The sequence below is a fragment of the Camelus ferus genome, chromosome 8 (genome assembly GCF_009834535.1).
Source record: "Camelus ferus isolate YT-003-E chromosome 8, BCGSAC_Cfer_1.0, whole genome shotgun sequence".
Lineage (NCBI taxonomy): Eukaryota > Metazoa > Chordata > Mammalia > Artiodactyla > Camelidae > Camelus > Camelus ferus.
Window position 1 is genome coordinate 54,790,893 of NC_045703.1, and position 243,793 is coordinate 55,034,685.

The window sequence follows — 243,793 nt, forward strand, 5'->3', positions numbered from 1 at the left end:
TCTTTATTGTGTAGCTGTGGCCTATTTGCTGTAATTTTCTCTGAGGGAACTTCTGCTTCCATCACAAGTGGTCTGTGTCCCAGAAGAGCACCCAAGTTAATTTCTAATATTCTTTTTATTCCCTACAAGTCAATGTCCTGCTACATTAAAGATATGTTTTCATGTCCTTAGAGCATCTCTCTGCCCAAACTAGCAGTTGCCTCAGGTGGTTTTACCTGATAGCAACTGCTTATCATCTTCCTTGGCTTTTAGTGACGGTGCATGGAACAATGGAAGACTATTTAGAGATGTTTAAAAAATGGCTCGATAGATCACATTACTGGTTTGACACACACGGGCTTCTGATTTTTTTTGACTGGGGGACCCAACGCTGCTCTGGCAGTTGCATTGCAGTTGCGGGTTGTTGACTCTCTGGCGCCACACACTGGCATCCTGAACCCAGGCAAATCCTTCTAGACCCTCCATCCATCACCGCTGCATATAATCCCAGAGAAATCAGTGGAGAAAGCAAGGTAAAAATCTCTGTGAAACCTGTCTGACTCCAGAGATTTAGGACTAGCCTAAGTAATTTTATTTTAAAATTTCTTTCCTTTAGACATTTAAAACCAGAGCTATGTGCAAATTTAGTTCTGAGTTTCCTTTTGTACCATATATTTCTTACTTTTTATGTCTGTTTTATATTTTCTAATTACAAATAATATAAGCATCATTGAAAAAATCATTTAAAAGGAAGAAAATAGTGAAAATCTCTATCCCATTCCTCAGAGAAAACCATATGGTATACATCCTTCCAGCTTTTAACTGTGTTTATGCAAAAGTATGTAAACATACTATCAAAAATATATCATATTGTATGCATGTGTGTATTCAACTTGCACTTGCTTTTTAATTTAATAAACATTGGGCATCTTTCTACATCAATACACACAGAATCATCCCATTTTTAATAGCTGCATAGTATTCCACTCTTTCATATGTGGGTATCATAGTTCATTTAACCAGTCCCTTGATCATCAACAGTTGGGTTACGTTTATGTTTTTGCTGAAGGTAGCAGCATTATACACACATCTGTGATTACTTGGGCAATATTTCTGCATGGTAAATTCTTAGAAGAGAGTTACTAGAACGATCTATCATTCCAATTTATACCTCTACCAAGAAAGTATGAAAAACCCTGTTTTCCTACAGTCATACCTAATGTTGTAAGTTTTTAATCCTTTCATTTTTTGCTAGGCTACATGAAATTCACTCTCAGAAGTGAGTTTGAGTGTCTTTTTAAAAATGTTTAATGATCGCCTAAATTCTTTTATGAATTTTATGTTCATAATTTGTGTATTTCCCATGGGGATGTTTTCCTTTATCTCACAGATTTGTGACTGTTGAATTTCCCTCCTTTGTCATTTGTCTTTTGTCTTTGTTTATATAGTCATTTCTATTCATCTTTTTCTCTATGGTTTTTATCATGTTGTTATTTAGCAGGTGCTCCCCACATAAAAATTATTTTCTCCTGGGACATTTGTTATTTTTGTGATATGTTCTAATAAATTACAGGTCTAGACTTCATTAATCTCTTTTATATTTTCCTTGCCTGTTCTAACTTATTTATTCATTTTCAAATGAAATTGAACATTAATTTTTCAAGGTTCTGAAAATGCTACATTTAGTTTTCAATAGTATCTGCAATAACCTTATTATAATTTATCACTTTATACTGATCCCCAAAATGGTTATGTTTCTTCTTTATTTCAGTCTTCTTTTTGTACTTCATTAAAGGCCTGTGTCTTTCTTGTTGGCTCTATTTCTAAATATGTTTATCAATGTTGTTAATGAGTCTTCGCTCCCATTTCATTTTCTAACTTGTCATTGATTTTTGATATATTACTCTTGAATTGCCTTTTTCCCTAAACTTACTTTGTTGCTGTTAATATATCATATAACTTTTTCGGTTTTGCTCTAGGAGGTTATATAATTTTTGTTAAGTGATAGTACATTTTCTTCCAATATGTATACTTGATTTCTTTTTCTTATATTCTTTCATTGGTTAGAAGTTTCAGAATATTATTGACTGACAGTGGTATAAGCCAAAAGATTTCTTTATGACTTCAATATAATTACCTTTGATATTTAATTACTAAGTATTATATTTGTTCTGGATTTCTGAAAAATATTCCTTATCACATTAAGAAAGTTTGCTACTCTCACAGCTAAGTATTTTAATCAGAAGGAATGTTGAGATTTAGAAAATGCCCTTTTAGCATCTACTAAAAATTAAATGTTCGTATTTTCAACGTTGAATAATTTTTGTGTTCCTGAATAGATTTAATCAGATAAAATATATTACTCTTTTAATATACTGCTGGATTTGGTATTTCATAATAGATCATTTTTATTTGTGTTTATCAGAGATATTAGGCCATGATTATGTGATTATATTTATAAGGTTTTCTATATCAAAGTTATGCTTTTTAGAGCTTTACAATAGTTAAATAATATAGAACTTAACTGTTTATTAAATATTTGATTAAACATTTCTGAGAAAACCAACAGGGCCCAGAGCAATTTTGTCAGAGTTTTGATAAAATTTCCAGATTTTCTATGGATATGAATCTTTTTTAGGATTCCTAGACTTCATTTAGTAAAATTAAACTTTTCTTTCCCTAGAAAAAGATCTATTTTCAATTTTTATTTGCAAGAATGTACATAAACTTTATTTTAAAATTATAATTTCTTCTTTTTTATACTTCTTTTCTCTTTTCTAATATTATATTTGTGTTTTCTTTTGGCTAAATTTACCAGAGTTTGGTTGTTCATTTTGTTTTGTTTTGTTTTTATAGTTTTTCAAATAATAGTTCACTGTTTTTACCAAAAAACTAATGTTTGGCTTTCTCTTTGTTAAATAATTGCTTTTAGATATTTTTCTGTTTCTCCTGATTTATTTAGCTCTTTTTGAATTTCCTAAGTGATAGATTTCAATTATTTCTAATACATTTGATTTTAAGTTATAATTTGTCTACATCTCACACAATTATGCTGTTAGGTTTTTTCCCTCTTTGTTACAGGGATTATCTAGAAGTCTGTATTTTTATTTCCAGTTGATATTAAAAATTGACTCTTTTTGATGTTAATGTCTACATTTATTGCACTGAAGGAAACATATTTCTTCTTTACATTAATTTTCAAATACATAAACTTTTAAATTACACAAGTAGCATATGAATACTTTTTTCGGTGGAAGATTCGTATAATGTAGGTAAGGCAGTTTCCTCGTCTATCTTTAGTGCAACCTTAGTTATTGATTTATTGTATATCTTTTCAACCTCTGTTCTATTCATTTTTCATGCTGTTGCTAGTGATTAGTACTACGTTACACTTATTGTATGTGAGCTTGTCTTCTATAGGAATTACATTTTCTAGGGATCCACAACATCCCCTGGGGTCTTCTCAATGAGAACCAAAATATTTGCTTCAGGAACTGAGAATTTTAAGCTTGTGATGGATCAGAATCAAGACTCCTGGCATTAGACTCCTTGCACTAAGCAGAGAGCAGGAAATCACTGACACGTCCATGAATAGGGACTTGAAATTCACCCTTCAGCTGGAGTTTGAGAGCTAAATCAAGCTACCTGTCTTTGACCAGGGACAAAATACATTCACATAGGTTCAGACACCCAGCGTCATAAAACCAAGTAAAAATTCCTTTTGAACTATTGAATCCCATAGAGTCAGGGCAAAATCAACACAAAATTGCTCAATAATAAGGCCCCAGAGCATGTGATGAACTCTTTAAAGATATAAAATACCTAATTATCATGAAAGACAGCCTACAGACTCAATAAATGGAAAAGTTAATTTCTGAGGAAGTAAAAATATTAGACTCATTGGAAAGGGACTTGACTATTAATATGTTTAAACCATTCAAAGAAATAAAGTATTTAGTCCACAAAAGGGAAGCAATGACTGTGAATCAAGAACAAATGAATATAAGAAAGAACCTAATTGAAATCGTAAAAGTGAAAAAATATAAGGTTGTTGAAATAAAAGCCTTCAATATAGGAGTTAATAGTAGATTAGATGCGACATAAGAGTAAACCAGTGAGTTAGAAGACAGATTTGAGGAGATAATCCTGAATTCATCACAGAGTGATAAAGAGATAGGAAACATGAAGGAGAATTTAGGGGACATGGAAAACTGATGGAAGAGTTTTCCTACAGGGGCTTCTAAAGAAGAGAATAAAGAGAATGAGGAGAGGGAATATTCAATAGTTTATATAAAGAGTACCTGAAAATTTTCCAGAACTGAATAAATATTGAAAATGCACAAGCATGTTAAATATATAATCTACATCTAGATACATAATATTATGCATAACATCAATTACTTTAAAAAATTCAGCAAGCTACCAAGGAGAAAGTACAGATCATCCATAAGCAGTGTAGATGCACAACATTTTTCCTGGTAACTACAGATCTAATCTCTTTTTCTGAGTTTGTTTGTTTGCTTTTGAAGTATAATTGACCCACTACACTATGTTAGTCCCTGTTACACAACATAGTGATTCAATATTTCTATATATTTCAAACTGATCACCATGATAAGTCTAGTTATGAAATCTCACCATACAAAATATTATAGTTACTGACTATATTCTTCACACTGTACATTTCATATCCATGACTCATTTATTTCGCAACTGAAAGTTTGTCCCTCTTAATCTCCCTCGACTATTTCTTTCCTTCCCCCACCTCTTTCCTCTCTGGTAACCACCTGTTTCTTCGCTGTATCTATAACTCTGTTTTTGTTTTGTTATCCTTGTTCATTTGTTTTTATATACTACCTATAAGTGAAATCATACAGTATTTATTTTTCTTTGAGTTATTTCACTTAGCATAATATCCTGTAGGCTCCATCCATGTTGTCACAAATGGCAAGATTTCATTCTTTGTTATGGCTGAGTAGTATTCCATTGTGTGTATATATACATATACATACATATATATATATATATATATTTAACATCTTCTTTATCCATTCATCTGTTGATGGATACTTCGGTTGCTTCCACATCTTGGCCATTGTAAATAATGAGCAATGAGCAGAGGGGTGCATACATCTTTTGTAATTAGTGTCCCTGTTTTCTTTGTATAAATACCTGGGAGTGGAATTGCTGGATCATATGATAGTTCTATTTTTAATTTTTTGAGCAATCTCCATACTGTTTTCCACAGTATATTTTCCATAGTATAAGTTTTCCAATATATATTAAAGTAGAAGAAAAGAGTATGTTGAAAGAAAATAATTCATCAGTTTAAGCAAGATGTAAAGGAATATCATTATGTAATTTTGAAAAATCAATGAAACAATATAATTATTGTTTCATAATCTGGAGATGAAATGTAGTTTATGTGAAAGGGATGATGAAGAAATGGAACATAAGTAAGTACTGATAAAGCATTCATTAAAAGAAGATAGCTCAAATTTTTGAAAGTTAACTTCAGATGCCTCAGTTACTATGAAACTAAATGACATCATCAAATGATAACAAAAAGACTGTCAATAATGGAAGTTTTATGACAATTATTATAAAATGATTTGTGGCTCAGGGAATTCATATGTAAAATTTTCTCATCTTTATGCATCAGATAATGATGTCCACAAAGATGCTGAGATACAGATGTTGTTTCTGTTTCATATGATATGTTTCAGATATTAGTGTGGGTGGAGGAGGCAGCTGCCTGTGAGGGGAGGTGGGAACTGTAACAGATGAGAAAACACAACCAAAATTACATGGCTGATCAGTAGCAGAAGGAGAATCAAACCTGGGGTGTGATTCGCACTGACTGGCAGCATCGGGGAGCATGGTGTTATGATTAAGAACCCAAAACACATGGTTTCATATCCCAGTTCTGCCATTTGCTGGCTGTGTGACTTTGGGCAGTTTACCTAATTTTCTCTGTGTCTCCATTTCCTTTTATGTAAAATACAGATAACAATAGTAACCATCCTCAGTGAGGCTAAGAAAAGTTAATATTTGCAAAGTGCTTAGATCAGAGCCTCGTCCACAATAAGTGTTACATGAGTGTTTATTAAATAAAAAATACATACATTTGAACCCTGATCTCCTTAATACTATCCTCTATTCTATGACTCAGCACTTTTTGAAGCATGTCAGGAATCAACCCAAGTAGCTCCTTGTATCATCATTTAGCAGCACGTGACAGAAGTCCCTACTACATTGCTTTAAACAAACGGGGGATATTTTTCTCACATCACAAGAAGTCTTGAAGGAGGCCACTGCCGGCATTGGTTCAGCAGGTTACGGACATCAGAGTAGATGGCTCTGAGATTCTCTGATTCTCTTCTTCATGCTACAAGACGGCTCCTGCAGCTCCAGTCATCATATACCTAGTGAAACAGGAAGAACAGGGACGAGGGGGCTTGTACTAGTGAAATATTTCTCAGAGGTCCTTTCAGCAGATTCCGACTTTACACAGAATCATGGCTTAGCCCAGCCATATCACTGTGTTCCCAGGTGACCTTCCAAACATCCTCTGTTACCTTCTTCCGTGTTCAGAGTCCAGGTGCCAGCGATATGAGCAATTCATCTGCTTTTTCTGACACATGAATTTTTGAGAGGAATGCCAAAGTGGATGCTCGGCTTCTGGGGTCGGGGATGAGGTGTCAGAACCAACCTGGGCTCCAACTTGTCCACTTGGCTACCAGAGTCTTCCCTCAGAATGAGGGAATCCAGGGTTCTCTCCTCTCTCAGTTGGTCAACTTCACATTCATTTAAACTGGCTTCTGGCATTTGGCAAAGCTGCTTAATGCTGCCATCTCTTGTGGTAAATCATGTTTCCTGAAAACAAAATGATGGTGTTTGGTTTACTTTTGTTGAACTCCTCTTTAGTGCTAGAAGTTTATTATACTAGTTTCTAAAATGGACTTTTAACTAGCTCTGAAGATAACTAACACAGAGGGCCAATAAATGGCCTGCAGACATTTTAGCTGCCCTTGATTCTGGAGAAAAGTTCCTTAATATGGTAAGAAGTAGCAACCCATCCCACCATCCCTGCATTCCACATTTTCTGTGATACCAGTTCCCCCAAAGGCTTACCTTTTCTGGATAAAGAGCCTGGGACCCAAGGGGATTGTTTAATTAGCTGCTTCACATAATTTCAAACTATTGGGGAATACACTTTCCAACTTACAAAAGAGAGAGAATGCTTGCTGACTATTCCCTATGAAATGGCTACTTCCATGGGAAGGGCATCCCAGGGCACCCTCCTGCTAGGAGCTAGGAGGGTGACGGTGGTTATGCAGGGATACTCACAGGCTGCCCCACCAGGAAAAGATGCTATGATTGCCACTTAGTATAATGTGACAGTGCTACCTAGCTGGCAAAGTGTTTGCAAATATAGGCATTATTAAAGAATTTTTTTTGCCAGAGCTAGGCTTTGAGAGATGAGTAGAATTTTGACAGATGGAGAAGGTGCTTTATGAATCATTAGTGACTGAGGGGCATGGAAGAGTGAAAGTAAATGTTGACTTTGGAAGGGTATTCCTATGATAATGGAATGCACAATTATTTTAAAAGATGCAGTAATGGAAGTCAAAACACTGGGTTTAGGTCAGATAAATGGAAGATGTTGAACAGCAAGCCAAGGGAGTGAGATTTTCTGTAGGCCATGGGGAGTCACTGACTATTTTTGAGGAGAGGAATGTTACAAGCTGACCTATACTTTCAGGAAGATGATTCTGGTGGCAGTGATCAGGGGGACAGGGAGATGCAAGATGGCGGCAGGGAGATCCGTGACAGCGCTCATGCAGTAGGGCGACAGCAGTAGAAATAAAAAATGAAGGCTCGGCATTGAGAAATGTTGCAGAGAATGAGCTACTGGGATTTGACTACTGATGCTAGTGGTCTCCCAATATGTCTGTTTTCTCCCTGTGTGTTTCCTGGAGATGCCATTAACGAAGTTCCACAAACTGATGGCTTAAAGCAACAGAAATGTACCGTCTTATAGTTCTGGAGGCTCGATATCAAGGCGTCAGCAGGACTGGTTCCTTCTAAGACCTGTGAGGGAGACTCTGTTCCAGGCCTCTCCCAGCTTCTGGTGGCAGTCTGCAGTCCTTAGAATTCCCTGGCTTGTCATGACTCTAGTCTCCAGTCCATCTTCACATGGCATTCTCGCTGTGTGGCTCCGTCCTCTTCTAAGGACGCCATATTGGGTTACAGTTCTACCCTATGCCAGGATGATGTCATCTTATCTAATCACATCTGCAATGACTCTACTTCCAGATAAGGCCACTTTCTGAGGCACAGGGGATTAGAACTCTAACGTACTTCCTTGGAGGACACAATTCAACCCATAATATTCCCCTTCCATAGCAATGGAGCCCTCATTTGGGGCCAGGCAGGCCCAGAATGGAGCCTGCTTTTTTTTTTTTTTTCACTTTGGTCACATGCAAGAGTGCTGGCCAGCGAGGTGAAGGTGGGAGGGTGACATGGTAGCTGCTTCTGCAAATCTTCCTTAAAGGACAGGGTCCAGGTGCCCTTTCGACCTGTCTTCATGTTTTCTTTCATCCTGCTTCCAGGAATACAGCTGTCAATTATAGCGGAAGTAATCTCAGCTCCTATGGATTGAGGAGGAGGAGGAGATTTGATTCTGAAGCAGGCCTGACAGGGTGTTTTGGACACCCTGGAGAAGATGTTAACATGGAACTCTTTCAAAAGGATAATCCCAAAGTCCCAACCGACAGCCTGCTAGCATATAGGACTGATGTTGTTTTGGCTGACACAATTTTTTAAAAATATGAATTAAAATGAATTAAAATACATCTATGTAGGGCATTTTCTATAGTTTGTCATAGAGCTAATCTAACCCTATGACCTTACATCCAGTTTTACTTAATTACATGCCTGGTCTCTGAAGGATTAGCGTTTAAGACCTCTGAAATATCTTTAAAATATTGCTCAACATTTGTTTAGACCAGAGGCTGAAGGCTGTGGGGGAAAAGACCCCAGACAGTGGCAATCTGCCTATTTTCTACTCCTCAGAGCAAGGGAGATCCAGTCCCAAACTCCTGTATGTAGTCTCCCCAGCAAAACAAAAGCCCTGCAATTACTCGCCAGGGAGAAGAAATTTAGCAATGATTTAGTTACTGTAGAATGCTTTAGGAGGGCTCTCTCACCAGTCACCCATCCACTGAAGCAGTTCTTTTCAAAAAACACACAGTTTCCTCCCCGAGAACAATTCTAGTAAGTGGATTACCTTCGACTTGCCGCACTTCCAGGGATATTTTAACATCATTAAGACACTGGCACCCCCAGGCCATCTGGCTCTTCTAACATAGCACACTGGTGATGTTTGCAGAGATTGGGGACACTGCAGAGGGGGCAGTTTTTGAGAAGGAAATAATGAGTAAATGCAGAATCTGAGCTGCCTGGAAGCCATGCATGGGGATTGTTCAGAGCAGGAAGACTACAGCCTGTATCTTGGAGGGGGACGGGCAAAGTGGGCTTACTCTGAGCCCTGCCTGATGCGCTGGGTGTGGATATGTGCACACCGAGGGAGCACTCCTAGCAGGATGAGTAGCTTTGGCAAATTTACCGACAGACCTCAAGTAGTGAGGGGGATATTTCAGATCCACATGAGATCTAGCCGGTGACTCACACCAGAACTCGGCACTACTTTTCCTAAAGCTTTTCAGTGACTCTTTGTAGACTCTTTAGTATTTAGAACTCTCATAACTTAGTAGGGTTCTCTACTGCAAATACGGTCCAATTTGAAATTTGAAAAAACTGTTGTAGTCAGCAAAATCAGTACAACTGCTGGTAGCTGCTGCTTATCCGGCCTGCAAATAACAACTCTTCCAGATTAATAGCAAAAAAAAAAAAAAAAAAAAAAATCTGACTAATGAAACACATTCGCACTATGTTTCACCTCTAAGGCAATTTTGAAAATCTGTAATGAGCGTCAATTTTTTGGAAGAAGAGTGATTTTTACCTACTTCTTTCACTTAAATCTTAATCTTCCCAACTGCCCTCTAGGGCAAAAAAGCTTTCCTTGGACCCTCCCTCTATATAAACCTGTGTGAACAGATACACATATTAGGTTATGAGGGTGATTTCTTAACTGATTTTGAGCTACAAGTAATCCCTAAAAAGTGACTTTTTCAACTTAATATGCAGATGTTACTATGTATCTACAGTGATTAAAAAACTGGAAACAAATTAAATATCCAAAAATAGAGAAAAGTTTCAGCAAAATATGATATGTTCATGTTATGTCATGCTATGCAACCATTAGGTATGATTTTTACAGAGTTTTAAATAATAAGGTAAGAGTCTTACTAAATTTAAAGCAAAAAAAAATCTGCTTGATGCAAATTGTTACACAGTATGTCACAGCTAAGCATATATTGCAGAAAAGACTGGCAGGTATAGGCTAAAATGTTTACAGTGCTTTCTGTGGGGGGTGAGAGTGCGGGAAATGTTTTTTTAATTTCCTATTTTAATATCATAAATATGCTGCTTTTATAACAAAGAGAAGCGAGCAACACAAAGGCATCTTTTCTGGGATACTTCCTATGCCTAAACCTTTCAAAGGGACAACCCATCTTTTATCCTTGTGGTGCAGACACATGTGAAGGAAGAAAAATGAATTGTTTAAATATGTAAATACTGTTAGAAAATGCTTACTTAAGGTAAACAGAACCAAAGGAAGTGGGAACAGTATATATAGCTCAGTGGTAGAGCACATGCTTAGCATGCACAAATCCCTAGGGTCAATCCCCAGTACTTCCATCAAAAAAAAAAAAAACCCAAAAAACAAATAAACCCAATTACCTTCTCCCACAAAAAAAAAAGAACAAAAAAAGTGAAATAATTACAATAAAACAATGTATTGTTTAAAAAAGAACCAAAGGAAATGCATAAACATTGACTATTTTAAGGGTATGCATAAAGATAATTCTTCTTCCTGAATTTCTGAGCAAATACCCATGGCTACATGAAACTGGCTTCTTGGAATACAATGTAAGGGAGATAGAGGGTCCTTGTCATTTCCAAATTTAGCAGGGATTATCATCACCAATATGTCAGACACTTACCCTCTCAAAAAAAAAACCAAAAAACGAAGAATCTGTACCAGTTTTTAGAAGTACTTAAGGAAAAGTATCTTCATATATAGACTAAGAGTAAGAGCTTTTAACAGTGATCAAAGAAATATTAATGTAACTAGAAGCTAAAATAGGGTCTTGAAATCTTCCATTAGGAAACGTGTTTTCATGAAACTCAATTGGATAAAGCTATTCTCCTTCATCTCTACTCATTGTGAAGTAGAATGAAAAAGCTAAAATAGTGACCTGCAGATATTTCTTCTCTACAGTGTACAATAAAAAACAGTATTCTCTAACTCAAATATAGAATCATCATGTAAATGCTTATTAGTGAATAATGTATTACAGTTCATAAAAGAGGATAATCTTTTACAGAGTGAATTTTTAAGAGCAATATGGCATTGCATTATTTACACTGTAAAAATGCAGTCTGTGTGTAGGTTAGTATTTTTTCACAAAAACATGTGAAACGTGCCTAAGAGTACTAGATATGGTCTAAAAGGCAAAATGAGCAATGTGGACATGTTAATAAATAATTATCCAAGGTGTTCCCAAAATTGTGGACTGACATTCTTAAAATATTTGAATCAAAGTTTATGCAAATGTTTCATTAAAAAAATGCCCATGAAACTCATTATCTTATTATGGTTAGTAAACCACAAAATAATAAAAGCAAACCCATTAGAAAGTTCCTCATAAAGAAGAGAAAGCGCCTAATAAAGTTTTCTTTGCACCTTTTTTTGCCCATTGTCAACAATTTATTTCCAGCCTTCTCCCCCAAACCACTTTTTTTGAGTTCTATGGTTATTTAAAAAGAAACTGGCTACAGAAGAAAATTTTAGAATAATACGTTACATTATATTATTTAATGATGGGATATATTACATATTATAAATAAAAATAGTCCATCATTTAATGATGGGATAAGGAGTTTTAATGATTTTCTAAATTATAAGGTAGAAAGTATATCAAACTTTGAGGATATTACATGAACTCATAAAATTGTATTAACAACCTAATAAGATAGACAGATCTCCCATAGATCTACTTTTTAATTTTGCAATCTCATGAACATGCAGCATGGACACACAATTAAAAAAAACACCCAACTTCTACATAAAGATAGAACTAAAAATTGTCAATAATGAATAGTTTTATGCTAGTAGAATCTTCTTGGAATTATCTTGACTTTGGGGACATTAATTTTTATTAGCATAATTACAAAGCCAATTAGAAAAAAATCTACTGGGTTCCTTTATTTTGGATGAGAGCTTGGTTGAAAAACTTCAGGGAAGCATTCATGATATGCTACTTTCTCTCTAACTCTTTGCTTTCCCTGCCCCCCTCACGCCAGGGTCTCTGACTCAGAGACTATTTGCAGAGGACACCTGTTTTAAATGCATCCACAGGAAATACCTATGTTGTCTTTCATAATCTGACCCTGCATCTGGTTAGCTGAAATGTGATCATGATTAAAAAAAAAAAAAAAAGCTGCCCACAGACTGAAGCAACTTCAATGTGACAACATTTACTGGAAGTGGAGGGAATCCAGCTTATGCTTATTTTCCTACCATTAAGCCTTGGTTGTAGTGTAGGAAAAAATCAATACGTAAAAGGGCAAAACCATTTTAATCTCAAAAGATTAGTATTAATTTACACACACGGGTTTTACATCCAGACTCAGTATGATTGGCTCTTAAACTGCATGCAGTTTTGTAGCAGAAACTGTTACCTGACACTCCTTTCTTTACAGCCTCTTGTCCAAGGTTCATAGTCTATCTTATTATACACTGATAGGATATTCATATACCTCCTGTGGAAAGGGCAGGGCAGTCTATCCACTGGAATAGAATTTGTACGGGAATTTCATAGTGATTAACAGTAATCTAACACTGAAATTCCAAATGGGTTCCAAATAAAGCAGGTCACTCGGGGGTTACCCGTGCGCGGGTTTACACCCAGCATGCACACCTCCACCAGTGTCACTCGGCCAACGGGACCCACCCCTGGGACCTCGGCCGCAAGTCCCGGGCCTGGAAGGTTCGCAGACACTGGGGTTCCCTCCTTCCGCGCACGTTCCCGGCCCTCCGCGCCCGCTCAGCCCCGGGCCGCGCTCCCTCTCCGCCCGGCACATGCCACGGGCGGCGGCCCCCGGAGCACGGCGCGCGCTCCCCGAGCCGGGGTCGCCCTCGGAGGCCGCCCGCCCACTCCCAGGACGCTGAGTGGGGCGCCCTCAGCCGGGTCTCCCGGGGCCCCGCGAACGCAGCAGCAGAATGACGGAGATGACGAAAGAGCTGACGCCACGCCGCCCACCCGGCCGCCGCCGGTGTCCGCACACGCCGCCCCGCCCGCCCGCGAGGTCGCCCGGGCGCTCGCGGTCGCGCCAGTCCCGCGGGCCGCGCCCCGCCGCACCCCGCCCCGTCCACCCTGCCCTCCGCCGCCGCGCCGGGGTTCCCAGGGCGCCCGCCCACGCCCGGCGCCTCCCGCCCGCCCTCCTGGCCGCCGAGCCCGCCCAGGCCTTTCGCGAACATGGCGCTTGTCCCCTGCCAGGTGCTGCGGGTGGCCATCCTGCTGTCCTACTGCTCTATCTTGTGCAACTACAAAGCTATCGAAATGCCCTCGCATCAGACCTACGGAGGGAGCTGGAAATTCCTGACTTTCATTGATCTGGTAAGACCATCCTCCCCACCCCCGTCCCCCACCCCGCACCCCGACCCTGTGTGTGTTCGTGGGTGCACGAGCACCTGCGCGCGCGCGCGCCCCTGCAGCATCTTCCCCAGTGACTGCGTCTCAAGGCCTGGCTGCCCCCGCAGCGGCACCTTCGGAAGCACCCAGTGTTACCTAGCAGCCAGGGCACGAGCGGAGGTGGGGCGCAGCCAGGTGGTGGGCTGTTTGGAGGGGAACACACACCTGCTTCTAAGAGGTGACTCGGGAAAATTCTCAACTTAGCAAATGGATCACACGACCTTGATCAAGAGTGGCTTCAAACCCATTCGCCCCGTGCTTTCTAGAGCACTCGTCGTGGGATCGAGTTGCAGCAACTGAAGGAAACTGGGTATTGTCGAATTACTTGGAGCTTCCTCTGGAAGGACCAAAGTCCTCCTGATAAAGAAGAGAAAGCTCCTCATAAAGAAGAGAAAGCGCCTAATAAAGTTTTCTTTGCACCTTTTTTTTTTGCCCATTGTCAATAATTTACTTCCAGCCTTCTCCCCCAGAAACATCAGAAGAGAGAAATTTTCAAAATGCCTTTGCAGTGTGGCTTTACAATTTCCATATCTTCCCATGGAGACATTTCACAATAGTTTGCAGAAGCAGCTCCTCTGTTGGCCCAACACGATGGCCTTGGCAGTTGCAGTTGTTTTTCTGTTTTTTTTTTTTTTTTTTTTTTTATTAAAGTTTATCTACTTCTGGCACTAAAAGGGCCAGAGAATCAGAACGTGAGCATAAGACCAATTAAGGACATGGGGTGGAGACTAGGAACTTCAGGGTGAAAGTTAACCAAGACTGGCTCAAATACACACTAAAAGATGATCAAATATGGTCAGAGAATTAAGACACAAGCGAGGAGTTCCAAGGACTAAAGAAAATGTAGAATCAACTCCTGGATCGCCAGAACTGTCCGTCCAAGATGATAAGACGAGGTTGGCTAAACAAAGCAAGATTATAATCCCTAAATGTTGACCCTCCATTTTGATGAAGAGAACTTGATACCCAATTTAAGATATTTCCAGTCTTAGGATCCCTCAAGGAAATGCAGTCATAAAGTTTTTGCATAGAAATACCATTTTAAATTTGTATCATGTTAGATACTTTCAGAGAGGAATTTACATGGTTTTCCTGAGCGCTCTCCAAACTGGGCAGAGCATAGAGTGTTTCAGGGGTTTCAGTTTTCAGTTCCTCAACTTCCAGCTCTTTCTTGAAACTGATCTGCCTCTGAACATGGGTGATGCTGTCAGTTCTCCTTTCTTCTGCCCTATTCATCCAAGGGACAAGCATGTGACAAGGCTCTTTGCTATATTTATCTGTTCCTTTTAGCATTCAGCAGATCAACGGTTGTCACTAGAACTATCTTCATCTTTGATTGAAAAAAGAAGTCAGATTTGTCTTGACAGAAAGTCTTATTGTGTTGATTGGCTTGTCACTAAAGATTGGCTCTACCAGTTACGTCAGGTAGCAGGCCTTTTCCATAGACTAAGTGAAACCTACAGCTGAGTTTCTGATAAATATGTATCAGAGCGTTAGAAATCATGTCCTCTTCTCAACTGTTCAAACTTATATTAAAGATATTTAGATGTTATTTAAAAATATGTGCCTAGATTTTCAGAATTCTTTTACTGGGTATGTGAACAAAATTCCTTTTGTATGACTACCTTATCCTGTTCCTTCTGCTCTCACTTAGAGACGGCCCATTTGAGTGTTGCCAGGGACCGGTGTGGAACTGAAATACTGATGGAGACCCCACCGGAGCCATAGGGACTACGAACAGTTCTCAGAAGCACGTTTACATTAGATATTGTTTTGGGGAAGCAGGGGAGGGAATCAGCAGGTGAGAATAGTGGAAATGGAGGGTACATGAGAGAGATGATGACTTCTCACATTGGCCTTGCTTACTGTGTGTTACAAAAAACAAGGCTCAAAAGAAACAATAGACCTCTCATAACCTTTGTGTGACAAGAAACTATAGGAGAGCCAACCTGACTGCTTAAACTGCCATTCAGTTTATATTTTAGCATCTGATGGTCAGACTTGCCTATTGTAAGTAATAATCACTACAAATATACTTTTGTGTATCAGAATCCAACCCATAAATTCGAATTTGAAACTTTTACTCTATTTCATATTTAGGTTCAATTTGCATAGGGCCTTCAGCTCATCATTCAAACTTTTTTCTCCCTGTGGCTTCTGATTGAAATACAATAAATCTTTAGTTGAGGGTTCCTGTGAGAAAGTAGGTCTAGAATATATTTTAAAAAACAATCATGCAAAGTGTTACTCTTTTTATTAGAGATTTAGAGCTTAAGCATTGTACAGCTGTTAAAACAACCAGCCTGTCAATCTTTAGTAATGGCATGAAAAGATTAGGCTACTATAATACACCCATTTAATTTTTCATTTTTTTATGTTTTAAAAAAACTGAATATGCTTTGTTATGTAGTGCCTTGGACAATTTTAATGATTCTAAGCTCATCAGAGCAATTTTGGAAGAGGGTTTAGCTTCTCAAAACGTCAGTGATAAGGCCCCTTTTCTAGCCAACTTGGGGTACAGAGAGTCAGGGCATTTATCCTGGCAGCCACAGTCTGATTTCATGATACAATAGTGTACCAGAATGTAAGTGGAGAATCTCAGGCGACCTGTATGCAGGAGCAGATGGCTATGTGGCAATGACCATTCCAGCTATATCCGTATCTTTCTTTGAGTCTGAGAGCTATCCCACTATGACCAGAGCTCATGGTTAAAAACTGAAATGCAAGTGCTTGCTGTCAGTAATCTCATCCTGTTACAGTTATTTCCCGAAGAGCTCCTTTTCCTAGAATTGAAGGACTATAGGACTAAAAGTGCTTTGGGAAAATTCAAGGTAGTAAGCAGAAATGGAACATTGTCTTTGTATGATGGGCAAATAGATCCCCCCAAAATGTCTTCATCTTAATCCCTGGAACTTGTGAATATGTTAGGTTACATGGCAAAGGGGAATTAAAGTTGCTAATCAGCTGACCTTCAAATAGGGAGATTTGCCCCAATTATCTATGTGGGCCCAGTGTTACCACAAAGTTTCTTAAAAGTGGAGGGAGGCAGAAGAGAAGAGTCAGTTGGAGGAAGATGTGACAGTGGAAGAAAGTCAGAGAGATGCAACATTGTTGGCTTTGAAGATGAAGGAATGGGCCAAGAGCCAAGGCATGTGGGAGGCGCCTACAAACTGGAAAGGGCAAGGAAATAAATTCTCGCCTTAGAGCCTCCAGAAGGAACACAGCTCTGCTGATACCTTGATTTTCGCCTAGTGAGACCCATTTTGGACTTCTGACCTCCAGGACCATAAAATAATAACTTCGTGGTTAAACCACTGAATTTATGGTTATTTGTTACAGCAGCAATAGAAAACTAGTACACTTGGCTTTAAATCCTCTGACCTAGAAAAAAATCTTGAATGTTGTTCTATTTACGTGGTGACCCAACTAGTTCTTTATGTATATTAGATAACTGGTTAATTTTAACTTTAACCAAAATACAGGTTTTTTTGCCTACTGTATCTACGAAACGTTGCTGTGCATTTGACAATGGGCGATAAGAGAATCTGTAAAAACTGAGTAACACTGGAAAAACGAGGCCTTTTCTTCACCGTGAAGTATTCTAGAAACTCTTGTTATGCAACATACCATGGCCGGAGGGGTGCTTTCACTTGGAAATAAGCTGGAAAGAAAGAAAATTTAAACTAACTGATGTCCATATATTTCCTTAACCAGTATCACAGCGATGAGTTTTCTTCAAACGATGCAGATTCTTTCCCTTATTCACTAATTAAATAATTCCTCCAAGTTACATAATAATTACCCCCCAAAAGAATAGAAATGAAAAATCAGAATCAAAGCAGCATAAATAAATGAAAAGGAAAAGGGAACTGGATGTTGAGGCGTCAAAATAGTGCTGGAGTACAGGTTTAGTACACATGTGAAAAACATGAAAACTTTTCAAGTTTTCAATGAGGATTCTTTTCTTTTCCCATTTCCTCATAAAACATTCAAAATAATAGGGGTTTCTGAAACCTATCAACCAGAATTGCATTTAGATTTGTATAGTAGAATGTCTCACACATGAATCAGATTCAACCACTTTGAAAAACATGAATGGGATGGTGGTTATAAAAAGTTAAATTAATATTGGTACTGGATTTAAGATATTTCGACTTTTCAAGGTTGAAACAAGTGTGATGATCCAATTTGCTCTAGTCTGTGGTCCTCACCATTTTGAAGGTTTTCATGCCTTCGGGTTCCATTATAGTTACTGCTTCCCCTGTGCTGACTTCTCATTCATGCGTGGGCAGAACATTGGTTAGACCCTGTCTCAAAGTGTGGTCTGAGGACTAGCAAGGACTAGCAAATACTAGCAGTGACCTTGTCTGGGAGCCTGGTAGAAATAGGGAACCTCCAGCTCCATTCCAGACCCTCTGAATCAGAATCTGCATGTTAAGAAAATCATTAGGTGATTCTTCTGCACATTCTACTTTGATCAGTGCTACTCTAGGCCAGGCTGTTTTTGTTTTGAAATCTAGCATGGAATGGCTTGTAAGACACAGCCTTAATATATTAACCCTGCCTCCTATATTTAAAATATATTTAAACATATTTCAAAATGAATTGTAAAATAACATGTTGTAAAAAAATTGTAAATTTAAAATAAAAGAAAGAGAAAATATGGATTTGGCACCAAGGATAGGTTATTTATTGCAATTGAGAAACAAGTTTAGCTCATCTTCAGGGAAACTAGGTGAAGTATACACATTGATTGCATTATTCCTACCGCTGGGGTAAAGGAAGCATAACAATTTATCAGGAAAAATACAATTTTTTCCAGGGACTGACTTTTCAGGGTTATTTATCACTCAGCCAGTCATATAAAGGACATCCGGGAGCACAGCAGATAATGCCTTTGATTGTTTTCTAGCAGAACATCTATTGAAATACTCCTATAGTTTTTCTTGTATTACGATTTTATGAAAACCAAAGGCATGGTCTTCTACTTGGGGTGAAGGCATTTTTGCAGAGGTTTAAGGTAATATAATCTAGGTACTTATTTTTGTTATCTAAATCCGTTTTGCAAAAGAATTTAAGAAAATCACAGAGGGAGCAGGATAAATAAGGGCTCAGATGTTGAAAAGTTTGGGGTGTTCAAAGAGCAGGAAATGGTCAAGTATACCTGGAGGATATATTTTTTTGCTTTTAGACATACTAAGAATTTTTGACTTTTAAAAAAATGTTAGAAAGGGAGAATAAACTGCATAATCACACTTAAAAAATGCATTTGAGTTTCTTATATTTACTTATGTAGTTATAATAAAATATTCTTGACTCCAGTTCATGGCTTAATTTTAAATAGGACATAAAATATCTTGAGAAGAGATTCCATATACATTATGTAACTGTGATACTTAGCTTTGCCAGTCAAAACCACAGAGTACCATGTGAAGGCCAGTAGTTCACTGAGTACTCTGAACAAAATTGGGTGGGTTTTTTTGGGTTTTTTTGGCTATTATACAAAGAGGGTGAAACTACAACTTTTTTTTTTTCCAGTACAATCAGACTTGACCATAAAATGCACATAAACTTTAAGAATTAAATAATGCTTTTTCCTAACCTAGGAGAAGAACAATGAGTATAATACTTCATGTAGAGTCCTCTTCCCTCTCTTTGAAAGTGTTTCTTTTGGATCAAACATAGAATAAGGGCCTGGTTTTGTCAGAGTTGGGGAAATAGTTGATGAGATAATCACTCATTCCCTTTCTTAGTTGCAAATGTTATTGAAATTACAGAGAGTCATCTGACCACTAGTTGAGGTCACTTCTTTTCCCATCTCTGCCATCCCCCATGTCTGGTATAACATTTAGCAAAATTAGTAGCTGCTCTTGAGGGCTCTCATTTGTTTCTCTGTGTTCCCCTGAAATGTCACATGTTTCTGTGGAAGTGTGAACAATAGCACAATTTTCCATATTGAATCAGATGTTCCTGTGATCCAAGCATTCTTGGAAAAATCTTACTGTTTAGGATTCCATAACAACTTAGCTTTCTTTTATGTCCAGCAGCCTGTGGCTAGACAGTTAAAGGGCCCCTTTCTCACCTGTAGGGTAGTCCTGCCAGAGGACAGTGAGCACAGAGCTCTCCCTGCACAGGAGAGACCCCTGGATCAGATCCATCGTGGAGTGCAGCAGAGTATGGGGTGTTGATTTGATAGGCTGGATTAAGACAGGCTATTCAAGTATAACAAGAGGAATTGCTTGAATTTGCAAAGTGGCAAGAATACGTTCATTTTGAATCTGGAGAAAATGGCATGTGTTTATGACAGTGCTTTAGAAGCATGGAATTCTAAAACGTCAGACAATGGTCTAGCCCCTTCATATTGACTTATTAGACCTGTCAAGATGTGTTATAGCTTAGCAATTTAATTTCAAAAGCAATACATAGAATTCTAGAAAATCTGTACCATACAGGAAACCACAGGGAAGCAAATATATTCCATCTTAATTATCCCTAATTTCCTGCGCATCTCAGCATTTTAGTGCTTCAAGATGGTATTTATTTCAGAACTCTATGAACACACAGAGTGTGTTCTGAAATGTGTGTGCACATTTATATATTCAGACTTCAGAAAAATCATATTCTTTATAAAAATTATTTTAAAATTAGATTTATCACTCGGAGATACCAATATTAGTATTTTGGCATTTGCCTTTTGAGCAATATATTTTTCTTCTTTAAAACAAAAGTTAAATATATACATAAGGCTTATATGAATTTATTTTTTGCATTAATATACACTAAAATTCACTCTTTGTTGTACAGTTCTGAGTTTTGGCATATGCAGTAGAATTGTGTGGCCACCAGCACAATCACCCAAGATATTAAACTATTCCTTCGTGCTGTTCCCTTATAGTCAAACCCTCCTCTGAATCTTAACAACTACAGGTTTGTTTTCTATCCTTATAGTTTTGCCTTTTCTAGAAAAATACACAAAACATACAGTATATAACCTTAGAGTCTGGCTCTTTTCTGTTAGCATAATGCACTTCAGATTGTTCCACGTTGCTGTGTATCCATCGTTTGCTCCATTTTAATGCTGAGTAGTATTTCATGGTACTGATGTACTGCTTTGTTGATTAACTCATAAATTGAAGCGCATTTAAGTTTTTTCTAGTTTGGGATGATTATGAAAAAAGCTGCCATAAACTTTTGTGTAAAAGTTTTTGTATAAACATGAGGTTTCATTTTTACTGAGAGTGGGATTGTTTGGTTATACAGCAAGTATACGTTTAGCTTGTTAAGAAGATACTGCCCACCTGTCTTCCAAAGTGGTCATGCCATGTTGCCCCGCCGTCAGCAGTGTTTGAGGGTTCCAGTTGCTCTGCGTCCTTGTCAACGTGTGGCATTGTCAATTTTTCTTCTATTGTAGCTTTTCTAATAGGTATGTGGTGGCATCTAATCGTGGTTTTAAGTTCCATGTCCCTCATGACTAATGATGTTAAGCATCTCTTCCTGTGTATTTTTATCATACATATATTTTTCCAAAGGGTCTGTTCAGATCCTTTGCCTGTTTAAAAAAAAAAAAAAAAAAAAGGTTGTTTTTTGATTGTTAAGCTTTGAAAGTTTTTGTGTATGCTGAATTAAAAAAATTAAATATTTATTTATTTTAGCCATTTTGATTAGTGTGTAGTGCTATCTCCTTGGGGTTATAATTTGCATTTCTCAAATGGCTAATAATCATGAACATCTTTTCATGTGCTTACTTGCCATGTATATATCCTCTTCAGTGAAATAAATAGTATTATTTTGTTATATTTTACCTTCTGGCTGTTTTTTTGTTAGTATATAGAGATGCATTTGATTATTGCCTATTGACCTTATGTTTGGTGATATTGCTAAACTTGTATATTCATTCTGGGAGCTTTGTTATAGATTTCATGGAGTTTTCTTTTTTATTAGACAATTATATCAACTGCTAATAGAGACAGTTTTATTCCTTTCTAAGCTTCAGGCCTTTTATTTCTTTTTCTTGTTTTATTGCATTGTTAAGACTTCTAATATGATATTGACTGTGGTAAGAGTGGGTCTTATTTCTTTCTTAGGAAGAAACAGTCTTTTGCAATGAAGTATAATGTTAGCTATTACTTTTGCATATATCCTTTACCAGTTTGAGTACATTTCCTTCTATTTCTTGTTTACTGAGAAACTGTTAAAAGAAGCATCATAAATGGATGTTGAATTTTGTCACATGATTTAATTTCATCTGTTGATGTGTTCACATGGCTTTTTTTCTTCTTAATATGGTATATTATGTTGACTGATTTTTGAATATTGAGTCAGTCTTCCATTCCTGAGGTGAATGCACTTGATTGTGGTATATTGTCCTTTTTATATGTTACTGGTTTTGTTTTGCTAATATTTTGTTGATTTTACTTTCTGTTAATGAAGAATATTTGTCTGTAGTTATTTTTTTTTCTTCTTTGTCTGACTTTGATAGTAATGTAATGCTAGCCTTATTCCTCCCTAGTGCTCTGGAAGAGATTGAGGAGAATTGGTATTACTTCTTCCTGAAATTTGTGATAGAATCCAAGTGAAAACCACTGGGCCTGGAGTTTTATTTGTTGAAAATTCATTTTTTTTTTCACGATATAGGACTATTCAGGTTCTTTCTTTCTTTTTCATTGAGATTTGGCAGTTTATGCCTTTCATGGAATTAATCCATTTCATCTAAGTTCAGGAGCCTCTTCTTAGCTGTCTTTAAGTGCCTTTAGGGTCTGTAGTGATAACCACATTTCATTCCTGATATTGGGAATTTGTATCTTACCTCTTTTTTCTTCATCAGTCAGATTTCTCAATTTTATTTTTTTCAAAGATCAGCCTTTAGTTTCATTGTCTTCTTTCTATTGTTTTTCTGTTTTCAATTTTGTTGGTTTCTGCTTTTAACCTTTATTACTTTCTCCCTTCTATTTGTTTTGGGTTTAACTGGTTCTTCTTTAATTAGTTTCTTCATGTGGAGACAGATTATTCTTTTATTAAATTAAGCCCTTCTTCTCTTTTAAAGCATTTAATACTAAGTACTGCTTTAGTTGCATCTCACAAGTTTTAATACATTTTATTTTCATTGCCATTCATGTCAAAGTATTTTTTAATTTCTTTTAAGTCTTTCTATTTAAAAACTTATTAAGACTTTATTTTTTAAAGCAGACTTAGGTTCATAGCAAAACTGAGGGAAATGTAGAGAGATTCCCTGTGTACCCCTTACCCCTACAAGAGTCTTTCTATTTTACAATGGATTACTTAAGCATGTGGTGTTTAATTAACACATTTTTGGCTATATCTCAGATATCTTTCTATCATTTATTTCTGGTTTAATTCCATTATAATCAGATATCATTTTTTGCATAATTCAATTCTTTTAAATTTGTTAAGTTTATTTTTGTGGCCTAGAATTGGACTATCATGTTCAGTGTTTCATGTACAGTTGAAAAAAACATATTTTTCTTTTGTTGGGTGGAGCATCCCTTAAATGTCAGTACCATTAATTTAGTTAGTCAGGTCTTACATATCTTACTGAATTTCTGTCTGCTTGCTCTCTCACTAACTGAGAGAGGATCACTGAAGTCTCTAAGTATAGGTGTACATTGGTCTATTTCTCATTTTAGTTTTATTATTTTTACTTCACATATTTTGAGACATATACTTTGTTAATAAGTACAGACACATTTAGGAATTCTATATATTTTGATGAATTGTTTGTTTTATGATAATAAATATTCTTCTTTTTTTCTTTGATAATTTTTCTTGTTCCAAAATCTGTTTTACTTGATATTAATATAACTCCTTTAACTTTTTTTGTTTTGGTTTTTTTTTTTAACTTTATATGTATATTTTTATTGAAGTATAGTTAGTTTACAATGTTGTGTCAAGATCTGGTGTAGAGCATAATGCTTCAGTCATTCCTGAACATACATATATTCATTTTCACATTCTTTTCACCATAAGTTACTATAGGATATTGAATATAGTTCTCTGTGCTGTGTAGTACGAACTTGTTGTCTAGCTTTCTTTTGATTAGTGTTTGCATTGTATATTTTTTCACCCTTCTACTTTTGTCTTATCTATATTGATAAATTTAAAGGAGGTTTTTTTGTTGACAGCATATTGTCTTATTTTTAAATTTAATTTGACAATCTCTATACTTCAGTAGATACCATTTACATTTAATTTAATTATTGAAATGGTTAGACTTGGGTCTGCCATTTATTATTTGTTTTCTTTTTGTTATCTCTTTTCTTGTCCCCTCATTTCCCATTTTCTGCCTTCTTCTGGATTATCTGAGTATTTTTATTATTTCATTTTAATTTAACTATTGGCTAATTGGACATATCTCTATATCTTTGTATAATTGTTTTAGTTGTTCTAGGGATTACCATATACACAACTCACTTTACACAATCTTGATTGTATAGTTTACCACTTCAATTAAAGCATACAAGCCTTATCACTTTACCTTCCCCACTTTCTGTAATAGTTGTCATATTAAGTACATCTGTATAACTTGAAGACTCAATGGACAATATTATAATTTTGCTATCAAAAGTCAAATATTTTAAATAACCTAGTTGAGTAAAATAGTATATTTTATTTACCCAGCTACTTACCATTTCTGTTGTTCTTTCTTCAGTCCTTGTGTTCATGTTTCCCTCTGTATCATTTCCTGTCAGCCTGAGAACTTACGTTAGCATTTCTTTAAGAACGGGTCTACAGGCAACAAATTCTCTAGTTTCCCTTAATCAAAGAGTTCCTCTGTTTTGCCTTCAGTCATGAAGGATATTTTCTCTAGATATATGATTCTGGCTAATAGTTCTTTTCTTTTATTACTTGAAAGATGTTGTGCCACTGTCATCTGGCCGCTGTGATTTATGATGAGAAATCTGTAATCATCCAAACCATTGCTCCCGTGAATGTAATGTATCGTTTTCCTCAGGCTTGGTTTAAGTTTTTTTCCTTTATATTTATACTTCAGTGGTCTGATTATGACGTATCTGGCCGTGGCTTTGTGAGTTTACCGTATTAGGGATTTGCTGAGACTCTTGAATCTGCAAGCTAATGTCTTTCATTCAGTTTGAGAAGTTTTCAGCCATTATTTCTTCAGATGTTCTTTCTGCATTCATCTGTCTCTTTTATTTCTTCTGTTGGGACTCTATTGATAAGAATATCAGACCTTTTGATTAGTGTCCCATAGGTTGCTGAGGACTTTTGTTTTTCCAGCCTTATTTTCCCTCTGTTCTTCAGGTTGTATAATTTCTATTGATCCATTTCTGAATTCACTGACTCTTTCCTTTGTTATCTACAGTCTGCTATTGAGTATACCCAGTGAGTTTTTAAATTTCAGATTTTGTCTGTTTCAATTCTAAAATTTCCATTTTCTTTATAGCTTCTACTTCTCAACTAAGAATTTCTAACTTTTATTCTTTTAAGCAATGCACATCTTTACCTTATGGAGGGTTCCTGGATTACTGTCCTTGCCAGTTAATAATTCCAACATCTGGGCCATCTTGGAATTGGCATTTGTTGATTGTCTTGTTTCTTAAATATTAATCAGATTTTCCCAGCTCTTTGTATGCCAAGTTATTTTGGAATGTATCCTAAACATTTTGAATATTATGTTGTGAGACTCTGGGTCCTGTTAAAATCCTTTGGAGAATGTTGACTTGTTTATCTGTTTGATTGTTTAGGAGGCAGTCAACCAGGTTGTACTCAAACCTCATGTTCTTTCTCATGGTGGTAGTGTTAACAGATGAATTTTCAAAGATTTTGCCTTGCTTTTTGGATCTTACTGGAGCTTATAACACTTAGGGGTTAGTCTAGAACTTGGGTAATGGTTTCTATGGTAATTCAGGTCTTGACATCTCTGTTGTGTGTCTTAGGTTTGTTCTGGGCAGGTCCAGGACTTATGTCGATTCATAACACAGACCTAGGAGCTGCTCCTGTCAAGCTCTCTTCTCTCCATGATTTCTTCTATACTCTCCAGCTCTCAGATGCTCTTTTTCATGGTTCCTCTGGCCAAAAGGATGGAGTCCTCTCAGAATTTTAGCCTCCCATGCTGTCACGCAGTCCTGCATAAGTGGAGCTTCCTCCCCAGAGAGGCAGCAAGAGAAAAAAGCCTCTACAAGATGGCTTCATTTTCCCAGTTCCTCTAGCTAGAGAAATGGGTTTTTCTTGGAGTTTTAGATCCCTGTGCTGTGATCAGTGCAGCTCTGTAGCTGGGCCTGGCTTCAGAGCAAGGCTGGGAGAGAAATGAAAGAGAGGAAAAAGAATCTCCCTCACAATCTCCAGCACACAGGAGTCTTTTTCTCAGACCTCTGGCTGGGGAGAAGGTCGTTATCCTGGAGATTTTGCTGTCAGTGCTTGCTGCACAATTCCAGGATTCACCCTGCCCTCACATCAATTCTAGGGAAAAAAGGAAAATAAAAATCCATGAACCTCTCCCCTTATGGATCCTTACTCAGGTTCTCACTTTAATTCCCAATACACCTGGTATGTGTACTTTTCAAAGACCTCAGGTGGTTGCTATCTGTATTCTGTTGGTAGTTTTTAGTTGTAATCAGTGGGAATGAAAATATGTAGTCAGCTGTCTCCATTTTGACTGGCACCAGAAGTAGCTTACATATCATTTTAATACCTTTTTTTCCCACCTAGAATATTTTGTAAATATTTTTCCATGCCATCATACATTGCTCCATAACGTCATTTTTAATGACTGCCTGTTTCTTTGTATGGATGTTTATACTGATTGTCTTAGTGAACATATGGATAGATAAATCTTTACACACATCTGTGATATCTTTAGGATAAATTCTTAGAGGCAGAATTGCTATACTAAAGTCTTTAAAAGAGTTTCTTAACTTTAAGTCAATAAATTCTCTCTAATATTTAGAGTACTTACTTCTCTATATTCCTGTTAACACATTTTTTTTATGAATAGAAAAATAATGCCAGTGATCACTCGATGTGCTTCAGCTCTGCAATTTCCTGTCCAGGAGATGCTCTGCAAATATTTCATCACATATCTTGTAAATGTAAGTGTCTAGCTGTTTTTGACTGTTTATAAAACCCAGTGGTATTAGGCACATTTAGTTTGGGCTCATAAATACCTGAGGCAAACATAAATCTTCAAGTGCCTAAAGCATTCTAATTAGGCTGGAATTGACATGGCCGAAGTGAGAAAAGTAGTTTTCTATGCTCAGTAATCATGGGTTTCCTTGTGCATACCATTCATCTTGCATTAAAATTGTATTTTAGCTGAGTCATGAGTGATTTATTAGATCCAATTTGAAAAGTCAACATTAGGAGTCCAAGGAAAGTGTGTTTGCTGTAACATTACACATCCTTTTCTTTGTAATTACACTTACACATCTTTGCTGTTTATAAAAAGACATGTAAACATTAAGAATGCACATAGAATGGGAAAATACCCTTTTCTAAAACATTAAAGGATTTGTTTTGTGCCAGAACAGATCACTTCAGTATCAGTTCAGGTCCTGGCAGAGAAGAGTGATGGTGTGCTTAAATTGGGTAATTTGAGTGAGTTTAGTGAAGGGATGATTTACAAGGGTGGACAGGGTGTAGAAAAGTCACAGGATACAGCACAAAACTTGTGAGCTGGTAACTGGAGTAGGTTACCACTGCTAGGCATGAGCAGTGACCTTCATTGCCCATCTGGTTTGCAAGGACCCTTCAGGGACTCAGGGAACTACATAAATACCCCAAGGTTCCTGTTTTTCCTGTCTGATTTCCTGCCAGTACTCCCTGTTGGTTAAAACCTACAGGAAGTCTGAGGGTAAGAAAGCCTCTTCATGCAGTGCATAGAGATCTACCAAAGTGAACACAGGAAAATTTATTGAATTTAAATCCCCTACCACAAGCACTTTCAGAAGTCTGTGGCTAATTTGCAACCATTTGTATGTGATGAGGGAATATTTTTGTTTCGGAAGGTATTAATTTATAGTTGAGTATATAAAATGATAATTCTTAACATATGACCTTTTAGCAAAATATTGTATCAATTTGTTGGAGAATTATATACAACATATCATATGCCTATTAAATAGAGGCATTACAGCATAAGAGCTGAGTGTGTGGGTTTAGAAGTCAGGTTGAATTTGAATCCCAGCTTTTCCACCTACCAGTTATCTGACTCTGGGTAAATGTATTACCATCTCTAAGGTCTAATGTTGTTATTGCTGTTGTTTTAAATTTGTTAAATGGGAATAATAGTAGTATCTATCACATGAAGTTGTGAGAATTAAATGTGATAATGTGTATTAATTGCATAACCCAATGCCTGGAACATATCAAGTACTTAATACATGTTATTATCTACTGTTATGCTAATTGTTACATATATACCTGTCAACAGGGACAAGAGCCATGATTGGAGAGGACTGTGATCATTTTAGGATGAAACTAATTGCTTAACTAAGTATAGTGTTCAGAAAGGATAGAGAATTCAATGATTAAGTGCATAGGCTCTGTAGTAAAATCTCCTGGGTTGGCAGCTTAGCCCTGTCTCTGACTTTTTCCTTGGGCAAGACACTTATCTGTTCTGTGACCTAGTTTCTTCATCTGAAAATTAAGATTTATAGAAATAAATAAATAAATACACACACACACACACACACACACACACACACACATATGGAAAGGATGAAAATTCACAGTATGTGAAATTATGTAAATACTATACTAATGTAAAGTATCACATTACACAATAACGTAAAGTATTTAGAATTTAGTGTCAACCTGGTTTCAGAATATGAGAGAACAGTCCTGTGAAAGCCAGAGCTAGTGAAATTGTCTCCAGATATGTAATTGACAGGCCTCCATAGCTGCTGGTCTGAAGTCTGGGCTGATGGCACTGAAACTCTTTTCCTGTTTCTGATTCAGGGACAAAGTGCCTGGAAAGACATCGTTTTCATTCCGGGGGCGTAGATCTGGGAGGCAGCCAAAAGTGTTGCCTAACTGGTGTCTGTAAAACCCAGAAAACAACCGGGCAGGAGGGAAGTAGGAAGAGGAGCAACAGAACTGCATGGCATCTTGGGAGATGTAATATACACAAAGTCTTGTAGGTTTCTGCTAAAATGTAATAGTATACTCTGGGATTTCTTTTTCATGTACTCCATTACTTCAGGGTGATAGAGACCCAGCCTATGAGTTAGGGAAATGCCTTCTCCACAGGGCAAATGTTCATTACCTGGAAAGCTAACAAATACTACTAAATTGAGCTAAAATTGTATATGTACATTATTACTCAACCATAGCTCTGGGACTGAAACAGTGTTGACATAAGACTGACCCTCAAATCAATCTACATATCCTATCTGTTGAAAAAATATTAGTCTTAGATAAATCTGTTTTTGTTCTGAACTAAGAAATAGAAAAAAAAACTATCTGCAACTCTTGAATATTACTGCATAACAAAGGTAATAGAATATCATCCTGAAAACTTATACGAAATTTACAAGAAGAGCATGCTAATGAAGATTATTTACAACAAGAAACCAAAAAAATTTAGAGAACTGTTCAAAATCCTCAGATTCCTTAAAATAAATAGTATCTAAGAAGCAGGGTATAAAATGCCGTAAGTTGAGAAAAGAGAAATGGAAAAGCAACAGGATGAGATGCAAAGGAAGGGGGGTGAGAGAACATTAATGGCAAGACTCTAAAAATACAGGAGCAAAATTAAAATCCACAATGGGGCCAGCACATCTAAAACTGATACTATGGAAAATCAGATCCGTATAGTGAAGAACAAGCTAAAGAAATTCTCTAAGAATTTTTTTTTAAAGAGAAAAGGAATTAAAATAATGAAAATGAAGCCATAAGGTAAACAGAGTAGAAATTCGGTAACAATGATCATTTCTGAAAAATAGACCACAGCAATTAGAACAGAAATAATAATCAAAACAAAATTTTAAAAAATTCCCAGTGCTGGGGGGAAAAACGATCTGATTAAAAGGATTCATTAACTCTTAGGCAAAATAAAGAAGAAGTGACATACACCTGGACTTATCCTGGCAAAGTTTGTGACTTAAAATAATTATTACTTATCATGTGCGTCTTCATGTGTGAAAAACAAAACATGAACAAAGAGCACTTTAACAAATTACCTGCTAAGGAGCAAATATTGCAATACTCTGAGTCATCTAAATCTACTCTATCATTTAGATACCAAATTAAAGAAAGTAACAGAGCAATACCTACAGAATTTTGAGGAGAAAATGATGCAGTCTAAAATTTTATATTCAACCAAGTTACGTTCCAAGTTCAGATAATTGACACAGATTATCCGTTATGTCAGGTTGTAGAAAATCTCACCCCTGTTTACCTCTTCTTGGTTTTTTATTCTATTTATTACTGCCTTTTTACTGAGCAAGCCAAGAGAAATTAAAATGTCAGATTCAAGAATGAAGTAGACATAGATAAAATGCGTGTTGGCCATGGAACCGATGGACTATAAAGCCTACAGACTCAGGTTTTTTCAGATTGCAAGGAATAGTGGGACAGTTAAAAAGGCGGATGTCACTAAGGCAGACTATGGTCAGAAGTCTAGCTGAGGTTAGTGAGGTTTTAATTATATATGTTTTAATATAATGTTTTCATTATAATGCTTTGATTTAAATTACACAGAACTAATCCGGACAAATACTTCATATCAGATAAAACTTTAATGAGTACATAAGAATTCTTTGTAATTAGCACCTGAAAGTACTAGTCTGAGCAGTGTTGGGTTTTGCTGCTTCCATTGCTGTTTATGTGAATGAATGAATATGAATTGATACACCTAAACTGGCTGAATCACTTTTTCTAAGCGATTAGAATGCTTTCATCTTTGGTTAGTTTCAAAGGCAAATTACAGTCTTACTTAGGCCTATCTAGAATGAGAGACCTCACCTATCCAGACTGCTCCTTTCTTTGCTCTTAAATTATGATTTCAAACAGCATAGAATTTAAAAAAAAGAAGAAGAAGCCTGGGTTATTGTCACTGTCAGTAAGACTTAATCTTAATACCTCAAAGTATGGATTCCCTTGGACTAAGATTTCACTTATGTGTATCCTATCATAATGCTGTACTGATATGGATGGTCAGTAAATACTATATGATAATTGATTAGCAGTTTTCTTAATGAATTCTGTCTACAAAAGAACAATTTCAAAAAAAGAATATCTATCTAGACATAAGTGTCTATCAAATATAAGTTAGAAGTTAATGGGAGTATATCACAAGTCCTGTAATATAATTGCAATTGCTTTATTCTACTTTACATTTTTACTGAAGGGCAACCTAGCATTATCATTTTAAATGAATTTTTCCTCTAATATTTTAAATGGCTCCATGTGTTAACACAAAATAAACTCAGAACTTGACTGTAATAAACATATCTGAGCCAATTTCTGTTTGCCACAGAAAACCATTATGATGTGACCTAATTTGGTATTTTAAAATTTGCCATTAGTGACCTTAGGCACAAATAGAAAGGGGACAGCACTGTACAGATGATCTAAATTATAAAGGAAGGGTGAGATTCTTTTTCCAGGAGAATGCCTGTCAGATGTCACCTCCCTTGCTTTTTGCTGAGATGGGTGTGCTCTGTTATTTTGTAGTAGGAGAATTTCTTAGAGAGATTCTGCTGTAGCACCTTTACCAGTATTTATATCTCCCTCATGTCCTCACTTTTTTAAGCATAGATTCTGTGGCCCAACATTATAAGCACACCCTTGCAAACTATCAGCTACCATATCGTTTTTTTGTCTTCAGTCTTATTCTGTATCTGAGAATATCTGTAATTCTTATTATACCCAACTACTACCTACTCATGCTTGGACCTGAGCAGCTTAGCATGATTAAAGAAAATCTTGGAAGCACGCTGCTTGATCTTGTTTGATGTTTATGATCACAGAGATCAAGCAGGCTCTTAGTACGTCTTGTCAACAATGTACTACATCTCCTTAATCATTTGAATCTCCAAGTTTCACAGCACCTCTTTTACCTGTTTTCCTCTATCCTCAAATCTTGGGCATCCCTTCCCTGATCCTCTCATTCAGAGAATGATCTTTGTACTGGCCAAAGGGCATGATAAACTTGTTTGTTTCAATTAGGAAACAAAAGCAATCAGAGGAAATTTCTGTGTTCTCCCACAATCAGATCTGCTAATTCACCTTCATCTGAACTTGTACTCTATGTTCCCTCTTGTTAGGATGGACGAACTGTCTTGTATATCTGAAGACAACACTTCCATGTGTGCACTGGACTCCAAAACGTACTGCCTATTTGAGCATTCCATTCTGAGATGGTTTCCTCTCCTTTTACAGTTTTCCATTTCAACTACTGCATTTCCATCAGTCTACAAACATACTAGGCTCTCTCTTACCGTAAATAAAACAGAATAAAATGTATCTTGGTCTTGAATTTTTCAGTGCCATTCTATGTCTTTTGTTCTGTTTTCAACAAAGCTCTTTGAAAGAGCTGTCTACACTTCCAGTTTCCACTTTTCTCTTCTCCCATTCTCTCTTAAATCGACTCCATTCAACTGAAAGATCTGATTAAGGTCACCAGTGACCACCACCTTGACCAATATAATGGCCAATTCTGAGTCTTCATTTAACTTAAACTCTCAGGAACATTTCATCCAGTCCGTCACTTTATCTTCCCTGAAACACTCTCTTAAAACTTGGCTCCTGGGAAAATATACTTGCCTGACTCTCCACCTACATTTCTGGCTGCTGCTTCTTAGTCTTGCTTACTTATTTCTCTTCCTCTTCTTAACCTTTCATTGTTGAATGCCCCAGAAATCAGTCCTAGAGCCTCCTCTCTGTATGGTCTGCGTTCGCTCCCTTGGGGATCTCACCCACCATCATGACTTTAAATACATTCTCTGTGAGATGATCCTCCAGGTTTACATCTCCAGTCCCAGTCTCTCCTGAGCTCCACCTTCCTGTATCCAACTACCTGCTTGTGTCTCTGCTTAGAGGATTAATATGCATTTCAATCTTACATTCAAAAATAATTACTGGTTTTACCTCACAAACATGTTTTTCATTGTTCTCTATTTCAGTAAGTATCACCATCATTTAGGACTGCAGTGTTGTACAAATCCAGGGTGCATTGTTCCTATGGGTTAACTGAATTATTTACATCTTCTGTATATTTTCCCCAATGGGCATCTAATTTATACAAAATAGACTTAAAAATGTAAACAATTAAGCAACGTTTTCAACCTAGCTGGGCAGCTACTATATTAATAACATGATGAAAATGACCAACATATCTCCTTGAGAAATTACTGAAAATCAGAGAATAACCTTCATATTGGCCAAAACACATAAAAAATGCAAAAAAAAATCTTTTAACCAGTTTTAGTTCTTGAAGATTTTTTAGCAAAGGGCTTTTGATTTAAAAAATCAGTTTTCACCTGGTGTTTAGGGGAGTAGCCATAAGTTATTATTATTATTTTTTGAGCTTGAGATAGCCTTTTTATGGTTATTTTTATTGAAGTATGATTAATTTACAGTGCTGTGTTACTTTCAAGGGTACAGCAAAGTGATTCAGTTATACATGTATCTGTAAATTTTCAGATTCTTTTCCATTACAAGTTATTACATGATACTGAATATAGTTCCCTGTGCTACACAATAGGTCGTTGTTGTTTAGCTATTTATATAGTAGTGTGTATAGGTTAATCCCAAGCTCCTAATTTATCCCTGCCCCTCTTCCCCTTTGGTAACCATAGGATTGTCTTCTTCATCTGTGAGTCTGTTTCTGTTTTGTAAGTAAGTTCATTTGTATCATTTCTTAGATTCACATATAAGTGGTATCATATGATATTTGTCTTTCTCTGTCTGACTTACTTCACTTAATATGATAATCTCTAGGTCCATCCATGTTGCTCCAAATGGCATTTTTCATTCTTTTTTATGGCTGAGTAACATTCCATTGTATATACATATACCACATCTTCTTCATCCAGTCATCTGTTGATAGACATCTAGGTTGCTTCTTTGTCTTGGCTATTGTAAATAGTGCTGCTATGAACATTAGGGTGCATGTATCTTTTCAAATTAGAGTTTTCTCCAGATATATGCCCAGAAGTGGGACTGCTGGATCATATGGTAACTCTGATTTTGGTTTTTTAAGGAACCTCCATACTGTTCTCCATAGTGGCTGCACCAGTTTACATTCCCACCAACAGTGTAGGAGGGTTCCTTTTTCTCCACACCCTTTCCAGCATTTATTATTTGTAGACTTTTAAATGATGACCATTCTGACTGTTGTGAAATGATACCTCATTGTAGTTTTGATCTGTATTTCTCTAATAATTAGCAGTATTGAGCATCTTTTCATGTGCCTGTTGGCCTTCTGTATGTCTTCTTTGGAGAAATGTCTATTTAGGTCTTCTGCCCATTTTTTTGATTAGGTTTTTTTTTTACATAGTAAGCTGTATGAGCTGTTTGTAAATTATTTTTTGATTCAACTGAAGATGTCCACAATGAGTTTTGACTAAAAAGTAGTAAATATTATGCAGAAAATCCAAAAGAAATGACAAAAAAATCCCTTCCTGGAGCTAATAAGCTATTACAGCAAGGTTGCAGGATATACTCACTTGGCTGTACACCAGCAATGAATAAATAGAATTTGAAATTTAAAAAATACCATTGACTTTAGGACCCCCCAAAGTGAAATACTTAGGCATAAGTCTAATATAATATGTACAGGATCTATATGAGGAAAACTACAAAATTCTGGTGAACAAAACCAAAGAACTAAGTGGAGAGAGGTTCTGTGTTCCTGGATAGGAAAATTCAATATTGTCAAGATGTCAGTTCCTCCCAACTTGATTCAGTGTAATCCCAATCAAAATCCCAGAAAGTTAGTTCGTGAATATTGAATCACTGATTATAGCAAAAGATCCAGAAAAGCCAACACAAGATTGAAGAAGAAGAACAAAGTTGGAGGACTGATTCTACCTCACTTCAAGACTTACTATAAAGCTGTAGTAATTAAGGCAGTGTGGAATTGTTGAAAGAATGGGTGACTAGATGAATGGAATAAGATAGAGAGTCCAGAAATAGACTCAAATAAACACATACAACTGATTTTTGATGAAGGAGCAGAGGCAACACAATGGAGCAAAGATAGTCTTTGCTGGAAGGACTGGATGTCAACATGCAAAAAAAAAAGTGAATGCAGAGACCTTACACTCTTCACAAAAATTAACTCAAAATGGATTGCAAGCCTGAGTGTAAAATACCAAACTATAAAACTCCTAGAAGATAATATAAGGGAAAACCTAGATAACCTTGGGTATGGTGGACTTTTTAGATACAACACCAAAGTCATGACCCATGAATGAAATAATTAATAAGATAGACTTCATTAAAATTAAAAAATCTGCTCTACAAAAGAAGAGAAAGAGAAGACAAGCCACAGACTGGGAGAAATTACTTGCAAAAGATGTATCTGATGAAGACCCGCTATCTAAAATATACAAAGAACTCTTAAACCTCAATAATAAAAAAACAAAAAACAATTAAAAAGTGGGCCAAAAACCTTAACAGATACCTCACCAAAGAAGATATACAGGTGGCAAATAATAAAAAAACAAAAAACAATTAAAAAGTGGGCCAAAAACCTTAACAGATACCTCACCAAAGAAGATATACAGATGGCAAATAAGCATGTGAAAAGATTCTCCACATCGTACGCCATCAGTGAAATAAAATAATGAAATACCATTACACACCTATTAGAATAGCCAAAATCCAGAACACTGACAACACCAAATGTTGACAAGGATGTGGAGCAACAGGAACTTTCATTCATTGCTGGAAAAGGTACACTATTTTGGAAGAGAGTTTGGCTATTTCTTGTAAAACTAAATATACTCTTACCATATGATCTAGGAGTTGTATTCCTTGATATTTACTCAAAATAGTTGAAAACTTATGTCCGCATATGAACTTGCGCATGGATGTTTACAGTGGCTTCATTTGTAATTGCCAAAACTTAGAAGCAACCAAGTTTTTTGGTAGGTGAATGAATAAATAACATATGATAATCCAGACAATGAAATATTATTCAGCACTAAGAAGAAATTAGCTATCAAGCCATGACAAGACACAGAGGGGTCTTAAATGCATATTACTGAGTGAAATAAATCAATCTGTAAAGGCTTTAGTTGTACAATTGCAACTATAGGACACTGGGAAAAAGGCAAAACTATGGATACAATAAAAAGATCAGTGGTTGCCAGGAGCTGAGGGATGAGAGGATGAATGGGCAGAGCATGGACGATTTCTAGGACAGTGGAAATACACTATATGTATTCACCATAATGGTGGTTACATGCCACTTATACGTTTGTCCAAACCCATAGAATTTATACACCAAGAGTGAACCCTAAAGTAAACTGTGGACTTTGGGTGATTGTGATCTGTCCATGTATGTTCATTAGTTGTAACAAATGTACTGCTCTGAGGGATGTTGATAATGTGGGAGGCGGTGGAGGAGGGGCAGAGAGTCTACAAGAAATTTCTGTGCCTTTCCCTTAATTTTGCTTTGAACCTAAGACTGTACCCCCCCAAAATAATAAAGTCCTAATTTTAAAAGAAGTAGTAAATATCAAAGTACTGAAAGTGCATCATTCACTGTTTTTATATGCTGCTGCTGCTGCAGAAAACTTCATTTGCTTTTCAGCCAGAAATACTGCAAAGATCAAAGAGCTTTCAAAGGGATTTCTAACTAACAATAAATACAGGTACTCTGCATAATCTAGGCTTGCTACGATCTCTTACATAGAGAACTCTGTATTCTAAGCAAGACAGAGACTTTTTCAAAAGTCAATCATAGAAAAAATGGTAAACATAAAATAGTATAATAGATATGTGCATAAGTTATTAAGCGTAATTATAAAATTGATTTTACTACGGTTGCTTTCCATGTCGTGTTCCTCTCCCATCCTTATTTCTGCCCCCTGCCTGGAGGTAGCTGCTGTCCTGAATTTTGTATTTATCTTTCTCCTTTGTAAAGATAGCATGTATGCCTAAACAATATATTGTGTTGGTTAGTTTAGCTTGATTAGGCCCTTCAAAAAAATGGTATCATTATGAGGCTTTCTTTATCCAAATAGAAATGGCATGTTTAAGAAGGGTAAACGCGACTGTACAATGAGCCATTGTGATGTTGTTTACATGCCTGTGTTTCCTATTGCCTCAGTACTGTGTAATTTGGTCTTGCAACCAATTAGCCAATTAGGAATTGGAAGGGTGATATGTAAATGTTACTGTCTCACTGACAGGATGATTTATTAGATACTTATATTTGAGGAATTTCACCTGTTTTGTTGTTTGGGAGGCCCAGTGCCAAACCGAAACATGCGTGTCAGGGGCAGACTCATGGCCAGCTTTTTAAGAAAATTCAGCCCAAGTTGAATTCCCTTCAAGTACAAGTGTGTTTGTTTGCCGGTGGTGTCATACTGATTTTAAAATGGGTTTACCTTTCCTTTAGCTTTGATCGGCATTGTTGAAACTTTCAGCATGCTGGGAAAAAACCCTGATGGGCCCTGATGTCACCCTCTCACTGACTATAGCTTAGTTTTTGCCACTGCTCATGCAAGGACTTTCTGTTCTTCCAGTGTCAACTGCCAAGTGGAGCCTCTAAACTTAAGATTTATATATAGAGGTGCTTAGAAAACTGCGTGTACTACTCATTAACCCACGCTGTTTACTTTGATTTCAGAGATGATTGGAGTTTTGTTTTCATTAAAAATATTCTTTTGACTTCAGTATTTTGTCCCAATGTGATTTGGGTAGAAAATGCTATCAATTGTTTTTCATAAAGAAAGCAGCAGAAGAAGAAACTGACAGTTGGTTGTAACTTAATCCACAAAGTAAAAAAGTAATCATTTACTTTAGAAAATAACAGGAGTCAATATTATGAAAATGTGTTACTTACGGCTTCCTAATTTTAAAAGGGCTCCCTTAATATTCTGATGTTTTTAACCTTTGTTTTAAAAGGCAAGTGATATATACATACCTTTATAAAGATTTTGTAGGATGCTAATGGAGAATAGAATAAAATGGTCATACTTGAAGTTTATTGCCTTAAGTAATTTATTTAAGCTCACTATTATAAAAGTTTTGAATTTTATTTTGTGTCCTTTTTGTATGTGTATCTTAGAAACTTTTGTTTTTCTTACAAATCTTCTTACTTATACTGATGTCAAACTGCTTTAAGCAGCAGCTATAGGTTAAGTTTATAAAAATGAGATGCCAGGTTGATGGCTTTGATTCTTCAAGTTTCTGTTTTAGTGGAATAAGGTGAGAAAATATGATAGTGCGATGGCACGCAGAGAGGCAACTGGGAGACCACCGAGCCCAAGGCTCAAAAAAGTCCTGGGGAGCATGTGTATCAATTAAAGTGCACACAGCCCTCAAGGGTGGGACATAGATAGCACTTACTCCCAACATTGTGTGAGTTACTCTAACTAGGGAACCACCTTGTCAGCATTCTACCATCTTAGTCTAAGTTCTAGGAGATTACTGGTTAGAGGAAAGAGGAGCAAGTTGGAAGGGTTGGGGAGAGGAAGACCATGCTGAAGGGCATGAATGGAGCTTGGAACAGGGAGAAGCCTGCAGGGGCTGGAGTCTGATGGAGGACAGCGCTGAGAGGGGGCCCTGAAAATAAGGAGAAAGAGTCCAGAACGGCTAGTCAGACAAGACCGCCATAGGAGTCATCTGCTGTGACTCTTGAATTACTGCCTGAGCAAACATTTTCAGTTAGAAGAATGGCTTAAAAGATCCAGAAGATGTTAAATCTAAATTATTTCAGGTCTCTTTGGATATTTTTTAAAGATCACACACAGAACATACCCAATGGGAGATTGCTTGTCATTGCAGTATTTTTAACATTCAGAACCTTGCATGTAAAAGTGTCCTAGATAAAAAAAATAGTAGTTGGTATTATTTTTCATCACCATCATACATCTTTACTTTTTGTTCTAGTTAACAGGTACCTGACTTAATAAAATACAGAAGTTAGTTATGAGCAGAGACAGATGTAGATGTGCCAAAGTCGTCATTTATGTTTTTATCAAAGCGAAAACAAAACTAAAACAAGCAAACCAAATAACTCCATACATCAGATTGCACTTTATTTTTTTATAATGTCCCAGAGTCCTGAAGATCTGTGTACGCTTTAGGCACAAAATATCTATCGTACAAATATGACTTAGACCATTACCACTGAATCTGTACTTTTGGAAAGTGTTGCTGGAGTATGTATTTAAAATTAACACAAAGGCAATGAGAAATAGCCATCCTTATTAGCTGACCAACTTACTCAGCAAGCACTTCCTGTATACTCGCTATGTGCCGCTCTGCTAGGCTATGATAATACAGTGATAAGTAATACACAGCCCTGCCTTCAAAAATATTGCAGCCTCGTAGGAGTGTCAGACCTGAACACTTATAAAACAATGTGGAAGTACAGTGAAAGAGAGATGGACGGGGTCTTATGAATGATTGAGAACCCCACTCCTAACAGTCACCGCTGGACTCTAAGGTGACACTTATTAGCTACGTTAAGTCCACCCACATCAGGAACCACACTGCTTGGGAGAAAGTGTATGCCCTTCTGCCTTTGCCTGGTGACGTGTTCGGCCGTATGCAGAAGCACACTGTTTCAGCTCGTTGAGGTCTCATTTACAGCACTGAGAGGGTAGATGTGATGAATACAGAAGTTTTATGAAATGAACTACCAAACGTCCTTCTGTCTGATAAGTTCTAACCAAGAATTCTTTGCTGGAGGAGAATTACCAGGGCCTTGGGAAGAGGTTTGGTCTCCAGCCAGGATTCTTAGGAGTAACGGAGTGAAGAGCACTTGCCCTATCAGAACATTTGCCTTCCCTTTCTGCCCTACATGGAAGGAGCTGACATGTTTCTGACTGTTGCTGCTGCTGCCACTGGTGATGGCAGCCGTGGGGAAGACGGGAAGAGATTTCTGTTTTTATTTTAATCAACCCAGGGGTGTTCCCAGAAGCCATAAGATAAGCAAATGTGGGGGTGAGAGTTAGTCTATGCTGGTTTCTGAAAATCCTCTTGCCTTTCTAGTGCCTCCTTAGGGCTTTTTTTTTTTCCTTTCTTAATGTAAGAGTTTTTTTTTTACAACGAATCATTCCATGGAAACAGACAAGATTCCAAAATAAAAAATACAAACATTGAAAAGGTACAGTGCTTACGGCCCTGCTATATAAAGGTTTTTGCCTTAGGTTCCTCTAATCCCTTCACAGTAATAAATGACGGACTCTGGCCTCTCTTAATACTGAGGGTGGCGCTTCCTTCTGACCTCACTGTGGTGGAGGGATCTTTTCTCCATGAAGGCCTCTCTTCCCAGCCTGCAGATGCCATCTGTGCAGAAGGACAGTGGCCCTTTGTCTCAGCCCGGCACTTTGTAGTTCTGAAGACCTCGGAGCGTGTGACATTTGGTTCACCAAAGACCTCATAGCTTTTCCCCAGGTGTAAGCGCTTCTGTTTTTGTTTTTCTGGGCTGCATCAGAGAAGAAACCATAGAAGCTGTAGAAGAGCCTGGGTGTGTCCCACGGCTCTCGCTAGTGGGCCTGGAAGTAAACTCAAGAATTGGGGATGTTTATCCTGGGCAGAAAATGGCATATTCGCAATTTAGCTCAGCTAATGCAGGATTCTCACTGTGCCTCAGCCCATCACCACATTTCCACATTTTTACAAAATTTTGTTTGAAAAAAAGAACACGTGGCACAGACCAACAAGACAGTAGTAGAACGCTGAAGGTGTGGTCAAGCTAGGGTAACATAGGTGGTTAGTGCAGCATCCCAGGCCAAGAAAGCCAGATAAACCAAAGGAATTTGACTGACCGCAGAGAGAAGTCAGGACAACACGAAGAGTGAGAGGTACTGAGCTGCATTTGAGGGGAACAGGCAGAGCCCTGGGGGCATTCAGAAGGGGCCCGGGAGTGAGTCATCGCTAAGGTGAAGTGGCTGCTGAAGCCGGAGGGGTGAGCGAAGAGACCTTAGACCTTCAGAGTTAAAAACCAGGAAGCCAGAGATCTGTTGTGTGTTGAAATTTTGATATCGCTTACATCCCTAAGCCTGAAGTACTTGTCTAGGAGTTGATAGCAGGACTGCTTCCTCGAGTTGACTGTAATCACTATGAAGTGTCAGTTTTACTGAGAAAAAAGTGTCAAACGATGCCAGTATTCTTCCCACAGCTCCAGAAAAAAACGTGTCCACAAGCACAATTCTATCCTTGAACTGGCAACACAGGTGAAATGGGTCGTTTTCTGGAGGGGAACATATTACTGAGTTCTCTGATTTGTTTTCTGAAGCTTCCGTAGCCTGGGTTCAGACATGGGGCTTTGCCTTGGAAGCTAAGTAGAACACAAGGACCTTCACACCGCTGTCCAGCCCTGGTGCACCTCAGCCGCCGTACCTCCCATTCCTGAGACTTCAGCTCTGCAGGCAGCCAGTCCCTGACAGGGCAGGTGGTAGGAAAGGGGACTGACTCTTGGAAACTGGTGGTAGGAATGGAGGCCACTAAGGAAATGGTAGCTTTTCAACAAGGATTCCCAAAGTCTGATGATTGACTACGGTGAAGTTGAATGCCTTTGTTTTAGTACTGTTATGGATTGAATTGTGTCCCCCCAAATTCTTATGTCAAAATCCTAACCCCTAGTACCTGAGAATATAACTTTATTTAGAAACACGTCCTGGCAGATGTAATTAGTTGAGATCATAATGGCATAGGGCGGGCCCCTAATCCAGTGTAACTGGCATCCTTATAAAAAGGGAGAATTTGGCACAGGCACCCACAGGGAGAGTGCCATGTGAAGATGAAGGCAGAGCTTGGGGTGATGAATCTACAGCCAGCAAACGCCAGAGATTGCCAGGAAGCCCCCGTAGGCTGGGGGAGGAGCACGGTAGTTTCCCCTCACAGCTCTCAGGGAACCAGTCTGCTGACACCTTGATCCTGGACTTCCAGCCTTCATTTTTTTTTCCTACTGTCCCTACAGGAATTTTTATTGAAATAATAGGAATTTTACATACAAATTATTTTCATAAACTCTTTATGTTTTGGAACTTGTATTTTTAAAACTTTTTATACATTTACTTTGCTTTATACCTATATTTATTGTAATTATTTGCACAGTAGATTATTATATTTCTTGTTATTCTCTTTGTGGTTTCCTCTCCCTTGAATCCTTCACTTTGATTCATTTGTTGGTGATAGAGGTACCTCTTCAAGCAAGTGTTTTTGGCTGGATGGGTGGATGACTTGTATGCATAAGATGGGTACTTCAAACCCTGTAATATCTAAAATGTCTTTCTGTTGCTCTCACAGCTGAATAGCATTATTTAGTGTAGAATTTTTTGTTTATAATCTTCCCCTTCAAAATCCTAAAGATTTTTGTTTGTTTTAATTGAGGTAATTTAGTTGATTTATATTATTGTTTAAGTTTCAAGTGTATAGAAAAGCAATTCAGTTATACATAGATATATGTATATATCTATATTCTTTTTCAGTTCTCTTCTATTATAGTTTATTACAAGATATTGAATATCATTCCCTGTGCTATACAGTAGGACCTTGTTGTTTATCTATTTTTTTATATAGCAGTGTGCATCTGTTAATCCCATACCCCTAATTTATCCCTCCCAGGCCCCTTCTGCTTTGATAACCATAAGTTTGTTTTCTATGTCTTTGAGTCTGTTTCTGTTTTGTGAATAAGTTCATTTGTACTATTTTTTTTAGATTCCACATTTAGGTGGTATTACATAGTATTTGTCTTTTTCTGTCAGACTTGCTTTACTTAGTGTGATCATTTCTTTTGTCAGAATTCTAGCTTTTAGAACTGTGAGACAATATATTTCTGTTGTTTAAACCGTTCAGTTTGGGGGACTAGAAAACAAATTCATGTATTTTCGTTTGTTATCTGTCTCTTCCAATTCACCCTGCATTCTCAGAGGTCAAGGACTCCATCCTGGTCATTTCCAAATCCTCATCCCATAGGACAGTGTCAGGACACTTAGGGGAGCCCCCAAATATTTATTGAATAAGTAAGTAAATATGCTGGTTTCTACCAATAAACATTTGGATATCTCTCAATTAGGAAAGTATATATTCTGTTCTCCCAATTCTCAAACGTATTCCAGTTGAGTGATTTTTGACCCTCAGGGTGGCTTCCTTCAACTGCTGCTGCTTCTCCCCTGATCCTACCACTCCACTTCATTTAGGTCTTTCTGTATTGAAAAAGTTAAACATAACAATTTTCATAGATCCTACAGACAAGTGCAAATTTTATACCACTGTCCTAGGAAAGCCTTCATTTGCAATAAAATTTGTATAGGTTGTATCAAACTTTTGGTTAAGATTTTTTTTTGAGGGGAAAGAAGCAACTTTTTAATTGATGGACAAATAAAGTCAAGGATTCATTTTAATACAAAGATGCCTACACATTGTAGAGATGAGTAAATAACATATGTGGGCAATTTATTTAGACGGAGCAAAGTGATAACTTATCCAAAACATTACCCTAGGTGCAGTCATCTATCATCTGGATTGTGGAAACTAGCTCTACAAAATTCTAGTGATATGCGAGTGATCCAAGATATTTTTGAACTAGAAGTGAAAACATAGGTCCCTAAAAGTAAAAAGGAAAACTTCCCCCCTAAATGCAGGCAATGAGAATATGCCAGCTGGCCTTATGTGGAAAACTCGTCATCTGTTTACTTGCCTTTTAGCCTTTGTACCAAGTGGTTGGGAAGCGGTGGGGGGAGGAGGGGAGCCTTATTGGAGACTCCGAAGGAGATGTGAGGACTTAGAAGGACACGGGAAAGGAGGGAGGAATTCTGAGTCAGAGCTGGAAGGGATATCTTCTATAATACTGATGCTTGGGACTTCCAAGTTACAACTTTCTTCTGAAAACTTGAAACTCACTGAAATATCCTTATACCATGATAACCTGGAAACACTTTTAACATAGTATCTTTTTTCAGTTCCTGTAGTTCTTTGTGTTTGATTGGTTGTGTTTCTTCTAAAAGAGGGAAATGAAGAATAAACACTTTCACTAAGTGCCTGGTCCAGTTAAACAGATGATGGACAGCACGGTTTTACATCAGACTTCACTCTGAAAATTCATTTGCTTGAATTATTATTGTTTTAACTGGAGTTATAGGTTTTGCCTAACTGTTTAGACTTGTCAAAATGACTGCACAAAAGCTTTTATGCTGAATTATGTCTCTCAATTTATAGTTAAGTAAAAAGTATTTTCGGAGTACAGGGAAGGTCATATCCTATGTGGTCGAAGGTGACACTGGTGGCTTTTCGCTCCTGCGTTTACTGCGTAAGATTACTTACTGTAACGTGAATTAGAGGCACTAGACTGAAATCTGTTTTAAAAACATTCCACACTTACTCTACTAAAAATGGTAAGGTAAAAATTTTCTTTAGGACGTCCTACTTGCTACATGGCATTTAAGGAACATTTGCTCAACTTAAGACAGTATCTTGAGAAACCTAAAACCAAGCGAAAAGACTTGGAAGGAAATGCATCTTCTGACCGTGATGGTCAGATGTTTGTCGTGTCCAAAAGTGCAACGAGCGAAATAGAACTCCTTGCTTTTCCTTTTCCCTGATCTAACCTCTGTTTCTAGGAATGAAAAACAGAAGGGCAGTTTGCAGCTCAGAGAATTCTCTCACTTAACAACTTCAGCTGGATGGGGCCCAGAATCTGGCTGTGGTGTATAAAATTACACTTTTAACTGTATGTGAGGATATTAACACTTGCCTTTGCCAGTTTCAGACAGACACATATATGTGTGGTGTACATGTAGGTATTTAGCTTGCTAAAATAGTTACTGTTAGAAATGCCTTTTAAACCCCTGGACTATAGGTGTATTGGTGTGGAGTACCATAAATGAGCCCACCTCCTTACTCTGTCCCATTTATTTATAAATTTATTTATTCACTCACGTATGTATGTATGTATGTATGTATGTATGTATGTATGTATGTATGTATCTATCTATCTATCTTCTAAGCACAACAGATACACTGAGAAGTACATAGATCTTACATGAGTAGCTCAAAAAACTTTTACAAAGGGAGCATATCTGTGTAACCACCACCCAGATCAAGATATCAGACGCCAGCACCCGAGAAGCCACCCTGTGTCCCCTCCATGTCATCCCCCGCTCAGAGGTAGTCACTAGTTTGGCCTCTATCACTACAGACTAGGCTGCCTCTTCTTGGTTTCTGTAGAGGTGGAATCCCCCACTTGCAGTGAGTTTTTTCATTTTTTGGTCCAGCTTCTTTAGCTCAGTCTTGTGTCTGTGTGGTTCATCTGTGTGTTTGCACATAGCAGTAATTTCTTCTTTTTCATTGCTGTGTAGGATTCCATTTTGTATATTTTAAAATTCACTTTCTATTCAAAATTTACTGATGCACTTTTGGGTTATTTTCAGTTTTTAGATATTAAGAATAATGCACCTCTGAACATGCAGGTATATATGTTTGGGGCACGTGTAATGTCTGTCTAGGAATAGAATTACTTGTCAATTTTTGCACACACAAAAAATAGGTTATTAATTGAAATAGCGTTGCATCTGTAATGGATTTAGGGAGAATTCACATTTTGCAATATTGTACCTTCCAGGAATGCAGTATATTCCTCCATTTCTTTAGGGATCCTTTAATGTTATCTCAGTAAAGTTTTCTGTTTTTTCTATGTGGTGATCTTACACATCTTTCATTAGCTTTATTCCTCCTGGTGTGCCCTCTTTTTAGTAGAGAGCTGCTTCTAGTTTGTATAGAGGCAAATCTTCCATTAGACTCACATCCTTAAACAAGATATTACAGAGAAACTATTTTGAAACCGAGGAGAGGAAGTGCCCTTGTGCTGTGAGGAGGAGGTGTGGGGTTTTTTCCTGTTGTTGGTTTGAGGTAGGTGAGATGCAGTATGTCTTGTCCAGATGGAATCTCTGGAATATCCTTAAAAGCAGCAGATGGGTGTGGGAAGAATGACAGAGAATATTGAGAAGCAGACTGACTTACTGCCTTGGGTAACTGCATAGTTGAATGAAGAAACCAATGCATATTTTTAAGTATCTGAACCACATTCATTGATGTGAAACAGATGCCCATTCTAAACAAATAGATCATATCTTGGACCTGTCTTCCTAAACCTTTAACTTACCTTCACCCATCACCAGAGATTAAATGGTCTACAATTAATGACCAAAATATTATCAGGGTGACTGAGTCAGAGATAAATTTGTTGGATTTACCATCAAATGGATTTCTCATTAAATATGAAAAAAATCTTCACAATTTAATAAGCCATGCATGAGTCAGTGAGAGCATACTGTTTCAGAGCTGAAGTCACTTGGAATTCCCTCTAGTTACTGCTCTATTTTTCTTCCCTTCCCTTTATGAAAATTTCTTATTCACTGGCTCCAACTCACTTCTCCCACTGGCTCCTGACTCCTTAAGTCCATTGAAATTGCTCTTACCTTCAAGACGCAACACCTCCTCCTTGTCAGAGTCAGTGAAAACATTTGTACTTCTCCAGCTTCTTTTCAACATCTGAGGTTATTGAAATGCTCCTTCTTCGTGGAACTGTTCTTTCCTGGCTTCTATGACGTGCACTGTCCTCTGCTGGTCTGTGTCCTCCCTCCCAGACACTCTTCCTCGGGCCATTTCCCAGGCCCTCTTCATCCCGTCAGTGTTGGAACTGCTCACGGCCAGCTTCTGCCTCGTTTGCTCACTGTGAGCTCCTGTTTCAGTGGAACGCGTTCACCCCCGTGGCCTCATGGATGAATCAGTATTCTGATGTTTTCGAAGGCTGTCTTGAAATAGCCTATGCTACAAGCACCTCTGTCGAACAACTCATTGGACTTCTCCATCTCAGGGCCCCAGTGACACCTTAAAATTAACGTGTCAGAAAAGGAAACTTTGTCACATGCTCTGCGTCTTGGTGAGGCCCCCTTCCCAGGAGGCCTGCAGCTGGGAAGTGGTTATTGACTCTCCTTTCTCCTTTGCTCTCCACGTGCAGTGACGACATCCTGGCGAGGCTTCCTCCTTAGCATCCTTGGTGTCCTCCAGCTGGTCTCCTCGCTGGCTTCTCTGCCTTCACCATCCTCACACTCCAATCTCGTATCTGCTCTCAGCGCGAGCTTTCCTAATGGTGCTACTCCTCTCCTTAGAATTGTAAGGTGGTTCTGTTTTCCCTGTGACAGAAAGGCCGAACCCCTCACCGTTGTTTTCTAAACCTAACCATACTGGCCCCCCTCCCTGCTTCTCTTGCCTCATCTCCTGACGTGACCCCTTCACCCCCTGACGTGCCTGTTCTCCAGAACTGCTTGCTGCTCCTGCCATCTCTCTTCAGGAGCTTTCCCTTCAGAAGTGCTGCTGCTTCTGCTCAGAACAGGCCCACCACTCACCCTCCTCCTGAGGACTGCCTCCGACTCATCCTCCAGAACTCAACTCAGACACAACCTCAGATGAGAGGCCCAGTCTCATCCCTGCTCACCAGGCCAGCTTCTGTTGTATTGCATTGTGTTTATTTATTTTGATCCCCCAACTCTGAACCTCTTGAAGGCAAGGAACACGTCTTTCACGTTGGCGTTCTCCCTCCATGGTTGCTTTTACACCTGGACACTGCATTAGGTCTGGGGATGCAAAGATGAATAAGACATCATCTCTGCCCGTGGGACTCTCACAGTATAAAGGTGAAACAGAAGCGTCAACAGATAATTATTGTACAATTTGATGAGTGCCCCAATACAGGTATTTTTAAAACATGGAAGAAGCAGCACCTGATCCTGGGTCTGAGAGAGCTCTATTAAAGTGTGCACAAGGGAGCTCTAGAGAAATGATGTGTGGAGAAGTAATCCTCCGAGTAAAGATCATCTTAGGAAAATTCCTGGCAACCCTGTAGCCAGTGTTACCAGTTGTTCCCCAGTGATTGTTCCCTCAGATCTCCAGATGCAGAGAGCTGTACAGGATCTAAAATATTTACAGATGATACCTGAACACATAAATATTGTGAGGTTCGGATGGAGAGATATATGCATTAAGCTTAGTGGAGATTTGAAAGAATCAGCATCTTATTTTGTGTGCCCAGGAGCTCTCTAACCAAAATCCTAACCCTAACTGAGACAAAAGTCCACCCCAACGTAAATATTTCCCTTTACAGTTAATGAGAAGAGCCTGAAGCCCTGAAAGGCTCAATCCAGTTCTTTCTTTGGATGTGATGTTAAATCCCAGAAACAGTCCAGCAAAGCGGGTCTTTACGTTTTGATTTCTGTCTGTCCACATCCCAGGAAAGGACACCTCACAGTTGAGAGCCATTTCACAGGTTTTTCTACCAGGCCCGGGGGGTGCAATTTAGGACGAACAGACACTGTAGCACTCAGAGAAGGAAGCCCATTTCACCTGGACCAAGATAATCTAGTCTGTCTATAGGACTGTCTACAGGAAGGACCCGTTCTGGTGCCTGTAGACCGAGGGACCATGACTGAACTTCAAGGGGATTGGAGAGTCCCTGAAACTCCATGCAAAATTGAGGATGTGTGCACAGAGGGAGAAAGGCCAGGGTTTTCATATTACCCTTGAAGGTCTTGTAACTCAAAGAACCGCCAGTCTGCACCACTTGGTTTTTGTTCATTATGTTTATTCATGTTGTTAGTCATTTATTGAGAATCCAGGTCATAGGCGTTTTGCTCAGTGCTGACTTACTGTTTTGATGTGTGTTGCAGTGATGCATGGAATGGTTCAAAGGCAAGTCGAGAGCCTAGTTTTAGGTGCTTCCAGGTACAAGAACTCGTTTAGTCTTCACAGTAAATCTGTGTGGTAAATGTTCTCATGACCATTTTACCAAAGAGGAAACTGAAGTTCAGAGTGTAAAAGGAATTTTCCTAAAAACAGCTGAGTACTCAAGCAGGTGAACTGGACCTAAGAATCTAGAGATGAATAGAACATTCTGCTCCTTAGGAAGCTCACAATCTTCTAGGGCAGCCAGACAGAAATGGACACCTAATTATAGGGACATAAATGCAAGGATGGATGAATATATAATATGAAACCTTGGCGCCAAGGTGCATGTCATCACTCCAGCTGTATGTTGTGAAGGAGAGAGGGGAGCTGGATCTTGAAGGGTGAGTAACAGTGGACTAGGTGTAATTAAAAAGCATACCCAGTTGATGTAAAAGCATTTGCAAAACACAGACATGTGAGCTAGTCTTTGCTTGTGATAAAATGATAGTGCTTTGGAACGTTGAGCACATAAATAAATAAATACCAGAGCTTAGAAAAAGATGTGTCAGAGAACCAGCTTCTGCCCTGTATGTTTCCACATATATTAACAATCTACAGTTCTCTTCCAGAAAGTAGCCCAGGCTATATACATAGCCACCGTTTAAAAATATTTTTTTAGATTTTTTTCCCCCAAAGCTAGTTCAGTTCGTGTGTCCCTCGCACTGTGAGAAGTACTAGCACAATTTGTTGATTCTGTGAGTTCTCTTAGGACAGAGAAACTCTGTCAGCATTCTCTAACCCAGTATGAATATAAACCAAATTCCAGCCCAACAACTAACCCAACAGACGTGAAACTGCTTCAACTACTTCATGGCCCTGAATAGCAGGTAGGTTAATAGAAAGTATATCTTCAAGCTGAGCTATCAAAATACATCTCTGTTTTCAAAAATCTTATGGGGTAGTTAAGTTTAATGCTTTTTTTTTTCCTCCTGAAAAAAAGAGCATAGGTAGTTAAAACAATGCTAGACATTTCCTGTGAGAACCTTTGACATAATTAGTTTATTTGTTAGCTTGCTGTTTTCGTTACAAGTTTTCAACAAGGTCTCAGAAATATGAATGGAAAAATGTCTCCGATTCCACTTTAAAATATGTGGGAAAGAAAAGGCACAAAGGTGGATGTGGTGGCAAGAAGAGGAGACTATGGGCATCTATGAGGCCAGCACGATTTTTGCTTCATTACCAATTAGACATAGTAATTTATAATTTGAATAAAATGTTCAGGTTGTAAGTGTAAGTGCATATTTTTCCACTTGAAAAAGTCAGTTAAACTATGATAAAATTTTCAACGGATGTCAGCTGACTGGTCCTCGATCACTAGAAAACAGTATCACGGCATACTGGGTACCGTTAGAGTGCCGCGTGCATCAGATGCTGCAAGTATCCTGGCTAAAAGCTGTATTTTTAGATTATTATTTCTTCGTATGTTTTACATAAACATGAGAGCATGCTCTGTACCAAATGCTTTTCTGTACCTGTGTTCTTTCATCTGTAAAATCAGGATTATTGGAGCCCCTGGCTCACGGAATTGTTGTGAGGATTAAATGAGATGCGTTACAATTAAGAAATAGGTGGGAGAACTGAATAGACATTGTTCCAGAGAGGACATGCAGATGGCCAACAGGCACATGAAAAGATGCTTAACATCGCAAATCATCAGGGAGATGCAAATCAAAACCACAGTGAGATACCACCTCACACCTGTCAGAATGGCTGTCATCAGAATGAACACAAATAACAAATGATGATGTGGAGAAAAGGGGACCCTTGCACGCTGCTAGTGGGAATGTAAATTTGTGCGGCCTACTGTGGAAAATAGTATGGAGGTTTCTCAAAAAACTAAAAATAAAACTACCATATGACCCAGCAGTTCCACTCCTGAGTATATAACAACAACAACAAAAAAGTGGTAATTTGAAAAGATACACTCACCCCAATGTTCATAGCAACATTATTTACAATTGCCTTAGTGTTCATCTAAGTATTCATTAGCAGATGAATGGATAAAGATGTGGTGTATATTTGTGTGTATGTATATAAATATACACGTATGTAATGGAATACTACTCATCCAAAAAAAGAATGAAATTTTGCTATTGTAACATTATGGATAGACTTGGAGAGTGTATGCTAAGTGAAATAAGTCAGACAAAGAAAGACAAACCCTGTATAATATCACTTTTACGTGGAATCTAAAAAATAAAACAAACTAGTGAATAGAACAAAAAAGAAGCAGACCCATAGATACAGAGGACAAACAAGTGATTGCAATGCAGAGAGGGAAGAGGGGAGGGACAATATAGAGGTAGGGGGTAAAAAGAGTTATTATGGAATTATATGAAATCAAGTGTGTGAAACTTTTGAAAATTGTAAAGCACTATAGAATTTAAAGACTCTTCCATTCAATTAACATCTATTGACCAAAAAAAAAAAAAAATGAGGTGGATCAGTAGAGAGCCCAGAGAGCCTGACACACAATCAGCATTCAGTTATATTTATGCTGGATTATATATTAAAAGCATTTTCTCAAGTTGTTAACTATTGTTCAAAGACATGATGTTTCAAGGATATATAACATCCCACCATTCCCTCAAGTTTCAAATATTTTGTTTTGGTCAGTTTAACAATTTCCAGATTGTTCATAGTATAAACTGTTAAGTGAAATAAATATTCTCGTCCATAAGTTTTTGTGACCAAGTAACATGCGTTTCTAAAAGTATTTTTAAAGACTCTGATTCATCTGTTCAAATTACAGTTCTGAAATATTGTACCCATTTGGAACTACACATTTCTATTACAGTGTTTAAATAAGGATTAAGTAGATGTAAACGAATCTGGAGAAATGTAATAGAAAGTTAAAAACTTCAGAACCAGAATATTTGCATTTATTTATACCATGGGAGGCAAGACAAATATAATGCCTATTATCTTTCATATTTAAAAGAAGCTTTTTTCATTTTTTTAATTGAAATATAGTTGATTTACAGTGTTGTATTAGTTTCAGGTGGACAGCAAAGTGATGCATATATATGTATATATATCTTCTTTTTCATATTATTTTCCATTGTAGGTTATTTCAAGATATTGAATATAGTTCTTTATGCTATACAAGAGTTCCTTGTTTATCTATTTTATATATAGTAGTATGTATCTGTTAATTCCAAGCTCCTAATTTATCCCTTCCCCCCTTCCCCTTTGGTAACCATAGGATTGTTTTCTACATCTGTGAGTCTGTTTCTGTTTTGTAAATAAGTTCATTTGTATCATTTTTTTTTTAGATTCCACATATAAGTGATATCATATGATGTTTGTCTTTCTCTGTCTAACTTACTTCACTTAATATGATAATCTCTAGGTCCATCCATATTGCTCCAAATGGCATTATTTCATTCTTTTTTGTGGCTGAGTAGTGTTCCATTGTCTATATGTATATATATCACATCTTTTTTATCCATTCATCTGTCAGTGGACATTTAGGTTGCTTTTTTGTCTTAGCTATTATAAATAGTACTGCTGTGAACATTGAGGGTGTGTGTATCTTTTTGAATTAGAGTTTTCTCTGTATATATGCCCAGGAGTGGGATTGCTGGATCATATGGTAACTCTAAGTTTTAAGGAAACCACATACAGTCCTCCATAGTGGCTGCACCAATTTACAGTCCCACCAACAGTGTAAGAGGGTTCCTTTTTCTCCACACCCTCTCCAGCATTTATTATTTGTAGACATTCTGATAATGGCCATTCTCACAGGTGTGAAGTGATACTTCCCTATAGTTTTGACTTACATTTATCTAATAATTAGCGATGCTGAGCATCTTTTCTTGTGCCTATTGGTCATTTGTTTGTCTTCTTTGGAGAAATGTCTGTTTAGATCTTGTGCCCATTTTTAACTGGGTTGTTTGTTTTTTTGTTATTGAGCTGTATGAGCTGTTTGTATATTTTGGAAATGAGTCCCATATTGGTCACATCATTTGCAAATATTTTCTTCCAGTCCATTAGTTGTCTTTTTCTTTTGTTTATGGTTTCCTTTGCTGTGCAAAAGCTTGTAAGTTTGATTAGGTCCTGTTTGTTTATTTTTGCTTTTATTTGTTTTGCCTGGATAGACTGACCTAAGAAAGCATTGCTACAATTTATGTCAGAGGTTTTGCCAGTGTTCTTTTCTAGGAGCTTTATGGTATCATGCATTATACTTAAGTCCCTAAGCCATTTTGAGTTTGCTTTTGTGTATGGTGTGAGGGAGCGTTCTAACTTCATTGATTTACATGCGCTGTCCAGCTTTCCCAACACCACTTGCCAAAGAGACTGTCTTTTCTCCATTGTGTGAGTTTATTTCTGGGCTCTGTTCTGTTCCATTGATCCATACATAAAAGAAGCTTTTGTGTGATGAAATGAAAGCATTGTATTGAAGTCAAGAAGTCTAATTCCTATACTGACTGATCCAGGGATTTATATAAACTTGAGGAAGTCACTCTACCTCTCACAGTTATATAGTTACAGTTCACAAAATGGTGATACAATACCTATCTTAAAAGGTTTCTGTGGTCGTTAAATAAGATTGTTAAGCACCAGTCAAAGTCTTGGCACAAAGTAAGTACCTGTGGTTGACCACAGTGTTAATGACCAAGAATACAATTTTTGCTGGAGAGCAGGCCTTCCGCCTTCCACATTTATTGCATCTGTAGATTCATAAAGTAGCAGAGTTCCCATCAGGTGTCCTGGCTGCTCCGTGAATGGGCAGAGGGCAGAATTCCATGACATCTTTCCGCTGTACTGTCAACATTTTCAGTGGTCTTGGTTTGGATTCAGTTGACATGGTTCTCTTCCTTGATTGAACATACATTTAGCTCCAGCCTTGTTCCAAGCACTGAACCAAGCACTGGTGATCCTGGAATGAAAAAAATGTAATCTTTGTCCTTGATGGGTCCACAACCTGGATAGGAAGTGGGTGCCATCTTTCTTTCTGGGTAAAATTCTTCTCTGTACTTTTAGTAAACATTTTTTATGCTCTTCCCTTGAGACATGCACTGGTAGATATTTTAAAAGTTAAAAGTGAGTAATAAGAAAACCAGGCCCACTCCCCTGAGGCGGTAAGAATGTGGTATTACAAGTTAATTAGCAAGCCTTGGTAGAAGGAGGAGGGGCTTGTCATTAAAAGACCTGGGTTCACAGTCAGGCTTCAGAATATACTTGTTAAATGATTTTGAGCAGGGCAGGTCCCTGTGTTCAAAGCAGGAAAGTGAAAAGAGTCAAAATTCAATTGCTCATTTCATTCATTTGTCAGGTATTTATTGAGTGCTAGGGATTCACCAGTGAATAACATATACAACAAATCCCAGCCCTCATGGAGATCAGAGTCCAGTGGGAGAAAGGGGGGGATATAAAAAATGTTTCTTGTGCAGGAGAAGAAAGGCAGTGGAGAGAGCTAAGGAGTGCCATCAGGGAGGAGGGGCTTTAATTTTACAGAGAACTGCAGGGACGGCCTCACTACAAGCTAATGTTTGAGTGAAGAAAGTGAAGGAGTGATTCAAGGAATCAGCAAGTAGAGAGGCTCCAAATGGGAGACCAGTGGGACTGGAGCAGGGAGGGTGAGGGAGAAAGCGGCAGGAGACAGGGAAGAGCCTTGTGGGACATATTGTTAGAGACTTTGACTTCTGAGGGGGAGGGTATAGCTCAGTGGTAGAGTGCTTATGCTGCATGAGATCCTGGTTTCTATCCCCAGTACCTCATCATAAATAAACAAACAAACCTAATTACCTTTCCCTCCAAAAAACAGCAACAACAACAGAGGCATTGACTTTGACACATGAGATAGGATGCTCTTGAAAGAGTCTGACCTGAGTGACATGATCTGACTTTTAACAGCCTCATTCTGGCTGCTGCAGAGAAGAGTAGAAAAACAAGGCAGTCAGATGGGAGGCTTTTCAACAATCTAGGTGAGAGTTGATAGCGACAGGGACTGTGGAGGGAGTGGTCGAAGTGGTACAGAGTGTCAGATTCTGGAGATGATTTTTCTCAAGTAGAGCCATCAGGATTTGCTAACGAACTGCATCAGCAGAGCTTGGGGGATGCGTTACTATCAAGTCAGAGTTGCCATCCGTGGGGATGAGGCTGACTGTGGGAGAAGCAGATTTGTCAGGAAAGGAGTGCAATTTTAGACCTGTTACATTTGAGATGCCTACGTGAAACATTCAAATGAGGATGTTGAATAGATAGTTGGAATTCAAGGGAGAGGTCTGGGCTAGAGATGTAAATGTGGATAGGAGTCGTTATCACAGAGCAGGTATTCAAAGGCAGGAGACTGGATCAGATCACCTGGGCAAGCACCTGGGAAAGAGAAGAGCGCTGGGGTATCCCAGAGTGTGGAGGGTTCAAACTTAGAGAGGACCCAGCCCAGAGACAGAGAAGGAGTAGTCAGTGGGACTCGTAGAACAACCCACGTAAAAGCACATGGCATGCGGTAAACTCCCATATAGACAGCATCATACTACTGTAACACACTTCTGTAAACATGCAGGATATCATGATTTTTTGGTGCAAAATTTGGGGTCTATTTCATGTGTAGCCTTTCCCCTGTTCACTGTGGTCACCATGAAAAACATTTTTTTTTTTTTTAGCTCAATGATGTCCTCAGGACCTGAAAGATTTAAAGACTTTTCCTCCCAGGGATTGATTCAGGCACAAAGACGATCTGAGCATCGCTGGCGCTGGTTAGGTGCGGCCACATGCAGAATGTTTCACAGTAATGCTCAGGCAGAAATAGTCATCTCAGCCTCAAATTTACTACCTAAAAACACACTGATTTCGGAAAAATGCCAAAGGAATCTAGGTCCACAAAGGTTATAATATTATTGAAACAGATATATACATTATTTACAATATGCTTTCAACATTAAGGTAAGACAGACCTGTTGATTGGACTTAAGACAGGGGCCAGTTTTTCTACGATTTTTTTAAAGACACCTTCCAAAAAATGTTTTTTGTAAGCTGGCTTTTGTCATCGTGTATCGGTAGAGAGCTTTTTCACAGGTTGACCATATATATTCAATTTACAGAAATTAGTTTAATAGCTTGACACATTATGCTAAGTGAAGTAAGCCAGTCACAGAAGGACAAATACTGCGTGAATCCACTGATGTAAGGTATCTAAACTAATCAAACTCAAAGGACAGAGAGTAGGATGGTGGTTGCTAGGGGTTGGGGAGAGGGGATGAGGAGCTGCTAATTAACGAGTGTAAAGTCTCAGTTATGTAAAGTGAATAAATTCTAGAGGCCTGTTTTACGACATTGTGCCTATAGTTAATAATACTGCATGGTGCACTTAAAATTTGATAGGAGGGTAGATCTCATGTTAAATGTTCCTACTACAATAAAATAAAAACAAAAAATTTAAAAAAGAAATTAATTTAGTGGCCAAACCCCAAGATCTATCATTTATGTTGCCTTATGATTGGTAGTGTTACGAAGTAACTGAATCATAATATCCTATTAAGAGTTTTACAACAAAGAGGGAATCGAAAGACCTAAATAAAAACATTGCTAAAGCCATTTATAAGTGGAGCTTCTAGACACTGTTCCTAAGAAAGAATTTCCATACTACTCTTGCATACTACTTTCTCATCACTTAGTAGCAGATTTCTAAGATCATGTCTGGGAGCATTCTGGCTACCAGAGGGGCCTAGATTTTTGACCATATGTGCTCAATTTAAATAACAAACACATCATAAACTTTGCAACATGTATCTTTAAACCAAAGGCTTTTGAAGGCTAAGCAATTTAAAACTGTGGAATAATTTTCATAATATGTTGCCCTTTCAAAAGGTATTCATCTATAGGGCAATACTAGAGTTAAGTGGCATTTACTTCTGAGCATGGATAACAAACACTAGTTCAGAAGTGCAGAGGCAGCTTGTACTGATCATAACAGACGCATGCTACGGATGCAAGAGAATGGCCCTGAAGCATTAGGCTTCCTAAAGTCCCAGAGGCAAGGTAGCCTTTACAGATCTCTAAGATGGAGAGAAAAATGGTTATGTGCTTGCAGTAACCCATAAGCACTTTGGACTTAGCTGTCTAAGTGACTTAGCTGTCTAAGTGACTTGTCCGTTCTTACTTCAGTGTCCGGGATCCGGGGCTTCTACCTGGGTAAAGATTCTTGGACAGAGGCAGTCACCCCTGTCTGTGAATGCTGCTCAGTGCACCAATTGGTGTGGTTCACACAGTGACAGCACAACAAGGGAAAATAAGGTCACCAAAGAGAAAGATCTTTCTGATTCTGCATTTGGGGAGATTTCACTCAGGATACTTTGATGTCACAAAAGAAGGCTGGGCTTTGTCTATTGCAGGCTCAGTATCAGTAATGGATTTCTTTTTTTAATCACTGAGGTAGATGCTGTATAAACTACATATAAGTATCCTCATGGACAGTCTGTAAATTTAACATAATTTGATGAACACCTCTAGGTAATATTTTCAGTTTAGTTCTAGCATCTGGTGTCAGTCGTGATAGAAAACATGGGTAGATCAGCTCTTACTTGCCCTGCATAGTCTCACCTACGTGATGTCTTCCAGCATTTACCAGTTTGAAACATCAAACCTCAGCTGCTGCATTCTGATCAAGAGAGTTGACTGTAGGTTGAACATTCATGTAATATGAAAAAAAAAAATATATATATATATATATGTATATTTTCAGAATGTGTAAGCATATTACAACTTTATGTTTGCAATGGACTGAATCTTTGTATCTCCCTCCTCAAATTCACATATTGAAATCTTAACTCTCAAGGTGATGGCATTAGGAGGTGGCATTGTTGGGACATGATTAGGTCATGATAGTAGAGCCCTAGTGGATGGGATTAGTGCCCTAATGAAAGAGACCCCACAGAGTTCTCCTGACCCTTCTGCCATGTAACGACACAAAAGAAAAGACAGTCATCTGTGAACCAGAAACTGGGTCTTCCCAGACACCAAATCTGCCAGCACCTTGGTCTTGGACTTCCCAGCCTCCAGGACCAGAAGAAATAAACTTGATAGTTTATAAGCCACCCAGTGTATGGTATTTCTATTATGCAGCCCAAACAGACTAAGACAACAGTACATAAAGCTTTTCTCCCAAAGATCAGTTTAGCTTATCCTCCTTTCCCTCAGTTTCCCTCGCTCCTTCCCTCCCTTCTTCCTTCTTTACCTACCAAAATTGCCATAAAAATATCACTATTAGTTATTTGGAGAAGCTATTAAAACCATTTTTTTAGCATCCACTCCAGTGTGGTCAGCAACCAGGTCTCCCTCACTGGCAAGTGGTGTATATGTCCTACCTCTTAGAAACCATAGAGAAGCATTTGATATTTCTACTGTTAAAACCTTGTGGTAATCATTTCAAATAATGTTATTATTAATGATTGTGATTTTAGAAAGCTACTCAAAAAAATCTTATTTGGCATCACTTAGAAATTTGTGAACAGTTTTTTTTTTGTTTGTTTTGGGTTTTTTTGTTTGGTTGGTTGGTTTTTGTTTTGTTTTACTAAATTTAGTAGACTATACCCTGGACAAGACAGTTTTTCATAAAGTTGCTTTTCCTAGCTCTCTATAAAATCTGGTATTAAGTTTAGGATGCTTTCTGTCATCAAGTGTAGTACACTTCCTGACATCTAACCAACAACAGATTTACTTTCATTTATTTGTTATTCTGGTGAGGAAGCTGTTTCTAGTTTTCAAAATTAATGTACCTTATGAAGCAACATAAAATATATATCTTCTGTTTTCTGAGGCTTTAGAACTCTTAGATGTTTCTTTTTGAATTTATATTTTTAATTTATTTTGATTTCTTAGTGAGTAGTATTGAATTAGGATCTCTCAGGAGACATTTCCAGATAAATACAGTCTTTAGAAGAAGAAATGTATATTTTTATTAATACCTGTTGGAACATCAGAAGATTTTGGATTTTCCTTCCTTATTCCATCCACAATAAAAGTGATGAGAATACCTTTACCCCTTTATTGGGGATATTTATTTTTTAATTGTTCTGTCCATATACAACCTTAGTTATTGATTCTTTTTTTTTTTTTTTTTTTTTTGCTATTTATTAGCTTTTAAACACACTCTTTGTATGTTTATGAGAACAGAAATGTGGTGAGGTCAAAAGAAGATGCATTACTTTAACAAAACTGAAAGGAAAAATGCCATTGTTTATATTTCTATTGATGCAAGACACTCAGTAACTATTCATTGTTTTATAAACATGTATTTTATATTGATATATTTAATTGATAGGTTTCTAAAAGATCTCTGATTTTTTTAAGAACCTATGCTTCTTGTATTTTGGTTCCATTTTTTTAAACTTTTTTTTTTTTGACCCAGAAATTTACAATAACATAATTATCACATAAAATTCACTCCTTGCGGTATTTTTTTTCTCCTCAACTCCACTGACTTTTATCCCAGCCACCCAGGAGCTTCCTGCCAGGTCACCCCTGGATCTCGTGGTCGTTGAGAACATCTCAACCTCTAGCTCATTTTTCCACTGCAGTCTCCCATCATTCAATTTTTTCGCTCCCACCAGATCTGTGACCACCTCCTCCCCACCCCCAGAAAAAACCTCATGCTCCGTCACTCTCTGGATGTTTTTCTCTAACCACGCTAAACCTCCTGAAAACCTCACTGCCCTCACCCCCATTAGGTCCCTTTGCCCGCCCTGTGTCTGGGGCGCTGAGCATGACTGGAAACAAATGCAGGTACCCGCTGTGTTTGGAAAGCTCGCTGGGCACCTCTCTGCTTTTATGAAAGACCTACATTAGTACCTGTTTTCACGAAAAGCAGGAAACGCAAAAACAGTGTTCAGCATTTGTTTCGCGGTGAGTTGTTACACATGCCCCTGAGCAGTGGGGGGCCCCCCCGCCCAGCTCCTTCCCCAGGGCTCCTGGCAGCATTGCACTCAAGCCGCCATGGCTTTGAACTGTGTCTGCGAGCTTCTGTGCTTTCTGTCACTTTTGTGCATCTGTTAGCAAGATATGTCCTCAGGTAATTGCTTCCTCACTTTACCCTTTTTGGCTCATGAAAGGTTTTCTAGGAACGCGCTACTTTCTGAGAGCTGGAAAACCTGTAAGACAACACTGCAGAAAAACATCCCTGCCATCCCCTTCTCTACAGGGCCCTCAGCATTTCCTGGCCATCCTTCCACCAGCCCCACATCAGGTCCCCTCCCTCTCCACTCAGCTGCCTTTGCCATGATCATTAATTCTGTAATTAGTAAATGTATACTAATACAGCCCAGATGTGGTGCTAACCTCTAGGGATACAGTATCTAATTAAAACCAAACCTTGACCTCATTTACCTACAAGAGAGTCAGGCATTTATAAAGTAGTAACATTAATGATGATTTCATTACACTTGAATCAAGCAGTGAAACACACAAAGTAAAAGGTGTCCTGAAACGCGTACTGGGGTAGGGCGGCTTTAACTTGGCTCCTGGTAGAATTTTATTGTTATTATTGTCTTCCCCTTATAGTTTTATCATATGTGCATCCCTGGAATGATGTGGATTCTTTTTTTCATTTCTTTTAGATCTTTATTTAAATAGTGTGGTACTTTTTCAGTCTTCTGAGACTTGCTTTTATTGTTCAATGTTATGCTTATACAACCATCCTTGTTGATATATGTAACTCTAGGTATCTTTTCACTGCTGTATATTATTCTTTAAATACCTCTATTTATCTGTGCACATTTGGGTTGTTTTCTATTTTTTTTTGTTATTATAAACAATTCAGATATAAACAGGAAAGGTGTGGTTAAGAAGATAGGTTAAGTTTCAACATACATACAAAATTTAGTTTTGGCCTTTCACTTCAACCCTCTCTAACACAAGTAACACATGTTAATAGCAAGAATAACTTGTTTCTTAATAGAAACTTAAGGTTATAACTTTGTTGAGAAAGTAATGGTCATATTTACGTTGTTACCTAAATAATTGAGAACTTGACTGTATTTCTTAGTTTCCTGATGTAATAAATAACGGTACCACTTCTAACTTTAAAAAAAAAAATCATACTAATCTAAAGGACAGAAGCATATACCTAAAACTCCATTCTCATCCCAAGCTATATTCTCTAGATTCTGGGAGACACATGAGCCCATTCTTAGGTATAGACATCCTCAACTTCACTGGATGATGCCATATGCAAAGTAATTGAACCAAAATATATTCTCACTTAGTTATCAGACTTTTCTGTATCATTAATGAAATGATAAAATGTCTTAGGGGCCTTAATTTTTTTCTGAGACTTTACTTTGTCACTTAAGTTGGTTGGTGACAGGACTCTTCCAGCTCTTGCTTCATAACTTCTCAAACTATAAGAACTCTGGGATTTTATAAATACTCTTATTCTTTAGGTAAAATATTGTGGAGTCATGATTAAACTAGTGGAGAATAGAAATGAAAAGAATGGTTCATCTTCTGCCTTTTGGGCTCTGCACCAGTAAACTTCAGAGTGATATATTAAACAAATTAATGTGGCAGAACAATGGCCAGTTTGAGTTAAAAATAGAAAATACTGTCTGATAGGGAGTGATACCAAGCCCCATCCAGAAGCTTCAGGCTGGCAGACTCTGTTTCTGAAGACAGAAGCCATCACCTAGAAACAGGGAACTGCCTTCTTAACTGTTCTAACTGTTCAGTTCCCTGCCAAGTGTTTATCAACGGTTACGCATAGTCTTTATGTAGACTCACTGTTAGACCAAAATCAATAGATTTATACATATTTAAAATAGAAACATCTATGGACAGGCACCATGTCTTTCTAAGTGGCTTTATTATTACACCTTCACCTGCAGGGGTGAATGCTCTTAGTACACATAGTTTAGTTTGTTATATGCAGCTTGTGCGTGGGTTATGTATGATTATCTGATTCTGTATCATCTAATCAGTTAAGATCTGATCTGGTCTTATTTCAGGTCAAGGTCTTTTTTATTTAGGTTTCAGACTTAATCTAGCTCTTTAACTAATGATTTTGTTTGGCACTTAAGTCATCTTGTGCTGCAGTCAGTTGTTACCACAAGTAAAATTTTAGTCGGATAAAATAGATCTTACAGTGTTAGAAAGTTTAATGCAACTTCAGGACAGATTTGTGTTATTAAAGGTACAACATCTTTTTTCTTCAGTAATTGTTCATCACTGTTCGCATTTAGCAAATGCAGATTCCACTAAGTTAGAGGTTAGATACTTCCAAATACCTTGACATTTGCCACACAACGTCTAATCATTTAGTAGTCTGTGTTTCTGCATTGCTAAATTACTAAGTATTTTGTACATATTAGGTAATCAATAAATATTTGTTAAATAAAGCAATGGTGTGTTTAATTCAGTGTTCGAAAGGACTCATGCTCATATTAACAGTTGAAAAATCTTTAAGCCTATAAAAGTTTTGAGTAGCTTCTAATGTCTGTGAAGCGCTGTGTGAACACCCGAGGGGAATTTTCTGTCATTATTTGCAGATTAGAATGGAACCTCTGGAAAAGTCCCTGCAGTGCTCTTCTGGGGATGTTGCTGGAACGTGGCGTGATGCACCCACTACTTTGTGAAGCACATCCAATGCCTTCTTTAGATGACTGTTCTCCTTGCTGCTTATGTATTGAAAGCTAGTGTGTGATATAACGAATTTTGTGGACAAGCTTTCCTTTCCGAAGCTGCTCATCTAAGTGGGTTATTTCTGACTGAAAAGCTTATTTTTCTTTCTGTCTGTCTGAATGGATTGCTTGCCAGGGTGACTTATGGCCTACTTCATCGATTTGCAGTAATGAGATAAAGCCATATGAGGTAAATGTCTGTGTTCAGGGGCAAGGATTCTAAATCACATTCTGAAAACCACGGGCTTGATGATGCAATGAGTCCATCTCCTCAAAAATGTTTGTGGTGAAGATTCCTTGAAAATGCTTGGGCTTAAAGCACATCACTTAAATGGCAGATTTAGAAAAATAAGTTGCAATCATTAGAGTGAGAGAACCATATTGGCTTGTTCAGGCTAACTCTCTCCAAGGGTAGTAGCGGGAAGTTCACCAGGCAGTGCATCTGATGGGCATATCTCAGTGGATGAAGGAGGCGGAGAGAGCCTGTGGGACTTTTAAATGCATTGATTTCTCTACAGAGTAGCATTCTAACACGGAGCTGATCACGGCTTCCATGGAACTGATACACCCCATACTGCAGAACTGCACAGGTGATCAGATGTCTCAGACAAAGGGCACTAGAAGCAAATGCAAAGGAATCCTTGCAGAAGTCATTCATCTGATTTCATACTGAGCCATGGTCACTTGGTGCCAAAATGCTTTTGGTATTCACTCTAGATCTTGATAATAAGAAGGAGTTACACACTATTAAAAAGCAAGACATTTGTGGAATGGATGAGGAGTCCCTTGCTGTCTGTGTTTTACGGTGCTGCTGTTTTGTAGCTCTTGTATACTTTCAACGTGGTATTTAACTCCTTCAGTCAAATCCACTCTTCATTGGACACATGTATTGCCATGGGTTGGTTTGGGGCAAGAACCACCTTGAAAGTTTTATGAACTGAAAACAAAAGAGCTTTTTATGCTATATAGTGCCACAATATATGACTCTGTGATATACAGGAAGGCCTCCAGATGTGTTACCCTCCTGCATAGGAGAAAATTACACACAGAGACACAGCACACACCAGGTATGTTGAATAGGCATGCATTATCTGTCTGTCCGTCTATCTATCTCTATCTATTTGCTTAAAAATAAGCAAAATCTTCATAACAAACATTGTGGTATGCTTTATGTTAACCCCATGAAAGTGCAGTGTAATCAAAATGCAGTATGTGATAGATGCAAGTCATTGGAAATCTTACTCCCAAAGATCAAGACAACTGTACTTTGGTCTTTTAAAATTCATATAAATGATGATTCCAGTTATTACTTAATGTGCTGCTTTTCCTATTTCAGTGCGTTGTTGGTTCTTGCCTGAGTTTGGTCAACTGGGCAGAAATTAGCAACTACAGTAATGACATAACTTGGTATCTATACTGTAGTTTTGGTGCAGTTACTTCTAATTAAGGATATTGAAGATGACCAAGTGAAATGAAATAAAACTCATCTGGATAAACTATATCACATATGGGAATACATGTTAGAAGTCAAATGAATTTGCCCTCTAGTACAAACAGAATTGTAATAGTTTAGTGCATTCCAGAGAAAAAGGGAAAATAATGTTAAGTTAATTTAATGAAAACCACTCATGTGTAAAAAGGATAAAGATATGAATGGAATTTGGGTACATTTCCATACTTGTGGAAATGAATCCTAAACCTAAAATGACTCAGTAAATAAGCTGTGATTTCCAGACAGGCAGAATTGAGGGGGTGGAAAGATGATGCAGAAAGAATTAAACAGTAGAGAACATTCTAGAGGAACAAATGCTAGAATGACTCCAAAAACATCCTGGAATTTTTTTTTTTCATTCTGATAAATTTCTATTTATATTTCTTGGAGAGATATGGTACATTTGACCACTTCATTTCTATCCGTAATACAAAATAATAAGAGCAACCAACCTGCTAAGAACTCAAAGCCAGATGGTGTATATGTGTGCCATGCTGAGTTGATGGTTTGGAAATGCCAGCCCTGCAGAATGGCTGGAGCCAAATAATGCTTCAAGGTAATCCTACTTAAGAGTCAGTTGTGCATCTCTGTGTGACTTTTACATTCTTAATGTAATAAATTTTAAGTTGCTGTGGACAACATGGTACATATAGGCAACAGAGCGAAATGTCCCTAATGTGATTTGTTAGCTGTCAGCTCAAATCAAATTTTAATAAAGTAGCAGAAATCTGGAATGGTTTAACAAAATGCTTCTTAAATAAGCAAATAACCAAAAGTCAATCCATGCTTCTCCACAGGGAATGGTGGACTGTTCCATAATTTTTAGGGATTATGTTTTGAGGATTAGCCAGTGTGAATTAAAAAAAAAAAAAAAAGAAGAACAGCTAACAAAACCCAACAATTCCCCCTCTGTCTCCTGATGTTTGGAAATTAGGAGAAGATTGTTTTGTGGTGCTTCCTTTCCTTGGCCTCTCCATGCTTGCTTTGGGGAAGTCTTCCACAGCAGTTCAGGCGTGGCGGCCATACCGTAGTCACAAGCAGGGGAGAACCAGTGGAAAGATCTACAGAGAGTGACAGGGTAGCCACCGGTAATAGTGAGGGGACTGCTGTGTTAGATGACACCAGTGGATAAGAAGACGAATCAGCTTAGAGACATATCAGACTTCATAAAGCCCATAAAGCTAATAGTCTTCTAAATTTGGCAAAATGTTTAGACTATTGCATTTATATTTGCAGAACATCTTTTGTTTTTCTCTTCTAGAATGTGAGTCTGTTTCTCCCCTTTCATTTGCATTTTAAATCTTCATAAAAGCGTTTGTTTCCCAATAATCAGCAAATCATTTATTTATTTAACAAACATTTACTGAGAAATTTAAGCCCTTGTTAAATCAATTTTCACTTCCTCTATTTTGCAGCTCAGCTTACTAGGTACTACAGATTTAAGATCACTGTGCCTTCTTAGTGAACTGACCCCTTTATCATTACGACATGTTCTTCATTTTTGGTAATATAGCTTATTTTGAAACCTATTTTTTGATATTAATACAGCTATTCCTTATGACTAGTGTTGATATACATTTACTTTTAGCAAATCATATCATTATACTCGAAGTGCTGTTTGTTTTTTAAATGCAGTCTGTCAATCTCTGCCTTTTAATTGGAGAGTTTAAATCCATTTGTATTTAATGTATTTATACATATTGTTGGATTAAAGTCTGATATCTTATTGTTTTCTCTGTCTCATCTCTTCTCTGTTCTTTTTTCCCCAATTTCTGACTTCTTTTGGATTACGTTGATATTGTTAGTATTCCAACTTCCAGTATTGGTTTATTAGCTGTGATAGATAGAATTTCTAAAGTGGCCTCCAAAGACGTCCCAGTCTAATCCTGGGAACCTGTGAATGAATGAGCTATAACTCTGATAATACCATGATATCTAGCACAGTTGACCTTAGGAAAGAGACATTATCCATGTGGACCTGATCTTATCACATGAGGCCTTAAAAGCAAAAAGCTTTTTCAGGCTGATGGCAGAAGAGGAAAGCAGAGGAGAGAGAGAGATCTGAAGCATGACGAGTATTTGATATTCTGTTGTTGGATTTGAATGTGGTGGAGGCCATTGTACGAGGATTGGCGAGCAGACACAGGAGCTGAGAGTGACCCTGGCCAACAGTGAGCAAGGGAACATGAACCTCAGTCTTAGAGTCTAAAAGGACTGGACTCTACCAACAGTTACAATGAACTTGACAGTGGATTCTTTCCTTAAGCCTGAAGATAAGAACCCTGCTTGGCCAACACCATGATTTTGGTGTTGTGGTACCCTGAGCATAGACACCAGACCAACCCACCTGGACTTCTGACCTAAAAAACTGTGAACTATTAAATTGACGCTTTAAGCTACAAAGTTTGTGATATTTGTTTTGTCGCACAAACAACCAATATGTTAGCTAAAGATCTCTATTTTATTCTTTTAATGGTTGCTCTAGGATTTACAATATACGTCTTTAACTTATCACTGTTTACTGACAAACATTATGCCACTTTATATATAACTAAGAATGCAATAGTGTATGCCTTTCATTCCTTCCTTTTTGTCCTTTGTGCTATTGTTGTCATAATTTTATTTCTAAATATGTTTAAAATCTCATAATATATTATGTTTTTGCTTCAGTCAATTATATTTAAAAAATAAATAAATTATAAGATAAATCTTTTATATTTCTCTACATATTTACTATGTTGGCATTGCCATTGCTTTATATAGATTTAGATATATTTGATATGATAGTGTCCATTTCTTTCACTTTTTTTTTGCAGTGAAAGCTTATTGACGGTGACTTCTCTCAGCTTCTGTTTGTCTGAGAAAGTCTTTCACCCTAGACAGTTTTCCCTCCTTAAAGAACTTTAAGTTTATCATTTCATATATTCTGGCTTGTGTTATTTTACACAAGAAGTTTGAGATATTTTTCATCTTTACTTTTCTGTATATGTTGTCTTTTTCCTCTAGTGGCTTTTAAGACTTCCTCTTTATCACAGATTTTAAGCATTTGATTGCACATGCCTGTTGTTGTTTTCTTTGCATGTACTCCACTGTTTAGCTTCTTGAATCTGTGGGTTTATAATTTTCAAGAAATTTGGAAAAACTTCAGCCATTATTTTTTTAAATACTCTTTCTACATAACAGCCTGCTCCTTTAGGATAATAACACACACATATTAGTCTGTTTGACACCTTCTCACAGTTCACTGAGATTCTATTAATTTTTAAAATCTTTTTTTTTCCTCTGATGCATTTTAGATAGTTAATATTGCTGTGTGTTCAGTTTTTTTAAACATTTTTTTATTGAGTTATAGTCATTTTACAATGTTGTGTCAAATTCCAGTGTAGAGCACAATTTTTCAGTTATACATGAACATACATATATTCATTGTCACTTTTCTTTTTCGCTGTGAGCTCAGTTTTTTAATCTTTTCTTCTGTAGTATCTAATCCAGTATTATTCCTACCCAGTGACTTTTTAATTTCAGGTAATGTCTTTTTAATTTTTAAATGTTCAGTTTTGTTCTTTAAATTTTCTTTCAAATTATTTTTATTTAACTTCTTGACTTTATTTAATTTAATTGTTTAATGTTCTTGTCTGCTAATTCCAATATTACTATATGTTTTTATTGAATGCATTTTCTCTTGGTTAAGAATTTTCTGCTTCTTGGCATGTCTGGTAATTCTTGGTTATTTGTTGGGTATTGTTGAATGTGTAGATTTTATCTTCCTTTAAAGAATATAGAATTTTGTACATTAGTTACTCACAGATCAACTTGATTTTTTTGAGGCTTGTTTTTAAGTATTTTTAGGTTTGATCTAGAGTAGCCTATATTTCAGGACTATTTTAGCACCACTGTTTAGTATGAAGAATCTTGGGTCTCTCCTGAATGCCTGTTGTAGTCAACAAGGCATCTCTGTTTGATTGGTCAGAACTTGAATACCTGTTCATTCTGTGAGAGCTCTCAGAATTTATTTAACCTTCAGCTTGTTTTAGGTAGACTTCTCAAAAGATCCTTAGTGACACTCACCCCTGTATAATCTCTTCCCATTGGGTTTTGGAATATCCTATGAATATGATCATTCCTGTGATTATATTACTTTATATGGAAAATTAGAATTATCCAATGTGGGCCTGACCTCATCAGGTGAACCCTTTAAAAAAAGAGATTTCTCTGGCTGATTGCAGAGGAAAATTCCAATACATGAAGTTGATTTATATATTTAGTACAAATATCTAGTTGTTTATGCTGGGAAGGCAAATCTGGTACTAGTTACTTGATCATGGGATTTTAAAATTCACTTAATTTTATATAATTCGGAGCTCACTAAATCCTGCTATTATTAGATGATCTTTAAGACTATGGAAAACTGAGTTGGAAGGAAAGGAATTAAAAGAGATTAGTCAACTATATCCCCAAAGTATGAAAACTGCTCTTTTTTACCTTTTGTTTTTCAGTTATTTGGAAATATTTCAGATTAATGAAATATAAATAGAATACTGTAATAAACTTCTATATACCCAATAATCAACTTAAGAAATAAAATATTGATATGGTTGAGGCCTTTGTGTCCTTCTCTCAATTTCATACTCCTTGTAGAGATACCTGAATTTAGTGTTATTAATTCCATGTTTCTTCACATTTTACTTCATATATGTGCATCCTTAACTTTATCTCTACATTTTTTGAAATTTGTTTTAATAATGTTAATATGCAGCATTTAGGGGGTTTCCTTTTTTGTTTGTCTACTGTTTTGTTGTGAGAATGAAAAACTGATGTGTGCTTAGAATTCCATTGTATTAATACAGCATGATTTATTTATCTACTCAACCATTAAGAGACATTTAGATTGTGTCGAATTTTTTGAATCAATGAATGCTGAAATTAACTTTCTTTCATGTGTATGTGACTTTACAGTGAAGTCACTAGATAATAGAGTATATGAATCTTTAAATTACTAGATATTGCCAGTTCTTCATCACAGTGGTTTTCCCAGTTTGCACTCCCACTGTAAGGATTCTGATTATTCTCCATCCTTATAACTCTTGGTATTGTCAGAATTAAATTAAGAATAGTTGTATAAAAGAGAAATTCTACCTCATCGTGATCTAAATTTGTCTTTCCCTGGTTATTGATCAGGTGGGACACCTTTTAATATATTCACTGCCAGATTGTAATGGAGATTACTGTTCCCCAATATGGCCACTACAGTTTCTCAGACCTCATCAGGTTGACATAAAAATCTAACGTCTAAAGTCATAAGATGTGCTATGGAAATTTTTCCCAAGTATGAAATTATTCCTTGCCTCACTTAAATTATTTCTGGTCATCACAGCATGATACTTGCCAACACTCTAATTGTACCATGCTCAGTTATGGCAGTCTTAGCTTCTCTCTCTCTGGTTTTTCTGGTTATAGAAAAAACAAGAAACCTTAAGTCACTGAAGCCAAAATTTATGAGGAAGAATGGAACATTCCTCTAGCTGACTGGCTAATAATAGCAGAATTTGGTGAGTTCCAAAGAGCCTGGTGTATTGTGTATAAAAATACTGCAGGATTTTTGTTTGTTTGACTAAGCCTGGTGATGGAATCTCCTTTACTGGGAATGTTCAAAGTGCCTCAGATAATAGTTTGAACAGAATGATTAATCTGACTGTGTCGGTGCTTTGCTGAGGGATGGATCCATATAATTTTGAAGGTTCTTCCTCCCTTTGTTCTGTGCCTCAGTGAGGAACCCATCCACTGAGCTTTCACAGATTAGTTCCACTGCCAAGATCGAAATTTACCAAAAAATTTATTTTGCTGTATTTTCTAAATGGATAATGAGTAAAATTGTGTCTTTTTACAAATACATCATTAGCAAATTATTTCTTGTAAAATAAACCAGAACAATTCTCCCAAATCTATTCTTGGGGCTTAATGGCTATGACTTTGAGCCCAGGGAATATGTTTTCTGCCCTTTCCATAATTTGAATTATCATTTGCCAAGCTGTATTACGGTATGCTGCATGCCTCCACGTGTAGCCTGAATCATCAATACTTTTACCCCTACTTTAGGAATTTCACAAATAATTGCGTTCTAGTGTTTCAGTATTCTCTCTGTGTGATAGTCCAAGTAAACGTAGCTGATGTAAGTAATTCAATTTGTAATTGATTTGGGAATGTACAAGTGGTTGTTGTACTTTTCGGGGGAAGATGCTGTGGGTATCTAAGTTTACATTACATTGGAAAGATTTTATTTCATAAAGACTGAAAACCTGAGAAGGAGGTCATTTGGTCAAGTTTGACAACAGAAAATTGCTCCGTTTCAGTCTTGATTATTACATTCAGCTGATTTCTCTATGACTCACAGGCTAGAAGCTTTCTACCACTTCCTTCAGTAGAAAAAAATTTTAAATCTAAGAGATGAAATCATAGGAAGGTTTCTTCACATTTAGACTAAATTGTCTCGTTTATTATTGATCTTTTTCTGATCTTTTTCTTTGCACGTCTTAGATGCTTCTAGATGCACTAGTCAATAGAACTAAACCACAGATGTGATGTTTTAAAATAATGGACATGTCATTCTGAGAATTGGTGCAGCTTTTCTGTTGGACATGTTGTGTCCATGCATGTTTTGCATTTGTCTTTAGGTGAGCAAGAATGGAAGTAGAGCTTGTAAGATGGATTTTCTCACCTATGATGGCAAGTTGTAAATATCTTACTCTGTTTTTATTTGCAGTGTCAGCTCTTTAAATGTGCATCTAATTCTCTCTTACCCTGTGTCGTGTGGCAAAGATGTAGCTTACGTACTGCCCTACAGCTTGGGTCTCTTTTGATCTTATGGACTAATGCCACCCGTTGTCTCCTTCCAGGTTATCCAAGCTGTCTTTTTTGGCATCTGTGTGCTGACCGATCTTTCCAGTCTTCTGACTAGAGGAAGTGGGAACCAAGAACAAGAGAGGCAGCTCAAGAAGCTCATCTCTCTCCGGGACTGGATGCTGGCTGTCTTGGCCTTCCCTGTTGGGGTTGTGAGTATGACGTAGAATACATTTAACCACAAGAGAAACTTGGATCTTATTTCAGACTTCTAAGAGGGAAAAAAGAGCTCGTTATAGGTTTCTGTACTGGGGCTGACATAACAAAGCGCCACAGGCTGCGTGGCTTAAACAACAGAAATTTATTTCCTCCCAGTTCTGGAGGCTGGAAGTCTGAGATTGAGGTGTCCACAGGCTTGATTTCTTCTGAGGCCAGTCTCCTTGATTTGTCAGAGGCTTCCTTCTTGTGTCTTCACGTGCTTTTTTTTTTCCCTCTGCATGTGTCCCTGTCCCAGTCTCCCCTTCTTATAAGGACACTACTCATACTGGATCAGGGCCCCTCCATGATCTCACTTAATCTTAATTGCCTCATTAAAGACCCTGCCTCCAAATACAGTCACATTCTGAGACACTAGGAGTTAGAGCTTCAATGTATGAAGTGTAGGGGGACAAAGTTCAACCCATAACAGCTTCTTAACCAGCCCTAACTTACAATGTATGTTCTGTGGGGCTATGACTGTTCTAGTATTATTAAATTTGGGAGAGGAAGTCAGTATCAGCTCATACTTCTTCCCTCACCCAAAGGAGCCATTAGCTAATATCACTTAAGTAAATGCTGCTTAATGTTTGGATCTATTTTGGCTTCATTGATTTTCATTGTTTGCAGTTAGATTCCCTCCACAGCTTAACTTCCTTCACAGATCTGTTAATCACCCAACGTCTGTAGGGAAACCATGTTTCTTTAAAGGGCCATGGCCCCGTGAGATTCTATAGTGTCTACCCTGTGTATAGCCAGAAGGATGAGCAAGCTCTTGTCAATTATGAGAAGAAGTAAGAGTGTGTTACCCAATTCAAATTCAGAACTTTCATTGACCAGCTGATTTCTGGGGAGAACAGAAGCCCGTGTACCACATCCAGGGTCCTCTGTAGGCAGAGTCAGAGGCTGTTTTTTTAAATCCTTCCAATGGCTCTTGTTCGTATTTGCCAGATTTATACCTGGCAGAAGCCTCTTGATGCTTATTTTAAGACGATTTAGTGGGCACCCAGACTATCACTGAATTGCTTTTTCTATATATCGAATCATGTTTTCTTGGATGAAACAGCCCTTAGCTCTTGACATCGACACAAGGGGAGCAGTGTCATCTGGCCACACTTCTCTGCTCATTCCCTCATCCTTATCTTCTGGAAACCTAAATGAGTGCTTAGATTGAAGCCATCTAACAAATCTCTCAAATTCTGTTGCTTAACATCACAGTCAGTTGCTTTACATATTGTTTAATATTTCTTTCTTTGGATTTGCCTTTCAAAATTCAAACACTTTTTATTAGCGTAATCACCTAAGAGAAAATTTTCATTGGCATAAACTGCAAAGACCTATACTTTCCATGTGAAAGAATTATCTAGAAAATCCAAATCTGTATATTTTTTGTTTCTTTCTACCGGCTACTCCCTTGGAATTACCATAGGCATGTCATTGCCCCTGGAAGTCTTCCTTGGCTAGAAGGAAAACAATAGTAACACAATACAAAAGTAAATAGAAATACAATATTAACGGATTTTCTCTTTGCTCCGCCTCCCCTTCTGTTATGTGGTGTCAGATTGCGTCTCTAAGGGCTTAAGTTATATGTCTTGCCACTCTCATCAAAGGCTCATTGCATATGCCCTTTAGACATCCATGGCATTACTTTGGCCAGAAACTTTCTGCACCTGCTTGAGACTTGAGATATTTGTCCACCTTCAACATCCTTCCTAAATTTAGTCTGTGTTTGCTTCATGATTTGTAAAAAGAACAGGCGTCTTTTTGTTTGCTTGTTTGATTACATCTGATGTTTTCCTTCATGTTTCACTAGTGTTGTCATCTTATCTGTATTTTGAAAGAGAGGAGAGAAGTAATAATACCTTTGATTTCACCTTCACCCCCTTTTAAACCGGAAGTCCTAATAGCGTATGTTCATTACGTAACGTATTCACTGCATACATTGCATAATGTATGCACCTCCCCTCATCCCCTCACTGATGAGCTTCACAGAAGAATTCAAAGAATAAATAATAAATCAGAGATGTGCAGTTTCACCGATTCCTTTAACTCTTACTTTTTTCTTGCCCACTGACATTTTATAGTCAATATTTATGTTTTTCATAACCTTCTCTGTTATTATGAGTCATTTTCCCTTTTATAGTAACTAGCCTTTTATTTTTTCTGAATTTGTTGGAACCTCTCTCTCTCCCCCACCCTCTCTTTTCTTTCCTGCTCTTTTTCTTTTTCCGTCTATCTCTTTAATATTAGGACGAATCCCAGCCAATAATCTCCTTACATGGTCCACTGTTTCTTACTCTGTCATTTGATGTTTTGTATCCGTTTTCCTGATTTGTCCCTCTACTCCACAGAAATTCTTTCTGAGGCAAAAAACTGATAAATACCTTCTTCCTAGACCCCATTAATTTGATTGTGAAGTCATATTTACTGGGGATATGGATTTGGCTGTTTCTAATCATTTTAACCCAAAGTATTTGTTCATTAAAATACGGAGTTTTTTGATTTTTTGCCTGTCTTTCCCCAAGGTTATTTCTCAGCTTTCCTTTCTGGTGAGCCCTAGTCTGTGCTGCAACTTCTCGGGTCCCCGTCTCTTCTGCCTCCCGCATCTCTCCCAGCTGCTCGGTAGGGTCTGGAATTCCACGGTAGTTTCATCACTTAAGATCTCCTTCCTTGTTAAAATGTGAACTCTTCCTGAAGCAACGCCACTAGGAATCACTTGAAAAGATGTCCTCCTTATTCTTCCTGTGGCTCCCGGCCTGGGAGGGAGGTGCCCGGCCCAAAGAATGTGCCCAGGACCTGTAGGCATCTGTAGGGTAAAAGCGCCTATCATGTGCGCAAATGGTGAGTTATCCCATTTGTAATTAAACACCTCATACCATGTTGGTTGACACAGTCTAAATCCTAAAGGGCAGACCCCAGCGGTCTCCCTGTGCCCAGAGAGCCTGGGGCGTGGTTCGAGCTTTCTTTCCTAGGAAGGTGCAGAGGCCCCACATAGAAGCCTGCACTTGGTCCCCAGAGGCCTCCAGGCTCCGACTGCCCACCAGGTGACTGCCAACCTCCCAGAGGACTTCTATTCCCTTTCCTCCTGGCTCCCTTGGCCCCACGCCTTTTGTTTGTGACCCACAAGTTTGCTGGCGAAAGCAATGTTATTTTTGCTTCCTGATGCAGGGCAAAAAGGCCACAGGCATAAAAAGAGGGCAGGATGGCAGCTGAATGTCTCACCTCTGCTCACATTTTCCCAAAGACACCTCTTAGTCCCGAGCTTTTCCTCGTACTCCCATGATCTCTCTCTCTCACCTCAGCTGCGACTCTGGCAACAAGAAAGGCCCGGGTAGCTTCTCTAGGATTTGCATTTTCTCCAATAATGAAGTTAATTGAGAGACGGCAGTAATGGCTTTATGTGGGCGAGAAGCACTAACTATGATTTTGTGACCCATGGACCTGATGCATCGACTTCATGGACTCTCTCTCAAGGATATATAAAAATAATGAAACATTCCAATCCAAGATAATTGGGGTAAAGCTTTGTTTCAGCATAACCTTGAGGGAATCAGGCAGGGTTGCTTGAGTGAACATAGCATGTATCATCCTGATTTGTGTAGATTCCCATAAATGCAAAGCTGGCCTTGATTAGTAACGCTAATGGCCGGAAACCGCCACCACTCCCAAAGCCTTGCAGCTCATTTTGCAGGGATAACCCCTGGGAGGCTCTTCTTACCATGTGCAGTTCATTTCTGAACCCTGTCACCCTTTTAAAGAAGCATTACAAATAATTCTATGACATTATGTGGTCTGGAAACACTGAAGTTTATTAGGAGCAATCAAACCAAGAATGTCTTTTGTCTCCTGTGAGTTTGTTGACTTTCATGCTGGCAGATACTCTTCTAGTTAAGAGAATAGGCTAAGTCTTCCAACCGAAAAGAGAAAGAAAGAGGAAGAGTAGCAAGAAGCAAAATAATGAATATGATGAGTATGAAATTGCTTCCTTCAAAAATCCGATGTGTCTCCAATTGCTATCCAAAGCATCCCGTTTAATGACAAAGAACAATCATACACTTTCAATTAATTCAAGACTAGGCACCCCGTCCCGTTCATCCACGTGGTATGTTGCGCAGAATCAAGTCTCACCGCCTCCCAGGTACACCCTTGTCCCAGGAGTCACTCGGGTTACTCTAGACTAGATGCTGGGTTCCTGCTTAACTAACCTTGACTGATGGGTGAAGATGAGGATGTCCCTCTCTCAGTAAAAAGGGAGTGGGTCCAAGAAGGCCTTGGAAATTTGGACCAGTTCTAACCTAGGACAGGATCCAGGGTATCTTGAGTTTGCCTGTGCCAGGATGAGCTTCTCTAGAATTTGAGCTCTTTGTCTGAGTTTAGTCTCAAAGCCATTTGTTAAGTAACCATTTCAGGTGTTATAATCATGTTCTTGTAAAGACTTCGTGAAGATTTTTCTTGTAACAACCTAGTCTAGAACCCTTTAAAATTCATTTTTGCTTGTGGTGGGTCTGTACCGTACCTGCTTCCGTAAGGAAACATGGAAAATGGAATTTGAAATTTCAAATACACACTCAAAGAAAAAGTATCTAGCAATTATTTTCAAGAAGTGGTTCTTCAGAGCCTTCATTTATTGACATACTAGCTCACTCTAAGACATCTTTCAGAAAAACTTTGTGATGAGTGTAAGTTTAGATCATCATACATACCTCTGCAATTTAAAAAACCATTTTCATTTCTGATTTTTAAATGAAGAGATTCACTTAAGTGGAAAGCAAATTTATCAATTAATATTAGTTACTTATATTAATGTCTGTTAATGTAACACAAAGGAATGGAATTTGGTTCTATTTGAAACTGTAAATAAAAGCAAATGCCTTTCCTTCTGTTTTGATATTAAGGGGAAATGCAGGATGTAATACATTTAATATCTGCTGATCCTCTCTTTATTAAATTTTTGCTCAGGTACCTAAAATCAAATTCTTTTCTATTTTCTTTAAGCCTTCATTGATGTTTTAAGTTCTTCAAATGCCCTTTTCCTTTCTCTTCACCTTTGAAGTTAAAAATATAATATCTGCTAGGTCATATTTTATGGTTAAACCCAGTTCATTTGGGGTTGAGTCAATCATAGACTTGCCCCCTGCACTGAAATGAGTGATACTTGAGTTGCCTATGAGGGAAAGTTCAGAGGTGAGGATTCATTCCAGATCGATAAGCAAAAAGAGCCTTTTCCTCCTGTAACAGGAGAGATGCTCAAAAGATTGTGAATCTCTAACCTAGGTGAATAGTCTTACAGTCACTTTTTTGATAGCCCTCTCCAAAGACCAAGGACATAATATGACTAGACAGATGCACCTGATAGGGAACCAAGTTGCTTCCCAAACATCTTCTATATTCTTCTCTCCTAAGTGAAAACCAAGGATTTTCTGCCTAGGTGACCTATTTAATGTGTACACATTCATGCCAGCACAGAGTGGTCAGCTTTCTCAATGCCTGCAAGGCAAATTTCTCTACACAAAAAAGAATCACACTTTAACAAAAATTTCCTTGTAAGTGCCCACTTTTAATCACACTACAACGAAAACCACACATTTGTATCCAGAATATTCAAAGGACAGAAGTTCTAGTCAAGTCAATAGTTATTTGCAAGTACATGGAGCTCACTCAGTAGCAAGTACTGAGTGCTAGCAGCCAAGATAGTGGTGACGAAGAATTGGTCTTGTCCTTCAAGGGTCTCACAGTCTAGAGAAGGTGACTTTATAAGCTGTATCAACCAGTAAATTAAAAGAAGACATGATGAGTATGACAATACAAACAGGTACAGAAGTTGCCCACAAGAGGAAGGGATTTCAGTGAGTGGGTCCTGGAAGACTTCCCAGAAATGCTGATATCTGAGCTCTGGTTTGAAGAATGACTGAAAACTGATTGGATGCATACGTTAGTGATGCTTTCAGCTGCAAGTAACAGAATACCCCCAGGTATTCACCTGGCTCACTCTTTCTCTTCATTCAAGTCTCTGCTCAAATTATTCCACCTCAGAAAAGCATCCATGAATAATCTTTTTAAACTAGCCTCCTGTCATTGTCTATCCCCTTAACTCACTTTATATTCTCCATCATGATTACTGCACACTGAATGTTTATTCTTTTCTTTATGATGTATGTCGCCTCTGACTTGGTACGTGCCCTGTGAGATTAGGGAGTTTATGTATTTGATTTACTGCTGTAACCCAAGCATCAGGAGCAATGTCTAAATAATTCAGTATTTGTTGAGTGAATATCCAATCAACTATGGCTTAAGCAATAAAGATATTTAATATCTCATAAACAAAAAGCCTGTAAGCTGATATTTTCAGGATAATATTGCTCAGCATTATCCTTCGAGGCTCATGCATTTTTTGTTTTCCACCTTTTTACCTCCAAAGTGTTGGCTTTTTGTCTTTGGAATTTCTACCCACAATCTTGCAACCCACAAGAGATAAACCACCAGACTGAATCACAGCCTTTGCAATCATGTTCAAGGCAGGGAGAGGAAGAAGCTCTTAAGGGAGCTTTCCCTAAGGGTATGTCTCTTCATCATACAAATGAACCTTTCCCAGAAGCTCCATCAGCCGACTTCCCCAAGGTCTCATTGGTTAGGACCATCCCATGGCTAGGACCAGCTGCAGGGAATGCTGGGAAAGCAAGTAGGAGAAGAAAGGAATGAGGTTACCATAAGGGCTTAAACTAATCACGATCTATCCTTATGGGCTGGGCATGTTGCTGCCCAAAGAAAATCAGTAGTTTCAAGAAATAGGATAAGTAACAAATTTGGGGAATAATAATTAAATGTGAAGTAAGGGAAAACTAATATGATTTTAGGTAATGTACTGTTTATGTTGATATGAAAAATAGATACTGTAGAACTGATGAGACTAATCCTAGACATTTTCTATCTTAGCCATGAAAGGCATATTTTTTTTCATTCATTTTCTGCCAGTGCCATTTGTTGGTGCATTCTGAGCAGTATTACCACAAACCACCTAAATCTGACATTTGAAGTCCTTCTCAAAGAAAATCACATGCATTACACAATAGACTTAATGGCTTATCTTCAATTTCTGAAACTCCATACGAAATTTGTCAGAGGTAGTCCTGCTTTAGCCCAGCAACTCAGATGTGCAGACACTGGGGTCAATGAGTAAAATCTTCCATTAATAATAGCCCCCTAGAAATTGTGGAGAATTACTGTGTCCTGTGTATCCTCTCACAGAGTTCCCATTCTCTCTGGGCAAAGAGGCCACAAAAACATCTCAGGAAATGAAGCTACCATCTTTCCATATTTATATCCATAAGTAAGTTATATACTTTGAAATAGGTGATGGAGAAAAGGTAAAACTGGCCTTTAATAATGTTAGTAATGTGATGCATATTCTAAAGTAGATATGATTCCTGATCTCAAAGATATGACCGCCCCTCAGCCCTTATTTGGGGGACCAGGAACAAGATGCAATATTAATTGTATTTGTTTTGTTCTGTTTCTTGTTTTTTTGAAGGGGAGGTAATTAGATTTATTTACTTATTTATTTTTAATGACGGTACTAGGGATTGAACCTAGGATCTCGTGCATGCTAAGCATACACTCTACCCCCTAGTTGTTGATTAAAAATAGAAAAGAGAAGAAAAGGGAAACACTATGCATTTTTCTTCTTCCTTCTCTATGTATTTCCCTCCCTCCCTATCTGTCTATTTTTGTCTCTCTCTCTCTTTCTTTCTTACTTTTCCTCCCTCATCTTTCTACTGCAACCAGCTCCTTCTTTGTAGGAAAAGGAACAACAATTCGCTGTGTGGGTGTTCCTGAAATTACTACAGTCCCTGTGGGCGTTTTGAGGTGACTCTTACCTGTTTTAGCTGGATCACAATGTGCTGTGTTAAATCAGCTGGTATCAAAAGGAACATGCCCCCCCGAGGAGGGAGCTAGTGGACTTTCCACCTACACAGAACATATTAACTTTGCGTTATACAGTTACCATGCTAATGATTTGCTTATTTTACCAAAAATAGCCAGTCCTGGATAGGACTTTCATTCATCATGCCTTTTGATAACTCTCCTAGGAACAAAAGTTGAGGCATAATTCAGGCTTTGGGGGTCATTCCTGGAGACACAGGCGGGAAGACGGGAAGACGAGGAGGTGGGAGATGGGAGGGGAGAGCGTGAGTGTAGCCACAGCCCACAGGGGGCCCTGCCAGCCCTGCCTCCCATCTCCTTAGTCCTCTGAAGCAACTTCTCCAAGAAGTTTCCTTCTTCAGAATGTCCCTTTATCCCATAGGTTAGCTCTGTGCTTCATTTACACGTTGGAACAAACATCCCAGGAGTTTGGGCTGTGGGGGCAGAAGTCAGGCAACATGAGGAACACGAAGGGGTAGGAGTCACCGAGGGAACAGCAGGAGCCCTTCCGTCCCAGTCTGCCTTCATGCTTCTCTGGGCTCCCTCTTGCTGGGTCCATTACTCCCCAAGGGGAGACTGGGGAGGGATGTGAAATAAGAAAGAATCCTGAGCATAAATTAGTGGTGTGCCCAGGTTGGAAGGCATGAATGGAGAAGGGTTTTCTGTGGCCATTTTTATACCCTCACCACTTAATGCTAAGGGGGCGCCCTCCCCTTTCAGTCATTTAAAAATCAACTACAGAATTAGAACGACTATCTTCCTACCAGCACGGATAACTAAGCAGAAAGAGCCTCAGTGCTCCCATGCACAGAAAATAATACGAACCTGCATGTGCCTGGGATTGCTGTCAAAATCAGCATTGAGTCAGCAAAGGAAAAGAGCCCCCGTAGATTCATTGACATGGTAACATCTTTGTCTGAATATTCAGAATTCTACTTGTACCCTCTTCCTTCCCCAACTACCATAGAGTCCTTAAAGAACACACCGCATACCCAGAAGCACTGGCTGTTGCCTTTCTTTTTTGCTTCCAGCCTGGGCACGAGCAGTTCTGTTCACACCTCCTGAGACTCCTGGCCGTCTTCCTTCCCATAGTGGCAAAACTCACCAGTAGCTCAAGAGCCTGAAAAGTCTATGAATGAGAGTGAGCCTCTACTACATGCTGCCGAGGCCCAGACCCTACACCAAGGCCTTTACTCTGGTTATTTATTTAATCCCCATGGCCCCCAAAGGCAGGACTTCCCATCATTCCCACTTCACGGAAGGTGCTTTTGTTGTACAGCTTGATGGACGGGGTTCCCATTTTACCGGTCACTGGCCAGGGGTCCACGACAGAGAAATAGTGCGACTTGGACTTGAACCCAAGCCCTCTCATAAAGGAGTGCTGGCTCCTCCAATACACTAAACTTTTTGAACGAAACTCAGCTTTGCTTGTCACCATTCACCCGGTAGACATTTTCAGCTACATTCATGAAGTCTAAGCAGACCACAATTTCTCATTTCGGGCAATGCATCAGAAATTTGAAAGAGACTTACACAGCATCTGGCTCAAAAGCCACTGTTTGTCTCTTTCCTCAGGGCTGTTAACAAAATCCTGTTCATTTGGGCTTATTGTTATTTCCCTTTGATACACTATTTCGTTGGCATCACAGAGCCAATGGTTTGTGCAGTTTTACAGGCCAGTTTATAAAGTACAAATTTTGGCAAGAAAGGAACATCTTCCTGCCTTGACTTCTTGTTGCAACAACTGGATACAGATTTAAGCCGTTATGTATTTCACCCAATATGCTTGTTTTTTTTTAATATGAAAATAAAGTTTTATCAATAGAATTAGCTACATTTTTTTTTAATGGATACTGAATGCATCCAGTATCATCTCTAAATCATCTCTAGGCTTCTAAGAAGGCGTAGTTCAGAGCTGTACAATTTCAAAAGAATATTTCTGGCAAGAAATGAGCCAGTACCTTCTGCGTGGGTATCCTAACAAATCAGTTGTGCCTACCCAGTGTAATATTTTATTAAGACTTCCTGAAAGTCAAGTCTGCTTTTCTTTTTAAATTTATAATTTATTACCACACCCCTCCCTCCCCATCTATTTTCGACAAGGATTTGAGGTGGTCTAAGTCAGATCAGTTTATCAAAGTGGTCCAGCCTCCTGGGCCTCCACATCGTTCAGCAAAGGCCGCCTGTAAATAATCTTGCCTGTTTGGTCGTGTCCTCTGTTATGTTGCAGGATACACAGAGAAACTTTCCCATGCACCATATCTTGAAATGTGAGGCAAGCCAGCAGAATGGGGAGAAACCTCCAATAGACCTTCTGGCAAATTCAGTTAACATTTATTGAGTGCTGTATGCCAGTTACTGTGTTAAATGCACTCACACAATCTCGCTTACTCTATTAGAGGATCTTATAAAAACAAGAGGCAATAGGCAACGGGAGGCTCAGTCATCCCTACAGACAGTGAAGCCAGCGAGAGGACCGGGGCACTGAGGAGGGGATGCTGCTGTCTGGCTGGGTCATAGCCGGGTCTCACTGTGCTCGGTCCTATTTAGAGAATAATGCCAGTCTTATTAGACCTGGTCAGAAATGTTTCATGAACTCTCTGTGCCTGAAGAAGTCTCAAGCAAAAATGGCAGTAAGGGAGGAGACAGAAAAGAAAGCTTTATGGGGGAAAAGTCGCCCCTATGAAGTAAATTTTCTTTGGGCCTCCTTGCTCTGCATCAAAACAGATGTTTCTCCCCAATCTTGGCACCTTCCTGAGATGCTGATCTTCAAAGTAATTAGTTTAGTATAACCTCCTGGCTCTTAATTGATGAGAAGTGTTCTTGAACCAAAAAAAAAAAAAAAAAAGGAAAAATCCATAATTGGTCAGCAATACTAGAGGAGGCCTCAGCAGATGACAAGGAGTTCAGGTTGACCAAATGCCAAGGAAAAAACTCCTGAAGTGCCGTCAGGCCGACCGATGGCTGACGCTGGGGCTGCATCTTTGCATCTTTGAGCCATTTTGGTTCCAAAGATGACTATTTGCTTTTTGACACCTTCCACTTTATTTCTACAGCGTAGATCATCACAGAATGACTTAAAGGCAAGAATACAAATCCACGCCAATTTCCACAGTCGGCACTTACTACTTTTGTAATAGGAAAACTGCACATGTAGTCTCATTTGGGAATGGCTTCTCATTTAGAGATGTTTATGCTCTAAATTTTAAAGGTAGATTGTTCATAGAGGAAAAAAGAAGGAACATTGATATGTTGTTGATATGATACTAAAAAACAAACACACCAGCCTCTCCATAAAGTCTTTTCCCATTGCAAACTGGATAGAACTTGCTACAAATATTCCTAGTTTGTTCATGCATATAATCTAAAATAAACAAAACACGGAAAACCTTAGCCTTCTTCCTTTCCTGTCTTAATAGCAATTCAGAGGCAGTGAAGTGGGCCATTTGTGGGTGTCCCAGCTGGGAAAGTACTCAAACGCCCTTGTAGCCCAGGACCAAAGACCTGGCGCTCCTCTTTGTCAGTCTGTTTTGAGGGACTCCTTCTCTCAGCAAATGGACTCATGCTAACTAAATGATTACAGATGGAAGTGCAGCTCAGAGAGATAATTTATAAGGACAGAAAAATGTCAGACCAACTGGAGTCTCCACAAGCCCTTCCTAGAGGCAGAACAACGTTGAAGAAGACAAAGTGTAGCTGAAAGAATTCTGGGTGAACTCAAAATCAAGGCAAGGGGTGCTCACTGGATGACAGTAGCAGTGGACAGTCAAATTCCTGTGGTCTGACCCCTCCTTTGGCACCTTAAGGATTGATTTGCTAAGTAGCCTGTAATGCTACCTCGCGTGGCCAGGTGACCCCATCCTCTTTACAAAGCTGGAGACACATTCTTGCTCTTTAATGCCCATAAGCCTACCCACTAGGGTGGTCACTTTTCTCCTGTTAGCATATCCTTTTTGGGTGGTCCTAATTCATTTGACCAGGATTCATCTTCCACTGTTAACAAACAGTATTCTGATACAACACCCAAGGCACTGAGTATAGGCAATCATTGACTCATAGCCACCTAATATAGGCCGTGTCTACAAAAGGATGCTCTAAGTACTTATTTAATTAACTTTTATTAGGTTATATTACATTAGAGTTTTCTTTATTCTCAGAGGGGACTTTAAATTCAAGTTGCGGTTAGCTGGATGTCTCTCTTAGGTACTTATAGCTACCCTGTGAATACTCATTTTAATAGAATCATATCTAGTAACTATAGTTTCCTTTTATTAAAAAAAGAGAGACAGCAAGAGTTTGATTATTCAGTGATTTTATGATAATGGAACGTCCAAGTCGTTTTTTGAAAAGGAAACTTCTATCCATGCTTCCTGATTAATTGATAGTCTTCGGTGTGTTTATTCTATTTATTGTCACTAGACAGAGAGTGGGAGAAGCCTTGCTCAGTTAATTTGGGAGTGGAATTCAATTTAAAATGGATGAATTTAAAACTTTGAATTCATAAAGGAGGGTTAGTTGTTAGAATGCTAAACGCACCTACCTTATGGGGTGACCTCACCTGTGCGAGGTGTAAGATAACCAGATGTTGTCAAAAGAGCGTGAGCTGAAGACAGACGCAGGTTCTTATTCTGGATCTACCATTTCCTAATGCGGAGACTTTAACTTCTGATTTGAAGTTTTCTAAAGCTAAGTTTCTTTATCTATAAAACCAGGAAAATAGCAGTAGCTACCTCAAGGTCATTGTGATTCTTAAATAAGACCTTGCTTGTGAAGCCTCTGGCCCATAGATAGTTGAGACTGAATAGATGTAAGCCGTCCCTCATGAAGTACTAGGAAAGATGGCACGCATGTAATACCCCCGCAATGACGAAGTGTAGTGATGGAGAGCAGACCCTGGCTGCCAAGGGCTAAGGCTGGGAGAGAGTGTGGTTCTGAAGGGACAGCATTAGGGAGTTTCTTTACGGTGATGAAACTGTTCTGAATCCTGATCGTGGTAGAGGTTACACAAGTGTATGCATGTGGTTAAATTTCCTAGTACAATACACCCTCTCAAAAAGAGCACATGTAAAAACTGGTGGGATCTGAAGAAGGTCGGTAGTTTAGCAAATAGGATTGTACCCATGTCGGTTTTCTGGTTTTGAAAATGTACCGTGGTTATGTGAGGTTTTGTCACCAGGGAAAGCTGGGTGAAGGAGACGCAGGAACTCTCTGTATTATTTTTCAACTTCTTGTAAGCCTTAGAGTATTTCAAAATGGAGAGTTAAGAAAATATAAAGCACCAAGAGAGATGTGATGCTGCAGCAGAGGGAAGAGACTGGTCCTTGCTTTCATGGAGTTTCCATTCCACTGGGAAGAGAAACTGTTAATGACACGGTCAATTATTGAATCCTAATTACACTCAGTGTTATAAGGGAAAAGCTTAGTAGGCTACGGGAACTCAGGGAAAGGGAGCCTGGGGCAACTCAGGTTGGCTTCTTGGCGGTTATGACATTTCTGACGCCATCTGTATGGTAAGGGTGGGCTGGGAGGGGTGGTGGAAGGCACTCCAAGCAAAGGGAGCAGCACACGAGGGGTCTGGGGTACAAGGAGCCCTCCAGCAGCTTAGAGGGGCCAGCAGGTTAAAGGGCTGGTTAGAGCCAGAGCTCAGTGGGCTAGTGTTGTAAGCAGAGGCCTGTGGTGGGTCAGGGAAGGAAGACAAGAGACTGGGGTAGGGGAGAGGGCAGGAAACAACTGCATGATGAAAGTAACATCAGGTGAGCTTGGATTTTGAAAAACAAAAAATGGTACTGAATTTCAAGCTGCAGTTATCAAAAGAACAAAGGAATGAGTACTTGGAGGTGTGTGGTGAGTTTGGAAAACGACACATAGTGTAGTGACTGGGTCCCTGGAAGAAGCTGGAAAGGGACTGGAAACAGAATTTGGGGCCAGGTCACAAAGGGAGTTTTGATTTTATTCTGCAGGCAAGGGGGAGCAATCTCAAGTTTTAAACTGGGAAGTTCTTAAACGTTTTTATAAGATAACTCTGAGGCCAAGAAAAAGCAGAAATAGAGTTAAGAGGACACTGAAGCCAGTGTGCCTAGACGAGAGGCTCCCACAGTAGTCCAGAACAGGGACAGTGTGGCCTGGAGCTGGAGTACAGGCCGTGAGCCCTGGGAGCGGGGAATGACAGAGGAGCCTTTGTGAGAGTCAGCTCATCAGGCAGTGGTGACCTCAGGTCCAAGCTTCACGGCTAGTCATCTAGTCCTCTGAGGTGCTCGTGTAAGTGCAAAAAACATACACATAGCATGTCCATTGCAACGTTATTGGAAATGGTAATAATCGGAACAAATGTCCATATTCATTAGTGAGTGCTTCAGTAAATGAGGGTGAACAGTTTACAGTGGGGACTATGAAGAGCTGAAGAAAAATGGGGCATCTCTTTAAAATATTTTTAAATTAAAAAATTCCAGAGGACTAGGTATAGTTGATCTAATTTTGTAAAATAATGTGTGGAATGCATTTTATATGCATGGAAAAAAAATCTTGGAGGATCTATGTGTCCTTTTGGCAATGACTGTCTCTGCAGGGTAAGATTGCAAAGAATTTCTGTACATTTCTTTATGGTGATTGATTTATGACAAATGTTTTCCTATTTAAAAATATCTGTCTGTTGCATTTACACACAAGTAGCATGGTCTTCGACTGTGCTTCCCGTGAACAGGCTCTGAGATGGCGAGTGCATGCAGGAGGGGCTCTGGGGAGCGGTACCTGTTAGGAGTGAGGAAGACAGCACTGGGGAGATGGGGAGGATGACCCGCACTGTAACAGGCACCCTGGGAGCTCTAGAGCAAGGATGACCCTTGCCCTAAATTGAGGCAAAGGGGCTGGGTCTTTGTATCCTTGCATGCATCAGTCATTGGATTTAGACTGCCCCCAGTGGGGAGGCATGGCCTTGGGCCAGGCAGTTCCCTGCAGCTGAAGGCATTTCCCAATGAGGGATGCAGCTGATGGTGGCCAACATCTGCAGGATGGTTACACGGACCCTGAAGAGAGGACCTGGGAGAAGCACTCCAGTATCCACTCCAGTTAATTGATAAAGTCCAAAATTTATTTTCTGACTTTGCAAACCTTGCTGAATTACCACATGTACCTTTCATGAACACAAACATAAAGGAGAAAAAGGGATGATCTCAGTGCAGAACAAAATTCAATGAAATGAAATCTTTTCGATTAAAACAACTTTAGCAATTTGGAATAGACAGCAATTTCTGTAACCCGATGAAGGGTGCTTTCCCTAGTCTACCCTTTCATTGAAGGTCTGGGTCTCTATTGGGCAGGCCCCTTGGGTTCAGGACCCGCTCCATCAATCTGCATGGACCCCAGGCCATTGTCATCCATCTCCATGGCCACAATTCACAGAACACTCAGATTCTGGTGCTGGCCTTTGCCTCCAGGGCAGTTCCAGTTTCTGTGTTTGCTACTGTTCTGATTTTTCCCCTGTTCTTTTTTTGTCTGTATGGTTTTTTGGGCTCCTAGTGACTTCCCATCCTTTCTTGTCTGCTCAGCAATGCATTTGAAAGTATATTTGTCGTAATTTATTTAGCACCCAGTGTTTCACAGCAGGAAGGGTTTCCAGTGTCTCTAGTCCACAGGGCTGCGGAGAGCTAACCCCCCGACTTCTGTACCAAAGGCAGGTTTTCCTTTTTCTGCTTATAATGTGACTTTCAGTTTAAGGTGGTTTTATATCTTTCCTAAGTCTATCCATTCACTTTTGTCCTCTTCTCTGGCTCTGTCTTCTCTTCTTTGAGTCTCCATCTTTCATCTTTGACTTCTTTCTTTAATGGAGAATCACTGGATCATAAATTAATTAATTTGTCTACTGGTTTGTATTGTTCAGTTGCCCTTTTGTGGGGTCATATCTAGCTTTCTCTCTCTCTCTCTTTTTCTTTTCTGGTATCCATGTATTTATGCTATTTCATGCTATTTCTTTTCTTATGATTACTCATCCTTAGATCGGTTTGTTCTTTCTGAGCCAACTATTTGTGAAGGGCTGAAACGGGAGACAGCCAAGGGAACTGAGCAAGAGCAGCTTGAATTTCTGTCTGTTTCCCACCACCACTCTCCCCTAGAGGATGGCTTCTCTCTGGGCTGGACTCATTCCTCTCCCCTTGACTCATACTGATCACAGCCCTTTTATATGGGGACAGGAAAGTGGTCTTCATCAGGTGAGCATGAGCTGTCCATCCAGGCTGCTTACCTAGATCCTTTCTCGTTTACCTGGCACATCGACATCCTGCTTCTCGCAGAGATGCCATGCCAGGCCCGCTTCCACCTTCAGCATCATCACCTCTGACCCCTGAACATTTCCCCAGTGCGCCCATGCACCTCAGACCTCCTGCTCCCAACAAGGGTCACTCCATGTCCCTCGCAGTATGCCACCTGGAGCGATCTTTCTGTCCTGCTCACTCGACCAGAGTACCCTCAGTGGGTCTTGTTTCTTGCATCAGAGTCTTCCCTTGCCCTGGTTCAGTTTCTCTAGTACTTGACAGCATGTTGAAAAGAGTGATGTTTGGATTTTGGAAGTTTCCTACTTGCATTGATCTCTCTCTGTTTCTCGTTCTCCTTATTCTTGGTTGACTTCTAGAAAGAGAGCCTTTATAGTCTTCTATCCTGATCTGGAAGTTCAGGGAAGGATTATTTTAGGATGAGAGAAGACTTAAACAGGCGAGGGAGGAGCGAACTGATAGCGGGTCTGAGAGAGGATGGGCTAGAGGAAAAACTTTGGGACAAAGGGCTTGTCTCCTCACAGGAGGACAAAAAATGTGGGTAACAGAAGGGAAAACATTTAGGTCAATAGGAAGAAAATTGAAAGAATAAAAGGGTACTTGCTTCTGTGGGAGATGTGGGCAGACCACATACGAGGACCAGCAGTGCACCTTTGTTCATGTATATAGCAAATTTTTACATATAAGCACAGTATATGTCAGGCAGTGGGGAAACAGTGAACAAGACAGAGAAGTTCCTGTCCCCTGAGACCTCACTTTCTCATAAGAGAGCTGGACAATGAACGATTGAACAACAGCAACAAAAAGAGCCTATATTCGATCAGGGTCTCTGATAGAAAGTAATGGAGCAGCGATGAGGCTTCCAGGAAGAGGTGCTGTTTAACCTCGACCCGGAGGAACAGAGAATCCAGCCACGTGACAATGGGGAAGAACATTCCTGGCAGAGAGAGTGGAAAACGGTATTGCTATGAGGCAGGAGAGCACATAATGAGTTTTAGGAACAATCAAATTGCCAGTTGGATCTTAGGGAGCAAGAGAGAATACAGTACAAGTCAAGGTTGGAGAGAAAGGCAGGAACCAAATCACAGAGGCTTCTGCAGGAGTTGGGTTTTCATTCTCATGCTATTTACTCAGTCAGAAAAGATCATTAAGGACTTCAGTGTGGCTAAATGTGGACATATAATCAATTCTCCCCAAAAAAATGACAGTAAAAGGCCATGAAGAAGCCATAACATCAGCGTGTGCTTTAGAAACTCTCTAAATGGAGACTCCGGCTGTAAGGTAATTTGAGCAGAATGCTTAACATAAAAAAATACAGTGTTACAACCTGATCATTACAGCAGAGGAATTCAATGTCACACTGTTAGGAATGAGTACTAGAAACAAGCTGTACTGTGGAACAAAAGCTGCTGTAACATTTCAGAGGGCCCTATGCTTCATGTGCATTTCTGAAGCTAAAGGTGGGGTGGAGGGAAGTCAGCCGGGAGGAGAGCACCTGGGGACCCGGATCTCCTGGACGTGCCAAGTGGGAAGGCAAGGGCCAGGTCCGAATGAGCCTTCCCTCTGTGCGTGGGGGCCATCAGAGACAAAGCCAGCTAGCATCCGGAAGGCACACCTTATTCTCACGCTTTGTGTGTTTGGAAAGCAAAATCACACCTTCAATCATGTCTCAGTATTACCTCTCAGCAACAGCCTGACCTTGGAAAGCATCGATGGGAAAGCCAATTATGAAAAGGAAATCTAGATGCAAAGTAGCAGAGCCCGGAAGAGAATTTAAATTTTTACCAGTTTGGTAAATCTGAGTACTAATAGGTTGGTTTTAAAAGGAAAAGCAATATCATAAGCTCATGTCATCTTGAAGCTGAAGACTTTAAAGATGCTTTCATTTATTTCCTCCCTGCACTCCTTCTACGGTGGACGTTTGCAGTCATGCTACATGGCCTTCATAGACAAATCTCTAGATTAGTGACTTTTCTCTTTAGCCTCCTCCAGGGTTGATTTCCCTGCAACATCCTTCGCATCCTAATTGGTTTTAGTAAACTCCAAGGAATTTCCCAGTGATCAGTAAAGCTTCTCCTTAGAAGTGGACCAAAGCTGGTTAGCTTCTACTGGACTCCACATAAGGCACTCCTTACAAAAAGCATCAAAGTGTGAATTTAGTTTTCCTTTGTGTTTATTTCTAATCCTTCCGAGGGGTTCAGATGAGGCCTCAGGGACCGGCTGTCACACGAGTGTTTTGTCTGGGAGGCTTGGAGGACTGGAAACTGACTGTGCTCCTCCTTCTCTCAGTCCAAGTACAGTATCCTGGTCCTGGCAGCTGAGAAGCAGCAGGTGGTGCTGAGCAGTAGCTGGCCCTGGGTCCCGGCCAGAGAAGGCGCTTCTTCACAACAGCAGGACGTCTCGGTATCGCTTAGCCTGTCCAAGGGAACCTATTTTTGTTCATATCCATGCCCTGGTGGAAGAGTTCAAACTTATTTTGGGTTTGCTGATGACCGTACCATCGAGAGGATATCAGTGCAGGAAGCCAAGAAGCTACCATCTGTGCCGTGTTTATATCTCAAGCATTATTTAGGAGGCTGACTGCTCGGTTAGCTGTACCTCTTGACCTTCTAGTGTTACGCTAAGAAAGGTGACTAACACTTTCTTGAAAGTCACTTCACTGTTAATAACCCATTTAATTCCTTCAATGTATAGTAGGGGTGAAAGGATTGACCGAATTGCATTAGTAAGCGTTGACCCCACAGTGCTTTGCGTGTGTGTGGTAGGGACACCGTGAATGTTCACTCCTGGTGGACAGAAGGGAGCTGTCAACAGAGGTGTGCTGGTGAACATTAACAACTGGCTCTCTGCAGGCAAAATGCCTGATTTTTTAGCATATGCTGATTTCCATAGTGAAATATTCAGAACAACTTTCTGAATTTAAAAATTTAGATGAAACAGAGAAATCCTACAAAAGGCAAAAATGATTCAAAGTAACTCAAGAAAAAACAGAAAATCTGAACCCTGTATATCTATTAAAGAAATTGACCTCACAATTATATCTTCTCACAAGAAAACTTACAAATCCAAATGACACCACTGGAGAAGTCTATCAAATAGTCTAAGAAATAATACCAATCTTGCACAAACTCCTTCGCAAGATAGAGGAGAGAACACATCTCAATTTATTTTTTGAGGCCAGTGTTATATAGTAACCAAAAGTGAAAAATGGTATTATGAGGGGAAGAAAAAGAATTAGAGGTCAATATACTTCATGACTAAAGGTGGAAAAAACCTCAACAAAATATCAGCAACTTGAATATAAATATTTATATAATATATAAAAAATACATATATAATGATATATATTACTTATATATAAAGTTATATATGAGATAATATATAAAAAAGACATATTATATATAAAAATGATATATATAAAGCTATATATAAAAATAATAATACATAATGTCCAGGAATTAAAGGTTGGTTTAACATTAAAAATCAATCAATATAATTCATCACATTAACAGAAGAAAGGAGGGAAAAGAAAATATGGTCACCTGAAGGTATGCAGCAAAGCTATCTGAAAAAAACTGAGCACTTGTTCATTACATACGTAAATTAAGAATAGGAGAGATTTCCCTCAACTTGATAAAAGGCATCAAAGAAAAACCTGCAGCTAATATCAAACTGAAATGTTAAAAGACTGAACACTTTCCCTAAGATAAAGAAGGTGAAGAAGCTCACTCTTAATCACTTCTAGTCAAAATTGTGCAATAGGAAAAGAAAAAGAAGTAAAAGACATACAAATTGTAAAGAACTGAGAAAGACCAACTTCATTTGTAGACCATGCTGCATATAAAAGCCGAAAATAATATATAGCAAAATTACTCAAACTGCTAAGTGAGTTTAGCAAAGATACAGGATACCACGCCAATATACAAAAATCATTTGTGTTTTTATATACTAGTAACAAAGACTATAAAAAAGAAATTTAATGCCATCTACAATAGCATAAAAAACTTGAAATGCTTAGGGATGGATTTAACAAAGTATGTGCAAGACCTGTACACTGAAAACTACAAACACTGAGAAATTAAAGATCTAAATAAATGGAGACATAGATTACATTCATGGGTTACAAGATTCAGTGTTGTTAAGATGTCATTTCTCCCCAAATTGAATATATTGATTCAGTACAGTCATAATTCTAGGAGGATATTTTTGTAGAAATTCACACGCTGAGATTTTAAAATTCAAGTGAAAATGCAAAGGACTTACAATAGGCAGAAGAGTTCTGGAAAAGAAAAGTACAAACACACGGTAAGCAGAAATCTCAGATGGCCCCAGGATTCTGCCTCCTGCTCTGCAGGCCTGTATCCTCCCCTCCCCTTGAGTGTGGGGGAGGGCTTGTGTCTGGGATGGGATGTTGACATCATGATTAAGTTATGTGGCCAAGACAAAGAGATTTTCACCCATGGCTCCATCCAGGATTGAAGTGGTTTTGTGCCCGTGTATGGACACCCAGACCAAATGTAAAGCTTTGGTTCTCATCCTACGGAAATAAGCACCTCTGAACTGTCTCTCTGGTCAAGGGGTGCGCACACTTATTGCACAGTCAGCCCTCCAGGGTCATACCGGGGAAGGAGATACACACAGGCCCTGAAGCATACTTGTGTCTCCTGGGCAGGAAATTCCAGGATCATAGTTTCCCAGGATGTGGTTTAGAAGAGGAGGGGCCCAGGCTCTGGGTAGACCAGCCACTTGGACCCGGGATTGCCTCACTCCAGGGAGAGTGAGAAGGTTCCAGGTGGCTGGAGCAGAGCCTTCCAAAGCAGGACATCTCAGACTCTTCTGTGCATAGGAATGACCTCGGGATCTTATTAAAATATGAGATCAGACACATGAGGATGGGACCTGGCATTCTGCACATCGAACGAGCTCTCAGGTGGCGTGGGTGCTGCTGTTCCGTGGGACCACACTTTGAGTGACAAGGCTGCAGCGCACAGAGCCCACCCAGGTCTGAGGGCGGGGAACACTGATACTCAATACACATGAAGTCTGTAGTGGAATGAACAAACCCAAATTGTGGATAATTCAGAAATGACTTGCTGTACTTGGAAAGACCCTGCTGATAGTTAACCTTAAGCTAATAATAGGTGTTCTGTTCTTTTTTCATCTTGTGCACTTACCCACTGACTGAAAATAGTTACCTCAAAAGCAGGATAAATTACTGGGGGGCCCTAATCTGTTATTAAAACTATATGTGTTATCTACAGCTGCCTATTGTAATTATCATTCAGTGTGTTTTACGAAACAATAAATGGTCCTAACATCCTAGGTTTTAAGGGTGAATTTTTTTTCTGGGCTAAGATTACCCCCGTGATAACTGATGTGCTTTGAAAAGAACTTTGGAACCCTTCTGATTACTAGCCTTGAGCTATAACCACCAGGAGTTTTGTAAAATAGGGCAATAAAATATATATTATTAATAAAATGACAGGGCATGGATGACTTATAAGAAATGATATAAAAATTGTTTCCGTTTAATATTCATGATGCATTTTATTATTCTGTGGTATTTATTATTCTAAGACATAACTCTGAAGAGACTTTGAGACCTCCTTCTGGGATGATTCGTTCCCTTTTCTTTTTCTTTTTTTTGGTAGGGGGGAAGGGGGGGAGTAATTAGGTTTTTATTTATTTATTTGTTTTGATGGAGGCACTGGGGATTGAACCCAGGACCTCCTGCATGCTAAGCAAGCACTCTACCACTGAGCTGTGCCCTCCCCTTCTTGTTCCCTTTTCTAAGCTACATTTATAGACTATTTACAAGAGCATTCACTTTTAAAAGGGTACTATGGTGAAGGTTAAGACCTTTGGCCATTCACTTCTTTATTTTACCTGAGCTTCCTCTCTCACCATTGGTTTGAGGAAAGATAAGACAATAAATTGAGTACTCTACTTGATTTTGAAGATGATGTTGCCAATGGGTCCAAATAAACCTCTGGAAACCAGATTTTATACGTTTTTCCAAGAGAATTAGGAAATCTTCCTTTACTCTGCACTCTGCTTTTCAGTGCAACCAAAGCCCCTGCTTAGGCTATATAAATTAATACATTTGTTGGAAATGTGACTTTAGGACATTTTATAGCAGTGATTTCAATGCTGTTAGTAGTGAAATCGAAACTTGAGAATGTGAAGATTAATTTAAACCACATGATGGGTTCAAGGAAAATACACTACAGCTTCTTGAATGTGTGCTAACTCTGTACAGTGGGGACTCGGATCCAAAAAACCACCAATGAACTTTTAAACCCTCTTGAGAGGAATCAAACCAACACAATTAGCCCTGGAAGGGAGCTGTTCCAGATGACAGACAGACCATCTCTCTCTCCCTCACCCTCAGATCCCTTTGCCTGAGAGAACACAGTGGGAGATCAAGGAAAGGGGAGGGACCCCAACAGTTACCACTAATGGGATGGAGTTAAAATGATCTTTCCAGTTATTAGCTGGCTTATTGATTGGTCTTTCATTTCAGATTACAATTTTGTTGGGTTCTTTCACAACAAATTGTATGTTGTGGACTGTTGGTGCATTTGAAATAAAGGATTTCTTTTCCCTTCCAGTTCGTGGTAGCGGTGTTCTGGATCATTTATGCCTATGACAGAGAGATGATTTACCCGAAGTTGCTTGATAATTTTATCCCAGGGTGGCTGAATCATGGAATGGTAAGTGCACTAAAACAAACGATTTTCTTTTATTAAAAAAAAAAATTCTACGTAAGAGCTGTTTTCTAATGCAGGCTGTTTGTAGAATCTAGCTCAGTAGTTCTGAGATGTTGGAAGATTATAATGAGAGATTATAATTCGAGAAGAAAACTGAATGTAAATGAAAAAAAATCTTCCCATGAAATTGAGTCACCATTGAAACTATGCAGTAGCTGAATCTATAGTTTATAAGAGGTGCCAGTGGTGTTTGGTACAGTACAATGGGCTCATTCCTGGATGGATGTAATCTCTGTGACATTCAATGGCTTATCCCCTATTGGAGACTAAGGATTGATTCCCACCTGCACAACTCTGGACACCCTCCTTCACTTCTCATCAGTGAGACTATGTTGCAAGTAACCATTGTGCTTGTAGAGTTTCTCCCAGAGGAGCAGCAGGGCTGTTACTTTCCTTAGGGGAGCTGCTGCAGGCACTGGGGGTGTCCATAGCAGCGTGGTGGTCCACCTTGTTGGTTCTGCCCATCCCAGGGTATTTGCCTGCAGCTGCTACTAGGTTTTTTCCTTCTTCTCCGTCTAATCCTTTCAGATGCTTTAGCCATGGTGCTACCGTCACAAGTTTCAAATTAAATACGTTGGCTGGTTTGCACATCACTTGACAAGATCTGAAGATGTTATTTTCTGCAGAGAAATTTTGTGTCGCCTTCCCTCTCCACCTCTGGAATTGAGCACTGTTTTGTTATTAATTAAGAAGCCTGCATTTTCTGGTTACAGCCGTTTTTAGACTATGTCCCCGGGTGCTCCTAGTAAACAGGGCAGCCCATCACAGAAATTATAGGGGAATGAAGAGCTGGAAATCACGCATCTGAGGTCCAAAATAACAGTTTTCATTTTGCCCCCAGTTTTGGTACATTTTGAAAGAGAAGTGGAGTATAGTGACAAACAAGTATTACCGTACTGAGGGGCTTTAATCAAGCCTTTTGTAAGCCTATTCGTCAGAAGTGGCACATCTCAGAGAACTGGAATTTTCCTTGAGTCCAATTAGAGCCACACTGTGCGAAGATTAACATGACATCTCAGGTCTAGTTACAAACAGATCAGTGGGGGCTTGTCAGTTGGATTCAGTCTTCTAAGGGGTCTGGCATGGTTGCTCTGCCCCTTTCCAACATCTTACCTTTCTTGAATGTGGAAATGCTTTCATAACTCCCAAGTCTTTGCAATCCTCTGCCCCCAGTTCCTTCCCGTTCTGCACTGGGAAGCTCCTGCTCATCTGTTGGCTTGTGTAACATCTGCTTTAAGAAGCCTTCCCCGACTCCCGCAGGGTTGCCCTTCCGCTGGTTGTGCTGGCATGACACTTCCACATCGCCATCGTGCACGTCAGTATCCCCCACAAAAGTGTTGGGTGTCTAGTGCAAGACTGCAACCTTCAAATCCCGAGTCTCTGCCCAGCCACCCGGCATATAGGGGGACCAGTCAATGTTTATTAGATTGATGAATAATGCAGTACAGCCAGTTTTTCATAATTCTTTGCCAGTTAATACGAAAAGCTACTATTTTTTGAGAATCTACTATGTGCCAGGCTCTGTAATTTAATTTGCCCAATGGTGCTATGAACAAGAAATGATTATCCTTTTTACTGATGAGGAAACCGAGGCTTAGAAAGTTCCTGACACCAGAAGGGCCTTAGGTGAGAACAAAGGATTGCATCACGTGCGGTAGAAGAACAATCCTTGACGATCTGGCCTATTGTCTACATCCCTCAACGGTGCTATGTTACCTTCAGGCCAGAGAATAAATCACAGTCTTTGCAGATCCTCGTGCTGTTTCACGTTTTGAAGGAATGGTTTATTAAGCACGTCTGCAGCCATTAGAACTGCAACTAGACTCTCCTGAATTTCCCTTGATTCATTTTGATGGGTTAAAGTTCCCGCTCTTGGAGAAAAACTCTACTTAGAAATGCAAGGAGGAGTTGAGTGACACAAATATTTAGGAAAGGGAAAAGATAAAGTAATGAATGTGTCAGATCCTTTCAGATAATATGAGCTCAGTACATTCTTTCACAATGAATTGTGTCTCTTCGAGGAGCTGAATGATCATTTTTTTGCTTTTTTCCGGGTTCCAATTTATGGTTCCAGAATTACTAACAAGGAAGTTGCATTTGGTGGCTGAAGAATATTTTGCAATATTAAACAATTTGCATTACATGAAGTATGTATATATGAAGCTTTAAATGCAACGTGTGTAAAAAAATGATGTTGATTCTTTAGACTGACAGTTAAAATATGAACATTAAATATTGGAATCATGAATAGCTTAATTTCTTAATGTATAATAAGATTTATGAAATATCAAAAAATTAAATCAACATTTTCAGCTTTATTTAAATTTTATTTAAAAGTCTAATAATAATTATAATTTGCATTTGCTTTTAATTTTAATAGATATTTTTGAATATCTAATTATAAAAATATTAAAATGATTTATTGACATTTTTACATTTATTTAATGTTCATATTTTAATGAAGATACTCAAATTGTGTGCACTTTGATTATAATTGCATTTTAGTTAACTGATGTTTTAGGTTAAATACTATCAGCAGATCTCAAATTTTGTGAGACTTTCCATTATAAAAACATATTTAGTGAATTTGCTGAAATGAAGCCAAGAAAGTAAAAATTTGGAATATTTATATTTATATTATGTGAACTATTTATACTTTATATGTCTGTGTATTTTTACTTTACTACTCATCCAATCGTATTTTTTAATTTTGTTTTATGAAAATATATCTAATGATGTAGGAGGATAGAAGATATTTTATTCAATACTTTCTAGTTCAATTGGTAACTTTCAGATATTTCAGCAAATGGTTTCTGACCCTCTAGGCTTATTTGCTATTATTGCCTGCTTAGATCTTACAACTACAGGAATCCCAAGAGAGAATGCACCCTGTTCTTATGCATAGAATCACATTCATTTTTGAGGAAGTGCAACATAATTTCTAGGGATCCAGAGCCCTGAACCACAGAACTGAACTGCAGTGCATGAGTTAACTGTGGCATCATTTCAGAGGAACCATCAAGTGCAGTCTTGAATTTGCAACATTCAAACAGCCATGAGAGAAAACTCACAGGAGCTGAAGTTCACAGGGGTTTCAATTTTGATTGACACTAACGTTGCCAAAAGTTAGACATGATTATAACTAAAGGGAAAAAAAAATCTATCTCTTCCTTTCCATCGTCTTCCTCTTTTCTCTCAGCAAGCAATCCTAGAATTTATTTGCAGAGAAGCAGAGGAACCGGGTAAATAGAAGAGTGATACACCCTTGCTGTGTAACCACTAGGTTCCATTAAAATAGTCATCTCTAAGCTCTATTGAAATAGCACACACACACACACACAAAGAATTCTAATTTATTACAATTAAAAATATAAACACATAAAGTGTAGCACATTTAAATGGAGTCAGTTCAATATCCAAAATCAAAAATCATTCCATCCTTGTAGCCCTGTTTATCTTTGTGTTCCCAGCAACTCCAACAGCCCACGATGCCCACTAGGAATTTACTAAGTGTTGATAATAAAAAGGATGTTCTTGTATTTGCTTTTGAAACTTGGAAGAATGTCACGTTTACATTCATTTCCTTTACCACCTTTTATCCTCAGTCCACCAATAAACAGACAAAAGAAAAACAGAGGTGATATCAGCAAATAACTCAAGAGTTTCCCAAATGTAATGAGAGTGGTCACAGACAGTGGTGGTAGGATTCTGCATGGCTGCCACATATAGGGGCTAAGCTTTAGTTTAATTCAATCTAGCAGGCATTTATTGAAAACTTATCACATGCAAAGCACCCTGCTAGGCACTGTGTGGCTACGGGATGAGAAAAAGACATGCGGTTTTAATGGGTGGAAAGGGCATGTTTGAAGTGGATGACGGTAGGCAGGAAAACAGTTTCCCAAACCAAAAGAGTGTCCCCAGTAGGCTGTGTTCACTTGGACAAGGAGAAGTACTGTTGTTATTCTGGCTTGTTTCTTGGTTGCAAAAGTAGAGCCATGAACCTTTCTCTTCTGCTGATTATAATTTTAAAGCGTTGTCAATGGAGTAAATACACATTAAAAGCAATAAATAAATAAATAAATATTTAAACTCTAGAAAGACTGCAATCTCTCAGTGATGCTGTAACAGGAAAAACCAAAAATAAGACAGTCTCTTAGCTTATTGAAGACCTAATTAATGTTTACAAAGTGCTTTGAGAATGCCAAGCACTGCAGAAGGTTAGGATATTATTATTATCCCGCAGATCTTTAAGCAGACATGACCTCGATGTTCTTATAATCACAGCAGGAATTACTCATTCCTCATATAATTTATCAGGAGAGGAAAAAATAAATTCTACCTTTCATGTTTGATTCGTCAGTTGTTCTTGTGATATGTAACCGATCCTCAAGAGAACCTTAATTTAGGCAAATCTTTATCCTGTTCAACATTATTTTGACATCTGGTAATTACTAAAGTTTTCGTGTATCTGTCTTTCTCCGAAGAGAAGGCATTAAAAACTGCTTGGATGATCATTGGTTTTGCAGGAACTCAGATTTGACATTATTCCTTTGGTAAATCATGCAATTTATGGAAATTTTCCATTTCTGGGATACAAAGATTACGCATTTCACGACCCATGGAGTCTGTGCCACCCTGATATTGGATATTTCATAAAATAAGCTCTTGGTTGAAAGAACACCTTCTTTTTCATATGAAAAAACTGACCTTTCTTGATTTTCCCAATATATTCTAAAGTAACTAGATGGTATTTGGAAATTTTCAAAAATAAACGTAAGATGGGAACAGAGGTCAGAAATTTCTTGAGAACCTCTTTCTAGGGCTCCCAGTGGACCTTCCGAAGAAAACAAATAAGACCCCAAAGAACAAGGCGGAGAGCTGCATCCACGGTGAGGCGGACTCTTCAGAATTACTGCATACTGTTGTCATGTGGAAGCTTTTTTCATATCCAGTTTAGCTGATCGTAGCTTCTTCCACTGTGGATTTTTATTTGTGATCATTAGTTCTGCCAAGTCCAGTTCTCCTGTGTTAGATATTGTCAATCTAAATTTTGACATACAGATTTGATTCCATCTCTTTAACTCAGTAATCAATTTTAATGTATTTCATTTTAGCTGTTGCAAATTTTCTTTCTTATTTATTATTTCACCCAGAAACATTGTAAATTGGAGATAATGTATTTTTTAAATGATATTTGACAAACCTTTGAACAATTTTGTGAGGTAGAGAGATGGAGAGGGTTTTCCAGTTCCACATATGCAGAGCTTAGAAGGTGCAGCTCCGTCATAACAAGTAAAAAGCTGAACAGATTGAAAAATCAACAACTCTTCTTGGATCCATATGAGAAGGGAGAACATAGAACAAACCACTTCCCCAAGGTTCAAGAGACAGCCCAGCAAGTCCAGAGAATAATAACTTAACTGGAGCATAGTCTCTTGAGCAGAAACCACTACGGGAACCAATACCAGGGAGGGAAACCTGAACTGCAACTGACGGATTATAGGAGGCTCAGTGAGGACAGTCTGAGAGTGAAAAAAATCCAGGGTGACCCAGTCATGAAAAAGGTTCCCACAATATTGTGAGATTTACCTGCAGGAGGTTTACCAGATTCCTGTAGTAACTATCAGAGAAGCATCCCCTCAGGCTTCCAGCAGAAGGAGGAGTAAAGGAACCACTTTGAAATACACCAGAACACTCACCTCTTGACAAAGCCTGCCCTCAGGTGAGACTAGCTAACCAGAGCTTACCTGCTGGGGTACCATCAGAGCCTAACTAACCTAGGGGGAGGGACACACCCAACTCCCGCTGGCTCGGGCCTTCCTGTCCTACCTAAGGGAGGGGGGAAAAGCCTGAGAAACACTTGGGAAGTTCATAGTCCAGAAGCACAGTCTCACTGAAAGACTGAGTCCTGATCATCGGACTATAGAACACTTCTCCTCCCCTGACGCCTCACCACCACATTACTAAAGGACTTTTATAGCAGTTCCTTCTACTCGGTACATCATGTCCAGCTATCAAGAAAAAAAAAATCACAAGTCGTACCAGAATGCAACAAATACAATCAAGAGAAACAGAGCAAGCATGAGAACCAGACACGGGAGGAATATTGGAATTCCCAGACTGGGAATTTAGAACAACTATGATTAATATGCTAAGGGTTCTAATGGATAAAGTAGATAGCATGCAAGAACAGATGGGCCATGTAAGCAGAGACATGAAAATCCTAAGAAAGAACCCCAAAGAAACGCTGGCAATAAAAAACCCTGTAACAGAAATGAAGAATGCCTTTGATGGGTTTATTAGTAGACTAAACACAGCTGAGGAAAGAATCTCTGAGTTAGAAGATGTATCAATAGAATCCTCAAAAAACTTAAAAGCAAAGAGAACAAAGACTGAAAAAAATTGAACAGATATCCAAGGACTGTGGAATAACTACTAAAGGTGTAACAGATGCATGGTGGGATTGCCAGAAGAAGAAAGATAAAGAAACAGAAGAAATATGAACAAGAATTTCCCTCAAATTAGGTCTCAGACCCCAGAGCACAGATCCAGGAAGCTCAGAGAATACCAACCAGGATAAATGCCAAAAACACTACATTTTTAAAGTATATAAAATCAAAGATAAAGAAAAAAAAAACCCTGAAAGAAGCAAGAAAGACTGAGAGAACTGGAAAGAAGGGGGAGATAGAGAAAGGCTAGAATGGAAAAGGGGAAAAGATAAGGGAGAAGAGGAAGAGAAAGGAGGTAATGTCATGGTGAGAAGAGAAATGGCTGCAGAAAAGAGAGAGCTCCAATAAGAGATGGGAAGGAGGGAGACTGGAGGAAAGGGAGTCAAAAATGCCCCAGGGTGAAAGGCACAACGTCAAGGTCAAACCACGCAGGTTTTATGCCGTGTCTCCTTCATAGCTTCTTGAGGGTCGGGGATTAATTGTTTACTATGCCAGCGCCTGGCGTAGTGCCTGGCATATTGTAGGTACTCTGTAATCATTTCATGAATTGATAGATGTTAGTAGACTGAGCTGCATCTTTACTGTTCCTTGAACCCACCAAGCACCCTGCTTGTCTCGGAATGCTCTCTCCCAGAGACCTGCTTGACTCCCTTCATCACCTCCTTCAAATCTTTGCTCAGTCTCACCTTCTCAGTAAGGCTTACTCTGAGCAGCCTGTTCGGCACTGCAACTACCCTCGTGCCCCCAAAGTCCCCTTACCCTGCTGGCACTTACTGCCCTTGACATGTGGTATGCTTTCATTTATATGTTGTATTCATGGCTTACTGTCCATTTCCCTCTGCTGGAATATAATTTCCAAAAGGGCAGGGATCTTTTGTTTCAGTTAGTGATTTATGCCAAGCACCTAGAACAGTTCCTAATTTGTTGTATGAACGAATTGATTTTACCAATATTCTATGTCCATGTTTTCCCCTTTTTTTTTTTTTTACCACTTTCTCTCTTTCCTTCCATAATTGTTGACAGAGAATGCAACCCCAAACCATTTACTTCTTTCCTAACTTGTATTTTACTTCACTCTTCAAATTCAGCTCCGTTGCAGCCAAACCCTGCCTGCAGGGCCTGCTACCCGCCCCAGAGGGCTTTATCGCTTTATATTGCTATTCCTGCCTGAAAAAGGCCAACACTGATGTCCAAAGAACACACCACGGGTCCTTGGAACATCTAGGAGCTACAAGCCGGATAAATAATAGCCTGGATCAAAGTCTATTGAAAAGCTCTTCCATATATTGGTTATTTTATCTGAGTATTAGTAATTTTTTCTCTAGGGTAGTGGTCAGATGATAGCTTTTTAAAGCATTTTCCTGCCATCGCAAATTCCTTTGTAGAACTGATTTTCCATGCAAGGGTAGAATTCAAGGCTAATATTATTTGGCTTACACTCTGCCCTTTTTCTTGCGATGAGCAGGCCCAGCAGTAGCGTGAGTTCATCAAAACGTCTATAAATTATATTCAGATATTTTGGGGTCAGCAAAACCCAAAGTGTGGTTTATTCAAGTTTTTTTACCCCTAATCCTTAAATTCATAGATATGTAGAGTAAACTTCATTCATATGGTTCCCATTCATTTGCCCTTAGCTCTCCATAGTTGGGGGGAGGGATGTGGTGGGGACAGGCAGGAAGGTATTGTCCTAGGAACTGGCTTCCTTCTTTACTACCACAGACAGATCATTCATTAGCCACAGACCTAACTCCTTGGCAGAAGTCCATCCCTATATCCTTTCCAGTTCCCTTTTAATTGAAGCTCCAGCCTCAGCAAGCATCAGTGATCGCTGCCAAAGAAAGTGAAGTGGAAAAAAGCTGCATTTTCTATCATAGAGGCACAGAATCCCAGACTCTTAGACTTGGGAAGTGACTCGAAAGATCATATGATACTTAAATCACCTGAACAATATCCTGGCAAATTCCCTCTCAGTCTCTGCTTAAGCATCGCTAGCGAGGGAGCTTCAAACAGTGGACCAAGACCAAGGGGTCTTCAGGACCCCTTAGGAAAGACTCAGGACGAACTGAGTCTTCTGTTCTTTTTGAGTCCAAATCTGCCCAGCCCTTTCATCCACTCAGGACTGAAGCATCAGTTTTATTTGTTCTCCTCGTGTTCCCTTCCAAGAGGATCTCACTCTCCCTCATGACTTTAATCTCTGCCCTACACGGGTGTTCCCAAGTCTGTACTTCCTGGTCCAACTTCCCCTGGGGCATCACACTCTGCGTTTGACACAAGGACCTTGAGATAAACATATTGAAACACTATAAACTTAACATAAACATGTTGAAACAAACTCACTAACCCCTCCTCTAAATCTTGTAACTCATCTTGCATTGTCTTCTCAATAAAGGCAGGGTGCATCCAAAAGTTTCTCTTTCTACCACACCCTGCACAGTTAGTTGACAAGCCGTATTATGTTTATACCTCCAGAGATGCTGCCAAGTCTGCCCCAGCCTCCTTACCGCCACCATCCTTGCTTCAGTTCAACGCTTCATCCTCACTCAACTGAAGTTGAGGCAACAAGCTCAGTTCATCTCTCTGCCTCCCAGGTCTCCTCACCAGACCTCTCTCCACATTGCTGCCTCAGATACTTTTCTAGAAGAACTGATGTTCTGATGGCCCCTTTCTACATTTCTTTCTCAGACACCACCTATGAGTGAAGCGGTCCAGAGACCTAGGCATCTGAGTGGGTCCCCTTTCACTGCACTCAGAACACTTTGTTCATACACCTGTGGTTTCTCTCATGGCATTGTTTGGTTACTATTTATTTACTGGTTTATTCCTCCAGTCGGCTATGAAGCCGTAAAGGACTGCAACTTTTTTTCATACTTTCCTCCAAATCCTAGCATAGTCCCTGGCATTTAGTGCCCCCTCAGCCAACGTTTATTGAGGAAATGGTACCCAAGCCTTTCCCATCACATTCAGTCTCCCCAGCCAGGCTTCCGCTTGTCTCGATTTGTTTTTCCAGTTTCATATGACTTGGCAAGTGCACAGCAAAGTGCTTTAGCCATCGTCTTTGCTGATCAGTGTTGTCCAAGCTTCCGTTAACTTTTTTGGCCTTTACATTATGCACTACACTAAAACTTACACATCGTCCTTTCCTGACCGGTGTGTGGTCAAGCTAAGATTTAAAGTTGCTGTTATTTTTGTTTTTTATACACAAAATACAAGACCCTTCGATGTCTTCCTAGTGAATTCCACCTTGTTAAGCACAGTGTGATTATGGGACGGGCCCTGGGGAAGCTGCGATACTAAGAATGGGAGGATCATTGAATGGATAGATGGAGATTTAATAAAGTGATGTATTCTTTGTTTTGAATCCTGGTGCTTAAGTTTGTGCCACTGAGTTGAAGCTGCTTTGGAGACAACACTCTGGGTAAAGTCAGTAACAAAAGAACTGATTTTTCAGAGCAGTAAATTTTAACCACGTGGTAACTGCGCTTAGAGAGGATGGTTGATTTGTAAGGTCAGGACAGCTGTTTAGATACAGATGACATGTGGTGGCAGAAGGGAAGAGAGGACAGCTGTAACACTGCTACTGAAAATGATTTCCCCTTGTCCAAGCTCACCCTTGCGAGTGGACTCATGAGGAGTGAAATGCCTGCTGAGCTGCCCGACCCTATGGCCCTTGCTGTGCCCAGGGACTCCCTCCCTGGAGCTTTTACATCAAGTTAAAGAGATGCCTTGAAACATGAATTGTCGGGGGTTGGGAGTATAGCTCAGTGGTAGAGCGTGTGCCCGGTGTGCACGAGGTCCTGGGTTCAATACCAAGAGGGTGGAGATGAGGACCAAAAGTCGTCACTGTATTTCACAAACGTATTTCAAGATGCTAGTAAACATTCCTGGCATTTTAGACTTTTTTTCCTTTTCATTTCAGCAAGAGTGATTTTTTCCCCCATCATTCTGCCATATCCGTATTCAGAAAATGAGCTTGCACTTAATGATCTAATTAAGGTGTGTTTTAACCTAAGTGTAAGGATTAGCCCTGATTGGTGGAAATGTTTCCCCTTAATGCAAACTCTCTCGTCCTTATCAAATACGTTAACACGTTAATTCACGTGACCCAGTAATATATCTAATTGTCTTGTATGTCCAAGCACTGCTGTTCACATTGTCACCATATAAACGTGTTAGGACCAAATGACTGATGTTAATAAGCATTCCTTTCTACACCTCCCTGCTGCCATGACTGCTCACACCACAGAATGTCTTTTTTGCTCCATTCTGTTTCTTACCCCAGGTCAACTAAAAAAAAAAGCCACCCCATTTCTGTACATCAAAAGTTTAATGGATGCAGACCTGAGAGCCACCTAGAAGGGGGACCGAACCAAGTGACCTCTGTAGCTTTCTCTGCTTTTATTGTTCTGGGAAAACAGTTTAGTGTACGTGATTTAAGAGGCTAGTACAAAACAGAATTCTCAGCTCGACAGTCTTTTTAAATTTCTGTACTGAGTCCCACAGAGGAAAGTTTACCACTCATTGTGAGAACTATGAGATTGTAGCCATGGAAGTCCATAGCACAGTGCTTGCCACGTAGTAGGACCAATAAATGTAAGTCCTCTAAAACAGGATAGGGTGAGATAAGGTAAAGTAAGATAAAATAAAATAAAATGAAAACCCCTTAGCTAATGATTTTAAATTATTATCATATAATAAGTAACAAATTAGTGTCAAATTCTGTCTAAAGCTTCAAGGGAAGACACCTGGGTGGAAATCTTGTGTTTTTAGCAACACAGAATTCATATATACTCCTAACATAAAAAGTTAATGAAATTCCTTAAAAGCTCATATAAAATGTAAAATATTTATCCTTTGACATGGACTTCAGATCTTGTTTATTTTTAAGCATTTACGCTCTGTTGCACTTCTTGAAAAGAACTTCGCTTAAACTCAGAATTTGACTGTTAATATTCACACATATGGCAAATATGAACTAATCAGACCACAGATATTTTGCTGCATTCCATGGTGTCTCATTTATTTGTTTAATTTGCAGCTATAGCAACTGGATTCCACCACTGCAGGCTTTCACACAGAACTACAGTCTGATCAGCGTGGTCCAAGTTTGGCACTCAGCACTGCACTCAATTGAAGACATATGCACAAACTCACTTACCACATATTTTAACCCAGTTTTCACACTGGGTAGATATGTAATATTTGCATGAAAATATAAAAAGCCACTGTCTGCAAGGATAGTAGGCAATTAAAAGATGCTGTGACCTTCTTTTCTGTAACATTTCAAATCTTAAAATTTTCTTGGCATGCTTTTCTAAAGCCCATCTGACTCTGAAGCAGCCTGCCTCTCCACAGAAGGCTCACTCCAGCAATGACTAATGGATTGACCTGGTGCCATGCTAGTGCTGCTCCACACACGCTGCTCTGCACAAGACGAGCATTTGGAAATGACCTTGAAACGGAGCTTTGCCAAGTTAGTGAAATATGGGCCTTCCAGGAGTGCCATTTCACCAGTCATTTCCAGAAGGGTATTTGCCACATTGTCAAAACTCGGCCCCTTCATTTGGTCTTGGTTTACCATGAGGGTTTAACATACACAAGGAACAATACTCCTTCTCGATTTTATTAGTTGCACTTTTTAACAGGTTGGAAAAATTAGGTAATGGTGAAAATTGGCGTCCCACTGTTGTTTCTCTTAGGTGCTTTTTTTCTTTTTTTCAAACATTTGCTGAAGGAAAGGAAGATGCTCAAAGGGTCCAATTGTAAGTGGGGAGATGGGAGCTTAAAATGGAGGGAAAGCTGCAAAGAGGGTGAAGATGCACTTCACAGATAAAGAAAAGGTGGTAGGAAGAAGTAATTCTCTGTGCTTAACTGCCCAGTTGATATGATTCCATTTCATCAGATTTAGACTCCAGGCAGGGAACATTTCTTTTATCTTGGTGTGCACACCCATACAGTAATCTGTCGTAGTTGTTTAAAAATGTTCATCGATGTTGACCTCCATCGGCGCTGTACGGTTTTCTGTTTGACTGAGTGATGTGTTTACGTTGGTGCACAATGTCCCCTTTTGATTGCACTTCTCGTGCTGGCGAAGTTGGCTGACATTTCACGATCTGGATAATGAAGCTGTGCTTTTACCTTACTTGGAAGTCAGTGATCAGGCTCTTGGACTGGTATGACTTAGAACGGTCCCCCTCAGCTTCTCTTCCTGTGACCTCGCTTCCACCATCATGGGGCAGTTGTGACAGTCCAAGGTCAGGGCCATCTAGGTGGGATGCTGGAAGGACATGGGGAACAAGTCATTTCTCTTAATTCATTCTCAATTCTCTTCAGTCTTCCTTACTTCTCTAAAGCCAGTTCTCAGATTTTTACACAAAATCTGATTCTATACTTATTAAGAAAAAAAGAAGAAGAAGAAGAAGACCATTCAGTTCCTCTAGAGCTCTCTGAAGAGACTGTAAAAGACCTCTGGCCAGTCTCATTTTTAAAATGCTGATAATCCTCACTAAGTAATCCTGGGAAACATACATCTATAAGATCAGGGCAACATTACTGTCAACAGCAACTTCCCAGAACATTCCTTCTTACTTCATCTGGGATTTTTCAATAAGTAATTTGATATTTCTGTGAGTATAAATTGGAATCACTAAAAATGAAGGCACTTTTTCCTTATAAGCTCAAGCCTTCCAGACTCATCATTCTGTAGAGTTACATAAGTAAGCCATGCAACTAAACTAAAGTCTAAATTATAGAATATAATCATTGCAACACTGTTCACATTTCATACAGTAACATGTTAAAACCAGTTACATATTTGCAGAACAGTTTTTACATGCAGCAGTTTATACTGAAGTCAAATTTGGTGATTTTTCATTAGATTTTGCTACATGTCATACTGTAGATTATTTGCTTGTGATTTTTTATTTTTCCTCCCCAGTTGCCAGTATTTGGAAAGTTCACTTGAAAAGTTCTGGCCTTGGAAACTCAGAAAGATTCCTTTATCTTATCCTGTTTTCTTTATCTGTCTGTACTTAGGGTGGTTTGCTTTAAATTGCAGTATTACACTTTTTTCCCCCTTTAAGTGTTTTTAAATGGAGAATATTATTTCCCAAATAGCACTTATCCCTAATCTAGAGCTCTCTCATATTAACATAGCTGATTTTTAAGGTGCTTCCTAAAACATCTTTCAACTTCTTAAAGTAGGAATTAAAAAAAAAAAAAAAGACTGGAGAAAGAATGATAAAAAGGGGGAAATGCAGCAGGGAATATCAACCATAAGGAACGCCTGACTTCTGGCGTTCAATGTCATAGATTCACAGACCACAGGAACTGAGAGACAAAATGAAAAAGAGAAGCTTTTGACACCCTGGGGATCCTTGTGTCCTTCTTGTCTTGCTGACTTCAGCATGCAGCACTACCTTTCTCCTCCTGGTGACATTTTTCATTTATCTTTTCAGTAAACATTTTAGATCTGAGGAAGTAGGGGGCTTATCATTATTCTGTATAGTCAGATAATACCTTCACCATTAAGCTATGTTCACAATCTCACCATCCTGTTTCTTAGAATCATGCGAGATTAGTCATGTGTATGTGAATAGAATGTAAAGCATTTTCTTATGAGAAATGTATTTATTCTGCATTCCCACTTGGCACCCTTCAATTGAACAAGGGCCTTCTCTCAAAAGGTAGGGACCTTCTCGACCTTTATTCTAACATGATGGCACTTTGTCCTCTTTGCTTTCATGACTTATCATTGCAAAATCTCTCTCAAATCTTTTCTGTGTACCTTCATATGTACTTATAGTAGAACACACAGTTGAAAGAAATGTGATCCTGTACTGGTCAGGGTTCTCCAGAGGAACAGAATCAATAGGATGTGTGTAAAGTGTACAATAAGGTCTTGGCTCACGTAATCGTGGAGGCTGAGAAGTCCCAGGATCTGAAGCCAACAAGCTAGAGACCCAGGAGAGCCAGTCCTGTAGTTTCAGTCCAAGTCCAAAGGCCCGAGAACCAGAAGAGCAGATGGTGTAGGTTCTAGTCCACATCTGAGTCCAAAGGCAGAAGAAGACCAGTGTCCCAACCCCAAGACCGCCTGGCAGAGACAGCAAATTCTCCCTCACTCAGCCTTCTCTCCTTTTTAGGCCTTCAGTGGGTTTGGATGAGGCCCACCCACTGGGAAGGATAATCTGCTTTACCCAGCCTACTGATTCATATGTTAATCTCATCCCGGAACACCCTGAGAGACACAACCAGAATCATGTTATATAACTAAATACCTGTGCACTCTGTGGTCCAGTCAAGGTGACATGTAAAATTAACCATCACAGATCCCCTCTGAAAACTCTTCTTTCCCTTTAAAAACAACTCCATTTGTAGAGGGCTGAATAATGCTTTCCTCCTTCCATGTCAGTAACGTTGCACTAATGTTGGTCAGCCGGGTTGGGCCAGATCTCATGCTCAGAGACCAATCGATCAATGTTGGTTGATTCAGGCTCGTGCACCATCTGTATTTTCTTTTTAATGCTCCCTTACATGGTTCTGAGGCACAGCCAACTTTGAGGGTCCTTGAATTCACTGGTCTCTAGGCTGTCTTGGGGTTCAATGAAAGTGGTTGATGGAAGGCCGCAAAGAGGGAAGTCACCATGGTGATGGCTGGAGCAGAGTTGAATGGCGCATACAGCAAAGAGACAAACCTGGGTGAACGGGCATAACCAGATCAGCTTAACCACTATGGGTTGGTGCCTTGGTTTCTCCTGAGATAAAATACTGGCACCATCCCAAGATTCCAGGAAAAATGAATCAATATTAACATTACTTAGATGAGTAAAAGCATAATGCATGTGTCAATTATCATTAATCTTTGAAAATATTTATGAATTTAAATGGTCTGTAACTAATTAGAGATGGCAGTTCATGGGGGCTATGGGTTTCCTCTGAGTTATATGAAACAAAATATAAATCTTTTATATAATTCTATTTCTTACAAAATGGATTTTTAGTTGTCTGTGGGATTTTTAAAGTTTTATTTTATTTTCTTGGATTTCATTCCTTTTCCATAAATCCTACAAGGGGAATTACAATGAGGTGAGTCACGGTCTCAAAACTTCTGGAGCTTCTTCTACCGGTAAAGCTTGGAACATAGAGGATTTAAAAAAAAAAAAAAAAAAAAACTGTGTTTGGGAAACATGGGAAAAGAAAAAGAAGGAGGAAGGGGGGGATGAGAGAAGGAAGGAAGGGTACAAAATACGTTACTTTACATTACATTTTTTTGACTTAATGGCATTATAAAGGTAAAACTTTCATAGTAGCCATCAGTATGTTGTAGACAGCCTGGACAAATGGGTTTGGGTTTCAAAAGTTCATTCATGAGCTAGTCATTTGGAACTGGGAACGTATTTTCACACAAAAATTTTGTTCTGTAAGTGGCCATTCATTTTCAAGGCTAACCCATAAACTCTCCTCATTCTGTTGTGAAGCTGCCTGACTGTGCATTTTCAGTGATAAATAGTAGATGATATGTTGGAAACTTGTACATCTAAAGAGCATAAAAGTAGTGAAATCAACTGCTGAGTCACTTAACAGTTTTCCCTCGTATGCTGGCGCTGGAGCGAGAGCAGATTTGATTGGAGGAGCATGAGGATGTTCAAACATCTTATGTGGGTATTTGGGAGCGCTGGTCAAAGGAGCAGACACCATCCTTTCTTGAGGGTCTCTGCAGCCACGTGTACACCTCAAGCCTGTCACCCAAAGGCAGCACACTTAGACCGCGTTAGTGAGTTCTCACTAAGGATGCCTGTCCTTCCTGCAGCAAATAATAGTGAAGCCCAAACCATGTGTGATGTGCTCCTTATCATTTAGGCCAGAAGGAAAAACAGGAAGTACCTCTCTCCTTGTGGAGCTTGTAATCCAGGGGGAGAGACAATCAAATAACTGCGCAAATAGAGGACTTATGATTCATCCATTTTTATGAAGAATTATATATGAGCTTTAAAGTCCATACATATTTATAAGGAATAACAATGACTTCTGGGATTCACGTGGGGCTGGGGGCCATAAATCTTAGCTAAATACTTGCCATGGGCCAGCCGTTTACTTGCAGCATCTCATTTCATCCTCGGAGTGACCCTGAGGGGCAGGGATCATTATCACCATTTCTGAGATTCAGAGACGTTAATATGTCAAAGCTGGTAGGACACTGTAGCAGAGTCTGGATGCAAACCAAGCCTGTCTGACTCCAGGCACTTTCTGCCAATCAGCAGAACGACCCTGGAGATAGTTCCTATTATTCAACTCAGTATTTTTTATATAAGTGTCCATGCAATAATCTCCTCCTAGAATTTAATGATGGAAACAGCGCTGTCTTTCCTGGTGCTAACATGTTCCTTTTCATTAGTGCAGGCTACTTCTGCCTCTCCTCTGATGCCACACTTAGTGTTCTCACTCCATAGCCGGCACACCTGCAGCTTCCAGTACAGTTTTCTCTCCTTTCCCACCATATTTTTTTTTTTTTTTTTGCCTGATTCTTTGTGTTGACTTTGTGTTTACTGCAAGCTGCCTTATCCTTTTGAGAAATAGTTAGAATTTACATTACACAAATAGACAAGAACAAGTTATGACTTCCGGAATTCCTTGGTGCTCCTTTTTTGTATCTTCCACATGACCTAGACCTAGCACTTAGGAATGAGAAAGTGCTGATTGATTGTTAACTGATCATAGCAATTCTGAAGGACGGTTGTGGTTATTTTATTTAAGAGGATGAAGACGTTGATGCTCTGGCCATATATACTAACTTCATTATAAGACTTACCACTGTCCCTTTCCTTAATAGAAATTTATCTCTTACATTGTCTTCTGTTTATCACTCACAAATGGAATATAAAGGACAATGGTGACAGCTAGCATACATCGCACTCCCCCTCTTGCTGTGTAAACACTTTGTAGATATTGTCTACTTAATCCTCACAACCTTATCATTATTCGCACTTCATAGAAGGGTTAGAGAATTTAAGTGGTTAATGGGGAAATAACCTTTCTCCTGGTAATTTGGCAAGAGATGGAAGAAAAGAGTAGACAAAGAAAAAGGATTATAAAAGAGAGATAAATTGCTTCAGGTATGATCACTAAAATGCAGAAGCAGGCGAGTAAGAACTGCAAGTGATTTAGAAGGGACTCATTCTTCCTGCCCATCCCCTACTCTGTTGACCCAGAGGACGGAGAAGTCACATGCAAATGGTTATTTTTGTGTATGAGATATTCTCAAATCAGGAGATAATAACTTGATGGGAGGATGTACTTAGAAATTTCTTTAATCCACATATTTATTTGGATAATTTTGAATTATATAGTTAAATGTGTGGACAGAAACCTAAAGGTCTTCTTTACCCTTCTGGGCAGCCCTTGTTTTCTTGTGGGACCTGTCCTGCTGTAACCTCAGGATCCCTGGAGAATCCAGACATGTGCTTGATCTTTCTATCTCCTGGCAGGCGACCCCCAACACACTCACAGTCATTACTGCTGTGGTAGCAGCTCCCAAGGCTCTCAGGGCACATCTGTGGCTCTTCCTGGCAGAAGGACAAGGAAAAGGGTCCTCTCTGTCTTTCACACTGGAAAGAGGGAGAAGCAGAACTTTTGGGTCTCCCCCAAGGAATGAGGAGGAGTCAGAGTAAGAGGTGAACCCACTCATGGTTATTGGCTCAACAGCAACTTAACACTCTTGTGCTTGGGGCTGTGCTGGATACTGATTTTGTTCTTCTTGAGAAAGAAGAGCCAATCCTGGGAGAAAAATTAAAGCTCCAAGAAAGGCTGGAGGAGGAAAGAGCTTTAGTGACCAGTTTTCAGGAGCTGAAATTGGAAGTAGATGCAGTGATTGGGGGAGAATTTCCATTCATGCTGAGCTTAGGGAACTCAAATGGGTGTTATTTGGAAGAGAAGTAAAAGATATGGGCACAACTGTAGCTGTGGTTCGAGAAATGAGCAGGGTCTTGGATCTAGGAAAGCTCCATGTACCAAAAACTAGTTTCGGCTTTATTTTTTAGGAAACAAGAAGCAGGGCAAAGTTTTGCATGAGGAAGATGATTTGATTTACACATTAGAGAGATGGGAAAAGAAAGGGTGACGGAGCTGGAGGAACGGCATATGCAGAGACGGGAAATACCACCGTATGTTGGACAAGCTGTGTGGACAGTAATCTGACTACAGAAAAGGTACGAGGAATTTGGTGGCACTGGGAGGTCACCCAGGGCTGGGCCGGAAGCGCCCAGTGTTCTGGCCAAGGAGACGGAACTTGATCCTAATGGCTCTGGGGAGTGACTGAGGGGTTTTAGAGGGAAAGCGGAGTCAGACAATTATTTCCTTCTCCGGGGTTGAGGGAGAAGGACTGACAGGGACAGCGTGGATTTAGGAGGGGAGGCAAGAGCCTGAGAGTGGAGCCTTAGCCAGTGCCCACTCGACAAGGAGGAAAAACTGAGAAGGTGCCATGGCAGGCGTAGGGGAACAGCTCCGGGGGAAGGTGGAGAGGAACCAAGAGAGGAGAGCACTTCCGGGATGTCGGAGCACTTCCGGGATGTCGGAGCACTTCCGGGGCCCGCCCAGCCGCATCCTGGGCCACATGGAGGTCCTATCAACAAGGACAGCAGCGCGCATGGTGCCGAGGGGTGGGGCCGTGATCACAAGGGGACGAACAGGAGAGAAAAAAGAAGCCCACCTGAAAAGCAGAAGGCCATTAAAAAATCTCATGGATGTGGCATTTCCTTAGGTGAGGGAAGATGTATTTCTTCATCTTTCTCTTGAGCCAGAAATAAGGGCAGATCAAGGTGCAGCCTTTGAGGGATGGATAATTCTTCCCTTTCTGGCCTCACCTCCTTGTGACCCTACATTTTCTCCCTTTGGAAGAGGTGCTGTTTCTGACATATGCCCTCCACAGGGTCGGATTTCCCAGCTACACCATAATGGCCTTTGGTGTTCTTGTTACCACTTAATGTGCTGTCGTCTAGAATGTTTTTCTATATTGATCTGAACTTTAATCTATATGTAGTAAGGATAAATCATAGAAGAATATGCGGACCATTGGTAAAAAGTTACTTGTTTTGTGCATTTCTTGAGGGGTGGGGAAGGGAACCTTTACAATGATACTTCCTATTTGTGATGTCTAAAAAATAAAAACATTTGATTAATTGGAAGGCTGAGTGATTTAGATTATAGGTGTTCATTTAAAATTTTCTGAAACCTGATTTAGGTATGTAAGAGCCTTCTGAAATTTCTGTGGATGTGCCCTTAGAAATAAGCCATTTGTTTTTGTGAGGATTCAAAAAGAGAAATGTGTTTTAGAAAATAGATGAAATTGGACCTCACATGGAGAATTAGTTCGCTGAGTGATGGATGTCATTTGAAGACATTGAACTGTGGGTTCCCTGCTTTGACCGTTTCTCAAGATGAATGTGCGGGCAGGAACCGGGACAGCCATTTCAGGCTGCTGTGAAGTCGGTATTAGAATGTGCTAAGCATGCCCGTGACATCCTTGGAGGTATGAGAGTACAGATGAGACACAAATGCTTCTCAGTTCTCTCTCATAATTTCTCTAATCTTTCTGCCAATAAAAAAAGGAAAGAAAAGAAGAAACTTTTCAGGAGTATAAAATGTTATTGAATTTGCAGCCGTCGTCATGGTTACCTGCATACTTTCATTGCTTTATTAATGTGTAATCCCCTTTATTTCTGGAAATATCATTATATGAAACATAATCGTCTGCAGCCTCTTAGCAAGTTTCACCATGTATCCCAGAGACTCCGACAGTGGCTATGATGAATGTGTGTGTGATTTCTGGGCCACCTGTGTGCTGTTGATTCAGTAACTAGGACATCATTGTTTAGGAAAAGACAACTTGAAGTTAACGACTCTGAGAAGCCCTTAAAAGTTCAAATGCTTCCCTAAACAGAAGTGCTTATTTTTTCCTAAAGGGAAATGATCCAAGGCTTGAGTCTTTCTCTAACTAAAATAATTTAGGTCTTCAGACATAAAAACTTTTTAAAGTAATTAGTATTACTTACTAACGTCACTTGGAGGTGTTCAGGGAATTTTTTTTCTGACCAGTTCTTTAAAATACTATCTTTCTTAAATTTGTTTCTTATATCATAAAAGGGTTTTGGTGAAATGCTATTACTAGAAGTTTTGAGCAAGTTTTCCCAAGTGTATTCTCTCACTACTCAAGTTGAAGCTAAATAAAATAATTCAGTAAATTATCTTTCAGATTAACTTGCTGCTTACATCAGAGGCTGCTAGCCAGATCCCACATTAATTTCTCCTCTTCCTTGGTGCTCACCAGACTACATTTCCCAACAGCCCTTGCAGTTAGGTCTGACTCTAAGACTCATGACACAATAGAATGTGGGTGGAGGTCATGAAGTCACTTCCAGGCCTGGTCCCCTACTACCTGCCCCTTAATCCTTCTATCCCTTGTTCCCGGGCTGGTTGGTGACTCTGCCAGTCTGGACCCTTGAGTAACTAGATGGAACAGAGCCTCACTGCCAAACAGAAACATCTGTTGTTATGGAAAGGAGAATAAACCTGAGATGTGATTAGACCAGCTCCTGTTACCCTAACTAATACGCTGCTAGTCAGCATTTCTTCTAAGCAGCCATGTAATCCTTGGGATAAGATAAGGTCCGTGATTTTTCACAGATAAGGTCCACACGTTTTTCCTGTAGCTTCTCTCACAGCCTTCAGGAAAAAAAAAATGGCATTAAAAATTCCAAGGACTTTAATCAGTGTCCAATGATAACTTAGCTGTTTTGAACAAGTGCTGAAGACCAGAATGGCTACAGCTATGTAGAGAATTGGAAAACATCATCAGACCGTTGTGGTTTATGAGCACAGGGAACCAAAAAAAAAAAAAAAAAAAAAAAAAAAAAGCCTTTTCTAGAGACTTCTATGTGCAAAGTAGTATGTCGACTCCTTTAATATACATTATTCATTCTCTATAATTCATCTTCTAGGGAACTCTGTTATTCCCAATTTATAGATTTTTAAAGTGTCATACAGTTTGAATAACTTCTTTATAGCTAGGGAGTAGCAAGGGAGGACTCAAATAAGAGTTTGCCTGGAACCAAATCCAGCCAAGCTCAATTTTCATAGTGTGCACTCAGTTCACTATTGTCAGCTGATCATCATACTCCAAGACAGATAGCTAGTAATCATTGAAAACATATGTAAAGAATATTTGATTTTCTGTGATGTTGGGAGTAGAAACTCTTGTAGATTTTTAGAAAATTATAATACTGACATTACTGAGTTTTACCTTCTATTTTAATTAAGATATCAGAACAGCTGTTGTAATAGATACCAAAATAATGGTAGTTTAAAACTGATGGTCTGGAAGTTGGCAGGCTGCCTCTTCGTGAGGTCAGCGAGGGCCCCAGGCTCTTTCATCTGGCTGCTTTTGGGTCTTTCAGGGTTTTTTTTTCATCTGCTTGGTGGCATATGGCTTACCACACTCCATCTGCAGTTAAGCCCTCAAGAAGTGGGTATAAGAGAGAAGAGGGCACATGCTTGCCACTTGAAGGCACGACCCAGCAATGGCACACATCACTTTCGTTCAAAGAGTTACGTGGTCTCATGGCCGTCTAACTGCAAGAGGGTCTAGGAAATGTCATCTTTACGTGCTTAGCCTTGTGCCAGTACGCCTATCCGTACAGAAGAGGGGGTCAAGAGATACTGTGGGACAAATCACAGCTTTTGCCACACCTCCTCTCCTTTCCCATTCTTTGATAAACATCCTAATGAGAAAGATCCAAAACAGCAGTCACGGAAAAAGGGAAGAAAATGAATCACACAAACTAAGTAAGTCAGAAATTGAATATCTCCTTTCTCCTTAACCTCTTCCAGCACATGTGCTAAAAGAATCAAAAATTAGTGCTTTGCGGTAAGTTGTTTAAAACAGACTGCAACTATTAAATCAAGCATTCTTTGAATAAAATGATTGCAACAAACTAAGGTCGTAGAAACAAAGACTAGGCATTAAGTCATATTCAGTAATTAGAATTAATTTCATTAGATCCAACCTGTGGTTGAATTACAGAGCAAAACCTCATCTGGTAGAGGCATTTGCTGAGGGATATATAAGTGAAATGATATGATGTCTGGAGTTTGCTATAAAATACTCCAGGAAAAAAAAAATGGGAGCGAGATTGATGAATAGATGAAAATAGATTGGGAAAATGTTATGAGTTGTTGAAACTGGATGATGGGTTCATGGGGGTTCATTATGCTATTCTTTCTACTTTTATGTATATTTGAAATATTCCATACCATAATAAAAAGTTAAATAAATACTTGTTCCAGGAAAGAAAAGCAATTTTTGGCAGTGCCTTGATATTCATATGAGCTCATTTCTGTACTCCAGTTAAGTGCATTCTTAAGTTTCCAGTGAATTATTATTTATTTTGCCTGCATACAACTGGAAAAATTCACCTCATCTAGAGAATTCATTAACAATTTGAGCCAATTAAACTAAACTTTGGTGAGTGCCTGTTGCATCTAACACAAGGAATGCAAAAATGAGTAAGATGAATGAAGCCTGTAAGTTTAAAGGTTAATCCAGTAGATAAGAGAGTCGCTCAAATAAATCTAATTTAAGAGATATATACAAGAAGGTTTAAATGTTAGGAGATCACATCAAATTGGAAGGATCAGCAAAAAGTTTCCTGGATCAGATATCATAAGCTTTAAAGAATGGGTAGGCTTTTGACAGATGGAAGTGATGGGGAGAGTGGTCTGGGCAGGGGACCACCAAGAGAAGGGCTCCAAGCCAGAGACTATGAAACAGTTTCCTGGTGACAGGAAAGGCAGATATGGTTTTGAGTGTTGAGTATCTGGATGTCCCATTAAAGGAAATCAGGGAGTAAAGAGGACTTGACTGAGAAAATGTATATTCTTTATAGAGACGTGTTATCTTTGAGACACTGGTGAGACTCAAGATGGGATGTCCATCTCCCAAAATGGTGGTGGGATACAGAGAGGAGTTAGTGTGGGTCGTCAGCTGCATAAATTGATAGTTGAAACTGTAGACAGACAGAATTCCTTTCTGAAGAGAATAGGGCAAAGGCTTTTTTTAAAGGCCAGTAGTATTAGAGCAGAGGATTGGAGTCATGACAGCATCATCGTGAAAACTACATAATGATTTCGGTTGATATTAAGTACAGTGTGAATCCCTGGTGTGACAAGATCTGTTTCCCTCCTCTCCCCCTCTGCTGAGGTCTCAGCACTTCCTTTCCCTCTCAGAGCCCACTTCTCTCTACTTGCTCTCTCCTCTATCCTTCCTCTTAAGCCTCTCTGCAGAGTTATCCACACAGAATGTCTCTGCTCCCTGACTTCCATTCGTCCTCTAACCCACCCTGAATCAGAAGCCTGCTTCATCACGCCACTGAAAGTGCATTCAGTTCAACGTGCAGGGATTGCAGTGACTGTGCTGACCAATTCCATGGACACTTTTTACTTCTCACTTCCCCTGACTCTCTGAGCAGTATTTGACCTGACTGGCCTCTCCATCTTCCTTGGAACTCTCTTCTCAGGCCCTGGTTTTCTCCTGGCTACTGCTTCTCATTTTCTGCACAGGCTCCTTCTCTCCTGAACGTTTACACATCGTGGTGTCTTGGGACCAATGCTGGAACTCTTCTTCCTACAGTCTCTTCTGGATGGGTTTCTTCTTGCCTCAGGGTTTCACTTAACAAAAGTCACCAAAGCTCCGACGTTTATTAAAAGTGCATCTGATTTCTACACCTACCTAATACCTCCACTTGGATTTCTCAGAAGCATTTCATGTGCAACAGATCCAAACTGAAATTTGGACTCCCTCCTCCTTCCCAAACCTCTTCTCCACCTCAGTAAATGTCACCACCGTCTACTTTGCTGCACAAGCCGGTGAAGTGAATCATTTCATTTGCAAAATGTTCACAGGACAATTCCACTAGGAAGCCCAAGCAAACACCACTTGGTTATGAAATGGCCTTTGATCCCCAGACTGTTCCCTAAAGTGGCTGAAGTGTGTAAGCTGCAAAAATAAAGCTTTCCCCAATAGCTTCATTGTATCACAACAGTTTGATTAAGCACCAGGGCTAGCTTTAAATTTAAATTTGTGGTTGACTCTAAGCTATATATTGTAAAGGATTTTGTGAGCTACTTATACTGGGCAGCCAAGCTTTCTGAGGTGACCTCACGTGGTTAGGGTCAAGACTGGTCCCACGGGGCCTCGTAAGTGGAGGGGACCCCACAAAGCATCCAAGAGATACTGCTTTTCTCCCAGCCAGATTAGAAATCCGCAGATTGTGGACCTCTTCACCACCCTTTACACTGCCCTGGGTGGTAAAAAATGGTAACTCTAATTCTCTTTGCCAAAAAACTGAGGACACTGGCTCTTCTATCCCACTAGGTCTCAAGAAGATGGAATTAAATTAGACTTGTGTCTTTTCCTTGCCTTACGAATCTGTGTTCTCTGTGGAAAAGCACAGCGATTTGGAGGAAAGAGAACTGCTTCTAGTTCCACCACAAGAACTAGCAAGTTAGTTGTAAATCTGACTAGTAGAGTTGTCCTTACCTCTCTCCTCTACCTCCCTCCACATCCGACAGGTGACAATAACCAACACTGCTAGAGTATTTACTTTGGGCCAGACACTGTGCCAATGCTCTGCGTCTATGAACACATCTCATCCTCATAACAACCTATGAATTCGTTGTTATTATTATCACTATTTAACAGATGGGAAAACTGAGGCATAGGAAGTTAATAAGTTGCTCAGAGACACCCAATGAATGTGAAGCCAGGATTTAAACCCAGATTGCTCGCCTCCAGCTTGTACCCTCTTAACCACTCTGTTATACCAAATTGCATAGAAACTACCTCTGAATTACATTTTCTCCTCATTCCTACTGTGCCATTGATGTCAGATATACCACCAATTTAATTTAATAATGGTTTTCAGGATTAAAGTAAGCACTACCAACTCAAGTGTAGTTAGAGTAGGACCGTCTTTTAAAATTTTAACCCAGGTTTTTTCATTCTTGGTAATTCCTTTTTACCTCATTTACAAGCTAATTGCAGAAAACAAAGAAGCAGATTCTTGGCAATTGACTTCTAAGATTGGGTTGTGCGATTCCTAAAGGTTAGTGTGGAGCCAGGGTTGGTTTTTTGTTTTGCTTGGCTTAATTACAAGATAGAATTTTTTAAAAGATTTTTTTTAAAAAAATGTCTTTAAGGTTTGCTCTGAATACCAAGAGCCAATGCCTGACAATTTAGTAGGGTCGGTGAGAATGAAGGGTGATGTCTGAGAAGCTTCATGTCCCAAAGGAGATAACCTTTTGGCTGTTGGCAGGAGAGGAATCTGCAGCTGAGATGCTGAAGGACTCCAGAGAAGGTAACCCATGCCCCAGTGCCCCTGGAGATGGGAGATGATGTAAACCCCCAGAAGTGTTTGGGGAAATGCCACCATACAGGGGAACCAGGCTGGATTCCACCCATTATTCCAAGGAAAGTCGCACCTAACAGGGATCTCTTGCAGCAGCATGAAGGTGGAGGGGTAGCAGCAGCAGCTTGTTGAGATGTCTGCGCAGCATGGAAAGATACCTTAAAAATTCCCTGCGTCCCTAGAGACTGCCCTGGGAGGGGGTCAGAAAGGCCTTGGTGTCCTGTGGAAGGAACACCATCAATGTACTTGACGTCACTTCCATGTTCTGGAGGCTGTGGAAGCAGAGCAATGTCAACAGCAAAAGCAGTATGGGTCGAAGTTCCCCAAACAGATGAGCAGGATTAGTGGGGAGGCTGGAGAAAACGGATGGGCCAGATGTCTCTTCCTGGATGCCGTGACACGTATGGGCCTTCTTAGATTTAGATATTGCCCCAGGAAAAGGAGTACGAAGGGCAGAACCCGAACTTGACTCTGTTTAAGTTCTGAATTGGACTGTGAAGTAAGTGAACGTGAGTGAGTCTCCCCGGAAGTGGCTGTAACTTCAGTAGCCAAACGACTCACGTTCACACAGATGAGAGACACTGCAGCCAGGAGTCCAGCCCAGGCAGTCTGACTCCACAGTCCAGGCTCTAAAGCACGTCTGTGCTGTGTCATCCTGTACTCCACTGTCTCCACGTTCCCCACAGCTAGATGGGGTCGTGGCTCAAGACCTAAGCTAAATGACATCATAGAACACAAAGGGTGATTGTGACCCTCAGCCTGGGACTTGACACATCGGCTTTAAGATGCGTACACATTTCGGTAACACTAAGATGTCTCTTCCTGGAAGAACTGTAAGATACACTCTTCTTTCCACCTCTGCTGCCACCACCTAATCCATGTGTCACCTGGATGATTGCCCAGTGCCCCCAGATTGGAGAGATTAGGCTTTTTCTATGTAATGAGGAGCAAGAGAACTAGGACCAATGGAGGAAAGCTTTAAAGAGACAGGATTCTGTGCAGAGCACATCCTTCATAATCTCAGATAGCCAAAGATAGAATGAGTGTCCTTGAGTGGCACCCAGTGCCACATCCCTTGAGATGTTAATGCATCATCAAGACACCTACAACTAAGAAGGGACCTTATGGAAGAGAATCCAGTAGAGAACATATGGCTGGATGATGTGGCCTTTAAGGTCCCCACCAACTTTGAAATCCTGCCATTTTAGAATGGAGACTGTGACCGCCAGATTGCTATGTATTTAAAGAGTGGGAAATGAGGACATGGATGCAGTGGACTAGTCTTCTGAAGTTGGTTACCATTGAAGGAAACAGAGCTTTATTGTACAATATGGTTGGACCGAGGGAAGATTTTAACAAAAGGGAAGAATTGAGTGGATTTGTAAGAAAAGGCAATGAATTGGTAAAAATTAAAAATTAAAAGTTAGAGTTCTGTTCCAGTGTCTACTGCTGCATAACACCTTACCTCAAAACTTGGTGGTTTTAAACAACAGCCATTGTGCTAAATCTCAGGATTTTGTAGGTCTGGAAGTGAGGCAAGGCTCAGCTGTCCCATCTGGTATCAACAGAGGTCAGTCAGTGGTGTTCCACTGGCATGGTCACGTGTCTTGGTGGGGCTGGCCGGAAGGCTGTGTAGCTGGGACTGTTGACCCGGGTGCCTATGTACGGCCTCTCTGGTCTCTCGGGGTAGTCCAGCTTCTTATATGGTGGCCCATAAGTCCCAAAGAAGTATTCCAGGAGGTCCGGCGAAACTGCAAGGTTTCTTAAGACCAAATGTCAGAAGCCTAAAGCATCACTTTTGCTGCATCCTATTGGTCAGTCAAGTCCCTAAGGCCAGGTCAGATTCGAGGAGAAAGGAACCCGGTGCCACCTCTCAGTGAGAGGAGTAGCAAAGAAAGTGTAGCCATCTTTACTCTCCCAGAGAGAAAATTCCTCAGTCTTCTGAACACTGTGGAGAGTTCAAGTTGAAGGCAAAGTTAAAAGGATTATCCTTAGAACAGTGAAGAGACTTGTCTCCCTTGGAGGTAAGAACAAGGAAAAAGAGTTCCAGTCTGTGTAGATAGCGATTTTGAGATGAAAACAAGATAAAGTAGGAGTTATTTTCAGAGAGTTCAAATAACCCAAGGCCATCTAGTGGAAGGGGCGTTTTACACAATGGAAATCATGCTGCCCAACCTCTCTCCGCGTATTTCACTTCCGGGTCTTCTCCTCATCTTGGTAATGTGTCTTCACCGGTTTCACCCGCATGCCTCACACAGACGTCCGCCTGAAGTCACTGACGGCAAGACTGGGGTCATATTTCCAGTGCTCTTCGTGGTCCCATCCAGCACACCAAACCCTGGTGTGGTCCAGGGTCGTGGGCTGGGTAAGTCAGTCTCCCCAGCAAGGGAGCCACCCGTGGCCTCATTCCCAGTCCACGCTGCAGGGATTGAGCAGACCAGCCGTGAAGCAAGGCTTGAGAAGCAAAACATGCAATCTGCTTTCTACAAATTATCCAGATAATCTCTTCTAAGCCCCTCTGGATAAAAGAACAGAGCCACATAAGGGTGACATCCTGGCAGGTGTTCAAAGCAGCAGCGGTTGTGGCTGAGCTCCTGTTGTATGCACGGAGCTGGCGGGTTGGGTTGATTGATGCAGGTCTGCGTGTGTGTATCCTTTTAATAAGTTTCTTAAGAAGCTTGCTAATTAATTTTAAAGGAATGTTTCTCTTTGGCACGGTGTCTCATTCTTTTCCCATTATACATTCCGGTGATAAATGATGGTTGCATAAAATACCTTACCTTTGCTCAATCAGTGTTCGCTATTGTTGATGTGAAGTGCACAAACTGGATTGGTTTCAGGATTGCTGAATTCAGAATGGAGCATTTTGCCAAGTCAGGATCTCACTTGCCCAGACAACACACATGTGGAATATGCTGTTGTTTTCTTTTTAAAATAGTATATGTGTGTGGTGCCATTGATTCATGTAGTGTTGCATTAATGTGCTGTTACGACACCCGAGGGCATGCATGAGTTCTTTCAGCCAGCAGTAAAGAATTCCCCAAACTAAAGTTTTTAATAAAATACAGATTTCAGGGCAAAAAAACAAAAAACAAAAAAACCTATCAACCTTTGGAATTTAAGAATAACAAAAGCGCTTGAGGAATCAACTCTGGGTGGACTTGCCAATGGAAATACAGTGTAATTGTTATATAAATTTGTTCCTCTAAATCATTAGACATTGCCTGTATCTATTCATTTAGTGCATCTGTGTTTTTAAATGACCCAGATATCTGACCGCCTTGTTCCACAATTTCTCATTTTGTTTTTAAATTTCCACTTGCCCCAGTGTTTGTATAGTCATTATTGTCACATCCAAAGCTTCAGCGAAGGCCAGCATAGCCAGATGTGTGACATAGCTCAAAATGCAAAAATTAAAATTGAATTCTTCATTGTCCATTGTACATAGCCAGCAGGCAACTTTCTTCAGTGCAGGGCTGATGTAACTCTGGCATGGGGTCATTCTGGACCTATTTTAAGTCAAGACTATTTTCTTTCTTTCTCAAGGTAGTTTTCCATCTCTAACCATCGTACTTTCCTATGGCAAAAATCTGGAATAAAGTTTTTCTAAATCAATTAACTGATATAAAATTAAACTGAGTAAAAACATTCTTGATACAATATTTCCAATTTTGTAAATGAAGGTGCTACTGCAGCCTGCTAATAGCGGGCATAAATCCAACTCTGCTCTTTTGATTCCTGGGGTATTGTTTCCAAACATTATGTGATAAGAGAAACACAGGCAAGTTTTTGCTTTTTTTGTGTTAACCTAACTTAGCCTTATAGCAGCTGTAAGATACAGAAAGTATTCTCTCTCCTTTCAACCCCCGAAAACTTTTAAGATCCACAAGAAAGCAAAAGATGTGAAAACAAGCAAACAACAAAAAAGTATCATGCTCCTTACTGGAAAGAAAGTGTTTTTGTAACCAAATGTTATGAATCAGCCTTTAGATACAAATGATTTACAGCTATAATCAGAGGATCATTAAGTTCAAGCAGGCAGAGAACCATCATGCTCTTTACTGACAGTGCTGAGAGAGGCCAGTGTAAACGCGGTGGTCCCTGATCTTAATCTGGATGTTCACAGCTGAGATCAAGAAGAGGGTATTTCTCTTAGATTTTGAAACTTTTAGATCTGGACATTTTTCAATGGAATCTGTAAAATAAATACCAATTTTAAAGACTGACAATTAAAAATTAAAGTAGGGGATGGCATCTCTGTGGTGAGTGGTTATCTGTATTTAAAAACTGTATGCCAAGGGGATGGGGCTCATGAAGTCACAAGTGTATAAACGCAGGAGGCACCGAGGCAGGCATCCCCTACTCTGTACAGAGTGCTGCAGAGGAGTGTGGAGGAGCTATCACTCCCTCCCCAACAGCATCTCTTTTGTTAATGCAGATTTTTTTTTCTCTTTTGCCCAAAATGTAATGACCTAAGACATAGATTCCATCCTGTGACTGTCCTTTCCCTAAAACCACCAAATAGAATGCCTCCCATGTCCCAATTATACAGTCCTCTTGTGTTTTTCTGCTGTTTGTATTCCCATAGTTGCAAATAAAAAGTATATTTTTAGTTTTAGAATTTTCCTTTCCATTAAAAAAAAATCCCCAAAGATTTGTGGCACCACTGTTATTTCTGTTAATGTCATTGCTTCCATAGCAGCAAGCTAAGATTTTTGTAAGAAACTATGTTTACAAAAAAGCAATTATCTAAGTGCGCACTATAGTTACATGTAGCAAAGTTTCAATTTAGATTTCCTGTAACTATTACAACACACACACACACACACCCTTTCAAATTTGTGTTATAAAACACAGTATAATTGACTAGATCCTCCTGTTCATAGAATTGATGTATGACTTGTTCTCTGAGTTCCTGTAGCAGAATGAAAGGTCAGGAAACTCACATTCTGAGCCATAGAAAGTGGATTCTTTCCTGCTCTCAATTCCAAATGAGAATAGAATGTAAAATAAATGAATTTGTATGGATATTTTGTCATTAGGGTGGATTTAAGGAAAATAAAAAATAGAGAGGAAACACGATCAGTTCCATGTTTCTCACAGCTCGTTTTGCCAAGCATCACAAACCTCACATATCTGTTTTGCCTAGAAGGTTTTTTTTCCTCTCAGAATTTTGGTTGGTAGAATCACATCTTCAATTTAGGATATTCCAGACTTGCTTTACCATCTTCTAGGTCAGAGATTTCAGTAACTGTTCTATAGAGAAAGAAAAATGTCTGTATGAATGGTCATTTCTAATTAGATCTAAGTGGGTATAAACTGAGCCAAGAATGACATTTAGAGCAAGCATGCTAAGAAACACCCTGCTGAGTTTTTATCTTCATTTGAGTCAGCTTGGTCTTCTCAAATGTCTGAATGTGGCTTGGCGTTACCCATTTTATCTGAAAAACGAATTTCAAAATTTCCTGATAGACACGGCCTCTGTTCAGTTCTACAGGTAAAAGCTAGCTGGGAAGTAAAATTAATATTTTTCAGCAGCATTTTCAAGCTATGCGTTTGACTGAAATAATTCATAGCAACTGTTGGCTGCAGAACACTAGCCATTGTGCAGAAGTGTGAGCAGAATGAGAGCAATGGGCCACTTCCTCCCTTCCTGCTGAGAGCTTACAGTTGCACGGAGAACACAGCCGTGAACCAGAGTGAGATAGATGGATACGAGTCAAAGAAGCAAAGGGACACGTGTGCAGCCAACTGTCTTATCTAATCAGGGGGCAGGAAGGGCCACTGATGCTTGGTCTTGTTAGAGTGTCAACGCTTAATTCTTAGGAGACGTTTTGAGGAATGGAAGGCTATAATTTAGCAAGGAGGGAGAACTGCGTGCTTTGGATACATCCAGCAAAAAAAAAAAAAAAGAGAAAAGAGTGGCATCATAAAATCAAGCAACACTGCAGAAATTAAAAATTTAAGTCACCATATTTATGCTGCATAAAAGCAACCTCATAAAACTGCCTCATCTCACAGTCGCCCCTCAAACGTCTTTCTAAATCATCTTAGATATTTCCCCCAGCTATTCTAAAATTCAGTTTCCTTATCTGGAGTAAATTCTCCTAGGATCCTTTAAAAAACAAAAAACAATAAAAAAAAAAAACCCTCCACTTTATAATTCAGAAAAATTGCTGCAACCAACAGAAATCAAGGTGGTGGAGCTGCAGGGAGCTGCAGGAAGAAAGCCTGCTGGGAAGAGGGCAAGGAGGACCGCACGAGGGGTCCCATGCCAGTGACACCGCAGGGGCCAGCCCCCAAGGAGAAGCTAGAGAAGAGCAGAGGGGCTTCTCCTCCAGATCCCGCTGTGGCAGGGCCCCTGAGCCTCTCTGCAATGGGATAACTTTAGGTTAAGCTGGAAGGTTGGCTGAAACCACCCACCCATCACCAATTCTGCCATAAAGAACACACATCTCTTGTTGTGGCCATTTAACAAGAGGCAAATGTATATCGTTCTGACCCGTTCACTAAGTATTGAATTTATCAAACATATCTTCAATGTAGGTATAGAAGAGGCTACTAAAATTAAAGTTTTCCCTTATTTATCATTGTGGTATTCAGACTAATGGCCTTCAAAATGTCTATGCCCAAATGCCTGAAACCTGTGAATGTGTTATGTTACCTGGCAGAGGGGGGACTCGAGATTGTAGATGGAGTGAAGATGGCTAATCCGCTGACTTAAAGAGAAAGAGATGTCCTAGATGTCCTAGATGATCCAGGTGGATGCAAGGGTCCTTTAAATGTGGAAGAGGGAGGCAGAAGGGTCAGTGTCAGAGAGAGAGGTGATTTAAGAAAGACTTAGAAGGGCCTACTGTAGAGCACGGGGACTATATTCAATACCTTGTAATGACCTATAATGAAAAAGAATACGAAAAGGAATATATATATAACTAAATCACTATGCTGTGCACCAGAATTAGCACAACATTGTAAATTGACTAGACTTCAATTTTAAAAAAAAGAAAGAAAAGAAATGGCCAAACTAAAAAGGTTGACAATGTATTGTGAAGGGTATAAAAGCAACTGAAATTTTCACAAACTGCTATAAAATTTGTGAGTGTAGAGAACTGCTTGGAAGTTTATTAAAAAGATGAACATTAAAAAAAAGAAAAAAAGACTTAATCGGCCATTGCTGGCTCTGAAAACGGAGGAAGGTACCACCAGCCAAGGAATGTGGATGCCCTCCTGATGCTGGAAAAGGCAGGAAAATAGATTCTGTCCTGGAGCCTTCAGAAGGACAGCAGCCCTGACGACATCTAGATATTAGCCCATTGAGACCCGTGTCAGACTTCTGACCTCCAGAACTGTACAATAATACTTTGTGTTATTTTAAGCCACCAAGTTTGTGATTTGTGGTAGCAGGCACAGAAACTAATGCAGTCATGCTCTTGGTTTCCTTTACATAATGTCAGAAATTACCTTGTTCATTTGTCTCTTTATTGTCTCACAATCTCCCTTCAAGCTCAAGAATGCCCCCTCCAGGAGGGCAGGACCTCACCTGTGTGTTCACTGCTGTGCCCAGGAGCTGGGAGCAGAGCTTGGAATACACTGGGACTCAGTAAATGCTCCCTGCATTTCAAGTGAATAATTGTACACATGAAAGAATGATGAAAAATCGTGCCTCCTTCCAGAGCTTCTGCAAGATACACACGTAGGAAATAATCAACTGAAAATGAAGAGTAGTGAGGGATCAGAGACCCGAAGGGAGGGTAGATGTAAAGAGCAGAAAATATCAATTACAAACCAATTAAGATTTCATTCCTCTGTGTGCTTGAAAGCATCCTAAGACACAGAAGCATCTAAGACTGTAGAAAGAAGTAGCATCTCTACAGGAAGAAGACTAGTAGTGTTCAACCACAAAAAACTGTTAAAGTCCCTTTTGAGGTTGATTTACCATCGTGCCGTAAATCAGTTTCTATCAGGAGACAATAAAAAATGAAATTAACCTATCACAATAAATATAGTAAGAAAACTGGACATAGCAGAGAAAGCGAGGAGAACATTTATTGTGAAGTAAAATCAATAAGGCAAATATGTACATCCTGCTAAAGCTTTCACTGCTTTTGCCTGTAAAAACTAACAAACTGCTTTCCACATCTGTTACACAACCAAGAAGAAAACTCTTAAATTTCAAAGTTCCCACAAAGTAAAAGCCAAGGTTTTTTATGTGTTTTATTTCATTCTTCATTTTCTTCATTGGTGGTTGGTAGGCAGATTTTTAGCCCTATCTTTTTTGCTTTGTGATGCTTCACCCATCAACAAATACTAATTAAGAGCTCTGCATATATTAATATTATTTCCTTCTAGTTATCTCTGTTTTTGCATATGAGGAAATGAGTCTTTGTGAAAGCTGTAGCTTGTCTCAGGTCACACAGTGAGTTGGTAGTGGAGTGTGGATTTCAGCCACACAGTGTGGTTCCAGCATCCACATTGTAGCCTCCCCCAGCCCACCCCCCACACCAGACACTGGGCTGGGTCCTGGGACAGACGGGAAGCACATCAGACCCAGTCCCTGGCCTCAAGGAGGCTTACACTCTAGTGGGAGAGGATGTCCCAAATAAGGGATGACACAGATGCTCATGATGACTGGGGCCATGAAGGAGACAGCACAGGAAGCTGAGATGTGAGCACCAGAGTGGACTAACCCAGGTCCGGGAGTACCAGAGGCTGTTCACCTGGCCCATCTCCTAGCTGTACTCTGTACCAAGAGCAAATGAATATTCCTGTGTGAACGTGTCTCTCAGAGTGCCTCGTGTGCAAACATTAGATGAGGTGAAGGACGATGAGATGTGATCTACATGATTTTTTAAAATTCCAACAATAAGTTAATTTCTGCATTTTTTCCCTTCTTACAGTATGACACCTGCTCTGAATGTCTTTCCTATAGCCCAGGGTTTCTCAGCCTCAGCATTATTGAATATTTGGGCCAGATAATTCTTTGTTGTGGGGGAGAGGGTACATTGTAAGATGTTTAGTAACATTTCTGGTCTCCTTGCACTGTAATGACCTCTCCCCAACCCCAGATGTGACAACCAAAAATGTCTCCAGACATTGCTGAATGTCCCCTGGAAAGCAAAATTGCCCTGGATGAGAAGAACTGGTACCCATCTCTCCAACAATTCAGATTCCATCCATCCCTGAAGACCAACTATATGGTGTAATGCTTCTAACAGTTCCTCTCCATCCTCTCTTCTCAGTAACCCTGCACAGTCTTAGAAGCTCAGCAGTTATGTTTCCTGTGTTCAGCCATCCCCCAGCCTCTCCACCTGCTGCCTTAGGACAGGAAGGAGCACATCACGGAAGAAAGTCAGTCTGCCCTCAGCTCCCTACTGTTCTGCTCGAGGCTTGATTTTGGGTTTCTGCCTCACTCTGCCCCAGTGGCTCTCCCCTCTGCATCCCTGAGCTCTGAAGGTGTTGGGTTTAGGGGCTTAAGAGCAGAGGAAAAGAGGAAGACTGAGCCTAACAAAGCAAATGGAAGGGAAGAAAGAAAGGTCATGGTGGAAGGCACCGTTCTAGAGTTAGAGACTGGTTAAGGGCATGGATATAAACAGGGTCTGAGGCAATTCTGAAAGACAGCATCCGGACACGTTTTGAGCCAGGGACCGACAGGATAATGAATTCTGATCTGTTGCTGAGAATGTAGAAGAGCTTTGAGTCTGTGTGCCTTGGACAAGAGGTCCCTTGAATTTAGCTCCCATTTGAACTAAACTTAAAGGCTCCCTACTGTGAAGCACCAGTATGGAAAGCAGTCAAAGAATAGAAATCAAAGTGAATTTTAAAAGGCGTATATGCCCAGCGTAACATCTGATCTCCTAAGACAGCAGCTCAAGGAAGCAGAAACTTTGCTTTTAAACCAAGAAAAGCAGACTTAATCTATAAAGCATAGGCTTCATGTGGGGGATGTGACCTGGGGCAGGGGTCGGGGGAGGAACCCTGAAGCAGCCATCTCCGGATCAACTTCTTAAAAACCATTATGATTCTAAGTCTTAACAGGTAGCAAAATGGACCCCTAATAACCCCTCTGGATTATTCCATGCCCCTGAAGTTGTCCCAGAGCTTAGACTTTTTTTTTTTTTTCTACTACAGCAAAGGTAGATTGTTTTTTAATGTGGTCAATATTCTACTGCAGTATCATTTTAAATATAATCGTATGTGTCTACCTACGTTGTGGCTTTATTTTATTAGTTACTCTACAAACAGTTATAATGGGCTATCAAATGCCAATTACTGTGCCTGGAGATATAAAGATAAATAAATACCCTGTTGCTGACTTCAAGGATCTTATTGTCTAGTGGAGAAAAAGACAAGGAAACCAACCATCACAGTGCAGGTTTTTAAGTGTCTTGATGGGCTGTGGCATAACGTAATAAATAAGAGATAGCTTCCAACTCAAACATGGAGGTTGGGGGATGAGAACAGGTATCAGGAAAGTTCTTTCTGAGAAGACAAAAATCTGCGAGAACAATTTAAAAAAATAAAAACATTATTTAATTTATTCTAGACTTTAAACAAGTGTAAAGAATTCTTACATTTCCCCACATAAATGATGAAAGACTAGAATCAAATAGAAAGTTAGAATCATGGGGAACAGATCTTTCATGGGTGTTTGAATAATTTCCGCTGAACAAAGGATAATAGAATATATGGTTGATTTTTCCTATTAAGAGAATTTGCCAAAACCTAAGGAAATACTCCTGGTATCTTGCCTCATAAAGTAACTAAAGGGAAATGCCTCCATGTTTTCCTGTGTTTAGTGCCACTAAGATGTGTCCCTGCCAAGCCATGCAAATAGTACTGCTTGGACTGGATTGAGGGGTGAGGTGAGGCTAGAACGCTTGTTGCTCTCAACATGCAGTAAAAAGAGCACTGGACTTGGGATCAGAAACCCTTAATGTGAGCCCCACTCTGCCCCTTGACAGCTGTGAGATTTAGAAAATCCACTTAACTTTCTGAGCCTCAGTTACCTCAAGTGTAAGGTGGGGTTTCACAGGATGGCTGTGAGAATTAAATGAAATAGAGGTTATTTTTATCCATTGTATCTCTTTATTACTTAGCTTTTGGGTGAATGGATCGTCTCCTGAAATAATACAAGATTATATTTTAACATTAGCACAATTGCAAGATATGTAAATGGAAGCTTTCTGCTATCTTCCCACCTCTTCACCCCACCCCGATCTATCCTTTCTATGACCAAAATGATCTTCATGAAACAGATTGATCATGTCACTCTCCCAAGTGATACCCTTCAATGCCTACTCATCACTGTCCAGAGGAAACCCACCTTGGTGCCAAGGTCCCTTCTGTTCTAGAAGTGATGGGTGCCCATCTCCCTGGCTGATCTCTTGTGCCCCCTGCCCCCCCCAGCACACCTTGTGCTCAGCCAGATTATCCATGCTCATTCCCTCTCTCTTGCTCTTCCATGTCTTTGCACATGCTGCTCCCTCTTATTGGAATGCCCTTGCTCCCACTTCTTCACCCAACAAATTCCTTCCAACTAGTTCTTCAATATTCAGCTCAAGTCTTCAGACCTTCCTATATGCTTTCCATGATGTGCCAATATCTACCTTCCCAGGAAACTTGTCTCCCTGAAAGGCCACTGTCCATGAGCTTGTCTGTCTCCCTTGTTGACTTGGACTTTTTGAAGGCAGGGACTAGGGGTCATCACAGCATGCCTGGAACATTGTGGGTCCTCAGTAAGCCTCACTGAATGAATGAATTGATCAATCACTATGATGGACTAAATAGTTGTGTCCCCCCCACACACACAATTTCATGTGCTGAAAGTGTAACCCTCAAAGGTAATGGGATTAGGAGACAGGGACCCTTGGAAGATGATTAGGTCATGAGTATGGAGCCCTCATGAATAGGGTTAGTGTCCTTATAAAAGGGACCCCAGACTGCTCTCTCATTCTCTTTCTGTCACATGAGAACCCAGTGAGAAGTCTGGCTGTGAACCAGGAACAGGGTTCTCAATAGACATTAAATCTTGCCAGCACCTTGATCCTGGACTTTACAGCCTCCAGAACTATGGGAGATAAATGTTTGTTGTTTAAGTCACCTAGTCTATAATATTTCTGTTGTTTTGTTCTGATAGTCACTGACATAACTGGCCCATATACATACCAAATGATTAAACATAAGACAAAAGAAGTAGTATTAATGATGTCAGAATACAAAGTCTTTTTTCTTCAAAAATTTCCGCCCCCAAATGGAAAAAAGCACAGGTTACCTGTGAATCTGCTAGTCATGGTTTCACTAGAGAGTGGTTTATAGCCGAGATTTCTACATGCCTCACTCAGTATCCACCCTCTCTTTCCTCCAAAATAAGAGGCTCATTTTCATCTGGGCACAGGGCCACCAGAAATTAAAAACAAAAACAAAAATGAAAAACCTTTATTTCCCAGTCCCCTTTTCAGCTAGATAGGACAAGTGGCTAGGTTCTGACAAATAAAATGTAAGTGGAAGTGTTTTGTGGAACTTCCAGGAAGGCCGCTTAGTAAGAGCTGACTCATCAGGGAGGGCTCTCCATTTACCTTCTGCTTGTCCTCTTTTTTTTGGTTGGAATATTAGAAATGGTAACAAGAGTCTCAGAAGCTATTGGGACCATGAGGTGCCCTTGACGATGGAAGTTAAGATGTCAAGGCAGAAAGACAGAAGGAGTCTGTTCTCTGATGATTAATTCTCCCGTGCCACTGGCCTCTGGACTTCTTTAGATGAGAGAGAACTTAACTGACACTCTCAGGCAGTGGTTAGCACACTTTTTCTGTAAAGGGCCAGACAGTAAGTGTTCTCAGCTTTGTAGGCCATATAATCTGCATCACAACTGTTGGGCTCTGCTGTCGGAGTACCAGGGCAGCCGTAGACAACACATGAACAGGTGAGGGACTATGTTCAAATAAAATTGTAATTTACACAAGTGGGTGGCAGGGCAGATTGAATCCATGGGCATGAGCTTGCTAACCCCTGTTCTAAGGCACTGAGATGTCAAGTCTTTCTGATACATGTAGCCAAATCGAGTCCTAACTAACACGTCTTGTTGGGTGATAAGAACCTTTTGATTTGGAAGCAAGAAATTGTCAAGACTCTTCTTTCATATTTTTTTTAATTTTTTTTTCTTTCAGTAGACTCTTTCTCCCTTACCTTATCCTGATTGAATTATACAAAGTTCTGGCATTGCTGTTTCCAGATCTTTTGATTATTAAGACCGACTGAATTGGACTCAGGGCTTTTGTAGGTTTCCCTGAGTTCCATTATGTTCAGTTTGGAGGATTCCAGCAGAATATAAACATCAGGTGTGTGGACAGGGAGAATGGAGGACAAAAGACCAGGCCTGTAAGAACTGAATGAAGACTGCCATGCTGAGCGCTCCTGAAGTGTGTTTGAACTACACAACAAAACCTTCAGGCTGACGAGATGACACCTTACTGTGTTCGGTTACCAGGGAGATTGTACAAGCTGAACGGATGTTTAGCAGCAGGGCAAGAGCTGGTCTCAAGGATTCTTTTGAGCAAAGACTTTGTCTGATGCTCTTAGGATATCTTGGTTTTTCTGGGTTAGCTCATCCTGTGAAAGCAGAACAACCTACCACAGAACAGGAGTGGCAAATTGATTTCCCCTTACATGCGAACTCCAGCCGATGGGTAGCAGGTATCTGGAGTATTGAGAAGGGTTCTATGGCTGCATTGGGTTTTAACAGAAGTGGCTTCCGCTTGCCTCCAGGTGTCTTCCCCAGGTGCGTGGGGGCGGGAGAGGAGGGGCTCAGACAGGTTCTCCCTCCTGGTAGAGACTCAAAGATCATGACAGCCGGAAGAGAGCCATGGTTTAAACCATCTCTAACCTGGTTCTTGATTTAACAGAGGGTGATATTAAGGCTCAGAAATGTAAAATAACTCATGCAGGATTACACTACTAGTTGGTGGTAAAACTGCAATTAGTAGTCAATAGCAGGTGCAATACTACGTGTATCTAATTGAGATCTTTTTAGTTTTCACTCACGTTTTCATAAATTTCTTTCTAACGCAGAACTTGAGTCAGCTTGTTAGAGAAACCTTGCTTGCTTCCCATGACCACACTAGGGCTCTTGTTCCTGGTATTATACAAGCCTGATCCTTCAGACCTTTTGGTCATTTGAGCTGCTGATAGCCTTCCAAAACCTGCTTTTTGTTGTTGTTGGGCTAATGATGATTGGAGTCAGTTTCAATTGTCTGCAGTCAAGAACTATGATGATGTGGAAATTGATCCTGGGAGTGGGGTTCAGGAAACATGTTTAGGAAATAGGAAGAATTGGGAAGGATGATCTAACCTAGGTTAGGTGGGATGCAGAGAAGAAGTCAGAGTTGATGCCAGCACGCCATTCTCACAGCTCGCGGCACCCAGTGGGGAATGCAGGAGTTCAGTGCACTTGTGCTCCCCTGGCATCAGGGGCTCCCGGAGGGAGGCAAGGTTTTGGATCACCGCTGTCGTGAAAGAGCAGAAAGGGTATGAGGGGTTCAAGGCCCCTGCGGTGAGAAGTAGAATGACAAGCTCAAATCCAAATGTGCTTGGTTCAAAGTAAAGAAAAATCCAAGAACTTTCAATGGCCACGTAAAAAGAGTCTTTTATTTGGCCTCAAAAAAGAGCTTTTTTTTTTTTTTTTTAAACCCACAAAGTTTGATCCTGTGGGTGTTTGCATCAGTGTTAGTTGAACTGACACTGTCTTTGGGTCTCCTGGAAAGAGCCAGGCCCAAGGAACTGGAGCAGTTAATATGGGGACTCAGAATACCTGGAAACCCATGCCCCCGTGGGCCTCTGTGTCCTTGAACACGGCTGCTCCTTCTTGCTAAAGACAGTGCTGCCCCATTGCCCCTAGGAAGTCCTTGCCTGGGGGAAGCCACTTTTCCCACCTTGGTTAGGACACCAGAATCTTACCTGTTCTTCAGGCGCAAACCTTGGAAGCAAATCATTTCTAAGTAGCAGAATTTCATAAGCTCATGCTTCAGAGTAACTTTTATTTATGTGAGATTCTGAAGGCTTCCATGGGTGAGACTCAGTAAATCTCTGATTTAGAACCCTCATAATTTTTCTACTAAAATAAAAGTTTATTGAATTAACAAATCATTAGTACTAATAATTACTAAAGATATACAACGAAAAGCAGTTTTTAAATAAATAAAAATTCTTAAGTACACTTAGTACTTTTCCCCATTAATCTTCATCCTTAATTCAGTCACCACCTTATTTTTTCTGTTTCTCTTCTCCTTTTTATTATTGTCCTTTATTTTAAAGGTACTGTAACCACATTAGAGAAAAATCAAGAAAAAGAAAATGTAACGCATTATTCCATCATTGTGTTTTAGTTTATTTCCTTCTGGGCTTTTTCATTTGTTTTTTTTCTCCTAAACATTGCGGTAAGTAGAATCCTTGTGTACAGCTTTTTTAATTTAATATATCACACACATTTTAACCTCTTAAACTGGGTTTCCTCCCTTTCAATGTTTTCATAATATTGAAAAGAGCACAGGCATTAAGTTGTGGTTATGAATCGTCGAGGGAAGGAATTCTGCTTTATTGTACCCAGCTACTTATAGGTATTCAGTTATCATTTGCTGAATTGAATTGAAATCCCTTACTCATTCTGAGTTTGCAATATTTTAAACACTTCCAACAAACACCTTTATGGATATAGCTGTTCACATATTTTTAAATTTAGGATAGATTTCCACCAGTGGGATTACTGGTCATGTGGTCTGACCGTGTTTACAGCTCAATGCGTGTTGCCAAACTGCTCTCCTTCTAGAAGGGCTGAATGGATTTACGAGGCTCCCTGCAGCGCACGAGCTCACCGGTTTCACTACACCCTTGTCAGCACTCGTGCAGCAGAAGGAAACACAGCATCTTGTTGTGGTTTTAGTGTGAACGTTCTCCCACGGGTGTATTTACTACCTGCGTTTTCTCATTTGTGAATTCACTCTCTTTAGCAACTTGAATGAACTCCATATAGAGTGAAGATGTTAGCTTATACTTACCGCTAGTGTTGTCCTCATTTGGGTTTTTTTTCCCATCCAGTTGTGGGATTTTTTTGCAAGCCTTTACTCTCCTTTGAAGAGAAACCTGTTAGCCTTCTTCTGAGAGTGCCTTGAGCTCTGACCATTTACAACCCTGTATGCATGCTCCCGTCACCTGGCTTTCGCTGCCAGCGTGAACTGACTCAAAGATGGTGACTTATCCCTGGCTACTGTCAGCTCATCCAGGAAACACCTTCAGTCACCTTCTCCCGTACCGCTGTTGCTTTCCGAGGTCACGAATAGAATAAAGCATCATGTTCCCCATTGTTACTGTGTCCTCTTCCAACTCGAAACTTGCCTCTCTTTGCCCCAACTCTCCCAGCCAGTTTCCTGTCCTTGAAGCGGGTGTTTGACGTATGTCTTTACTAGTCTTTGCAGACTTCTGCCTTCCTCTAAACCTGCTTCCAGTGTTTGCCCACCAGAACTTGAGTCTAAACAAAACATAAACTGTTTCCACTATCTCAGGTGTGATTCCTAAGAAATACTTACCCAGAAGGATCCTGTGTGCGTTCTCGATATTTTGCAAATAGTGTCTTTTATTGTTTTCCTAAACCTCTGATGCTTTCTGACTCCTGATTCTGTTTCCTCTTTTACCAATTTCAGTTTTCATTTTCTCTCAAGTAGGAAAGAACGATGCAGCTTTTTAAAAACTTTTCATAAAGTGCTGCTTTAATCCTGTTTCCTTCAAATTTTACTCCTCAGCCCTAATTGACACATCTTTGGGTTCTGAGGAAAACTCTATGAACTGCAAGACGCTGAAAACTGGTCCTGGATTGTTGTTCAAAATTAATTAAATAGAAGTGGTTCTTTCCAAAGTATCGGAACTCAAGGATCAGAACCCAGATAAACATGTTTATTAAAGGGAATACATACTGGTGGACGTAAAGTTGAACAGAAACAAATCCCATACCCATAAAAATCAGGATGGTGTTTTTATGTAATAATACATATGGGGAAATTATAAATCAGAAGTCGGGAGATAAGCCTCAGTCCCAGGTCACAATGAATCAACTAAATGATCTCTTTTTGAGGATCAGTTTCCTTACCTTAAAAACAGTACTCAGTTGGTATTTTCAAGCCTTGGAGCTGTTTTAACAAAACAGTTCATTTTTTCAAGTGAAAAATAAATGCTTATAGAAATCCTCTGGTTGAAGTAAGGGCAGGAGGCCCAGAGTCCCATCCTCCTCACCTGCCCCAGCCTTCCCTGCCTCAGAGGAGGCTGCTCCAAGGAGCCCTCAAATCACCCCTTGTCATGTTGTGAGAGCCGGGACATGGACGCACCGAGTTCTTTTCCAGTCCTGAAATTCTGTCCTCTCCAGTGGTTAAGAGCTGGATCATGCTAGGGTGAGGTGGGGTAGGTTAGGTTAGCAGAGTGGCATGTCCCTACGGTGAGGCCTGGGCACTTGAGGGTGTCAGAGGGTGGAGAATTGCTGCCTCCGTCTGCCCTAGCTATATTAGGGCATCGTATGTCGTGGAATTTTTTGAATATGAATAATATGAATGTTTCCTATGTGCCACGAACTGTAGTACAGATCATGCTACTTTCTCTCCTTTAATCCTTATCACCAACCTCATCTTAAACACAGGCATCCAGCCAGGTAGGATGGCAGGGCCTTTGCTGTTGTTCCCTCTGATAGAGTTTCTCAAAGCTGGTCCCGTCTCTTACTTTAGGTTCCAACATGTATGTCCCCTTCTAAGAGAAGTCTTTTTTTGACTGCCCTAACTAAAGCTATCTTGGACATCCTGTCTTATTTAGTTCATAGCATTTATTACTATCTGCGTAAATATTTAGTCCATTTGTTAGTTTGTTATATTTATGTTTACTTGGATGTTTTCCCAACCTCTCACACACATGAAAATATGAACCCCCTGAGAGTAGATGTCTTGTCTGTGTTGTTCACCACCAGCTCCTCAGCACCTAGAGAAGTGCCTGGCCCACAGTGGATGCTTTATGAGTATCTGGTGAATGAATGAGTCCATGGACAGGAGAGATAGTTATTATACTGTCTATTTTACGGTTGGAGAAACTCAGGCATAAAGAGGTTTAATGACCAATTCTAAGTCATATAACTAATAAACAACAGAACCTGGATTCAAACTCAAGTTCACCTAACTACAGTTCTCATCTGTTTTTTGGCTTCTCTTCAAGTGGAACCATCTTCAGCTCTAATCAATACCCACATCTACCTGCTGAAAGGCTAATAAGATAATGATCACAACGACAATAAGAATTGTGATGCCAATAACTACACACCCTCTAAGTGTTCCCTGGTGCCCACCCCCACTGGTGATCGCCCACCGAGCACACACCATCTCAGCCAGCAGCAAGTTCACTGTTGGATACCACTAGTTTTTTGAGTTCTCTCTGATCCTGAGCCAAGATCTACCTTCATGCAACTTCTACCCACTGATCCTCCTTTATCCCTTTGTAACAGAGACAGAAGGAATCCTTTCTAGCTGCCAGGTTGGAGAGGAAGTGGGCAGGAGGAGGGCAGACTCTGTCTGGATTTCCATAGTAGTTTCTTGCCCGTGTGCAGGCACCTGGTACGTCAAGCGTTCCCAAGGAGGCAATTTACAAGGCAGTGGACCTGCCGTGGGTGCTTTAGTGAGTAGTATTGTTTCATCTTCCTTAATGGTGACATTCTTACCCTTTGCCAGTCGATCAGTACTTCCTTATTAAGGGAATTGGGTCCTCCCCACTGACTTTGAGTGATCAGTTTTGTCTTTGCAAACTGCCTTCATATGAAAGAAGTCTTCATACTCTGTTCACATTCCTCTCCAACTTGAATGTGGTTAAGACTGATGAAGAGATGGGCGGTAAACCCTCTGAGCTCTTTGAAACCAGCGCCCAATACAAACCTGTTTAATTCTGTTCTTTTGTGGTCTCTGGCTTCAGCATTTGCCCTTCAAGAGCATTTTGGTCCAAGCTACACTGTGGTCTGTGTGGTCTCCACTGGTGGCAACCGGTTCCCAAGGATATTACCTATGTTTGAATCTTGGATGGCTCATAACTTTCATCTAGATCCAATTTCTGTGGTCTGTTCCATATGAAGAAAGAGGGGGAAATGTGATAATAACAGCTAGTATTAGTATGTTCTGTGAGTTGAGAGCTCGTCTAAATCCCTACAGTGGATTGTTGCATCTAGTAGTTAATCCCATGTCCTGGGAAGACAAGGTAGGCCCTGTGCTAAGTGCTTCACATTCATTATTTCATCTCACCCTTAATTTCCGTTTCTCACCTCATGGAATTCTAGCTTCCCCAGTGCCATGACTGATTAGAGGCAATATTCCGTAAAAGTGCTTAGAATAGTGCCTGGCATAGCTAACACTCAAGAAACGTCAGCTATTACAATGACCATATTTCTTTCTTAATGCTGACTAGACTCAGTATTTTGGGATCTAGACTCACAGTGAAGCAGGCATTTTTCTGGCTTACATCAACACACTATACTATAGTAGACAGGTTGGTAAGGTAGAAATAGCAACATGCTCCAGGGCAAGAGGTCCGGAGTTGAGCGTTAGCTCTTCATTTAATAGACTGAAGACCCAAGCAAGTTCCTCCGCTCCTGAGAGCTCTGATTTCCTCATCTACTCATGAGATGTGTGACCCCAATGATCTCCAGATCCCTTGCCCTCTGTGAATCTCCTCTACATATTTCTTCGTCAAAATGTGAATTTTACCATTATGAGGGACCTGTTTCTACTGTCTCAGCCCAAACACCACGTTAAAGAGACCCAAAGCGCTAGAATGGAAGATGCTTCAGGAAATGCAGTAAGGAAGGTGAGAAAAGCCTTCTATCTGCCCGCCAGCTCTCTCTCTCTGACCAGTAGGCAAAGCCATCAGTAACCAGTTGGTTTAGGAGTTTTCAGAGAAAATGCAGTATAAAATGCATTTTTTTATTTTAATTTTTGGAGGGGAAGGCAGTTAGGTTTATATATATTTATTAAATGGAGGCACTGGGGATTGAACACAGGACCTCAGGCATACTAAGCTCGCCTGCTACCACTGAGGTACACCGTCCTCCTCTACTAAGGTAATTAGGTTTGTTTGTTTGCTTGTTTTAATGGAGGTACTGGAGATTGACCCCAGGACGTCACGCATGATAAGCATATACTTTACCACTTGAGCTATACCTTCCCCCTAAAATGCATTATTGGTAGTATTGTTTTTGCTTGCTTTTTAAATCAGTTTCTCATGATTCTGCTGCATGGAGGTGGTGTGTTGTGGTATGTTGTTCTGGCCCAGGAATCAAGAGCCTTTGAGTCTTATTCCAACTCCAGCTCTGCCACTCTCTTGTTCTCAAGCAAGTGACATTTCCATTCCTTGGGCCTTAGCTGTTTCAATTGTCAAAAAGGGATTGTTGACAATTTCTTCCAGTTCTAAAACTCTGCTACTAAGTTCTTTGTATGAGAACAATACTTAGATGAAATCCTATGGACACAAAAGCATTTTGTCTCTCCTTTCTCTTTCCTTTGCCAAGCATAATGAGAGTTGGTGTGGAAAAAAAAAAATCTGCTGTGAAAAGGTTCATTCAGCCTTTTCTTAATAGATCGAGTGGTTGGTATTTCTGCTGGCTTCTGAAATACATTACAAATCACAATCTGGAAAAAGTTCCAAAGCAGTTCCAAGCCTTCCTGCTGAATTTGGATACATCTTTAGGTCTTACTCTGCAGCTCATCCTTAACAACTGACAAAATATTTACTTTGCTCAGTACAGAAAAGGGTAACATTTTCCAAAATATTAAACTAGGTTGGATTCAGAACACAGACAATGAGGCAAAAAGTTGGAGCTCTGTTTGAAGCCATGCCGTTGAATCATTTTCCAGAGTGCCATGAGAAACAGAGCCTGGGTGGATGTTTGTGCTCCACGGTGATTCTGAAAAGGGCAGAAGCCAGCCAGCCCCATCTGGCATATTCACTTGTGTGTAGACCAGAGCTTCTCAAAGTGTGGTCCCCGGACCAGCAACCTCTGCCTTGCCTGGGAACTAGTAACAGATGCAAACTCTCACAACCCATCCCAGAGCTACTGAATCAGAAGGTCTTCAGATGTGGCCCAGCCATCTGTGTTGTAGTTGAGGCCTCCCAGTAAACAAGTCCAGGTGAATCTAATGTTAGGAAGAGTTTGAGAACCACAGGTGGGTGCCCCAGAAGGCTATAGTGCTTGTTAGCTTTTAATTACAAGTGTGAAGCAATGATAAGTCTACTCACTTAAGTTCTTATTAATAAATTACAGGGTTTCTTCCCAATGCAAATGAACTGGTATGTAAATTGGAAACCTGGACATACTGCTTTTTGAAAGACTCTCCACCCTTTACCCCCATCCCTCCTCGCTCCGCATCTTCCTCTACCCTCTCCCCAACCCTCACTTACATGTTCATGACAATCGTGTCTGAGTTATATTTGGCTATTATTTTGGACAGTAAAAATGCACTGCAATTTTTAAAAAAAATTTTAATTGACATGTAGTTGATTTACAATATCAGTTTCAGGTATACAGCAAAGCAATTCAGTTATATTTATATATTTTTTTCTTCAGATTCTTTTCCATTACATGTTATTTACAAAAAGTTGAATATAGTTCCCTGTGCTATACAGTAGGAACTTGTTTATCTGTTTTATATATAGTAATGTGTATCTGGTGGGGTGGGGATATAGCTCAGTGGTAGAGCACATGCTTAGCATGCACAAGGTCCTGGGTTCAATCCCCAGCACCTCCACTAAAGAAAAAATGAAAAGAAACAGATCCAAAAATGCACTGCAATTTGTTTGAATATACTTACATGTCGCTAGTGATTTTGATAAGAACTAACTGCACTTTTTAAAACCTCTTACTTGAGGTCTCTCCTAGGATAAACAAGTGGGTAAAAGTTGAATGACTACAATTTATAATTTTCTGTTCTACTCATTAGTCTTATCGTTAACAAAATTACTATTTTTAATAAATATATTGTGATTTCTTTTTAATTAAATTACAGGAAATTGCTCTAGTTGCCAGCTTTAATTAAGAAATAGACTACAGTATTAATGGCCGTATTGTTTCTATCTAAAACTGCAAATCTTTCCAGGGGAAATTAAGATAATGCTCACAAACGCCTCCTTCTGCCACTGCCTACTGTCTCCTGCCTGCCCCTCACCCACCCCCACTCATGTGTGTCACCTGCCTGGCCGCTGCAGGCATCTGAGCTGTGACCTTTGTCCTGCGGTCTCATACTTGGCGATGTCATTCAGCCCCAGGGTCCTGCATCTGTCGATCTGGAAAGCTCACAAATCCATAACTGGAGTGTGATTTTGCTCCCAAGTTCCAGCCAGTATCTCCAACTGCTTCAATATCCTTTTAGCACCGTAAAGACCTAACAGACCACACATTCAAACCAGAACATGTCATCTTTTACCAGAACCTGACTCTTCCTGACACCTCCTATTTCTTTGAATGAACCTCCCAAGCTCTATGCCCTCCACGACCCATCACAAGTTGAGGGCAGGAAACCAGGTGTAGGAGAAAGTTCAGGGGTTTGGGGACTTCACAGATCCTGGTTCAGATCCAGGCTCTGCCACCTATTGGCCACTTGCCGTTAGGCAACTCCTCAGATCTTCAGCTTCTTCATGTATAAACTGAAGGATTGTTTTGAGGAATCAAAAAGTAGAAGTATAAAAAAGCATGATTGTGTGCTATATTGTCCAGACCAGAACACACTGAGAATGAAAGAGGCCACTAACTACTAATTATCCCATGATCAAAAAAATTAAAAAAAAGAAAGAAAGGAAAGGAAAAAAGGCACAAACTCAGACTTTGCCAAGAAAAGCAAGACATGTGTTCATCCTGTATTATGTATTACTATGCGTTAGAGTAACATAGTATGTCCTCAATGAACGTTAGTCCTTTGCCCTTCCTTCCTGCCATCCTGATGTTTGCCTGCAGTGTTTTCTGAATCTGCCCTTCATTTTCATTCTTCCTGCCCCCAAAGCTGTCCTCAGTTCCTGTCACTGGGAGGATAGTAATGCTCCCTCGATTGGCATCCCCCCCACCCGCCACTGTATTCTGTGTACTGTTGCTGGATTAATCTCCTGCAACTACATTTCTTAAAGCATTCTGCCCTTTGAATGACTTCCCACTGCCCACTGCCCACTTAATAAAGGTAAAACTCCCCAGCATGGCATTTAAGAGCCGTCCTGTTTGGGGGCCAATCTATTTTTTCAGACTTACCAGCACTGTCCTTTATCTATACCAGGTTCTTGGCAAACTTGATCATTTCCCCAACTGCCCCATCTTCCCTTCTGCCTTTGCATACGTGCTTCTCCCTGACTGTACAGCCTTCCTTCTTGTCTCCACTGTTGAAATCCACTTTGTCTTTCATGCTGAAGGTGAAAAGCCTTCCCCAGTCTGCCCAGTAAGAAGATCTCCCTTCACCCCCTAAATTCTAATGATGTCACATTCATATCTTAGAGTACTGGGTGCCCTCTGTTTTATATTGTAGTTAATCAGGTTTGTGTTTAGATATGCCACAAGAAGGGGGTTGGGAGGGGAGACAGCAAAAACATCTGGCCTCTTTGCCTTAACTGATGGGTGTGTAAGAGGAATGCAGTAAATGCTGCTTGAATGAATAAGTGACTGAATGTAAGTCACGTTTGCCCCGCCAATAACTAAACCCTGCCATTGCCTCCTCAGTTAGCCAAAAGTTCCTAAAACTATATGGCAAAGATTCCCATCGATTTTACTTTTTTTAAGAACTAGGAGATTAAGACCATCAAGTCTATAACAGTAAAGATTCTAAAATGACCCATAACTTTCCCCTGACTCTTCACATTGATATTATTAGCCTGATTTGCCCAAAAGGGGAAGATTATTTGATATTTAAAGAAAAAAACTGTTGATGACAGAAGCAAATTTCACACATGCATATAATAAATATCAGGTATCTGCTGATAACCCAGACATCAGAAAATACTTTGTATCAGTCTCTGTCTCTCTCCAAACTCCAAAATGTGTGGGACAATTTTGTCTTTTGTCTTGCTTTTTCCTTGTTCTGTCCCAATTTAAGAAGCAGATTCGTATATATTCTAAGGTAAGGCGGCTTTACTACCTCTTCTGGCGTATTTGTTTGTGTTACTTTTATAGTCAATAAAAACATACAGATTTTTGTTTTTTTGGATATCTGATCTTATTTATTTGTTACTCTTAGAACATCTCATTTTGACTGGATTCAGACTTAGAGGTAGAAGCTCTCAGAGAGGACAGCCTCCGTCTCTTGGCAGTCTGTTCCTGGCGTTTTTCTTTGGCCTCCATCCTCTTAGCCAAAAGCTTAGCATATTCTGCAGCCTCTTCTTTGTTCTTAGTATGCTGTTTCTTCAGAGCAATACGCCGACGTTTGTGTTGCAGAACGTGTCGGGTAACAAGACGCTGAATCTTGGGAGCTTTGGTCCTAGGTTTCTTACCTTCTTTGTTGAGGGGCTTTGTCACAACATACTGGCGGACATCATCTTCTTTAGAGAGGTTGAAAAGTTTGCAGATTCTGCTAGCTCTTTTGGGCTCCAGGCGACGAGGCGTGGTAGTATCAGTGAGTCCAGGCATATCCTTCTCCCCTTTTTTTACGATGACCAAATTGAGAACACTCAGATTGGCACCCACAATACAACCCCGTACAGATCTGCGCTTTCTTTCTCCAGTCCTCCTTGGCCTGGAACGGGAGTGCCCCTTACTCAGTAGCAGGCAGACTCGGCCATGGGTCAGGACACCCTGCTTCATGGGGAAACCTTGTTTGTCGTTCCCACCACTAATTCGGACCACGTAACCCTTCCATTCTTCACCCAGAGCGTCAGCAGCAACTTCTGTGGCCATGCGCTTCTCATAAAAGGTACGAAGTTTGCGTTCATCGTCCACTTCAATGAGTTTCTGGCAGCCGGTGGCCGGGAAAGAGACGTTCAGCTTCATTCTGAGGCAACCGACTGCCTCCAAGGCGCCGCGAAAAAGGAACCCATACAGACTTTTTTTAAGTGAGCATCTGTGGTTAAAAGAATAAAAAGAATAAGTTTTACTAAAAAAATTTTTTTTTAATTTTTGCTCAAAATCTAAGAGAAAGTGACTTGTTTGTAGAGATCATTTAAAATGGTGGTAACAAAGGAACTCAGTCACAATTTTCTGACTTCTATTTTGATATTTGTCCACTTGTTCAACTTACAGAAGTGCTCTGGTGTAGTGAAAAAAGTCACACCTGTGCAGGCTTACCTTAAAATGACAGCTCAGGATCCCATTCTCCATTACTTTTTAATTTGAGATCATTTTCTTGGCATTAAATAAGTACTTGAATAATTCTGTCAACTGCTGTGAATATTTTTACAGAAGACTTTTATCTCAGTATGAGTTTTCAGAAATGAAAATACAGGCAGTTAACTTCCATTGAATTTGAAATGCTTAGGCCTCAGAATTCACCTAATTTTATGAAAATTATATAGAAACTACTTAACTTGGGTAACCATTAAAAAATTAATAGAATTACAGAGGGGCAGTTAATTCACGTTTCCTCTCAGGAAATTCTAGGATGTCAGGACAGGCCACCAAGCATCCTATTTCCAAAGATAACCTAATGCCCTAAAGAAAGATAATTAACTGTCTGAATTTCTGTCATTGAGTTAAGACTCTTGAACAAACATAATAGACTTCCCAAAGATAGGAGGCTTGTCCGAGAAAGCAAGAATCTTACCTGGAGCCATGGGTCAGTCAGCCAGCCTGTCAATAAATGCTGATTCAATGCCTGCTGTATAGTAGGCTCTGGGCTAGGTGTTGGGGTACAGCAGGGAGCCAGGCGTGGCCCCGCCACATGGAGTGTGCTGTCCAGTGGAGAAGGAACCGTCACAGCAGTGCCAACGCCTCGGCCTCCTCCTCTTCCTTCACCCCCATCCGACTCCATTGGCGTCAGGAAGAGGGCTCTAGAAGGCAACACTGAGAGGTATCTTTTCAGTGTTCTCCTTCCTGGGACCTGGAAATTACTAAATTCTTTAATCTAAGAGATTATAAAGTTGAAAAAAAAAACAAAGGCAAAAAATAAGCCAAGTTTTAGGGCCTAAAATACGTGCATAATGCAACAGTCAGATCCTCCAATTATAGGCGAAAAGAGCTGTGATATTTTGGGTTAAAATCTCTTTCTACTGGAGCATCCTTGTGGGTATTTGGGGTTCTTTTAGCAGAGTTTCTTAGATGCAGGAAATACTCAGCTGCCGTACGTGATTGAATCGGAGAGGACCTGGGACAGGGTTGTGGCAGTTTACTATAAGGATACACATTTACAGGCCCCAGGGCAAGCCAGTGGGAACTGGGGCCCAGGAGAGCAGGAGGGCAGGGGTCTTGAGCCAGTGGTCTGCGTTCATGGGACTCAGCCATTCTCCCAGGGCCTCGCTGTTGGATATTTATTATCTAGCGTCCTTAACTGTCACTAGTTCTATTTTTTCCTCTTCTTTATGATTTTCAAACACTTTAAAACAGTGAAAATGTTTCTTCAAACAATACTTTATGTTTAAAAACTGATAGGAGTGGAAATGGTCTGAATAAAGTGGGTGCAGTCTTGGCTCCTCCCACACAGCTCCCCCCTGAGTCCGCCCTGCGTTACCTCCACAGAACCCCAGTGACTCCTTGGGATGTGCTTTGAAAACCTCTGCTCTCCTCTTAGCTTTGCTTTCTCATAGTTTACTTTTCCCTGTCACCTGATATAACCACTTTAGGCTCCCAAGAGAAAAATCTAATGGGCTCCATTGTGTCCTCCTGCACAAGGCCTATTTACAGCCTGGACTATTCTTGAACGAAGGGGTCACCCTTGAGCTAATCAGTGGTGTCCAAGGCAGGGGTGGGATTAAGTGGTGCAGAATGTGGCTACATGGGGCTGTCCCTTCAACTGTGGCTGGATGAGATGGTGGCCCTCGGCAGGGACCGTGCCTGCTAAGTCTAGTGCATGCTGGGGGTGGAGCAAGTGTCCTGGCACCCAAATCAGAAGAGTATATGAAGCTGGAAGCGTCAAACAGCCACAGGCCACCAGGAAGAAGACAAGAGCTGAGGACAGTAAGGAGAGTCTGGGCAGCCATTATGGGGATCTGAACCTCCTCACCTTACACGAGTGAGAGGGACTCACAGCGCTCTGGACTCAAGACTGTTGGAAGGTCAAAGCCAGTAAAGTAACAGTTGTTGGTGTGAGTGCGGGTCAGATTGGTGGGTGTGGTCTGGGGAGCAGGGAAGACACTGATGATGCTCCTCTGCCTCTGTGTACTTGCGGGGCTAGCTCTATCTTATTTTCAAGATGTCAAGTGTGAAACACCAGCCAACTCATTCTCAACTGAAGAGTTCCATTCTTATTCTCAGGGAAAGGCAAAAAGTTGCTGTTGTGGCCACATGAGACATTACTTTGAAGGATGCCTGGCCAAGATCTTTTCTGCAGTGTTGGATCCCACCAACACTGTGGTGGAAACCCAGATGGGAGGAACCGTGATCTTCCCTGCTGGAGGAAGCTAAACCGGCCCTACACGAGCCCTGCTCCTCCAGCGGAGGGAAGCCTGACTCCGGGGGTGCCCATGGACTTGGCCGTGAGGCACTATGAAGGAAGCAGCTCTGTTTCCTGTAATTTGAACAAAGTACTTAAAACCTGTTTGTACTTACTATTCGCATTTGAAGACATTTGCCTCCAAAACGAAGTAAGTCTGAAGAGGCTTACATTATGACTCTGGCACCAGCACCAGCTTGTGTTCGTGACTGGGCTCCACTTACCTAGCCTCTTAGTTTCTCCTTCCGTGAGAGGAGCATTCCTTAGCTCGTATTTCCCAAGTTGGGAATCCCAACAAAGACTTCCCACAACCTACTGTCAGTTCTCTTCCACCTTCTCTGGGGTTCTATCCCAAACAGACATGGGTTGCTCATTGGTCATTGGAAAAAAGATTTTATCATGTTTTATTTCACATTTGTAAGTTAATGCTTTAAAATCCACAAGAGCACATGAATGAGTGTCAGTACGACAACTTCTGCCTTGTCGGGAGACTGCTATGATGTCACTGGTGGTGTGTCGCCCATGGGTTGGGCCACCATGGCCCTGCCAACTTGTCATTCTTATTTCAGCAGATAACACCATCTCTGCAAACCACCTTTTGCAGAAAATGATCAGGCCAATGCCATTTAATTGGTTTTTTTCTTAATCATTTTGTAATAATTTCATTGTCTGGATGCTGTGTTTAGTCTCCCAGAAAAATTATTTTTGACTATAGTCAAGGAAATCTTTGCTGGTTTATACAGCACTAATTCATACGCAGCCTGCCCCAGTTACAAGGTGCCGTTCAGAGGTAGAAAATGACATTACTTCAGACTCTATAGGAAATTTCATGACCTTAGTGTCTATTTTATTTAAAGGTAATTAAAAATGTGGTTCCAAGCTCACATAACTTCTCTTAACTTACTATTTGCTGGAGTTCCCATCCCAACATCCTTCCTTCCTTCCTTTCACTCTCAGACTAGGAGATCTGGAAGTCTAAAATGTCAACCTGATTATGTCACTTCCAGGTTTAAAATCCTTTAAAGGATCCCTAATGTCCATAGCATTTTCCCAATGGATAGTACGGATATTCCTAAAGATACGTGAAATTATTTTAGGGGCATACTGGTGAATGTTTTTACTACTTAACATATTTATTTTACTGCTTGTTAGGGAAAATATAGATATGTATGTTTAAAGCTAAACTGAGGCATATTAAAATTTTTGAGTTCATTTGAGGAAAAAAATCCATTTGGATTGGGCAGCACTAAACCAGAAGTAGTTAGAAGCACTCCACAGATGGGAGCTAGGGGCAAGACCTTTACAGAGGAGACACGGAAGCACAGCGAGGGGTTATTTGATTGGCTGTAGCTTAAGCAGTTGCCTTATCTGGGAAGGCCCAGCTGGCTGTTTGTGATCTGTTGTCCTTAGGCTTCAATTTCTTAACCTTGAGGCATTTACAGACATAGGTTTTGGTTTTCTTCCATAGGCTTTCAAGGCATTAGAGCCCCCTCTGACCAAAAGCTTCCTTGTTTAATTAATTTAACATCTATTAAAGTAAAACTATGATATATAATATATTACATCGAAATTATTGTATATTAAGAATGCATTGTACGTTAACAAGAATTGCATACTATCACATTGTAATTGTATTTTAATAATAATAGGTATATTTCAGACCATTGTTATTACCGCTTAATGTGAAAAGAAAAGTCAGTCAGTCAATCCAGAATCCATTTTTAAAATGCTAAGAAAATAGTAGTCCAGGTTGTTAGATGTGGCAGATTTTGTAAAGATGGTGGGGATATACTGGAATTTGAGGAATGTTGGCCAACAGGAGAGAGTTCGACTCCCCAACATGTCTCCAGCTTTATATCTTGCCACCCCTTCATTTCAGCCACTCAGAACTATTTGCTACTCCTTAAATACGTAATAAACTTGCCTTCTTGGGTTCTAGTATTGCATGACCTTGGGAAAGTCATTTAAACTCTTTGGGCCTGACTTTCCTCACCTAAAAAAGGGATTTAAATAAAATGGCCTGCACCCAACAGAGATTTTTTGTTTTTGAAAGAAATTTCCTGGACATGACAGTACTTTGTAAACTATAATAAATTATACAGATATAAGACATTATAATATTTCATCTTCATATCTCTCACAGTGCATAGCAAGTTTTCATTGAATATGTCTTAGGGAGTAAATGAATGACTACCATGGATGCTCAAATTTGAATGGCATTTATTTAGTTAAACAAGAGTATTCATAGAATGGCAGGGCCTTATGCAGAAATATTAGGGAAACGACTTTTACCTTCAAGGAGTCAATCTAGTGGAGGAGACTAACACCTAAAGAGGTGATCACATTATAAGGTATCATGTTACTGTATTTTATAGTATGTGTATGTATTATAGTATGGTATATGATGAGGAGCAGTAATTCAACTAGGCAAACTTCCCAGAAGAGGTGATGCTGAGGTGACTCTTATAGGATGAAGAGTTGCATCATGATGGACGAAGTGGAAAAAGGAGTTTGGGCATAGCTGTGGACCAGCACTGCCCAGTAGAAACATCACGCAAGCCACAGATGCAAACCAGCTTAAACAAAAGTACAAAGAAGCAGGTGAAATCAATTATAATGATATATCTTATTTAATTCAACGAATCTAAGTATTGTCATTTAGCAGATAACCAATATTTTTAAATTATTGATAAGATACTTTGCATTCTTTATTTTGTACCAAGTCTCCAAAGTCTGGTGTGTGCTTCACAGTTAAAGCACAGATCAGCTGGAACTTACCACATTCCAGGTGCTCAATAGCCACGTGTGTCTAGTGGCTGCTGTATTTGGCAGCACAAGCATAGATTATAGAGGAAGCCTGGAATACTAAATAAACTGCATGTGGATGACTAGTAGGGGATGAGAGGGAGGTGTAGTCAGATACCAGACCACGAAGCCCTTAGATGCCAAGTTAGGGGAATCTCAGTTTCATCACGAAGGCATTCAGAAGCCTTTGATGCCTTTGAGAGGCTTTATGTAGATCAAATTTGAAGTTTTGAAAGATTACACTGGCAGCTGTGTGAAGGGTTGATTGGGGAGGCACAGCGCAAAGAACCCTAGTGTTGTTTCTCAGTCTGTTGCATTTCTCTGTTTCATGAAAGTTTCATATAAACTCCAGCAATTAGTAGACAGCTGTTCTCATTTTCAAACTTTTATGAGTTTTTGTCATTTTCTGTGCCTTTATGAGAATTTTAAGGTTAAAGTGGCAGAGGAACTAAGAATATCAGGTTCCCTTTCTTTCTTTAAAAAAAAAAAGTATCTGCATTTTGAGTGAGATGCTTCTGGGAAGCCACTCCAGTGCCTGCCTGGCATCTGTCCATGGTGCTTGAGAGGCAGGGATGGTGTTCTGAAACCACAGAGGCCTCCTAAAGTGCACCTCTGTCCAGGCTTGTGGAGTGGGGGTTGCCGGGGGGAGTGGGTGTAGACAGCATTGCTCAGAGGACAGGAAAACCTGGACTTTGACAATTTTTCCCACTGTTAAGATAAAATGCTAGGCAATTAATCCGTTCAAAGGTAAAAGACTTCTTTTTATGATCGCTTCACACATTGTGCTCACTCATAAAAGAAGAAAAAGTAATTATGCTCTGGAAAGCTGCATGTGGTCTATTCCTGTTGCTTTTGTCAATTGTCTTCTTTCAAAGGTAGGTTAGAGTGATTAGTGGTCTTATTAGATGAGCATCCCTAAGGGGGTTTCCCAAAGAAAAGAGAAAATCCTTGAGATTTTCCCACTGTGTTGGGATCATCTGATGCCTTTCAGGAACTTTGTCTTAAAAGAGAAAAAAAATTTTTGATTGATTGCTGACTATGATGTTTTGTCCTTATATGGGAAAAAAATTAATTGCTGGAGAAATTTAATAGGAAGGGGAAAAAAGATTCATTCCAACCAGTATCACCTCACTGGGTCCTCCTTTCTCTTATGTTAGATTTTTCGTGTGTTCTTTTTGGACTGGGGTGAATGAGGATTCCTCACATAGACCCTGATTAAGATCTTTTTATCAGAGAATGGATCCAAATTAGACTCGAGAACCTAAACCAACGCCATTGATAACAGGGTTGTACAGAAATCCTTGGACCTTGAATTTAGAAAGTGGCCATTCACGACTAGGGGTGAATATTCCGTGATACATAACACCAGTGAAGACTGATTGAGGGATGAGGATGAAATGAACTTCAATCAGATTGGCTGAGCACATGGCAAAGGGATTACCCCATGCCAAACTCAAATGCACTGCCCTTCCTGGGGGAAAAATATTAATTATTATTCCATACCCCTGTATGCATGCAGTCATTGAGAGCCCATTAAATGTTAGGGTAGGTAGTGTCAGGGATTTAAAAATGAGCAGTATATGATGCTGACCTTAGAGGGGCTAAAATTCTAGTGGCAGAAGTGGGTTAGGGAATGGTTACATAGATAGTAAGGTGGTAGAGTATGTGGGAGGTGGAACCCCAGAAGAGTGGCTTTGTCTTCAAATGGAATGCTTTGAGGACTTTATTCCATTCAAGACTTTTTAAAATTTTTTCAATAGAATTCAGTATTTTCCTTCGTCATTGCACATCTGCATCAGGGCATGTGTCATGTGTGGAAGAAGAAAGGAAATCTGCGATTTGTTTGGATACTTTTGCATGTGGTTTAGCATGTGGCTATATTTTACAAATTAATGGCAGGGTAATATGCTTGAAATATACCAATCTACAGGACATTTCTGATTTGAAGCTAAACCTATACATGAGAAAGGAAGTGTATCAGATAAGCTCCTGGGATGAAGAACAGGAGCTTATCTGATACACTTATCTGCTAAAATGTCTCCCCTATGCTCTCTCCATCTTACTCCCTTCTCCCCCAACACATTTTTACTTTCTTAAACCAATAAGCCCAAAAGGAAGTGTGAAGTTTTACCTGCTTGGGATGTTTTGGTTTGTTTGATCCTGGGAAGCCTCTGTGGGCTTCACGGGCTGTGCCAGCTCTCGGGAGTCGAGTGCATTACGGCTGGTGTCCCTCCTGGTGACCTTCGTGGCCATCTGGGCCAGGACCTGCGTCTGCCCGCTCAGCCCAGCAGGGCAGGGCCTTGGCGGGAGTTTGCAGATGCTTCCCTCGGACTCCGCTTCCGTGACTCTTGCCATCTGTTGGTAATTTGTCGTTATTCTGGAGTCAGGGGTTTTCAAAGGTTTCCATCCCTGGAGTCCCTCCATGGGGTGCACTGTCTGATGGCAGCTTTCTGACACCAGCTTCCCATCCGGTCTCAAGCCAGACCCCAGCGCTGAGTCAAGCTGCCGTGAATGTAATGATAATGTTCTTTGCACTTTCGAGAGCTTCACACCAAGTTCCTGCCCCCTCTTGAGCAAGTTACGCTCTTCGTGGGACTTGTTTGAAGTTCAGCCAAGCTGGCAGCCATGGGGTTCCATTTTTACAAGCTCTAGCAACAGTAGGCTGCAGTCCTTTGTGTCACCAGGCCATCTGCTTAGCTTTTTCCCTCTTCAAACTGTAAGCAAAATGAGCTACCTACACCAAAAAATGCACCCCCCTACTAAAACTCATTTGCATCAAGTCAACCCAAATGACACTGCTTTGTCTGTTCTAAAATCGTGTTCCTTTCTCATACCTCTTTAAGAAATTTCATTTGCACCAAAAGGCATCAACAGTAATAATAGTGAATATGTATTGATGTTTTTCTACATACCGGGCACTGTGCTACATGTTTTATGGTCACATGATTCCACTTTATACTCAGAAAAACCCGTTTTTGCCTATCAGGAAAACGGGGCTCAGACAGGTGAAGTAACTTCTCCATGGCCATGCAGCCAGTTAGTGACAATACCTAAATCTAAACCCCACTGCCTGGCGCCTGAGTGCAGGAGTTTACCTTTTTGTGTGCATTGCCCCCCTCCTTGACATTATTACCCAATGCTTTGAACTTCAGTGCCTTTGACTAATTAATCCCTCGCTCCTTAAATATAGCATCACACATCATTAGCAATTCCCACTCAGTCATCCACCCAAGAAATATTTATTGAGCATCTGCTGTGTGCCATCCACCAGGCTGGTTCCTGAGGAGCCAATTATGGAAAAGTCTTGTTTCGTGGAGCTTATGATATAGTTTAGGCTATGTTTATTTATTTAACAAACCTTCATAAGGAACGGTGTACAGTCACTGTGCTAGGAACTGGGCCTATAAAGTGAACAACTGTACATCCCTCAGTGGTGTTATGCTCATAGTCAAACTTTCCAGTAGATCGGGGCTCTCAGGGAATGACCGTTCCAGGATTACAGGAATCAGAAGAAGTGGGTGCCAGCACTGGTATTTATGATGTAGGTCCTGGCCAAATCATTGAAATGCGCCTTCCCTTAATTTCTTCATTTCCTGAAGAGATGCCATGCACGTTTGCCTCCAGCTCTGGAAAAATCATCTCTAGTTGAACTCAGCGTTGCAGGAAAGCTGGGGTTTGGAATTGTGGGGAAAGAGAAAGAGGACGTCTAGGTTCATGAGAAAAAGCAGGAAAAAACTTCAAGATGTCAATTATTCAGAAAGCTTTTGGCTTCAACAGAAAACATGACCAATGGCTTGAAAAATGAGGAGTTTATTTTCTCTCACAGAAGGCGTCAAAGGGTAAGTGTTTGTGGTGTGATGTCAGTTGCTCAGCAATGCCACCAGGACCTCATTCCTTCTAGGGTTCCCATCTGCCACCCTTTCTGAGTTGGCCTTCCGTCCTCAAAGTTAGCGCCTCATGGTTCCAGGATGGTTCCAGTGTGGTACCAGTTGTTTCTGGGATTATTTCCCCATAACGGCACCCAGGGCAGAGAGGAAGCCGCAGGAGAGCAAGCCTTTCTCCCTGCTGTTGCGCTGCTGTGAGAGTGCTTGTTCTCGGGCCCTGTGCTTATTCCGCATGGACCTGTGCGGACGTCAGCGCTGGTCCGCGGACCCCGGTCTGAGTGTCCGATTGAAAGGACTCCCATGTTATTCCTCAGGAGGGAACGTCAGACACTCCTGTTTGCTCTTCGCTGGTGACGCTCCTCAGATTTCTGTAGATTTTCCTCCACCAGCACTGACTGACCTGACATCTGCAGGGAGAACCTCTATCTGTCCTTGGAAGGCATGAGAAAAATAATCTGAAAAAAACAACACACAAGAACAAAACCCCACAGCCTCTACGCTTGATCCTAGGCTGGGCAGAAAGTAAGTGCTGAAGTTACTTTTATCAGAGTCAAGAGAGCTGCTGAAAAAGACAGGCCCTGAACATACTCTCAGAAACCCTGTTTTGGCCCAGAACTAGTCCACGTCCCTCGGGGAGCCCGGCCCTCGTGAATGACACTGCACCCTGGTAGAGTCACACGGCGCCCTTTGACCCCGCGGCCCGTATCCCTGACTCAAACCAAACCTACTGGACAACTTTTCCCTTGGGCCCAAGCTCAAATTTGGCTCTCAGCGTCTTCCCACTTCTGGGATGAGGTATTAAAAGACAAACAGAAGGGAAGGAGCGCGGCGAAGAGAGTGTACTCACATGCAGCCCTGTGGTTGCACCCTCTGTCAAGCCCTCCACTTTCTATTTCATTTCCTTTTATTTTTATTTCACAAATATTTTCACTGTGCTTATTGTGTGTCAGGGACAAACAAACTCCTGATGACAACTCTGTGAGGCGGTTTCTGTAGTTCTTCCTGTTTTATAGGTGAGGAAACCCCAGAGCATTTAAGCAGTAGCTCGAGGTCACACAGCCAGGGTTTTCTCCATGTCAGTGGATCTCCTCCTCGGGGGTGAAAAGGAAAGGAGAGGGAAGGGCTGAGAATGAGTGGGAGGAACAGCAGTGTGAGAACTGAGCCTCAGTCTGGGAGAAACCAGGCCGCTGACAGGAGAAAGCAGCCAGAGCTCAGAAGTAACAAAAAGCGATTCTAGTCATCATGAGGGAAAACAAACTTAAGTCTGAGTGACAGGGTCGGGATGTAATATGAAGAAATAGAACCAAAATCACATGTGTATCGAAACCAAACTCACATCAAAGGATGTGGTGCTATGTCTATAGCAATAACAATAAAAATGAAACGGCTGTGCTGTCTTGAATCTCTGTTACATGGCAGCTTAGGTATGTAACTTTGCTTAATTTTACAGTCCTAGAGAAAGACGCTATTAGCCCCATTTTTCAGATGAAAAAGTTAATAAAGGTAAAAGAGATATAATCACTTGGTCATAATCTCAACAACTACTGATTGGCAGAGCCAGAATTTCTATCCAATTTTATCTTGATTCCAAGTCATAGGCTGTTTTCACTCAGCCACACTGTCAAAGTTAGTGTCCTAGTGACCCCCATGCCATGGGGTAGCGGGTTAGGGGAACCCTAAATCTGTGTGCTAATTCACTATGTGTCCAAGAAGCCCCAGAACTATGGCACCCGCAGATAAAAGTAAACCAGTCATTTGTTTGTTTGTTTTCCATTGGAAAAACCCAAGAAAGATAAACCTAGCCCTTCATTAACTACATGCAGAACACTTCTATTTCCTAGAGGTGGTAACGTCTTAGGTATCTTGCAAGAAGAGTGTGCTACACGATGGCTGAGAATCCCTCACTGAAACTCCGGGGACATCTGTCTCTCCTACACCAGGTTGCATGTGGTCTGTGGAAGGTGAAGTGTTACTGAGCCTCATGCCGATCTGATACCCTGGATGGATGACCCACTGGAGTTAGGGGCTTCTGCCAACAATATTTCCTTGCTAGATCTGAATAGAGTCTGTTGGCAGATAGAACTGGTCCCTGAGACCAGACCGGAGAGTGTTTGCATTACCCCACTGGGCTTATGTAAATTCTCTTCTGTTTACAATCATCTTCCTTCCGGCTTCTTTTCAGTCTTCGATAAACAATCAGTTGATTGTGTGGGAACATTCCCAGTTGCCTATGTAGATGCTAAAGCCTTCTTGAGTGCAGAATTGGAATTCCAGCTAGGATATTCACAGTGTATCTAAAGCAATTCAGGAAGATAGTAAAAGCCAGATAATTCCAGGATGGGTCATCAGGAGCGATATTCTTGGAATGCCAAGTGAAATTGTGAAAATAGCATTGATAGGAGTTTTGAGGAAAAAACAAGAAAGAAAGAAGCTCATGCATTCTCGAAATTGACAAAGGTACTTCCCCATAATTATATACTTGCTTGGAACCCTAGTCTTAGCTCTCTTTGAATGACCTCCCAGTTAAAAATCACCAGATAAAGTATCCTAGATTCCAAAATGCCAGGAATCTTTTGACCAGGTGAAGTCTCACCTTTCAAGATATCTGATGTTAAGTCACCCCAGATCAACCTGTACATTTTATTTGGTAACACAGGTATTGTTACATACAGGACCATGGAGGAAGGAGACTTACTGTAACCTGTTTAAGACGAGAAATAATTTTACATTGCCGTCTGGCTATGGTTCAGAACTATTGCCCTGGACTACTGCCTTACTATCACTGAGGGTCGGATAGGAAAAGAAATCCTCTGTGGTGTATGAGGTTGAGGAGGGAAAACACAGCAACGAGTATTTGTAATCCGTTCTTTCCAAACTCATCTGTGACTAGATTTCCAATCAGTCTGAAGCAGAAAGCATTCTCCATCCACACTGCAGATGTTATCAAGCCACAGCTGTATGGGAAAGCACTCAACTCGCCCCTCTTGCTCCCAACACAGACATAGCTAATCAATCACAGCACTCTTCACTGCCAAGCCAGCGTTTGGTATCAAAATCCTCCTCACCCCCGTGCTCCTAGCAGGTCCTCTCAAGCTGTGACAGTTGGCACACGAGTTGAAACCTGCTTACTTTCTCTGGTCAGTGCTGGTGATGCAAACATGGATAAAACATAGCACCTGACCTCAAACAGTGCAGAGGGAAACAGATCTAGCAACAGCGACTCGTAGCATTTCAAGAGGGAATGATAGAATTGCACATTTAATGGTATGGGACATAGAGGAAGAGTAACTATCTATTCCTGAAGGAGTGTTTCCCGGAAGAAATGAACATGAATGAAACTGGAAGGAAGAGAGGGTCCACGTCTCAGTCCAGATGGCGTAGGCACAGGGCTCTTGATCTGTGGCAGTGCTTTCTCAGTCTCGGGTCTGAGTAGGGGAAGGGCAAGGCTGTTAGGGTGAGGGGCACGCCCACCATGTCTAGGGAGCTGCCCCTCCTTGATTGCCAGGTAGCTGTTAAGGATTTTTCTTGTAGAAAAAATTCCCAGTCTGTGGCACGTGGATCCCTTAGGGGCATGAAATTATTACAAGGGCTCCATGAATTCACAGCACACTGAGTAGCCTCTGAAAACATAGTAAATATGTCACATAGTTGTGTATTCTTAGAACGTCACTGCTAAGAACACATATTGTGCTTGGAGCAGAAGATATAGGGAAAAGAAGACTTGTCATTCTCAACAGTTTAATCTGAAGCCCACACAATGAATATAGAGGTACTGGCTGGAGAATTGATTTCATTGTGAAAATGTGCTTCCTGTGCAAGCTGGGAGAATGTGGAGAGTTCAGAAAAATCCTGTTATCTTCTCCGGTGCTTTTATGATGTTTTACGTGATCAGGTTAATCCTACTATTTTTTGTTTTTGGTTTTTTTGGGGGGGCAAATACATAAATTCAGCTAGGATACATAAGCTCGTAGCATATGTTACCACTGAAGCCTTTTCCTGACAAGCCAGAGTGAACTTAGGTTCATTTTCCAAGAAATCATTATATTTGAATAAATACTCTATAAAGGAAATATGCTCAGCCAGTAATCTGACTAATAGTTCAACCTTGGAAGAAGAAACAGTCTGTAACACTGTTATCACTAAATTACCATCATTAAGGATCAGCAACCATTATCATTTTTAGTTGGGGGTCGTACCTCTCAAAGCCCAGTTAATGAACAAGGCTTCTGGGTTTATCCATCAAAACATTGAACATTAGCCAGTCCTCACTACCCAACTTAATATTATAATAATCTCTTACATTTGTATAGGGCAATTGGTAGAGCATTTTCTCTCATGTACATTGTATCATTCAGATCTCACAATAACCATTCAGGGAGATGGAAAGTTATTATTAAGCCTATTTTAGTGGCAAGTACTGCCATTATCCTAGGTCTGGATTTTCTTTTTTAACAAATCCCTATATAAACAAAATGAAACAGAGGATTTAATAATTATCTTCAATGAGAATTTCGGGACAATTAAGCATACTAGCTCTTTCCCATCCCATGTCAGTTAAATCATAGGAGGGTTGTGCAGGGATTATAAAAGCCCTTTAATACTTTTCAAGGTGGATAGGCACTCCAAAGATGAACCAAGTGAACCTAGTAACAAATTGGGGCCCATGGCAACCAGGCAGCATGCAATTTGAGGAATTATCCCAACGTGAAACATTGCTATTAATAGCATGTTTTCTGAAGTACAGAGTGTACCCCAGAAAGCATGAAAAACAAAGTCAAATTTGCAAGAAATTGAAGACAAAGGAAGGAAGTTGAACAAGACAGGGGAGGGGTGCTGGTTGCCGAGGAGAGGTGAAAGAAATAGCGGTGTGTAATGAGTACGACTCACCAAAGAAGAGAAATTGCAGAATTTGTTATCGGTTCTTTTTCTAGACGACTTTTTGATACGTGCAGCAACAAACTGTTCTGAAATGGCATTTATTTATACAAAAGTAGTGGGGGAAAAAAAAAGAAAACAAAGAAAAAGAACACAGCTTCCAGAGAATATTTTAAGTGTGTAGAATTCCATGATGACTTCATTTTTCCCCCTGAGGGTTCAACACTAAATTTACTGCTTCTTTCATTTTATAGATACTATAATGGAATTTGATACACTCTAATTCAGAAACTAAAATGTTTATTCATTTCATATGTCAGTACAAAATCCAATCAAGAAAAAAAATTGCCCCTCCCAAAGCTACAATCATACAGAATGATAATTGCTTTGAAAAGAAATAAACAAATTTGGGATGAGGGTTGCTCTTCTTTGCTATTAGCCAATGAAGCAGTTTCAAAAGTGGGACGCTTCATCTACGTTTTCCCTGCAGAATTGTGTGAGTGTTTCTATGCTGCAAGGAAAAATACTGAGAACTTAAGAGCTGTGGTTCTCATTTATTGATCACTTTGCCTGGGGGCTTGCAGACATCATCTGTAATCATAGCAATACGGACCATGAATACCCTCAACAGAGGTACCTTATGGGGCAGTCTAGCTTATCAGCTGGACGCATAGGCTTTCAAGAAAGAAAATTAATTAATAATTAATTAGGAAAGAAAGAAAGAAATATGGGTCTGTGTTCAAGTCACAAAGATCAGAGTTTAAGTCCTAGCTTCATTCACCGACTTAACTTAGGTAACCCTTCTAAGTTTCATTCAGTTTCCTCAAAGCATTAGTTGGGAATTAAATGAGATAATCCATTTGAGCCACGCAATACAGAGGCAGGCATATAGTATGTGTTCATTTAAAACATGACTTGTAAATATATGTGAAATTTATAGCATAGTAGCCAAGAGTTACTGAACAATTTATATACCATGCCCTGTCAAAACATGTTACATGTCAAAACTCATGTAATCTTTTCAACAACTATAGGAGGGAATGCAAAAGATTCAGCCAATGATGAGAGTTAGCCAGCTACAAAGTTAGAGGAAACGGTGTTCACACAAGACCAGCCTCACCACTGACCCCAGCTGCAAGTTCAGGAAACCATCCTCAGTTTCAAAAATCTTCTAGAAGGACTCACAGAACTCAGCTGAATGCTGTTACACTCATGCTTGTGGTTAATTACAAGACAAGGACACAGATGAAAATCAGCCAAGGAGAGGCACACAGAGCAGAGTCCACGATGGACCACGAGGGGGGACTCCTGTTGGCTGGTGCTAGTTCTCCCAGTGAGGATGTGCCAACGGAGCACTGCCAACCAGGGAAGCTCACATCAGCCTTTGGTGTTCAGGCTTTTACTGGGGCTCAATCACATACTGCCTGCATGGCTGACCTTCAGTCTCCAGTCCTTTCTGGGGTCAGACCTGCTACCACGTGACCCAAAGCCCCCATCATAAAATCACATTGTTAGACTGGTGGCCAAAGCTCGCAGGCAAACAAAGACACTCCCCTCAGGCAGGACATTCCAGGGGTCTAGAAAGCACCTCCTTGGAGCTGAGAGCTAAGACCAGACCTCTCTCTACTTAGGTGAATTTTTCACGAGGAATATTCTCATTTTGTAGATGAAGAAACTGAAACACAGGGAGGTTAAGAAACTTGCCTAAGAGCTCCCAGCTGGTAAGTGGGAGAGCCAGGATTCAACTCCAGGCAATCTTTCTCAGGGATCTGAAAACGTTACTTCTTGCTTCCTGCTGGTGTGTTCATTGACTCTACTGAGATCAGACTGCTGATAAATTTTAGGGTCTGGATTTGAACTTGAGTGTCTCTGATTCAAAAGTTCTTGGTCTCCCTGTGTTCCTCTGGCTTTTCCTTGATAAAACATGAGAACCCCACCGACCACTGTCTGAAAGACTCTTCCTTGGCTTCTTAAACCCCTGAAAGCAAGTAAAGTTGCTACTAAACCTCCCTGAGTTCCTTCTCTGGCACATGCAGTCATGGTGAGCATCAGTGTCTGTCTCAGTAGGGACGTGCTCCCTGGGAGTGTCATATAACTATGAAGGGTCAATGGAGTTTTTCTGAGCCCTGAAAATAATATTATCTATGAAGCTGATAATTCTGCATTATTTGTACAGAGAAAAAAAAATATGCTACTGTTCTTACCAAAATATGCATATAATTTTAAAGCCAAGGGAAGGAATTTCAGTCATGTGCTTCAAGTGTCTTCATGAAAGCAGTGTTAGAGCCGCCTGTTTGCGGACAGAACAGCACCAGGGCACATGTAAGACTGTGCTCCCTCACCTGTTCTCGGAGGCACAGTTTGATGTCTTGGGAGCCTGTCTCCAGTACCCTGAAATTGAAGATGTAATTGTAGGTCCCAGGCTACAGCTTGTTTCTTTAAAACCCTACCTCCCGGTTGCTTGTTAGGCCTGGCAGGTTTTGAGGGGAGTGGTGGGAGGAGATTCGTACCCCACCACCATCCGAGAAGAGCTTTTCTGAGTAACCACTGCGAACAGAGAGGGATCATTGATGTAAACCAAAGAGGCAGGCATCTCCCACCCACAGATGAGCCATGCAACAGACACAGCCCGCTCATCACCAAGACAGGAGTCAAGCTACGTGAGTCCGGTCGACTGAACTTGAATTCAGGCAAAAAGTAGGTGCACCCCACCGCCTACTTCCTACAACTCCCATCAGTTAGTTGTAGTCCTCATTCATCAGAATCTCCCAGGGTAAGACATAAACAACTATGTATATTTTTAAAGTTCCACAGAGACTCCGAGGCACAGCAAATGTCAAGAGTGTAATCGATCTGAAATGCTGCTGCCACTGAAAAACTAAGATTTGCAGGACATGTGAAACAGGACAGCCTCTCATCTCATACTCATTTTCAGATCTAAGGCAGGTTCATCCTTTAAGGGGAAATGAAATGACCAGCCCCCACTTATATTTAATTTTGGTTTATAAGAGGGACTGTTCATGTTAATTGAGAGTTAAGCACATAATTATATAGTATGCATATTTCTAAAATTAGGGCAAGTGTACCACAAAGTAATTTAATTGTCATTTAGAAATACATTGCAGTTGTAAAAGTGTTTTCACACTAGATGTTAATGCCCACAACTGAAGGAAATCCTAAAGCCACTCCCAGGTATGGAGATGTCCCTTAACTGGTGTTTCTTCTTTAGGGACAAAGGGTTGGTTTGAAGCTATTTCTTCAGTACACTCTCAGTATCACAGTGATGGAATAATCAGTTATTCACTATTTATGGACACTAGTGGGATATGCAGGCTGGGTTTCAAGTTCTTTTGCACGGATGTAGTGGGAGGGTACACAGGGAAGTGAGGGAAGACATAAAACCAGCTGGGCAGCCTCACAGCTGGGGGGGCACAGAGACACGGACATTTGTCATCATTCGGACCAGGACTGGATGGTAGTTCTTTTCATCTGACGGCAGTTCTAGAAACCCAACAGCAACTCTGATAGCTTCCCAAGTTCAATACTCAGCTCCTCCATCTCTACTCCTCTCTCTACCGGGTTGGACATCCTATTCCGTGACCGGCGTGTGGTTTCTGCGGCTGCTGCAGACGACCTCTGCGTTTCATAGCTTCTGTTTACCTGGAGCTTCTACTAGCTCATGGCTGCTGCTCTCTGCCTTCCTCCTGTGTCTCTCGCTTCAGCCCGCTCTACTGTTTGCTGGTGCTCTTTGTCTTCTATAGAAAGCCTCCAAAAGAAAGACTGGGGTCAGCGGTCAGGATCCCCTCTGATGCACCTCCATTGGGTATACATTGCACCAAGCGGGTCACCAAAAGGCTCACTGACTGCCTGCAGCGGGTTGTCTTTGGATCCACCACTGGGTCTAGGTCCAGCTAGCTCTGACCAGGGAAGCAGAGGCATGGGATGTACAGCATGGCAAGCCGTGCGTGATCAATCCCGCAGGAAAAGGAGACTGTGAGCATGGCAGGCACCCTAAGGGTGTCTCAGGAGCACTGTGCCGTCCAGACCAAGGCGAGCCACAGCAGTGCCCCTGCGAGCTGAGCCCCTGGCCTGGTCCCCTTTCAGGCTTAGCTCTCTGTGTGCCCTGCACCCAGGCCCTGGGGATTCAGTCACTCTTCTCCACGAAAATGCTCCCCTGTGTCTTCTTTCCCATCCAGGCTGGCTCTCAAATAGGAAGCAGCTCTTTCTGTTTTTCTGCCCCTTCACTCTGCCCCGAAAGAACCATGCAGCTTTTCTTTTTTAAGTGTTTTCCTGCTAATTATTCTGGTTTGAGTATGGAATAACTAGAATGCCAAATATTAGGGAACTTATAACATCTCAAAAGAGTTCCATGAGTAGCTTAGATTGAAATGTAAAAATTTTTGACGAAAAAAAAAATATGTCCACATCTTGATCTCCAGAACCTGTGAATATGACTTATTATGGCAAAGGAGTGATTGTTACCTTACATGGCAAAAAGACATGACTAGTGAAGGATCTGGAAAGGAGGAGCTTATCCTGGGTCACAGCCATCCTCATGTGAGAAAGGCAGAGGGGGATCAGACAGAACATGGAAGAGGAGGAGGCAGTATGACCACAGAGGCAGAGGTTGGAGTGATGTAACCACAAACCAAGGAATGTCGGCAGCCTCTCCATGCTGGACGAGGCAAGGAAGGGTTCTCCCCTAGAGTCTTCGGAAGGATTACATCCCTGCTGACACTTTAATTTCAGGTTCCTAGCCTCCAGGACTGTGAGAGAATAAAGGTTTTTTGTTTTAAATTACCCAATTTTATGGTACTCTTTATAGAAGCCCTAGGACTCTGATACATATACTGTCTGTCTTAAGTGTTCCGTGGAAGTCCCCAGAATTGTCTTGAGACCCAGTCTATCTGATGCTACTTGACTGCAGACCAGAGTGGCTTGTGGCCTGAGGTGGGTTCAAGATAGCGCCATGACTGGGTCTGCTCAGGTAGCTGGTCTGCAGGCTTCGTGAAAATGGAACTGGTCTGCACGTTAAATGTGCTTAATAACTGTTGAATGAATGAATGCACTCTCTGCCTTTCTTCTAATCATTTTTGGTTTTTTGTTCGTTTGTTTGGGAGTTTTTTTGTTTGTTTGTTTGTTTGTTTTTCTGGTTCTATGAGCCCAAATGACTCTTCTGGCCTCAGATGGCCCTGCACTTTAAAGCTGCAACTTTTCTAGCCTTTTTCTCCATCCCATCCTGGCCCGTGGCCTTTTACAGTCCTTCCCATCATTCTTCCTTCCAACATTTATGTCCGCACTCTGCATTAGAAAGGCATTCTGCCCTTCCTTTTGTTCCCTTTAAGTCAAGCAGACTATTTTTCATGAAATAAGCCTCATTACAGGTAGACCTTGCTTCATTGCACTTCGCTTTATTGCTCTTTGCAGATACTGCGTTTTTTACAAATTGAAGGTTTGTGGCCACCCTGCATCCAGCAAGTCTGTTGGCGCCGTTTTCCTAAAAACATTTGCTTACTTTGTGTCTCTGTATCACATTTTGGTAATTCTCACAGTATTTCAAACTTTTTCATTATTATTATATTTGTTTTGGTAACCTGTGATCTGTGACCTCTAATGTTACTTTTATGGCTCCCTGAAGGCTCCGGTGATGGTTAGCATTTTTAGCAATGAAGTCTTTTTTAATTAAGGTCTGTACATTTTTTTAGACATGATGCTATTGCACACTTAATAGACTACAGTATGGTGTAAACCTAACTTTAATTTGCACTGGGAAACCAAAAAATGTGTGTGACTCGACTTATTGCAATATTTCCTTGACTGCAGTGGTCTGGAATTGAACCTGCAAAATCTCTGAGATACACCTGCACATCTTCTTGCAACTTCCACTCCCCATTTCTCCATCATCCCCAAAGCTTAATCAAACCCCAGCCCCCAGATGGAACTTCTCTGCTCTTTGGAGCTTTCATATCACCTTATCCCTTTTCTGTATCACTTCTTTCTTTCTTTCTTAGAAACCGGACATTATCTGAATATCATCCCTCCTGCCAGACTTTAGAGTTTTATTACCACCCACTTCATCTTCCTCTTAGTGCATAGTACAGGATCCACTGACAATATAGGAACGCAACAAATGTTACATAATTAAATAGAGAAAAAATGGGGAGGACTGGGGAGGTTCAACAAGACTAATTCTGTGATAAAAGTTTTAATGTGACAAGAAGTTAATAAGTTAAGTAAAATTACCTTGAAACAGCATTAAAGGCCCAGTTGAAATGGCAGTGTGCTAGTCTAAACTTGGATGAGTAAGGTCAGAATGGTGAGATGGCTCTACCCCTGGTTTCTTAGTTTTTTTTCTATTGCTCCATAACAAGTTACTACCAACTTGGCAGCCTAAAACAACACACAGTTATCATCTCACCATTTCTGAAGGTCAGGGCTCCAAACATGGGTTAGCTCGGTCTTTTGCTACAGAGCCTCTCACAAAGTTCAAAGTGTCAGTCAGGTTGGGGTCATGCAGGATCGAGTGGGGAAGGGTCTCCTTGGAAGTGCACATGGCAGGATTTGGTTCTTCAAGGTCTGTTGGACCAAAGGCCTCAGTTTCTAGCTGGCTGTCAGCCAGAGGATACCCACCTCAGGTCTGCCACATGGGCCTCCCCAACAGAGCTACGTGCCTCATCAAAAGCCAGCAAGGGAAGTAGCCTGCTAGCAAAACAGAACTCAGTCTTATCTAACCTAATCAGGAAGTGGTAGCTCGTCCACTTTACCATGCACGGCAGGTTGGAATCAAGTCAGTGGGCCAGGCTGCCTTCGAGCAAGGGCATGAACACCAGGAAGCTGGTGTCATTGAAAATACGTCTTGGAATTTGTCTGGTAAGTACCGTAGGCATTCCCAAAGTATTTTGAAAGAGTCCTGTTCCAAAACTGTGTTTCTTGCTCAGCTGGAACTGAGAATTCAGTATGATTTCCTTATAGAAACAGTGGAGTTAAATTCTTGGGCCTACCACAAGGTAAAGGTCATTTTAACCAAAGCATCATGCTAGCCAAACTACTTTAACCTACATTTACTTAGTCCATGGTTATTTTATGAGAATATGCTTTCCAAATGCCAAGTTGGGATGCTGGGACAAATTCTCCAATTAGCAGGTCTTCAGCATCGCCATGAAAGGAAGTTAGGGGTTCTATGCCTCTGCCATTAGGAACTCATTAATTATTTCACACTATGTATATGAACAGATTATCCCCAGGCAAAACATTTATCCATGAACCAATAATCAATGATGCCTTTACTGTGTAGTCACTCTCTGAAGTCCTCAGTATTTATACTGAAAGGCTAAATGTTTCGACAAGGAGAGTAAATCACTTTTGAAGTCTTTCAGAATGTGTAATTCAAGGGACCACTTCAAACCATTTTTAAATTCTTAAGATTAAACAAAGACTTCCACCGCAGCAATGCTGATGCCCCCTCTGCCAAAGTTCCTGGTCCTGGTTTGTTTACACTGAGTCTCATGGGTTCGTAAAGATGCCACCTCCTCTCCCTGCAGCTCAGGGTGGAAGAATCTCCCTGTCAGGCCAGCGGAAGAAATTCTTTTGAATTTTTAGCTTCATCAAAGACTGGTCCTTTCCCCTGTTTGAAGTCTTTTCTTGCTTCCTAGCCACTGGGGGCACTTTGAACTCTGTGCCCACCAACCCTGTTTCCTGTTCAAAGGCTTCTTCCCTTCCGTGCAGGAAGAAAATTCCTTTGAAAGTGGGTTCCTGCCTTGTATGGGTCTGTCGGTGTAAACAGAAATAAACAAAAATAATAATAGGCAACAGTAGCAGGTCTCGGTAATTACAGAGAGAGCTGGAGAAAATGGGGAGATGGAAGGAAAGCCCCTTTGCCATATTACTTGGAGGAGAGGGTATTTAGCACGCCGCCTTCTCCACTGTGCTGCAGCTTCTGTAACTTACATGAAGCAGGGAGTGGCATCTAAAGTGGCCCATCCTTAGGTGGAAATTTTGACGCAGGTGGACATTACACCTGGGAAAGTCCAAGTTCAAAAACAGACATAGTAAACAAACTTACGGTTACCGAGGGAAGGGAGGTAGGAAGGGATAAACTGGGAGTTCAAAATTTGCAAAGATTAACTACTATATATAAAATAGATAAACAAGTTTCTTCTGTATGGCACAGGAAACTATATTCAATATTTTGTAGTAACCTGTAATGAAAAAGAATATTAAAATGAACATATGTATGTGTGTGTGTATGTATATACATATATATATATATATATATATATATATATATATATATAAATGAATGACTGAACCAGAAATTGACACGTGGTAAACTGACTGTACTTCAATTTTAAAAAGTCAAAAAAAAAAAAAAACCAATTAAAAAAATACTTAAGCCATTTGATTGGGTATCTTCCCCAGGCACATTAACAGTTAGACTCTGTGATGAGACAAGATCCTAGACATCTTGTTTCGTCTGTAAACAGAAGCTGAAGCTGAAAATTCTTACGAATTTTTCTGGTTTTTAGATATTGACTCATGGACTAGTTATGGGTTGACTTGGTTGTGCTTTTTGGGTCTAGTTAAGTCATTAACTTAGATATGTACAATTTTAGCTCTAATAAAGTAGTTTTTGTTTTGTTTTCTAAGGAAGATGCTGCTAGAGTTGTGATAGCTTGTGAGACGTGATAGCTTGTTGAAAGCAGGTCCTTCCTGCTGCAGAAGGCTCTGAGTATGTGATCTTAGGTCAACCATCAGGAAGGGGCATCAGCCAGTGTGACGCAGAATAGCTTCTTAAATTGCCGTGTGAGGTATTGAACAGCAGTGGCCTGCGGTCAGCAACACCAATCAAACCATGCTGTCCTTCATAGGATCACAGGGTGGATCAGTTTGCCATGGCTGTCAGAACAAAATAGCACTAGGTATTTAAGGCTGGGTGGCTTAAACAACAGAAGTAGATTCCTCACAGTTCTGGAGGCTGGAAGTCCGAGATCAAGGTGTCAGCAGGGTTGGCTTCTCCTGAGTCCTCCCTCCTTGGCTTGCAGATGGTCACCTCTCCCTGTGTCCTCACATGGCCTTTTCTTGATGTGAGCACACCCCAGTGGCCCTTCCTCTGTTATTAGGACACCAGTCCTATTGGATTAGAACCCCACCCTTATGATCTCATTTAACCTCCCTTACTTCTTCAAATACAGTCACATTGTGGGGTGAGGCTTCAACATATGCATTTGGGGGGAACATAATTATATCCATAACACAGGGTTACCAATAATGCCCATGGGTGAATCGGAGGTCATGAATCATTTATGAAAATGTGTATGTGAGTGTGTGCGTTTGTGGAATTTTTTTAGGAAAAAAGTTCACACCTTTCATGGGAATTTCAAAGAATTCTAATAGATAGGACACACTGCTTTATACCAACTTCCCTAATTATTTTTCTAGTGGGATGTTATATCCTGATCCTTCACAAAGATTCTGTGATTCTATTAACCCTGTTGTTCCGTCCTCTCTAGATTTTGGGATATTCTGTTTAGCCACAAAATCATTAATCTTTCCAAAGATTTGAGAACAGTTGAACACGTTTTCTTATCCTGCTGAGATGACTAAAATGATGAAGATGTATTTTTCATTTTTGTATAGTCTTAGAGTGCCTTCCTTTGTAAATGGTGGCGTAGGTGCTTAGGAAAATATATGGTTTTATAAATCAAATCAATGTCTGAGGAAGTTAAAGAGAATAGCAATTAAAAAGCGACTATGAATTTAGGACATAGTAATAGTACTGCAAAAATAAGTAAATAAAGTTGAACTTCCCAATTATAGGCAGTGTTGTTAATGCCTATATAATATCTAAAGGAAAGCAGTGAAAACAAGTGGTAGGGAAATAGGCACTATGGTAAAAACCTAAAGAAATTAGAACATTTTAAATGGAACATAGAGTATGACTGATACTTCAAAAGTTACCCCTGCCCATAACTTTCTCTCCCGCCCTTGTAGGTCTGCACCCTAATTTGGGTTCTATCATATGCTAATCTCTAGGGCTACTATTTTTATTGGATATGTGTGCTACTGACTTTTTAAACCTGAAATTTGCATTTTCATTTGTCATCAATAAATTTCATTTTGATAGATTTAGACATTTTCCTTGCCCAGTGGTCTTCAAGTTTCTTTTTTAATGGAAACATTAAATCCAAACAAAGTCTTCCATGGCTATCAAGTAGATAGAAATGGAACTTATAGCTGAAATAGAGTGAGAAAAGGGTTCTGGAAATAAAAACATATTCTCAATATGGCATTTCCTGAATCCAAAGTCTACTCCATGTGGAATTCCCAGTCCATCAACAGTTTCTAGTTGATTCTTTCTTTCTTTGATTAGCACTCACTATATAGTAAAATATCAGAAGAAACGAAGAAAATTATGTTCCCAATTTTTTTTTCTTAAAGAAAAAAAGAAGAACAAAATTAGCTGCGACATATTTATTTCCTCTGACTGCAGCCTCTTATAAAAATGTCAGTAGTGGATGGGAAAATTAAGACAATGCTCACTTTCTTTTCCTCACTTTAGGACAGTGATGGCAGGAGGGGACTGGGAATCCCAAGTCATATTATTGGAATTTGAGACATTTTCAACCTTTGGTCTCATTTATCCCTAAAGCATGCAGCTGCAGTCACAGAAACTAAATATTTAAGACACCCTATGACTTTCTGGTGAATGGCTATTTTGGAAAGAAACCTTTCAAAGCCCCCATGTCACTTTTGCTGAAGTCACTGTCAGTGTCAAAGACAGCTGGCGGCTCACTGCCTTGCTCCATGCCTGATGGCTTTTAGGGAGTGCTCCAAGATCCTGGGGTCCCAGCCGTTCTGTTCCTGGAGTCAATAACACCTGAATCACTAAAATAAAATGAAGTTTGAAATGTGCTGTTTACTATTTAGAGAAAATTTGAATATTTCCAATTTTTAGATTAAAAAAATTTTTTTTAAATCTTCATTCACTACTTCTGCAAAGAACTGAGAAAACCTTTTAAGAAACAAATTAAACCTCTGATACTGGTCCAAATGCAACACTTGTAAGTCTTAGGGGTTTTCACTGGAAATGCATGCTAAGTTTTTGCATATGTATGTGTTGAACTGTTACGGTTAAGCATTTATATTTTTACAGAACGTTTTGGGCTTGCTTTTGGGGCTTTGTTTATTTTTATTTGGTTTGGTTTGCTTTGGTTTGCTTTAGTTTAAGTTGACTTTTTTTTTTTTTGTCTTGGCTTGGTTTGGTTCTCACAACATTTTGGACTCTAAGTGGCTCAGCAAAGAAAAAAAGTTGCAATGTTTTATGTCATTTGCCCCCAGGTCATGCAGGTTGGGTCAAAACTAAATTGAGATTTTTTTTTTTTCAGCCGAGGTTTTTTAATCTGCTACTTTAACTAGCCAACACACCATCCTCTGTTTCTTGGGTTATCTGGTAGGTTCTAATACTGTCCTAGGCGCCATGAGGACACAGAAATATAAGTCATGGTCCCTCTCCTCACATGTGGAAATTACGAACAAAAGCCAAGTTGAACAACTTGAGGAACAATGAAGGAAAGGTCTTACACTCTAGAACCAAGAGTATAAATTGGGTAATATGGGCTAGTAAGATCTACTGAACTTTTGTCTTCTGTCCCATCAACTCCTGACACAGGTTTTACATAGGTCTCTGTTGACTTTCATTTGCCAGGACATCAATAGACATTTTCAGTCCTTACTTTACCTTCTCAGAAATCTCAGTTTAATGCAGTTGACGGCTCCGTCCTTGTATCTTCCTCCCTTTGTCTTCCATAATACTCCATGCTCTGGCTTTCCTTTTATCTCTCTGGCTACTTCCTCTACTATGCATTGCAGGCTCGTCTTCTGCCATCCAGCACTAAACACGGAATTCTTCAAGGCTCGTTCTCAGGCCCTCTTCTGGTCTTAATATATACCTTTTTTCTAAGAGAGCTTGTCTGCACCGTGGCTTCACCTGCCACCTAGCTAAGGATTCTTTCCCAAGCTCTAGACCCACATGAATTTGAACATCATAAAGGTTCTTCATGTTTAACATGCTTATAGCCAAAGTTGGGAATGTATACAATGTCTTTTTTGAGCACTTGTTTGGATAAAGGACAGGGAACATTGGAAGAGCAGTGACATGGTAGAATGGCTGATGATGAATTTATCTTTGAACTTGCTGCTTTTCAGCTCCCAGAAAGTTTCAGCTCAGTTTCAGATTCAGATATAGTGACCTGGAGATCAGCTGAACAATTTCTATAGAATATGTGGGCCAGAGTTGTGTTGAAGGAGGTAAATGGAGACAGAGAGGGTCTTCTACTTCTTAAAGATAGCCCTCCCCGCCCCACTGCTTCAGTTCAATACACGTAACTGTATTCAGTGTTTATTAAATAGTTGGGATTTACTCCTATCCTCTGTTTTTCTTTGGGGACCAGTAAACTTAATGCATTCCTTCCTTCATTCATTCATCCATGATCATAGATTACCTGTGTGGGCCAGTTAAGTCCACTCTATTCCAAGTTCACTCAAAAATCTTTGGGATACTGTAGTCACAAGGGAGAATCAAGGAAAGACTACATCTAGAACAATTAAATGATGATAACACAAACATTTATTGAGCACTTAACTCTATGCCAGGGACTATGATGAATGCTTTATATACACTGTCTGATTTACTCCTGCACAACACCATTAGACAGTTATTCTGCTAACCCTGTTTTAGAGATAGGTGAACTGAGATTTAAATAAGTTAACTGCCTGCCCCAAGGTCACACAGCTAGTAAGTGAAAAGCTAGAATTCCACCCAGGTCTAAATTGAGAGCCCTTACCTTAACCACCATGCTTCTCATCCCACACCTGCAAAAGCTTCCAACTCATTGATTGATATATTTTGCATAGAGAAAGCACGCAATTGGCCTCATTCTTTCTTTTGCTCATTAAAGCTAAACCAAAAAGAATGCCTTTCTCTTTAACTTCAGCTCTTTATTTGAACGGAAAGGGAAGAAAAACTAAAAATGAGTTTCTTGGAGATGACCTGAGACCCTTACTATAATCCACACTCAAAGGATGCTGTGCAGAGGAGCAAAACGGAGGAAAGAAAACAACGGTTGCTCTTCAGCGTTAACGTTAGCATCTTGCAGCCGATGCAAGGCTGGATTTTAGGCTGGCGTGTGACTACTGGTGACCTTGACCTAAGCAGGCAAGTTTGCCCCTGCAAAAGCAGCTTTGGTTAAATGTCAGAATTAAAAGGGGAGCGGGATGATAAACTTATAAAAAGAAACATACACAAATTGTAACCCTCACCTTTCCTCCATATGGAAGATTATTAATGCTTGAGTCTCAACACCGTCAGAGAAGTAGAATCACCACCAAACTAACGCCACAATAGGTTGAGTTCACACAAATGGGAAGTTAGAGGAAACCCCATTAACTGAGGGTTATCATTGCCTCATGAAAAGAAAAGAAACCTAGTTTAGGACACCTCCAAGAGAGCAGTGAGCAAAGCAAACAGCTCCAGCCTCACGATGATTTAAGGAACTTCTTGAAGTGCTTTTCTCTCCTTGATGTTAGTGTCTTAAATTTAAGTTGGCTGGTAATCCTTGGGCTCTGGGGAAAGCAAATGGTTAGTTTATGGTCAGTTTCTCTCATTGATTGTCTTTCAGAAGACGTGTGACTTATGGGAGAGAGTGAGAGCGCCTAACTCATCCTGCTGTTGAAAAAGAGAATTGAATGACAGGTTCTCGGTGCTGCTGCTAAAAGGCTTTCAGTAACTGCTGTGCTCGGCCACGGGCATTTCCGTGAAATAAATCACCGAAGGCAGTCTAAGAATTTGTAAGAGGAAGTGTTTTCACACTATGGCTTAGCAAAAACATCTCTATATTAAATCTACTTGCAAATTTAAACCGTACCAGGGGAAGGGAAATGGGTTTATATAATCCAAGTAGCATAGGAAATATTAAATACTTCATGTTGTTAAAACAGGGTGACATCATTGGCAAGGCTTTTTTGTTTTTTTTTTTTTTTTTTTTTTTTTTTTTTCCTCTAGGAAATTGAAGGCTCCATCCACCAGTAAGAGGTAGGAAGAATTATTCACTGTGGGAGAAAGTCTAATGTACTCGCAGCCCTGCCTAACATTCATGGTGCTGCTGGAAATCAAGAACTGCCCTGTTTTATCGCATCATATTCCCAAGATGCAAAACAAAAAGTGGAGCAGAAGTAGAGAAACTAAGGAAATTCTGGGAAGCCATGGCCTTCAAATGAAGGAACCTTCTGCCAAGAGTCATATTAACTTAGTATTTGGTCATATATGGGTTTTAAGAAATAGGGTTCTTAAGGTTTTCTAGAATGAGGGAAGGGATTTTAGGCAGAATTAGAAAAAGATAGCCAGTATACATCATACAGAACTGAGAATTGAAGACTTGTTTTCTCAAAGGTTTGCAGTCTAGCAGGTGGAATAGACGGATGTATAACAGTTATGTTGTCCACTACAGTCTCCCAGAGGGCCAGTCCAGGAATAGAAAGTCATCAGGGGGACCACTGGTGAGAGTCATGCAATTCACACTTATCTGCCTACACATTGTGGTCAGTTTTTCAGAAGTTTTCAAAATATGCCTTGTTATTCCAATCCTTTCTAATATTCTCCCCTTTACATTCCTTCTCCAACAAATCTGCTCTGCCATCCTGAATTATACATAAAATTAACACCAGAGATAAACAGGAAGCCACTAATCCAACTGGCAGTGGAAAACCACAAGGAATGTTTGTTAGGACACGTGGACCCCAGTGGACCAGTTTGAACCCTTGAAACCTGAAACACCACGACCCTTGGCCATGACTGTGTACAAGAGAAATCAGATCAGTGCCTCACCTTCATTCGGCCCAATGGTCTTTGACTTTTCTGTTTGTAAAGTCTTGTGGCCTTACCCCAATGTTACTTACAATGACCGAGCATTTTTAAATGGTCCTTCAGCCAAGCAAAGGGGTTCTAGTATTCAGTCCTACAACTTTTATTCAATATCCTTTCCTTCTCCTTTTCTATGTCCTGGCATTTTACTGTGGTTTTTTCCTTCCTCATCACTTACTTAAGCTTCTCTCTCCTCCTCACTCTTATTTCTGATATCTGGAACTTGCTCATTTGTCCTTTTCATCTTCTTGGCTTGTACTGTAAGCTGTGCCCCATTTCTTCATATTTCTTTTTTCTTGAAAATGCTGTATTTGAGTATTTTCTTATACATATGCCACATTCTCTTTTGTGTATTCTTTTAAACTCTTAAATGAAGTTATCTTTAATAATAAAGTAGTATGTGAAAATTAAAGAATATTTGAAAAACATAGAAAAAATGTAGTAACAAAAATGACTCATGGTTCTTCACACAAAAGAAGTCACTGTTAACATTAGAATATGTTCCTTTTAGATTATTTTACCAACAAGATTTTTAAACTCTGTATGATAATTAGCCTTTGATGTCTAAATATAATAATGTAAGTGTTTTTCTTAATATATTTTAATGGCTACATAATATTCCATTGAGTAGATATATTTTAGTTTAAAAGCCATTCCCTCATTGTAGGTCATGAAGATAACTTTTTATTATTTTGCTCTTGCAGATAGTATTAGGGAAAATATCTTTGTTTACTAAGCTGAGAAAGGGTTTGTTTTTATCTTGTGTTCATCTGTTTTGTTTAGGGTGACTATTATTTTTTTAGGGTAAGTCCCAGGAGTTCAGTTACAGTCCTCGGGAAAGGACTTGGGACCCTTGGGTAACAGGGTCAATTTGCCTCCAAAGCGGTAGCTGCAGTGTATTCTTTGTACATGGGTGTGTGTTTTTCATGTCATTCTTGCGACATAAGGCATTCTTATTTTAAAAGAAAGGTTTGCTAATTTAATATGTGAAAATGGTTTTTCCCTTGAATGGAACTGCTTACTACTGAGGGTGCGTGCATGTCCATGAATCTGTTTATCACTAGCCCTCATTCATTCAGTCCTTCACCCCTTCTTTCCCTCCCCATTGCCTTGTGCCCACACTGCTGATTTCCTCTGCTTATCCCTAGTCCCTTCTGCTCGCTTTTCCAACCCCCAAAGTTAATTTTGTGACTCTCTTTTGTCTCGTGTCCAGTAACTTGTGGGGCAGTGGGACCCAAATTGCATTTTAAGATCATTTTTATGAGACGTTCTCAGCAGGCATCTTCAAGGCCTCAAGTTCTTTTTTTGTCCCCCACTGTGAAAAACTGATTGGCAGCTGGTGACAGGCAGGGCACTGGTGCTTGGCACTCACAGGAAGCGCTGCAGGAGGTGCCCAGAGCCACAGCGGAGGAAGCGTGGCCAAGCCAGCACAAGGTGGGGGACCAGATGTCGCCCGATTATGTTCCATTGAAATCCAAACAAAGCCCCAGATTCGGGATCATTTCCTTGAGACTCCCTAGTTGGAAACTGGCACCAATCCAGAATCGCACAACAGCTGGTCTCCCCATGCTAGGATTTATGTGCCTTGCAGAAAACTTTACCTGTGTGTTATTGATTGGTTTCTGTAAAGCAATCAAACAATATCTCGAAGACCCAAAGCATACTTCTCTCTGCTGAAAAGAAAAAGAGCCTGTATATCACTGAACACGCAGGCAGTCTTATTACAGGCTGGGGACCGCCGAGAAGGATGCGTTACCCTTGTTATTTATGCTACCCGTGTTAACCTTGAGGCTGCATCCTGACACTTGCAGCTTTGCAATGACAAGCCTCCATTCCCGTTAGGAGACTAAGCCTACCCTTTGGAAATAGGTTCTGTTATTAAAATAAGCTTTCAGGGGACACCAGCAGATGAGAAATCGTGCTTATGTTTCTCATCATCTAGTTGGTGTCGGGAAATCTGAGAATCTTTCCAAAAGCTCATTACTTGTCATCGTCCAGGTCATTTGCATCTATGCCGTCCACTTCTCTCCTCCCAAGGAAGGTGGTCTGTAGGCCTGGCAGTTTCATTTTCTGAATATCAAGGAGGAAAAACAAACAGAAACCGCCTTCCCCACCCACCATGCCCCCCCAAAAGATTTTGTAGTTGGTTGTGCTAAGCAGCAGAGGAAGGTTTGAATTTGAAACCAAAACAAGCATTTTTTTAAGAAAAAACTAAAATAAAGAATCATGAAAGAACATTGATTCTTCTAATACTTAGCTACATATGTGTTCCTGACCTAAATCCAGGGCCTCTATTTTATGCATTGCCTTCATAACTGGCTGCCCTGCTGTTTCAATCACCTGATAATGTCTAGGTGACGTGCTCTCCCTCTCTCCCTCCATCCCTCTCTCCTTCTCTCTCTGGCTGCCTGGCGGTCCTCAACCCAGATTCTCAGACCTCCCAGTGAGATTTTGGAGCTAACCCTCTCCATTAGAAACAAACAAAATAAATTGTTTCCATTCCCCAAAGGAATGTGCTAAAGCCTTTTTTCCTCTTTAACATGGATGCAATTTAAATTTGGCAAGAGCTGGACACAATATACCTCGCTTGGAGGAGAAAGCTCGGTGAGAGAGACCCTTCCAGAAAGACCCCTTCATCCTCCCTGTGAGCTTGAAATGACAGTAAGTAACCAGGCCATGCCTTCAGCATCCGCAGGGTTTCTGCAGAATCCTCACCCAGGCCCTCATTCCACAGAAATGTATTCAGCACCTACTCTCTGAAAACCCTGTGTGCGTGTTCTTTCCCCACTGTCCCTGCAAGGCTGTGAGGCTGGAGCTTCTAACCGTGTGCGTTTCATTTGCTTCATCTCTAGCCCTGACCACACCAGGGACATCTAAATATCATTCAGTGACATCTCTCTTTATTACTCTGATTCAGAATCCCGCTTATCTGTCATGGTCCACAGGTGATGAATTAACGGGAAATAAAGATAAGACGTGGCCCACTCATGGCAGGTATTGAAGGGAAATCACCTGAGATGATCTGTCGAGAATTGATCAAAGACAGTAATATGATCAAGGGCCAACTCAGGCAGAGCCTCAAAGAATATGCACATGACTCTGGAAAGCAGCCCCGGCCCTTGCCAGGGTCCTGCCCTCGCTCTCCTTGCTTTCCCTGTTCCTCATCTTCGCTTGTAAAACCTTTCTTTCTCAAGGGTCTAACAGATTCCAACATCTTTGCTCCAACGATGGGTGCCATCTTATTTCCCCTGGACTGAAGCAGGCACCACGGAGGGTCAGACCAGATCAGTTAAGGCCAGAGAAAAGGGCCTTCTGAGGCCACATTGGAGAAGGATTTATTTATCTTTCCTTAACTGTAAGGACACTTGATATTCTTAACGCACCCTAGCTTTTCCTAGTAATCCTTTATTCATTGATCATACTCACAAATTTGAATAGAGGAAAACAAATCTGACTCCATATTCAATCTGTTTCTTTTACCTTTGTATTCTCTTGCTTTTGCTACAAGTTAATCACTAAAGCTACGGTTGCCTATAAGCTTAAATAATAAATAGTGACCCATCTCTGGAAACCCTGCCTCCCATGTAATGAGTGTTAAGCTAAAATACCTTTGTTTAGTTCATAAGAAGCATCCTGACCAAGCCCACTTGTGAATGACTGTAGGAAAGAAGAAATTAACACATCCTCTCCAGAGACTGACCAGAATCAGGAAACATTTGGCTTTACCCCCACGCCTTTTAGTATAAAAGAAGCCTAAATTCTAACTTAAGGGAAGATGGTTCTTTGGGACACTAGTCCACCATCTTCTTGATCTGCTAAGTTTTCCAAATAAAGTCCCTATTCCTTGCCTCAACAACTCACCTCTTGATTTAGTGGCCTAGTTGTGTGGCCAGTAGGATGAGCTTGGACCTGGTAACAAATTTACCAAAACATTTACTGAATCCATTTATACTTCCAGTCTGTTCTGCTTTCATAACACATAAGCTGCCTGCCTATCCTCATGCAGCACAGCACACAGCTTTTTACATCCCTCAGCTCACTTTATTCCAAGCCCCAGTATTCCAGGAACTGGCTGTTACATCTAGTTCACACAACCCATAATGTTCCTCGTTTTATACCTTTTGAGCAGTCTTTCTCTCATCCATTCTCCCTTCATCCTCTTCAATTCTTGAAACTGAAAAGATTCTCAAGGCTCCAAGTGAGCTCTGACCTCATCCTGCTTCCTTCTTTAGTGGCTCCCATGACGCTTGGATTGATGACTATCAAAGCAAGAGGAATATTGGGTCAGGGAGATGTGCTGGCTGGAGCAGGGGGTTGACCTGAAGACAAAAACGTGATGAACAGGCCCTGAAGGTCCACCAATGAGAAAGGTTCCTGGAGAAGAGTCATAAATTCCACTCATCACTACATACCCCAGGGATTTTTCTGTTTACCTAAGATATTTGCAGAATGGGGACCTGACTCCTAGAGGGTCAACAAAATAGGTGCGGGGAAGAGTCCACAAGCTGTGTGTAAGCTTACAAAAATGTATCTCTTGATTAGGCTGGAGAGACTAATGAAAATGTCAGATTGCTTTGATTTGGCTGAACTATGACCACAATGTAGTTAATACTGTTGATCTCATACTGATCTGAAGCTGGCCAAAATTTATATCTTTGATTAGTTATATTAAAATGGGGAGGATTAGGACTTGAAATATACTTTTTGGCAAATAAAGTCATTTAAAATATGGGCCTGTAGGTGCAAATAACAAGACAAAAGGCTGTAAGGAAATATAAAACCAAAGGTCATTTGTGTGATCGAGATATGGAACATGGAGCATGTATTCTCCCCCAGAACTCCCCCCGCCCCACCGCCGCCGGCCCAGATGTGCTGTCTCACAAGGGAATAAGAGCTTTACGTCATCTGTATGACTGGCATTGTTTCTCGAGCCTCAGATTCACAGTGACCAAAACCAAGTGGTCTAGCATGTGCCTTATTCAGCCTTACTCAGCTGAATAAGTTGTTGAATAGCTACGGACTGATGATAAGTTTTAAAGAGCGTTAAGTGCCAGCTATGCCTCAGTTAATAAGAAACCCAGTTACATATCAAGGAGGCTCATTAGTCATGCAGAACCATATATAAAGTTACAGTCGCTGCCTTTATAGCCCCCAAATTAGGTGGTAGTGAGGAGTTTTACCATATACTGACCAGTTTCTTGTCTCCTGAAGACAGTTGGTCATACAACATCAGTGTATTTATATTCCCACAGTACAACTGTGAGCTGTCAGGCTCCCGTGATTGTGAATGTTCCTGTGTGAGTTTCACACACATAGGTTGGAGCTGGCCACGGGATGATGGTGGTGGGTGTGCACTATGATGCCAGGATGTGCTAGGCAGGTCCCCTTTGGGGACTGAAGGACTTGCTCCCCCAGCAGCTGGGGCACTGCTTCCTCAGCTCCTCACTGAAGTCCTCACCAGGATGCACTCCCACCTGAACAGAGTGGCCTTGCTAAAAGTCAGGCCCCCTTCCCTGGGACAGCCACATCCCATAACCGGTCCCCGCTAGGTCTACAAGACCTGGCCCACGTACCGCAATTTGGGGCAACCCTGAAGGGCCAGCCTAGATTCAGAGCTCCTGGTGGGGTCACCTAAGGCCTCTGTTGAGACCGCATCACTCCTCCCTCTGCTCTGTACCACTTCCTGCTTTTCCCCCAGACAGGCACTGATGCTCAGAAACCCCCTCGTAAACCTCTGTGCACTGATGCCCATCTCAGAGTCTGCTCCACGGGGAACCTGCCTGGCACCCTTCTGGCAGTCTGGGTAGCTTGGGTCCAAAAGTGATATATGTTAGGAAGAAAACACTGTCATTTAAAATTCAAGCATGAGAATGACTGAAATAAAAAAGACAGTTGATATCAAGAGTTGACACAGACATGGAACCAGTGAACTCTATCTGCTGCTGATGGAAAATTCTTTGGCATTATCTGTTAAAGATGAACTCCCAATTTCATGTCCTGCAATTTGTCTCCTTAGTATAAACCCAAGAAAAATGCAAACATAGTTCACCAAAAGAAGAATGCACAACAATTGTCACAGCAGCGTGTTTCCTAAATGATTCAAACTGGAAAGCATGGCAGCGGCCTTAACAGCAGACTGGATGAGTGGATTGTGTTGCAGACACACAGTAGAGTGACAGCAATGAGAATGGAAACCTGCAAGTCCACGCCTCAACAGGGATGAATCCCACAAATGTCATATTGAGCGAAAACCAGCCAGGCCCTAAAAATATACACACTGTATCATTGCATTTATATAAATTTCAAAATCAGACAAGCTCCTCTGTGGTGCTCGAAGTCAGATTAGTGGTCGCCTTGCAGGGGGTTAGTTGTGACAAGAAGAGGTAGGAGGGGGATATTCTCAGGTACTTGTGCTCTGTTTCTTGATCTGGGTGCTGGTTATGAGAGTGAGTTTCCTTTGTGAACATTCATCCTCTGGACACATCACTGGTACACTTTCCTGTATATATGTTATAGTTAAATTGCAAGTTTACACAGCGAGAGAGGGAGAAAGGAAGGGCAGATATAAACCCTGGATGCAGAAATGTATCATCAGGGATATGGACACAGATTCCCAAGACTTGAACGGGGTCCCTACTGGCAACTGCTGAAGACTCTTACAGATGAAGAGGCTGGGGTCCAGAAGGGCTCCTGTGGGCTCAAAGTTATTTAACCAGCTAATGGTGAATGGCTTCCTGGCCCTGCCTTCTCTCTACCCCTCCACTGCGAGCAGAGCCTGTGCAGTGACTAGAGTCTAGACTCAGTGCTGACCATATAATCGTCAGTGCAGCCTAAGTGAGACACAGAATGTGCAAGGAGATGCCACTTGAACATTGAACTTGATGTACTGTCCCCAGGGTAACAGAGATGTTACCCATTTCTTAGAGGCCTCCCTCCATCCAGTACCTACTGTCTGCCCACCCAACGTCTATCACCATCAACAGTGCCTTGTGTAGAAAGTGGGTCCTTTTCTGTCTGCAAAGCCAAATTAAGAGGCTACAGAGAAAAAATTTTGAGCTGTGAGCTGAACTGCCTCTTTCTCCCTTGACATTCCCCTATCATCTTTGGGACAACATTTAAATATTTTGTGCTGTAAAGGCTCCTTCTGACAGTATTACCTTCTGTCATGGAATCCTTGTAAAAAAGAGCTACGTTATAGCTGCTTTTATATGTGTTAAATAGTGCCTCTGTAAAAGCTTGAATTTAGTTTCATAGATAAGAGATAAACTTCAAGACTAAAACTGGACGCTTCCCCCTTCCTTTACTACATTGGTGTGAGTGTGGGTGTGGGTGTGCATTTGCATGTGTGTATGCACGGGCATGTGTGCATGGGTGTGTGCATGTGTTTGCACAGGTATGTGTGGGTGTGTGCATGTGTGTACATGTGAGTGTGTGTTTGCATAGATGTGTTGGCATGTGCTGAGGTATATGTACATGGATATGTGTGTTTGTGTGTATGCATGGGTGTGTGTTTGTGTGTGTGTGTGTGCATATGTACATTCTCTGTTAGCATGATGCCACTGGCAGGGTGCATGTCACTCTCTGGAGACTCACGGCTCTCTGCTTTCGATTACACTCCGTCTAGTCCAAAACCCCTCTGAACTAATCCTAATCAACTTGGAAGTCACCAGGCTCAGGCATGAGGCTGTCAAATGTGAGTGTTTGCAGATGTCAGTGAGGATGGCAGGAATCCAGGAGGACAGATCAAGGCTTAGTCACTGAAAAATGCATGCCAGTGCATCCCAGCTCCAGTGCACCATCGCAGCCGTAAGAGAAAACATGTCCTGACAGTAAATCAATAACCTCTTGGAGACGATTCTTTTCTGAAATATCCCTGATTAATTATGCCAGCGCACCCTTGGCAACAGTACTTTGCTCCAGCATTAACCTAATGCTTTTTGCATGAAGCAGGATTATAACTGGTTCTCATAAGTCAAATTTGACATTTCAAATTGGGCCTTTAAAGGTTTGGGTTATAGATTTTATAATAGCTTCATGTCAAGCATAATTGCTCTTATTGCTGCTAGTAGACGTTTGCCAATCAATCAGAATAACATTTATTTTATCATAAACAAGGCTAAATTAAAACATTTGAAATCATTGTATTTGAAGACTCGGTGAAGAAGCTTCTTCACGATCACTGAAATCTGTTTGTGCCCTGTGATGGAGGCGTGTGACGGAATTATAAAAGTTGATGGAAATGTGTTACTATTTTCTCACTTCAAAAAATTAATGACTCTGTATATTTTGCGAATATGCAGCTTTAGTTGGGCGACTTAGTCACAGATGAATATGATTTCGGGCAAAGTAGTTCCCTCCCTTTCTGTAATAGAAAATTATAATTTTTGTCTGTTCAAGATAAATGTATTCTTTTACTTACATATTGCATCCAGGAATTTATTTTTTTTAATTCATCTTAAATTGCCAGAATTTTTTAAATAATAAAACGAATGGAAAAACAGGATTTACCTAAGGGAGAGTCATACTATGGTGGTCCTTGAACGAAGGTTTGTTGAGACCCTGTTAAGTTTCCTGCATGGAGCAGGGAACTGAGCATCCAGTGGTCAGTAAAGCTTATTCCTTCTCCCTAAAGAAGTGTTCCCAACGCAGCAGGTCCCCTTCCCTTGTGTTAACTATAGCATTATGTGGCATATTAATATTCTTCATCACACCAGCATTGGCCTACAAATATCCACATTTCTCCTGTTAATAATAGCCCATTGACCAGAACTCGTCCCAGCGGCCCCACCTAACTGGGAAGGGGCAGAGATCTGTGAGAGATTATTCTCTGATGAGCAGAATATGGCTCTGCCTTAAGTGTATACTGAGAAGTAGGTCCCAGACACCGGGGGATTACAGTCTTAGAGAAGAGCACGAGCAAAGGCGTGGCCTTGTAAGGCCTTCTGGTGGAACAGTGAAGTTCCAGTGCAGAGCAGTAGGAGATTAGTCTAGAAAAGCAGGCTGTGTCCTATAGTATGTGTCTCTGAAGGCAATGCTGAGAAATATGGACTTTGTTCTGAAGAGAGGGAGAAGGTTTTAGAGAAGGGAATCAAATGATCAGAAGAATACTCTGAACTTAGAGGAGGAAGAAGGACCCGGATGAGTGGATTCTGTGGAGCTCTAAATAATTTTTGAGATGCATGTGATTAACATTGAAATTCTTGTTTCTTATTTTTTAAGTATCTTTTTCGATTTCAGAGCACTCCTAGCAACGAGTTCATTTTCCTCTGCTTGCTCCCTAAACTTGACCATGTGTCACAGTCGCTAAGAAGGTTTTATATTGTACTGATCGCACGGACACTTGATGACTCTTCCCTTCCCTGCCTTCTGCCTCTAACCCACCTCCCATCACTCTCCCACTCTCCAACTAACCCCCTAAAATGCTTTCCAAATGCTTTCAAGGAGAGTTGGCCAAAGAAAAGACAAGAAACCAGCGCAAACAGCATCTCAGAGAGCACCTGTCTGTGTCAGGGGCCTGGGCTGCTTCTCACTCCCGGCCGCTCTGCCTACCTGAGGCCCTCAGCACCCAGGGACTTCCCCCCAAACAGGACCAGAAAGTCTGGTCTTCCATTTAAACTTGAATGTAGGGCCACCCGTCCTTCAGCCCCTGGAATCCTCCCAAGATGAGTGAGTGGGTGGGTGAGAGAAAGTGTGGGCAGAGCCCTAAGAGCCGGAGTTTCCCTTCCCCACACCCATTCTGCCTCCCACCATCTCCCATCCTCACATCTCCCCAAGTGCTTCAGAGGCAACAGAGCATCGCATTTGAAGGGTAAGCCCAGAGGCCAAACTGCCCAGGTCTCAGCCCACATCCACCACCTTCCAGTTGGTAACCTCCAGCAACCTCCTTAACTTCTCTGTGCCTCAGGTTCTGTAAAACGGAATGGATGCTAACGTACGCCTCAGGGTATCACTGTGAGATGCAAGTGACCTTCATCCACATAGACGACTGGCATGCGGTAGATATTAGACAGTATTATTTAGCAGTTTGTCTTAAGTGAGAGATCTCACAAAATAACTTCAGTCATTTTTTGCATGGACCATACAAGTCACTTTCACTATAGAATCTCACATAATCCTCATGCAACCCTAAAGAATTTGGTCTTTTCTGAGCTGAGGGACTCCATGTTTGTATGAGCCTAATTGAAATGCATTCCCAAGAACAGCAGTTTATTGGGGCAAGGATCTTTATCTGCTCTGCTCTGGGACATATTTAAATACCTGAAGTCGTGAGTGGCACATGGAAGCAGTACAGGAAGCATTCACTGAATGAATGAAGACACAAGCGAGCTTGGGGGGCAGGGTGTGTCACTCAGTAAAAACACAGGTTTGGAGTGTGGCCCATCTGAGGTCTAAGGCTCATGGCACTGTTCCCTATACTAGCTCTGTGTGACCTCTGATGAATTAGTCCCTCTGTTCCTCCATTGCCTCGTTTATGCAATGAAGGTGAAAATACCTATTTCATTTGAGTTGCTGTGTAAATTAAATATGATGCCAGTAGAAAATGTTTAGTATAAAACTGAGCTTATGTATTAGGAGCTGAATGAATGGTAGCCATTCTTATTCCGGTGTGTTCAGCATTTCTGCATATAAATTAATGATGGGGGAAGCAACACAAAACACAGGGGGATAAAAGAAGTCGTACTGCCTTGTTTACCTGTCAAATACATGTATTTGCCAGAAATAAATAAATACCAGCTTTCTTCTCTATTCTTTCCCCTGTGCTGTTTCAGTATGATGGTGTTTATTAAAGTGAAAGAGGAGAGTAGAAAGGGGGAAATTGTAGGTGAGGAGGCTGCAGAGAGGAAGGCAAGATGGGAGGCTGAGGAAGACCTGGAAGAAAGTCTTGGAGAGAATCGAGAACAAGTAGGACAGAGGGAAGGAGGGAGAGAGGAGCTTGTTGGTGATAAATCTCTCCTCTCTCCACTTCATCTCCCCACTGCCTCCCACCGGGTCTTTCTCCTATTCATATCCAAATATGTTTCTCTTACTGCTATATACCTTGAACTTCACGGAAGGGGTTAAAGCCTAAAGAGATACCTCTGCATCTTACAGGACAAAGTGCACGCAAAAGTCCTCCATGATTGCTCCTGCCCATCTGCCCTGTCCAGACTCAATCCTTCATGCTCCTTCATGTCCTTCAGTGTGTCAGTCCCCTTGGTGGTCCGTGAGGTGCCTGTACACACTGCTGCTTCTCCTTCGTCTTGTGAATGAACTTCCTCCTTTACCCTTTTTTCTGCTTGTGACTCTCCAGTCGCACATGAAAACCCAGTTCAAATATCTCCTGCTGCGTGAAGTTTTCCCTTGAGCCGCCGGAGCAGACCAGGTCCCTCCGGCCACCGCCCCATCACGGGTCTGCACGTCTGCATGTATCCTATGACACTGTCGTCATTTGATTGTCTGTGGCAGTTATTAGAGGTGCTATTCTGTGGGAACCACGAATGTTAACTTTAAATGTTCATGGAAGAAGTGAATATTAGGTCACTTTAAAGTCACTGTTATGTTTAAAGATACAACAGGAGTTATTTCTGGAATCACTTTGGCAAAAAGAATTCCTTTTGGTGGCCCACAGCCTGCTGGGCTGAAAAGAAGGTGCCACCCTAATGATGCCACAGACCCTTGGCACCTTGTGGATACCTTCATTAGGAAGATTCAGCAAGAGATATTAACTTCCCTCAAGTCATATTAAAAATGCTTTTTAAATGCAAAAATAATAGCCCAGTAAAATGGTGCCACTGTCCTAGGGTAATTGTTTCTATGACGCATCATTTGCTCTTAATTGCAAAGATGTGCATGTCTTGGTTTATTGTGTAGCACTATTTTGTTTATTTGGCCTAATTATGAAAACCATATCCTAAGAGCTGTTGGGGCTTATGTTAGAACTGGCTGAGTCCCAAATTTAGGACTGAGTCCATGAAGTGTTTTGGAAGTGCCTGGAACGTACTGGCACTTAATAAATATTGGTTCCATCTGAGTCTAAGTTTCTGACCCTAGGTCACATTTCTAACCTCATTCTGAGATGCATGTGTAAGCGCATCTTGGACTGATTGGGCAGACAGCAAGAACAGGTATCCAAGACCACACAGAAAAGGCAGAATTTAAAAGGCTCTGGTAGTTTTGGGGGGAGATTCTATGTCCTATTGTACTGGCAACACCACACCAAAACTGGCACTTTTAAGGAGAGGGAGGCCCACCACAAAGGGAAGTTCCCTTTGACTCCTGGAGGCTGGAACCTACCGAGGTTGAAATGGGCAATTTTCTGTCATTCAAAGCACAAAATTATCTCCACTGTGAAGGGAGCGAGAGACAATTAAATTAATTTGGTCAGGTTTTCAGCATTAAAATTTTAGGATTTTTAGAACCTTCATCTGCCTTGTTTCAAGCTGTTTGGAATGACACCACCACCTCCCCACATCCACTGACTCTGAATTTACCGTTGCCCCCTGGGGAGCTCCACCCCAGTTCTGGGCACGCGCCTCCTGACCCTGCTTTTCCCTGTATTCATCAAACATCTGACTTATTCAGAGAGCCCAGAAGTTTTGCAAAGGTTAGGATCAGTCAGCGTTTTGTGACTTTTTTTTTTTTTTGACTCATCTTTCTCCTGTCACCCTTTCTATCATTTTAGATCAGATTTTGCTAATACAATGGGCTTTCTCTTCAAACTTGGAAATTCCTTCTTGCTTTATTATAGAATAAAATTTTCTTTTTTAATCCTTTTTTACTTCAGAGGTGGTTGGGGAGGGGGACAGCAAACAAAACATTCACGTTGCGATATGGAGTGTACAACTTCTTGTAACCCAAAGCAGTTTTCTGTAGTTTATTTTTATTTATGATATACCTGTAAATTGTTAGGACATCCTAGGGACTCTCCCTTACTCCATCCTCCCAGGCAAGTCTGGTCATATCTCTAGCCCTGCCTGCAGCCAGGTACCTACAAGAATGCAGGTGCTCAGAGACACATGCACACACACACACACACACACGTGCACACAGCCAACCTTCAACTTTTTATTTATGATCAAAAGTTGTCTTGGGTTATAAGAAAACCTTGATATTCTGACAATCATGAAGGCAAGAATTGTGGTCTACCAACATGGGGACCACCATGAGCACTACCCCATGTCCCGAAAAACCAGATGTCCCAGGAGCTCTACACAGCAATCTCATTTTTAACAAGTTCATCTGGCGATTTGATGCATACATTAGTCTGAGAACACTCCCGGAGGTCTGCCTGTGCCCTCCAGATGCAAATAAGTGGGCATGGGGCTGCCAGCTCTCTTATTATCCAGCTAGGCAGGGGCTGGTCTGGCTCATCTCATGTTCAAAAGCTGGTTTTGCTTCCAAGAAAGAAATGATTTTTGTCTCTGTTCATATGGTATGGGAGCAGTACCCTTCTATTCAAAAAATATTTTGGAGAAAAAAGAAGGACCAGAGAAATGGCAGTGAACATAGTCTTCAAATCTCGTTTAATATTCTTTGCACCATACACTCTGGCTACAAGCCATAGATTCTTGAGCTCTAAGATAATCGTGAGCCGCCCCCTTTTGCATCCGCCCTACTCACCAGAATTTGTACCATCACACCGCATATGTTTTTACCCTTCTGTTTATTCCTCAGCAAAGTTTACTCTAAAACTTCCTTTTAGTTTATAGGCTACTGAATGCCATCACAGATAATCAAAACGTTTTTCCCCATGGCAAGTCCAGATCATTCTGGTGTAGTCCAGATCATTCTGGTGTAGTCCAAATCCATTTCTTTAAACTTGTTAAATACCATCAAATTCCTCTATCAATACCTAAACTTCCTACTCATCCATCTCTCCATTTTTTTTGGCAGAAGGACACCTGTTTCTGAATGAAATATTTTAGCAGTTAGAAGGTACAGCTACCATTTATAAATAATCTGTTTCAGGGGATAGACTGTGTGGCTCAGATGTTATGCAAGATAATTTATGTGGCGCAGGGGGCTGGCATTATTGAACCAGCTGGTGAAAAGTTAATTCCCTCTCAATTATCTTTAAATCCTTCTGTTTCCATTTAGGAGAGTCTCTGTTTCATTCTAGTGTGTCTTTAATGCGCCTCTAATACTTATTAACATCCCTGCTTAACACACACAGAGCAGCCTCAGAGTCAAACAGGATAACCTATCTATCAAACCTTTATTAAGATCAATTAGATTTTCATTGTATTTGTTTTTGTGGTTATCTTCCAGTTATGATATTCCATTTATGAGAGTTTATAAATCGTGTAAGTTTTCCTTTAAATATATTTATTTTTAAAAAATGTGAATTGACTAAGAAAACAGTTTTGTTTTGTTTTTTTTAAATCAGGTAGTGTGTGACAGAGCTGCACTAGGACTTTTGACTTTTGCAGGCACCTTGCATTTGTGGGTCCCTTCCTGCATATAATAGTATTCAGAATGTATATGCCACAGGGAAGAACACATTTAGTAAAATATGAAGATCTTTTTGTTTACTTTGATCTCAACCAAAAATTAGTTCTGGTCTGTTGAGAGACAACATAAGTGATCTTCAGTCATGCACTCCCTCAGGGTTATTGAGTCAAAGATGATTTAACTCTAATATCTTTTAAAGACATAATTCTAATATAGAAAAGAGAGCCCGGGATTTGGAGACAAACAGAACTAGTCTTGAACCCTCTCCAGACAGTAGCTCTGTGACTGGGGCAAGATCGTTACCTTTTCCAAGTCTCGGTTAGCTCATCTGCAGAATAGAGTTAGTAACTCCCCCTTAAGATGTTACTTTGAAGATTAAATTATCTCCATAAATATTTATTGAGCGCCTCCTATGTGCCTGGCTCTTTTTTAAGTTCACAAACGCCACGGTGAACAAAACAGAAGATAACCATTCTTGTGCAGCTGATGGTCTTAAATGGAGTTGAGTACTTGCTTCCTGGTCCTTAAGTCATTGAAGCAGAGTTTGCCTGGGAGTGGTTTAGATCTGAATTTATTATACTCCTGGTTCTAAAATAATTATCCCTCTTGCTGCTACAGCTTTTGAGTCACAACTAGCTGCCACAGGTTACTTAGAGATTCAGCAAGATCATTTGTGGATTTTTTTTTTAACCTTTTTCTTCAGTTCATAAAATTTTAGCTACCTGCAGGGAAACATTTATGTTTGTTATAAATATTATTGCACAATTTTTACTTTTGTAACTGTATAATGTTTATCAGTAAATGTACTTTGTATTACAAATTATTTAAAAGGGAAACATACATTCTTCAGTGCCTGAAAATTCTGAATGGTAAGCTGTTACCCTCATATCGAATTTGCCGCTGGCCAAACTGCCATAGGTGTAGCCAGCCACAGAAAGATCCTTTGTCCTGGGCTATGTCATTAATGGAACAGGTAGCTCATTTTTAGTGGTGATAATGCCAGTGAAGTGACCTAGAAAGATTTTCATTTTTCAAAAAGGTTTTTTTGTCTGGCATCATCAAAGTATATCTTAACCCCTCTAGGCATGACATCTGATCATCAACAAAAAGACTAGGTAACATAATGATAACTGGATAGCTGGACGAGAATATTCAGATTAGTTATTTGAACTTATATAATGTTATAGAAAATGGGTGATTTTTTTACTCAGTTTGGAGCAATGGAGGAAAAGGTAGAGCTTGGATATTTTTTAACATTAATAAGTCAAAAATAATATCATCATTCTGTAACCCACACAGGCTATGAGAGTCAGCACTACCTTCAGCACAAAAGTTTGATTTGCAGGGATTTTTCTAAGATTTGCTAAGACTTGGCCTTATTGCTAACTATATATCTGAATTTTATAGGAATGCACCCTTGTAAAACTATTGTTGGCATCTCAAATTGTTGGTGAAATTCCAGGCTGATGTCATCTGAGGTGACTAGATAATAATGGGGAAAAAAAAATAAAATAGATCTTTAAAATGCATATTGTCTTTGTATCAACACACATGTAAATTTTGTGTGGTTCCCTTCAGAGCTAGTTATACTGTTTTAAAACAGTAATAGAGAAGCAAAGGATAAGGAAATAGAAAGCTACCCAGCTGTGGAATCACCCACCTGATATTCTAGGCATAACATAGTCTAATTACAATGCACTGGCAGTCAGAACAGTTACATAGAGGAGAAAGTTTAAGGCAAAGGATTTCCAGTGTCTTCTTATTTCTTACAAGATCCTGTCTCTTTTTATTATGAATATAAACAATAAGTTGCTAGAAAGACTTTCACCTTGATATTCCCACCATGTCTTTTCCCACCAAGGCCTGTCTGTCACCTGGTTCCATTTTGCTACAATACTTATTAGAGTTTGAAAATCGTTAACATTCAGTTTCCTGCCTTTTCCTTGAACATGCAAACTCTGCAGCAAGAGCAGAACAGAGATTCTTTCGTGGCCATTAAGGAGGTACTAAATAGTATCCAAACTTGCTGATGGTTCAGTTCTCAGTCCTGCCATCTTCTCACCCTCGGGAAACTCTCCAGTGTCGGAAGGTAAATCTATATCCTGGCCCAGTTTTACCTAAGAAGCTCTTTTTCCCGTATATCTGTCCACCAAATTTCAATACCAAGGATACTCAGCTTTCCTTTCTTCTTACCATATGGTGGGGAGACGTTTTATCCCCATCCTGGCCCACTGAGCTGAGTATTTAGAGTGGCCACTGGGCTTGGAGAACAAATGGAAATGGTCCACGCAGCTTCTCTGGAGGCTATCTTCAAACATAGTATCTAAATCCATGCACTACTGATACAAACCAGTACATCCTTTCTGGAAGCTTATTTGGCTGCATTTCCTAATCTGCTGCTGATATATACATAATTGACCGTTGTGTATCAGCAGCCTTAAAATCTCCATAGACTTACAGACTTTGACTATAAGAAAACAACTGAAATCACTATGTTGTACACCTGACACTAATATAACATCATAAACCATCAATACTTCAATTAAAAAAGTAAAAACTGAATTTGAAAAAAGAAAGTAATTTAACCTTCAGACATTGAGACAAAGGTGTCTCTAAAAGATAGTCATCATGATGTTTTTAATAAATGAAAAGTTGAAAATCTTTTCCTACTTAATGTCCAAGAACAAGAATTGGTTAAATAAATGTTGGTACATCCATAAAATGGAGTTTTAAGCAGCTATGGTCAGGGCTGATATTTTAGGAGGATTTCTAAAAGGCATACCAAAAATTCTCATGCTACAATCCCAAACAAAATTGTGTCACACAGTTTGATCGTAACTCTGTATAAATAACGTGAACGAGGAAGAGGAAGAAAAGACATATAGCAAAATATTAACAGTGGTTATTTTGATTCCTTTCTTATATACCCATTTTTCCCCATACATTTTTCTATAATTTCCTGTAACGGGCAAAAATGAAATACAATTTCAAAAATTAAGGTACAGAAGAAAAATCAAGGGAGCAGTTGACAGACGGCATGTTTCCAGGTATTTTTCTACCTCTTAGGCGAGCCATAGACTGCTCTCTGCTGTGGCACTTCTGCTAGGAATTTACAGTCTCCATTTTCCTACTGAAGACAAAGCGAATACTACAACTATTGAGGGGTGATGATAAGAATCTGTGTCACCTGGTCTCTGTTCTTTTTCAGCACACAACGGTTCTGCCCTTTATATTAATCGAGATGAGGACATCACACCATGCGTATCCCAGCAGGAGCAGCGGACTTGCCGCCATATGTACCTTCTCTGTTGGCTATATATTATGGTAAGGACAGTGCCTGCTGGGCTTTCGTATTGTATTAGATTTTGCACTGCTAAATTTGGGCACATATTTCATTATGGATATAATCACTAACAGATTCACACTGCGTGCCTCATTTGGTCCAAGACCTGGGCTTTGTCTCATTTCCCCAGATGCTTATATTTTTAGAAAGTATATGCCAAACCTCACACAACAGGAATTTGTTGAACGATCCCATGTAAGCAGTGGTTCTTCCAAGGCTACATTTTTCAACTCTTTTTCAAACTAAATGTTTTTCTTGGACGTCAGTTTTATTGCTTAAGGGCTTTTTTGCTTGGGATTTTTTGTTGTTGTTGCTTTTGTTGGGGAGTGAGGGAGTTGCAGCGAATGCAAATGAGGACAGAAGAAATGACCTCTTAGAGGAGTGACTTCTAACCTCTAAGTGAAACAAGTGAAAATGTACGTTTTCCTGAGTCAGTTTGAAACCTGTCCCAGAATTAGCTATTACATATAGCATGCATTTAACAGTTTGGTTTGTAAAAACTGGGGTAAGTAAATTGCAGGAAATCTTCACTTGGTCTGTTGGGCGTAAGTAAGTCCCAAGTGGGAGAGGCCAAATTTATCTGATAAGAGGTTTTGCCCGATGAGTTTACTTCACTTTAATTTCAGTTCTAACCACTTTTTAATGTTTCAAAATTATTTATCTTAAGACAGAGAATTTCTTATTTCTCTGCATAATCCCAAGAACTCTTTGATATATTAGCATACACAGAAGAGGACTCTCCTCTCAGCATTTCAGTCTCTTGGGACGCTCATGTCCTGAGTTCTGGGTCACCTTTCAGCCTGAAGGACTGAATCCCATTCTTCCAAACTCCCCAGAACTGTACTTAATGCCACCAAAATCCCAGAGCACTTTGGGAGGTCCTGTCTCTGTGGAGTGTTTTGCTCCAGCCAGTCCAGAAATATAAAATAAAGGTCAGCACAGTACTTCATATATTTTGCCTAAATGATCACATAATGCCTAAAGGGTCATTTGCTTCTAAAAAGTCACATCCTATGGCTAAATCTAAGGGGACGCCCAGACTGCAGACGCCAGAACACACATGCGGTAAAATGTTCAATCCCGTTTGCCACTTCATTGAATTGTCAGTGACTGTTCATTGTGACTGGGGAATGTTTGTTTTCCTAGTCGCTTTCTAGATTTTTTTCCCCCACCTAAAATGCTAAGTATTGACTTTCTCTGAAAGAAAAGGTCCAAATGATGAGATCTCACAGGTGAAATGTGACTCTGAAATTATTTCTTAAAAATGAATGTATGTGCTTTATACATATGCACTGGATGTTCGAATGACTGATCTTTCAGAAGAGTCGTGTAGGAAAGCTAGCAGTCACTCTGGGGATGCTGCAGTAGTTACAGCACATCGCACATCTGGAACTGCCTACAGCGTTAGTTTAAAAATCAAACGCCCTTCCCCCCTCCCCCCAAAATACAATCTCATGACTGCACGCATATTTACTTACCTGTGGGAAAGGAAGCTTTTCACTCTGGATGTATTTCTATGAATTCATTTATGTGCCATTAAATTATCTGAGTCTTGTAGAGCCCCAGAGGTTTCAGGAACTACGTGCTTTCTAATGGCTTTTCTTCCACCGTGGGTACAATCAGTCCACGTTCCAAGGAGACACGTGGGAAATACCACATAGTCTCCATGATAGACCCCCAAGATCCCTCATTAAGATGAAACATTACTTACGCCCTTCGTGCCAAGGGAGGCTTGCCAGCTCTGCGTACTCCCTGAGCAAACCAGCACTTGTTTGGACACATGTCTGCGTTAACCAGAGCATTCTCCCAGATACGTCCTGAGAAAGCTTCCAAAGTAGACTTTTTCCTTTGCTGTTCTGCCCTTGGCATTCGTAACTATGCCAAGAGCTAAACAATGCCCCTCGCGTTACGTCACACTACATAAATCCAAGGATTTTAGTTGTTATCCAAAAGGTGCTGGCTTCTGCTCCCTTCAGGCTATCTCAGGGCCCACGTACCAGTGACACAGCAGAGGAAGGCTCAGCATATGACATCTTTCCACGGCATCCCAGGGTTGTGGCTGGACATTCCAGAACCTTATGCCAAAGTGTGAGAAAGGATTCCTCTTACCACGTGCTAATTATAAAATAAATAGACCTCCCTTACAATCCTCTGTACAGTTGAGCTGAGTCTAAACCTCCAAAGCTGCTGCCCAGCCTGTCCGTCTGCTTTGCTCTGATTCTAGCCTTTCACAAGTCTCCCTGCCTGTGTGACTCTGTCCTCTCCCTGGACTTGGATGGCGAGAGCTGAGAAAGCAAGAGATGAGGGGGCTTCCCCTCCCGGACTGGATCCCTTTGAGCTCCCAAGCTCAGTGGCCAGGTTTCCTGGCCCCTATCTCAGTCCTACCCAAGCTTAGCACCTGAAGTCATCCCAGACTCTTACCACGCCCACCTCCACCGCCCCACTGCTCTCCTCTCTCCACTCACCCAGGTGTCTGGGACACACACGCACCCCCAACCATGTGTGGTGGGCTCTTAGCTCCCTCCCTGCACACCTCTCCTCCACCTGTCACTCCTGCACGTATTTCCCTGCACCAGGTTTGGGAGGTTTCCCCTGAGGCCTTGGATGGCCCGTGTTACCTTATGCAGGACACAACGCAGATCCCCTCAGTTTCCTCACAAGAGTAATTATCGGGAATTGCAGTGAATACAATTTTTTTGACTGCTGTGCCAAAAAGCTTTTCAAATGTTACCTTATTTAGTCTGCCAAATAACCCTTTGAGATAAGCATTATCTTGGCTCATTTTGCAGATAAGGAGACCAAAGTTTAGCAAGATAATATGGCTGGCCCAAGGAAGAGACACTGTTTTTTGCTATTGCTAGAACTACAGTTGAGCCTTGAACAACGTGGGCATTGGGGCGCCGACCATCCCTGTGGTGTAAAATGTGGTCAGCTCCATATCGCACTTCTTCCATGTCTGTGATTTCTGTGTTACCTGAGGTTCCACATCTGCAGATCCAACCAATCTCGGATCATGTAGTACTGCAGTAAGTGTTTACTGGAAAAAGCCACATGTAAGTGGGCCATCGCAGTTCACACCCACGTTGTTCATGGGCAGACTGGACAGCGCAAGCCCTGGGGTGCAGGTACAGGGTCTACACGATGAATCCTGCTCTCCACTCCCTCTTACTGTGTGAAGAGTAACTCTGTGGGTGAATAGATTGTGAGGTTGTAGCTTTGTTTTTGTTTTGTACATCAGAAGCAGCCATGTCTAGCTGTTACAGCCACTTCTTGGCTTTGAATTCCGACTCTGCTTAACCTTTCTGCACTTTAATTGGTTCAGATACAGAACAGGGGCAAGGAGAGTACGTACCTCGCAGGGCGGTTGTGAGGACGCAGTTACTAGAAGTGGAGCCCGCAGAACTATGCCTGCACACGGTGAAAAGTTCCTGTGTTTGCTCTTATTGTCATTATTTCTATATTTGCTGTTCTGAGAAGGTCCCCAGCAAACAGTAACAAGAGCATGTGATGTTCTCTTATCAAGGGATTGAGAATGTCAGTTACTACGCACGAGTCCTTTCTCTTCCTTTCCCCAGTCTTGCTCCCTCGGACACTCTTCGCTTTAAAAATCCACAACAATAAAGGACATGAAGATACCACTTTGTTTTTTTAAGTTTAAAGGGATCATCAGGAAACCTTGCAGGGGGGCTGGGTGAAACAGAGAACTTTAAGATCACAGGATGCTGACAGTGGTCATCCTCTAGTTCACAAATTCTGCAAGAGAAGACATCCTGGCTTTACCTGGTGCAGGACTCCTGGTGGCCAGTCTGCTTCTTGGATGTGGCCCCCCAGCACCTCCCGTCCTTGTCTTCCTGTAGTGCTGCCGCTGCTTTTCAATCTGCAGGACACAGGAAGAGGGAACCACCCCAGGTCCTAGGAAATTTACATCCCCAGCAGTTCAACAGTGGGTCTCCTCTGTGCTGAGGGGTCTTCTTCCTGCCTCTGGCCATTGCCCCCTCCCACAGTGGTTCTCATTCAATCAGGACCCACCTGAGATCTCAGGGGCCGTGCAGAGTACATGCCGCCCACTAAATGCAAGGCACTAAATGCAAGGAGCAAGGAGGCATTAGTAGGGCAGAAAATGAGTCCTGGGGGTTTCTTCTTATGGATAAACATTTCTTGTCACCTCAGTGAGCTTATATACAGCAAGACAGAGATACCTGTTCTCGGGGTCCTCATGATTTCTGATAAATTTCACATTCTAAGTCCCATTACCCCCAAATGTGTCCATCGTACAATTTTCCAACCTAGAAAATAAAGTAAAATCATAATGAAGTATGTTCTTCCTTTTACAATATAAACCCAAATTGTCCCAAATCAGAATTTTATCACCACCAAACTTGATATCAGCCATGGCATTGCAGATTTTTCTTGTTTTCTTATTGAAGCTTTCCTATTTCCTCAAGTTTTTGCTGGGAACATACATTATTTTTAAAATAGAGAAAAGCATTCTTAAAAATAAAAGTAATTAAGAGTTTGTGAAGGAAAAGGCGGGCTGGTCTAACAAGATAACTCACAAGTCTAGGAATGTGAAGGAGAGGCTGGGCTGGGCTAACAAGATAACTCACAAATCTAATTATCAGAATACTGATCAGAGTTCTGCTGGACTAACTTGTAAATCTAAGTTAATTAGTGTTGGTTTGCTGTTCATGTATTTTGCTAGCCAGCTGGATTTTCAAAGATACATATCTGGCTTTGGAATGTTGGTTTGCTGCCTCCCCGCCTCCACTTTTGTGATGATAATGCTGCTAAAACTGTTCCATGCCTATTGGCCGAATACCCAAAGCTTGTACTTTACCCTGTAAAACCTCATGCACACGTCTTGGAGGTGCTCAGAGCTTCGGAGCAGAAGCCCCTCTGAGCCCGCCGGCATAATACATCTGAGTACTCCAACCCTCCGAGTGGTGCTTGTTTCTTGGCTGGCCTGTCGTTTCTGTAACAAGTTTACTCACTGGAAAGTTTTGAACAGAGAATTGACATATTCTTAGACATTTGTAAAGTTTCACTTTGGCTACTGTGTAAAGGATGGATATGGGGACAAGGCTGGGCAGGAGAACAGGTTAAGACGCTACAGAAGTAATTCTAGTGGGAGGTGAAGTAGTTTGGACCAAAGTGGTAGAAATGACAGTGTAAGAAGTAGTAGAATTCTGAGTATGTTTTGAAGGTAGAGTCAACAGTATTCCCTGTTTAATTTAGACCAAATCTAGAACTCCCGACTCAGGCCTTTTAGTGTTTTTTAACCTTGGTTTGTGACAAGCAGAATAATGTCCCCAAAGAGGTCCACAACCTAATTCCCGGAACCTGTGAATACATCACCTCGCGTGACAAAAAAAGACTTCGCAGATGTGATCGCATTAAAGATGTTGACATGGGGAGATTAACCTGCATTATCCAAGTGGGCCCAACCTAACGTTAAAGGAAGAAACCCTTTCTCGGCTGTGATCAGAGAGGGACATGATTGGGAGAACAGTCAGAGAGCTGTGATGTGAAAAGGACTCCAGCAACCGTTGTGGGCTCTGAAGATGGAGGAAGGGATCCACAACCAAGGAATGTGGGCTGTTTCTAGAAGGTAGAAAAGTCAAGGAGACAGATTTCCCCTAGAGCCTCCAGAGAGGAGTGCAGCCCTGCCAACATCTCGGTATTAGTCTTGTGAGATCTTTGTTGGATTTTGAACATACAGAATTATAAAATAAATTTGCATTGTTTTAAGTCACAAAGTTTGTGGTAACGTGTTATAGCCACAAGGCAACCAATAGGATTGAGCAAATCAGTCTCTGTGGCCCTCTGTTTTTCCACCTGGAAAAAAAAAAAAAAAGAGGGTGATAACACTTAGGCAGGATTGCTGTGAGAATCAGAAAAATGGGTACAAAATGCACACCAGATCATTGGCCCTCAGTACAGTATCCATTGTTGCTGTTCTGTGTGTAAGCTAAGAATACTCAATTCTTAGGTAACCTGAACTCACCTGCTTTCTGCATGTTTCTTCCCTCATTAACCTGATACGCTGCTCTGGGAGGTAGGGGTCCAGAACCTTGAAGTCAGATGGTCTTTGTTCAGTTCCTCTCTTATTAGGGGCTTTGAGCAAATTACTTATCCTCTCTGAGGCTCATTTTTTACCACCTTTAAAATGGGAGGTAACGCCAGCACAGGAGCTCCTGTTAGAGATAATATATGAATGTGCCTGTGTGTCACTCAAGAAATGACAGTATCTTTCCTTTCCCCCAAGCAACAGAAATCCTGAGTGTCTGAATCTCTATGAGAAAGTGCCATTTCTCTCGCTTCCTCTTTTCCCTGCCATCCTTATTTTCATTTTATCCTCTGCTCTTCTTAGGGATTTGGGTCCTGCTTCATGGGGTTTGTGTCTCCTTGCTGCCAGTCAAGAATGCTAAAGAGTGTTCTGAAAATTTCTTATGGTTCGCATTCTAAGTTATTTCCTGAGTCCTGCTTTTCCCCTGAGAATTGAGACTACTGTTGCTTTCCCATTATTCTAATCTGCTTGTTTTTACAAACACTTTGTGGAGAGGTAGTTAGTGTTTTCTCGTCTTCTAAGGAGGAGAAGTCTATCCAGACCATTGAGGACTTGCCCAGTGGCTCGCACTGGGCTCCTCAGAGTGTCCACTTTGGTGCTAACTGAATCCGTTTCTTAGATAGCATCTGGAATTCCCAGTGTTTATTATTCTGAGGAATAACATCTTTCTGGACCCACCCTTTCCTTGTCTCCTGTGACAGTAGGGGAGGAGTTTCCACACCTTCCAACAGGTAACCTTCCCCTGTGTAGTCTGGCTCCACCCCCTCCCAGCTCTCCACCAGTCGGTCATCACTTTATCCTCCCATAACTGCAGTCTCACTACCAGATCCTTCCAATCAATACTTGAACATACTCCTGTCTTAGTCCCTACCTTAAAAAAATTTACTCTCCTGGGACCACTCCCTTTTACGTCTAGCTACTGCACTGTCTCCCTACTCACAGCCGAGTTTCTCTAAAAAGTTGTCTACACTGTCTCCACTCCCATTTACATGCTTAGGAGAAGGGCAGTGAAATCATCAAGAGAATGGATTTGTGAGCCAAGCTGCCTGAACCGGGATCCTGCTTCCGCCATATGACCTTGGGCAAGTCACATAACCTCTCCATGCCTTCGTTTCCTCATCTCTAGAATGGAATAAAAAGAGTACCTGCTTCATCAGGTTGTTGTGATGACTGAAGTAATATAAATTTTAAGTATATGGAGAGTTCGTAGGGCAGTACCTAGGCAGGGCTTGTACTATGTTAATATGATTATAATCCACTGCAGTGCAGCATAGGCTTCATTACTTCGGTAGAACCTTTGCTTGATGTCACCAGTAACTCCTATTTTGGTAAATCCACTTGAATGCTTTGTAGACCTCTACTTGATTGACAGTTCAGCAGTTCTGGTACTAAAACATCCCCCCTTCCTGAGTCACTCTCTTTCCTCACCCTTTCCTCCTCAACCCTTCTCTCTTGGGCCTGCAACAGAGAATCTTCCACCAGCTTCTGGCTCCTCTGCCTCCAAAGTACTTTTAGAATCTTTACGCTTTGCTCTTTCTCCACTGCCAACACCATGGTCCAAGCTTGAGTTATTTCCTCCTGAACCACTGCGTAGAACTGGCATTTCCCCAGCACCACCCCATCTATGTGTAGGAGCCCTGAGGGACCTCTGAAAAACACATAATGACCATGCCACTCCCTTTCTCCGAGAGTGTGGTTGACTTCCTGTTGCTTCTAAGGGTAAAGTCCAAAGTTCCTTTCCACGGCTTAGGAGACCTGTGTTAGCTGACCCCACCCGTCTCTCTGGCCTCCTCCTCCTCCTCTTCTCCCTTTGCTTATTAGCTCCAGTCACAGTGACCTTCTCACTGGTTGTCAAGGACTTTCCTTCCAACTTCAAAGCTCCCACCTTCCCCACACCACCATCCAACCCCACCTCTCCCTCAGTCAGGTCTCCCATGATTATTAGTTCCAAATCCTACTCACCCTTCAGGTATTAGCTTAAATATGTCTTCTTAGGGAGGCCTTCTCTGATTTCCAAGACTTGGGTCAGCCTCTCTGTGGTACCTGTCACCTATTCATTTCCTGTTCATTTCCATCTAGGAAGTTAAAAAAAGTTGTAATTATGTGGTTATTTGGTTAATTTTTTTGCCCAAAGTCTGACACCCAGATCCTCTCCCCTCACTACCTAGACAACAGAAAGATGAGTAGTTGAAATGGTCTTAAATAAAAAGAGCTTCCTTGTCTGTAGTTTTTAAGGGTTAATACAGAATCATTCTCTTTAGACTTCACATCAATCAAAATATCAGAGAAAATATATTAAGATAGATTGCTTAATAAGAGAAATCGTGATAGCATGTGAGGTTTAAATACAAGCAGATAGAGTAAGGAATTTTTTTTTTTAGTTTTTAAAAATATTTACACTATCGACTGAAATAAATGCGCAGCCTAAAAGTTAAGAGTTACGTTTTATTTGGTGGGAGAACTTGAGCTGGGGTGACAGCCTCTCAGATCTCTCTGAGGGACTGCCCTGAAGAGGTAGGGGAGGAGCTAGGATATATAGGAGCTTTACAACAAAGGCCAGGTAGCTGGAACGATAAAAGATTACTTGTTATCTAAAGAAAGACAGGCATCTCAAGTTAAAGAATTAAGTGCTTTTCTGTGTATGGGAGGAAGCAAACATTTGGGCTCATTGAATTCATTCCTTTGACAAGCACCTAGCCATCTAGGGCCAGTATCCTGTCCTTTCTTATTCTGACTCCCCTCAGGGTGCACCATTGTGAGTGGCTGCAGAGGCCGGGCTGCAGGCTTGTCTTCACTGGGGGTGGCTGCAGCCGCTGATGACTTGATGGCTTCAGCATTCTTTGTTTACTGATATGGCTTGCGGTATTTTTCGTTCACAACACCTACCTTACACTTAGCTCAGTAATAACCATATAACTTGTTTACAACACTCTGACCGTGTATTTCTCTAACATTGAATTTCAGCTTTATTGTCTCTTCTCCCACTTGCCTGATTCATTTAAATTGCCACCTGAAGCTGATAGACTTGTAGGAGGAACCTCACAGACGGTGCTCCTTGCCAGTGACATCCTATAGGGGAGATGACCCAGTTCAGGCAATAAAAAAAAGTGGAGAAAATATCCATTTTTTAGCCAAAGTAGAGCCTCCTCATTTCCTCGAGGGGAGTTTTCTCGCTGTGTTTGAGGATGTGAGAGTGTCTTGAAGACTCGGAACATATTCTCTGGTGGCTACGCAGGCAGTGATGCAGGAAAACGGATGTGGGGTGTGAGGAGGGCCATGTCCCAGGCTTCAGTTAAGCCCCTGGGACGTGCCCAGGCCAAGTGTGGGTCCTTGGCTTGGCGCAGGAAAGAATTCAAGAGCGAGCCACAGTTGAGTGAAGGTAGATTTTACTCAGAGAGATACATTGAAAGGCAAGAGAAAGGCTGCAAGGTGTGGGGGTTGGGTGCTCAGATTAAAAGTAGGTACACACTCCATAGACAGAATGTGGGCCGTCTCCAAAGAGGGAGAGGAGGGGCCACCTCCAGGTGCCATGTGGCTGGTTTTTATGGGCTCGGTGGCTTCATATGCTAATAAGTGGAAGGACCAGTCTAAGTAGCCTGGGGAAGGGGTTGGGATTCCCAGGAAGTTGGCCGTTTCCCACTCTTGGACCTTTTGTGGCTAGCCTTGGGGCTGCCATGGTGCCTGTGGGCGTGTTATTCACCATGTTAATATATTACAATGGGTGTATAATGAAGCTCAAGATCTGCTAGAAGTTAAATCTCTCATCATCTTGAGCCTCAAGGCCTACTGGGGGTTGAATCTTCCACCATTTTGATGTTAATTGCTGTGGCATTCTTTGAATGGCTGTGACCTGCCCCCTTCCTGTCTCAGCAGGATTACGTGAGCATCTTTACCGTGACCCTGGTCCTGCCCGGGCTCACAGTCAGCAGATGGTTTCCAGGGTCTGCAGTCACCAGCAGGAAACGTGCCCCAGCACACTGTCTCTCCCACAGCACCCAACGGTGCTTCAATTTTATACATTTAAGTAGAACTGTGTTCCTAATAATTTTCAAAGTAAGAGAAGAAATTGTTACGGAAACGACAGGCCAGTCGAGAAACAAGCACCACTCGGAGGGTTGGAGTACTCAGATGTATTACGCCGGCAGGCTCAGAGGGGCTTCTGCTCCGAAACTCTGAGCCCCTTCAAGATGTGCACATGAGGTTTTATAGGGTAAAGTACAAGCTTGGGGTATTCGGCCAATAGGCATGGAACAGCTTTAGCAGCATTATCATCACAAAAGTGGAGGCGGGGAGGCAGCAAACCAACATTCCAAAGCCAGATATGTATCTTTGAAAATCCAGCTGGCTAGCAAAAAAACATGAACAGCAAACCAACACTAATTAACCTAGATTTACAAGTTAGTCCAGCAGAACTCTGATCAGTATTCTGATAATTAGATTTGTGAGTTATCTTGTTAGCGCAGCCCAGCCTCTCCTTCACATTCCTAGACTTGTGAGTTATTTTGTTAGACCAGCCCGGCTTTTCCTTCACAGAATTAGCTTGATTATTATTATAGTGTTTTAATTCTCCCATCTTCTGAAAACCAGGTCCATGTTGACTCAGGATGGAGTTCATTAACTCTCTCAAACAAATATTTACTGAGTCTTTCCCATGTGCCTGGCAGGGTGCTAATCGCCAGAGGTTAACAGTGTATACAGCTTTGGCTCCGCCCTCAGCAAGCTTACAGTCTATTAAAGGATATGGGGAAAGAAGAAAACAATTCCCTTACAGTTCATAAGGACTATGTATAATAGAAGAAATTCAGGGGGCTCTCAGAGTCCAGAGAATCATTCCCTATCCAAACTTGCAGTGTCATGGAAGGCTTCCCGGAGGAAGTGGCATGTAAGCTGGCCCTTGAGGGTAAATAAGAGTTAGCCATACAAAAGTCCAGGGTAAGTGTCCCAGGCAAACTATATTCAATACCTTGTAGTAACCTATAATGAAAAAGAATATGAAAATGAGAAATTGACACATTGTAACTGACTATACAAAAAAAAACCATGGAATTATTATTTTAAAAAAAATGAATATCTGCATTTTTTGCAGATACTGAAACATTGTGCTGAACACCAGAAACTGACCCAACACTGTAAATTGACTATACTTCAATAAAAAATTTTAAAATAAAAAAATTTTGAAAAGGAAAAAGAAAAAATTTTTGAAGATAAAAAGAAAAAAATACATAGTGTCAGTAGTGTCAGAGAAGTGGAATACCTTTTTAAAAAAAGAAGTGAGATTGTTTTTTTGTTTTTTATGATGTGAAATGGTTAAAACAACATGAAATAATTAAATGGTTAATGCTATGCCCGTTTTTAATTAATTAGTTCAAGAATATGTTTTGAGAGAAAATATATACTTGCACAAAACAACAAATACATATTTCAAGGTATTCATAAAATAAGCTAGAATGTTTGCTGGGGGAAGGGTAAATAGTTGGCTACAAGGAGAAGAGGGAATGAACAAGTAAATGGAATAGGAGGAGGGAAAAATACTTGTAATCTCTCAATTCAATTCAGTTTAAAAAAAAAAAAAAAAAAAAAAAAAAAAAAAAAACCATGTCCCAGGCAGAGAAAGATGGCCTCTAGGCAAGAAAGAGCAAATCATAGTCAGGAAGTTCAGTGACCTGGGGCTGTTGAAGTTTGTTTTCAAATCCAGTCACTTACCTCTACCCTCCTTCCCCAAACTGCTTGGTTTTTGTTTGGTTGGTTGGCTGGTTGGTGAGTTCCCCCATTTCCTCTTATGCCAGGCTGTCTGCGACTGCCTCCTCAGCCTCCTTGACAGGTCCCTCTCATCCACGCACTCCCTAGCACCCAGGCCCTCTTAGCAAGCTCTCTTTGCTGCCTCTCATCCACTTTTCCCTTCCTGGCCAGAGACTGTTTTCAAATGCAGATCTGATCGTGTCAGTCCTCCTACTTAAAACTCTTCAGTAGTTTGTTTTTTCCAGTTTTGGAGGCTTTTTTTTGGGTTTTTTTGATAGCACTTTTATTTTCCCTTATACCATGAAGTATCTTTGAGCCATGACATTCTCACCTCACAGTAGAAAAACAAGATGTGTAAGTCATCCTTAAAAGCTGAGAATTATGTAGAAAAATCTTACGTAAATTAAAACAATGCATAAATTTGCAGGTATAAATACAAATCATTTTGCAACTGTAGTGAGTAATTTAGCCCTGTGATATTCTGCTGGAAAAACATTGGATAAGAAAGAAAATGGATCTGAAGACTTGGATTAGCTATGTTTCCTAGCAGTGCTGGAAGATTGCAAGAAAGCAGTGACAATTCATTCATAAATTCTTGCCAGCCTCTGGAGAAATCCAAGAACTATCATTAGTACTGTTCAGATCTGATCAGGCTCTAAGGGGTGAACAGTTCACAAGAAATTGTCAGTCAGCTGATGAGCCATCACCTCAGGCCAAGTGCCTTCTGTAAACATATTACCCTTAGCCTCCTTTGATCACACAAAATCTCCAATTGAATGTGCTAAACTTTAAGCCAAATGTATGTATAGAATTTCAGAAAATGTGTCATAAAGCAACAGTTAAGTTGAGAACAATGTGAAATGGTGCAGGCAAGGACAGGTTTTGTTTTTTAAAGGCATATTCAGGCAGGTGGGTCTAACAAAAGATGTGTACCTCTGCCAGGGCAAACTTGTACTTGTGAACTAACTCCTACAGGACGCCCGGCATATCTGCCAGCAGTCCATTTAGAAAGTATTTGCTGTTGCAGTGGCCAGTGGACAGGCCAAACTCATCAGAGTCTTACTTGCTAATCCATGTCAGCTGGAACAGCCAGACATCATATTTGCACGCAGAGGAGTAAACATCTTAATTTCCGTTGTGCTTGGTTCTGGGGCTGTGACATCTGTTTGTGTTCTAAAGTCAGGAACTCCAGGATACTTGGTAGTGGCACCAGACCACACGGTGCACGTTGTGTTGGCGTGCAGGTCCTTTCCAATATCAGCATCACGTCTTAAGGTTGAATTAGAAGCGTTCTCATGAAGTCCGGGATTCCATGTTTAAGACAAATGGCTGGAAAGAACTCCTGAATCTAAGACCCTCCCTCCTCTAGAGAGCCTCAGCTGACGTCAGGGAGCTCCGTTCTCTTCTCCAGGGAGATCAGCAAGGAGCACCAGCTCCTGTTGGACATCCAGGGTAGGGGGGCACCTCTTCTCCCTGATGCTATGTACATTTCCTGCTGTGGACTTTTTCTCACAATCTTTAGAAATATTTTTCCAAGTCTTAGCTAGCTGAGTCCACAAATAGGATGACATGGGGCATGTGTAACCCTCATAGATGGACATTGTGTGGGTGACACCATGGCCCAAGTCTGTGCACCCAGCAGTATATGACCAACTGTGTATAGGGACAGCACAGCTGGAATACAGCACGCTTAGCTGGGTACCAAAGGTGTCCAATAGGACCTGCAACAAGTAGCCTTGAGGTTCAAGGGAGCTTCACTAAGGAGACAAGGGTATTTCTCAGGAGCAACAGGAATCCTTGCAGAAAGTGTAGTGCCAGATTGCCCACCTCACCCAGTAGGAATAGAGCCACGCTTGACAGCATCTTTGATGACAGATACCTCTCTTGTTCTGGGTTCATCATCTGTATGGTTCTCCTTCTGCCCCAGACCTGCCATGACATCCTGTTACCTTGGGCAATAAATAGCAGGAAGCAGCCAGGTACAATGGTATCATTCCCAGCAGAGACACCTTTGCTCATGCCTGAGCCGTTGTTGAGGGAAAGAACAGTGATTTTTTGATTCGTGCTGTTACTTTCATTTGCTGCAGACAGAGATGGAGGAGAACTGGCCGGGAAGCAGTGACAGCATCCGGAGAGCTTTTCTTTGCTGAAAGCCTTCAGTGGCATCACAGGCCCTAGATGACCTCGCCTGTGCCTACCTGTGCTACCTCCTCTCCATCCTTGCCTGCTCACCCTCTGCCCTCCAGCCACACTCGACATCTCTCCAGCCCTCAGAGCCGCCATGCTCTTTCTTGTCTCAAGACATTCACAGTTGTTCTTCCCTCACCAGTCACTTGATTTCCAACCCAACTCCTTAACTTACTGAACTTCCGTCCTTGGATTTTTACCTTGAACATCACTTCTTCCAAGAAACCTTCTCTGATTCCCCACCTAGTTTAGGTTTGTGCTCCTTCTTCCTTCCTGCTTCTCACTTATTTGGAATCACTCCTTAAATGTCTGGCTTTGGTGGGAGCTAGGCCTTCTCGATTTGTTTCCATACCCTCACCTCCTAGCAGAATGTTTGGCTCAAAGCATTCCTTAAATACAGAAATGAATGAGTGAGGAAAGTCTGCAAGCAAAAGTAAAGGTTTGGTGACCATAAACTTAGTAACTTATCCCTTGGTTTCTGTTTTCTTTGTGACATGAAATTATCCAAATGCAAGGAGGAACACAGATGATATGGAAGAGGTTTCTTGTTTTGTTTTGTTTTTTGAAGAAGAAATAGTATCTTATACCCCTGTCACCCATGACTAGATTCAACAAGTATCAATATATCACCAAACTTGGCTCACCTAGGCCTCTACCTTGTCTTTTTTTTATAGAGAGATATATTTTTCATACCATAGGATTCACCCTTTTAAAGTGTACAATCCAGTGGTTTTTAGAGTGTTCACTAAGTTGTGCAACCATTATACTGTCTAATTCCAGAACATTTTTATTACCCCCTAAAGCAACCTTGTACCCTTTAAGCAATCACTGTTCTGTCCCCCCTCCCCAAGCCCCTGGCAATGACTTTCTGTCTATATGCATTTGCCTGTTATGGACATTTCATATCAATAGAATTATATATATGTGGTCTTTTATTCTGGCCTTTTTCACTTATCATAATGGTTTTGAGGTTTCCCCCTTGTTGTAGCACGTATTCAATACATCAAATGTTTTTATAGCCAAATGATACTTCATTGTATGGATATACCACAATTCATTTATCCATCTTTCAACTGATGGACATTTTTCAGTTGTTTCCACTTTTGCGGGTGAAGGTGGAAATGTGAAGTTATAAATTATCCATGTAGTTAAAGGGAAAAAGCACTAACAAGGAGGCAGGAGGAGGTGAGGCCCCAGAGGGGGCCCGTTTGAATTTGAGACCACAAAATCACGCTGCACAGGCATGTAACCACATACAAACCCTCTACAAGTGAGCTCTGCCTCGTCTCCAGAACTCCACACCCCAGCTCTACTAATCCTCTTGTGGGTCCCTGAACGTCCCTTGGTCTCTCTCTGGTATTTGCAGTATTCTCTCAGTGGGGATCATTTTCTTCCAGGCCTCACGCTCACGAGCAGTCTGTCTGAGTCTCAGATGTCACTTCCTCCAGGAAACCATCCATGACACTCTGGGTTGGCGTTAGGTGCCCCCATAGCTTCCCCTAGTCACCCCATCAAAACACATACAGCACTGCCCTGAAATCTCATCCCTGCACCGCCACTGGGCTTGTGGGCAGTGACTACTACAATGTTCTCCATATGCTCCCCAATGCCTAAGACAATGCCTGTGCACAGTCAGGGCTCAGTAAACTGTGAAGGAATAAATGAATGAATGAATGAATGATGCATACTTTCAAATCCATGAATCCATGAGGGTCAAAGATGCTAGCAGCTAAGGCAAGATAGTAAGATGGCTGTCTTTCCAACACCCTGGTGGTTGCAATTCCTCAGAGACAAATTTTCATACCCTTAATAATTGAGAACTAGAATGGTTATGTTTGTCAAAGCATATTTATTTGTATTTCTGAACAAGTTTTCCATCAAAACTGAAAATCAATTTTTCAGAAATATTAATTTATCAGTTCTCCCATTTTCTTTCTTTGTCCGCATTTGGTATTTCATTCTTAAGTGAAGGTTTCTGTAACAGAACTGGAAAGTAGCAAGTGGCTCTCACCCAGGTGGACCTAGGTAAAGAAGAAAGGACACTAGCCAGGATTTCAAATACAATCTAGCATTAGGGAGCCAGCCTCTTAGCTGACATTGGAGAGGACAAAAGTGCTCTTTTTTGTGGGGAGACGTAACTAGGTTTATTTATTTTTTTAGAGGAGGTACTGGGGATTGAAGCTGGGACCTTGTTCTCCATCACTTGAGCGATACCCTCCCCACCAAAAGTGCTTTCTCAAAAGAAAGAAAAATGCTAGTGATATACCCCCCCCCATTACCATCAATTCTGTTAACTCAACTTTTTATTCCTTTTTGTTAAATCAGTTAAAATTTTGACTCTGTATACTCTCCCCCAAGATATTATAGAAAATCAAAAACATTGCTGGCATATTGAGCTAACAGAGATATTCCCTTAACTTGACCAAATAAACCCTTCTTTAAAATATCAACATAGATAAAATACAGCTATATTTAAAACAGTGTATGCTCCAAGCCTTTGAATTAATTTTCCTTTGAGGAAGGCACTGTGCAGAGGAAGCAATATCTGATACGTACAAATTAAGTGAGGTTGATCTATTGAAACATAGTTGGCAATGACCCGGCTTCTTAGTTTGCTTGTTAACGGTTTACTTCTAAGTGCGTGCATCTTTAAACTGACTATGCCGCTTGTTTTTCCAAGAGGCAAATCATGGGAGATGGCCATAAATTGACACTTGCTTTGCAATCCAAAGTCTATCTTAATGCAAGTTCCCCTGTGCTTATCTAATAATGAGCTTGGACAAGAATAATGCTGCCTCAGATTGCCATGTTCAAGGCATTCATTAAAGTTAATAATCAGTGCTGTTGCATAGATGCTTTATACCTAATGTTGATCAGCCCTTTATTGTGTGGAGTTTGCTTGTATTCAAGTAGCAAGGAGCTCACCACAAAGGCCATCAGGTAGGTTTCCATGGTAGCAGTCCTTCTTTTGTTATTCCCATTTGTAACATAGACAGTATCCAGATACTCACCCTGTCACTGCTTAATGAAAAGAAATAGAATATTGATAATGCCGCTGCAGTCAGGAAGCCGGTCCGTGGGTGCGACGCTAAAGGAGGACATGCTGTCTACTCGGGTTTTCTTTTAAGCAGTTGTCCACTAATCAGGACTAGTGTCCCTTTGATCTTATTGTATTATGTCCTATTAATGTCCTCCAGTGGTCTCATATCATTGTTCTAGGGACAAGTAGAATACTGCCATGCTGAATCTTATGAAAGACAAGTCTGTGATTGTACCTATTAAGAGTGCAATGTAAAACTATGGGAGAAAAAAAAATCAACTTTTCAACATATCAGGATAACATTAAGGAATGAAAATAGCTTTTGAATTTTTGTTGCATCCGTGTAGTTGTTCATTTCTCCCAGTGACTCAACATCTGCATTTGCTTGCTGTCTTTTGGGATCTAAAAGTAAATGCAACTGGTGTCTCTTCCCATTGGTTGTGAATCGATTATTTGAGCCCCCAGAAGCACATGGGAGCTTTTTAATGCAGCCTGGCTCGTTCTAACAGAGATCACAGGAGAAGTCAACTGATTCTCAGTCATTCAAATAGAGAGAAGAATTTACTAAGGCTTAACATCGTTCTTCTAGTCAGTCCAGCTAAAACATCATTTCTGCCACTCACTCAGGAAAGAGTAAATGCTGTAACTCTTAATTTACTTTTCTCCTTCCCAGAGGCTAGGAGATCCAAAAACATTTATGAACTGGTAGGACTTTAATACTTCAATTTTAGCTACTTTAATTCATGAAATCTCCACAGGGCACTGTAGGGCTTTCCCTTGTAGTCTTTGCGTTCATCATAAATGGACTAAGTAGGTGTAACATACGTGGAGGTGTGTAAGAGTATGTCATATATTAAAAAGAGCTTAAAATACTTCAAAAGAAAACTTCACTGAGATGGAGAACTGGAATTATTATTATATAAGAGTGGCCAGTGGGACAGAAATGGGAAGGACCCAGGATTGAGATGGAAGAAGTTTAAACTGAATCAAGGGTTGAGGGTTTCCAGCTTGAAGTTGTTGATAAGCATCCATTTACCTTTCAGGTGGGGTAGATGGTGGGGGAATGTGGGCTTTCCCAATGGACAGACAAGAATGTGATCAGCTCAAGGGAGAGATTTAAGGTCAGCAGGACTAGAAACTGGGGAGACTTACTGATCAAGAAGAGGAGGTACAGTGGAGAAGTATGGAAGGGGTAGAAGCAGAGAGTCCAGAGCCAGGCCAGAGGAAGAGCCAGCCTGATACAAGCCTGCGCTGCTTGCAGAAACCTAGTGGTAAACCAGATCACTCTTTTGGAAAAAGGAAGACCTTCAGTTGTTTCCAGAGTGTATAGAGCCCAACTGTCTTCCCATTTTATAAATTAGCAAGTCAACATTTTGCCTCTATTTGACAGCTATCAATTTTAAATTGCCCTTTATTTTGAATGCCGTCACCAATATTGAGTTGGAATACTCTCTAGTTTTTATTCCAAGCCATCTTCTTTACAGATCCCCCTTCATTATTTAAACAGTGCTCACTATGTACTGGTTGTGCTAGCTGATAGAGACCCAAAGATAATGAGACCAATAGCAAATAGCCAAGAAAAACTCTTGTGTTTCTGGCAAGAAGAGTGAAAAAGTAACCATTCTGAAATATACCCAGAGCATTCTCAACAACAAAGGCCTTCTTGGAAGGGGAGAAGATTTTACCAAAGCTTTACAGACTTGAGGTAAGGGCAATTTAAATGAAAAGGGTAAATTAAATGAATGACAATGAAGTTATAAGGGATGGAAAGGAGGAAGTGAGACTGCCTTGTTATAAGGTTACTTGACTCAGACCCCTTCTAGCTTTCGTGTATCACAGCCCAAGGACACAGGTCCACTAAAAGACTAAGATTGAACCATATAATTATAGAACACTTTTCCATCATCTCACCTACCATCACATCAACAGGGCTCCAGTATAATAGTGAATTACAACTGAGAGAGCTACAAGACACAGACTCTAAGAAGGAATTCTTAGGGAAACTCAAAGATGAAGGAGTGAGAAAAACAAGGACACTAAAGGAAATTGAAGTCTCTGGCACCTGTGGCCATAGCCAACATTAAACACAGCCTAAGTTCTAGGTAGACTAACACACAAAAGTTCTATTTACCTCAGTTTCTAGTACTGGAAACATCATGTATGAATTTCAACAAAAAAAAATTGCAAAGCATAATAATAGTAAAGAAAAAATAGAATCTGAATAGAGATAGCAAGCATCAGAACCAGATATGGCACAGATGTTGGAATTATCAGACAAGGAATTTTAAATAACCATGTTTAATATATTAAGGGCTCTCGTGGCACAAGTAGAGAACACATAAAAACAGGAATGTTGTATGCAGAGAGTTGGAAACTCTAAGAAAGAATCAAAAGGAAATACTACAAATCAAAAGCACTGTAACAGAAATGAAGAATGCCTTCGATGGACTCATCAGTAGACTGGACACAGCCAAGGACAGAATCAGTGAGCTTGAAGATATGTCAGTAAAAATTTCTCAGATTGAAATACAAGACAAAAAAAATGAAAAGATGGAACAGAATACCCAAGAGCTGTGGAGCAATTTCAAAAGGTGTAACATACACAATTTGGAATACTAGAAGAAGCTAGGGCAGGTGCGGGGGCACCTTTTAGTTATAGAAGAATGAGGGTAGGATTCATAGCTTATTTCTCAGGAGAAACCACTGCAAGCAGGAGGAGAATGGCATAAAACACTTAAAGTGCTGAAGGAAAAAAAAATTGACCTAGAATTCTATATGCAGCAAAATTATCCTTCAAACATAAAGGAAAAATAAAGATTTTTCTCAGAAAATAAAAACTGAGGGAATTCATTGCCTGCAACCCTGTCCTAGAAGAGATGTTAAAAGATAATTTTCAGGGAGAAAGAAAATCATAAAGGGCAGAAACTTGGATCTACATAAGGAAAAGAAAAACATAGAAAAAAGAACAAGCAAAGATGAAATAAAATATTTTATTTTTCTTATTCTTAATTGATCTATTAGAGAAGTGTTGTTCAAAATTACAATAGTAACAATGTATTGGGTGATTATCATATGTGGATAAATTAAATGAATGACAATGAAGTTATAAGGGATGGAAAGGAGGAAGTGAGACTGCCTTGTTATTAGGTATCTGCACTGCCTATGAATCAGTATTTGAAAGTGGATTTATATTAGTTATGAATGTGTATTGCAACTTTAGGGAAACAGTAGGAAAAAATTTACAAAAAGAAGTATAATTGATATTGTAAGAGAGAAGAGAAAATGGATGCATATAAAATATTTAATTAAAAACACAGGAAACAGAAAAAAAGGAGGAAGAAAAAAGAAACAAAAAACAAGTACAATGAATAGAAAGTACAAGCAAGGCAGTTATTACTCCAACTATAGTAATAATTACTTTAAATGTGATGGATTCAATTCAGCAATGAAAAGACAAAAACTGTCACAAATATAAAATAACAATACCCAAAAATGTGTTGCCTATAAGAGACTGACTTTAAGGATAAAGACATAGATAAACCAAGAGTAGAGGCCAAGAGTAATGGGGAAAGATATAACCTGCCAATACTAATCAAAATAAAAGTGATATTTATTTCAGGCAAAGCATACTTCAAAACAAACACAATTATCCCAGATAAAGAGAAGCATTATATAATGATAAAAGGATTAATTCTCTAAGAGGACATAATAACCTTTAATGTGTCTGCTTCTAACAACAGAATCTCAAAATATGTGAGGGAAGAACTGATAGAACTTTAAGAAGACATATTCAAATCCACTATTACAGCTGGAGGTTACAATAGCTTTCTTTCAGTAATTGCTAGATCAAGCAGGCAAAAAATTAGTAAGGATACAGTTAACCTGAACGGCACCATCAATCAACTTGATCTAGTTGACATATATAGAATACTGTATTCAAAAAGAGCAGAGGACACATTCTATTCAAACTCATATGGAACATTCACCAAGAAAGATAATCTTCTGAGCCAAAAAACACACCTTAAATTTAAAAGAATAGAAATCATACAAAATATATTCACAGTCCACAACGGAATTAAACCAGAAATTAATAACAGAAAGATATCTAGAAGATCACAAGCTATCTGGAGATTAAGTAACACACTAACAGATAACACAGGTCAAAGAAGAAGTGTCAAGAGAAATTTAAAATATTTTGAACTGAAAGAAAATGAAAATACAATTTATCAAAATTTGTAAGATTCAGAGACTGCAATGCTCAGAGATTAATTTAGAACATGAAATGCATATATTAGAAAAAAAAAAAACAGATCTAAAACCAATACTCTAAGTTTCCCCTTTAGAAGACTAGAGAAAGAAGAGAAATTTGTACCAAAACCAAAAAGAAGAAAGAAAATAATATAAATTAGAGCAGAAATTAATAAAATTGAAAACAGGAAATTGATAAACCAAAAACTAATTATTTGAAAAGATCAGTAAAATGGATTAAGCCCTAGCCAGGCTAACCAAGAAAAGAACAGAGAAGACATACGGTTACTAATATTAGAAATTGAAGGGGAGTCTCCTACTGATTCCATGGACATTAAAAGAATAATTCAGGAATATTATGAACAACTCTGTGCCCACAAACTTGATAATAACTAGATAAAATGGACCAATCTACCAAAACTGACATAGGAAAATTAGACAATTTGAATAGGCCTGTATTTATTAGAGAAGGTGAATCAATTATTAATAATATTCCAAAACATAAAACACCAGGCTCAGATGGTTTTATTGGTGAATTCTACCAAACATTTAAGGAGGAAAGGATACCAACTCTTCACAATCTCTTTCAGAAAATAGAAGAGAGAAAATACCCTCTAACTCATTCTGAGACCAGTGATGTGAATAGTAGAGACATTACAAGGAGGAAACCTACAGATACGTATCTTACTTGAACATAGATGCAAATCTTCTCAAACATAACTGAATCAAGACACAATCCTTTCACAAAAATTAACTCAAAATGCATCATAAACCCAAATGTAAAACTCAATACTATAAACTCCCAGAAGAAAACATAAGCAATTTGGGTTTGGCAGAGTTTTGAGGTATAACACCAAAGCATAAGGAAAAAAAAAACCACTGAAAACTGATTTAGCCCCCCAAAATATGATGTAAATGTATTTGGTGGATAAAAGATAGGGGAAAAAAGAGGGAAGGTGTTGTTAAGAGGACTGAACTCATATCTTTCATCTTAGAAAGTCAGAAGATAATATTTAAAATGGATAAATCAAGAAACAGCAATTTATGACTATTTTTAAGAAACATGGTTATAAAAGATAAATGAAACAGCTGAAATTGTTGAGTATGGTTTCCTTGGGGAGCAGGACAGGGCATGGGAAGGAGACTATAAGGGTTGCAGTTGGACAGGGCAGAGAGTTTCTGCTCTTTTAACATAAGCTTTATAGAACTTTTGATGATTTAATTCCAATAAAAATTAAAATGAAACTGAGACATGAACACCGTAACTCAACTTGAAAAAAAGGTAGTAATTGACTCTATTACTCTGCCCTTGCACTAGTATGGGTGTAATGCCAAGCTGTCATCTAATATCTGAATTAGTGTTAGACTGGGAGCCTTGTCACGAAGGCAGGGGCCACACCTGCTTCACATACTGCTATATGCACATGGTTGACACATTCTAGGCACTGCTACATATTTGTTGAATGAAAAAGTATATAAAAGAAACATTTAGCAGTTCTAGAAGCAGCACACAGAGGACTGATGTGACCAATAATACAGAGATGGCCTCGCTATAATTTGGCACTGGGCACTGGCACAAAGCAGGGGCTCAAGAAACGTCCAAGAACATTGCTATTTATTTAAGAAGGTTGGAGGTTAGAGAGAGGAGAGATTGGTAGTCCAAGGAGGTCAGGATCAAGGAAGATGTAATAATCAAAGCAGGGATAACCCGAACATTGTTTGTAATCCTAAAAAATAAGAATCTCTTAGAGGGAGACACATGAAATGTGCTAGATAAACACTAGAGATCATTTCTGCAAATGTGGAAAATTGTGATTTTCTGTTGTGGGACTCGGGATGTTCCTCCCCATCCCGTTCCAGAGCTAGTCGTCTAAACGCTTGGGTTTCTCACTCCTCTAGCCAAACTCTGATGATTGCTTGGGCCGTAACAGTCCCTTGCTGACCGCACTCCCCACCTCCCTCCAGAAAGAACACATGTTCTCCACAGTGTTCAATGTGTCAACTTGATGTTTGGCACCCACATGCTTTGAGAAGGTCCAAATGATTAAAGTTAAGCAAAAACGGTCATGAGTTTTATTAAGGGAAATTTGAATTGAATTCTCTCCAGGGCAACATCACCAGAAGACCAGGTAGGCTGTAAAAAGTGGGACCCAAAGGAAACCAATCATTTGCAACCAGTTTAGACATGTGTCAGGACATGCGCTGGGGGAAAATATTCTGAGTAGATTATTGGCCTGCCTTGTAGCTAGCTTGCTCTGATATTTGTGATTTAGAATCAGGAAGAAAACACATCCTCCCATTACCTCATTATAGGAATTCATTTTGGGAGGCACACACCATTTGCCTCTTTCCCCGGGGATGGGCGGAGGGACTTGTAACCTTGAAAACATCTTTGTGTGTGAGAAGTACAGAAATATATGATCTATTTCTGCATAGAGAGAAGCAGCGGAAAGCTTTTATTGTTTTTGTTTGCTGTTTGTTTTTCTCCCTAACCTAAGTTGACTGTGCTAAGAACTTCACATTATCAGATGACTACATCTCTAAGGGAAGCAGTATTGTTTGTACCCCCTTTAGCAAAGAGGAAACTGAGGCTGGAGAAGTTAATTAATATCCAAGGTGACCTCACTACCATGTGGATGCACTGGAAATTGAGCTCAAGTACAAATGACATAACGACATAGACAGGACCTGCTACATAATTTGTGGGGCACAGAGCAAAAATAAAATTACGGAGCCCCTTATTCAAAAATTATTGTGTATTTCAAGATGGTGACAGCAGAGCATCAAGCCAAATGTGGGACCTTTCTGAGCACAAGGCCCGATGTGACTGCACAGGCTGCAAACCAGATAAAGCAGGTCCCATGTATAGTACCTCCCAGGTTCTATAAACTGGGGCTAGCTCTAACAAGAAAACTGAAAAGACTTTGAAGAATCAGAAACCAATTTTGCCTTAAAAGATTGTCTTGAAGAATGCTCTATTAAGCTCACAGTAAATGAAGAATTATATAATTACATCTGTGACTTCTAAAATTATCTCTGTAACTGAGCTAGAGGATATTTCAGCACTGCTTCAGATGGCATCCTTCCATTCGGTACTTGCCTGTGAATTGATGCCTTAATTCTCTATCACTACCATACACATCACCAAGGAGTACTTTTTGAGCTCTGTTTTCAGAGCCTTGTCCTTTTCTAGACAGATGTCCTTTGTCATATTCCCTGGGACATACAGCTTTTTCCACCCGAAACTTAGCACCCCCTCCACAGTGATCTCCTCAAGGGCACCCTCATCTGGTGCACAGTGGACTCGAGAAATGTTTGTTGAATTAATGAATGAGTACACGAACTCCAGTACACTGCAGAATTCTAGATTCTCAGAAATGTAGCAAGAACCAGTCTCCATGCAATCAGTCCTTAGGAGATGTCCAAGGGGCCTTTAGAATGGTCCTAAAATGAGACAGATCAAAAGAGAGGGCTAGGACTAAAGTCAGCATCTGAGCCATAAGTCAAAGCTGCCCTGGAAAAGTCCTTCAGAAGCACCACGTTGGAGGCACCATGTGAGACACTCAAACTCCCACTGGGCGAGAAGCTGACGCACATCCTTCGTCTCACCCCACCTTGGGGCACGTGCTAATTGCCTGCCAAGCAGAGGAGTAAATTCCAGTAAGCTAACTAAGTCAGAGCCTCCTCTGAAGGAAGTTTCTCACTTGATCCCTGCTGTGGTTTTTCTCCCCAGGGGAGAAGTTGTAAAATCTGATTGCTGAGTTTTTATAAGAGACTCTGTCTTGTGTTAAAACTTCACCAAAACTGATTTATCTTATATCTGGCAAAATTTCTAAATCTCACACATTTTCTGCACTGAGCATGAGTTGCTTTTATGGTCAGTGAGGAAAAAGAAAAGAAAAAGTTTACAGAGATTTCAAATTTGCATCATTTTTTGGGTTTGGTTCTGAGCACGTTAAAAGCTGCTCCTGCACATCGTATCCTAGTCTCCAGAGCACTGGATGAGCCTGGTGTACGGGCAAGAGCTGCTCTGCTGTGGTGGGTATCTCTGCTTTCCCACCTTGTGACCCTCTCAGGGCCTCGGTGTCTTCAATTGTAAAATGGTACCAATAGAATACCTTCTCCAAAGAGCTGCTCCTGTAAAGCCTTTAGCACAATGCCTGTCGCTGAGAATTCAGTGTCGTTCGCTATTAGCTGTTACCTCATATGAGTCTGTGTCCTGTGTGTCTTCTGCGCTAAAAGCCAGGCTATGAAATAGCCTTGCTCCTTATCGAAACATGAATAATCAAATCAATGTTTAAATCTTCTTTAAAATAAACTAACCTTAAGGACTGAAAGGTTATCAGCAGTGAAATAGGTACATGTGTTTATCCAGAATAAACAAAGGTGACAGGGTCAGAAGAGGGGAGGGAGATTTCTCCCTGTCCATAGCTCCTCAGGGACTCCAGTGACCACCACAACTCATGGTTTATGTGATGAGATGAAATTTGGCCAGGGGGCGTAAATGGCTTGACAAGGTCAGTTTTTCTTTATTTACCGTTTATCGTTTATACCCAGTCAACATCCAAAGTAGATTTGAATGATACGCACTTGGAATCTGAAAAATTTCTTGCTTCTACTTTGTAGGTGGGGAGTCCAGTTTTCTCATTATCCTCAATTCTCAAAGATACTGTGCTCGCAGTTATCTGCCCTACCTCGGAACCACTCGTCCGTTGGCTTCAAGACACCACACTTCAGTCTTTCTTCCACGTCTGTAGCCCCTCCGTTTTCAGTCTCATTTTTAACCTCATCCACCTCGAACTACCCCTTAAATCTTGATCCTTTTCAGGGTTCTCTTATGGACCTACGTTCTTCAGACTGTGTGCGCTACCTAGGTAACCTTAATCTGTTCCCATGGCCTCAACCACCATCTTTTCGCCAATGACCCCAATATCTGTATTGCCACATCAGTCCTTTCCCTACAGTCCAAACCCATGGAAGTGCCTTCAGGATATCTCCTCTTGGATATCTTACAGACACCTCAGACTCAGCATGTCCAAACTGAGCTCACCAGACCCTCACACCAGCTCCCTTATGGCACTCCCTGTCTCAGGAAATGGCGGCACCTTCCACCCAGTTAATCAAGCCAGGAATCTATGATTAATCCTTAATTCATCTCAGTGCCCTCATTGCCTAAATCCAGTCAGTCAACAATTTCTCTTCATTCTATTTCCTGAATCAGTGCCTTTCAAACTAATTTTACTATAAATAAAAGAAATATCTTTTGCATCATGACTGTGCCAGTGCACACATGGAACAGAAGTTTCACAAAACAATTTTTATCATCATTATATGCAAGGCCTTCTGATATTTTCTATTATGTTTTCTTCTATTGTTCCTTTTTAAAATGCTAGTAACTAGTGGATTGTTGGCAAATATTAAACTACCAGCCCTTCTGGAGGTGAGGGAAGGGGAGCCTGATGTGTAGCATTTGTCAGTTTTCAGTGTAAATACTCTCACCATGGTTGAATTTAAGCCACCAGCCAACAAGCCTGCAAACATCCTAAAGATACCAGCTCTCCTGACCATATATAGCACGTCATCATTTATCACCTAGAGGTTTTGATGGACACTAGCCTAAATATCTCTTAAATCTACTAACTAATTTTCATTCCCAATGCTACCACTCCAGTCCTCGCCACCACCATGTCTGATATAATTGGTTTCCGGGTCAATCTGATTTGTTTCCCATTTATTTAATACCCTTCAAAAACTTCCTATTGTACAAATTAGGACAGAGTCTACAATTCTTACCATGGCTTACAAAGCCACCCACAGTTGAGCACCTGCCTGCCCCTCATGCCCTCACTCTTGATTTCAACAAAAGTGGTTTTTTTCTTGAATATCTGGGAGTTTTCCCTTGTTTTTATGTCTCTGGACATACTATTCCATTTGGCTAGGAATTTCTTGCCTCCCATTTTTGTTCAACGAACTCTTACTCATCTTTCTCATCACAGCTTAAATGCTACGTTATTCATTTATTCATTATCCTACTATGTGACAGGCATCGTGGTAAGTGCTGAGGATTCAGTGATATGTAGACATAGACACAGTCCCTCATCTGACAGAACTTAATATGCTAGAGGGGAAGAAACATTATACAAATCAAATATCATTCAAACTGTGTATTAATAAAAGAAGAGCTTAAAAAAATAGGAGTCATGGTTCTATAAGAGTATATCAAATCTGACCTACTGTAGTAGATCCACGAAAAGTTTCCTATGTGATGACTGGTTCATTATAATAGCTGAGCTAAGATATAAATGAAAAATATAACAATGAGTCTAAAGGTGGGTAACTAACAGAACAGGCAAAAAGAGAGGAATGTGTAAATCCACATGGCAGGAAGGAACACGGTAAAATCAAGGAACCAAATGCAAGCCAGTGTAAGAGAAGCAAGGTATGCGATGGGGGTATGAGACAGGTAGAAGCCAACTCTATAACAGGCACCCAAGACGTCACTAAAAACTGGGGGGAAAAGCAATGGAACGTCACTGACTTGTTGGAACCAGGGATATAATGTGTTCAGATTTCCGGTTTGAAAAGCTCACTCTGGCAGTTGTGAGGATGAATTGGAAGGAGACAAAAGTAGATGTGGAGACAAATTAGAAGCTATTACACTACTCCAGGCAGAGATGGTCGCAACACAAATTAAGATGTTGGTCTTCCATGGAGATGGAAAAAAATTGACATATTAGAAAGATGTGTGAGATAACTGACAAGGAAATGACAGATGGGTATATGTGGTGAAAGAGAGGGATGTAGCAATGACCCCCAGGTTTGAGTTACAAAATCAAAAGGATGATAGTACCATTTGCAGAATGGAATATCAGAGGAGGACCAGGTTCGTTGGAAAAAAGCATGACTTTAGCTGTGGCTATATTGAGTTTTAGGTACATTTAAGATGTGTAAAATGAGATGTTCTGAGGACTATTTGATAAACTATTCTGGAACAGAGGAGACATCCGGATTAGGACCTAGATCTGTGAAATGACTGTGTATAGGTAGTAGACATGCAGCCATGGATGTGAAAGAACTCATCAACTGAAAATGCATAATAGGAGAAGACAGTCCAAACCAATTCTTAAGGAAATTGCACATTCACTGGCTGGGCAGTGAAAGGTGAACTTACAAAGGGAACCAAGAAAAGCAGCCAAAGAGGTAGGAAAACAGGAGAAATTGATGTCACAGAGCGAGGACATTTTGGTGGAGTATCAAGAAATGAAGCCAGACTGTTGTAGGTCGTGGGGGCTGAGTGCAAAGTACAGATCTGGAGTCAGTGAGTGTAGACTCACTGGACAAGTCTGTCCTTGAAGAGAAGGAGAGATATAGAATTGTATTTGGAAGCTGATGGAAACTTTTTTATTGTGTTTGTAAGAAAAGCATTTGAGCATATTTATCAGCGATGAAAAACTTGGTTTGAAAGAAAGGTGAACACGCAAGGGAAAGGAAGGCTAATGGTGTCAGGTTCACAAAAAAGCAGAGAATGATCCCTGGACACCCCTGACACGCCTACACTCACCTCGGTTCTGAGGACACTCGTCATTTCTCCATTAACTCTGTGTTCCTTGTTAGACAGTACTGCCCAAGGACAAGAATCACCTTTGCCCCATTTGCTTCTGTATCCCTGGTGTGCGGCACAGTGCTCAGATAGGAGGCATTAATAAATGTCATTTTAACTGCATATTAAAGTGAATGAAATTGGAAGTACCTTTAACAAAAAAGGCAATCCCAGAAGTCTTATGATACTATAACATATGTATATATATGTATGCACACGCACACACACATGCACGCACACACACTGTAGTTATTGATTTTTTAGGCTAAATTGAAAAATTGGTATCATTACCTTAAGCATAAGCTGTTTGGGTACTAAGATAAGAGGGCCTTAGGATAAGGTAGAAACTGAAAGTCTGCTAAGAACTGAGAACTCTCCACATATAGATGAGCAAGGCCATGAGTCTTTTTTTGTGCAGAAAATTAAGCCCTGATTATATCAAGGAAACAAAGGGTAAAAGCGCAACCCATCAGGACAAGTGGATGCATCATTCACACCAGTCCAGGTGGAACCCCACACAATGGGGCTTCTATATCTGAGATGGTTTGGTGACCTACTAAATCCAAAAACTTAAAAGAAAGAAAGAAAGAAAGAAAACATTCATTTCATTTTTGGAGACAATATTAAATGCCTCATATAGGGAAGCAAGTCCACGTGGGAGAAACTCCCAATTTACCCCATCCCACCCCCTACCGCCCCCTACCAGTAACCATAATCAGAGCACTTTATATCCTTAGAAATCATTGAGGACCCCCAAAAGCTTTGCTACATCAGTTACATCCATTGATATTTATTGGATTATGGATTAAAATGGAAAGTCTAAAAATAACTAATTTATTTAAAAATAGTAATAAACCCATTGCACATAAACATAAAATAAAATAATTTTGTGAAAATGACATTTTCTAAAACAAGAAAAGTGAGAAAATAACTGTGCATTTTGAAGTGTATTTTGTCAGTCTCTTTAATGGATGACTTAATATAGATGGATTCGCAAAAAAAAAAAATCCTTTCCTAGCTTTTCCATTTCTTAAGAGAAGTTCTTTAGTCCAGCCTCAGTTTCTTTCTCTGTGAAATGGGGATAATCAGACCTCACAGGGTGGTTGAATAAAGTAAAGGGATTACATATCATATTAGAGCGCCATGCTCAGAATAGCCATCCACTCCCTGACCTAAGAATTTTACCTTTCTATCGTCATTTCTGACATCCTCTCATTATGCTCTACAAACTCTGATTTTTACCTCAGTAGAATGAGGATGATATGCCATATCTAAGATTTTTGAGAAAACCACATAATGTGAATGAAGTTTCTTCATGAAATACAAAGAACTACTTTTTTTCTTGAAGTATAGTTGACTTACAGTATTATATTAGTTTCAGATGTACAACATAGTGATTTTATGTTTTTATAGATTATACTCCACATAAAGTTATTATAAAATAGTAATTATATTACCTGTGTTGTACATTACATCCTAGGATCTTATTTCATACTTAGTAGTTTGTACCTCTTAATCCTCTTCACCTATCTTGCCCCTCCCCTAACTCCTCTCCCCACTGGTAACCACTAGTTTGTTCTCAGTATTTGTGAGTCTATTTCTGTTTTGCTATATTTGTTTGTTTTACTTTTTAGATTCCATATATAAGTAAAAATATACAGTATTTGTCTTTCTTTGTCTGACTTATTACACTAAGCATTATACCTTCCAGGTCCATCATGTTGTTGCAAATGGCAAAATTCCATTCTTTTTATGGCTGAGTAGTATTCCACTGGTGTGTGTGTGTGTGTGTGTGTGTGTGTGTGTGTGTGTGTGTGTGTATACACACCGCATCTTCTTTACCCATTCATCTTTTGATGGACACTTAAGTTGCTTACATATCTTTGTTATTGTAAATAATGCCTCTGTGAACAGCAGGGTACATATGTTTTCAAATTAGCGTTTACATTTTCTTCAGGTATATACCCAAGAGTGGAATTGCTGGATCATATGGTAGTTCTATTTTTAATTTGTTGCAGAATCTTCTTACTGTTTTCCATGTGGCTGCACAATTTATTTTCCCACCAATAGCATACAAGTTTCCCTTTTCTCCACATCCTCGCCAGCATTTGTTATTTGTGTTCTTTTTGATGATAACCATTCTCACAGGTGTAGGTGACATCTCATTGTGGTTTTGATTTGCATTTCCCTCATGATTAGTGATGTTGAGCACCTTTTCATGTGCTTGTTGGCCATCGTACAAAGGACTACATAAACCAGGGGCCAGCAAACTACAGCCAATGGGCCAAATCTAGCCCCTCCACCACCTGTGTCTCATTTTTTTCATTTCTTTTATGGCCCACAAGCTAAGAGTGGCTTTTACATTTTTTGATGACCAGAAAAAAGTCAAAAGAAGATGATTATTTTATGACATGTGAAAGTTATATGAAATTCAAATTTCAGTGTCTATAAATAAAGTTTTATTGGAACACAACCACACTCATCTGTTTACATAGAGTCTCCAGCTCCTTTTGCACTGCAATTGCAGAGCTGAAAGTTGTGACAGAGATAGTATGGCTTGCAAAACTGAGAGCATTTACTATCTGGTTCTCTACAGAAAAGGTATTGCCTACAAGGGGCATAGAGTTTTTTTTTAAGATACTGGCAAAGTAGCTGTCATATAGTGAAGGCTCAATAAACAGATGTTGTTGTTTTTGATGTTCCTTTATTCAGTTAGTCATTCAACAAGGAATTGTTGAGTGTATCCTACGTGCCACACACTGCTCCAAGGGCCACAGATTCTAGCAATGAACGTCACAGACAAAAATGCCTGTGCTCACTGGACGGACAATAAGCAGACAAGTAAAAATAAATATAACATATTAAATGGCTGGGAGTAAAATAAAGGGGTAGAGAATGGAGAGTTTCAGGACAAGGGTTACAATTTTTAGATGCAGTAGCCTGAGAAGCTTTCACAGAGAAGGTAACATCTGAGTGAAAACCCAAAAGACACAAGGGAGCCGTGGGGAAACTGTGGGGAAGACAGGAGTAGGAAGGAATGTTCCAGGCATGGGAACAAACACAGAGCACTTTGTGTGCTCGAGAAATAGCACAGAGTCGGTGTGGCCAGAGTGGAGTGAGCGAGGGGGAGATTAGTAGGAGGCAAGTCGGGAAAGTGTCCAGCAAGCTTAGGCAGGGCCTTGAAGAACCATCCAAGGACTCTTGCTTTTACTCTAAGTGAGAGAGAAGGCAAGAGCTTTGAGCCAAGTGGTGGCAAGACCTGACTTAAATCCAGATCAACCCGGATGCTCCGATGAGAATGGGCTCTAGGATAAACTGCAGCCAAGGAAAAAGCAGACTTAGGAAGTGATTGCAATGGTGCCAGTGAAAGGTGTTGATGGCTTGAGCCCAGAGGGCACTGGTGGCAATGGTGAGAAGTAGATATTTGGGGTATATTTAGAAAGTAGAGCCAATAGGATCCAAGGATGGACTGGATATAGATTTTGAGAAAAAGAGAAGTCAAGAATGACCCCACTTTTTTCTGTCCCAAGCCACTGCTGGAGTAACATAGTATTCATTGATTTGAGAAGTGAAGGATATGGGAGACCTATGTTTGCTATTGGATGACAGAAGGAGGGGACGGATTAAGGAATTAAGGAATTAAGATGCAGGGATGATGAGGACATCATGGAAATGTTAGCTTGGAGATGCATCCTCCAGGGGAAGATGTGCAGTGGGCAACTGAGATCAGGCGAGGCCAAGGCTGGAGACAGGAATTTAGGAGCCCTGTACAGATAGATGGGATGTGGTTATGGTTGTTATACTCATTCAGTATATTAGGATGGATCCAGCCAGACCAAAAGTACATTGCAAACAACGTCTGAGGAGTAGAGGCCTGGCATTGGAGACATTACCAAAAGCTGCAAATGAAAATTTTGTTCCACCAGAAGCAAGGAGGATACCAGGAACAAGTATAAAAAATAAAGCTAGCATTCATAATATGAATTGCTCCAAATTTACCTAATTGAGGAAACAGTTTTCAGTGAGTCAGATTATAACTTTATATGTTAATTTGCAAAAATCAATTATAGCCCTATGGTGTTACATTTTGGGGGATATTGTGTATCGTCTTGATAGAAATTAATAAGCCACTTGATGGGCACACAACACCTCCTTACACTAGTTAAGAGACAATTAGGAAAATAAAACTGCCTCTAATTTATGGACAAACAAAATATGATGCATGAGAACCCCATAGGGTAGTTCAAACAATTTAATTTCTGCTGATCCTCACAAATGCTTCTGCTTTTAAAAAATATATATATTGACTAGCTTGGCTTCCTCTTTTGCTAAAAATCTTTCAGTCTGGACAGTTATTCAGGCTGACCTGGGTGGGTCTAATGAGCATCTCTTCCCTCTAAGGCAGTGATTCTCAACCTTTCTTTCATTACTGATTCCTCCCATCAAGGAATCTTACTAGTTTTTTTTTTCCCAAATCCACCCCATAAAATGTTTTTGTTGTGGTAAAATATACATAACACAATATTATCATTTTAACCATTTGTAACTATAACTCAGTGTCATTGAATACATTCAAGATATGTTATATAACCATCACCACTATCTATGCTCAAAATATTTTCAATTTCCCCAACTTAAATTCTGTACCTGATATATAATCATTCCCTATTCCCCATGCCTCCCAGCCCCTGGTAACCTCTATTATACTTTCTGTCTCCATAAATTTGCCTTTTCTAGTATCTCATACAAATGGAATCATGTGATGTTTGTCCTTCCGTGTCTGGCTTATTTCACTTAGCATTATGTTTTCAAGGTTCATCCATGTTGTAGCATATGTCAAAATCTCATTCCCCTTGTTACTGAATAATATTTCATGGAATGTGTATGCAACATTCTGATCATTCATTCATCTGCTGATGGACGTTTGGGATATTTCTACCATTTGGCCATTGGGAGTCACGCTGCTATGAACAAACATCTGTGCCCCTGCTTTCCATGCTTTTAGATACACACCTAGGAATAGGCCTAAGACCCTTTAATACCACAGATGAACTGTGTATCTGTTTAAGTTCTGTGTACATATGTGTCTCTACTTTATACGTAAAAAGAGGAAGACTTCTTCGCCACCCTCCCTGAACCAATTTTTACTTCCTCGAGAGGGGAGTGATCCCACCGTCATCAAGACTGCAAGCTCCAACGTAAAGGCAGGTCTCTTGCCTCAGACAAGGTCTACGTGTAGGTAATATACACCTAGATAAACTGCTCAAAGAGGGGTGAAGCCGTGGATGAGAAAGAAAATGACCCCAAAACATGTAAGTGTTTAAAGTAGTTTTTATTTCCCCATGCAATAGTTATTTGTCATTTACTTAGTCTTCAAAATTGACAACAGTTGATAAAGTAATGAACCCAAGAATGTTTTGGAAACTAGCTCTCAGTAGTTGTATCAGGACCAAACCAATGAAACAAATATTCTAACTAAACTTTGGAAAACAGTGGAGATGAATGATGTATTCCCACTGAGTCTGAACTACTTCCAGAACACAAATAGAATAATTACAAGCAAAGGTTATGTAAAACAGGGGGGGAAGATAAGGAAACAAAAAGTGATCCAAAGATCAGGTTGTAGGAAGCCGGGTGTCAGCGAGGTTACTGGATGGTTCTGTTAGCATGTGGGAGACAGAGTGGTACCTAGTTGGAAGGCAGTAAGGCAAGGTTCCTGGAACATTCTCACCTGGGTTTTATGATAGTGTGGTTGCCTAATGCTGAATTGTGTCACTACGTGAAGAAGAGATTAAGAAGACTGCATAACAGTATTTAGAAAAACAAGAGTTTCAAATACCCAACCAGACCCTTCAAGTGTCTGGAGAGATAAGGAGACAATGAGGACCTGCCAGACTGGAGGAGACTAAAGAGCCATGACCGCTAAATACAAGACGGGATCCTGGACCAGATAAAGGACAGACAGTAAGGAGAAGATGGGGGAATTCCGAATCAAATCTGCAGTTTAGTTAGTAGCACTGTACCAATGTTAACTGCTTTGTTTTAGCGATTGTACCACGATTGTACAAGATGTTAACACGCAGGGAAGCTGAGTATAGGGCACACTGGGACTCTTGCTACCATATTTGCAACTCTCCTGTGAGTCTAAAGTTATTTTAGAATAAAAAGTAAAAGAAAACAAACAAACAACAACTACAACAAAGTATCTGGTAGCTCCTGAGTATCAGAGACAAACTGTTACTGGCATTGCTGAAGAATGCTTGGAGTAGGGGTTCCGTATTTGCAATTATCAGCAGCTTTGAAATCTGACATGGGAGTAACTCTTCTTTGTCTTCTTTCCAATTCCATTATAGGGTGTGTTGGGTGCATCATGTAACTGGGATGTGGGTGTACCCTTTCCTGGAACACATTGGCCCAGGAGCCAGAATCATCTTCTTTGGGTCTACAACCATCTTAATGAACTTTTTGTACCTGCTAGGAGAAGTTCTGAACAGCTATATCTGGGACACACAGAGAAGTAAGTATTGTTTGGGGGAGCATAAAACAAGAGAACTGCTGTCTACAAGAGTGTGTGCGGGGACTGAAGGAAAATTCCACTGGAGCACAGGCTCCCTTATGAAGAGTTTCACTTTTATAACTACAATATTAATTTAAGGGCTGCTGGCGGTTACCTGAGAGGTTTATTACTCACTTTGTCATATTAGCTAGTAAAACATCCAAATCTAAGAGAAAAGAATTGTGTCTGTAAAATTTTATAGGGAGAAATGTTGTAACAAGAAAAAAAATTTAGAAAGTTTCACTTTAATTAACAAAATACTGCCTTAACTAAAGGGACCCCTGATTAAATAGATAAATTATTAAGTGTAACCATTCTCATTAGAAATCACCCACTTTTTGCGTCATCCTTTGCGTGGGTGCTGCCCAAGAGGTCTTGCCCCCATTCTGCTAGAACTCCAAGCAGCACAGAATGCCTCTGGCAACTGTGACTCACCAGTGACTGTCATATTCAAAAGCTGAAGGTGGCAAAGAGGTACCGGCAGTAAAGGGTAGTACTTCATTGCTGCAAAATCTCTCTTAACCTATGAGTTGATTTCTCTTTTGTTTCTATTTACGGCAGAGCCTCCATCTTGGCAAGGCACGTAATCTTACCCAGGCTGTGCAAAACCTGTCCAAAGTGTATGTAAGATAACATAAAAATGGGAAGGTGGAAAAAGCAACAGCCCAGATATGTAGTGGTTTGAGTCCTGCCTGAAAACATCCAAAGGCAAGATGGCGTGAGGATTTTAGAGAGCTCTTGGCATCTCCTCCAATACAATCACAACACTGTAGACGTCACCAGTAAACGGTCTCTGTTCCACAAACACTGAGCACCCTACTCTGTGCCAGAAACTGCCAGGAAGTTGATCTAATTAGACAAATAAAACAGTCATCGCATGTTACTGAATTGGACTTTTTCTGTGTGTGTGGATCTTCTAAGATCATATGCGTCGAGGTGCTAGCCAATGTTAAATGGCCCAGAGGAATCTGAGAGTTTCCTTTCTTAGTAGCTGGCTTGATTTTAAATAGTGGTCTATTAAAAAAAAGTGTTAAATATTTTTATTCAGTGTGGGGGACCAGAAATTAACCTTTTAACAATTTTCCTCTCTGTTCATGGGGAATCATAATCTTCCTCTATTCATTAACTTATAAAAGCATGTAGTTAACTTACAAAAATATTTTGAAAACAAAATGTAGACTTTTCTTAGTTTCTTGGGAGGAAGGCCATATTTAAATGTATGCGAATGTGTCCAATACATGCCATTCAGGAAGTACTTGTGACTGCCTGTTCTCCCTCAGTTAGCTCGATTCCAACTTTCATTTGGCCATTGTTCTGCTACTTCTAAGAGAAGATGACCTGAAAACCAGGAGAGAAAAAAAATCCAATCAACATCAGTCGAATCCTGCTTTTTAGCAGCTTTGAGATAGAAGTTAAAAATGAATAGTGAAGCTAAGTTTTTTTTAATGACCTGTCCAATTAATTCTTGCCATTCTCTCAAGTAACATGGGTTAAGGTTGACTAACATTTTGTAACTCATTTCAGATGTAGAGATTAACGTTATCGACATGGTACCACCACCATCTAGTTAATTCTACCCAGAGACAGATATTTTGTATCAAGGTGGCATCTTTTTTGTTTGTGAGAGGCATTGCAAACTGATGGCTTCCTTCAAATTTTACCTGCCAAGAAAGTTTTATTAGGCCTACGCAGGGTTTTTTGGTTTTGAACCAATATTTTAAAATTGAGAGATTTCACATAAAGGCCAGATTTCTCATATAATCAAGTATTTTAAGATCTGGCAATACCAAGCCCACTGTTCTCTTCTGGCAACGACGGATTAGGAGTATCAGCTGCCCCCTTTTAGGTGGTACTTTAATTTTCCCTAGTTCTCAGCTGGCCACTTTGTCCCTCATGGTAGCCGCCTGGTTCTGTAGGTAGTTGCGTTTGAAACTCTTGATTAAAAGCAGGGTGTGTGTGTGCACGCGCGCGTGTGTGTGTGTGTGTGTTAGAATGAACTGAATACAATCAAGTGCAGTGTTAAAATCCTGACTACATTTACTACATCCCCAACAAACTCCCCAAGGAGCAGGAGTACCACCCTTGAGTCCCCTCCTTGTGTCCACCATGGCTTTCTAATGGCTCAGCTTCCTCCACTTGGTCACGTTGGCTTCAACATCAAGATAAAAATCACACTATTAAAATCAAAAATTAAATTAGAAATCATCTAAGCCAGTCTTTTTTTTTTTTTAACTAAGAGCCAGGTGAGGCCCAGAAATCTTAAGTGACCCAACAAAGTAGATGGCTGCAGAGCCCACACCTTCTGACTGATGTTCAGTCCAGTGTTATTTCCAGTGAACCATCAGAATGTCACCATCAGAAACCCAGACACACGAGAGCTCAGAAACTTCACTCAGAATCTGGATCCACCTTGTAAAGTAACAAAATCAACTGACCTGATAAGAACCCATGAACAAAATTCCTTAAAGTAGGCTAAATTAACAAGGAAGCGTTTGCTCCTCTTAAAAGAAAGTAACTCAAGGTGACTTTGTGGATGTTCTGTTGGTTTTCTAGGGCAGGTACCACAGAGGACCACAAACTAGGCAGCTTAAATGATAGGAATGTAATGTCCCACAGTTCCAGAGGCCCGAAGTCCAAAATCAAGGTATTGGCAGGATTGGTTCCTTCTGAAGACTGTGAGGCAGGGATCTGCTCCAGGGCCTCTCCTTGGCTTGTATATGGCTGACTTCACATTCACATGGCCTTCTCCTCTATGTGTGAGGCTGTTTCCAAATGTCCCCTTTTAATACAAAGATGTTGGCCATGTTCAGTTAGGGCCCACCCTGATGACTTCATTTTAATTTGGTAAAGACCATATCTCCAAATACAATCACATTCTGAGGTCCTAATGGTTAGGTTTGGGAGACACGGTTCAGCCCATGACATTCTGCCTTTTGCCCACCCCATCCCCCAATTCATGTCTTTCATTCATACGAAATACATTCCCAACATCCCCCGAAGTATTTCAACCATCAACCCTTAAGTCCAAAATCTCATCTTAACTATCATCTAAGTCAGGTATAGGTAAGACTCAGGGTACGATTCATCCTGAAGCAAAATTGCTCTCCAGTTGTGAACCTGTGAAACCAGACAGAAATGATCTACTTCCAAAACAATGGTGGAACAGGCATAGAATATATATCCCGTTTCCAAAAAGGAGAATCAAGGAAGAAGGGGGTCCCAGTTCTCAACCAAGTTTTAAAGCTAGCAGGGCAAATTCCATTTGTTTAAGGCTTGGGAATAATCCTCTTTGGCTAAATGCTGTATCCTCAGGCCTCACTGGGAGGGGGTGCGGCCCCGCCCTCTGGGTGCTGGGGGCAGCCCTCTGGAGCCAAGCAGGAGCCAGCCTCTGAACCACCTTCTGGGTCATTCTTCCTTCATTTCGTCCTGTCTCTGTCCCTTTCAGTCCAGCCTTGCAGTGCTTCTGCTGGTACAAAATTCTCCCATGCAATTCATGGGAGTCCAAATCATCAGACAGATCTTTCCCAGCTTCTGCTGAGATGGTTAATTGGATCTGTGAGTCACATGCCTTTAGCAAACGGTTGTCCAGACACACGCGTGGCCTTCTCTCACATTCTGAGGTCCTGGGTGTTAGGACTTCAACACATGAATTTGAGGGAGACAATTCAGCCTACAATAGCTAAAATATTCTGTGCTTAAGCTAAAAATGTATTCCAACTCCAGTGTGTCTGGCTAGGGTGACCAGTCATATTAAGGTCAAACTTTATACAACCAGAAATGAAAGTGTCCAAAAGTGAAAGCTTTGGGGTGAGGGTGGAGAGAGCAGGCAAAAGAGAGAAAGGAGAGGGGAGCCAGGCCCAGATGACAGAAACCTCCACCTTCCTCCCCCCGCCCCCAGTGCCCCACCCAACTCATACCCCACCCAGGCCCAAGGGGGTCCAGCGCGGCCCCCTGGCTGAGGCCCTCTCCCAGCCTGGGGGAACCACATGTGACTGACCCTTCCTCCACGGTCCTGACAGAACATCCTGCCTCAGCTTTGCAACAGGTTTCCTTCTGCTAGTTGTGTGGAAATTATACCTCTGGTTCTTCCAAATATTTACAGCTGTCTAATTTTTTCCCTGCACCTCAAAGCTGCCAAGCTCAAGTAGGTGGGGAGCCACTCTCCCTGTCTGGGTCAGAGAACGCCCCCTGTTCTCCACCCCCGCTTTTGAAGATTCCACTATGGCTGCCAACTCAACCCATCTGCAGAAGAACACTTAGGGCGAAAGAGACTTCAAAAAGAAAAGCAAGCGGTTATTAACTTCTCCACAGGAGAGGGAACACGGGACAGAGTTGGGACCCAAGTCATGTGTGCTGTTTGAACGGAATCTGTGTTGTGTTTTTCTGCCTTTGCCTTGGTTACCCAACAGCTAAGCCATCTCCTGCCTTCTCCCCCCCAACCCTGGTCCTCCTCCCTTCAGATGTCCTTACTCTCCAACTTGAAGTTTTCCTTAATATGATTTCTGAGAAGTACTTTGGAAAAAGTGTAACTGATCTCTGCCAGTTCCTTAGTCATGAAAACCGAACGTAAAAGACTGTCTAAGGACACCTGTTCTGAGCATTTTACCCACATTCCTCTGCCACCACCCTGACCGCACCAAACACATAATGCTGGGGGTGGGGAGCTAGGGGAAGGAGTCGGGGTGTCTCTTCTCTTGCAAGCCCATCAGAATTACGTACCATGTTTGGTTCTACTGCTTCCCCACTAGTTTAGTTTCCTCTGTATTCATTGTTTATTAGCTTATTCCATAAAGATTAATTGAGCTCCTGCTATGAGACAGACACTGTGCTGGGTGCTGGGGATATAACCAGGAACAGAATAGTTGAGGGCTCTGCCCTCTGAAAGCTTGCAGCTTACAAGAGGATACGAACAAAACCTGCAATGCAATATTTGGGGTTCTTTTGTTCAAGCAGAAAGGCTCCGAGAACTTGGTGTTAGAAAAATGTTTTAGTAGAAACGAAAGAAAAAAGAAGTGGGGAGCGTCTGCCAGATTTAACTTTAATTTATAAGAATGACTTAAACATTTTCATCTCCAGGAAAATGAAATACCACAAAGTATTCACTGCAGACAACGGGCAGAAAGGTCTTACCAGTCTGGTACCTGAGTCTCTCAGGAAGGAAAGCATAGCACTACTGGGCTTGGGTTGAATAGAGGGAGAACTTGAGTTTAAGTACACTGTGGGCATGGAAGTAAATAGCTCTTGTGGCTAATAAGCTCTCTATGAGCCTTAAAAACAAAACAAAGATTTGACTTTTGAAAATCCAGAGTCCTTGCCTTGGGAGGGGACAGGAGTAAAATAAAAATAAATGAGGCCTCTTTGAAACTCAGCCAACTCCACACCTCCTATTGCTGGAAGCTGGTTACAAAGCAGTCCGGTTGGGATTTCTGTGCAAACTAAATGAATCAAGAATTAACTTGCTTCCCTGGCCTCCAGAGGCCATGAGAGCTGGGTGTGTCTCAGAGACGTTCTGTCCTGATTTGGGGGGAGGGGTGGGGAGAGAGGTCACTGAGGAAGTTTCTGGAGGTTTTAAAGACGCTTTGGTTCCTAGTTTAACCTGATGTTCAAATAAAGTACTTTGCCTGTATTTCTAGGTATGGAAGAAGAGAAAGAGAAGCCTAAGTTGGAATGAGATCTAAACCAAAACAGAAGAGCAGGATGGAGCCACCATTGAAGACTCGATACCCCCTGGGCATTGGTGCGAAGCCGAGTAAATCACCTCCACCTCCCTGCCCTGGGGGAGGGGGGCGCCTTTACAGAGAAATATATATAAGAATAGAATACAGATGTTTCCAAAATTTAACTTGCCCTCAATTGTGTTTTAAAGAATTCTTTCCAAATTCATTATTGATAACAACATCTTTTTTTTTTTTGGCTCTTCCAATTTTTAAAGCTAAAAATTAATCATTGGATTTTACTTTGTGCAATAATAATTCCATTTAATCAAGGAAAAATAAAATCCTATTGTGTTTCTTGTTGAGAAATATGTGAAAATCAAAGGGGCAGATATAAAGAAGGCATTCGTGTATTTATTTAGTCCTACAGGTGGCTGGTATAATGAACCAGGGCCACAGAATAAGTCAGGAGGAAACGAATGGATGTTCCCTATTGCAATAATGTCACAGTTGCCTCAAACAGGCAATATCACTAATAATTACATTGATTTAGTCAAAACCCTAAGTGTATTTGGATCTTGTGATTTAATCTTGTGAAACTTTTCTTAGATGCAAACTGTAACTTTAATAAAGACAAAGTAACCCCTAACCTGATGTCTGCATGGTGCATCTCAAAACTCTAAAAACACTCATGTCTCCTTTCTTGTATTGTTTCTATTACTTGTTGAAAATGGGCTTCCTATGCCTGATTCTAGCGATTTTTTTTTAAATATTTATCTTTTTGAAAAATCTAAAAGAATAATTTTGTTGGGAAAAAAGCTAACTTACAAAGTCTTTGACCATAATTATTTTAACATAATATTAATACCAAATATGTAGTCGAAAACACATAAAAATAAATCTTAGAGAAATATAAAGAAAGAGCTAATAAAAATAAAAGCAGAAATTAAAGAAGGCAACCATAAAAAACAATGAATTGATCAATTGATTAATAAATACAGTATCTCATCTATTTAAACAGCATTAAAATATTCAAACTACTGGTATGTTAACTGAAAGAAACACAAAGTGCTTGGCAATATAAGTACAAATGTGAGCAAGTTTTTAAGTATAAAAATGTGTTTTATAGCTCTATGGCAACAAATCCTTAGACAATGAAATGTGCAATTTTTAAGAAAAATAAATTCAATTTTAAGAATTAGAAAGCTGTAATAGACTGATATTCATGGAAGACATTTTTTAAATATGTTCAATTAACTATCTGCATAAAAGGAGTTGGGTCCAGAGTATTTTATGAGCAAGGCCTTGAAAACTTTCAAGTAACAATTCTCATGTTTATTAAAGTTTTCTAAGATTACAAAATGATGAAACACTTCCCAAATTATTTTTCAAAGTTAATGTAACCCACAAAACAAAGCCAATGTGTCAAAAAAAAATTGTTTTTTCAAGCTTTAACCAAAATATCAGCAACATAAACCCAATATGACAGAAATCATTTTTCAAGACTAAATAAGGTTTTATTCTAAAAATTCAAGGATGGCTTAATACTAGGATTTTTGTTTAAAAACATTGTCTCAATAGTACACGAAGAAAAAAAATCACGATTCTCTCCATGGTTGCTCTAAGGCATTTGAGAAATTTTAACATTTATTTCTGGTAATATCATTAGTAACATCAAAATATCTCATATCATGAGAATAGTAATCTCAAATACCAAAGGCATTCCCCTTTAAGGTCAGAAGTAAGATAAAGATGTCCGTGACAGTGTTACTGTTACTCTTCTGAGATGTTGTGTATGTTAGATGTAGCATCAAACAAGTTATATCTTGACTTGGAATGAAAAAGTTTTATGTAACTAGAGAATTGATATTATTAACAGAAAATAAAATTAAATGTAAAAAACTTTTACAAAAGGCAAGAAAGGAGCAAAACCACCATTTAAAAGGAAATTATTTCTCCAGATGACTCTCAGAATGAAGAAGCCTCAAGGAATGGAATATTCTTAAGGACTTTTTGGGACTATCCTCTGGGATCCTCTGACTAATACCCTGCTCCTCTAGCAAATAACACTTTCCTCCTTTTACCACCAAAATGACACCTGAAGAAGTTGACACCTGTGGGGCTTCAGCTACAAAACTGATTCAACTTACACTACAGCACTTTGGATTTATACATCACTGCTAGGTTTGCAGTATGATTATGGATCAGATTTTGGGTTGGGTTTGCTGTTCCCATGGTGTGTCGTTTTGCTTTGGGAACCCCGGGACCAGAACTCTGGCCGCACTTCTGGCAGGAGGCCCGGGGCTCTCTCCAGGGGCAGGGAATGCGCTAAGACACGCCCACCCAGCCCAGGTACTGCCAAGGCATCCACTGGCCCTTCACAGAATCCACCCCGATGACACTAGCACTCATTCTGTAATCACCCAGTGGTGAGAAAAAAATTACCAGCGGTTTCTCCCTCTGGCTTCGAACCTCAGGCTTAACACGGCCAGTTCTCAGAAGGATTTTCGTGCCTTCCTCTCTTCTCTGTGCACCAGCGTAAAAACCAGTCCACCATCCACATTCTTGGCGGGGGCAGGGGAGGGGGTGGGGGTGCAGGTTGGGGTGCTGGGAGGGTGGAGGCGGGGAATCTGCTTCTAGCTCCGCTTCTGGGGCAAGGAAATTAATAATTAACTAACACAAATTAATAGGCAAACGTTTAACAAGAAACTGTACCAAAGACGCAGAGCAACGAAAAGCTTATCAAATTATTTTTCAGACTTACTATTCCCTCAAAATAAAACCAAAAGAACACGAAATGTTGATTATTGTTGGTAAAATACTAGTAACATAAATCTAATACTACAATACAATTTTTTCATGACCAAATAATGTATATTTTTCTTCCTAGGGAACTTTTTAAAAAGACAAATAAAAATGGAAAGGTATACTAAATTCCAGAAGAGAAGGCCACATTCTTAGAAGTCATTTCTTCTTCCAAATAATTGATAAATCTTATATAACTCCATTCTAAAATTGCCAGTTTTTTTTTTCATTTAACAGTAGATTAAACAAGTAAAAACAACTGAAAAATCTTCAAGAGGACACATAAGTAAAACATACTTGTGCTGTTAGAGCATGTTATAAAAATGCAATAATTAAAATAGTGCAGTATGGCTCAATAACAGAGAAAGAACAACAAAATGGAAAGCAAACCCAGAAATAGGTCCTAGTATATATATAAATTTAATAAAGAATAAAGACAGCATTTCAAATCAGCAAGGGTGTAATAAATGATTGGTGCTGCAACAAATGAATAACTATTTGGTAAAAAAAAAAAAATCTAGATTCCTCCTTTAAAACACATGCAAAAAAAATGTACACACATACAGTTTCAGATAGATTAAATAATTAAATTTTTAAAAAGGTATAAAAATGTAAGAAAACATAGATGAATATCTGATCTTATAATAGAGATATGGGAAAAGTATGTGTATAATATATATAATATGTATGTTGTATGTATAATAATATATAATGTATTTATGTGTAATATAAATATTAGGAAATTGAATATTACATGCCATACACATGAGAAAATGGAATATAATCTATATTAATAAATTGAATCTAATAGCTGATATACTGGGGGTAATTGAGAGAATACCATCTAAGATGCATTCAAGATAATGATAATACTATTTCCTTAAATAAGAAACCTGGAGGAACATTAGGCTGGGATGGGTTTGATGACAAACTTGACTTTAGATTTCTCTGTGTGTAGGTCAGGAGCCAGTTTGGTGAAATTGTAGGGACAGAATCTCGATTCCGGGGAGTCGAGAAGTTATTGGCATTAGTGGATGGTAAAGTAGCGCTAACAATGACAGAATACCATTTCAAAAACAGAAGGTAGATTTATAGAACACAGGCTATGAAGGGAATAGGAGTCAAATGTGGATTTTCTTGGTTCATGACTGTTCTAGGTTATCCTTAGGAGGACACCTCTCCCACTGTCACAGGAAAGGAGAAAAGGACGAAAGTCTTTGGAAGTGAGCTTGCAGGACAAAGGACAAAGTTCGTGGACTTCTTTTTGGTGGCGTTGATGGATGTAATTTTCTCCTCAAAGAAATTGCCCGAAGACAGTGAGAAAACAGAATGGGGTTGAAGTTTATAATTACCTTGGTGATAACAAGGACCATTTGAAGATTTCCTCCCAGAGACTGCAACAGGCCAGGTATAGTAAAGAAGCTGATGATTTAGTCTAGAAGAGTAGACGTCACAGAAGAACGAGCAGGTGTGAGCCAAGGGTACCGCAAGACTGGTTGGCAGGATGAGCCATGGGGTGTAGAAGGAACTGAGAGGAAGGAAAGGCAGAGGACCAACCTTGGGACCCAATAAAATAGTCCAGAAATTGGCAGTCTCAATAAAGTTGGAAGACAGATGTATCGAGGAAATGAGGGCAATAAACAGATAGAAAGTCGTGGTTATAAATTAACTGCTGGAGTTGAACATTTTACAAGTGCATGAGATCATACTATTTTTCGCCTTTTTAGTTAATATGATGTGGTAGTAACATCCCCCAAAGATGTCCAAGTCCTCTAATCACCAGAGCCTTTAAATATGTTACCTTTCATGGCAAAGGGACTTTGACATAGAATTAAGGTAAGGATTTTGAGATGGGCATTACTGTGCATTATCCAGTGTACCCAGTGCAATTACAACGGTCCTTGTAAGAGGGAGGCAGGAGGGTCACAGTGGCAGAAAGACATGCGACCATGGGAGTAGACACTGGAGTGAAGCAAGAAAGGAGCCACAAGCCAAAGACTGCGGGATCGCAAAGACTGTAGCCCCTAGAGGCTTGAAAAGGCAAGGAAACAGACTGTCCCCCAGAGCTTCAATACTACCCTATGGGTACCTTGACTTTAGGATCTCTGACTTCCAGGACTGTTTAGGAAACAAATTTGAGTTTTAAGCCACTAAGTTTGTGATAATTTTTTATAGCTACCATAAGAAACAAATACATATGCTATCATTAAGCATTTTTATGTATTTATGTGGGCTACTCTTGTACTACGCCAAACACACACACAAACACACACACACACACACACACACACACACACACACACAGAGTAACAGCCACATGGTAATATCCGTAACTCATATTTGTCACTTTCTAATACTTGAGTGACCGACACTGTTGTCCTTTACCAGGCCAAACCAATTACCTAGTGCTGACAAGCCCGTCAAAGTCATTCAGACTCTGATTTATTGAAATGGAAGTGCTGAAGATCGTTGAAGAAGTCCCCATGGAAACATTCAAAGACATTTGGATGCATTGCCTTCTCATCAACTAAGCAATGAAAATTTTTGAGACAGATGACCCTTATTTCAAGTATAATTCAGAGGATTTTGGAGTAATAACAAATGCCTATGTTTGCTACAGGGAGATTTGCCAGGGAGTGAGGTAGCCATCTTACGTCCAAGCTTTACTGAAAAATATACATTTTTTCAGAGCCTCAGTTAAATCAATCCATGCAGTAATCGTCTCTCAAGGGAATTTTTCCAGTGTGTAAAATCAAACCCAATGCAAAAGCTTTTTTAATGCTATCTCTGATTTTCAGTACGTGCACAAGCATGTCAAGAAGTTTGATAGAACAGTCTCAACATAGATACCTGCAAGAATGGAAATTCAGTCATTTTCAAGCAGCATTATATGTCCTGGGCCCCCAACCCTACATCCTGCCTAGGCCAGACACATTTTTTCCTTCATCCCATTCAGGTTTAGTAGTTAATCCTGTGCTTTCTGAAATCCAAACTGTCAAATTCCCTCTCCCTTTCTCTCTTCCTTGTGCCTGGGGAAGAGGGGGAAGGACCTCTGCTTACACAGCAGATGACATCAGAGCTGGCAAGTCCCTTCCCTGCCTCTCAGTCCAACACCGAAGGGCTGGAATCAAGTGTTGGCTCTGGCTTTGGAGTGGGGATGAAATTGTCAGATCTTTAGGGAGCTCCATGAGGGCCCACCCTTGGGCAGTTTTCCTGTCCTCTTCTCCCCCATTACCAAGGCAAAAAGCAATACACCCAAAAGTCTCTGCTTCCATCCATCCCCCACTACCTTCCAGGGCAGACACTCTTCAATCCTTGCCCAGCCAAGGGTGGGAACCCAGGGTGCCTTGGGGTGCTCTCTCTTCCAACTCCAACAATAGCAGCACCAAACACTGTCAGCTCAGTGGCCCACAACCCTTCCCCTAAGCCCATAGTTCTTCCTGAGGGTGGAGGGAACTTGGGACAAGCAGATTTCAACAGAAGTGGGTGGGACAAATAGAAACTTCCCTGATTCCTGCCTCCAGGCTCTCCAGCAAGGGAAGGCAAGAAAATGCATTGTTAATACTTCATGAACCTTCCTTCAGAGGTCTAATACTTTTGCCCCCTCTGTGTCCTTAATTTTATAAAGACCAAAAGAATGGGGTTTAAGAAACTGGTTCTGCTGGATGCCTTCTGTTAGGAAAATCTCACCATATGAGACTGGCATCAAGACGGAAGTTCCTTGAAATAAAAAGGTGAGACACTTGGCAAGTTTTATCCAGAACCATGAACTCTAGCTGGCAGCTACAGGGAAGCACAAACGTCCTTTGTCACCACTTTACCATTCTTTCCATATATTAAATTTTGTATGATGGTTGTCATTAATTTTGGAATTACTATGTTACAGAATGTTTTTCCAAAGACATTCCCCAATAACAATGCACCTCTAAGAAGTGAGTTTTCCATTTACACTGGTTCAACTTGAGACTATCCTCGGCACTAATTTATAATTTAGGAGGTCATTCTATTAAATCTAAGAGTCCAGCCGAAAGCCTGGGATAAATGTTTCTGAGATCTGAGGGTAGTAGGGATGAGGGGAGGAAGTCCAAGAATAAATAGTTTGCCCTTATGGGAGAATCTGGAATCTGCAGCATGTATTCTGCACTATAAAGCAGGCTACTGAGGCAAAGTTGAAAGAAAGTATATTGTGTCTGGGGAATTTCTGCTTCCTTCCATGAAGAAGTGATAGAGTCTGGAATTATCTCCCCCATAGCTGTAAACTAGAAAAGATTGTTAAAATATAACAAAATCACTAATTTTCAGACATCGGTTAACAGCTGCTGAAGTCTGTCATCTTTGAAGAAAGGGAAATTAACTATGTGTGCCCTACAATCACCTTGGCTTTCTGTCTAGAAACAACTCCCAGATCACAGCGCTGGGAGGAGAATCTCAAATGAAGCCACTGAGTTGAGGAGACCAGAGTTCAGGGAGACTGAGGTGACTAGCATCTGTGGAGTGGAGTTCTGGAAGCAAGTGAACCATGATGAGAAGGAACTCCAGATATCTGCAGAGCATCCCTTCTGGTCTTTGGCTGCACATAAGTCTGCACATGATCAGGATGAAGCCCTACAATTTGAGGAAAAGAAAATTCACTGAGGAGCTATAAGCTGAATAAATCCAAAAGCTCATGTAAGGCCAGAAAGGATTCATGTTCCCACTAGCCAGAGTAAAGGGACCTCACTGAACAGAAAAGGCATGAAGGGTCAAGCATGAGTCCCAGTTCTTGAGTGAAGGTTACTCACGTCTCACTCTTTCAAAGTTTTAAAAGAAGCTTAGAATTATTAATTTGATTTTCAGAAACTTAACTGCCTGATAGAATTAAGCACAATACTCTTTAAAGAACAAAAGAAAACAAAACAAACAAACAAACAAAATCCAGCATTCAAGACAAAATTTATCATGCCTGACATCCAATCAAAATTTCTAGACAGGCCAAGATGCAAGAACTTGACCCAAAACAAGGGGGAATGTCAGTCAACAGAAACAGGCTCAGAATTGATAAAGAGATGAAATTAACTGACAAGCAACTATTATAAATATACTTGATATGTCAGGAAGGAAGAGGGAAATTAACATGACTGGGAGACAAAGGGGAGATGTAAAAAATGCCAATGAAATGTTTAGATATGGGAAATACACTGAGTGGGATTAACAGATTAGAGACTGCAGAGAGAAAAGGATCTGTGACAGTGTCTACATTGTAATAGAAATCCATCCTGAAGCACAGAGAATAAAAAGACTGGAAATAATATGAACACAGTCTCAGGGACCTGTGGAACGGTATATATGACATTGGAGCCTATTAAAAAAAAATGAGAGTGGAGGAAGGGAGGGAGGTAAAAATAAGATTTGAATGAATAATGGCAGAAATTTTTCAGATTTGTTGGAAACTGTAAATCCACAAATCTGTGCTCAACAGATCCCATGCAGGATAAAAACAAAGAAAATCACGTCAAGAGAAGTAATTCTCATATGACTGAAAGCAAATCACAAAGATAAAATCTTTAAAATGTCGATAGAAAAAAGACACATTATATAGAAAGGAATAAAAATAAGAACCATAGATCTCTTCTCAGAAACTATATAAGCCCAAAGAAATGGAGTGACATCTTTAAAGTGCTGAAACAAAATGACTGTCAACCTAGAGTTACATACCCAGAGAAATGTATTTCCAAAATTAAGGCAGAATAAAGGTTTTTTTGAGACAGAAGTTGAGAATCTGTCATCAACACCACACCTGCACTCCAGGCAGAAGACAAATGATAACAAATGGGAACTTGGGTCTCCACACAGACTGAAGAATGTTAAAAATGGCAAATTTGTGGGTAAATACGTGAATCATCCATCTCTTTAAAAGATAATGAATGTTTAAAGCAAAAATAAAACAATATATTGTGGAGTTAAAAACATATATAAGGGTAAAATGCATGAAAACTTATAGCCCAAAGAGAGAGAAGAGGAAACTTTGTAAATTGGTATAATGTTTTTGAAGATAGACTGTCATAAATTAAAGATGTAATTTATAAATCTTAAGACAATTGCTAAAAAAGGAGATATGGTTAATAAACCAATTGTGGAAATAAGATGGAATACTAAAAGCACCCAATTATTGAAATATTCTGTATCTTGACCGTAGTGATGATTCTATATGTGGATACAACCATCAAAACTCATCAAATGGTACATTTTTAGAGAAAGCAGTTTGTTGTAGATGAATTATTGGTCAAAAAAGTTAACAAAAAATGGTCTAATGGAAATCAAGAAAAAAGAAGCATAAAACACATGGGACAAATAGAAAATAAATCATAAGATTTTAGATTTAAACCCAACCATTCAATAATTACAGAAATCTAAAAACTTCAGTAAGATGTAGGATTCTTCTGGCTGAGTGAAAAGGCAAGACCAAACTATATTCTGCCCATAAGAAACACATTTTTAAAATAAAGCCACAGGTTAAAAAGAAAAGGAATAAAAAAATACATGCCACGTACCACTAGTCATAACAAAGCTGGAATAGCTACACTAATAACAGAAACAATAAACTTCACAACAAAGAATATCACCAAGAATAAAGAAGAATATGTTATAATGATAAAAGAAGTAATTCGTCAAAAGATATAATAATCCTAAATGTGCATGCAACTAACAATAGAATTTCAAAATATATAAGAAAAAAACTCATAGTTTTGAAAGAGAAATAGGCAAATCCATAACTGTAATTGGATATTTCAACACTCTCAGTAACTGACAGAACAATTACACAAGGTGTCAGTAAGGAAATAGAAACTGAAACAATCCCCTCAACCAATTTAACCTCCTTGACATTTAGAGACTCCGCATAACAACGGCAGAACTCGGGTTCTTTTCAGGTGCACACAGGACAGACAACAAGGCGGACCACGCTGAGCAATAAAAGGTCTCAAATATTTTAAGGGATTGAAATCATATTAAGTATATTCTTCAGCTCCAATGGGGTTAAAATGAACTAAGTGAAATTGAAAATTCAACATATCAAAATTTGTGTGCTGGGACTAAAATAGTGCTTAGAAGAAAATATAGAGCTATAGATACTTATTTTAGGAAAAGAAGGTTTTAAAATCAATGCTCTAATATTCTACCTGAAGAAGTAGAAGAAGAAATCAAGACAAACCTGAAGTCAAAGACAAAAGGAAATAATAAGGATAAGAACAAAAATGAATGAAACAAGAAATGAACAAACACTAGAGAAAGTAAAACCAAAAAATGGTTCTTTGAAAATATTGATAAAATTGATAAACTTCTGCCAAACTGATCAAGAAAAAAAAGAGGACAAATATTTACCAATATTAGGAATCAAAGAGGGGAAATTCTCTACTACATTAGAAATCCTACAGACATTAAAAAGGTAGTAAGAGAATATTGTGAACAAATTTATGCCAATAATTTAAATTCAGATAAAATAGACAAATTCCTTGAAAAGCTAGAATTACCAAAATGGACTCAAGAAGAAATAGGAAACTTGGATACCTTATACAAATTGAATAAATATAATTCCTAATTCAATTCTCATGGAGATAACTCCAGGTCCAGAAGTCTTCACTGGAAAATTCTATAAAACACTTAAAGAAGAAATAATACAAAGCCCACTTTGAAGAAGTCTTTCACAGAATGAGTGTTACCAGAAGTGAGGAGCAGAGGGTGAGGGAAATGGGTTGAAGTAGTCAAACGTTATAAACTTCGAGTTATAAGATTAATCAGTTCTGGGGATACAATGGACAACATGGTAACTATAGTTAAGAATACTCTATTGTCTGTTTGAAAGTTGCTAAGCGAGTAAATCTTAAAAGTTCTTATCACAAGAAAATAAATTGTAACTGTATGAGGCGATGGATGTTAACTAAACTTATTGTGCTAATTATTTTGTAGTAAGTATATACATGTATCATTATATTGTACACCTTAAACTAATACAACATTATACATCAATTATATCTCAGTAAAACTGGGGGAAAAACATTTGAAGAAGAAATAATACCAATCCCATATAAACACTGACAGACTGTAGAGGATGACGGAGGTCATTCTATGAAGCCAACATCACCCTGATACCCAGTCACTGCCCTTAGACCCAAGCAAGCGGGGTCCTTTCTCTGGACTCTTGAGCTGCAGGTAGCCCCACACTTTGGAGTTCACACCTTAGATTTTCTAAGT

The 243,793-nt window shown here is 40.2% G+C and overlaps 2 protein-coding genes and 1 long non-coding RNA gene across 8 annotated transcripts; 1 reads left to right on the plus strand and 2 right to left on the minus strand.

Annotated features, from left to right (window-relative positions):
* Positions 1-5,746: 5,746 nt before the first annotated feature.
* On the minus strand, positions 5,747-9,958 carry LOC116665428. Its single transcript, XR_004322039.1, has 3 exons — positions 9,272-9,958; positions 8,014-8,633; positions 5,747-6,855 (listed from the first exon to the last, which is right to left on the minus strand). It is a non-coding gene; the product is annotated as an uncharacterized LOC116665428 (long non-coding RNA).
* Positions 9,959-13,154: 3,196 nt separating this feature from the next.
* On the plus strand, positions 13,155-233,408 carry AIG1 (androgen induced 1). 6 transcript variants are annotated; one of them, XM_032485056.1, is made up of 7 exons: positions 13,207-13,446; positions 13,628-13,790; positions 70,754-70,909; positions 93,748-93,849; positions 191,534-191,649; positions 226,903-227,066; positions 232,739-233,408. In XM_032485056.1, the coding sequence occupies exons 1-7, from the start codon at positions 13,394-13,396 to the stop codon at positions 232,774-232,776; spliced, it is 792 nt and encodes a 263-aa protein (XP_032340947.1). In that variant the 5' UTR covers positions 13,207-13,393; the 3' UTR covers positions 232,777-233,408. The 6 variants fall into 6 exon arrangements, 5 of the variants coding, with proteins under 5 accessions (XP_032340945.1, XP_032340946.1, XP_032340942.1 ...); XM_032485052.1 differs by having other exon boundaries at positions 13,216-13,790; XM_032485051.1 differs by lacking the exons at positions 226,903-227,066; positions 232,739-233,408 and adding an exon at positions 217,576-221,949 and having other exon boundaries at positions 13,185-13,790.
* Positions 138,304-144,872, minus strand: LOC102513678 (40S ribosomal protein S6-like). The gene is made up of 2 exons (XM_032485057.1): positions 144,067-144,872; positions 138,304-138,315 (listed from the first exon to the last, which is right to left on the minus strand). Exon 1 carries the CDS (start codon positions 144,819-144,821, stop codon positions 144,069-144,071), a length of 753 nt encoding a protein of 250 aa, XP_032340948.1. The 5' UTR covers positions 144,822-144,872; the 3' UTR covers positions 138,304-138,315; positions 144,067-144,068.
* Positions 233,409-243,793: the final 10,385 nt, after the last annotated feature.

Bases quoted from the DNA above. Each gene is read 5' to 3' on its own strand.
- AIG1 (XM_032485051.1), top strand. From the start codon at position 13,650: ATGGCGCTTGTCCCCTGCCAGGTGCTGCGGGTGGCCATCCTGCTGTCC. The intron at 13,791-70,753 runs GTAAGACCATCC...GTCTCCTTCCAG, and splicing joins TCCTGACTTTCATTGATCTG to GTTATCCAAGCTGTCTTTTT. The intron at 191,650-217,575 runs GTAAGGACAGTG...TCTACTTTGTAG, and splicing joins TCTGTTGGCTATATATTATG to GTGGGGAGTCCAGTTTTCTC.
- LOC102513678 (XM_032485057.1), bottom strand. From the start codon at position 144,821: ATGAAGCTGAACGTCTCTTTCCCGGCCACCGGCTGCCAGAAACTCATT.